The 237,916-nt window shown below is 43.1% G+C and overlaps 3 protein-coding genes and 1 long non-coding RNA gene across 11 annotated transcripts; 1 reads left to right on the top strand and 3 right to left on the bottom strand.

Moving 5' to 3' along the window:
* Positions 1 to 15,142: 15,142 nt before the first annotated feature.
* Abhd3 (abhydrolase domain containing 3, phospholipase) lies at positions 15,143 to 51,003 on the bottom strand. Of its 3 annotated transcripts, XM_063231859.1 has the most exons (10): positions 50,741 to 51,003; positions 49,890 to 50,053; positions 48,291 to 48,473; positions 35,389 to 35,434; positions 25,282 to 25,394; positions 21,733 to 21,906; positions 20,192 to 20,240; positions 19,947 to 20,112; positions 16,902 to 17,002; positions 15,143 to 15,899 (listed from the first exon to the last, which is right to left on the bottom strand). In XM_063231859.1, exons 1-10 carry the CDS (start codon positions 50,900 to 50,902, stop codon positions 15,888 to 15,890), a joined length of 1,170 nt encoding a protein of 389 aa, XP_063087929.1. In that variant the 5' UTR covers positions 50,903 to 51,003; the 3' UTR covers positions 15,143 to 15,887. The 3 variants fall into 3 exon arrangements, with proteins under 3 accessions (XP_063087929.1, XP_063087928.1, XP_063087930.1); XM_063231858.1 differs by lacking the exon at positions 16,902 to 17,002 and having other exon boundaries at positions 50,741 to 50,998; XM_063231860.1 differs by lacking the exons at positions 16,902 to 17,002; positions 48,291 to 48,473 and having other exon boundaries at positions 50,741 to 51,001.
* A 29,749-nt stretch (positions 51,004 to 80,752) lies between these two features.
* Mib1 (MIB E3 ubiquitin protein ligase 1) lies at positions 80,753 to 206,087 on the top strand. Of its 2 annotated transcripts, XM_063231856.1 has the most exons (21): positions 80,753 to 80,988; positions 106,463 to 106,634; positions 108,838 to 108,967; positions 115,744 to 115,848; positions 118,280 to 118,346; positions 120,650 to 120,854; positions 125,747 to 125,930; positions 129,202 to 129,346; positions 131,375 to 131,508; positions 144,987 to 145,094; positions 156,079 to 156,276; positions 158,889 to 159,040; positions 181,294 to 181,426; positions 184,269 to 184,355; positions 187,130 to 187,291; positions 191,439 to 191,620; positions 193,283 to 193,475; positions 194,786 to 194,864; positions 197,210 to 197,323; positions 199,067 to 199,167; positions 200,112 to 206,087. In XM_063231856.1, exons 1-21 carry the CDS (start codon positions 80,760 to 80,762, stop codon positions 200,250 to 200,252), a joined length of 3,021 nt encoding a protein of 1,006 aa, XP_063087926.1. In that variant the 5' UTR covers positions 80,753 to 80,759; the 3' UTR covers positions 200,253 to 206,087. The 2 variants fall into 2 exon arrangements, with proteins under 2 accessions (XP_063087926.1, XP_063087927.1); XM_063231857.1 differs by lacking the exon at positions 197,210 to 197,323.
* Positions 128,599 to 169,918, bottom strand: LOC106028570 (uncharacterized). Of its 5 annotated transcripts, none has more exons than XR_010041490.1 (4): positions 168,741 to 169,918; positions 167,452 to 167,672; positions 156,073 to 156,320; positions 128,599 to 128,731 (listed from the first exon to the last, which is right to left on the bottom strand). It is a non-coding gene; the product is annotated as an uncharacterized LOC106028570 (long non-coding RNA). The 5 variants fall into 5 exon arrangements; XR_010041489.1 differs by lacking the exon at positions 128,599 to 128,731 and adding an exon at positions 140,081 to 140,918; XR_010041492.1 differs by lacking the exons at positions 128,599 to 128,731; positions 156,073 to 156,320 and adding an exon at positions 163,745 to 165,276 and having other exon boundaries at positions 168,741 to 169,913.
* On the bottom strand, positions 178,722 to 180,704 carry LOC106028569 (double-stranded RNA-binding protein Staufen homolog 2-like). Its single transcript, XM_013157149.3, has 2 exons — positions 180,000 to 180,704; positions 178,722 to 178,898 (listed from the first exon to the last, which is right to left on the bottom strand). Exons 1-2 carry the CDS (start codon positions 180,567 to 180,569, stop codon positions 178,737 to 178,739), a joined length of 732 nt encoding a protein of 243 aa, XP_013012603.1. The 5' UTR covers positions 180,570 to 180,704; the 3' UTR covers positions 178,722 to 178,736.
* Positions 206,088 to 237,916: the final 31,829 nt, after the last annotated feature.

The raw sequence follows: 237,916 nt of genomic DNA, 5'->3' as shown, positions 1-237,916 counted from the left end.
TTCTGCCTCAGCCTCCTGAGTGCTGGGACTGGGCGTGTATCGCCCAGCTCACTTAAACTGCATACAAGCTGGGAGTCTGTTTGGGGTTGTTTATGGATGCAACCCTAAAGGTGATCTGGGAATCTAATAAAACGCTCTGCTTCTGAGTGTTGATGGTGTCCTCATTTGAAAGCCTTTTTAGGCAGCCTGATTCTTGGCTTGTGTGCAGCAAGTTTCCTGGAGCTAAGACAACCCAAAGAATGATCCCATTGCTCCTCTCCCCTTTCAGTTGGTCCGAGGCCAACTGAATGACAGGTGGAAGGTGTGAAACTCTTCCTCAGCCGTGGCTGTTCTTGCACTTAGGCGCTGTCTCTGTCTGCACTGCCGTGCAGTCGGGGGGTGGTTCTGAGTGTGGCCGTGTTCTGTTCGCTGTTGAGAGCTGTGCTCCTGGGGAACGGAGGGACCTGGTCATTTGGGAATAGGCACTTAGGCACCAGGAGGGGAATCTGACCCCTTGCGATATGGATCTGGAAGCTGAGTTTCCTTCTGGTAAAAACTGCAACCTTAACTCACTGCAGCTGTAACTAAATTAGATGACAGAAAAGTGTCAGCATCAGGAGACACTGCCTAGTGCACATTAGAACTGAGTGACAGAAAAGTTGCTTCTAATGAGTCCAAAGCTTTTATTTAACTGTTAAGCCATGCTTTCTGAAAATTCACTTTAAAAATTTAAAAAGTTTGAATTTTTGTTAGCATTTGGATATTATGCTTAACAGCTTGGTTAGATGTAATTCAATTTTGTTTTGCTTTTTGAGACAAGATCTCATTGTGTAGCCCAGGCTGGCTTCAAGCTTGCAGCCATCTTCCTGCCTCAGCTTCTCAAGGGCTTGGATTACTAGCGTGTGCCACCGCACCAGCAACCCTTGTTTAGTTTTTTTTGAGGTAGGTTCTAACCTTGTCCACACTAGCCGCAGATTCCTAGATTTAAGCCAATTCTGCCGCAGCCTTCTGAGTAGGGGAGTACAGGCTTTAATTGTCAGAAGTAGACACCTGCTGGTATCTCAGCTAACGAGAGGCCAAGGTGCGAGGGTCACTTGAGTCCAGGAGTCCAAGCCAGCCTGGACAACATAGCAAGACCAGGCCAACAGCAACAACAAGAATGCATGACCTGAAGAGTCAGGTCACTGGCTTCCTTTTAATACTTGTGAGGACTGCAGACTTCTCCAAGTGGCCACCTCATTTTACACTTCCCCAGTAGTGTGCAAAGGCTCACTTCCTTACTCTCCAACACATTTTCTGATATTTGAGTGTTACCCTTATTGTACCAATTGGAAGTGCAGTATCTATCTTGTGCCAGATTACTGGACAGAAAGACTCAATACTCAATACTACCTTTGGGGCTGGAGGGACAATATTTTTTATCCAAAATATTGAAAAAATTATTAAAACACAACAGTCTTATTAAGATTAGTTAAGACTGCATTGCTTTTTTTTTTTTTTTAAGACATAGTCTCATTGTATAATTCTGGCTGGCCTCAAACTCACAGCGATCCTCCTGCCTGAGCCTCCTGAGTGCTGGGATTACACACATGCACCACCATGCCTAACTGTCTTTAAAAGAGAGGCTCAGGCAGGTTAGGTATCAGTCATCCTTTTTCCTGAGTTTTTCCTACACTCCGTGGTGAGGGACTTACCACCCTGGCCAGGTGTCCTTAGGCTGAGAAACTATTTTGACCAAACAGGGTTCCAGTAAACGCCAGGCTTTAGAAACAAGCCTCCCTAGCTGGCTCAACTCAGCTCTTCTGTGAACTTAACAACCAGCCCTTTTCTGCTGGCTACAGGCCCAGCAGGCTCTGTAAACTGGCGACTGCAGGACAGCCCCGGCCAGAGTGTTTGCTAACAGGACACAGCCTGCTGCAGTGGCCTAGTGGCCCCAGGGCGGGCGCCTGCACTCCACCTGAAAAAATAGAAGGTGCCTTGCCACAAGGGAACATTTCCTTCTGGGAGTCAAGCAAATACTAAGCCTACTAGCAAACACTTCCAAGACAAGAGGTCTGGCTTCCCGCCTTGATCTGTGGTCAGTTAAAAAATTCAGCAGCCTAGGAGGCTGGGGATTTAGCTCAGCGGCATAAGCGCCTGCCTTGCAAGCAGGCAGTCGTGACTTCGATCCCTGATACCGATAAAAATGAAAAAAGACCAAAAAAAAAAAAAAAATCAGCCTTTTCCCCATAAGAGCCTTCTAAATCGGAGATGAGATTGTTTAATTTCTAGGAAGACAGAAATTCCAGCGGTGCCAGGCACGGTGGTGTACGCCTGCAACCCCAGCACTCCTGAGGCTGAGGCCAGGAGGATAGTTGCACATTTGAGATCAGTCTGGACTACAAAGTGAACTCAAGAACAGTTTGAATTGGGGCTAGGTATTTAGCTCAGCTGCATAAGCGCCTACCTGGCAAGCGAGAGGGCTTGAGTTTGATCCCTGGTACCCAAAACAAACAAAAAAAGAACAGTTTGAATTGCATAGGGGACCCTGACTCAATGGCAAAAATTATAATAATAATAATCAGTTTGTGTCCAGTTCAACCAGGGGTGCTCACATCTTTTCCTTGGCGCAGGCTGATCTAGATCTCCATACTGTGGGTGACTGGGTACTATTCTGAGATTTGAAAATCTGAGTCAGGAGCATGGTGTTTTTTGTTGTTGCTGCTGTTTTAAAATGTGAGTACTTCTTAACTGGGCACAATTAAGCCATTTGGTAAGTTTTGTTTCTTTTTTCTGGAAATCATGTGCCTCATCTGAGGGCTTTGGCGACTAGGAGCCTGTGCGCTGCTGGGTCCTCAGGGAGGCAGCACCAGCGGGAAGCGGTGCAAGTGTAAGCAAGTGGCTAGGTGAGCGCAGGCGGAAGCGAGCTCCTGCTCCTGCCCTGAGAGCCGGGCAAGGCTGCGAGGAGGGATCACCCAGGCCTGCGAGCCGAGCATGATGCTTGCCCGCTTCGGAGGCACAGCAGGGCCCTGCCCCTCCCGGGGTCCACGGCATCGCCAGGCTGGGCCTGCCCCAGCCAGCTGCGCACCCCTCCTGCGGTTCAACGCCTCTCCATCCTGCAGCGCTGCCCTCCTGGGCGCTGTCTCTGGATGTTTACGCCATGAGTGCACCCAGAGAGCTCGGTGGACACCCGACTTAGGAAAAGGGGGCATTCTGCTGGGAAGCGAGGGTATTTCCGGGAGCAGCAGGCTATTTAGGTCAAGGTTGGCTTGAATTTATTATGAATTTAATTCCTTTCTTTCTTTCATCTCCTTTTTATTCTTTTAATATGCTTTGTTTTTGAAACAAAGGGCTCGCTATGTGATCTGGGTTGGCCCTGACCTCTGTGTGTAGCCTGGGGTGACCTCCAACTCAAGGCAATCGTCCTGCCTCAGCCTCCCAGAATGCTGAGATTACAGATATGCACCACAATGCCTGGATCCAATTGCATTTTTATAACCCATTCTAAATTTTCAGCATTCTTATAAAATGACGATTCTCAGAGAATATTTATCAAAATTGCAACAAAAATTAACTTTGAATAGTTAAGATAGTTGTGCTACTAATTTCTCTTAGTTCACTGAAAAGAAAGGTTTGTACTAATACTGTTTGGGCGATTAAGTGCAGATATCTTGTTCTCTGTAATTTAAAGATAGCCTTACACAAGGTATTGAGCATTGTTGTCTTTTTCTTTTTTATCGGTACCGGGGATCAAACTCACAACTGCCTGCTTGCAAGGCAGGTGCTTATGCCGCTGAGCTAAATCTCCAGTCCCTGTGCATTGTTATTTCTTAATCATCTTGTTTTAAATTTTTGTTTTACTTTTTTCTCTGTAAGATAAAAAGATTATTTTGGAGCTGGAGATGTAGCTCAGTGTTAAGTGCTCACCTTGTGTGCGGAAGGCTGTGGGTTTGATCCACAGAACCACAAAAAATATATATGTATATACACAAAATACATTGTAGATACTATATGATTCATGAGGCATATACTTGTGCATAATATAACACCTAAACGTTCTAATGTATAGAATAATTGTAACTATTACAACATACAGCTTGTTGTGTAGGGGTAGCCCACCTCTTTCTCTGTCTATATTCCTGCCTGAGCCCATGCAATAAATAGAACAGAATTTATTGCTCAGCACTTGTGAGGCCGAGACAGGAGGATCACTGTGAGCTTGAGGCCAGCCTGAACTGCGTAGCAAGACCCTGTCTCATAAAACAAAAAGAACAGAGCGTACAGAATGCTAGCGATGGAGAAGAGGCAAAGGGGGCTGTAGAGAGCAGCCCTGCAGGCACCCCCACAACATTCATGCCCCGGGAAGTGTGCCCGGCACACCCACCTCTGCAGTTCACCTGGAGAGTGCCTTCCCTGTGCCCACTCTGTAATCTAACAGGACCACTAACAGCACAGCGTCTGACCCGTCTGCTTCTGCACGCTGACTGGGAACCCAAAGCTGCGCTATGCTTAGTAGTTTTGTGGTTGTTTTTGGTTTTTGTCCTTTTGAGACAGGGTCTCACTATGTAATTCAGGCTGGCCTTGAACTCACTTTGTAGTCCAGGCTACCCTTAAGCTCCCAGCAATCCTGCCTCAGCCTCCTGAGTGCTAGAATGACAGGTACACACTTGGCTAGATTAGAATAATATTTAGCATACAGTGAGACCTTAGTAGATCTTATTTGTTATAAATTCTTTTGAGTTGACCCTCAGAAAGCAAGGCCGATAAATATTAATTTTTGGAATAGTAATAGTTTAGCCACAGCAATAGAAACCAGTAATATCTTCATAGTACTTTCTGGTCAATGAACTTTTGCATATACTGGACTTAATTTGATGCTGTACCAATTCACAGGAGTAGCATGGCATATTATGCCCATTTTTATATGAAACTAAAACTTTAATGAGATTAAGTGTTTTTTCCTGGCTCTCCCATCTATTCATAAAAGGGGAAATTCTACCTGATTTTCCTATTCCAGGTTCAGGATTTTTTTTCCCAATATCGTATTGTTGGAGAAAAATACAAAGGATTGAACCCAGGGCTTGTACGTAGTAGGCAAACATTGTACCTCGAGCTACAGGCCAAACACCTTTTAGATCTCATTTTGAGACAGTCTCACTAAATTGCTAAGACTGGCTTCAAATTTGTGATTTTTTTGTATGTTTGTTTGTTTGTTTTGAGACAGGGTCTCACTGTGCAGTTCAGCCTGGCCTTGGGCTCACTTTATAGCCCAGGCTGGTCTCAAATTTGCAAATGATTCTCCTGCCTCAGCCTCCCAAGTGCTGGGATTACAGAAGTGTACCACTACACCTGCCTCAGTTTCCTCAGTGATAGGTGGGGGAAATAGGTGTTTCTTGGTTCCAGTTGAGGTTTTCCTGGCTACAGAGTCCTGTCTGGGCCAAAACCCTTTCACTGAGTAGCTGGAATTACAGGCCTGTGCCATAACAGCTGGCGTGATGGGCCCTTCCTGATTCGTATTTGGTCATGGTGGAGAATTTAGAAGTTGTAGATGATGAGCATGGTGCCACATGCCTGTAATCCCAGCATTCAGAAGGCTGAGGTGGGAGGATCACCATGAGTTCAAGGTCTCAAAAAGAAGCCGTAGAACCATGCTTCTGTCTCCCTTAACAGCTAGTGCAGCTAAAGTGCCTGGTGAATATTAAAGTTCTTTCAGCCAGTGTTCACTTTTGAGTTAACTAATTCAGATTTAGAACTTTTAACCTTTCTACTATGTTTTTTCTCTGTCCTGGGATTGAACCCACAGCCTTTGCACTGAGCTAGGTCCCCAACCCTTTTTATGTTTTGCCTTGAGAGGGAGTCTTCCTAAGCTCCTGATGTAAACATTTTGCCCCTTGTAGTGGGGCACAGGTCAGAAGGCGGAGCTTTCCCTAGAAGCTCCAGGGCAGACACAGGAGCACCTCAGTCCACTAATCCTCTGCTCTGGGTCAGGTGAGGTGAAGCTTCCCAGTATCAGGGCTGCCTAAGCGCCAGGCTCTGTTGTCTCTGCCTGTGAGCAGCTGACTTCAGTGATGCAAGCAGAGTCTTTTATGAGAGCCATGTCTTGCCTGGCGTAGCTGCAAATGCCTGTAACCCCAGCACTTGGGAGACTGAGGTAGAATTGCCATGAGTTTGAGACCACCCTAGGCTACATAGTGAGTCCAAAGCCAGCCTGAACTGCATAGCAAGACTGTCTAAAAAAAAAAATAGATTAAATAGGAAGTAGGAAGAACTTTCTCAAATGGATGGGGGAACAAGAGATGGAGAGGAGAGAGGCAGGAAAGGGGATAAACAAGTTGAAAGGGAGGAGAAGGGGGGATTTAAAGAAAAAAAGAGAAAGAATTAAGATGTAATATGTGCATGATAAATTCCCCAAGTAATCTTTATGTGCTACAGACATGGACTAAAAAAATTTTGAAAACTTAACAAGAATCTCAGCTGCCCAGCAGGCTTGAACTTGTGACCCTCCTGATGGATTCCAAGCACATGACACCCACCCAGCCATAGAATTCTGTTTATGAGCTTTTGAATAAGAACCCTCTGCCCTGCTTCCTATTGATGAAGACCGTGATTATAAACACACATTATAAACACACAGTGGAACAGGGAAGGGTTACACACTGCCCCGCCATGTAGAATCAGCAGGGCCTTGTTAACAAGTTTTAGTCTTATTTCTGCTTAAGATAGATTGAAATTAGAGATGCAAAAAGGTATATATGATGGTTCATTCTATATCATGTTTTTCAGAGTAGCCATTGAACTCCATTAAGAGAATTTAGAGGCTTGGTGATCCTAGTACCTATTACCCTAGCATTCAAGAGGCTGAGGCAGGAAGATCCCCACAGGTGCAAGGCTAGCCTGGGCTACATAGTGAGTTCAGGGCCAGTCTGTACTACATAGAGAGGCCTTGACTCAAAAAACAAAACAAAGCATATAGAGGCTTAAAAAGTCCTATTGAAAGACTTACATATGGCATTAGGAGAAAAAATATATTCAGGAACTAGAGGTTGAGAGCTATGCATGTTTCGTGTTGACCTTGGGAAAATAGAGGGAAAACATGCAAGGCCTTTTCTTTTCTTAATTCTTTTCGCCTGATGCCTTCAAGTTGATTCAAAAAGTGCAAAATGTACCAACATTCCAGATGAAACCCATGCCCCTTTCGCTTAGTCTGTAGGCAACAGAAATCACATAAATTTTATAGACACTAAGGGCAAAGGGACAGCTGTGCACCCAGAGCGAGCCCTTTGGGGACCATCCGGTCTGCTCCTGTGCTGCTAGCCTGTCCATGACGCTGGCTGTCTGTGAGTCCTTGTACATGGCCAACAGCAGACTGAGAGCAGGCAGGGGCAGACTTACAGACTGAGAGATTCGGGCACCAGTATTTTAGTTTGAGAGTTTGCTACGTTGCCTAGACTGTTTTCCAACTAGGAATTCTCCTGCTTCAGCCTCTCAAGTAGCTGGAATTACAAGCATGCGCCACCATGCTTGGCCAGTAATTATCTTTCTTTTTAAAAATATGTAGAAAAAATTCATAGACTGAAAGTCAAAAGGTGGCAAACAATACTCCATGCAGTAGAAACCTGCATAAAAGCAGGAGTGGCTATTCTATTTGCAGACAAAGTGGAGTTCAAGCTAAGACTGATCAAGAAAGACAAAGAAGGTCACTACATCCTTGTAAAGGAAATAATCCAAGAGGAAAATATAACAATCATAAATATATATGCACCAAACAACAGTGCATCCAAATGTATAAAACAAATATTAATGGACAAGAAAAATCAAATAAGCACTAATACAATTATAATGGGGGACCATAATACCTTACTGTCACAAATAGAAAAATCAACTAGATAAGGAACAACAACAAAAAAATCAGAACCAAACCAGGCTTTTGAATAAATGGATTTAGTAGATGTCTGTAGAGTGCTCCACCCAACATTAGGATACACATTCTTCTCACCTTCAGATGGATTTTCTCTAAAATAGAGTGAATACCAGCACAGAGAGTATGGTTAAGTAAATACAAAGGAACTGATATTATCCCGTGCACATTACCAGATTATAGTGTGATGACGTTGGAAATCAGTGGGAAAAGAAACCACAAGAGCTTCATAAACACCTGGAAATTAAATAATACCCTCTTGAACAACTAATTGGTCCAAATAAAATTAAAGAAGAAATGTCTTTCTACAATAAAATAATAGTGTCAATACAACATGCCAGAACCTATGGGACTCACTGAAAGCAGTCTTTGTTTTTTTTTGACTTTTTGAGACAAGGTCTTGCTATGCAGTTCAGGCTGGCCTTGGGCTCGCCGTGTAGCCTAGGCTGGTCTGGAACTCACAATGATCTTCCAGCCTCCATCTCCCAAGTGCCGGGCTTCCAGGTGTGAGCCACCATGCCCGGCTGAAAGCAGTTTTACAAAGGAATTTTTTTTTTTTTTTTAGACAGAGTCTCACTTTGTAGTCCAGGCTGGCCTTGAATTCATGGTGATCCTTCTGCTTCATCTTCTGAGTGCTAGGATTACAGAAGTATGCTACCACACCTGGTCTACAGGGGAAGTTTATATCAGGAAAACAGAGCAAGCTGAAATAAACAACCTAATGTTGAACTCAGGCCTCTAGAAGGAGAGCAAGTCAAGCCCAAGCTCCTATGGTGGAGGAAATGATAAAGATCAGAGCAGAAATTAATACATTTGAGACTAAGGAAACAGTACAAAGAGCCAGGGATTTAGTGCAGTGGTAGAAGTGCCGGCCTGGCAAGTTCGAGGTCATGAGTTTCATCCCTGGTACCAAAACAAAACACAAAGCAAACCAGTAAGACAGAAAAGAATCAATGAATGAGTAGTGTTTTTTTTTTTTTTTTTTGTACCAGGGATCAAACCAGGCAGGTACTTAAACTGTTGAGCTAAATTCTCAGCCCCTGGAGAGTAGATTATTTGAAAGATTAAACAAATTTGACAGCCCTTAGCCAACCTTATCAAAAAAGGAAAGAAAAGACTCAAAGCCATGTAACTAGAAATGAAAAGAGTAAAATCACAACAGGTCCTGCAGAAATCCAGAAGATCATCAGCACCTACGTCAAGGATGACTATATGCAATATAGCAAATATGGGGGATTTCCTTCTGTCTTGTCTTTGAAGGCCAATATTGTTTTCACTGTTTTGCTTTATTCTGATTAATTGTTTTGCTCTGTTCAATTTTCTGTTTTAATTGGTTTTACAGTATTCTGTTTTTGGTTTGATTTTGCTATACCTGACTGAATGGACAACTACTGTGAAGATAACGAGGTATACTATGGTACCTATTAGTATTATCCTGGTGTCCTGCTCTGAAGCTCTGTACTGATTTCACTGCATTGTCTTGATTGGCTTTGTTCTGTCTTGTTCTGTTGTATTTTAAACCTATATCCTAATAAGGTAGAAAACATAGAAGTGGACAGATTCCTAGACGCATATGAATTACAAAAGCTGAATAATGAAGACATGAAAATTCTAGATAAACCAATATCCATCAATTAAATGGAAGATGTCATTAAAAACCTACCAAAAAAATAAAAGCCCAGGCTCTAATGGAGTCACTATTGAATTCTACAAGAAATTTAGAGAAGACCTTATGCTGTTACTTCTCAAACTCTTTAATGAAATTGAAAGGAAGCAATACTTCCATACTCATTCCTGGAAGCAAGCATTACCCCAATACCAAAACCAGAGAAAGGTCTAACTAAAAAACAACTACAGGCCAATCTCCCTAATGCAAAAGTCGTCTATACGGTGCTAGCAAACAGAATGCAGCAAATCATCGAGAAGATTATCCACCACGACCAAGTAGGATTCATCCCAGGGATGCAGGGAAGGGTCAGCATATGCAAGTCAGTAAGTGTAATATTCTATTAACTTATTAACAGAGCCAAGGGCAAAACTCACACGATCATCTCAATAGATGCAGTTCCTGTGTGATCTGGGTTTTATTCATGAAGCCTACAAAGCCTACACCTCTGTCTTCAAGAGTTCTACCCATTCTATCTTCCAGCAGATTTAGTGTTTGTTTTAATATTTAGATATTTCATCCATTTTACTTTTAGTTTGTGGATGACATGATACTTACATAGAAAACTCCCAAATTCCACCAAAGAACTCTAGACTTATTAACCAAATTCAGTGGCATAGCTCAACACAAAGTCAACACTCAGAAATCAATAGCTCTCGACTCAGATTGTCTGGGAAAGCAGTCTGTGTCCCCTGCAGCCCTCAGACACTCAAAAATCAATACACAAATATCAGCCTGACAGAGATAAGCCAGGGAAACACCTTTCACAATTGCTTTCCCCAAAATGAAATAGTTAGGAATCAATCTGATGAAGGACATAAAAGACCCTTACATTACAAACTATAGTACTCTGAAAAATGCAGATCAAAGAGGGTATGAGAACATGGAAAGATGTCCCTTGCTCTTGAATAAGAAGAGCCAATATGGTAAAAATGGCCATACTTCTAAAATTTCTGTGCAGATTTAATGCAAGCCTGATCAAAATTTCAACAGCACACTTCACAGATTTAGAGAAAACAATCCTAAAGTTTGTTTGGTACCAGAAGAGACCTTGAATAGCAAAAGCAATTCTAAGCAACAAAGGAAAGGCAGTGGGCATCATGGTTCCTGATTTGAAGCTATACTACAAAGCCACTGTGATAAAACCAGCATGGCACTGGCAAAGAAACAGACCTGAGGATCAGTGGAACAGGTTAGAAGATACAGAAAGAACTCCAAACACACACAGCCACCTTATCTTTGACAAAGGAGCCAAACATGTTCACTGGAAGAAAGAAAGGCGGCCTCTGTAATAAATGGTGCTGGGAAAACTGTCTTGCCACCTGCTGAAGGCTAAAATCATGAACTAAAAGTGAAATGGATCAGAGATCTAAATGTCAAAACAAACATTAAATCTTCTAGGCAATAGAACAGGTAGAACTCCTGGAGACAGAGATGTAGACCAAGACTTCGTGAACAGAACCTGGGTCCCCCAGGAACAGAGTCAACCCCAGGCCAGTATTTGAATGCATGTGACAAAGCAGAACCTACTGTTCTTTTATCAGCACAAGGCCCACGGATACAAAATGTCTATTTCTGTACTTAGACATAAAATTTAAAAGCAAAACATTGAAAGCAACTTCGTGCTGCAGTTTACTGCGCCAGGTCCCTACTGAAGCCCGTGTGATTGTCCGGCCTCTGTGCATCCCAGCTCACTGTTAGAAAAGGTCGGGCCCAAAATACTGCCTTTCTGTGAGAACTGGAGCTAAAATAGCAGCTTTCCCAGGCGCTGGATGTCACCCGACCTTGCAGGCTCCAATTTAAGATCTAAGCAGCCAGGTGCTCACCGTGTGACCAGCACTAACAGAGCGACTGTGAGATTGTGAATTACCACTGTAACAGGGCTGCAGGGAAACAGACTGCTTTCCCAGACAATCTGACTCAGAGCGAGGCTGCCCAAGGTGCCCTTTCCCACTCCTGATTTGTCTCCAAGTTCTACTTAAGATTCTGCCAGAGGGATGCAGGGTTGAATATTTTTTTCTTTTTCGGACAGGCTCTCACTGTATAGCCCTGGCAGGCCTCGAGTTCCTGGTAGTCCTCCTGCATCAGCCTCCCTGATGCTGGGGTTACAGCTGTGCACCACTATACCGGGCTTCCAAGGGTTTAAGCATTAAATATTAGGCACAGTATTATTAATAACAAATATTTCCTAAGAACCGTGTATGAGCCAGGCACTGCTGGACCAGAGGAGATAAGGTGAAGAACCTAGACCCAGCCTTCCAGTCCACTGGCAGAAGCCAGAGGAAGGGCTATGTCCGCGGATGAATGGATAAAGTAGCGAGTCTTTTGTACCGTGGAGTACTGTCCTGCCATCCAGGAGGATAATCTTGAGAGCTTTCTAGGTACATGGATGCAGCGTCAGCCCGTACTCCTCAGTGAAATCAACCAGGCACGCGTGGTTAAGCAGGGCATAATTTCTCTGGGTGTGAGAAAATAACAGTGTAAATGGGCCAGGTGTGTAACAGATGGTGTGAGCTAGCAAGAGAACGCTCAATGGGGGGGGGATAAAAAGAGAATATAAGGAGAGAATGGAATCAAAACTTTTGTAAATAAGGAGGGGAAGAGAGGTTGAAGGGAGGGGAGGGGAGGGGAGGGGAGGGGAGTGGGAAGAAAAATAATCAAGACAGCAGGCACAGTAGGAATCTTCTATGTTGAATGTGACCGTTGTGTGTATTGCAACTGTACCAAGATCTGATTGAAAAAAAATAAAAATAAAAAAAGCACATGGGGCTGGGGATTTAGCTCAGTGGCATAAGCATCTGCCTTGCAAGTGCGTGGTCGTGAGTTTGATGCCTGGTATCGATAAAAAAAATAAAAAATAAAAAAACAAGAACACACACACACACACACACACACACACACAAGAAAAAAGAAAGACAGAGAAGGGCTGTTATGGCTGTACATAACATGCCAAGCAATTGTGTGTGCCTTGATCTCTAGTGGTTTCTACTTTACCATTGGCTTTTCAAACTGCATATTGCAATTCATTAGTAGGTCCCAAAATACATCTTCAGAGTAGTTTTACAAAAAGTAATAAAAATTTTCGCTGGACATGGTATTGTACATCTGTAATTTCAGCATTGGGGAGGCTGAGGCAGTAGGGTCACCATGAGTTCGAGGCCAGCCTGAACTACATAGTAAGACCCTATCTCAAAATAATAATTAAAAAAAAAAAAAAAAAAAGGCTGAGGATGTAGAAGGCCCTGGGTTCAATTCCCATGCCAAAAAAATAAAAAGGAAAGATTTTATTTTTCAAGACAGGGTCTTGCTATACATTTCAGAGTGGCCTTGAACTCACTATGTAGCCAGGCTGGCCATGAACTTGTGGCTATCCTCCTGCCTCAGCCTCCCCAGGCTGGGGTTACAGGTGTGCGCCAAAATACTTGGGCCTCAGGAGCTGGGGATTTAGCTCAACAGCATAAGCGCCTGCCTTGCAAGTCTGTGGTCGTGAGTTCGATCCCTGGTACCGGTAAAAATACAAAACAAACAAACAAACAAACAAACAAAAAACCAACTTGGGCCTCTAAATAATTATGGAATACGTGAATAGGATGCGGAGCTAATCTGCAGAGAAACCTATCTAAACATGCAGTAATCGGAATGGCCAGTTTAAGAGGGCTGTGTGGAATTACAGCATGTCTAGATTGCTACTTTAATAATTCCTGCTAAATTCACTGTGTGCCATGTTCACCACTTTAAGTTCTTTGTCTCATCCAGTACTGAAACTCTTCTGTAAATTAGAATGAGAAGACAGAGTCAGGTGAAAAAGCCAAGGCTGGAAATAAAAGGACCACGTTCTTCAGATGAGCTGGGCACCTGGCTGACCGAGTGTCAGGTTTGTCCACCTGCTAAGGCACCTGGTTCCCTGCTTCGAGTAGCAGCCCACAGAGCGCATGTGTGAATTCTCATACCATGGCTGCCTGACTGTGTCATCTCATTACAGTGCCTGTAATGCTGGCACTCAGGAGGTTGAGGCAGGAAGGCCACAAAACCGAGGGCCGGTGTGGACAATTCAGTGAGGATCTGTTGCAAAATAAAGAAGTGCAAAGGCTGGGGAGGTATGCAGTGCAAAGGCCCTGAGGTCAATTTCTATACCAAAACAAATAATACAGACATACACCTGACAAAGCCCCAGTCTGAAGTACTCTGGTCCAGCCTGGCCTTTATGTGTCTTGATCTGGTGCAATGTTACTGTGGGTAACATTTTGAAATGGTGCAATGTTACTGTGGGTAAACCTCACCCGCTTTAATTGGCTCCACATTACCGGGTGGGTGTTTTCTGTCTTTTCCTATTAATGGCACTGCTTTGGTAAACGGCTGGATCACAGAGCACTTCCCTAGTGTAGGATCTGGAAATGGGATTTCTCCATCAAAGGAAATAGGCATTAAAAAGTGACCTGGCAGATGGTGGCCAGTTCCTTATAAGAAGCTGTGTTGTTTTTGTGCTTCTGTCGGCGTAGCAGTCAGTAGCAGTCACCCCAACCTTACAGAACTGGACTGGGGGGTCAGGATCGCCTGCTTCCCCGCTTGTCCTCTCACTCTCCACCCTCCTGCCTCAGCCTTCCCAGTGCTGGGGTTACAGCCTGGCCAGCGCGCGTGGCTCCAACACTGTGAACATTTTTGATGGGGCTTCAGATGTAGATGAGTGGATTCAATCTCCAGCACTAGAAAAAGCACATTTTCTTCTTTCCTTTCTTTCTTTCTTTCTTTTCTTTTTCTTTTCTGGGGGAGGGAGGATTTTTTGTTTGTTTTTTAAGATTTTGCTCCCCTATTAGATGAGAACTATTATTTGTTTGCATTCTTCTTGACTGTCGTGAGGCCCGGTGTCTGTTTGTGTGGTTCAGGGGTGCCTTATTTCCCCTCTGCGAGCTGTCCTATCCTGCTGAGTGGTGAGCCTTGTTCACCTTGCAGGAGATTTTTACATATTGAAGAAATCCCAGTTTGCACTGTGTTTAGGATGCTAGCCTGGGAGTCAAGGCCTGGAGAGGGACGGCCCAGAAGAGCTGGAAAATGTGCCTATTCTGTTTTCTGGGCGGAGAGTCGGTCTCAATCTGGTTTATGTGTAAACTGTATCTTAATAAGGAAATTTAAAAATATGATTCTGTAGTATTTTTTTGAAACAGGGTCTCACTATGTAGTCTAGGCTGGCCTGGAACCCATGACAATCTTCCTGCCTGAGCCTCCTGAGCGCTGGGATTACAGGTGTGCATAACCACACCAAGCATGAAAATATTAACTTGTATAAATGATATGGGCCCAATACTCTGGAAACAGTAAAGCAAGACAGTGTTAGTATTTCTAATGAGCAGGGTGCAGAGGCAGACACCTATAGTCCCAGCACTTGTGAAGCTGAGGCAGGAGGGTCACTGCAAGTTTGAGGCCATATAGTGATCATATCCAAGGCCAGGCTGACCTGTATAGCGAGTCTCAAATACCAACCAAACCAAACCAAACAACCCCTCAAACCAGATTCTTATTAATGTATGTATGAAACTGTCATAAATTACTTCCCAGGGGTTGCCTTTTGGATCCTTTTCATAGATTGAAAACCCACGAGGAAATAATTAAAATGATACAATTTATTTCAATATAATGATATAGATGTGCACATACACTATTTTAAAAATAAGCCTGTAAATCATAATCGTTACAAAACACAAACCAGCCCTCGTTTAACATCACCAGAGTAAAAGTGCGGTGTGGAAGTCGGGTCATGGGGTCCGCTTGCCCCTGAGCAGTGGGGGCCCAGGAGTCCACGCTGGGCTGCCCCTGTATGCTGCAGCGCCCGCCGCACGCACTGTTTCTAGCTTGTGTCTGAGCAACTCGGATCTCTCAACCTGTGCAAAGTCCCCTTGCTAAGTCCGCTAGGCTGAGTCCCCGAGAAACTCCCAGCATCCAGGAAACCCTGAGCAGTTACTCGGCTCACACTGCGGTTTTCGGAGGGCGGACTACTGCTGTTAAGGTCGCACTTGGTAAGGCCTAGGAAAACAGAAGCTACGAGGGTGACAATCTAAACTAGGCTCGGTGTCTCGCTACGAAGTCGAAGTCGTTGTGTTCCCAAAGCAGGCGCCTCTGCCAGGCCTAGTCCTCCCCCGGCCACCTCCCGTGGCCCTGGCCGTGGCCCTGGCTGTGGCCATGGCTACGTGCGCGCCAGCTCGTGCCCGTGCTCCACCATGGCCCGCACGAACTGCTGGAAGACGCGGTCCATGTATGTGCACTGCCGGGGCCAGATCCCCTCCAGGAAGCCGATGTGGCCTCCGTGAGAGGTGAGGACCAAGGCCACGTTCGGGTTCTGCTTCGCAGTCTCTATGGGGATTGCTGGAGAAAGCGGGCCGGGGAGGAGAGAGGGCAGAATCATTAGCTTTTATCATTTCCTTTTAAAAATTGTTTTCTTTTGAGATAGGGTCTCCCTGTGTAGTTCAGGATGGCCTCAAACTCACTGTGTAGCCCAGGCTGGTTTTAAACTTGGGAGCCTCCTGCTTCAGCCTCCCAGTGCCGGGATCATGGGTGAGCACCCCTGTGCCCACCTCTACTTTCATCATTTCTAATCAACATAAACCAAAACCCATTAAATGAATATTTGTAGTGAGTATGGCTAAATGGAATGATTCCAATTTATAAAACTGTCTATATTCTTATAATAGGTCATGTTTGCAGTGTATACTAGATCATCGTTTTTGAAAGAATCAGTATAAGATTTAATTGCAGTACAAAAGTATAGGCTGAATCTTGTCAGAACTAGAAATGTGCCAGGCCTGGTGGAGCACACTTCTATAATTCTACAGCTTGGGAGGCTGAGGCAGGAGGGTTGCTGAGAATTCAACACCAGTCTTGGCTACATAGTGAGTTTAAGGCCAGCTTGAGTTGTATAGGGAAACCCTGTCTCAACCCCCCATCAACCAAAGAGAATGTTAGTGAAAGGGTTTTGGCCCAGGCCGGACGGACACTGTAGCCGGTAAAGCCAAGGAGCTCCCATCTCCCCCACCCTTAGGAATCTACCTCTGGTGCCAAACAAAGACCAATAGGCTACCTGTGCATCCCTAATGCCCCCTTAGGTTCCACCCCAAGCCCAGGCTACTTATGTGCTTCACTCCGTGTTCCACGGAGAGATCACCGACCCCGGGTGGAGATGCCGTACCCCGGGGGTCGGGGGTGTCTCTCCCCGCATTCCCAAAGGTCATTTATATTTCATACTTTTCAGCCGCCGCAGCCGCCGGTCCCCCACAGTTCTATCAGTTAGCACCTTTATGAGAGTTATAAACTCATAAATGGTAAAAACATATTAAATAGAAAAGGAATAGAGGCTTCCCAAATCTTTACCTTTGGGGACTGAAATATCGAATCATGGAGGATTAGGCTTTTGGGTTTGTTGTTCTCTGCTGCTTTGCCGCCTCCTTTTCCTCCTTTTCTTTGGGGGGATACTGGGAATTGAAATGTTTTTGAGGCAGGGTCTCTATGCAGCCCAGGCTGCCCTTGAACTCGCAGCGATCCTTCTGCCTCAGGCGGACTACAGGCTCCAGCCACTACACCTGGCCTTGGTGATTTCTTTTGTTCTTTTGCTGAATTTCTATTTAGAGGCAAGGGACAGTCTGACCATGAGGTCTGCAGAGCCCACTGTGAGTGACCTAAGAAGTGCCTGGCTCACTGTCCCCGCCTGCTGAAGGCTGATTCCCCATGTTTGGGGCCCGCCCGGCCCCCAGCAGAGCCTGCCAACTGCAACAGCCCCGTCCCAGCCAGGGACAAACCCTAGCCACATCGCACCGTGAAAGGCGTGGGCTGCCTGTTCTCGCAGATGGAGGACAATGGCGCACTTTTTCCCATGGCCCAGACAGCGCCTGAGGCTTGGGAAAGAACAGGAAATAAAGGAGTCCAAGCTTTGCCCCAGGGTCGGGTGAAGACGGGGTGACCAGGGACACGGGAAAGTGCACAGCGACCCATGAGACCGGCTTGGACAGGGGTACACACTGTGCAATCCCAGTCACAAAGCCCTCTCTAAAATCGCCTCCGATTGAATGAGGTCCCCCTGAGAAATGAAGACCATTTTAAAAGGTGTCTCTGGGAGACAAAAATGTCCGGGAGACATTTTTGCAATATGGATGTGTTATGTCTGTAGCCAGAATAATTTATTTTCAGTGCTAGGGATGGGCCCCAGGGCCTAAGGTGTGCTTGGCCGCACTCCTGGCCCAAAGTGGTTTTGCTCTGTTTTGTTGTTGTTTGGTTGGTTTTGTTTTTTAAACAGTCTCGCTCTGTAGTTCAGTCTGGCTTTGAACTCTCGGTGACCCTCCTGCCTCAGCCTCCCGAGTGCTGGATTACAGGTGTGCGCCACCTGCCTGGCACAATTCTCCTTTTTACAGTTTTCCCTCGCGGATGATCATTTCGTCCCAGATTTACTTCCATTATTGAGATATTTAAAACCACTGTTGCTCAGATCCTCTCCCAGTTTGAAAGAGAAGAGAAACCAGATTTTCTTGTGGAGCCACCAAGAGCAACAATGGAGTTCTCAGAAGACGACACTGTAACATAATCTGCCTGAAACAGTGCATTTGTAAGAAGGGAAGGCTACAAAAATAAGAACAAGCGAGATACGGAGTCATAACGTTCTCAGTGTTTCACAATGAACTAGATAAGGGTCTCTGGAAACATTTGAAATGTTATCTGAGTCCGAGGATGGCGGCACACACCTGTGCTTCCAGCAGTTGGGAGGCTGAGGCAGGAGGGTCACTGTGAGTTCAAGGCCAGCCTGGGCTACATAGTGAGACCTTGTCTCAAAAAGAAAGGCATTATCTGAGACATTAGATATTAAATTATGAGTATCTTGTGTGTTTTTTTAATCACAATGGAAAACATACAACTGACATTTTTTATTTCTTTTTTATTTCCAGTACTGAAGGTTGAACTCAGGGCCTTTGTACTAAACTGTAACTCCAGCCCTCTTTTATTTTGACACAGGGTCCCACTCACTTGTTAGCTGTGCAGGCTGGGCTTGGGCTTACGGTTCTCATCCCTCAGCCCCCTAGAATGCTGGGGTTATGGATGTGGACCATGCACAGGGTTTTTTTATTTTATTTTATTTATTTATCTTTTTTTTGGCAGTACCGGGGATCGAACTAACGACCTTGAGCTTGCTAGGCAGGCGCTTATGCCGCTGAGCTAAATCCCCAGCCCTGTTTTATTTCTTATATACATATACGTGCACATATACATATGTTTTTTTTTCAACTTGTCATATTAATGAAATAATATGATGTTTATATGTGTGTCTTATTTCACTACTGAGTATGTTCTCAAGGTGTACCCATTTACCTATAAAGTGTTATTTTCTTTCTTAGTATTGCATTTTCTTTCTTTTTTTTTCTTTCTTTCTTTCTTTTTTCGTGTGTGTTGGGGATTAAACATAGGACTTTGTGCATGCTAGGCAAGAACTCTTAGCACTGAGCTGCAGCTCCAGATTTTTAAAGTTTTATTCTTTCAATCTTTTGAGACAGAGTCTCACTATGTAGCTCAGATTAGCCTTGAGCTCATTATGTGGCCCAGGCTGGCCTCCAACTCATGGTGACTCTCCTGCCTCAGCCTTCCAAGTATCCAGGTTACAGGTGTGAGCAACCAACATGGCTTATTTTTATTTTTTGTTTTTTGAGAAAGGGTTTCCCTCTGTAGTTCAGGCTGCCCTTTAACTTACTATGTAGCAAACTCAAACTGGTCTTAAACTCATGGAGCTCCTCCTGCCTCAGCCTCCCCAGTGCTAGGATCATGGAGGTATGCCATCACACAGAATTATTTTTATTTATTTTATTTTTTTGAACCAGGAATCGAACTCACAACCTCATGCTTGCCAGGCAGGCGCTTATGGCACTGAGCTAAACCTCCAGCCCTTATTTTTATTTTTTTGAAACAGGGTCTTGCTAACTTATCCATAATGGCCTTGAACATGTGATCCTCCTACCTCAGCTCTCTTGAGTAGCTGGTATTATAGCTGTGCACCACTGCACCCAATTCAACATTGCATTTTTATAAAAGGGAAAAAAATTATTTTAAAAGTTAATAAAAAAAAAAAGTTAATACAGCCAGGCATGATGGCACATACCTGTTATCCCAGCACATGGAAGGCTGAGGCAGGAGGATTATTGCTAGCTTTGAGACCAGCCTGAGCTACAAAGTGAGCCCAAGGCCAGCCTGAGCTGCATAGTTAGACCCTGTCTCAACAAGACAAAAATAAATAAATAAATAATCAATACAAGTTAATTTATGTGAAAATCTACACAAAGGCTAGGGATGTGGCTCCGTGATAGAGGGCTTACCGAGTACTCACAGGTTCTGGTTTCATCTCAGCACTGAAACAAAGACTTGCTGGCCACATAAACTTACCGTGACTGGGAGAGAAGACGTCATCCTCGGAGTTGAGGCACAGCACTGGAATCCCAACAGAGTCCAGCCTGCGGTTGGGGCTGGCGTCAGTGTAGTAATCATCGATGGTTGGGTAGCCAAACATGACGGAGGTGAAGCGCTTATCAAACTCCCTGATAGACTTAGCCTGAAAACCCAAAAGAAATTATATTTTTTCTTGGAATCAAAAGAGAAAATAAAAGCATCACATAAAATTTCTCTCCTACCTTCATGACATGGTCCATATCGATTTGCTTTACAAACATATGCCGGTGTCTGGAACAGAGAATTTCAAAACTAAAAATTAAGGTCATTCCTATGTCAATTGCACCTAAAACACACAATAAATAACCTAGCACAGGCCGAAAAGCTGGTGCTCAGAAAAAAGTTGCTTAGACATAGAAGAAAGAAAGCGATGTTTGTCTTGAAAGGATTACTTTCTTGTTTGTTTTTTGGAGACAGGGTTTTGCTATGTAGCTCAGGCTGGTCCTGAACTCATCGTGTGTCCAGGTTGGCCTCAAACTTGTGGCAATCCTCCTGCCTCAGCCTCCCGAGTGCTGGGATGACCGTACAGGGATGTGCTATCACACCTGGAAAATCCAATGCTTAATGTCAGCTTTCCAGAGAAACATGGCTGTCAATAAATCATATAAAAATTAATTACATCTGTTTTTCTTCTTTAGGAACTGGGGGTGGAAACCAGGACCTCCCACATGCTGGACAAGCACTCTAGGCCTGAGCTGCACTCCCAGCCCTTCTTTCTTACTTATTTTATTTACTTATTTTGAGACAGCTTCTCGCTAAATTCCTAGAGTGGCCCTGAACTTGCCATCCTCCTGCTTTAGCCTCAGGAGGCTGGAAGTGTATCTCAATGATAGAGCGTGAGACTAGCATGGGTGAGGCCCGAGTTCAATCCGTAGCACCAAAAACAAAGAAAACACAGCAACATGCATAGAAAGGTAAACAGGAAGAGCTCTGTGCCACTACGCCAGTGATTCCAGAAAAACTAACGAAGCCGATAGTTCAGTTAGGCAAGGACTGACAGCTATACCAGGGAGCCGTTCCCTCCCCTGTGTTTTTTTTTTTTTTTCTTTTTCCTTTTTATCAGTACCAGGGATCGAACTCACGACTACCTGCTTGCAAAGCAGGCGCTTATGCCGCTGAGCTAAATCCCCAGCCCCTATGTGTTATTTTTGAGGCAGAATTTCACTCTGTAGTTCAGACTGGCCTTGATCTCACTGTGTAGCCCAGGCTGGCCTTGAACCCAAGGTGATCCTCCTGCCTCAGCCTCCCAAATGCTGGGCTCATAGATGTGCACCACCATGCCAGGCTGTTTCCTTGCTTCTGAAGAACACGTGGCTTGCGAGCTTAGGAGCCCATTATTCAGTACTGACTTCATTTAATAATTTTCCTCCGGAGCAAGAATTCAGTCCTGACAGTCGAACAAGCGGGAAATCTAGACAAACATTACCCAATGCATTCCACACCAACCTTTCAGCTTTCTAGATTAATTTAGGATGGTTATTTAGTGATCTTTAAAGTGAGAACACACAATCCAGGAGTTACATAAGACTGAAGAAAACATAACCTTTACCTATAGTTTTAGCTTATGCTTCCAATGTTTAAATTTTTGAATGCATTTACCATATAGAGAATATGTGCTGCAGCAGTAAATGCATCCAGCATGTAAACAAATCCAGACACAGCAGTGCTGCAATTTTAAACGTTCCCGGTTGGGGCTGGTGACCAGGAGTCTGCGATGACTTACTTATTAACCGAGGACTGCAGGCAGGTCGTCAAGTAGTAATTAAAGAGCAGCCAGTTCAGCGGTTTCTCCAGGGACTCCGAGCAGGCGAACGTGTTCCAGCCCACTGAAAACGTGGCAGCTGCCATCAGTGGGGTTTTGGGCCCAATTTTGCCCAGGTAATTGAGAAGCAGCATTCTGAAAGGAGAAGCATGGAACTTGGGGATTCATTTGTTGCATCTCTCAAGACATGTCGTTTTCTTTATTTCATTTACTTATTTTTTATTTGAGACACAACGTTGTTATGTTAGTCAGGCTGGCCTTAAACTCAGAGATTCTTCTGCTTCAGCCTACTGAGTGCTGGCATTACAGGCAAGTGCCACCACGCCTGGTTTGGTGGGGTGACAGGGATGGAGTTTTAAGAGATGGTGGACATTTTGATTTTGAAGTGACTCTGGCAGTGCGGCACTGCTGCATCTCACACACTGCCACGTCTCACTTCGAGGTTTCCTGCAAAGGGCTCCTCCGGGTCCTGTGTGCTGAGGTCGGCCCTCACTGGGATGCTGGTACCAGGCCCAAATCCCAGGGCGGGAAGGGAAACAGAGAGCTTAGAGGAGCTATGGTGAGGTGGGGCTAATTCTCAATTAGACTCAGGAACAAAGTGACACCCAGATATTCCTCCCCAACAAAATTTTTCACCTCCATGGAAAAGGGACCCCATTTTCTCACTAGAAAACTTCAAAACAAATGACAAAACACCAAAGAGGGGAACCAAAGAAAAAAATCTAAGAGACTTAAAAAGCCAACCAGTCTCAAATCTTGTCTGTATTTTTAAAAAGCTATAGAATCATATAAACAGCCAACTGAGGACCGTGAAGAATGATTTAATATTTAATGATAATTAGAAATTACTATGCCTATGATTCCAGCTCTCAGGAGGCTGAGACAGGAAGATTGCCTATGTAATCCAGGCTTATATAGTGAGGTCAAGGTCAGCCTGAGTTACATAGCAACACCCTGTCTCAAAAAACCAAAAAAAAAAAAAGTCAGACATGGTGGCACACACCTGTAACCCCAGCACTCCAGAGGCTGAGGCAGGAGGACTGCCATGAGTTTGAGGCCAGCATGCCTACCCTGAGCTACACAGCCTGTCTCAGAAGAGAGAGAGAGAGAGAGAGAGAGAGAGAGAGAGACAGAGACAGACAGAGACAAGAGACACAGAGAGACAGAGAGACATTATTGTTAACTGGGCTCAGATGTGGTAAGGGCCTTGTGATCTTCCCTGTTTTGCTGAGAAAGACTTATCTGTTTGAGACACCAAATGAAATATTCACATTTACTGGTCGTTTGGACCGAGTCATCCAGAAGTCCTGCCAGCCCTCCTGTCACCTCTCAGCTCAGGGATACAGCTCACGTCAAGCTGCAGGTGGCAGAGGCAGCAGCAGACATGAGCCTGATAAGGACAGACACTGTGCCTGCCCTTACCATGAGGCCAGAAGCACCCTCTAAAATACTGTTCTCTCCTGGTGCTGGGGATGGACCCAGGGTCTCCTGCCTGCTAAGCCTGGGCTGGGCTACATTCCCAGCCTCCACTGAAAGCTGAACAACTAACATTGGAGATTTGGTTCGTAATAACTGGAGTTGGCACAGATGAAACAAGGTTACCGCTGTGTGTTCTGGGGTACCCTTTTCACTCACTCATTCAGACTGGGGCTAGGGATGTAGTCCAGACTGGCCTGGAATGTTCAGGGATCTGTCTTCTGGACCCAGCCTCTCAAGTGCTGGGCTCACAGCAATGCAGACTGCATGTGCGGCCCATATTATTAATTATTATTATTATTATTATTGCCTTTTTGAGACAGGGTCTTACTATGCAGTTCAGGCTGGCCTTGAGCTCACTTTGTGGACCAGGATGGTATCAAACTCAGCCTCCCTAGTGTTAGAATTACAGGCCTGCGCCACCACACCAGCTTCCACCCATATTCTTATACACATGTGGTGTTTTCTCTGCATTTAAACTTTTTTTTAAAATACCAGCTCATTGGGGAACGATCACGAGGGTCTACAGTAGTGTGAGCTTGGTGATTGCCTCATCCGTCTTCCCGCCTGTGTCTGGCAGCGGGCAGTGTGGCTCAGGGACTCCCTCCCCTGTCCTGGGCTACTGCAGTCTTCCCAGGGGCCCTAAGCTGGCATCCGGAGAGGGAACGCTTTCCCCGTCACCGGCAGCGTGGCAGCCGGGCTCAGGACACCCAGCTTGGGTGAGCTCAGCCTAGAGTCAAGGGTCTGCACGATGTGAGGAAGCAGTCAGCTCCCCAGTCCTGCAGGTTTCCCCCTGCAGGGGCGCAGAGGGAGAAGCAGGCCCGTGCTGCGCGGGTCGGCGGGCAGCCACTCCGTTACTAGGTCAGACCCGGCCGCCCATGCTAATGCGGGCCCGCAGTGGCGGCTCTCAGCTTAGCTGGTCCTAGAAAGCCCTGGCGAAAGCCGATTTGTTAGGGCGTGCTGTTCATAAAAGCTGCCCCGTAGACCTACCCCTGAGATTTTTTTGTAACTGAAGACAGACAAATCGATTATAAAACTAAGGAAAAAAAATGCAGTTTTCTATCTGGAGGATTTGTTGATCTAATAAGGTTCTCTGGGGACTGGAGCAGCCCAGCCAAGGCCCTGAGCTCAAACCCAGCAAAACTCCAGGGAGGCGGGAGGAAGGAAGCCTGGCGCAAGGCATCTGAAGCACAGTAACCTGCTCCATAATAAACATTCCGGATTTCCTCCCTGTCACTAGAACAAAAAGTACAAACAATTATTTGCAGAAATCAGCCCACATATAAACACAGCAAGTGGAAATTCCCAGTGAGGCCGTGGCAAATATGTAAAAACCATCATCTGCTGACAGCAGCAGCTGCTGCAGGAATGAGCAAGAAAATCTGTCTCTATGCGAGCACTCCACGGCAGATCCATCTGCCGAACATCCCTGCACCACGCCACACAGGCACCCGGGGTGCAGGACCCGGAAGGCCACTCTGGCAGATGGTCTGCTTCTGGGCTGTGTGACAAATCTCACGCTCCAAGTTCTGCTTCCTGAGCATCAAAGAAGACACGGCCGCAGCCAGGCACACATGGCGGATGACGTCAGGGACGCAGAGGGTCAAAGGGTAGCAAGGCGGGGCAAGTCTGGGCAGCTTTTCTGCTCACAGAACACTGGCGTTCGGAAAAAAACACACCTTTTCCCCGGGGAGACAGCAGTCAAGGAAAATATTAAACTCACCTGAACTCATCCCTTCATTCCTTCAACCATATGTGATAGGATATGATAAAAAAAACATTTATTTGAAAATGTCTAACTTCCTTAGAGTCCTCTGAAACAGCCAAAAAGACCATGTCCCTATCTGATGGTTGACTGATTTTGAGACAAGGTCACACTCTGTATAATGCAGGCTGGCCTTGAACTCACAGTGTAGCCCTGGCTGGCTTCAAACTCACAGCGACCTGCCTGCCTCAGCCTCCCTGGGTGCTGGGATTACAGATGCGTGTAACCAAACCCAGCTTGTCAGGTGTTTCAGAAAGGGAAAACCTTACCCTCCCATTGAGACCCCTGCGGCCAGAAAGGGAGCAGAGGGGTACAGGCTGTGCACGTGGTGAATCACGGTCTCCAGGTCTTCCGTGTTGGCGCAGCAGTATGTCCTCGGTGTCTGCGAGTGAGGCCAGGACAGCGCAAAGGGGAAAGTGCGAGGTTAGGATGCGCAGCATGCGGAAACGTAAAAGAAGAAGTGAGACATTGTCAATACAAGATAACTGTGGCTGCCACTCGCGTTGGTGCTGCTGCAAAGGCCCTGCACGTACGGGGCAGGCGACCCGGCTGGGGGAGCGCAGTGCAGACACCTTTACACAGACCGCAGTGCCCTTGAGCTCTTCTCCACCTTCCAGTGCCAGTCCGGCTTAGGAGGAGAAGGTAGAGGTGCTGTTTGTCTGAGACAGGGTCTCGAGCTGTATTCCAGGCTGGCCTACAACTCACTAATGTAACCTGCTTGCCTTAGGGCTCAAGGAAAACCTCCGGCCTCCGTTTCCTGAGTGCTCAGGTTGCATGCGGCACCACTGCGCCCAGCAAAAGTTCCAATTTTCAATGATCCACCCAGCTGCTTATTGAATCCTGTCTTTTTTTTTGTTTGAGATGTGCAAATATAGAATGTTTGAAAGACAAATACTAACCTCAGGGCATTTACAATAGCTAACATTTGTTGAATAATTATATATGTGTCCACAAAAGCCTGAGGAAGACCCTATTATCTTCTGCTTTATACATGAGGAAAACATTCATGCATTCATTTACTTTTTCCACATCCATCTATTTTTTAAATATTTATTTTGAGACAGACAGGGTCTTATTATGTACTGCAAGCTGGCTTTGAGTTCACTATGTAACCCAGCCAGGCCTGGAACTCACAGCAATCCTCCTGCCTCAGCCTGGGATCAGAGGCATGTGCCACCCCACCCCGCTTTCATCTATTTAATTTTTCAGTGTTGGGGTTCAAACCCAGTATGTTGTACAAATGTTTTATCTCTGAGCCACATCCCCCGGCAGGAAACTGAATAGAAAGAGGTTAAAGATAAGTGACTAAACTGACCTATGCTAAAAAACAAACACACATGCCTTGAATCTCAGCACATGGGAGGCTGAGGCAGGAGGAGTGCAAATTCAAGGCCAACCTGCACTGCACACTGGGGTGATTGAGAATATGCTGAATGTTTAAATTTAGAAGGATATAATAAATGGATTCAAAGTGCAAAGGAAATATTTCAAAGGGGATTAATGGTGAGGTGTCTCATAAATAAATTTTTAAATTTAAACATTTACCATACTTTCTTATCACTCTTCATTGATCAAACGTCTAAGGCAATTTCTGTCAGGTAGAAACATGATGCTGTGTCCCCAGCCACCTTACTCGAGGGATCGGGTGGGCACCGTGCAACTTCCGACTAGTCCCCAAAGTGAAAGTTACCGGGGTGGGGGTGGGGGAGCATTTTGAATCTGTTCAAGACATGGAGGTGGCCACCACAGTGCAGGTACCAGCCCGAAGCGGCCTTCCGAACTGCTTCCAAAGTGGGTGGACGATGTGTTTGAAGCAGACGGAAGCATTTTGAAGGGGGTTAATGGTGCTGTCTTTTACTATCATAAATTCAAAAGCACTTTAAATCATTCACTGTATTCTTTGATCACTTGGCGGATTGAGAACGTGACTCAAAGGTGAAAAATAAAAACCCACAACCTAAAAACTAAAACAAAAACACTCCAACCCAAACAGCAGCAAAAACTGAAGGAATGTGCTTCAAAGGCACAAATTCAATGTCAAATCTAAGGAGAACAATCCGTGTCCATCTGTGGTGACTGCAAAATTGTCGTGCGACTTTAAGGAAAGAAATCATTTCTGGCTTTTGTATTACATGTGAGTCCATTCATCCTACATAGCTTTAAAACTGCTGGATGAGGGGCTGGGGATTTAGCTCAGCGGCATAAGCACCTGCCTTGCAAACAGGCGGTCGTAAGTTCGATCCCTGGTACCGATAAAAAAAAAAAAAAAAAAAACTGCTGGATGTTAGAAAGTACCTTAAAAAGTAAGATAAAATTTCTGCATTATTTAAGGACAGTTCCTGCAGGTCCTGGTGTTACACAGGTCATAAGCAAGTATGTGTCTATACACATGCACAGTATGTATGCAGGGATGTGCACACTTATACATGGCGTGCACCCATACACACAAAAACAGACATGCACGAGCTTAAAGGGTGTGAAGAAAGAGGTCTACGGAGGATGGTTCGGATCACAGCAAGCGGGGCCAGGGGTTTAGCTCAGTGGCATAAGCATCTGCCTGGCAAGCACAGGTCCTGAGTTTGATCCCCGGTACAAAAAACAGAACTAAAACAACAACAAAAATGGATCATAACAAGCACCATAGATATTACCTGGCCTCCCTATTTCCTAATAAGGAGCCACAAACCCAGACCCAGCAAGGTTCAGTGATTCGCAAAGGTTACAAAAGAGCAGAGCCTAGACTGTGTTTGTGAGGATAAACCAGTTCTTCCAAAGCAGGGCACTTTGCTGAGACACACAGTGAAGGGGGATCGATATCTTGGGTTAGGGCTGATCTTTAATCGCTTTCCTGGAAAACCTCAGCAAACACGGAGATGCAAATGGATGGACTGACGGACGAGGCCGCCAACTGGAGCGAGGTCCGCGGGTACTGCCCACTCGGCCTGCGAGATCTGCTGCAGGAATCTCTGTGCATCACAGAGCCTTAGGACCCGGGTGTGCCCACGACAAGGACAGTGAGAGCCGCCTCGCAGATAGTGTCCCCACAGTGGCTGAGCTCTCACTGCTGCCTCCGTGTCCCTCCCAACCCCTGCCACTCTTCCCACACCCCAGGGTAGCTGTTTGCAGGCCTGTATCTGCCTGCTCTGCTAGGTACTCCGTTCTCATTTACTGGTTTTTGGAGATAGACTCTCGCTATGCGGTCAGCCAGGTCTTGAGCTTACTCTGTAGCCCAGGCTGGCCTTGAATTTGAGGTGATCTTCTTTCCTCAGCCTCCTGGATGCTGGGATCATAGGTGTGCAACACCATACCCAGCTGTGGAGTTAATTTTTTAAAAAAGTATTAAAGAGTAACAAAGCATAATCAATTCCTAATTATTCATATTTCATAGAAAATATAAAGGTATGCATTTTGCATTTATCTATGGGCTGCATCTTAATTTTTCTTCCTAACCAACTAAGGGCTTCTAAAAATAGACACATTGATTTCTCCCTAACCTGAAAAGAGAATTCTCTTGTACCGGATTTACTTATTTAGTCCCACTTTTATTCCACGCCTTAACTGTAAACCCCTTTGCAATTAAGTTTCTGGGACTGTACAATGGGGGTGAAGCTCCTGGGCCTACTGCTGAGAATTAGATCACTGGCCTTGCAGGTAATCAGCACAGGCCTAGCAACTTGGGGGGCAGGCACTCAGAAAAGGCCTCTCAGTCTCTGCCAGCACTTCCAGGACGCACCAGCACTGTCCAGGGAAGCAGGAACCAGGCTGTGTAGCTCAGGCTGTCTGAACTCACTTTATTTACTTATATATTTATATCTTTTGGAGACAGGGTCTTGCTCTGTGATTTGGGCCCGTCTTATTAGTCTTAAAGCCATTAGGTAGCTCAGGCTGGCTGCAAACTCATGGCAATCCTCTTGCCTCAGCCTCTTGGAGTCTTGGGATTACAGATGTGTACCATGGCTGGCTCTTAAATTATTTAAACATGCATTTCTTTCCTTTTGACAAAAAATTAACCATAGAGAACTGTACAGTGGGGATGCTCTTATCAGTGGCCTGTACCTCTCCTGGCTAGCAGGAAATTCTCAAGATTCAGTGTATCTCTACCCACAACCAATGGAGCTGCCCTCCCAGGTCCCTCTCACCCCTGGGGACGCAAGGTGTAAGGGTCAGAGGGGCAGGGGGCCAGCGAGGCCCTGAAGAGGGGACTCCAGCTCAGCAGCTCGGCCTCCTCGCAGCTCCCTCTCCCCCACGCAAAGCCACTCTGGGTAGGCAGAAAGAGCTCTGCGTGCCTCCTGCCCCGCAGCTGCTCCAGGAAAAACTAAAGTGGAAAAGCTGGTAGAAATAGAGGCAGATTTCCCAGCACTGCATTCTTAACTCAAAGAATGTGAAGCCAAGAGAGAAGTCGGTCTCTGGAAGCATCTCTGATCCCTCACCAGGTTTTCACTGAAGGTCAGGGGTTTGTTGTTATTTTGTTTCATTTTATTTTGCTGTCTTTTGTTTTGTTTTTGAGACAGGGTCTGTCTGTGTAGTGGAGGCTGGCCTCAAATTCAGGTGGAGCCTCCTGCCTCAGCCTCCTGAGGAGTGCTAGAACCACAGCCTGTGCCACCAACACCGAGCCACAGCAGGGATTCTGTGGGGGAACCTGGACTCGGGTCCCTGGGAACCAGAAGAAAAGGTTCCATTTCCTCCCTGGAAACCCTGGAGAACAGGGGCCTCCTCCTGCAGAGGCAGGGGCAGGGTATGTGTCTGTCTGTTTCCCGCACCTCAGTGTCAGGTACCAGCTTCTCGCTGGCTTCTGAGGGACAAGGCCCTTTGTCCTTCCCTCTGCCCTGCAGATGACTAACAGGAAACAAGGACAAGAACAACACTGCTGGCCAGCGGCTGTGGACTCGTGCTCCTGCCCCTGCTCACCCTGAATCCCACTGCATGGCTTGCCACTTCTTCTGGGTTAATTTCACTCAGAGACAGTTCCTTTCTGTTTGATCGTTTGCTGATTTGGATTTGTTCTTTTTATATGCTACCCTAATGTCTTTCTTCCTCTGGGTCTGAGCTGTGTTATATACCTTTTCTGGAACAGGCAGAGGTATAAACCAGCACCAGACCCTTCCAGTCTGAGGTGCTGATTGAGGCGCGGCTGGAAGGGTCACCAAAAAGCAGTCACCAAGCAAGCAGCCTGTGTTGGTTCTGATCATCAATACTAACATTGTGCTGTTGTGACCTAACTTAAGGAAGATGTAAGAATCCCGAGTGACCACAATGCAATTATGATATCCTTTTATAGCAACTTAAAAAAAGAACTCTAGGAGAGAAAATTAATTATAATTAAACATACTTCCTTTACCGTAATGACTGAGTTAATACCATAGAAAGTATGCCTCACTGCCTGAGCTGTACCCTCAGCTCCAGCCCCTTTTATATTTTATTTTAGTCTTGCTTATATGTGTGTGTGTGTGTGTGTGTGTGTGTGTCTTTCGAAGTTGCCCAAGGTGGTCCCAGACTTGTGATCCTCCTGTTTCAGCCTCCTGTGTAGGTGGAATTACAGGTGTATACCACCACCGTGCCTGGCCCAGTGAATTCTTTAAAATTAAAAAAGCAAAAACATTTACGTATATACCATCACTTTGTAAGAACGCAAAGTATTCTCGGCAGTTTTTCCAAATTCCAATTGAAATTCATGGTCAGAAATTACTAGGTTGCTGCAATGTTTCCAAGTAAATTTTGATAGACTTGACACTCAGGATGGGAAGTTTGTAAAGCCTCCTCCTCCTCCTCTTCCTCTCTCCTCCATCCTGTTGGTCCTTGTTGAAGATTCTGTCCCTACTTCTCCCCTTCCCTCTTCCCTCTCCCCACACCATACTGTCCCGCTCAGGACAGCCCACTTTCTCGCTGGAGCCCCCACAGCTGCTGGCAATCAGACTGGGAAACTCCCACCCAGGCGAGGAGGAGCACCCTGGGGACCTGCCTGGGTTTCATTCTCCCTCCAGTAGCTGACAGGAAGGCAGTGCTGCTGGGTGTGAAAGCCTCCCCGGGAGGTCACCTGCCTATGAGAGCTGGAGGCGGGGCCCTGCCGAGGTCATTCACAGTGGCTGAGGTCAGGAGGGCACCGGTGGCTTCCCAGAGACAGATGCCACCCCCTGGGTCTCACCTGGTAATGCCCTCTGCTGCACTCAGGAGGGAGAGTAGGGCCTCACCAGATGCCAAGTGCACGTTGGCACTAAACTCTCAGGCTGTAGCCTGCAGCACTTTGAGCCAAACAGTGCTGCTCCCGCTGCATGACCTCATGTCAGCTGTTCAGGAGAATTCGAGACAGCCGGAAACAGCCCATACAACCAATTCACCTCTCTTCTGCAGTACCAGGGACTGGGCCCAAGTCTTCACCTGGACTGACCCTTTCTTATGTTTATTTGGAGATGGCATCTTGCTGAGCCACCCAGGCCGAGCTCAAACTTGCAGTCTTCCTGCCTCAGCCTCCTAGAATGCCAGGATTAAGTGTGTGCCACCATGTCCCCCTCCCCACCCTGCAACCAAAGCTTGAACTCAGGGCCTTGCACCTGCTTAGCAAATCTCTCCCACTGGACTCAGACAGGCTCAGACAGGCTAAATTGCCTGGGCTGACCTTGAATGTGTGATCCTTCTGCCTCAGGCTCCTGAGGAGATGCCACCATGCCCAGCAGAATTTATTACATTCATGACACCAACTGTAAACTCTCCTAAGTGTTTGATTTCCACAAGTATCAGCCCCCCAACACCCAGCCAAGCTAGAAATGCCACCCTTGACTCTTCTCTCTGCTCTTCCCACAATGCCATTAACAGTCTTTCTGCCCCCATATCACTCACGTTTGTCCTCTGTTCTCCCTCCCTCTCACACCTGCTTTAAACTCCAGACCCGGGCAGGCTCCGTCCCAGCCACAGCCCCTCTCTGTCCCACACATCTCTGCCACTGTTCTAAAACAGGACCATGATGAATTACATTCTCCCTGCCAAGTGAGAGTGGCTCCACACTGGGTTCCTCATGATTCCCCACAGTTCTTCAAAATCTGGCCACAGCCTCTAAGGACCCCTGCCCCTCCAGAACAGCAAGAGGGAATTCAGCAGAGCGGTTAAGGACACCAGCGGCAGGCTGGTTGTGACTTTGTTGGTTTTTGTCTGAGACAGCTCTTTAACCTACCTCCCTGTGCCTCAATTTCTTTGTCAGGAAAATGGGAACAACAGTGGCTGTTTGAACCTAAATCACTGGGTGCTTCTATTGCTAAATATTAAGAAGAAAAAGATATAACTGATACATTCAAAGCACTCGGTAAATGTTAGGTAAGGTCCCATTGGCACCTTGTTCTCTACTCTGAGCCTGTCACCTTTCCAGAAGGCTCAACAGCACAGTCTTCAAGATGTCATATAAAGTGTCACTCTTCCCCCAGGCAGCCAGCTACTCCTCCCCATTGTGCGGTGGCTTAATAAATCTTCCTACAGTTATCCTTGGAAGAGAACTGCATACAGTTGTTTTTAATTGAGACATAATTCACTATGTAATTTAGACTGGCCTTGAACTCACTTTGTAGCCCAGGCTGGCCTCAAACTCACAGTGATCCTCCTGCCTCAGCCTTCTGAGTGCTGGGATTATAGGCATGTGCCACTATGTTCAGTTACCCTGTTACTTTTTAAAATTATTATTATTTTTTGGACACAAGGTCTTTCTAGGTACTTCATGCTGGCCTGGACTCACTATGTAGTATAGGCTGTGACCATCCTCCTGCCTCGGCCTCCAGAGTGCTGGCATTACAGGCATGTGCCACCATACTAGGCTTTAAAACTGATTTTTGTGTGTGCCTGTGCACATGTGTGTTAGTGAAAGTGATGTGAGATATTTTCTTGTATGATATATTCCACTCATTGTGCAGTTAGAGCCTTACTTGTTGAATTTAATGGAAAGTTTACGGGACTCCCCATGACATGGTATATACTTGCTCTTGGTTCATATACTTCAAGAAAGTTGATGATGCTCACATAAATTTGAAAATACTCTAGGCTCACTCATTGGCTTGAGAATAATCAAGAATAATTGTTATCTGTCTATCAATATTCATGTGTGTGTGTGTGTGGTCCTGGGGATTTAAAATGGGGCTCTGTACTAAGCCATGTCCCCAGCCCATTTTTATTTTTCATTCATTCCTTGAACGAAAGAGGCTCACTATGTGGCCCAGGCTGGACTTGATGTTACTGTAGTCTTCCACCACCATGCCTAGCTTGAATTGTACACAGTTTCTACACCCAACTCCTGAAGCTGAACTCTGACCTGGGGGTGAGGGTGGGTATGATCCTTACCTGTTGCCCTGCACAGTGCCTGGTTTAGACAGCACTCAGTACAGCTCTGCTGAACAAAAAGACCTTTGTCCCCAACTCACAGGACCTAACAGACTTTTTTGCTGTGTGTTATTTTTTCAAGCACCTCAGACCATGTCTTTCCCATCTTAGTGTCAAGGAAGCAAACACAAATATGCACAGCAGACAGGACAAATATACACATATGTACACAAGTATACACAGCTCCAAAAAATCTGCTTGGGTCAGGGTTACAGTGATAAATTCGAATCTTTCCATGTGTTTGTCTGTGCATTTGGTTTTTGAGACAGGCTGTCATTGTGTAATTTAAGCTAGTGTTGAACTCACTGTGTAGCTCAGGATGGCCTCAAACTTGCAGTGATCCTCCTGCCTCAGCCTCCTAACTCCTGAGATTATATAGGCCACCATGCCTGGCCTTTAAATCCTTTCTTTTAGAGCACTGTCTGTAAGACTCTAAAAGGGAACGACTAAATGAGAACATGTGAACTTTCCCATCAAACTATTCATTGTAAGGCACTTGAGGAAGACTGTAAGCCCTTTATAATTTCTGCTTGCAAAATCGTATCTATCTTGATTTCTGCCAGCTCCCAAGGCATTGTAAAGCAAAGTACAATAGGTCTTTTCTTCCCAGATTCTTACAAAGAGCTAATACTTGTGACATAACTTTTTATTGCACGTGACTTTTTTGGTGCCAAGAATTGAACTCAGGACCTCACACTTGCCAGGCAGTGCTGTGCCACTGAGCTATATCCCCAACCCCACTTAAATATTCTATGTCCTATTTATTTATTTATTCATTTATTGAGACAGGATCTCGCTATGTGGTGCAGGCTGGCCCTGAACTCACTGTGTAGCCCAGGCTGGCCTCCAAATCTGGCCATCTTCTTGACTTAGCCTACCAAGTGATGGGAGGTGCCACCTCAGCTGGCTAATTATTGATAGTTTTAATGTCATTCTTTATCAGTGATTCAAAGCTCCTTTCAATTCTAGTAGAATTACCTTTGACCTGTACACACGGCAAGAGCTAAAAGTCAAAAAGCTGTGAGAACATTTCAGCAGGTATACCATTTTTCATTCTAACTCACAGGTTCATTTTATATATATTTTTTGTTTTGGTGTATTTTGTTTTGGTGTGTGGGTTTGTTTGTTTTTTCAAACAGGGTTTCAATATGTAGTTCAGGCTGGTCCTGAAGTCAATATGTAGCCCAGGCTGGTCCTGAATTTGTAAATAACCCTCCTGCCTCAGCCTCCTGAGTGCTGGTATGACAGGTGTGTACCACCCTGCCTGATTGTACTGGTTCTTTTTTTTTTTTTTTTTGTCTTTTGAGATGGTTCAGGCTGGCCTTGAGCTTACTTTGTAGCCCAGGCTGGTCTCAAACTCGCAATAATCCTCCTGCCTCAGCCTCTCAAATGTTGGGATTACAGGAGTGCTTCATCACACTCAGCTACTGGTTCATTTTTTTAAAAGTGTTTTGAATTAAAAGCAATGTAGATGAGCTAGGCATGGTGCTACATACCTATAATCTCAGCACCTGGAGGCTGCAAGCACAGGACAGCAGAGAAACCAAGACGAGGAATTCTGCAAGTCCTGGGAAATATGAAGATGCCCCCAAATTCAGAAAATTCAGACACTTCATGGACTCTGCCCACTCAGATGCAAGACTGCCAGAGACATCTGACCACAGACGCTCTTGGGAGATCCCCAGCATCCCCTGCCTTCCTTCTCTCTAGCCCTGTAACAGGCACACACTTCTCTTTGCTCGGTCTTATGCACTCCCAGGCACAGTAAATCCTGGGCCATGTCGCCTTAAACAAGCCTGGTGGTCTCAGCTGCGTCTCCCTCCACTCTGTGTGTTACAATTAAGAGTCTTTTAAATTTCCTTTTTTTTTTTTTTGGTTTCATCTCTTTACTTTTCCACTGTGAACTTGCATGGCTTGCATAAACAATGAAATAATTATTTTAAATAAAAACATACTTTTCATCATAAGGCTGGAAGTGGTTATTTTAAAAATTACAACTTTTGTCATTTAAAGGTACTTACCAAGAGATTCTCTCCTGCTACTCCTCTGTTGTTAAAAACCACACATCTAAAAAACAAACAAACCACACACACATGTAAAAATTAAAAAAAATAATGTTATTTCTACACCTGCCCCTTGTCTATGATGCACTACAAAAAGACTTTCTGGACACTGATTTATAGCATGAGATTTCTGTGATTTACAGACCTGATAATAGCCTGCAATTCCATCTACATGCACTAAAAATTCCAGTTGCTTAAGCTCAACATGGGGGTTCAAATCAGAAAACCATGCACTGAAGCGAGGGAATTCTTCCTAATGAAACCCCAGAAATGCTGGGGCTTCTCTCCATGCATAGGCAGGAGCCTCTGGGAAGCATCGCGCACAGCTGGGAGGCAGGAGTGACCGCAGTGTGTCTGCTCCACCGCGACCCGGTCACAGAATTACGCTCAGGAATTGCTCCGCTTCCCAAAGCTCAGCACACCCGGGGACCAGAGGTTCACCCCGGCTGGGGGTGGGGAGCAGGCACCAAGCGGGAGGAGGGGAGCTTCTCCAGTTCCTGTGACCTGAGATAACCAGAGGTCACGGGTGCTTTCTTCCTCCTCGTTTGCATGTCGGGGCAGATGTGTGATCTCAAGGCTTTGATCAGTGAGAGGCTGTGGCCTCCAAGTGGGTCACTTTGCTCGCCAAGTTAACTCAGGCCACCGTTAGCCTGAGTATTCTGGCGTTCTCGGACACAATCCTGCCTCGGGTCTACAGAGGCTCTCGCTGATTTCCTGAGCCTGTGTGGGTGTCAGTCAGCGTTTAGTTTGCCCTCCTTTGTTTGTTTATGGGGTCAGTCAGGATTTCAGGTTCCGATTCTCGCTGCATAGGGGGCTGCTGACCATGGTGAGGCTCAGCGCACCAATGAGCTCACCGCCCTACAGAAAGGGCGCCCAGACCTCGACCTCAACCTCTCTCGGGGTCAGGTTCCAAGGCCTGATGTTCCCCACAGTGTGTACTCAGGCTGTGTTTTTGCAAAAAAAAAAAAATTTTTCCCGAGGCAAAGTCTCAATATGTAGCCCTCAGTGGCCTCGAACTCAGATCCTTCTACCTCAGCCTCCCAAGTGTTGGAAGTCCAGGCTGCTAGGATTCCTGGCCCTATAGAGAATCTTTATTATCTAGCTAAAAGGAATATTTCAGAATCTCAAAATATGGTTTTCATAAAAATCTAAAGTACAACACTTTACAGAGTTCTTAAGAGGCATTTTCACGCTGAAACTACACGCATGGTACTGAGGACTGAACTAGGCAAGCCCCTCACTGCTGAGCTACCTTCAGCCTTTTCAAAACATGCGACAGAGTCTGGCCAAATTGCTCATGTGGGCTCAAAACTGCAATCCTCCTGCCTCAGCCTCTAGAGAGGAGCTGAAACTATAGGCACATGCCACCCACCTTACGCATTACTTTATAAGTCACCTTATGAAGTTGCTCTTTGATTTTTTTTTTTTTTTTTTTTGCTAAAAAGAATGGCAAGACGGCCTAGATAGTGATCAAATTTAATGTGGCCACCTATATTGCCTTGCGTAAGTGCCCACGTCACACAGGAATTGGGGCTCCGGGGAGCTGTGGCAGTGAACCCCAAGCTCTTCCTCAGGAAAGCAGCACTTTTAGGGCGCAGTCAGGAAGGGTTAAAAAGGCTTCGGGAGCAAGAGGTCATTGTGTGACTTAGCAAAGAGAAGGCAACAGAGGCAGGGAGGGCAAAGGAAGAGGTGACTGGCTGAGCTCAGACCCTGGGATTCTCAGCAGGGGACCCAAGCCCCCCTCTTGAGGGGCCTTTCTGACAGTGTCCCATCCCCTGGGTCACCCTGGCGCCCTCCATGGCACATGCACAGAGGGGTTAGGAGGACCGAGGGACCGCAGCCCAGGGCTGGATGGTGGCTGCTCCCGACAGTCCCCACGACACACCCCTAAAGGCCTGTCCCGAAGCCCCTGGTGAGCCTCGGTCAATGCATGGAACAGCTGCTTCCAAACCATTGCACAGCCATCCAAGGGCCTCGAAGGGCACGGGCATGAGTACACTGGTCTGGAAAACTGATCCCCCCCTCCCCGCATATTTTAGCTATTTAAATTTTCTAATCAAAATAAAGTAGAAATAAAGAGAACACGTATCAAAGAGTAAACCTGATATGAAGAACTTTCTGGAACAACAGAAGTTGTTAGCCAGATACCATAGTTTGAGATGGTTTTGAGTGTGACCCCTGAGGGTCATGTGCTGAAATTTAATCCCTGTTGTGAGGCAGGAAGAGGCTTAGAAACTTCGTCCCTTTGCCTTATTTATCTATGTTTGGTTTTCTGATGCCAGGTTTCACTCTGTAGCCCAGGCTGCCCTAGAATTCATGGGGATCCTCCTGTCTCAGCCTCCCGAGTGCTGGGCTTTCAGGTGCGTACCACCATTCCTGGCTTCCTCCTCATGTTTTGAGCAGGGGCCTCTGGGAGGTGATGAGACTGCATAGGGCAGAGCCTCCATCTCCGAACACTGCCGGCACAGCACCTGCCTGGCAAGCTCGAGGCCCTGGGAAACCTCAGTGGAGGAATAGGACCGATTCAAAATGAAAATTCTAAGGGCCCTGGGGTATAGCTCAGTGAAAACAGTGCAGGTTTAGCAAGTATAGGGTTCTGGTTTTGATCCCCAGCACCTCAAAAATAAATAAATATTTTTAAAAGTAAAATACAACATCTGAAACTTGAAAATTGCTGGATTTGCAAACTGCACCTCTATCTAAGGATAAAGGAGAACAGAAACAGCCTCTCGGTGATCTGTGGAACAACAGATGAAGATCTATTACAAATGGGAAGGGGCCAAGAGCTAGAAGAGTGGAGGGGAGGGGGTCTGAAATAATAAAGATGCACACCGACTTCCTGAGGTCGAGGAATAGGACAATTATTTACTACAAAGGGATATAGTACTGAAAACAATAATTGAAAAAAACAGATGCACAGCAATCTAATTTTTTTGGTTTCTGGAGACAAGGTCTCACTATGTAGCTCAGGCTGGCCTTGAACTTGCGGCAACCTCCTGCCTCAGCTTCCTGAGTACAGGGATTACAGGCATGTGCCACCACACTTGGCTGACTTTTTTGTTTTGTTTTTTTGAGAAAGAAATTTAATTTTTAAAAAATCTAATATATATGTGACTGTAGATCCAGAAGGCAGGAGTAAAGAGAATGGGGGCGCTACAAAAAAATTCCAAATCTGTTACAAAAAAGCATTAAGTCATAGATTTTTCAAACAGAAAGGGGAAGGATAACAGATGAACTAAAAAAAAGTTTAAAAATGTATACCTTATATCCATGTCAACTGTTCTATTAAATGCACAAGGACTAAGAACCCTAACCGAATGGCACACTAGTTAATTAGTAAGGCTTTCTGTGTCTATGAGGACTATACTCTAAGGATAAGGGTAGAGATGCTTTGAAAGTTAAAGTTCGAATGAAACCTGCTGCGCAGAGAGAAAGCAAGAGAAAGGAGACAGCTGCAATTTCAGGTCAAGTATTCCTCATGGCAATGATTACGGACATAGCGTGGTGGTAAAACTGAATCCCTCGGAAAGCTAGCAAACACAAATGTGTCCGTGGCTCACATCAGAGCTCCTGTGCACAAGAAGCAAAGATCAACAGAATCGAATGGAGAAAGAGAAAAACCACAAATTTATTTTAATGCTTTTTTTTAAATCAACGAAGCAAAAGAGTCCGTGGAAATGTAAACAGCCTGCCTAACGTTACCAGCAGTCCTGATCTGATTTACATTTATGTAACACTGCATCCAGCAAAAGCACAGCACACATTCTCATGAGGAAATGACAACTTTGGGATATTTTCAACCTTACTAAGTCATAATAGTAGTAAAGTGAGGGGTTGGGGGGGATACAGTGCATATTTATTTTTGCACAGTCTTGAGTTCCACCCTCAGCACCAAAATTGAAAAAAAAGCAAAATGAATGAGTATAATTCATGTTCCTTTCTCTAAAATGCAAACTTTCAAAAATCAAACACAAAAGTTAAAAACATAGGTGTGGTGGTGCACACCTGTGATCCCAGCACTCAGGAGGCTGAGGCAGGATTTGCAATTTGGAGGGCAGCCTGGGCTACACAGTAAGACTCTGTCTCTATAAAAATAAAACAACAAAGGTTATTGAGAATGTATCACTGCCTATGTGGTACACCCGACTCATGTTTATCATACCTTACGGGAGAACAGTAAAAATCAATTCATAATCCAGGGGCTGTGTTATCTCCTTTCAACTCTTTCCAACAAAAATCCATTCCCCGAGGAAGCTGACTTGTTGGTTTGTCAAGGCTTGACTTTCCCTGGGAATGGCTGAGTCCTGGTGCTATCACAGGGATGCGTCATGTGGATAAGCAACTTTGTATGGATTTGAGAACCTGGTTGTTGTCTAGCTGAGGCTCTGTGACGTCCAAGTATGCAAAAAAGGGACCCCAAAGGGTCTTTAAGAATATTAAGATTATGGCCGGGCATGGTGGTCCATGTCTTGTAATCCTAGCACTTGGGAGGCTAAGGCAGGACGATTGGTGGGAGTTCAAGGCTAGCCTGAACTACATAGTAAAACCCGGTCTAAAAAAAAAATAGTAGATTGCATAAAATCCAAAATAAATAAATACAAAATGATTTTCACTTGTGTTAACACTATTTGGTATGACGGAAGTCACTGTTATTTGGCACTTGCCTTGAATTCTGCACTTTGGTAAGATTTTGTAGATTACAGATGTGTTCACTGAAGCTACTTAACAGGGGCACTGTTAATCCGCAGGACCCTACTGCACACGCTGTTCACGGTGCCAGCTGGAGTTCCACAGCCATTCTGAACGGGTGACATGTTTTATTTGTTCTCTGGCAGTAGACATGCGAGAATCTGAGAATCCCAAAGCATTCTGGAGTGGACACTAATGTGTTAGACCCCTCAATCCTTTACATTCAGGATCCTAAGGAAAGCATTTTCAGTCCTTGCAGTGTGTTTACAGTAACCAATTTTGTTGAAAATGGCTACAAGTTATACAAATTTGCACAGGACTGCAAAGATTTGCTAACAGCAAAATGCAGAAGAAGGACTGGGGGTTTAGCTCGGCAGCATAAGTGCCTGCCTAGCAAGTGCAGGGTCGTGAGTTCAATCCCTGATACCCCCCCCCCCAAATGTGGAAGAAGCTTATAAAATAAAAGTTAGAAAGCACACATGAGGGGCTAGAATCACCTCGGATGTGTTACAAATGTGAGCAAGGCTCTGAAATAAGCCACAGTTTGTGAATTCTTTTTAAAAGAGAAATTGTTACCATTTCAAATAACCTACAGAAATTTGTTTGCAGGATGGCAGTATAGTTAAAAATCTTAACCTTATCACACACTACCATAGTTGTTTAATTTTGGTCAAATTGTATCAGCCAGGTGTGGTGGTACACACCTGTATTTCCTGGACTCGGAGGCTGAGGCAAGAGGCTGAGGCAGGAGGCTGGCTGTGAGACTGAGGCCAGCCTGGGTTACATAGTGAGTTCAAGGCCAGTCTGGACCGCATAGAAACATCTGTCTCAAAACAACAGCAATAACAACAACAACAACAAAACGACTTACACCATACTTCCGCTTTTGGTTGGGTCAGTGTGTTGGACTGGGTATGTATTAAACAAGATCATCAGGCACTCAAGCTAATATTCTAATTTGTTTTTAAATTGACATGCAATAATTTTACATATAATGGGGGTATAGTATTATAATCTTATGTATGTGTTCAATGTATAAAGATCAAATCAGGGTAACTAGCATTTCTACCTGCTTATGCCTTTACTATTTGTGCTGAGAAATTTTGAATCCTTTCTTCTAGTTCTTTATAGAATGTGTAATAAAGGGTTATGAACTACAGACATCGTACTGTGCTAGAACATTAGAACTTTTCCTGATATCTAATCCTATTTTATTCTCTGGGGTTTTTTTTATAGATTTTTTTTTACTAGTGCACATTTGCAATACAAAATGAATGCATTCTTCATGATTTCTAGTGCTATTTTGGTGTTCATTATTCAATTTTCCTCCTCTGTCTCCCCTTCTGGAAAAACTAAATTAAATTGTAGCAACCAGAGTAGAAACTGTGGTTATCTTTTGTTGATCATAATTACTTTTTCTCCTCTTTTTATTAGTGTATATTTGTGATATATAACAAATACATTTATCACAGGGCTGATCATAATTTCTCAGTGAGTCTATGAATTTAAAAACAGAAACAGCATCTTTTTTTTTTTTCAGAAACAGCATCTTAATATTTATTTATTTTTGTTTAGTTTTTTGAGACAGGATCTCACTATTAGTGCAGGCTGGCCTTGAACCCACTATGGTGCCCAAATTGGCCTTGAACTGGTGATCCTCCTGCCTCAGCCTCTTGAGTACTGGGATTACAGACATTCATCACCAAACCCAGCTAGCAAATTAATATTTAACGAATGCAGTTTATTACTTAGGCATGATTTTTTTTTAAGAGGAGGAAAATTTATTGGAGAAAAAGAATGGAGAACAGGAATAGAGACTAGGAACAGCTCCTGAGAGACAGGAGGGGTCCCAAATGAGTTGCCTGGACATAATATTTTAAAACCAACGTCTACAAGAAAAGAGAGGCAAAGATATCTTTAGTGTAAGGAAACAGAAAACCTTACATCCAACTAGCGTCAGGAATTCTCTTTCAGTTCCAACTACCTGGGAGGCTGAGGCAGAAAGATCACAAGCTGAAGGTCAGCCAGTCTGGGCAACTTATCTTTTGAGATCTTATCTTAAAATAAAACAAAGATAAATAGAAGCACTAGAGATGTAGCTCAGCACTACTGCTCTTGCCCAGTATGCAAAGTCCTGGGTCTCGTTCGCAGTGCTGGGGTGGAGGGAGAACTGCCTTTCAGTGATCTCTTACTCCATTTTATTGGAAGTCCCCCACTCTGATCCTGAAATATACTCAGCTGCTCTCTCTCTCTCTCTCTCTCTCTCTCTCTTTCTTTTTGAGACAAGGTTTCCCCATGCAGTTCAGGGTGGACTGGAACTCACTCTGGAGCCCAGGATGGCCTTGAACTTGCAGCAGTCCTCTGCCTCAGCCTCTTGAGGGCTGAGATGACAGTTGTGCACCACCATGTCCGGCCCTCAGCTGCTCTCTAATGCTCTCCTCTTTTACATCACTCACTCGAATTCTAGTTCGTGTCTCTGATATTTTTAAGATTCTGTCCACTTAATGACCTGGTTGCACTAACAGCAGGGCAGGAGTCCCTGCCAGAGACATTACTACCCTGAGTGCGACAGATGACAGAGGTTCCAGGGCCACTCTAGCTGAGAGTGCGTCTCCTCCCCTCCCAGGTGTGCTCAGCCTCTAGGCCCCCGGGGTTTGCTGGTTTGCCGGTTGGTCAGTCCAAGGCCTGCAGAGGAAGCATCTCCATCTTATCTCCCAAGACTGGAACATCGAGGCTCTTCCCAGGCCAGATGCTGGCCCTGATTCACTCCTGTAGATTTCATATCTGATTCTTTTTTTTCCTCTGTGTACCAGAGATTGAACCCAGGGCCTTCACACTGAGCTACACCCACAGCCCTTCCTTTATCTTTTATTTGGAGACATGGTCTTGCTAAAGTGCTAAGTTCCCCAGGTGGAGCTTGAATGTGATTCTCCTGCCTCAGCCTACCGGGGTGTTGGGGTGACAGGCATGTACCACCAGGTCTGGCTTTACATCCAATTCTTCTTAAATGTTTGTTATGGGCCAGGTACCGAGTTCTTCATCTACACTGAAGTGACCCTCAACAACCCTAGGAGGTGCCAGGTATTAGAGGTGAGGAACCTGAGGCACAGAAAGATTAAACAACACCCAAGAACTATGCGACGGGCTGGGCTCAGAGTCCACTCAGGCCTGTGCTGCCCGTGCTGTCTAAGCTGGTAACAGTCCAGTCTCTTTCTCCAAGGCAGACAGGAGTTCTGGATGTGGTCTGTCCCTCCCTGCACCGTGGCTCGGATAAAAGCACCTTTGTCCTTGAGTGCCTGCCCCTTGTCCCTTTTGCTGTCATTTCCCAGCGGAATATCTCACAGCGAGATCCCTAGAGAACTCAGCCACTGGTAGGACCCACAGCACCTCTTCCCAGACCCTCCTGCAGAAGCCACGCGCTCGCTGAGGCTCCCTAAGGACGCAGCTTCATCCAGCGCATCTCAGAAAGAAGCAGACAGCTTTCTTCCCCACAGCTTCGAAACCAACTTGTTTCAACAACAAAAAGTGAGCTGCCAAGATAAAACTATTCTGGTGTTCGTGTAAAATAATTTTCTCATCGAAGATGGTGCCTCCAGCCCGCAGGTAGCCAGAAGAAGTCACACAGCTCTGGAAGCCAACCCGAGGTACAGAAACATCTTACAGACTGGCCTGGGGCCCGGCTGGGCGGCGGAATGTGTCAGCCACTGGGTGCCACCTCCGGACCAGGAGGAAAGAGCAGAGAAAGGGGAAGGAAAAGGAAAGAGAAAGTAGAGGAAGGACGGAAGAAAGAAGAAAAGAGGAAAGAAGGAAACTGATCTGAAAGTCTGCCACAGGGGGAGAAACCTGCTCGAACCCAGGAGTTCCAGCCCGGCCTGGGCAGTGCTGTGAAATTCTCTCTCAGACAGACAAACAAAATGAAATCAATGAAAGTAGTCACATCTTAACCAGTTTCCCACCTTAAGACTCTAAAAATTACCCTACCATACTGGACTCTGTAGTGCTAAGACTTTGATCCCATCAGGCCACATAAAAAAAAAAAATCAGTGCTTCCTTTCTAGGCTGGGCACGGTGGTGCACACCTGTGATCCCAGCACGAGGGAGGCTGAGGCGGGAGGATTACTATGAGTTTGAGACCAGTCTGGGCTACAAAGTGAGTTCAAGGCCAGCCTGGAGTGAAACCCTGTCTCAGAAAAGAAAACAAAACCAAACAAAAAATAAAAAACAAAACCAAAAAAAACCCAAACCAGTGCTTTCCCTAAATAATAAAAATAAAAATGGGACAAAAAGAATAAAAAATGCCTAACACTACACATCTGCCTTGGTGAAAAATCCAACTCATCCTTCTCTCTTCCAACAACTCTGCAGTTCCTCTCCCTTTACCATCAGACTCATCACACTTGCACTCCACTCCTGCAGATCACGCAGGGGGAAAGGCTGCTGTCTCTCCCCCTGACATCCACGAAGTTGGCACACGGCTGCCCCAAATAGAGACTTAACTTTCTAGCTTCCCCTGCAGTTACAGGCAGGCCGGGTTATGTAAGCTAAAGGTGTGCGGACAACTGCTGAGTCTGCAGCTTTTTTTTTTTTTTTGTCCTGCTGGAGACTGAGGCCAGGGCTGGCACGTGATAGGCTGGTGCTCTCCACTAAGCTATGCCCCGGTCCCTGGGTCTGCATCCTAAGAGACTGTCTTTTCTTTTCCTCCTCCTCCTCTTCCTCCTTCTTCTTCCTTTCTTTTCTTTCCCTTTCTGGAGACAGAGCCTCATCATGCAGTTCAGGCTGGCCTTGAACTCATTCCATAGCTCAGGCTGGCCTTGCACTTGCTGCAAGCCTCCTGCCTCAGCCTCCTGAGTGCTGCGATTACAGGCTGTGCCACCACCATCCTAAGAGTGGTGCATTTTTTACTGTCCTGTTATCCTCCTTGTGTGCTAGATGCAAATGGAGCAGTGAGAGCTTAAGAATCCATGGACTCGGAAGCTGCCTGTGATTCCTGGGACCAGCCAGACAGGCTGTGGGCCACAGAGGAGACAAGTCATTGCCATTTGAGGTTTTTGTTCTTTGCAAAATCCTGGTTCTTTCTGACGCAGACTTTCCAACTTATGCATCTTCCCTGACACTCCAACTAGACCGAGTGCTCCTTGGGAATACCGGCTCTGCTCCTGCTCTGGACGGTACCGAAATACTTAATGACTGGCCTAGATTCCAATGGCTTCTTTATGTAACTTGGGACGGGTCACTCTTTTTAATATTAGCGGGCGTAGGGGGTATAACGTACATGAATTTAGAAAAAGGTCACAGTAAAAGATAATTCAGATGTCGTCAGAGTTATGTTTCTCCTTGTTTTTGTTTCAGTATTTAAAATTAATTCAGAGACAGGAGAAAGATTTAAGAAAATAAGATATTATTCAGGTGCATCAAATAATACCTATTAGGGCACACTACTGAATGGAGGGTTTTTTTGGGCGTGTGTGTGTGTGTGTGTGTGTGTGTGTGTGTTTTAAACAGGGTCTCACTGTGCTGCCCAGGCTGGTCCTGAAATTCTGGGCTCCAGGGGGCCTCCTGCCTCAGCCTCCAAGTGGCGTACTATAGTACTGGTTTGAATGGAGGCTGACTGGTTTTGAGATGGGATATCACTATGTAGTCCAGGCTGGCCTTGAACTTGTGACTATCCTCCTGCCTTAGCCTCCCACATGCTGGAATTACAGGCATAAGCCACCACACTAGTGTGGAGATTTTTTCAAAACAGATTTTGAATACATGGCTGACATTTTAAGCGTTCTCAACCACACAGATGTAAATTATTAGAGGGTACCCTAGCACCTTTTCTCTGGTTCTCCAGTTTCCATCAGAAGGGCTTCTCTCTCTCTCTCTAAACATGCTCCTGGCCTCCTGCCCTTTCTTACCGCACTCATTCTCCAGGTAGGTGACTTCCACGGTTGGTAAATTTGCAAGAGTCTATGTGCTCAGCACTCTGCCCTCTAGGTGTGCTCACCAAGGGCAGTGGGCGGGGCAGGGAGACCAGGTGTTCCCCACTCACTGCTCTGCACCTGACTTCGGAACCCCCGTACTCACCACTGTCCTGCACGACTGCAGCCTACTTTCTGTCTCATCCATCACTGGTTGTAAATTAGTGGACCTCAGTATTTCAAACAAAAGTATTTCCTGCTGGTTACTGAGCAGGTCTAGGAGAGACTGCTTATCCTCACCTATCAACTCTCTGGGGTCATCCATCCATGCGCTGGGAATCAGGTTCCCTCCTGTCTAAATCACTTTTCATCAGTAAAGCAACAGCAGTTTCCTGGTGACTGAAATAATTCAGGACCCCTCACCCCCAACACTCAACTTCACACACGGTCATGGGGGCCAGACAGACAGGGTATCTCTGCTACAGGGGTGCTCACTACCTCTGAGATTCTGCCCCGAGCATAACTCCAACATCCGTGCATCGCCACAAGGAAACTAGGTGTGTGTATTTCCCAGGAGGCAGAAACGGACAAAAGTCATGCATTCTGGCTAGGCCCAGGGATTATGAGAATTAGTCCTGGAATTTTAACTACATTGTTTATTTTTGTTTGTTTGTTTTTGGAGCTGGGGATGGAACCCGAATCTCTCACATGCTAAGCTCTCTGCCACCTAAATTCATGGTCAGGTTCCCTTGGAGACAGCTCAGGGCAAAGCTAGGATCATCAATTTAAATATGTACAAAAGGTCTTAGGAGCTTCTACACTCTATTTCCTTTTCCTTTGTGGTGTGTGTGTTTGACTTTTTGAGACAAGGTCTCCCTATGGAATTCAGGTTGGCCTTGAATTTACTATGTATCCCAGGCTGGCTTTGAACTCTCCTGCCTCAGCCTCCCGAGTGCTGAAATTATAGGCATGTGCCACCATACCTGGCAAGCTTCTCTGCTTGCTGAACGTAACTAAATTTTAGCCAAAAAAGAGAAAAAAAATTGGGAACAAGCTTCCTATGTAACTGGCAGCTGCTTAAAGCCATGGCACAGTGACGAATTCTTGTTAACAGTCAGCAAATGTCTGAAGCACCATAATTCTAGAACAACGTATCATAGTTTCTAAGAAAATGTTACTTCATGACAAAACAGGCTTCACCTGTGAAAGGTCACAGTTAACTGATATATATATATATATATATGTATATATATATATATATGTATATATATATACATATATATACATATATATATATATTTGTTGTCTTTTTTTGAGACAAAGTCTCCCTATGCAGTTCAGGCTGGCCTTGAGCTCACTTTGTAGCCCAGGCTGACCTTGAACTTGAAGCAATCCTCCTGCCTCTGCCTCCCAAGTTCGGGATTACAGACGTGAGCCATCACACCTGGCTTTGATCAGAGTTAACTTGTTAAAAAAAGAACTCACTATTAAGGCAGTTCTCCCCTCCTATCAAAATGCTTTTCTTATAAACAGGGCACTGGCCTTTCCCACACTCAGGAGACTTTCAGGTTTAACAAAAAACAGAACTAGAGAGACAAATCTTCGCAACCATTATCTCAGCTAAAACCTTGAAGCATAGAAAAGTGGCAGTTCTATGATGAGGTTCTAGAGTGGGGCCTGAAACACCAAGCTGCTAAGCCACCTGCAAAACTTTGTGCTGTGACTGAGCAAAATTGCTGTGGCATCAGCTGGACTCGGGCCATGGGCACCTGCACTCACAGGCAGCCACCTTTGGAAAAATAAGGGTGGCCTAAAAGCTGATTCTGAGTATTTTTTACACTTGGGATGTGAGCCAGGGAGACAAGATTAGCAAACTGAAGGCCCAAATCCAGAGTGTGACCCTCTCAGGAGTCTGTAAGCTCTGCTCTGCATAGCTCTCCTTTGGTGGGGGCAAATGTCCACTGCGTTTCAAATCTGGGGGCCTCTGTCAATTCTCCGATGACTCTAATTTCATTTGTGCCTTCAACCTAAGCCCTCTGAGTGTCTACTACCAGGCCAAGTGCCATTTCCTGGGAGATGTTATTATTAATGCACCCTGCTGGAAAAAAAGGGGAGGGGAAGAGGAAGCCAAGAAAAAAAGACTAACTCAGGTAACTGCTTGATGCATGCAAGAAATAACACATATTTCTAAAACAGAGCTGTAGCTACATGTGCATCTCACTGAAGATGAACTAGGCGAAAAAATGGGAAAATGTCTTTCCCCAGTACCTGTATCCTAAGTCTTCGCTGACACGGATCATATGAAGGATATACGACTCCTTGCTGGTTCCGGTGAGGCCGGGCAGCAGTAAGATAGTGGGTCTGGTGCTGGCATCCGTGTAATACGCACTGTTACCATTATCAAACCAGTCCAGGGAAATCTGTCCTCCATCTGCGGTTTTAATAAGTTCACTGAAAGAAACAATTCCGAGACACTTCTCATTAAGTGTTTCAAGTTTTGTCTTAATGTCAGAGGGCCCCTTCCCTGTGGATTTAATATCTTATTATTAAGCTTATGGATACGATTTAGATATACATATGTATTGATCACATTCATCATAGGCTGTGTTAGGGTTTTAATTCTACAAATATACCACATTATTGGGCCATCTCCAGGTAACCTCTGTTCAGCCTTCTCACACAGACACATCTGTGTCTCCCTTTCCTCCCCAGGGAGTTATGAGGACTGGCACCAGAACACATCTCCAGCATCCTCAGAAGGTCATACACAGAAATGAATTCAAGACACTTCAGTCATTTGAGCTGGGGGTGGCTGTGTGGAGCATTCGTCCAGCATGGCAAGGCCTCGTGTTTAATCGCCCCCGTCCAGCAGAAGAAAAAAAACCCCACACACACTTCAAACACTTCCTATGTAATCATTTCCTCATTACTCTAAACACCTAGCGTTTACCCCGATTCCATGGAGGTCACTCAGGATTACTCAACAGGGAATCATAAAATGCAGATCGATTCCACTTGAAGCTCTTTTGCCCCAATAATACAGCCTCTCCCGGAGTCTGGTACACAGTTTACTTCTTAAGGAAGCACTTCATACATAGTATCTACACACTGAATAGTGCGTGTTTCAGGCAACAACAACAACAAAAAAAAAAAAAAAAAAAAAAGAGAGAGAGAGAGAGAGAGAAACTCCAGAAGAATGAGGTGACTCAGGAAATGAGTAAGAGGCACCTTTAAACTGTCCTGGATGTGCACTCCTGGTTACATTTTTAATGCCTCAAGGTCGTCCTCACCAAGAAAGCGTCTGCTAAAACCTGGCGTGATGGCGCGCTCCTATAATCCCTGCACTTGGGAGGCGGAGGCAGAGGAGAATCCTTTGCAAGTTTGAGCCCAGCCAGGGCTACAAAGTCTGCGCCCGAGGCTAGCCTAAAATGTACAGCAAGACCCTGTCTCAAAAAGACAGAAAAAAAAAAAAAAAAAAACAAGAAAGAAAGGGAAAAAAATGAAAACAAAGAAAGCGTCTGCTTGTCCCGGGGAAGCCCCTCTGCAGGGCTATGGAAAGCCCGGAACGCCTGGCACCTTCTCTGCCATGAACCAGCGCTGAACCAAAGGATGTGTTCAGGACAGATGCGGGACAAACTGGGAAAATGTTATGCCGGGACTTCTCCATCCTAGAAATGAATAATTTACATTGGAGAAAGAGGGGAAAGGAAAAGGAAAGGAAAGACAATCGCTGCATATTTCCTTGCAGCTTGGAGTGGGGGCGCCTTCACCTCCTCCCTTTGCCTGCTCTTCTGTCCTCCTAACCGAGACCCGTGGCCCCCAACTCCCGCACTCGGAAGGGTCCCCAGGAAACGGAGGTGCGCTTACTTCCGGTACTGCACCGGGGGCTTGGCGGTGATGAAGGGTCGCAGCAGCGTCTGTCCCCGGCTCTCCCAGCACCACACGGTCGGGTAGTAAGTTTCCGTCACCACCGGGCAGTGCTCGCGGAGGAAGCGGCTGAAACTTTCGCCGCCCGTCACCAGCTGGGGCTTCTGCAGGCAAAGCGGCGATGGGCGCGGGGTCCGCGGCTCAGCGAACTTTCCGCGGGCGTCTCCGCAGGGGCAGAGCTGTTCCCGCGCCCAGCCGCGCCGGGACCCCAGGCTCCCCCCCCGGGAGACCCCGATGCCCACTGCCACGGAACTCCAGTGACCACCTCCGTGGGACCCCGATGCCCACCGCCGGGGAGCCCATGCCCACCGCCGGGAGACCCCGATGCCCACCGCCGGGGAACCCATGACCACCGCCGGGAGACCCCGATGCCCACCGCCGGGGAACCCATGACCACCGCCGGGAGACCCCGATGCCCACCGCCAGGGGACCCCGACGACCCTCGCCGGGAGAGCAACGCGAAGTCTCCGTCGTGACCAGGCTAGCAGCGGAGCCGGACCCCGGGAGAAAGGCGAGTTGAGGCGGGGACTCCTCCTCCCCCCAAGTGCCACACGGTGCCAGGCGACACTGTGCGCCCGCGGACGGTGACCCGGCAGCGCCGGGCGCAGCATCTGCCGGGTCCCGCTTCAGGCCGAGGACCCGGCCGGGGACCGCCGTCCGGTCCGCAAAGCAGGCGGGCAGGGTCTGCCCGGCTCCCCGCGCCCCCGGCCCGCGTCCCGGACGAGGCACCTCGCGGGGCCCCGCGCGCGCCCCCGCTGCCACCGGCCGTGCCCCGCGCCGCGCCGGCTCACCTTGGCGATGCTGCTCAGGTAGTAGCAGGCGTAGGCGACGCCGAAGCCCAGGAGGAGGGACAAGCCGACGCCCGAGCCGAAGAAGCCGACGCGCACTTGGTGCTCCAGGTAGAGCGCGAGCTCCCGAGACAGCACCCGCAGGTCCATGGCCAGGCGCTGCATGGCGCGGGGAGCCGGGCGCCGCGCCCGGCCCGAGCTCTCCTGCCCGGCAGCGCGGCTTCCGCCAACGGGCGCTGCGCAGCGGCCCGGGGACGCCGAGCCCGCCCGCCCGCCGGCCCCGCCCCGCCGGCCGCGCCCCCGCCGCCACTCGGGACCTTCCGGAGGTGGCTCCGGAGCCGGCCCGCGCGATCGCGGGCGCACGGGCGCCCCACGCGGGGCAGAGCGCGCGCGCCTCCTGCCGGGAGGGGACCGGGCCTCCGCGGTGACCTTGACTGGTGTCACTCGCCCGCCGCAGCGGCGACAGGACAGGCGCAGGTCCCCGTAAACTAGCGGTTCGGGATGTGCCGGAAGTGTGGTTCGGATCCCAGGATTTGGCTAAGTTACCTCGGGAGCGCTCCCGAGGTGCCCAGTCCTCCAGGCCCCTCCACGAAGGTAGTGGTGACCTCTGCAGGCTGTGGGAAAAGGGATCGTACCCTTGGACCTCTCGCTCCAGGACAGTCATATGAGACTTTAAATCTGTCTGTGAATGGGGGAGACAAGAAAGGGGGCTGTGACATGGGGTGGGGTTGTGTGTGTGAAAAAACTCAGTGAAGATGTGTTCTGTCCATGGACCAGTCCCCACCAGGAATGTGATCAGTATGTACTGCAAACGGGTTCCACTAAGACGTAAAAACAATCTCTCTGTGAATCCTTTTAATAGGTGGGGGATTAAGTGAGCAGCAGTTTCTAAAAATGAACGGAGAAGTGAAGAATAGGAAGCAGGAACTGGGCATGGTGGAGCGCAGTTGTAATCCCAGCACTTGGGAGGCTGAGGCAGGAGGATCCATCCAGTCAAGGCCAGCCTGGGTTTATAGTTCAAGGCCAGCCTGAACTACATAGTGAGACACTGTCTCAAAAAGAGAAAGAATAGAAAGCAGTATTCAACAATGCCAGAAGGCTAATTTGTAGCTCATGAATGTTTTGAACATAGAGACTGGTGGAAATGCACACCCACTTCTTAAAGTACTGACAGGGAATCGTTTATGGAGTTTGTTCCAGGCTTGCCTCGGATAATGCTGCAAAATTAAGGAACACCTACAGGTATGGGAAAGGCTAAGAAGAAGGAGGTAACAAGGGTGAGGAGACTTAGGTAAAATATATACGATGAGGCCTGATCAGACTATAAACAATGTGCAAGGCTGTACATTTTATAAATATATTTCACTGGCACATAATAGCTGTTCACGCACAGGGATTCTGGGCAACCTTTCAGCCTGTGTAGTGACCGCATCACGTAATGGGCATACCAGTTGTCTCAGAATTCAGCATTGCTTTGTGTTGGGAGCATTCAGAATCCTACTTGAGATTGCAAAATATTCAGTAATTTTCAGACATAGTTAGGATTGTAAATTAATGGCGTATCTTAATGATAGACAGATGGGATGGGCTAGAAGTGAGCTGTTTATCTGCCTTTGAAAAATAATTCAATTATTTTTGGTGAGCCTTTTTCCTCTTTTTTTTTTAATAATGGTACTAGGATTTGAACTCATGACCTTGTACTTACCAGGCAGATACTGTGCTGCTGTATCCCCAACCATCTCTCTCTCTCTCTCTCTCTCTCTCTCTCTCTCTCTCTCTCTTTTTGGTTCTGGGGAATGAACTCAGGACCTGTACCTGGAGGTTCATCTCCAGCCCTTTTTCATTTTTTATTTTGAAAGAGGGTCTCACTAGATTGCCTAGACTGGGCTAGAACTCGTGATCCTCTTGCCTCAGTCTTCTAGAGTGTTGGGATGACAGGCCTGTACCACCACAGCTGGCCCAGTTAATTTCCCTTTAGACAAGAGCTGTGATTTCCAATTTACAAACAAGAATATGAGATCACAGAGAATTTGATTCACTCACTGAATCAGTGTCCTTTGGGTTCTGAGGATCTAAGAGGAGTGTGACAGGTGAAGGACCTGGCAACTGAGAGGTGGCAGAGGAGCAAGCAGGGGCTGCACAAGGGCTGTGAAGGCAGGGGAGGGCTAGCTGGCTGCAGTAATAGCAGCAAAAGTTTGGCTCTGACGTGGAGCAGAGCATGCATCACAGGGTGCAGGTGAAATCGCTAGCCGGGCCGGATGGGAGAACTAGGCTTGAAAGTTTGAAAAACACCTTTAAAGGGTTGTGGGGCTGGGAGTCTGAGACTGGAGGACCACCGTGAATTTGAGGCCAGCTTAGGCTTACTCTATAGTGAGTTCAAGACCAGCCTGAACTACATTGTGAGACCCTGGTCTCAAAAGACAAACAAACAAATAAAATAAAGGGCAGAGAAATACTGCGGAAAAGATGTGAGCAACTCCCTAGGGCCTTGGACCATTTTCTACTGCTATGACAGACCCGAGAGTAGGTGATTTACTTACTCATTTCTTATCTATTTTTGTCCTTGTGAGACAGGGTCTTGCTATGCAGTTCAGGCCTTGAGCTTACCAGGTTGAGCTCAGGTTGGTCTCAAACTTGCCGTGATCCTCCTGCCTCAGCCTCCTGAGTTGCTGGGATTACAGGCCATGCCAGGCTTTTGAGAGCAGCTGATTTGTAGAGGAAAGAGGTGTGCGCAGCTCGTGGTCTGGAGGTTGAATGTGTAGGATGGCTGGTCAGGTGGCTCATGCTGAGGCCGGGCCCGGTGAGCCTGGCAGCAGGGCTGTGTGACAGAGTTGGAACGGGAGGGGCAGCCTCCTAATGAGCGGCTTTCCCAGTGATGGATCCAGGCCTGGAGGCTAACCCAGTCCTTGTGGAAGGTATTCGTGCCTTTTAATGACCTAACTGCCCCTTCAGCCCCACCCCATCCCACCCCCTCAGTGTTGTTCTATCCAGGTCCTTATTTAATGCGTTTCACAGGGGCTGAATCAGACATGAATCGGAGCCCGGGATAAAAGAGAGAGGATTTTGGAGGAGGAGACAACTGTCCATTCTGTCTCTAGGCAGAAGAGCATGGCACGGGAACACATTCCATAGCCAGGAAGGGGGCAGAGTTGTGGTTTGTTCGAGACGCCTCCAAAACATGCTCTGGCAATTACAGCATTGTCTTATGAAATACAGTTAGCTTTGCATCCAGACATGACTACAACAAAACAGTAGCACTTCTCTCACATTCCAAGAAAAGCCACCTGCAAACTATCATAGTGAAACATATGCAGGTCCAGTGAAACACAAAGTGTGGAGAGTTTGGTTTGGTTTTGTGGAGGTGCTGGGGATCAAACCCAGGACCTCACATGGCCTCAGAGCTCTATCTTGATGATTAAGCTCCATCCCTAGGCTTTCTCTCTGTCTCTCTCTCTGTCTCTCTCTGTCTCTCTCTCTCTCTCTCTCTCTCTCTCTTTCTTTTCTTTCTTTCTGTGTCAGGGTTTTGCTATGTGCCCCAGGCTGGTCTCGAATTTGCAGTGATCCTCCTGCCTCAGCCTCCTGAGTGCTGAGATTACTGGCTTGCGCCATGATGCTAGGCCTATTTACTTTTTTTTTTTTTTTTTTTTTTTTTGAGAATGGGCCTCTCCATCCAGTTCAGCCTCTAACCTTGAACTCTCAGCAGTCCTCCTGCCTCTGCCTCCTGGGTGCTGGCGTTACAGGTGTGCACCACCACACCCAGCTCCTTGTCATTTTATTTCTAAGTCTACATTTGTATTTCAAGGAGGAGTCAGACCCCACAGAGAATGTGGGTGGGCAGACCCTCAGGTGACTCAGCCATTTCTGGTCCCCAGCTGTGTGTGTGCAGGTGGAGCCTGGGCCTCACTTCTAACCTACAGAATACAGCAGAGCAGCAGGGTGACGCCACTCCTGTGGTTACATTGTGACAGAGCTACCGACTGTCCCACTAACCTGGAGGTGACACCATGGAAAGACCTAGGTCATGAGAAGCCTGGCAGCTTCCAGCTTGGAGATTTTTTCCCCTGACAAGGTCTAGCTATGTTGTTCAGGCTGGCCTTCAACAAATGGACACAGTCCAGGCTGGCCTTGAACTTATAAGGACCCTTCTGCCTCAGCCTTCCGAGCACTGGAATCACCACGCCTGGCTTTCCAGCACAACCCTTTGAAACAGGCACGGTGAGGCAGTGAGCTGCCAAACCAGGAAGTCTCCTGTTCTGAGGCCATCAGGCTGTGAGAGAGCCCTGCTGACCATGTGGAGAGACTGCCTGGATCTGGCGGAACACCTGCCCAGCCCTGGGTGTCCCTGCCAACCCAGCCGAGTGGCTGAGCTGTAGCTGTGGCTGACTCTGGCCCAGAAGTCCTCTGACTGCTGCACATCAGAGCCGTCAGCAAGAACTGCCCAGCACCCAGAGCTCATCATGCAGTCCTGGGGGTCGCTAAGTGGGGTGCACTCCTAGGCAGTGCTGAGCAGCCCAAGCAAGGGCAGCTGTTTGGGTGAGGCCCTGGCACAGCAATGGGTGTCTGCCACGTCACTGTAGGGTGCTCACAAACAAGGGACCGTGTGGAGCCCTGTGCCTCTGAGATTATTGCTCATTGTTTTTATAAATCCTGGCCCTCAGTGGATTCTAGGTGCTATAATCGCTCAAAAATAGAACTTTAATAAAGATGATTTGAAAAGCACTGATGCAAAATTTCTCATTTCTAATGGCTCTTCCTGGATTTTTTTGTTGTCGTTTACTTCTTTTTTGGTTACTAGGACTCAAACTCAGGACTCGTACTTGCCAGGCAGATGCTTGTGCTGCTGAGCTGTATCCTCAGCCCCCTTCCTGGATATTTTTGGTACTGCTAAAAGTTTCAAAACAAAAAATTCAGAACACCACCAAATGAAGAAATGTACATAGAGACCATTTATAATGGAAGCCCAAAGATGGGAGTTCTAAGGGATAAACTCTTGTTTACTTTTTCAGTTTATATCTTTTTATTAGTGTATGTTTGTAGGACATAATGATCACATTTCTTGTTGAAAACTGGCCCATGATGTAACAAATGTTCATTCCTTTTGCTTCCTCTCCTCTCCCCTCACACTGCATGTCTCTTGGTAAATCTTTTCTGTTTGCTTTTGGTTTTTTATTTTAATTTTTTTTTTCTTTTTTCTTTTTATCGGTACCGGGGATTGAACTCACGACCGCCTGCTTGCAAGGCAGGTACTTAATGCCACTGAGCTAAATCCCCAGCCCCTGCTTTTGTTTTTTGAGACAGGGTTTCCCTATGTAGTTCAGACTGGCTTTGAACTCACAGAAATCCTCTGCCTTGGCCTCCTGAGTGCTGGGTTACAGGCACCACTGTGCTCAGCCTGTAAACTCTTTTTAAAAAATAAACACTTAGGGCCAGAGATTTAGCTCTGTGGCACAAGTGCCTAGCTGGCAAGTGTGAGGTTGTTTGATCCCTGGTACCAAAAAAGCAAAAACAAAAACAAACCATTTAAAGTGGTAGAGCACTTGCCTAGCATGTGTGAGGTCCTGAGCTTTTTATTTTTTTGGACTGGGATTTGAACTCAGGGCCTTGCACTTGCCAGGCAGCTATTTGTGCCGCTGAACTGTATTCTGGGCACTCTGTTTATTTAGTTATTTTGGTACTGGGAATTGAACTCGTCCTCATGCTTGTCAGGCAGGTGCTGTGCCACTGAGCTACTTCCCTGGTCTGAAGTCTTGGGTTTAATCCTCATCACTACACAACCAAATACAAAGATTTATGATTTTGGCAGGAGGATTTTGGTCACATTTGGAGAATAACAGGGGACCTACTCCTTAGGGTGAGAAATACTAAGGAAAGGGAAAAAAGCCAGCATTTTCTTGCCTTCCTAGTACTAATCATATCTTAGGATAATCAAACAGTCATGAGGAAAAGTTCTGCGTAAAAGAATTCTAGCTAACAAAATGAAAAAGGAATGGCAGAAAAAGAGTGTCACTGTTTCATAGCCATTCATAAAATAATTGTATGTCTAAGCAATGAGTATCATTGCCTTTTTTTTTTTTTTTTTTTTTTTTTTTTTGTCTTTCTGAGACAAGGTCTCATTATGCAGTTCGGGCTGGCCTTAGGCTCACTTTGTAGCTCAGAATGATCTCAAACTTACAGTGACCCTCCTGCCTCAGCCTTCTGAGTGCTGGGATTTCAGGAATAGGTCACCATGCTCTTCCTCATTGCCAGTTAAGCCATAAAAGCTAATGAGGAATTAACAATGGATTGGTTGACAATTCCCTCGATCAATCTAAACATCAAACATACACAGTCATCCAGAAATTAAGTGTACTCTGAAAGCATAAAACAGGAAGTAAGGCCTGACGTCTGAAATACTCTTGCTTAAAAAAATTGAATTTCCTTAAACCTAAGATGACTTCCATGTTATAGACATACCCGAGGCTGAGAAACATATTTAACTCTTCAGGGATGTGATTAGAAAAATTCAGAGTAGGGAAAATTTTTGGGGTCAAGTAATGTGGTTTATTCAATGTGTTATTTTTGAAGGATTTAGAAAAAGAGAGAGGGAAGGTGTGCTGTTAACCTTGTGAACCTGTCTGGATTAAGACTCCTGGAGAACTGATTAGATTGTCAGGGCACTGACCTCGTCCAGGGCCTAATCCACCCATGAGTGCACAGCATGGAGAAACCACTAGGGAAGTGGAGCAGTGGACACAGTGGACTGCAGCAGCTGGTGAGGCGTTTGGGGTCTGACCTCCCCCAGGAGAGGGAGATTTGCTGGTAGCCCCCTTGGAGAGGGGCCACTGAGCTCAGAACTCGGAGCAGCTGTGGGCTCTGTCTAGCTGCTCCTAGTGTCACAGTGAGGAGGAACTGTGTTCAAGCCCGCAGGAGGCACATGGGTTCCAGCTTCACAATCAGAAATCAGCCAGAACTTTAGTGAAACTTTAGTGGGTTTTCTGGGATTATCCAACACCCCACTGTAAATCTGTAGCTGGCTTGCTGGGATTATTCAACTGGCATTATTCTGCTCACTTTGTCTCCCAGTGACAGCAGAGATTCACCTTGAAGTGGACTTTTTCCTCCCTCTTTTTTCTTTCTTAGCCCCCACCCAGACCTTCCAGCAGCTGCTGGGGTCAAGATTCAGCACAGCACCCGGCATATCCAACAACCTCTCCCTTCACCCAACAGGACGGAAGCCTCTGCGCCTGCAGCTTCCCTGCCCGGCATGCCCTTCCAGGTGGGCCCAACTGCAGCGTCACTTCCTCGGTGATCGCTGCCTTCCATCCACACAGTCTGCTGCACCCACTGACTGAGTTCTGCCCAGGCGAGGCTGCATCTTCAAAGTTCCCCATATGCCACAGCACACTCCTGGGGTTCTGCTGGCCCCACAGCCAACCGTGTGAAACTACAGGGCTGCAAGACCCTCCTTTTCTTACTTTTTCTTTTCCAGTTTTTGTTTTTCTTTTCATTTTATTGATTGTTCTTATTTCTATATGAGTGTGAACATTGTTTCTAGTTTGCTGTTGTTGTTCTATTCTGTTGTTCTTATTTCTTCCTTCTATCTTTCCTTCCTGTATTCTTCACCATTTTCCCAAAGTTTGCATAATCATTTGTTCTCCAGTCTTTTTTTTGCTCCTCTCCAGTCTTGCTTCTTTTTTTTTTTTTTTTTAATTTTTTTTTGGTCTTTTTTGTTTTTATCGGTACCAGGGATCGAACTCACGACTGCCTGCTTTCAAGGCAGGCACTTATGCCGCTGAGCTAAACCCCCAGCCCCTCCAGTCTTGCTTCTAATCTCTTCCTCTTTTATTTCTCAGTTTTACCCCCTAACTTCTTTTAACCACAGAGCATCACACTGGGTCCAGTGCACCCTGCCTTACTTTGCTAGTGTAAATTTGTGCTCTAGTGTCATAGTAGCTATGTGTCTCAGTGTATTTCCCTGCGGGATACAGGAATCAGTCTACGTGTTTACCTACTTGTGAAGAACAGCAGCACATGTACGTGTGTCCAAAAGTGGTAAAATGGGATTTTTGCCTACTTTATGCTCCATCTAACTGGTTTCCTGAATGTTTACTTGAGCATCACAGAGGGTCCAGAAGACCCACACCACCCCTGGATTAGTTTTTTTTTTTTTTTTTGGATTAGTTTTTTTTTAACTTTTCCTTTGAGTTTTCTGGTAGAGGCAGGGTAATTCAGTACTGCCGATCAATATTGGAAAACAGACAAAATGTGACAAGATGCTGTGAAATCCACAAAAGACTACAAACGCAAGTAAAACATTCTGTATGCACCAATAGCCATATTCAAAAATGTATACATTTCGACACTTCACTAGCTGAGCTGAAAGCATTCATAGGTCTGCTGTACTTAACAGGTACTTCTCATGATACTTGCACAAATGTAAAAGACTTATGGAAAAATGATGAGCCAAAGTATGGCATAAAAAAAACCTATGCTTTCATAGATGCAAAGACATATTATGCTTTCAGTTTTGATATTTATCTTAAACTCACCCATCAGGTCCTTATTCATATAGCAATAAATCGAATTACTTTTGTGAACAGATTTGTTCCATCTCTAAAACTAATTGGAATGTGGCACTCAGAAATTGGTTTATCAGGTTATAATTGATACCACATTTGCTAACAGAGCACAAATTGACTGGTGCAGGAACCGTACACAGGTACAAAGTAGAAATTGCAAATGATTTACATTTGCATAAAAAATGGCAAAGAAAAACAAGCTGGTACTGTTAATGTCAACATTGCACTATGATGGAAATATTAGTAGGGAAACCTCAACAAAATGATAGCCTAAAGGAGAAGCTTTCTGCAGCAAAAAGGTGCAGTAGGTGTTGTGATGAGTTATGCAGCTACTATGATGCCTCTCAAAACACAAAGCCTCGGCCAGTGTTTTGCTTGATCCTAAACACATGTGGCTTAAACAGTTTTATAGTTTACAAAGAAAATACCAACTAGAGGATTGGGATTGGCACTCATAAGAGATTATTTACAGCAGGGGAAAACCAAAATGCTTTTGCTCGGGAACTATGCAAAAAATTGTGGAGCACAGTGGTGAAATGACAGGTGAACAGGCAGATGCAGCATCAGAAAGACCTGCAACAGCAAGTGGAAAACAAAACAAAGTTACTTGTGCCCTACCGGAAAGGACAGGAGGGGAGGAAGGTCTTAAGGGAGGAGGGTAAGGGATGGGGGAAAAAGAATCAAGTTAATGTCATCTGTAGGTACAAATTATCTATGATGAATCTGATCTCTATGAACATCTAAAATGCACCAATAAAATCTGATTGAAGAAAGAAAAGAAAGGATGGGAAAATTAAACATGCCTGCTTTCAGTGTAATGATCCTTGTGTATGGGACACGCGGCTGTCATGTGTGAAGACTGCCTTGTGTGACCTTGAAGCCAACCTTTTTTCTGTGGTAGACTTCTGCTTGTGTTCACACTGTAGTTCACATAGATTTTTATTTTTGATGTTGTGTTTTACGTTCTGTAAGCACTTAAACAGCTGATGTGAAAATGCCGATGTCTATTTCAGGCACTTGATATGTATTTGATACTGTATTTTATTGACGTCTTCTTTACCAACTAAATGTATGTTGTGCATGGTAGGAAGCTCCTGGCAAAACAGGAAGAGAAGAGCGGTGACTCATAGGAATGAAAAGCTGAGCAACTGTGCTGCCAGTGTAAGCAAGATGTGTGCGTGGACCATGCAGTTGTCGTGTGTGGAGATTACTTTGGGTGTGACAGTTAAAGTAAAGTTTATTTATGTATTTGTTTATTGGTACCGGAGATCAAACTCATGAATTTGTGCTTGCCAGGCAGGTGTTTATCCTGCTGGGCTAAATCCCTGGCCCCAAAGCAAACATTATTATTATTATTATTATTATTTGCTTTTTGAGACAAGGTCTCACTGTGCAGTTAGCTCACTTTGTAGCCCAGGCTGGTCTCAAACTTGCAATGATCCTCCTGCCTCAGCCTCTCAAGTGCTAGGATTACAGGGGTACATCACCATGCCCGGCCAGCAAAGATTATTTTTGTGGTAGGGTTATATTGATGTTTTCATTGTAGTTCATATAGGAATTTATTTCTCATGTTATCTTTTAGGTTTTGTAAGCACATACAAAGCTGATGTGAAAATGTTGATGTCTTCTCTAAACACACAATACATATTAACAATTTAATATTTTATTTTATTAATATTTTATGTTCCTATTAACTACACTGTCTAATATGACGAGAACTTCCTAACCAAACAGCAAGATCAGTGAGATGTCAAGGAAGTCCCACAAAAAGGCCAGGAAGCAAAACACAGGTGCCATCAGTGCAGGTGACAAGTATGTATGTAACGTGCTGTTATCGTGTGTGCAGGCTGTCTTGGGGGTGGTAATTGAAGCAAATAATTTATTTTGTAGGGAGGTAGCTTAGTAGTGTCATGCCTGGCCAGCAAGTGTGAGGCCCTAGGTGCAATTCCTAGTACCAAAAAAGGAAAAAAAATAAACAATTGGTATTTTTCTTGTAGTTCATATTAGACTTTATTTGTGTTGTTCTTTTTTAGAATTTGCACATCAAAAAACAATCAATATTGAAAATTTTGATGCTTATTAATAAACAATAAATATGAAAAATCCAATACAGTGTTTTTATAATTTTTTCTTGTTAAGCATTCATTAATACAATAAAACACCTAAAATTAAAATTAATAATTCATTAATACAGATATTCTAAAGAATAAGTATGTATCTGACCGACCCAAGTCTACATCTTTATGACAAAATTAGTATTGTGCTCTACTTAAATTTTGTCACCTGTGGGTAAAATCACCATATTGAGGGCATATTTACTGCACAGAATTTTCTGGTTTGTTTTAGATTTTGTTATATATCCACAAATCTAGTTCATATGGTTAAAGATGTGGTAAATCAATAGTTACCTCATTTTCTAGGCTGTGTTTGATGCTATTGTTATTGCTGGTTTTACTACTTTAGTCAAGGTAATTGTTCTAATTAGTTGTTCTTCCTGGAATATCAAAAATAAGATTGTCTAAGGGTCATAAAAAATACTATAGGCCAGTGTCGAAGAGCCAGCGCTTAGGGCAAATAGGCAGAAACTTTTCGTTTCCAATACATTGAAGAGGTAAGATCTTGCAACAGACTCAAAACCCAAAAGCCAGCCACCCTAAAGTCATCTCTGAGAAGCAGTCATTTCCTAGGGGCCCTACAGACTAGCAATAAAGCTACCTGCCACAAACAATTTACAAGCATCAACCTAGGAATTCAACTAAAAAAATGAGAAGACCCTTTTAAACAAGACGCAGCCCCAGACTTCCAACTCACCAAAGGCAAAATTCGGGGGCAATGAGGTGGAAGAATCTAAAAGCCACCTACCTGGAAGTTCTTAAGTGGGAACAGTGGAAGAAACAAAGTAAGTGATGGAGTCTGTAGAAAAAAATAAATCAAAAATAATATCTCAGATAACTACAAAGATAGTGACCATGATGCAAGACATGGGCAGTGGCTCTAGAGCAGACAGATGCACACACACACACACACCCAACATAGCAAAGAAATGGAATTCATGAAATAGATTCTAACAGATCCAGGAGGTTAAAAATTTCATTAAAAGTATAAGGAGCAAAATGAGCTACTGTGAAGATAGAATATCAGGTATAGAAGGCAGGGTTGTGGTTAGTGATCATGGAAATACTGATTTTTTTTTTTTTTTTTTGAGGCAGGGTATCACTATGCAATTCCAGTTGGCCCTGAACTCACTTTGTAGCTCAGGTTGGCCTCAAACTCACAATGATCCTGCCTCAGCATCCCGAGTGCTGGGATTACAGGCAGGTGCCACCATGCCTGGCTTAGATGTCTTAAAAATAGTAAGGGATCATGAAAAAGAAATCAATCCAACATTGCTAGATGATGTAAAGAAGAATAACATGTGGTTGATTGGAGTTAATGAAAGTCAGGCTATTGCACAAACGACCAAAAACACTTGCTCACAGAAGTAATGGCAGAGAAATTCCCAAGCAGTAAAAAGAATTTTACATGCAGAGAAGTGTGGCATATTATCAGCGACCCTTGCAGTGAGTCCCCTGTTCTTGCAAGGTATTATGGTGCACAGTGAAAAGAGAGGGCAAGAGATAAAGTGGCAATGCCACGGAGATCTGGGGTGGACAGTTGTCCAAGGGGAACTAAAGGCCATGAGGGAGCCAGAACCTTGGCATTTATGGGCCACATTTACACTGAGGAAAATGGTGAGAGAATTATTAGGTGAATCAGAAGGTGGTGATGGTCTTATGCTGAGTGATGAGGATCACTTCAGATGACTCGGAGGGCAGCAGTGATTTTAAGGTACTGAGGATTTTAAGTTGATGAAGGCAGTGGGCAGAGCTGGCAGGTTAATGGAAGGTGGTCCTTTCCTCCAGGTGAAACCTTTTTTTTTTTTTTTTTTTTTTTTGTAATATCTAGGAACCAGGATGTCTTCAGCTGATATACTCTTGCCCTGAAACATCACGAGACCATTGAGGACTCCACTGTGCCCAGAGGCACATGGAATTGTGGTTCTGCATACCATAGCCAGCACACATGACAAGATAAATCATGATTCAGGTATAAAGTGAGTTTTCCCAAAACATGTAGAATAGCCCTCAGCAGAATATAGAACTCCAATTAGCCATGATTAGAAAAAAAAACCCAACAACTACACCAAGGCATATAATAGTCAAGATTCCAGAAATTCAGTACAGGGACAGACTTTTAAAAGCTATTAGAGGGGGGGCTAGGGATTTAGCTCTGTGGCATAAACGCCTGCCTTGCAAGCAGGCAGTCGTGAGTTCGATCCCTGGTACCAATAAAAAAGGAAAAAGACAAAAAAAAAAAAAAAAAAAAAGCTATTAGAGGGCCAGGGATATAGCTCAGCAGCATAGTGCCTGCCTGGCAGGCATGAGGTCCTGAGTTTGATCCCTCGTACAAAGAAAAAAAAAAATCTGTTAGAGAAAAGAAGCAAATCACTTACAAAATAAACTATCAGAATCACAGCAGACTTCTCAGCATAATTCCTTAGATCAAGGAGAGGTTGAAGTGAAATATTTCAAGCCCTGAAAGAAAACAACCTCCATCCCAGACTACTATACCCCACCAAACTATCTTTCAAAATTGACGGAGAGTCCACCATGGGGATCAGAAAGAGTTCCTGCAAGACAAACCATGCCTTCCCATGAGCCAGCTGGTGTGTGGGCTGGGACCAGGAGAGCATTTCCCAATCCTGGTGAGCAACTGGCTGATTAGGAGGACCCAGGGTGAGAGGACAGCACCTGAGGTGAAGGGGACAAGTGACTACTTGTATGTTTGACTGACTCTGCAGGCCGGGGCTGTGGTCAGGGAATCTATTTCAATGGCAGTGTGCCCTGTGGCAACTGTGGGGGATTTCCTCCTGTCTTATTTTTGAAATTCAATGTTTTGTTCTATTTTACTGTTTTTTTTTATTCCTGTAACTGATAACCTGAGTGACTATTTTGAAGGTAACAATATGCAGTATAACAACCATTGTTAAATTCCTATCATCTTATTTTGAAAATCTGTATAGCTGTATATTTTTTGCTGTTGTTGTCATTTTGCTTTTGTTGTTTAGGTTTGTTTACCTTTTTTTTTTTTTTTTTTTTTTTTTTGGTACCAGGTATCGAACTCATGACCTCATGCTTGCCAGGCAAGTGCTTATGCCGCTGAACTACATCCCCAGCCCTACATTTTGTTTTTTATTTTTTCTCTATAAAAGAAAAAAATTGTTGGAGAAAAGAGATACTGCTATGACAAAGGACACCTAAAATGCATGACCACTAAATCAGCAATCCAAAATGTTCTCAGGGTGTTCTAGAAAGGAATAATAAATACCACAACTCCATGAACCCCAATAGAATGAATCCATCAGGCAAGGCATGCAATTAAACAAAGGGAAAAAAGGAAATCAACTACAGGAAAATAATGTGATCAGGACAAGTCAGTATATAACACTTATATCTAATAGAACTGTGGGGGACCAGCGGCTGAAAAGATAAGAAGTATGAAATATAAATGACCTTTATTTTGAGAATGCAGGGAGAGACACCCCCGATCCCCTGGGGCGCAGTACCCTCCTGCCCCTTGGGGCGATCTCTCTGTAGAACAGGTGGAGTGGAGGCATATAAGTAGCCTCGGTTTGGGGTGGAACCTAAGGGGGCATTAGGGATGCACAGGTAGCCCATTGGTCTTTGTTTGGAGCCATAGGTAAATTCCTAGGGGTGGGGGAGATGGAGCTCCTTGGTTCTGCCTGAAGCTTTACCCGCTACAGTGTCCTGTCTGGGCCAAAACTCTTTCAATAACTATCAATGTTAAGAGTCTCTGTCTTAGTTACTTTTCTCGCCAAAACTCTTTCAATAACTATCAACGTTAAGGGTCTCTGTCTTAGTTACTTTTCTCGTTGCTGATACAAAAAACCCAACATCCAAAGTTAAAGGAAGAAGGTTCACAGTTGTAGATGTTTCAGTCCGTAATCCTTGGCTCCAAGGCAGCATGGCTCATGGCAGAGGAACAACAGTTCATGGTAGGTGGAAAACAACAAAAAGCAATGAGGGAGAAGAAATAAAAACTGTTTCTGTCCCTAATATTGTAATGCAGGCTACCCGCCCTAGGCAGGTGTGGCATTCATACCTGTAATCCCAGTGTTGGACCATGAATCAGCCACAAACTCTAGGTTCAGCCACCTATGAAAAGCTTGCACCCTATGATGATATGAGGCTTTGGGAGGACATCAAGATACAAACCATAACACCCTCCCCCAAAAGACTCATGTACCTTCTTTTTTTCAAAAGGCAATTAGTCCATCTTTATGAGTTGCCAAAGTCCTAACAGTTTCAACACTGCTGAGAAGTGTAAACCCCATATCTCCTCTGAGATTTAAGACCAACTCTTAGATGTAAGCCTTTGTACAAATGAAAAGAAAGTTCAACATTTTCAACATTCAGTGGGCCAAGATAGGCATCACAAACAGGGAGATACAAAGGAATGGGACCAAAGCCAGTTCAAAATCCAGCAGGGGAGATGTTAAGACCTGAAGTTCCATATACAGACTCAGAGGCAATCTGTGGCAAGAGGTGAACTCCAAAGGTTTGAGTGGCTTCACTCCTACAGCATTTTCAGTGGTTGGAGGTCCCATGGCTCCTCACTTGGGCCTGCTCTGCTCCCTCCTTGCAGATTTCTTCAGAGAACCCACTTTGCTGGCTTCTCCAATGTTCTAGGGTCTCCCCTGCACCTTTGGTTTCACACTCATGGCATCATGCGTTGCCCTCTTGGGGGCACACCACCTGGTCTCCCAGGCCTTGTGAAGCCTGGTGGAAACCATCATGACTTCCAACTCTTGTCTTCTGCATGCACCTAAAACCGGCACCATGTGGATGATGCCAAGGTTCCGCCAGCTGGAGCAGTAACCAGGTTTCCCTCTCAATTTGTGGTAGGGGTTGAGCCCTCCAATTCCAAGGAACAAACCCTCTAGGCTGCTGCCATTGTGCAACGTGGTGCAGACACTGCCATTCTGGAATGTGTGCTCTAGGACTTTCTTTTCAAAGCAAAACCTTCCACTTTTGCAATTTAAAGTTGCACAGGGAGGAGCCCTGTTGCTTCACATGATATGTCAGGCCACCTCTTTCATTCTCTTTTTCCTTCTTAGCAATCAAGATTTCCTCAGCTCTGTCTTTGGTGTCCACAGCTTTTTAGAACTTCCTTTCTGGCCATGCTCACAATGTTTTAAATCATTCTGTTGTGTTCTTTGCTCTTCATTCTCAACATAAACCTGGCTAAACACTCCCAATAGTAGCCATGCCATTGCCTCAATACTAGACTGCTTGAAATTTCTTCTTTAGATTAATTAGACCTCCACCCTTAATTTTAGTCTCAGGCAAAATCTCTGGACATGAGCAAAATGCAGCCAAACTTTCTGCCAAGCCATAACACACATCGTTTGAATTCCAGCAGCCAATGGAGTCCTTCCCGGCATAAACCTCTTGAGGCTGGTCTTTACTGGCAGGATTTTTGTCAGCCTTCTGGTCTTCTGAGCTCTGACCAGATTCTCTCATAAGGCATACTCTAAAGCTTTCCAGTTCTACTTTTTCATCTGGCATCTCCATTCTCAAAGGCTACTGAACCACATACTCAAGTATAGTCGCAATAATAACTCCACTTCTCTATTAAAAATTCTGTTCTAGTTACTTTTCTCATTGGGGAGACAAAATATCCAACATCCAAAGTTAAAGGAGAAAAGGTTAATTTAGCTCATAGTTGTAGAGGTTTCAGTCCATAATCTACTTGCTCCAAGGCAGGATAGCCCATGGCAGAGGGGCAACACTTCATGGCGAGCAGAAAACAGCAAAAAGCAACAAAGCAAGAAAGATAAAACTCTTTATGTCCCTCATAACACATGTAGGGCACCTACCCTACAGCAGATGGAACACTTACAGCCATAATCCCAGTACTGGACCGTGTATCAGTCACAAAGTCTAGCTTTAGCCCCCTATGAAAAACTTGCTCTCCATGATCTTATGAGGATTTGGGGGGAATCTAGACACAAACAATCTCAATTCACTAATCAAAAGAAATGACTTGACAGAATGAATCAAGAAGCACAATCCAACAATATTCTGCTTACAAGAAATGCATTTAAATTTAAAAAATTTGTAGACTAAAAATCAAAAGATAGAAAACAATAGTCAATGCAGCAGAAACCTGGAAAAAAGTGGGTGTAGCTATTCTGATTGTAGATAGAGTAGATTTCAAGCCAAGACTGATTAAGAGAGATAAAGAAGGTTACCACAGCCTTGTAAAGGGAACAATCCAAGAGGAAGAGATAACAATCATAAACATATATGCACTGAATAAAAGTGCACCCAACTATCCAATATTAATGGATATGAAAAATCAAATAAGAACCAATACAATTATGATGGGACACCTCAATACCCCACAGCCACAAATAGACAGATCATTTAGGCAAAAAAATCAACAAAGAAATAGCAGAACCTTTTGAACAAACAGACTTAGTAGATATCTATAGAATGTTCCACCCACATCAGAATACACATTCTTTTCAGCTGCACAAGAGACATTCTTCAAAATAGGCCACATACTTGCTCATAGAACATGCTTATGTAAGCACAAAGAAGTTGAAATTGTCCCATGTATATTATCAAACCATAGTGCAAATGAAATTGGAAATAAGCAGCAAAAGGAACCACAAGAACTTTATAAACATACAGAAATTAAGTAACACCTCCTGAACAACCAATGACTCACAAATGAAATTAAAGAAGAAATTGGACATTTTCTACAATTAGCCACATGAGTGCTGGAATCACAGGTGTGTGCCACCACACCCAGTTCTACATCATTCATTTTAATTCACTTTTCATCCCCTTCCCCTCTCGTCCAGGCCTGTTCTCCCCTATTTTGCTCCCCTTCCCATTTACAGAAGCTCTATTTTCATTTTGTTCTTTGATTCTCTTTTTTCTATTCCGTTTCCCTTTCCACTATCTTGTTTTCCCTTCCCATTTGAAAGAACTCTCCTTACTTTCTATTACATATCTTTTCCTTGGTTTTTTATTTATACTGTGAGTTTCTCACATAAGAGGAACCATGCAATATTTAAGCTTGCATGTCTAGTTTATTTCACTTAACTTCATGGCCTTGAGATGCATCCATTTTCCTACAAACCCTCGTGGTTTTCTTTACAGCCCCATTTACAAACCACATTTTTATTTATCTGTTGATTGGTGCATGGTTGGAAAGGCTGCTTCCAAGTTTAGCTATAATAAATCACGCTGTTGCTGACATCGGTGGGCATACACGTATTCTGACAACTCTAACTCTTTGGGGTGAGTTAGACAGTCCTGAGGACTGCTCCTGTAGAACACCCCCAGTCCGTGTCTGTTTGGTGACTTCCTCATAGTCAGAGTGCTCCTGGGTAAGTGTCCTTCTCATGGCACGCCATCGGGGTACACGGTGGCCACATAGCATCCTGGAAACTCACCTTCACCACGTGGCCTCAGCAGCCCTCGAAGTCTTCTGCTTGAGGTTGCGCCGCAGACGTGGTAGAATCCAGCCCACTTTCAAGGGGCAGGAGACGGAAATTAAGTTTCACCTCCATGAGAAGGGAGTTGCTTAAATGTAGTATTTCCAATTCCGTAAGGAATGTTTGCCTCATGTCCCTACTTATTGCTTGAATCTTTTATTAATATCAGTATGAAGTCATGCATGTTTATTTTATAGTTGGGTTATAGGCCCAAACAACATTTTTTATTTTATTTTATTTTTTATTTTTTGGTCTTTTTCCTTTTTATCGTTACCAGGGATTGAATTGCCTGCTTGCAAGGCAGGCGCTTATGCCACTGAGCTAAATCCCCAGCCCTCCTGAGCTAAATCCCCAGCCCCCAACAACATTTTTTTTAAAAAAAAATCTGCTTATGACAGGGTCTCACTATGCAGTTCAGGCTGGCCTCAAACTTGCAGCAGTCCTCCTGCCTCAGCCTCAGGAGTGCTGGGATTACACCCATGTGTGACTGTGTGCAGTCCCAGACAACATTTTGTTGTTGTTGTTCCGCTAAATCTTACATCTTTGGCTACTGCAAATTTTCGTGCTGCCTCCTATGTCCCCCTGAGCTACTGTCACCCATTGTCCTCTTAGCACTCTGCCTTTCTGGTGTGAGAAGGAAGTACTCCTGGCTATCTTGTTTTTCCTCTGTGCTAGGCCTAGAATTTGTCACTTTTCTGAGCAGTCCTGTCTCCCTGCATTCAGGAACGGTATTTAGAAATCAAGATCTGGGTGGTGGGCATCTGCAGGTGCGTTATCGTGGCCTTTGCTCCCTCTCAGTAAACAGTGGGTAGAGACGCGCCAACCACCCCATGAAGGACACACAGCCCAGCTGCTCCCGTGCCGTCCATCGGGCAGGGCAGGGAACTTACACAGGAATTCAGAGCCTGACGCTGCTATGTGGGTTCCCCGGGGCTTAGCGGAGTTAACCTCTTAGCAACATTGCCAGCGCTTCGTAGGTGCTGCACAGAGACACATTCTCCCTGCAGCACGGTGTATCCTATATCGTATCCCCTTCAGATTTATGGCAAATCAGCCACAGAGACCAGGCCAAGGGCAGAATGGTTTATTCCCACAGAGAACACCAGAACTGAATATTGTAAGACATATATTTAGTAAAAAAATAAATTTTGGGTTACATTCTGTTAAAAATATAGTTGTAAATAGATTATTATAGGAAAATATAAACATTACATTATTTATTAAGAAGCAACTGGGGGCTGGGGATTTAGCTCAGCGGCATAAGCACCTGCCTTGCAAGCAGGCGGTCGTGAGTTCGATCCCTGGTACCGATAAAAATGAAAAAGACAAAAAAAAAAAAAACTGAAAAAAAAAAAAAAAAAGAAGCAACTATGAACACAACCTCAGATTTTTTTTTTGTCTTTTTCATTTTTTATTGGTACCAGGAATTGAACCCACGACCGCCTGCTTGCAAGGCAGGTGCTTATGCTGCTGAGCTAAATCCCCAGCCCTACAACCTCAGATTTAAAATTTTTAAAAAATAAAACAGGGTCTCACTGTGTAGTTCAGACTACATAGCCCAAGCTGGCTTTGAACCCTTGGCAGTCCCCTGCCTCAGCCTCCCGAGTGCTGGGATCACAGGCTGCCCCACATATCCCACAGAGCTTTCAGTTTTATTGCAGTAACTATAGCAACTAGCAGCCTTTGTAGGAGCACCTGATCCTAAGAACCAAGGGCAAAAAAGTCTTCAAGATGAGAGGAGTTAAAATATGGAAAGCGCAAAGGAGTCACGTTGGAAGGAGGGAATGCACGCGTGGGACCCGCTGGGGAGGCCAAGGAAGAAGCCACTGAAAGCTCTCCTGGGAGGCTGCAGCATGGTCGGGCAGCCTGTCACAGGCTGCTGGGGCGGACCATCACTGCCACCCTCTGCTGTCTGCTCACACTTTCTGCCAGCATCCACTCGTGTTTATTAGAGTCAGGGCGTATCCATAACAGGGAGATAAATGATCCCCACCTCCTCCAAGGTAACCCAAGTCATTCGGGACCATCTCCCTCATCCCAGCCCAGCCAGAGGGGCAGAAAACTGCTGCTCTCCCACCCCCCTGGAAGAAAGCCAAGGCAGACTTGAGTAAGACAGACAGACTGACTGACAGACACAGAGGGCAGGAAGGGAAGGAAGAGGTGGGAGGGAAGGGAGCGGAGGAGGATAGGGAGGGGCAGAGACAGAGAGACATGGAAGCAGGGACAGAGAGAGAGGATCATATACTGAGTTTGGTCTTTTTTTCCCTGTCTTTTTGAGGCAGAGCCTCCACACAGTTCAGGCTGGCCTTGAGCTCACTTTGCAGCCCAGGCTGGTCTGGAACTTGCAATGATCCTCCTGCCTCAGCCTCCCGAGAGCTGGGATTACAGTGCCACCATGCCCGCCAACAACTGGGAATTCCAAGGGGACTCGCTGCCATGTCACTTCTTTTTCTGTGAGGAAATACCTTCAAAAGGGCACGTGGTGACCTCAAGCGTGGCTAGCATTTTATATGCCAACTGGCAGGGGAGAATTCCTCTGGGAAGCCTTTCTGGGAAAAACATCAAATGAAACACAGCTAAGCTTTCATGAGAATTTTGTTGTAATCCTTAATTTTTCACATAGCGGGGAAGTGTGCTGTTTGCTGTTGGGATCTGAGGTGTGGATACAAACGTGTCAGCACAAGTATGTGAGTAACACGGTCATTGTCCCTGCATCTGAGCAGAGTACCGCCAAGAGCCAGTTTGGCACACAGGACAGACATTATTCTATGTCCCCAAACATAATTTGGTTTTCGTTTTTGGGTTTTGAGTCAGGGTCTCACTGTGTAGTGCAGACTGGCCTTGAACTCACTGTGAAGTTCAGGCTGGTCTTAATCTCATGGCGATCTTCCTGCCTCAGCCTCTCAAGTGCTGGGATTACAGGTGGTGCTCACCATGCCTGGCCTGGCTTCATAATCTGGAAATCTTCCTTCCTTAACCTCCTAAGTGCTAGGATTATAGTTGTCCACTGCCATGCTGGATTTATAATTAATTTTTGACAGGTTTGGCTACTTAAATGGCTGTGACATCCTAAGCATCAACTCTTAGGACTTCTCAACCTGTTTAGGATAGGTGCACAAATGAACCTAGAACCACCAACTGTATGAAGGGGATTAACTCCTTGTTCCACCCACGAGGCAGCTGGGCCCAGTGAGGCTGTGACCTGGTGACCTGCAGAAGGTCTTGGAGTTGGTGACCTTCAGCACTGAGCAGGAGTTCAGGGGACCATGTTGCTTCTGTGCAAGTGAGTGGCATCAGGTGAAATGTCAGATGGTTCCCTCTAACTTCACTGCAGAATTCTGATAACTTCTGCTTAGACACTGAACAGTATGTTCCAGCATGCTCATCTCCAAGACAGCTTTTCTTAAGCTCTGGTTTTGTTTTCTTTGGCATCATTACCCTTGCTTTCACATGAAGACCAAGGGCTTGGGCTGAGCTGATGTCACATCAGTTTGAGAGGGAACACAAAACCCAGGTTTAAACTATGCATGGTGATGCATATCTGTAATCCTAGCACTTGGGAAGCTGAGGCAGGAGGTTTGCTGTGAGTTTGAGGCCAGCCTGGGCTCCCACAAGGCTGGCCTGAACTATACAGCGAGACCTTGTTTCAATCAACCAAATCAAACCAAGCAAAGAACAAAAAATAACCAAGAAAGAAACAAAGCAACAGGGGTATTATAGTCTCAGGACTGGCCTGCAAGGTATGTGTATGACCCAACCAAAGTAACTGTGTCTATCACAAGACTCTGAGATTGTCCAGAAAGCGAGGAACCCCCTTCTTCAGGAATTTGTAACAGGAAGAATGAATTGAGGCCACTTGGTGACTACAAAGGAAGCCACAGAGGGGAGAGGCAGAAATAAGAATAAAGGAAAACTGAATCCTAGATATGATTTATAGGCCTTACTCTCGGATTCTTGAATTATAGGCTGTAATGAAGAACTTCTTCTGATTTTTGAGTTCTACAATTTAATGGATATTCCTTTTTTGTTAACAGAGTTGACTTAGTTAATTGAAATTGACTTTTCTGTCCTGTGAAATAAAAAGGTCCAGCAAATACAACATTGTTTTTGTTTAGGTAAAATAATTTCAGAAAGGAAGAGGAGAAAGATCAGTAGAGAATAAATCATGTTAGTTAACATGTTAACACTGGTGATTACAAATCAATATTTTGAATTAGGATTATTTTTAGCTTCAGGTTACAAAACACCTATCTAAAAACAATTTAACAAGCATGATTATTAGAGCTTGGGAGGTAGAAAGTGCAGTAGCACTTATTAATGTGTGACAGCCCTGGGCTCAATCCAGAGCTTCACAAACAAATGAACAACCCTAAAACTGATAAGAACAAAAAGTTTAGAGATAGAGAAGCCAGAAGTACTGGGGTGGATGAACCAATCAGTGCAATGATATCAACAAGGAACCAGAATCCCTTCTATTTAAAATCTGGGGCAAAGATAGGGAAAAGATGCGACCATGACACTTAGGGTGAAGACTTTTGAGTGGATTCAGATGAATCTGAGAAATTTAAATCCCTAAGTCCCCGAGATTCCTTTCCTTCTCTCTTTTGTTTGTTGTTTGTTCATCTGTTTGTTTTTGAGGCAGGATCGTGGTATGCAGCTACGCAGTTCAGGCTGGCCTTGAACTTACTTTTGTATCCCAGGCTGGCTTCAGACTCCCAGTGATCCTCCTGCCCCAGCCTCTTGAGTACTGGGATTACAGGCACGTGCCATCCTGCCTGGCTCTTTTTGCACCTTAGAATGAACTTATTTTCAGTTTAAAACTCATACTAAGTTATAAAAATAGTGCATAGTTCTTGGATACCCTTTGGCCCATTCCATTTGACCGTAATATCTGTTATTTTAGATAGAAAATGTCCCTTAGAAGTCTTTAGTTGGGGCTGGGCCTTGACTGTGGCAGGTGTCACTGGGTCACGCTCTGAAGGGTGTCTCTCTTCTCTCTCTGCTTCTTTCTGACCCCACACAGAGTGTGACTTTCCTCTGCCATGCTGTGCAGGTGTCTTGCAGCCAGCATATTGTGGACTGAAACTGTGGACAGTGTGAGCCAAAATAAACTTCTCCTGCCTTAAACTGCAGTACCAGTGACGGGAAAGTGACTAATCAACCCTTAGATCCCAGCCAAAAACCCTGTGAAAACTAGGAAACTGACATTCTTACGATATCGGCATTAACTTAGGCATAGACCTAGTTTACATTTTGTCACTTTTTTATGGGAGACTTTTGGTGTATGTGTGTTAACTCTATGAAATTTCATAATACATGTGGCTTTAACTCAGTTTTGCCCCACCCATCCCATCACCACAGGAAACTTCCCTGTGTTACCCCTTATTCATCATTTTACTCATTTTACCCCAAACTCCTCTGCTCTCTATCACTTTGTCACTTTGGGAACACTTGCCAGTGGAGAGCCCACAGTATGACTATTCGTGATACCGAAGCCCTTGAAACTTCTCCATGGTGTTACAGGCACTAGCGCTAACAGTTTGCCCTTTTTTACTGTAGAGCTGTGCACACCTTTTCCAATGTGGGGAGAGATGAGCCTTCTGTTTTCAAAACACCTGTGGTGTTCTAGATGTTTAGAAACCTCTGGAGCGGTTTCTTGTCTCCCCTGGGAGAAGGCAGCTTATAAGCCAAATAAATAACTAAATAAACACAGCCACGAGCTGCAGTACAATGTGCCCATGGCGGACATCCAGCGTAGATCATGATGGCCACTGCAGACAGCCTGGGCGTGCAGTCGGAGAGGCCGCTGGGACCTGTATGAGTTCTCTCCATGATGTTTATACAGTGACAAAATTGCCTAATAATGCATTTCTTGGGAGTAGTCCCTTCAAGGGACAGATAATTAGGTCATTGCAAAATTTTGCAAATGTGTACTACCTGAGGACTGAGAACCCATGTGGGAATGGATTCTAGAAGGGACAAAGAAAAACCAAACCAAACCAAACTGGCACTTAACGATGGGCAAGGGGACCTGGTTGAGGTGGGGACACTGACCAGACTGTCCCAGTATGATGGGTGCACATGCAGCAGGTGGTACACTGAGAACTAGACTGAAATAGTAACTTGCTTTTGGTAGGCTGAGGCACCAAAACATGCCTGGTGGGTGAGTGAGTGTGTGTGTGTGTGTGTGTGTGTGTGTGTGTGGTGTCAGGGATCAAACCCACGGCCTTGCACACGCCAGGTAAGCATTCTACCACTAAGTAACATCTCCAGCTTTCCCTGGTATAATTTTAAGGACGGAACCCAAAAGTTTGGGGAGCTGAAAAATTGACCTTAAAGACATCAAATATATTCTTAATTCTTAACAGACACTGAGGCATGCACTAGAAAAGGAGTTGGTACTTATTTATTTTTTCATTTTTTGAGACAGAATCTGCTATGTAGTTTGAGATCTCCTTGAATTCACTATGGAGTCCAGGCTGGCCTCAAACTCACAGCAATGCTCCTGCCTCAGCCTCCTGAATGCTAGAATTGAGTGCTGGGCTTTTAGGTGTGTGCTGCACACCTGGCATGCCAGTATCTTTCACAAATTCATCGATGACTCCCACCTACAGGCAGGGATGATGGGTAAAGTTTCGCTTTGCAATGTGTTCTTTGATTTCAATCCAGACCAACAGAGGCCGGGGGTTGGTGCAAAACCACCAAGACCAGGTGAACGCAGCTAGCGATGTGGGTGACAGGGGTAACAGCAACAGAGTCAAGTCACATAGTTCTTTGTGGTGGCTGTGAATACCATGGACACTATAGTAATAAGTAACTTCTGACTTATCAGAAAAACTCCACCTCTGGTGAGTGGGTAGCTCCTGAATCATCACGACTGAAAGGTCTGCTCCCCAGACAGAAGTCTCACCACAGTCCTCAGGAGGAAGGCTGGTGGCCAAAATTTATCTTATAATTCTTCTCCTCTCTTCCTTTCAAAACAGGGCCAGAAGTGGGGCCGGAGATTTAGCTCAGCGGCATAAGTGCCTGCCTGGAAAGCATGAGGTTTTGAGTTCTATCTCTGGTACAAAAACAAACAGACAAAACAAACAGGACCAGAAGCCATTTCTGAGAGTGAAGGGCAGTAGGGAAAGATGAGTTTCTATTTTAGAAATTCCTAGCCACTGGTTAACTATTGTGAGATTCAAGAAGTCACTGGAGGATACTGGGCAAAGAGTTTGGTCAGAGTCCTGTGGCAAACCTAGTTTGAGCTCCAGTATACTACAGTACATCCCATTTTTTAAAAAGTTTTTATTTTTTTAGACAAGTGGGCTTCTGCTACCTTTGCCCAGGCTGGAACTCCTGGGCTCAAGTGATCCTCTTGCCTCAGCCTCCTAAGTGTGGGAATTAGTTAACTTCCCAACTTTTTTTTTTTTTTTTTTTTTTTGTCATAAATGTTGGGGATTAAACCCAGGGCACTCTATCACTGAGTCATATCACCAGCTTGTCTGTCTGTGTGTCTCTGTCCCTCCCTCTTTCTCTCTATTTGAGAAGAGTCTACATTGTCCAGGCTGGACTACAACCTGCAGTCCTCCTGCCTCAGCCTCCTAGAGGGCTGAGATTACAGGTGTGCACCACCACATCCTGCTTCCCCTAGTTTCTGAATGCACAGTTGGAACTGAGATACTTGGCAACTGGAGTAATATGCATATTGGCTCTTGATCTGTGGAATGAGATATTACAGTAAGGAAGTCTGACTAGGAACCTTATAACTAGGGGTGGGGATTTAGCTCAGCGGCATAAACACCTGCCTGCAAGCAGGCAGTTGTGAGTTTGATCCCTGGTACTGATTAAAAAAAAAAAAAAAAGGAACCTTGTAACTATTCTTTTCTTACTGAAAAGCAAGCCTAAAGCAATATCACATCCTGGGGGAATTACAGGGAGTACCAAAATGGAAGACTTAAAAAATGCAGTGATTGTGATTTTTATAACATTCTTATTAAACGTGTCTATTTAGCTTGCAAAGGAAGACGGGTCCTGTGTACTGCTGTACACTGACTCAGTTTCCTCATTGCAGCTGCTGTTCGAGAGGAGACAATTTTACTGGAGCAAAGAAATATTCCACACATCTCCAGCTATTGTAAATGTTAATTTGTAAATGTGTTTTCTTTATATTACTTGACAACTATCACAAGCATATTGCTTTTTCCTGGTAGGGACAGCAAACTATCCTCACGGTCTTTCCTCAGATGCAAGTCAAGTCATTGGATTTAGGGTCCATGCTACCTCAGTCTGACCTCATCTAATCCTGAAACACTAGCTATGTATTTTAAACCAGTTATTTTCCTTTGTTTCATTCTTATTTTACATATTGAGTGCTGGTTGTTGGTTGGGATGTTTCCTTTTCTTGGTCACTCTATCAGAATTGGTCTGCCAATTTTGTTGCTGGTTGTTAATTTTATACTCTTAGTAACATTTATCCAGGTAGGATTGTGGCTGAACTGAAAGACTTTCCAGGGATGGATATGATTTTGTGCTTCTCGTTCCAGGGAAGGAGGAAAAATGGAGTATTTACATTTTGCTAGGCTGCATGATGTTATTATTTCTCGGTTACAAGGATGTTTAAGCATGGTTGAAGGTGGTAATGGCACTGAACCCCTGAAAACAGCAGCCCCTTGTTATTTATGGGAAACAGGAGGGAGATTCACTAAAGAGGTAAGAACTCATGTTTTGGTTCTTATCAGGGCAGTTCCAATGCCATCCTGTATTAGGATGTGCCCTGGATTTCTGGACCTTTTACTTTTTTTTTTTTTTTTTTTAGACAAGGAATAATTTTTTTCCTCCCAAATTCATTTTATTTCAAGGAGGAAAAAAAGAAGAAAATAAAATACAATAAAATTTCAAAACGTCACTCGGGCAACAATGGTACATACATCACACTGTCATCCCTAAATCATTCACCCAGAGCACAAGACATCTGCATTCAATTTGAACCTGTAGCTTTGGCAGTGGTTGTGGCACCACAATTATCGGTAACTTTGGGCTCCTAGTCTCCAAAAGGACATATGGTCAAAAACATTTGGAGATCACTGGCAAACTATTCATTAAAGGCCTTGAAATAGTGTTAATGACATGATGGTGCTAGAAATCTACAATGGGGCTAGATGGGCAGGAACATTTATGTAGCGAGAAGTATGGCCAGTAGTAGACAGTTTATAGTCTTAGCTCTCTAATGATTTTTTCTGTAATCCCAGACAATTTACTTAATCTCAAGCACATGGACTGGGCCAATCTGATGTGCTCAGAAGTACTTTGGAGGTTTTGATGAGTTCCTTTATGACCCTGCAAAGGTAAGCAGAATGGGAGGCTGGAAATTGGAATCATATCTTCACTTAGGGGAAAATCATACCAGCATTAAAACTCTCTGGTATTAAAATTAAAAACTTAAAACTGGGTGTGGTGGTGCACGGATGCCTGTAATCCCAGTAGTCAGGAGGCTGAGGCAGGAGGATCACTGCGAGTTTAAGATCAGCCTGGGTTACAAAGTGAGCTCAAGGCCAGCCTGAATTGCATAGTGAGACAGTCTCAAAAAGCCAAAAAAAAAAAAAAAAAAAAAAAAAGCCCAGTATTAGAGGGGTAGCTCAGCAATAAGTTTTTGTTCATAATCCTCACTCATCAGCCTATTAATGTTAGACTATGCCACAGTAAATATAAAATGCCCGAGTAAGCTGAACACGACTAGACACATAGATTTATTACTGATATATTTGATGCAAATATATCAGTGCCTCTGCTGCTTGTACTTGAATTAACTTACTTAACAAAGTCAATCACAAATACTCATATAACTCTTAATAGTGGCCGTAGTTTATTCTAAAATCTTTGCTACAAAGGCATAGTAATCCAGTAATGAATTTAAGTGGTCAATATGGAGAGAAGGAAACTATAGAAGACCTGAAGACAGTCAAGAGTTGGTAGAGCAGAAACACTTAAAAAGAGTGCCCTTATTTGATTAGGAACAGTTGAATAGTAATCCTGGATAAATTACTTAAGCAGTACCAGCCAGCCTCATCTAAAAGTGTGCAATAACACATTTAAAATTTCCAGGGCCAAAACCCTTTTAAGCACAGATTAGATATTTGGCTTCTGTATTCTGTGCAAATCTTAATTCTGTTAAATCTCTAAAATTGCTCGGCGTGGTGGTGAACGTTTGTAATTCTGGCACTGGAGAGGCTGAGGCAGGAGGATCACTGTGAATTTGAGGCCTGCCTCAGCTACATAGTTTAAAGTCGGCCTGAACTACATAGTGAGATCCTGTCACAAAATAACAACAACAAAAAAACCCCAAACAAAACTCTAAAATTAACTTTATTTGACATTTGGGACCCAGTAATTGGTCCTGTTAGTTTTATTTCGTTACATAATAATTCAGTGAGTCCATTTTACAACTACTTCCTTGTCTTTCCTCTTGATTATTCGCTTTGTTGCAGTCTCTCTCCTTTCTGGACTTGCAGAAAAGCAATAGTTCAAGCTAAGAATGCATCTGTGGGAACAGTGGTTTTGAACTCTACACACTGTAGTGTCATTTAAGTAATAGCAACCAGAAATGACTTTCAGTCCTGGTCAAGGTCGTATTTTTTCCGTGGCAGCTGAGTTCTGTGGGGGAAGGGGCAATTATTAATGGCAAAGTCTGTGCATAAAGACAGCTCCAACAGGCTTTACTGTGGCTCTCAGCGTTCAGTATCATTCTCTCTCCTTAGAAACATTCGCAGTTTACACATGCAAAAATACACTGCGCCTTTAATCTGTGCTAGAACAAGTCCTATTCTTGACCCCGTTAAAACAGAAGACAGACAATACCTAGTCCCACGTTCAGGCTCCATACACCTGGAAGCGCAGCCCTTTAAGACCGACCTCCAGCGATGCAATGTCGCAAGCGGATGGGCAACTTTAGCCTCACTTCCTCCGCCCCACCGCCACCCAGATCCCGCCCACTTCCTCGCAGCCAATGGGACGTGGCGTGCCAGCAGGAGTCCATTCAAGAGCCCCACCCCCTTCGTCCCTTCAAACTGGGTCGGTTTTTTTTAAATGGGCCGCGCGCATGCGCAGTTCTACCGTGCCGTGAAGAGACGCTTGGAGATCGTTTTCCTTTCCTTTCTTTCCCCTATCCGGCGACTCTCCGAAACGCTTCCCACCCTCTTACAGCCGAGGCACCCCTTCCCCGTTTCCAGTCCCAGTCTCCTAGAAAAGGTTTCGCTCCGGCCTTGGGTGCGGCAGTACCCGGATGTGGAGCCGCTCTCGCCTGGCGGGGACTCTGTGGCGGGGCGGAGCGCGGCGGCGAGCGCGGGGGCAGAGAGAGGGGGGCTCCTGGGCCCGGGCGCTCACCGGACGCCGACGCCGACGCCGGGAGGAGCCGCCGCTGCCGGCGGCTGAGGAGGCGGCGCCGGCGCTCGGTCGTCCACTCCGAAGCGAGGGGCCCGGGGTGAGACAGGGCCTGCCGCTGGGCTCGCCGCCCGCCGCGCGCTCCGGACGAGCCTCCCGCAACCCTGTGCGCTGCCGGCCGGGGGAGAGCGAGGCTTGTTGGCGGCCGTCGCTGTAGCCCGGCCGGGGAGCCCGGAGGGAGCGGGGGAGCTCCGGCCCTCGGGCCCCACCTCAGGGCGCCCTCGCTGTAGCCTCCGAGCCGCCGCGCGCCGGCCTCCTCCAGTCTGAGCGAGGGGCGCGGCGGCTCCGGCCGGGCGGCGACTCCGGACTCCGCGGGCTCCGCGCCGCCGCCCCCGTGCGCCAGTCCCGCGTCCCGCGGGGCTCGCTGCCGCCCCCGCCGGCGCCGAGAGCTCGGCCCGGGCCCGGCCCCCTCGCGGGCCCCCCGGCGGCGGCGGCGGCGGCGGCGGCGGCGGAGCCCCCCGCCCGCGCCCCGATGAGTAACTCCCGCAACAACCGGGTGATGGTGGAAGGGGTCGGGGCGCGGGTAGTGCGAGGCCCGGACTGGAAGTGGGGCAAGCAGGACGGCGGCGAGGGCCATGTGGGCACTGTGCGGAGCTTCGAGAGCCCTGAAGAGGTGGTGGTGGTGTGGGACAACGGGACGGCCGCCAACTACCGCTGCTCCGGCGCGTATGACCTGCGCATCCTGGACAGCGCGCCCACCGGTAAGGCTACGGCGCGCGCGGGGTGGGGTGGGGGGACTGCGGAGAGCGGCGGGGCCGCCGGGATTTTAGGTGCAACAGCGAGCGAACAAAAACTTGCAGAAATGACTCTGGACTCCAGGGGAAATGCTGGACGCTCCATCACCAGGATGTTCTCAGGCTGCGGGACACAAAGCCTCAGCGTGCAGTAGACACTCTTCCACTGCTCCTGCAGGCAAGAGGTCCGAGGAGGCCAGAGAAGCCGTTGACATTAATCAGCCGCCTAGCAATCACTGTCTGGACCAAGGCGTGCTGGCCATATGGTGCTCAGTCGCTAAGCGGCTATTTGTTGAGCTAGGTCCTCCCCTCCCCCCCCCTGTGATACAGGATGACTTGAATGAAGTTCTGTCGCTGAATGCTTTTTGGGGAGACTCAAATGACTTCTCGTCTAAATATAAGATCTTTGTATCAAGGGGAAAATGTAGTCGGAGCTCCTGAGCCATCACTTAGTATTAAATACTTTTCTCAAGGGGAAGAGGAATAAGAGACATCCGGTGTACTTTTTTATTAGCTGCTCCTATCAATAAGGTGCTGTGATGATCCCGTCGTGGACTTAGTGTCCTTGGTTCTCTAAGTTACAGGGAACTGTATGTTACTGACTTTGAAGTTTTTTATATGATAAACTGAAGACTTAGTCTCAAAACAAATATCTGACTTATTTTAATATAACTCATTTTCATGTGGATTTATCCTTAATAATTGAAGCCAGTAGAAAATAATTCAGATTTACAATTGGATACTTCGCAGAACTGTGTACTTGTAAGACACTGGAGCTTGAGGAAACCTTGCAAATGCTAGCAGCAGTAAAAAAGAAATGAGTATGAGCTAACTGAATTTATGCACAGGTAATTTATAAAATGGTGTTTTTTAGCTAGCTTTTTTTTTTTTTTTTGGTGCCAGGAATCGAACTCAGGACCTCACACTTGCCAGGCAGGAGCTGTGCCACTGAGCTATATCCCCGACCCACTTAGCTAGCTTTTAAAACACAAACAGGATTGTATGTGTATGAGCACAAGAAGTAAGACTGAAAGCACAAAAGGGACCCGCATTGTTACCAGTTGCTTGTGTATTATTATTGCTAGCATGAATGTGAACATACTGGAAACAGAAATCTGTCTGCTTTTGATTTTTATTCCTCCATTTTTTGGTGTTGGGAATTGAATACAGGGCCTTCAAAGTGAACTACATCCCCAACCCTTTTTTATTTTTTGAGACAGAGTCTTGTAAGTCTCTAAGCAGCTCAGACTGGAAGATGAGATAGAAGGACTGTAAATTCAAGTGTCTGGCTTTTATTCTACTTTTTAAGTACAAACAGTGATAAACCATTTTCAGTATTTTTTACTTTTATATCCATTTAGTAATTCCTCGTGGTGATTGTTACATTAGCCCATCTGTACAGACTACTTGATTCTATCTTATTCTTTCATGGCTGTGTAGTATTCTAGTGACTGGATGACAAATTTACTTAGCCAGTACTTAATTGGCAGGCATTTGTATTATTTCAGGTGTTTTGTCTTTTGGTACCGGGGATCGAACTCATGACCTCGTGCTTACCAGGCAGGTGCTTATGCCGCTGAGTTAAATTCTTGGTCCTTCAGGTCTTCTTTACAGTGATGTCTTTGTGCATATGGGCTGAGTACTGCTGAAGTAGAATTGCTGTTTCAGAGCATGCACATACTTAACATTTTGATCGATATTGCCTAATTGCTTTTGGAAGACATGATGCCAGTTTATAGTCCCAGCAGCAGATGTGGATGCCTGTTTATGCACACTTTTAAGTTTCATTGGCATGCTAGCTCAAACCCCAGTTTAACCACAAGTCAGTAGTTTGGAGGAATTGGTAAGATCAGTAATTGTAGGTTGATGGGGAAATTTAAGGCTTTTTTTTTTTGACAAAGGTAAAGTGAGATCCTGAACCAAAGTGATTTTAAAAGTTTTTTTGAGTATTTGTTTTTCTTAGGTGAAAACTTTAAAAATCCTTTCCTCTGGCTTTTAAAAAATATGTATGGTATATTGCTATAGTCATCGTTCCCTGCAGTAGAACACCAGAACTTATTTTTTTTTATCTTCTATAGTGATTTTTGGAAGGGTATTAATGTTTATGTTTTGTAATACAATGTACTGTTCTAGTAAGGATTTCATTATCTTAACATAAGGGTAGGTGTTTTTTAGAGTTGACTTTTAGAATCATAGTTTAATTTACAAGATAATTTAAAACAGTTATTTGTTATCTGTAGCAGATCATCCCGTTCATCTGATTCTTTTTTTTTTTTTTAATTTAAAAAAAAAATTTATTGGTACCAGGGATGGAACTGAGGACTGCGTGCTTGCAAGGCAGGCGTTTATGCCGCTCAGCTAAATCCCCAGCCCCTCATCTGATTCTTTTAGCAAGCATTTTATGTATTTATTTTTAGTGCTGGGGATTGAACCCAGGGCTTTATGCATGCTTTACACTGAGCTAACTCCATCCCTAACAGTTTAGAAGCACATCTGTATTCAGGATAACCGGCTTCATGTGTAATGTTGAAATGTCTTTTTAGTTTCTGTGATTTAATTTCATCAGTTTGTTTTGTGTTCTGTTTAGGGTAGCCTCTAATTCACAGTGCTTCTCCTGCCTCAGCCTTCCAAGTGCTAGGATCATAGATGTGTGCCACCACACCTGGCTACTACTTTTTTTTTTAAAGGTTGGAACAAATGTTCCTTGCCCTGTTTGCCCCCAAGTGTTTCATATTAATTTCAGTGTTTTGTTTTTTTATTCCAATATTTAATGTCAGTTGACATTGTATCACATTCTACAATGTAATGTCCACTGATAGTGTGTTACATTGTACAAGATTTACTTATGTTCAGTAATTGATACTTATTTACAAAGTAGTTAAAATTAAATTTAACTTTTATTTTGAAATTTCAGGTTTACAAAAATATTGGAAAATTAATAACAGTTCCCTTTTGTTCATTGTCCATCTTTCAGATCTTAGTATCTTACTGTAGTTTTTTTGAAACTTAAAAATTAGTGCTAGGGGCTAGGGATTTAGCTCAGTGGCATAAGCACCTGTTTTGCAAGCAGGCAGTTTGATCCCCAGTACCGATTAAAAAAAAAAAATTAGTGCTAATATGACAGTACTAAATAGTCTATTAACCTATTCAAATTTTACCATTTGTCCCACTAATGATCATACATACATAGTAATGATCTGCGATCATATACTGTATATAGTAGTCTCCTCCAGGCTGGGCCAGTTGATTTAGACAGCACCCAGTAATCATGTGGACTGTGTCTTAAGATTAGGTTTGTGGGATGTTTCTGTTCAGAGTGTGTAGTTTGGGCAAGAGTACCATAGAAATGATACTTTGTCTTTCTTGGTGCATTTTCTCAGAAGTCACTTAATATCTTTTTGTCTCATTAATAAGTGTTAACTTGGCTGAGTGTTTTTTGCACTATCTGTGTATGCCAGTATGAAAGAGGCAGATGGTGTCTTACATATTCTCAGGCCAGTACTTTTGACCACATGAAGCTCCTCAAAGGGTTTTGGGGCTTTCCTTAGGAGTTCAAGAACCACATGAGGGCTGGGGATTTAGCTCAGCGGCATAAGAACCTGCCTTGCAAGCAGGCGGTTGTGAGTTTGATCCCCTGTACTGATTAAAAAAAAAAAAAAAAAAGAGAACCACACTGAAAGTTACTGCCCTAACAAGAATTTTTCATAGAGCACAGAGAGGTTGGTGAAGAATGTTCACAGCAGTGTTACATACTGTAATAGGAGAAATTACGAAAAACTTGTGTGCGGATCAGTAGCATAAGTGAACTGTATGTGGCTGTACAGTGAGGTACTGGTAACACAAAAGAGAAAGTTCATGTTAAGTACATGAAGTTGCAAAAGAAAGCCTAACCTGTTAGTGCTAACAGGTCCTAGCTTTGAATGCTAACAGCTGCCAGCCCTTAGATGTAGAGGCCCTGGGGGGTTACTGACATCCTTTGGAACCTCTTCTAGTGGCCAGAGATGGCAACTCTGTTGCTCTTTGTAATTTCCTGGCTGCTAACAGCCTTCCATGTTAGCAGACGCTAGAGGCTGTTGGTTGAGCTTGGTGTTTTGGTGTTACCAGTCCTTAGTGTACCAGTTCAGCCTGCTCTACCTTAGATAGAAATCATGAGTAGGTAAGTGTGCCATTCAGATAAGGTGCTAGCAGGACTTATGGCAGGGGCATTGTGGGGAGCAGTGCAGGGACTGACTAGGGACATTGCTTATGAAGAAGGCAGGCTCATACCTGTACAGTATCTTGCCGTCTAACTGCAGGCTTTCTTAGTCATGGGTAGGGTAGGGGGTTGTTTCCTTTCTGGCACTTAAAAAAAGACAGTTACACTGGGGCTGGGGATTTAGCTCAGCGGCATAAGCACCTGCCTTGCAAGCAGGCGGTCGTGAGTTCGATCCCTGGTACCGATAAAAATGAAAAAGACAAAAAAAAAAAAAAAAAAAAAAAAAAAGACAGTTACAGAAGGGTGGAGTCACCTGGGCTGGACCCTTGACTGAGGCGTGCAGAAACCGAAGCACTGGTATGATGTCTGATGTAGCTGGGGCTGGCTATAAGGAGTCTGAGATAGCTAAAGAAAAAATAGAAAGTACCTTGTAGGGAGCATCAGGCCCTTCTTTCCTGTCCCAGCTGTGTTCTCCTGTGTTTTGTAGGCATCCATCCTCCACCCATCACATGCAGTAGCCTCTTGTCTTACGATAATTAAGGTATCTGGGCACTGCTGAATGTCCCCATTCACAGAATCACCCCTGAGAGACTCACTGATTTGGGGAAGATGTATGTGTGTGGTAAAAGTATGCCAAAAGGTAAAAATGTGCACACCAAAGGGCTTTACGGGAGGCGAGTGGGATGCAGTTGTTGGAAGTGAAGCAGGGCTTGAAGTGTCTTGCAATGCTTTATGTTTAGACTGAATGGTGGCTGCACAGGTGTTGGTTGGATTTTTGTGTTTGGTGTTTTTTTATAGTTAAAGAAAAGATGTGGTGTTACTAGAAGCGTGGTTGCCTTTGATTGTAATTCTTCTTTATTTGCATCCAAATTGTATGAGCCTAGAGAGTTTTTTGCAGTATGTTTGGGAATTAAGAAATGGGTAATTTTGGGGTGAGGAGTGCAACTCAGTGGTGTGTGGGCCTAGCAGGCATACTGGGTTCAACCCCCATTACCACAAAGCCAGCAAACAAACGAAACTTTCTGGAGCATAGAAATTTAAAAAAAAGGGAGAAGTAGGTAACTTTCAACATAAAATGATTTGAAAGTTTTCTTTTTTTTAAATTTTTTTTTTTCAGTACCGGGAATCGAACTCATGACCATGCGCTTGCAAGGCAGGCGCTTATGCTGTAGAGCTAAATCCCCAGCCCCAATTTGAAACTTTTCTGAAAGTTCAGGTTTCTGGAGTAGTTGGATCAATTTGAAGTTTTCTGTTTTTTACCATGTGTTGGAGATTTTATCTGGGAGTAGGTGTGTGGATGGAAAATATTTTGGCATATAAGTTTTTTTTGTCTTTCAGGAGACGTCAGATGTTTGTATGTTCTAAGACTTTAGGAAGAGGAGCACATAGTCTGTATTCAAATGATAAAACTTGTCTAATTTGTAGATAACAAAGAGTGAAAATACATGAGTTACTTAGTTTAGTATTTTGTGAGGTCCGTAATCGAATAGGTATGATTGATTTTGTATTTAGGTACTGATTTTATGTAATTGGGGAAAAAATGTGTTACATATGTTTGTTCTGTGGATCACTTGACCACAGTATTATTACTTAAGAGAATGAAAACAGCGGCCAGGGATTTAACTCAGTAGTGTAAGTGCCTGCCTGGCAAGTCCAAGGTTGTGAGTTCAATACCTGGTAAAAAACGAAAACAAAATAAAACAGTACTTTGGGTTTCTTTTCTTTTTTTTCTTTTTTTTTTTTTTTTCATTTTTTTTATTTAAGGAGAAAAGAAAAAAACAGTGAAGGGGTACAAGTTATACAGATTTACAGAAGAAAAAAATGCGCAGTAGGAAATCACTAGTTAATGGATTACATATTGCCATCTTAGAAATAATTGTTCAAGTCACAAAATTAAAGCTTGTAGAGTGCACATTCCAACAATGATACTGCAAACAGTTCTGTTCAATGATCCAATAAAACTCTGTGATATCGTTTTCTATCTTATACACTTAAATATACATGCAGTTATATAGTTTAGAGCACTTTCTTTTCCTCTCTTTTGTACAATGACTATTATACATTTTGGGTTTCACTGCTCCCACGGTTCTTATTGCTTTTTTGGAAGAGAGTAAAACCAAATGTGACATAACAGAACAGAATCGGTCAAGTCAAAAGGGTGGACATAATAGATAATATAAAAACATAATACAAGGTGATCAACAATGGTTACCATAATGCCTCCTGCTATTTCTAATAGAATTGCCTATATCATTAGTTGTAATACAATTGAACAAAACAGTAAAGAACAAAACTGACAAAACCAAAACATTGGAGACATTGTAGGTCTTCAAAAGTAGATAAAAGTCAACGAGAATGGGCGTTGTAATGAATCTCATTATCTTCTCAGCTGATGCCTAAACTTTCGAACCTGATACTATCCAGCAAAACAGAATAGAGGAACCTCAGTCAAAAACAAGATGGTGAGAGTAATACAGGGCTTCAAATCGAGATAATAGAAAGTCAAAGTGGGTTACTATATTATATCCTGCTATTTTTTCCCTTTAATTAAACAGATAAAAATGAAAAACTAAATAATGGAGTGGAGATTGAGAAAAAAAGAGGGCATAACAGTGAAACAGGGCAGATCAAAACATAACCATTTAAGCAGAATAGTGTTTCACCACCAGATAATTCCGACCAAAAGTAGTTACCATATTGACTCTTTCCTTGAAGTCCTTGAGTACAACTTCGTATACTGTAGCACTAAGTATATCAAAACAATGTAAAACCATTTAAGAGAATGACAACATTATAGAGTATTTAGAATCGACTAACAGAAAATGAACAATGGTTTCTGTATAATCTCCTTGTCTTTAAAAGGTTTTTGCTTATACTATCGTACATAATAAAATCCAATAAGATACAACCTGTTTAGATCATTGGAGACAGAAGAACAAAAGCTAGATGAGACTTCAAAACAAGATGGTACTAAATCAGTATTACCTATTAAGGTGTCATTTTCTCCAAAATAGCTGTTCCTATCATCCAATCTTCTCTGTCTCATTTCTGTTGAGCTCTTTTTCTGTCAGTAGCTGTCAGTTCGTCTTCTTCATTTAGTTCTCTGCTCCATTCGTTGTGGCCTCCCCGCCACTATTTCTGGGTTCTTTGTATTTTTCTTTTTTTAGAATATCCTGCAATACTTTCTGTAGGGTTGAATTGGTGGTTGCAAATTCCCCCAGTTCCTCTTTATCCTGGAAGCACCTCATTTTTCCATCAATTTCCAGGGACAGTTGTGCAGGATATCTCAATCTTGGCTGGAGATTATTATCTTTCAAAGCTTGAATTATTTCCCCCCATGCTCTTCGTGATTTGATGGTTTGTGCAGAGAAATCTGCTGTAATTCTGATGGGTGTTCCCTTGTAAGTGGTCTGTTTCTTGTCTCTGACAGCTTTTAATATTCTGTTCTTGTATTGAATTTCTGGAATTTTTATTATTATATGCCTGGGTGTTTCTCTGTTAGGGTTGTAGGTAGCTGGGGTCCTGTATGCCTCATATATCTGAGTATCTTTACCTTTTGCTAAATTAGGAAAATTCTCCTGGATTATTTCTGTGAGTAGCTTTTGTAGTTGACTTGTTTGTGTCCCTACTTCTTCTTTTATGTTCTTAATCCTTAAGTTATGGCTCCTCTTATCATCTTCTTGTCTTTGTATTATTGCTGTTTGTTTCTTTGTTATTTTTAAGAAGTTTTTCATTTCATTCTCCCATATTACAAGTCTGCCCTCCAGTTCAGATAGTCTGTCCTTAGTTTCTTTCAAGCTGTTATGCCAGTCTTGGATAGACTTCTTAATTTCTTGATAGTCCCTTTGAACCTGCTTCACATACTCAATGCTTTCTCTGTTTTCTCCATCAAACAATTCTCTCCTCTTTTTCTGTTCTTCCATTCCACCATTCGTTTTTTCCTGGGTGGTGCTTAGCATTTCTCTAACTATTCTGCATACTTCTAGCTTCAGGTCATTGATAACTTCATTCCTGAATTGGTCTATGAGGCTCTCTATATGGCGCTTAATGTATATTGGTGCGGGGTCCACTATTTCCTGTTTCTCAGAATTGGGGGCCGAGGAGCCTTTCTTGTTACTTCCCTTCCCCATATTATCTGTTCCTTATAAAATGCAAGCTTACATAGGAGGCCCGGCTTCCCTGCCTGTCAGCCACAGCCTGATCAAATTGCGCTTGGCTAGGTGTTCCCGCCCACCGCTGCGCACCAGGGAGTTGCAGAGGGGGCAGCCTACACAGGATTCAGTCGCTCCTCCGGGCCACCGTCAGGCTCTGGGATCTGGGTTAGGCCAGTCTACCGAGTCCGCCAGCAGCGTCATGCAGGCCAGGGACTTTTCACCAATCCCGTCCGAGAGGGGAATGTGTGGCTGGAGTTGCCACCACACCCTGCTCCGGCAGGACTGCCCGAGCCCAGAAAGTCCTCCGCTGGAGTCAAACTGTGGTAGGGGGTCAGTTTCTCTCACTCACCTCGCAACCAGTCAGTTTTCGTGTATGCCTCCTTGTCCGTCCTGTTTTCGACTCCGTTCTCAGACTCCCATTCCCAGAGCTTCTGTGCGTCTCTCCTTGCCGAGCCGCAGTGGAGGCAGCCAGCCGCCGGGCGGCGGGAAACCCAAATCGCAGTTTCCAATGGCGCGGTGTTGAGCCTCCACACTGAGTCTTTTCTGTTCCTATTTTAGCGCCAAGACTGTATTCTAAGTTGGTTTCTCTCAGCCCAGTTCATTCCTGAGTCAGCAGAGCATATCTCTACCGGTTCATGTCTCCTTAGTCCACATCATTCCTGGCCTCTGAGCCGAGCCTTTCAGAGAGCCTCCGGTAGTTGCTGTTGTCTGTCCGCCATGTTCTCCCGGAAAATTGAGGAACATTTTAAAAAGATGCAAACCATTGTGATGCTTGAGGGCGTCCGAGGATCCTTTGCAGAGCTCAGTAAAAAGTCACTGAAACTAGATATGCCGGGTTTCTTTTCTTATTAAGACCGTTTTGGCATGTGTGACAAAGAAGAGGTAAAGAAAATAAAGTTTACTCAAGACTAGCTTGTGGTCATAGTCCAAGCTGTTTTGGACATCTCCTTTGTCCTTTTCTTTCAATCTAGCAGGTCACATCTGGAAAATTTTCTCAGATATTTGTATTCAGTTGAAGGTTTCAAAGGGCTGATCCTAGATAAAGAAAGTGAGAAATGGATTATACTCCTTTTCTGAGGTCCCCTGTTCTCCTCTGACTTGTTTTTAGTACTGTAGTAGAAAAGCAGGGGCAGAGCCTTGGGAAAACACAGGAGCTTGGCCAGTAGTGTTTGGTGAACAGGGTGTAGACCTGGACACGGTGAGGTGTGCGAGACAGTTCTTGCTAGTGGCATCTGCAAGGAAAGCTTGGTTTTCCCTTAGAGTCTGTTTGTCCTGAAAACTTTTATAAAATGACTTCTTTTCTCTCCATCTGCTAAAACACTGTTTTAAGTGCTAAAAAAAGAAAAGAAAAGAAAACGCATCCTGTGGCATGTGTTTTTTCCTTTTCTTTTTTTGGGGGGGAGCACTGAGGGTTGAATCCAGGGACCTCACATGCTAAGCACAGATGCTCTTGTCACCTCCGTAATCAGCTGATAGGCCCCTGTGTGACTGCTCACAGAGTAGGAAGCCAGGTCACCTGGGGACCTTCTAATACTGTGCCTTTTGGTTCAGCAGCTCTGTAATGGTGCAGGGTGTTCTCCTGTGCTCCCGGCGATGTGCCTGCTGCCGTCTCCTGGACATGTTGGCTAGCTGGGCACTGCATGTGTCCTGAGATGCTCAGGCCCTCTCTGTTTTCTCCTTTCTCCTCAGCAGATTTCAGATGTTGATTGTTAGTGCTGTCACTAAAACAGACTGATATTCTTTGTTTTTCTTATTTTTTATTTATTTTTTAGACTGGTATTCTTAGGAAGAAGAGTTCTTATAGAGAAATGAAAACATGAATCAGCCCTCTAATTTGTGTAGTTTTGCAGGTGTGATGCTGTCTTAATGTATATTATTAGTTCTGTCTTTTGTCTCATCTCTCTGATTGGATTAGGTACGTCTTTTTGAATGTGCTCCTGGACAGCCACCCTCCAGGGTCCCCTCCTTCCTCCTTTTTGATTGCTGGCCAGCCTTACAGCCCAGTGTTTCCACCTACCCATGGAGACATGCTGTGTTGTAATTATTTTTTGCACTAAATTACTAGTTTGAGGGAAAGGTGTATTGTTTTACTTGTATCTTTATCTTTTAGGGGAGCTATGGCTGTGAGTAAATACTTTTGAGTAAAATGTATTTTTTCAAAGAGTTTATCTCATTTGATCTGAGAGTAAAAGGATGTTATCCTAAGACAGAAAAAGTGAAGCTCATTTAGGGAGATAAGAAATTTGTTTAGTCACCAAGTGGGTAAGGAGCAGATAGTCTGGAGGCATAGCTAGCTCGTTTCATTTCTCCATTATTCTCTTCCACTCACAATTCAGTAGTTCAGAAATAACCACCATCTGGAATACTTTTTATATGGAAAAATCAGCTACAAAATTTAAGTTACTGATTTAGAAATGAAACTCATGCTGTAAATTGGCAAGTACTCCTTTTTTTTTTTTTTTTAAATCTTTAGTTTCCATTTTCTTTTAATGGTTATTTCAAAATGCATTTCAATAAAAGTTTTCATGGTTATTTTTAAAAATTTGGAAATAAATTAAATGAAAGTTTACACACAATTCTGTTTCACAGAGAAAATTACTTTGATATATTTTTCCAGGTTTCTTTTTAGTCACTCAATGTCGTCAGAGAATTAGTTCTAGATTTCCCTGCAAATGCCAAAATTCAAAGATGCTCAAGTCCCTTGTAGGAGATGGTACAGTATTTGTCTGTACCCTCTGCTAATCCTTTTGTGTACCTGGAGTTGTTTCTGGATTACTTACAGAACCTAGTACTGTGTAAGTGCTGTGTAAATAGTTGCTATAGTTTGGGGAATAATGATAAGTAAAATCTGTTCAATAAAGATGCAAGACTTTTTCTAATATTTTTGATCCATGGTTAGTTGAAATCACGACTGCAGAAAGCTATTGTGTAGCATAGTTTTGTTTCATGCTTTATTCCTATTTGACATACATATTTTCTATGACTTATAGATAATTTAGTCTACTCCTTAAAGTGACAGATACTTTCATACCTTAAATTTAGCCACTTGTGAGGAAATGTATACATGTATTCATATTTTCATTCCCAGAGGTAAACCATACGTGCTTCAGTTTTCTTTTTTTGTGTATTGTGTCTTGAACATCTTTCCATGTCCGCACGTGAGACTCTTACTGTTTTTAGTAGGTACATAATATTCATTTTTTTTCTTCTTTTGTGTTACTGAGAGGGTTGAACTCAGGGCCTTTTCACATTCCTAGCTCTTAAAAATTTTGTTTTAGATAGAGTTTTGTTAAGTCAAGTTATCCACGCTAGTATTGAGCTTGTGATCCTCCTGCTTTATCCTCCCAGAGTGCAGGCGTAAAGGTGTGTGCCACCATACCTGGCTAGGTACATAGTATTTAATAGTTGAAATACATTTTGCTTAACTATTTCCCTTTATATTGATAGTCTCCTTTTTTTCTTGTCATTTTTAAGTAGTGGTGCAGTAAGTATGTCAGTATATGTATATATCTTTATGGACTCTTAGCTTTTATGTTAACTATGGGAATTTTTTGGTAAGTGATATGATTAAATATCATCTTCATTTATTTTAAGAATGTTTGTCTTTTAATAGAGTATGACTTGTTCATATTTATTGTGATAACTGATATTTATTGTTATCTGCTTTTATTTCATGTATTTTCCCCAGTAAGTTGGAAATTTTACCAACTTTTTTCTATCTGCTAAAGGTTATCCTTTAATATTTAACCAAAATATTGGTTCTTTTGTGTGTGTAGAAAGCTAAGCAATCTTTGTAATTTCCTGTGCTGTATACTTGTTGCAATCTCTCTTTTCCTGGTTTTATGGAAATTATCAGGAAAATTAGTCTCAAAGAGTTCATCGCTTTTTCTTTTTACCCCGTGAATACACGATCCTTCTCATGTTGTAGGATCTTTATTTACTTATTTATTTATTTTTGATACAAGATCTTGCTATATAGTCCAAGGTGGCCTTGAACTCACTATGTAGCCCAAGATAGTCTTGAACCTTCTGCCTCAACCTCCCTTAGTGATGGAATTACAGGCATGTGCTGCCATATCTGACCTAGAATTTGCTTCTGGTTTTTGTTTTCGTTTGTTTTTTTGGGACAGTTTTGCTATATCATTTGAGCTGGTCTTGAACTCACAGTGTAGCCCAGGCTGGTCTCAAATTTACAGAAGCCTGCCTTAGCCTCTTGAGTGAAGGGATTACAGGTATGTACCACCATGCCTGGCACCAATTTGCTCTTAAAATTGCATGTAATTAGCAGGGAATGCAGGTTTATGGTTGTAATCCCAGCCAGTCAGGTGACTGAGTCAGGAAAATTACAAGTTCAAATCGAGGCTAACCTGGGCATTGTAGCAATTCAGTGAGACCTTATGAAAATAAAAAAAGATTGGGAATGTAGTTTAATGTGGAGGTCCTAGATTCAACTCCCAGTATTACAAAATAAATAAATTAAAAAAGGGATTCCAGGGATGTTGGCACTTTCTTATAATCCTAGTGGCTCAGTAGGCTGAGACAAGAGGATCATAAATTTGAGTCCAGCCTCATGGGGCATGCCTATAATCCCAATATTCCGAGCACTCTGCAGGTTGAGGCAGGAGGATCCCTGCGAGTTCAAGGCCAGTCTAGGTTGCAAAGTGAGTTCAAAACCAGCCTAAATGACATAGCAAGACTCCATCCCCCCCACAAAACAAACAAAAAGAAGAATAAAAGTGGTAGAGGTGTAGCTCAGTGCAAAGGCTCAGGGTTTAGTCCTTCCCTAGTACCACGGGGCGGGGGGGGGGGACATTATACTTCACAGGTATTTTATTTTATTTTATTTTTTTGTCTTTTTCCTTTTTATTGGTACCAGGGATTGAACTCACGATTGCCTGCTTGCAAGGCAGGCGCTTATGCCGCTGAGCTAAATCCCTAGCCCCCACAGGTATTTTATTAATAATTAACTGAATTTAAAATTTTTAGTACTGAGCTGCGTGCAGTGCTGTGTATCTATAGTCCCCACTGCTTGGGATGCTGAGGCAGGAACATTCCTCGAGCTTGGAAGCTCAAGACCAACCTGGGCAGCAGAGCAACAACCTATTTCAAAAGGAGGAAGAACTCCAAGTTGTAGTGCTCTGTTATTTTTCTCATATCTCATGTCATTTTCTTTTTTAAGGCAAAAAAACTTTCTTTTTTTCTCTCTTTTAAAGATGTAAGTACTTTTGAATCCTTGGAGGCCTTAAAATTGCTTTATTATCACAGTATTCCTCATACCCTCAACTTGAAAAATAATTTGAAGCTGGACGTGGTGCTGCACGCCTGTAATCCCAGCACTTTGGAGGCAGAGTTAGAAGGATCACTGTGAGTTCAAGGCCAGCCTGAGCTACAAAGTGAGTGGAAAGCCAGCCTGAACTGTATAGAGACCCTGTCTCAAAAAGATAAAAAAGAAAAAAGAAAAGAAAAAAAAAAGAAGGAAAATTCGATTGTGTCCATTTTTATGCTCAGAATCCTTTGTTTCAAAACCATCCCTCTGTTGTTACCTTCTACATTTAGTCTTGAAGATAGTCTTATGCTAGTTCAAACTGTAATTATTTGATTAACTTAATGTAACACTGTCAAACATTAATGATTTGTTTGTATGCAATATGTAGTAGATTATTATTTATATATTTACTTTTTTGTAAGAACATGTATCAGTCTGTGAGAGGGTTTTGCTGTTACAACAGTTAATTGAGTTGCATATGAATTGTCAGATCCTCCAGCCTGAGCTGGGTTAGTCTAGCATTTTCTTGGTTGAAGATACATACGCTGCAAAATCTCATTCATTCCATACTTTTTTTTGGTACTGGGGGTTGAACTCACAACCTTGAGCTTTCCAGGCAGGTGCTTACACCACTGAGCTAAGTCTCTGGCCCCTCACTCCATACTCTTGAAGCTAGGCTTTGTCTTTGGCAGAAGACATGGCCTTATCATATCATATCTTTCAGCTATCAGATGATTCTTAGTATTCAAATTCTTGAAATCTCACCTCATTTATAACATTTCTTTTATAAGGGAAATCAGCTCTAATAATTATTGGTAAGTAACTCATTTTCAGTGTTAAAAACTGTATCATGATGGAAACATTTTGAAAATCAGTTTTCACATTCCTATGCACATTCTGAGCATAGAAATGGACACAGTCATTCACATTTATTTTTTCATCTATTGTTCCACCTCACCTTTACCAAAATTCAGTAGGGACAAGTAGGCAGAATTAAAATATTTTCTAAGGAGCATGCCACTGACAGCTATCAGTTGTCACAAAAAAAGTACAGTTTTAGGGTACTATGATTTTATTTTTGTAAGAAAGTGGAATGTGTGCTTAATTTTAGACTTTTTTTTTTTATCGGTACCAGGGATCAAACTCACGACTGCCTGCTTGCAAGGCAGACACTTATGTCACTGAGCTAAATCCCCAGCCCAATTTTTGACTTCTTAATAAGCATGTAGGATGCTCTTTTGTACATCAGGATAGGCTCTGCAGTTTGCCCAGGTAGCCACGTGGGTGGGGGGCTGCGATGGGGGTGGGGAGCTCCACAGCTGCTCCTGTCTCATTCCCCACTGGGGGCCTTGCCTCTCAGGTGTGCCGAGGAGGGTGCTGGTGTCCATTGGCTAATTTGTGATTAGTAAAACTGAATTTCATGTTTTGATTTTTAGAGAAAAAAGTAAACACCAAAGTAGAAGTGTTAATGGAACCTTTTATTCAGAATGCTTGAGATAAAGTTTATAGCTTTTGGATTTTAGAGCCATTATATTATGTGTTTGCCACATAGCACACACTTTGAGGTTCACAGAGCATTCTGTATCAAATTACGATAGTCTTTGTGCAGTGGGACATTCTAGTTATTTAAAGAGGATAAGCACTGTATACTGTATGTTCCTCCTTTTATCAGATAAGGGCATACCACTGAGTTTCCTGCTTACTTGCAAAAAAGTAACTTTTTAAAAGATTTAATTTTTTTTTTTTGAGAGTGGGTCTTTTATGTTGCCCAAGGAGCAACTTGTGGCCTGAACTTGTGGCCTCAAGTGACCCTCTTAGCTCAGTTTCCTAAGTAGCTTGGACTGCAGATGTACACCAACATGCTGGTTGAGTTTATTTGTTTGTTTTTAATTTAAAATTACATGTAAGAAGTTGCGAATAGATAAGAGATTTTCTTTTGCATTTAAAGGATCATTCATATCTCCTAGGTAAGCATTTTACTTTGGACACCATTGCTGTAAGTCACCAAACAGGAGTTTGTGTATTTTAAGTTCTTATAGGAATCTTCATCTCCATCCTTCTAAGCCATTTCTTCACTCACAAACTGGACATAGTGGTTCATGCCTGTAATCCCAGCACTTGGGGAGGCTGAGGTAGGAAGATCTCTTGCAAGTTCAAGGCCAGCCTGGGCTACATGTGTGTTTCTTTTTTTTTTTTTGTCTTTTTCTTTTTTATTGGTACCAGGGATCGAACTCGGCAGGTGCTTATGCCGCTGAGCTAAATCCCCAGCCCCTACATGTGTGTTTCAAAAAAAACAAAAAACAAAAACTGAAACAAACTTTGATATCTCACCAGTTAGCTTGCCCCTACCTTTGTTTTTTGAGACTGAGTCTTGCTATGTAGGTCAGGCCTTGAACTTAAGATGTAACCCAGGCTAGCCTAGACTTTGTGGCACACTCCTGCATGCTGGAATTACAGGCATGTGCCACCACTCCCAGCTAGGGGTGGGCTTTTTTTGCAGCGGGGACAGGGTCTCACTTGGTAGGTAGCTCTGACTGGTCCTGAACTCACTATGTAGTCCAGGCTGATCTCCAACTCCTGGCAATCCTGTTATCTCAGCCTCCCAAGTGTTAGGCTTACAAATGTGCCCTACTACATCTGGTGTATTTTTCTTCTTGATGATGATTTTTTCTTTTAAAAAAGCAAAAAAATGGGTAGGTACTTTTTAATATGAAAAGAAATCAAAGCTGGATGTGGTGGCTTATGCCTATAATCCCAGCGTTTGGGAGGCTGAGGCAGGAGGATGGTTGTGAGTTTGAGACCAGTCTGAGCTACAAAATGAGTTCAAGTCCAGCCTGAACTGCATAGCGATACTCTGTCTCAAAAAGATTAAAAAAAAAAAAAAAACAGTCATTTGAATTGTAGGAATTTTTCAGGGTGGTTGACAATAAATTCCAAGAGCTCGGGAGCTGTGGTATTTTGTATTACAGTGCCTGCTCATCTCCCCCATCTTTTTTATAGGCAGTGGTAGAAAATACAATAGTTTAGAACTCGGATCAAGGGTTAAGGAGTTTCCTCAGTCTTAATTTTACCTACTAAGCCTGTTAGCCAGGGAAGCAGATAAACATTTACTGAGCTCCAGTCTGTGTCAGGTGCTGGTTACTTTCCTGTAGTGTGCCTTTATTTCATCCAGCCCTCAGAAGAATGTTGTGCCTTTTCCACTTGAGAAGCAGGACCTGAGAGATAAACTGATTCGACTCACCTAAGGTCTCACAAGTGATGGCTGGTGATGGAGGTCTGGCCTTTGTCTCTCCCGGTGCTTCGAACCTTAATTCTTCACCTGTGAATTGAAATTGGAGTAGGTCACAATGTACAGGTGTTTGCTTCTAAAATGAATTTTTTGACCAGCAGCTAAAGTGGATAAAAGCCTTTTTTTAAAAGCTGGTAACTTTGTTAGTTTTTTTTTTGTTTGTTTTTTTGAGACAGGGTCTTGCTATGTAGTTCAAGCTGGCCTTGAGCTCACTTTGTAGCCCAGGCTGGTCTCAAACTCATAGCAATCCTCCTGCGTTGGCCTCCTAAATGTGGAATTACAGGTGTGCACCACCATGCCTGGCTTTGTTAGTTATTATTATGAATTTTATTAGTGCATGTCTGTACTACATACTGATTATCACAGGGAGTTGGTGCCTGCCTGTAACATTTTTTTTAACACAACATTAAAAAATTTTTTTTCATTTCCTCCCTTCCCCTTGCTTCCTGCTCCTTTCAAGTCTTGGTCCCCTTCCTATTTGCAAATGTATATTTTCATCATTTTCTCCTTTAATTCTTTTTCCCCCACCCTATTTCCCTCCCCTCCCTTTTCTTTCCCTCCGTTTCTTGTTCCCTTTCTAAATGAAAAAGATGCCCCTTCTTCCTGTTACCTGCCTTTTATTTTGTTCTTTATTTATAATTTTGGTTTCTTATATAAGAGAAACCATGAGCTATTTAAGCTTATGTATATGATTTATTCCTAACATTATGGTCTCATAATATTCATTCACCTTTGAATGAGTCTCGCTTATCTTTTAAGGCAGAGTAGTTTTCCACTGTGTATAAATATTGTATTTTCTGTTCATCTATTGATGGGCATAATAGTCCAAGATGTAGCTTTTAAAAGTTATTCTGATATAAACACAGGTATGGATGTATCCCCATAATATGATGACTTTTAACTTTTGGGAGGTTACATAGAAGGAGACTAGCCAGTCCAAATCCATTTTTTATTTTTTGAAGAATCTCCACTCTGAATTCTATAGTGGTTATATTAATTTACATTCCTACCAGCCTTGTTAGAATGGTTTGTTTCCCCTATGTCCTGGCCAGCATTTGTTGTTTGATTTCTTGATGACAGTCATTCTTTCTGGAGAGTGACCAGTGCTGTTGAACAGTTTTTCAGGTATTTATTGGCCATTTGACTTTTAAGAAGTGTCCATTCATTTCATTTACTCATTTTTTGGTTGGGCCTTTATTTGGGGGTAGGGAGTAGATAAAATTCTTTTTAATTTGTACTGGGGATCGAACTCACGACTGCCTGCTTGCAAGGTAGGCGCTTATGCCACTTAGCTAAATCCCCAGCCCCCCATAGATAAAATTCTTAATTTTAGTTTAACCTCATTAATTTTTTTTATGCTTATGTAACAGATGCTGAAAATAATAGACACAGTACTAAAATTTCTGAGTGTAACCCTGGTTTGACAACTTGTTTTGTTTGGCCTGTGTGGGATCTAGTTACAGTTTTATGATGTGTGCTTTATGTGTGCTTATAAGAATGATTTGTCTAGCAGAAAGACAATCATGAGGAAGTTGTGGATTCTGGATGAGGCCCTGAGAAAGACATTGTGTTAATCCATAGTAAGAGTCGATTGGACTGTCTTGGTGCATGGCTGTAATCCCAGCACTTGGGAAGCTGAGACAGGGGTGGGGTGGGGGGGGGGGTGGTCACCATGAGCTCAAGGCCAGCCTAAACTGTATTGTGAGCCCCTATCTCAAAAAAAAAAAAGTTGTTTGAAAGTAGATGATGTTTCTGTTAGACACTACTGAAATTTCTTTTAAAAAACTGGTCTTTTTAATACTATAAATATATTTACAGTATTTAATACTGTAAATGTAGGCCCTGTGTGGTAGTGCACACCTGTAATCTGAGGACTGCGGTGGCTGAGACAGGAGCATTGCGGCAAATTCAAGGCCAGGCTGAGGTACCTAGAGGTTTGAAGACCAGCCTGAACGAAGTGAGGCCCTGTCTCAAGAAAAAAAAAGTACCCCACCCAAAAAACCCCCCAAAAAGTATCTTTGAAATTTTTTGAATATTTGAATAGGGTTTAGTAACCTACGTTTTAAAAGTGGAGGATTAATGGGGATGATTCCCTAGATATGTAGGATATTATTGTTCAAATAAGGTCTTTGGTGTGCCTGTCGGGGGGCCGCTCGTAGCAGGAAGGTGCTCAAGAGGTGTCAAACTCAGGGTTTGAGTTTGAGCCTGCCCCATCTTAATGTGTGATAGGCAAATTACTGTACTTTGCAAAGCCTCATTTTAATGTGTGAAATGGAGCCAGTAATGCCTGTTTTAGGATTGTCCATAAGGTAAAGTAAAATGTGTAAAGTGCCAAACTTGGTATGAATAGTGGCTAGTATTAATACCATCAGTGCTATTTCAGTAATTCAATATTGCCTAAGAGTAAGGAATGTGAAAAACCCTAACCTGCTAGTGGCTCACAAAGGCCTTACTCTCATTAGGAATTTTAATTACAGCTGAGACATTGTAATCCAGTTAGTACTGTAGTTGGATGTTTCTGGGAGGATAAACAGAAACTGATGGCATGCGTGTCATAGCCAGATGTTTATTATTGAATCCTCTGAAAAGGCTCGCCATCTCTGCTCTAGTCAGAACTCTCACCCCAATCTCTAACACTTTTTGACACATTTGATTTGGGGTTAAAATGGAATGAATCTATAAATCAAACAGGATTTCTTGGTTGGTTGAATGACATCAACAGTTATTTCACAATAACTGTTCACAAAAAGAATGTAGAAGTCATTAACCATTATTCAAATATATTATATTTGATAATATATTTGAATAATGGTTAATGACTTCTACATTATATTTGATAATATATTTGAATAATGGTTAATGACTTCTACATTCTTTTTTTTTTTTTTTGGTACCAAGAATCAGACTAAGGACCTTGTGCTTTCCAGGCAGCAACTTGTGCCACTGAGCTAAATCCCCAGCCCCTAAATTCCTTTAATGTTAGGTGAAATATTTTAATTTGGGAAGAAATTTAGTGGATTAGCTAGGAATCAAAACTATCTTACAAGGTATGTTTTTATTTATTTATTTATTTAGATACTGAGAATTAAGCTCATGACCTCGTGCTTGCCAGGCAGGCGCTTGTGCCACTGAGCTTGTGCTGCTGAGCTAAACCCTTGGCTGTTTTTATTCTTAAAAGTTAAAAAATTATATAATACTTGAGATATGCAAGTGGATGGATCAGTAATATAATAAATACCTAAAACTATATATAAAGGAAGCTTTACTAATTTATTTGAGCATCTTGGACTTTTCTTCAGTAGCATTGCCTTCCATCCTCTCTTCAGGTAACAACTGAATCAGTTTGTGTCCTTCCTGTGAGTTTCTTTGTGTCTATGTTGTTTTTCTGTGAACAATGTGCAGTGTCTTATTTGGAGCATTTGGTGTTCTTCTATGGTTTAAAACAATTCTCCTGACTGAAGCATGCATCTGTGTTGAACTGTGGCTGTGGAATGTTTCATTTTAGATATTCCACTGTCTCGTTAATGAAGTTACGTTATTTATTTTTGTCCTTGTTATTGAAGTGCTGATTTAGATACTCTTTTTTTGTCTTTTTCTTTTTTATCGGTACCGGGGATCAAACTCACGACTGCCTGCTTGCAAGGCATGCGCTTATGCCGCTGAGCTAAATCCTTGGCCCCAATTTAGATACTCTTGTTCCATGTTGAAATACTTCATATACTGAACTGCCTGTAGTAAGAACTCAAGTTCCTGGTTGTCTTTTCAATTTATGTATTTAATATTTTACTTTAATTAGTGTTTTGTAAATTTGAGCTACTTTTACTGGTTCTCTTAAGAGCTTATGATTACTGATCTTGAGTAGCCTGCTTTGCTGATCTCACAATTTTCCAACACAGAGACTTGAACTATTCTTTAGGTTTTTGAACTTAGGCAAGATGCCATTAAAACTCAGAGCAGATGGGCATTCAGGTTTCAGTAGAATGAGTCAAAAGCTGTCATCAGGTGGTTCATTTAATAGTGGCAGATGTCTTAATAAAGCTTAGCAAAGAAAAAGAGCATTAACTGTCTAGGGTATTACAACATTCTATAGCAAGGCGAAAGCACTAATGGGCTTGCTTTGGGGATTAGGTTTTTTGAAATGAAAAATTTAAGGAATAACATTTTCCAGGGTTAATGGTTTTAGATGAGGATGAATTGGGTGGTTGTGGTAAGGGAGTAAAGACTTACTGTCTATAAGAGAGCTCTGAAATTTTGGCTTTGCTATTTAATGTCCTCTTTTAAATTTTCTTTAAATACCACTTATGTTTTAATTCTCAAAAAAATCCATAATGCTCGTTTTGGTAGTGGAGTTGTTGTTTACTTTTTTCCAATTCTTAGGGCAAGTCTGTTTCACAGCTGTTATGTGGCTTTTTTGGCATTTGAACTGTGGGAACCAAGAAAGGATTTGGATGTGCTTTTGTGTGCTTTAATGGTTTTCCTAAGTATTCTTTAAGCTGCATTGTAGTTTTTTTTTTTTTAAACCAGTTGTTGTGTATTTAAATGGTTCCTTTTAAAGAAAATGAGTACACAGATTATTAGCTTATGAATATTATCATTATACTTTGTGAAAAGTGAATTTAGAGATGAAAACTATGTAAGTTAAGCAGTCATTTCAGACTGAACTTTCTTCTGTCAAGGGAAGGTTCGATTTTACCCTGCCCTTCTCATAACCCCTTGAGGAGCTGCCCCGTTCAGGACACATCTTTATGCATGGCGCATACTGATTCAGTGCTTTTTACTTTTTTGTGATGATAGAGCTCAATTGGATTCCCTTCTTAAATCCTGTTGGGAAACTAAATTATTGTATGGACATTTACCATTACTGGTATTTGATATTAGGATTTTTTTTTGATATTAGGATATTTTGGTCAGCTTTCCTGTGATAGTCTCACAGATACAGCTGTTAGACTAACTTAAGGTGAGGGGCATGAATGGTAGTGTACTTTGGTAGGTGTATGTTTTCATAAGGACTATATAACCCAGTGTAAAGATTAAAAAATAAGTACTTCCAAGTAATAGCTATGTACTCTTACTAAAGTAATTCAAAAGTTGATTACTATAAATATTTGCTTAGGGTTCCTAATGTTTTTGTTTTCCGTTTTAATTTTATGTGGGCTATACAGCATGTCTGATGCTTTTATTTTCAGTCCTCCTACGTGTCTAGATGCTCCTTAGAATTAATACATACTTGATGCAGAACATTTGCAAATTAAAAGGGGCGATCCCATTGTCGTGTTTTGGGAGTTTTGAGTGTTTCTATTCCCATGTGTTATGTAATCCCTCCCAAACTGCAATACTGTAATTCTTTACAAACTGCTTGATGAGGTGATAATTCATCTTATCAGCAACAGGATTTCAACAATGTTTTAATTGTATAGAATTCCCTTTTATGGATTAATATAGTACGCATATAACTCCATATATATATCTTTGGTGTATTATTAAAAAGTGAGAGGTAGGATCAAAATCTTTTAAGACAGTTGAAACATTTTGCAAGTATGGTAGCAATGTATATTTTTCTCTCAGTGGTTGCTTACAGCGGGTGGGCTGGAGGCAGGCGGGAGGTGGAAGTGGCTCCCCTGCTGCTGCTTCTCCCAGCATGTGGGGCCTCTTACAGCACACAGAGGCTGGGGCTGCACTGCGTCCTTGCTGTTTCTCCCTGTTCAGCAGGGCTGTCACCCAGGTTTTCTTGCTTTTGCTAAATTTCTGAATTCTCTCTTTGTGGGCTTCAGGTTTCAGTTTCATCCTTCCTGTGACTGTGAGACCAACCTCCATCCTCCTTCTCTTCCTCACGTTGCTGTATTCCAGGGTCTGGACACTAAAAGTTGGAGAGGTTCTTGCTCTGTTGTTCACTACTCCATCTTTTTATTTTCCTTTTTTTTTTTTTTTTTTTTTGACAGTTTGTAGTCAGATTTTATTAGTACATTTTTGGTATATAGAATGGTCACATTCATCATAGAGGATTTGTACCTGTACATGATATAACTTGCTTCTTCCTTAGCTCTTTATTTTATCTTCAGTTTGTGTTTATTTCATTGTGCTGTAGGAAACTGTAATTTAATAAAACTCATAAACTGTTTTCACTCTACGTTGTTCTGGTGACCATGGTTACGTAGCACATTACCCGAAAGCTGAGCGATGCAAAGCAGTGTTACGTGCTTATGGCTCCACAGGCGGGGATTCAGGAGTGCGTGGTGAGCAATGGCTCATGGCTGCTGCACCTGGTCTGGGCCTTTGCTGGAAGTGTCAGCAACGGGGGCTGCCATAGCCGCTGAGCCTTTCTTGGTGATGGTGTCCTCCTGTCGCCTCCTCTGTGGGAGCTTCTGGGTGTCCAGGTCTGCTGTACTTTAGCTCTGAGAGCCCAGTGCATACAGGGTGTGAATCTTTTTTTTAAATTTTTTTTATTTTTTTTTTTTTTTTGCTTTTTCGGTTTTTTATCGGTACCAGGGATCGAACTCACGACCGCCTGCTTGCAAGGCAGGAGCTTATGCCGCTGAGCTAAATCCCCAGCCCCAGGGTGTGAATCTTGAGGGACATGCAAGTACTGCAGATTGGGACAAACACATGGCATCTGGAATGACATTTGTGACTCCCTTTAGAAGTTAATGGTATCACTCTCTCTACATACTGTTGGTGGAAGCAATTATGGGTGTCCACCTAGGAGGATGAAACAGACCCTATATCGTGATGATAGGTGACATTATCCTGCAAAGAGTGTGGGAGGTGGGATATAGTTTGGTGCAACCATCTAGAGAATCCAGTCTGGCCCATCTCTCCTCCATGGTAGTTAGATACTCACTTTTCTGGGAACATAACCAGGGTATATGCATGCATAAAGCATGCATGTGTATTTATTTCAGTATGAAAGTGTGTGAATTTTTAAAAAGTCACAAAATATAGCAACTCTTGACATTTTTTTAGAAAGTTTTGTTTTATGAAAATTTAAAATTTACTTATAATAGTCCTGTATCAGTTATACAATTCTCCAGAATTATCTTTATGAGACAGTAGTTTACTTTAAAACTTCTCTTATTTGTGTTAGAAGTAATAGTTACAGAATTATTGTCCCAAAATGCACAGTACATGAAATTGATTTCTTTTTTTTTTTTTTTTTTTTTTTTTGGGTAGAATTTGAGATTAAATACAAGGCCTTTCACATGTTAGGCAAGTTGTTTACCACTGAGCTGCAAACTTGCTCCTTTTACAAATACCGTACAGAGAGTCTTGCGGACCTGCCCAGGTTGACCTTAGAATTGTGATCTCAGTGTCCTGAGTAACTGGGATTGCATGTACCTGGCTGGTTACATAATGATTTACAGAGTCAAGTTACAGAGTTAAATTCTCATTAATCCAAAATATTCATGTGAATGTTTAATCCAGTTTGGGAACTTTGATTTAAAACTTTTATGATAAAAAACCATCAGCCTAGACAAAACAGACTAGTAATTGACTGTCCTTGTACCCACTGTCCAACTTCAGCATGGTTAATCTTGTTTCACCTACATTTTACCTATTTCCCCTCTACCCACCACCAGATATTTTCAAATAAATATCATTATTATAAGTGCAAATATTTCAGCTACAATGGTTTTTTTTCAAGGGATAAAGACAGCTGTTAACAAAGTCAGAACTTGAATCCAGGGAGTGTCAGTCACTGTTGTTTTTGTGATAATAGCTCTTACTTGTAGTTCAGTACCCAAGATGTGTTTATAAAGCAGTGATCTGGGCATGGTTGCACACTCCTGTGATTCCAGCACTTGGGAGGCTGAGGCAGGAGGATTGCCACAAGTTTAAAACCATCCTGGGCTACAGAGTAAGTTCAAGGCCAGTCTGAGCTGCATGCTGAAACCCTGTCTGAAAAAAAGTGGGGAAGGGGGCAGGGAGTAACATTGATGTCTACAACCACATATTATTTTAAAAATTACAGTTTTAATGTATTGAACAAGTGGTTTTAATATCACAGAGTAGGATAGGAATGGTACCCCCAATTCTGTTATCTTTAGATGGAGGTTATTTTCATCCCTTTATGGGGTCCTTTTGTAGTTTAAATGTGTGTCTCATCCATCCATATAATAGTTTTAGTGGAGGGTATTTTATGGAGTGCTCCTTTTTCTTTAAGAAGGGGAAAGCACCCCAACATCTGAGGATTGTTTTCCTTTAAATAGGAAAATGTACTTGCTGATCTTTTTCTAAAGTATTTTTTATAGGGAAAAAAACTCAAAATCCTCTGCTGAATGCTTTAGTTAATTGAGAGTTTGTGTACATAATAGGATGAAATTATCCTGGGGAATAGGTCAAAATTCTTCTGAAGATTGCTGAGTTTTTCTAGTCTGAATCATTGCATGGTGGTAAAGGATTCTTTTTTTATCTGCATTGAACCTAAGTTTCAGTTTTTCGTATGAGAATGAGGTAAGTGCCCGCATAGTTGTATTCTTGGAAGGAAATCATATGCAAGTGAGGATCTGTCGGTAATGGAAGTCTGTGTCTCGGTTAAACAGGCATCAAGCATGACGGGACTATGTGTGATACCTGCCGCCAGCAGCCCATCATCGGCATCCGGTGGAAGTGTGCCGAGTGCACCAATTACGATCTGTGCACGGTGTGCTATCATGGAGATAAACATCACCTGAGGCATCGCTTTTACAGAATCACTACACCAGGAAGTGAGCGGTAGGAGAGGCAGTTTTTCTCTAGTCGTGACTCTTTGTTTGTACTCAAGTTTTGTACTACTTGGCCTTACAAATAGGATAAGATAGGAAATAGCTTCTGACAGATGATTTAGGAGGAAGAGGAGATGTGACTAGTGGAGGAGTTTTGTGAAGGTGGTACTGTGAACAGAGTTTTCCAAGATAACTGGGCTGTTTATACCTTAGCATAGACAGCACCATTCAGCAGGTGCAAATGTGAGGGCCGCCCGAGAAGGCCTGTATTTTTTCCCTTGCTGTGTTTTCTATTCTGTTAATTACTACCAGATGAACATAAAGTGCCATTGATTGAGACTATATGACACTGTGTTTGTGGAGATTTGAAAATAAATAAGACAGGCACCGTGGTGCATACCTGTAATGCCAGCACTTGGGAGGCTGAGGCAGGAGGATGGTTGCAATTCGAGACCAACCTGGGCCACAGAGTGAGCCCAAGGCCAGCCTGAACTACATATCGAGACCTTATCTCAAAAAGAAAAAAAAAAAAAAAAAAAAAAGACAGTATTTATTGTTCAGTTTACAATTGGAAGAAAATAATGGGTCAGCTGATTATCAGGCGCTGCTTTGGAACTAAGTAGAGACGTTTGTTGCATATCTTAGATCTTTATTTGATCACATAGTCTAGGGACTACCTAAGTGGAATCATTAATTTTTTTTTTTTTTTGGTACTGGGAATTTGAACTCACTACCTTGCACTTACCAGACAGGCACTTATGCCGCTGAGCCATCCCCAACCTCCTTGTTACATGTCTTAGAAGAAATGAGAGGTGTATTAATTGTTCATAGGTCTGGAGTTTTGGGTGATTTTGAATCTATTCCTGTGGTATCTTAGTTACTTTTCTCGTTACTGAGACAAAATACCCAACACCCAAAGTTAAAGGGAGGACGGAAGGTTTGTTTTGGTTCACATTTTGTAGAGGTTTCAGTCTGTTGTTGGCTGGATCAGGACAGAGTGGCACAGGGCAGAGGGGCATCACAGAGGAGAAGCAGTTCATGGCAGGCAGAAGGCACCAGTAGCAGCCTGCCTTTCCCTTTTATATCTTCCAGGCTATGGGTGCTTTGGGTGGTCCCACCCACACCCAAGCTACAGTTCATTATCCACACCTACAACTATGCCAAAACCAATCAGTGGTGTAATTTAGCAATCACACACCCTCAATCTCAGCCTCACATACTTAATTGCAGCATCACGCATCAGAGATCCAGCTATCTCTGAACCCCCCTCCCGTGTCTGCATCAGGCTTTTGGGGGACATCTAGACATAAACTATAGCATGTAGAGAGGGATGGTGCACAGGGGTAAGAATACAGCCAGTTGGACAGCTAAGAGTAGGAATAAACAGATTTCTGATTCACAGTGTCATGTCTTTATTAACTGAGTAATTTTAAATAAGTTACTTTATTACCTTTTACCTACAAAAGCTAAGAAATAGTAAAAGCATTCTAAGTATAAATAGAAAAACAAGATAAAATTGGTAAAGACAGAACAAAAGCCTGAGGGCTGACTAAATAGGAGAGTGAGAAGGATGTGCAGGAATAGGAGACCCTTGGGAAGCAGGCGGGCTGGATGGCTGGGTTGAGAGCTTTCCCAGGTCGATGGTCTCCTGTCAGCCTGCAGAGTGGTAGAGGTCCCATCCCTGTCACAGGCACGTTTCACTGGCCTATACAGTCCTGAAGCGCTCAGTTACTGCCGACCTCCTGGGGAGCCTTAGAATCCACGCACCCCAGAAGGCAGCGCCAGGCCTCACGCGCTCCCTCTGACTGACTGAAGAAAGGCATGGGTGCTGCTTTGAGGGCACGAACCCCACAGGTGCCTGGAGACTGGCGCCCGTGCATCCACTCCCAGGGTCCTGCTCTGTGCACCCCCACGGTCGTGGCCCCGTCTCTCTTGGGCCCTTGTTCCTGCTGCTCATGTGACTGCCGCAGAGGATTCCTGGAAAGAGTGTGGCGGTGCCCCGAAGTGGTTAGAGTGTGTATTTTGACTCTGTGACTTTTTAACTTCTGTGATCGGGGCAGTTGATTTTTTTGAAACTTGAGAGTCCCCCTAAAATGGATAATGTTGCATTGTTTTTCTCTTAAGGAATATGACATGCTTCACACATGTGTAAGTGCTTATGCACCTAAATAACTGATACCGATGTTTATATAAACTTGAACATTTATTTTTAGGGTTCTGTTAGAGTCTCGGAGGAAATCTAAGAAGATTACAGCCAGAGGCATCTTTGCAGGTGCCCGAGTGGTGCGTGGAGTAGACTGGCAGTGGGAAGACCAGGACGGCGGCAACGGGCGCCGGGGCAAGGTAGGACCACTGGGCTGGAGTGGGCCTCCTGGCTGCTCTGTTCCCGTGCTGCTAACAGTTTTTAAGTTTTGATTTCTCCTTTTTTTATTTATTTCTGCAAGAAGGCAGATTGCCCGCATGTTTTATACCTGTTGATATTTGATGCTCGAAGCACTTCCCTGAAGGCCTCCCTAAGTAGTGTTTCCTGCTCTTGACTCCCACGCTGCTGAAATCACCTTTGAGAGGGTAGTTCAGTGGTGGAGCACACACTTAGCACTGCGTTTAAAAAAAAATCCATTTAGTTGACTGCTTGTATGTTTTGTTTACCCAGAGACCTGTTAAGGAGGGACAATGGGCAGCTGCTGCTGCTTTTTTTTTTTTTTTTTTTCTTTTGAAAGTAGTAAAATACAACAGAACAAGACAGAATAAAGCCAGCTGAGACCGTGTAGTGAAATTGGTACAGAACTTCACAGCAGATTTGGGATAACAGTAATAGATACCACAGTATATTTCGTATCTTTATAATAGTTGTTCTTTCAATCACGTATATCAAAATAAGATGAAATACAGAACATTATAGAACTTACCAAAACGGAATATTAAATAGAGAAGTACCATTAATCAGAATAAAGCAAAACAGTAATAAAAATATTTGCCATCAAAGAGATGGTAGAAGGAAATCCCCCTTATTTGCTATGGTCAACCTCGAAAGAGATTCTCAGATTTCTGGTTCCCATTTGCTAACCAGGGGGACTGGGGAAGAGGGGTAGGGGAAGTGGGATGTTTGACTCTAGGCCGTGCACTAGTAGGTTCACTATTGCTTAGCAAGGAGGCAGGCTGGTTGCTTGGTTTCCCAGTGTCCTAAGTTCTAACATGTGTGGATCTCAGGAGATATGGGTGGTTCTCCCCCTAGAAGGGCCGCAATCTACCACACTGCACCCCTTGCCAGGGAGGGGAGCTGCTTGCTTGGTTTCCCAGGGTCCTAAGTTCCAACAAGGCACGGATCTCAGGAGACACTGGTGGTTCTCCCCCTGGAAGGTCCGCAGTTTGTCACACCGCAGCTGCTTACCCAGGGAGGTGAGCTCACTTTTTAAGCTTGACTGGAGACTGCACTGAGGTCCTTGCTATGCTAGGCAAGTGCCCTGCAGAGGTGCATCCCTGCAGGCAGCAGCTTCCTCGTGAGCCAGGCGGGCGAGCCAGGCCTGTGGGGCCCTGGGCTCGGGCCTAGCAGTTACTCTGGGTGGGGTGGGGATTTGTGTAGCACATTGCACTGGGGTGGGGCCAATGGGCTGTTGCTTGTGTTTATTTTAACTCCTGTTCCTGTGGCTGGTTATAGTGCCTCAGTTCAGTCAGCCAGCAAATGCTATCGAGTGTGTTCTGTGCTGTGCCGCGTTGCCACCATTGGTTAACGCTTGGAAAACACTGAAGGGACTTAGGTGTTGCCACCATTGGTTAACGCTTGGAAAACACTGAAGGGACTTAGGTGTTGCCACCATCAGTTAACGCTTTGAAAACACTGAAGGCTGATGATTTCATAAGTGTATATTATCTGAGAGACTCTTTATAAGAACTCAAAAGCCTGATTTTTAAATATTTTCTGTTTCTTAAATTCAATGTAATTTTATTTTAAATAATAAAGTATTTTAATATATAATATCTGGAAATCAGATATATTTTAGTTATTGTATTTTAAGTTCTTTATTTTTTTCTGGGCGTGGTGATGCCTATAATCCCACTTACTTGGGAGACTGAGCAGGATGAGTACAAGTTCAAGGCCTGGGCAAACTAGAGAGACTCTGCTGTAAAAGAAAAAAAGGCTGGGGTATATAGTGTAGTGGTGGTGTCCTTGCCTAGCATGTGTGAGACCATGGGGTCAGTCCTCAGTACCAGCCAAAACAAACCAAAGCAAAAACTTGATTCTTATTAAGGAAAGAGACTTTTGCCTTTTTTGAATTAAAAAATGCATTGGTCACTTCTTATGTCCATGTTTCTATTTCAGGTATCAGAGATATAGCAATAAGCAAAGAAAATGAAAATCCTGTCCTCTCAAAGCCTGTATTGTTATTAAGGGAGAGAGACAAAGTCTGAATGTGAATCCTTTTTTCTTTTTTTTAAATGGGTACCGGTTTATCGAACTCACGACTGCCTGCTTGCAAGGCACGTGCTTATGCCACTGAGCTAAATCCCCAGCCCCTGAATGTGAATTTTTGAGAACCTAGAGTGGTGTGTCACCTGACAGCTTGTTAGAAGTGTGACAAATCTACTTTTTCCTGGACCTTCTAAATCAAGATCTTCATTTTAACGAGATCCCTAGGTCATTTAAAGTTTGAGAAGCATTGCTTAGAATAGAAAAGTAGAACAATGTGAATTTGGAGAAGTAGCACCTCCTATGTTGATGGGTCTCAAGGGACTGTGATCCGTGAGCCCGTGGGAGAGAGATACACCCCTTGGGAGGTAATGGGGTGGGTTAGAGGGTCAGAACTCTGCTCCTCAGCAGGGTGCCTTCTCCGGCAGCACCCTCTACCAGCTTCCCTTCTTAGCATCCTGCCTTAGGCACCGAGAGTGCACAACTGTACTTGAGAGTCTAAGCAGTAAAGTGAATACTTTTGTCCTCAATATCTGGATTAAGGAGCAGACTAAGTCACTTTAAAAACATTCTTGTGTCCTGTGCTAGTTCAGCATCTGCCTTCAAGGTCACTAATGCCATAAGTTTGGACTGATCTTTACCTTTTTCCTAAGCACTGTTCCTTACAACAGGGTATCCAAGATGTGAAAGCATAAACTTAGCTGCACAGATCTGCTTTTAGGTGAAGGCTCCGGGAAAACATGAGCTGAATGGATTACGTGGGGTAGTTGACTGGCTCCACCACCATTGGGAGTTTAGTTTATAGCAGTCCTCTGCGGCAGTCAGTGGAGTCCTCGCTGCACAGGATTCCCCACAGTGCAGGTACCAGGCTGGCAGCACAGGCTTCTGCTCATTGGGCTGGAGTGTTGGCGGGGAATGGGCTGCCCTGTGATTTTTGCCTGTGAGCTTGCTTCAAAGTTTGAGGAGTAGGTGGAGCAGCCGATCTGGGTGGTAGGGAGTGGGTGACAGATGGGAGAGGAGTGTGGCTGTGATGTAGTCCAGACAGGCCCAGTGCGATTGAGATGGGGGCCAGGCTCACTTGAGCAGCATGTGCTCAGGTCAGTAAGTGGTGCAGTGACAGGAGCCATGGTGGGTCAAGCCTTTGTGATGTGTGGACCCTAGGTACCTGGACCCTGTAGTCAACTGGCTGTTCCCGTGGCGCCCTGCATTAGATGTCTTGCCTCTTTCCTGGGCACTGTGCATGTTTTCTGTTCATTTCCTCATCTTGTTTGGCTGTCTCCCGGCAGAGTATTTACTTTATTTTAATTAATTAATTAATTTGAGACAGGGTCTCACTATGTTTTCCAGGCTGACCTTGAACTCACAGTGATCCTCCTGCCTCAGCCTCCTGAGTGCTGGGATTACAAGTGTGCACCCCTATACCAGGCAGTATGCATATTTTAATAACTTGTTTTGAAAGAGTATGAGACCTAGGTTTTTAATATTTCTGTTCTAAAAAATGACTATTTTTCTTTACACATAACTATTACATGGTTAGAGAATTGGAAGTCGTTTCTTTTTAAATCAGCTTTTGAGGGCAGTTGCTGAAGTTTGAAGCCACTAAATGGTACTTTCTTGAGGTTTGCTATATTGGTACTTTTTTAGGGATTAAAAAGTAAGTATCCTTGAGGCTTTGAGTCATGAGTTTTAAGTTTTTGGTTTGTTATGATTGAACACGTTGCGTTTTAAGAAAAGTAAAACCATTTGAGTGAACGACTTTCCTTCCTTTTTTTTTGTCTTTTTGAGGCAGAGTCTCACTATGCCATTCAGGCTTACTATGCACTCTCTTTGTAGCCCAGGCTGGTCTTGAACTTGCAATGATCCTCCTACCTCAGCCTCCCAAGTGCGGGATTACAGGTGTGTGCTACTGTGTGTGGCTTTGAAGGACTTTCTTATAGTAAAAAATCTGCAGAGGATCATTGTTTAAGCACATCTTTATAACCTTCTAAATTTTTATTTTTTTGAGGTGGTGGGCTTTGAACACAGGGCTTTGTATACCAGCTGAGCTACAAACCACAGGTCTAATTATATTCTTGCCTGTGTGTAAATGACGAATGTTAGCATCTCTCACTTCAGTGCTGGCTGCTTTCTCTGTTACCTGTTGTAACTCACATCAGTTGTTTGTTTTGTATTACTATTGTTTTTGGTGGTGTTGGAGGTTGTACACATGATAGGCAAGTACTATACTACCAACTCTTGTTCCTTCATTTGGAGACAGGTTGTTGCTAAGTTACCCTGGCTGGCCTTGACTTGGAGTCTTTTATTCCAGCCTCTGCAACAGCTTGATGCCAGGCCTTCGTGGTAGGCTGGTAGGCCGGCTCCCAGGTGTTGGTGGTTTTGTATAAGTGTATTTACATGTGTTACTACCTTAAGGCTACTTTGTTTCATAGAGGCTTTTGAATACATGTCAATTAAAATAGATCAGATCGTATTTCTTTGCTTTTGAAATACCTTTAATGAAAATCTCAAATATATACCAAAGTAAAAGAGTAATGTAACATAGGCCTGTGCATTACTCATCACCTAGTTTTTAGCAACTGGGAACATTTTAAAAATGCCATTTACTGAAGAAAGCTGATTCTTTACATTTGGTTATCTATGGTATTCTTTGTATTTTCTATATATTTTAGGTGTGTTAGAACTACAGGCTTAATTAGGTTCAGGTTCTGGTTTTGTTTTTTGTTTTTAGCTTTTTCGAGACAGATTCTCACTATGTAGCTTAGGCTGGATTCACTGTGTAACCTGGGCTAACCTCAAACTCACAGTAATCCTCTTGCCTCACTCACTATAATCAGTGCTGGAATTGTAGGTGTGTACCACTACATCTGAAAAGGTCCAATTTTGGTGCCTGTACATCACAAGTGTGGCATGTATTTTCTGTTGCATTGTATTGGAGGCACATAGCATCTAATTATCTTACTTTTAGTGATATCAAGGTTAGTGAATAAGCTGGAGGTAGTATTCAGATCCATCCTTTACAAGGTTTCCCAGTGACCTTATGCCTCACAGGTTTAGCAGAAATTCCATGTGTATTTTATAATCAGAATTCACAATATAACTAGGTACTTTGTATGCCTTCCACTTTATTTCTTTGTCAGTAATAACATCATACTAACATGCGAAAGGATTTCATTTATTGATTCAGAATTGACCACGGAGCTTGCGTGCATTACAAGTAATTTGAAATCTAGGGTAAATTTGATTTTAAATAAAATTTATTTCTTTTGCTGGTCATGCTGATTTTGGTTCTTTCTATAAAACTTCTGGTACACATAAAGGTGTAGTGTTTTCTTAACCAGTGAAACAAAATGTGCTCTAGCAGAAGGTAAAGATCCTTGTCAGAGCGTTACTGTGTCAAGTAATGCAGTGATGAGCTGAGGGAAACCCTCCCCACTGTACAGCATTTACCTCTGTTGGCAGCTGAGGGGGTATGAAGAGTACTGGGAATATTTTTTGTTTTTAGGCTGGTAATATATGGATGTTCATTTCTTTTTTATCTTATAAAATTTACATGTTATACTTTATAATATATAATGTATTAAAATAAATGGCCTCATTTAGTAATGATTTAAAATATTTCTCAAATGATTAGGTCTTAAACATAAAACATTTGATTTCTGCCAAAGTATCAAAAAATGCCTAGCTCACAAAGCTATTTACTACAGGGTAAAAAGAAAGCCTGTTTTGCTGAAAGCAGTTGTACGTGTTTAAGGTGGGGAAGGGTTGTTAATTCCAGGCCTGAAGGCAGGATCTAATACCATGTACAGTGCCAGACTGACTTGGGTGTTTGCTGTGTGCCGTTGTGTGGACTTCGTTGGAAGCCCTTGAGCGCTGGCAGCCCAAGTGTGGAGGTGGTGTCTGGCTCCCACTGGAGAAACAGGGTCTGAGCTTTGGTGACTTCACAGCTTGTTGGGGACAGCAGTGGTACACTGCTGCAGGAAGGGACAACTTTGTGAACATTGCCATGCAGGTTCTTTAGGATCTTTCGCTTGTCAATTTGTAGCTAACCAGAGAACCAACTTATCTTGAATCATTTTGAGTACTTTTGTTTTTTTTATTTTTTATTTTTTTTGTCTTTTTCCTTTTTATCGGTACCAGGGATCGAACTCACGACTGCCTGCTTTCAAGCAAGGCGCTTATGCCGCTGAGCTAAACCCCCAGCCCCTTGAGTACTTTTGTACACAGATAAGGCAACTTCATGCTGAGTAATTGGTTTAAAAGCATATGGCTTGGCATGGTGCTGCATGCCTGTAATCCCAGCAGTCGAGTGAGGCTAAGGCAACAGGATCACTGTGGGTTTGAGGTCATCCTGGACTATACCAGTTCAAGGCCAGGCTGAACTGCATAGTGAGATCCTTTCTCAAAAAACAAAGGTACTGTTAAGTCTTTTAAAAATGCAAAGATTTAAAATTTCACACCAAATTATTTTCTATTAATCTATTGCTGTAATCCTTTAGACACCCAATTTAATATTTCTGTAGTGGTTTTAGAAATTAACATAATTCTGGAAAAATACGGCTTTAATGATTAATTGTGGCACATTTGGCAAAGAACTCATTTTACTTATTATACGCTTTGATTGGTAAAAATAACTTTTAAGATTTAAATAATTAAGCAAATTAACTTCTTCCTTCCCTTTTTAAAAAGTTCCTTTCTCCCTCACTTTTGTTAGGTAACAGAAATCCAGGACTGGAGTGCGTCTAGCCCACACAGTGCAGCCTATGTTCTCTGGGATAATGGTGCTAAGAACCTGTATCGAGTGGGCTTCGAGGGCATGGTGAGTAGTGATCACGTGTGGGTGAGGGGAGAGCAGCAGCTGCCTGGGTCATGCTCGTTCATCTTTTCTTCTCCTCCCTGTTTGTTAGAATAAGGCCTTCCAGATCATGAGTATCCATTGACAGGGAAATCAGTAAAGCGAGAATTCAATAAACTTGTGAGACCTTGGCAGTTTTACTAGATTTGTCTAAACTGTTCAGTAGTAAATATGATAGCCAGTACAGTAGGGACACCTGTAATGCAGCTGGGAGAGCCCAGCTTGGAGGTAACTTAGCAAGACTGTCTCTCAAAATAAAAAATAAAAAGGGAGTGAGGATATAGCTTGGTATGAAGAACCTGAGTTCAGTCCCTGGTATTGCGAGGAAAAAAAGTAAATATGATTTTTACTCTCAGTAAATGTTTAGATATCTTGCTGTGCCTTGATTTTTACAGAGCTACTCCTTCGGGTTAAGTCTAGAGGATTTATTTTACTAAGATCTTTCAAAAAGATCTGGAGTCATCTGTAAGTCCAGTCTTTGATTGGGTGTACTAAAGTTTTGTGGTGTATTTTTATTTTTTGTTCTGGTAGTTGATAAAAGTATAAATTATAGTAGATGTTAAACTTACTTTAAGGTGATATTTTCCTATTTTTTAGAAGTGTAGGTTTGATAAAGAATGATTGAGAAATACCTGAAACTACTTAGGTGCTTAGGAGGATAATGGAAGTATATTCAGTAAATTGCTGTATATGTCTATATTTCATGGACTGTTGTTCAGAAATTGACTTTACTATTTAATTCATATCACTGTTCATGCAAACAGTAACACCTTTTATGTCCTTTCAATGTTGAATATATTCCCTATTCAAAAAATTATTTAAATTTCATTTCTTTCTCAGCTGTCATATATCTCTCGTTAGGCAAGAGAAATCTATTTCATTGATAGATTCCATTTAGACAGAAAAGCCACCATGTGACTTTCAGCAAATAATTTGCCAAGTTTTATTATTGGATATAGTACAGTATCACTGTTTCATTACTGTCTTATGTCTCTGTTAGGGTTTTTTTTTGTGTGTCTTTTTTATCTTTTTGATACAGGGCATCACTATGCAGTTTAGGTTGGCCTTTATCTCACTTTGTAGCCCAGGCTGGTCTCGAACTTACAATTATTGTGTGCACCACCATGCCTGGCTGTCTGATAGTTTTTAAATTGTGACTTTTTGCAGGATTTTGAATATTTGCTTCAAACAAAGGCTTATGCACTGTATGTGCTGGCTGGTTCGTGTACATAAATTGGTGATGAGTAGTATTTCTTTGGAGTATCTCTTGTTCACAAGCAGTGTGTCAGCTTGAATCCTTACATATTTCTTTGATCATTAGGGATGTCTTTCTTTAGGGTGGATTCCTAAAACTGGAATTGCTGGGTTAAAGCATCACACTAAGACACTTAGACACATCTCTGGCCAGGAGGGAGTGATATTTTATGTTCAGCTGTTATCGAGGCTGGAGAGAGTTGGCCTCTGTGTGTATGAATAAAGGGGCTCCTTTCTTGAATGGAGTAAAATGCACTGATCATTCAGTGTGTGTTCCAATATTAGTAGGCATTTTAAAGCAAATTGAAATTTTCTGCTAAATTCCACAATAACACCCCAAGTTGCTCTTCTAAGTCCACATTTTCTTTGCTTTCCCTCATACCACAGGTGCTTCCCTATTGCACTTGAATAATACTGTTTTCTATAAAAGATAATGGGAAGAACTTGAATTAACCTAGTTATGAGGTTAATTCAACTGAGGACTAAGTTGAAATAAAGAGGAAAATGAACCACCAGAGGTTCTAAAGACTAGATTTAATCCCATCCTTGTTTACTTTGTCCTGCCTGCTCACTTTGGGACAATTGCCTTTACTATTGGTCTTCACTTTCTCCGTTTATAAAATAAGTTAATATTTGTCCTCTGTATTTCATAAAATTGATTAGAATGCTCAAACAAGATTTTTTTGATAAAGGTATCTTTCAAGTTAAATGTGTTATGTACATTTTAAATACTTGTTATAGTTCTTTTATTGGCTTGTGGTTTTTAAAATGCAATGATAGATATTCTATTGTAATTAAAATTTTGAGCTTTAAAATTAAGAAGTCAGAAGTAAATAAAGTATGACCTTACTGAACATGGAGGCACATGCCTGTAATCTCAGGACTTGGGGGGCTGAGGCAGGAAAATCTTGAGATTGAGGCCAGCTTGAACTACATAGTGAGACTGTCTCAAAAAAGGAAAAGTGTGACTGTCTGAAGATCAAGTTCATAGCTTTTGAAAGATTTTATTGAAAGCAATATTTAGTGTAATTGTTAACTCAGAGGTATTCTTCTGTTGTGGCTGTTTTCTAAATGAATTTTTTTGCCTGTTTCAGGTATTGAAGTTCTCATGCATGATTTTTCTGGTTTCTTTTCTTCTTAGTCTGATCTGAAATGTGTCCAGGATGCCAAAGGAGGCTCCTTCTACAGAGATCATTGCCCTGTGCTAGGTGAGTTAGCAGATCAGAGAAAATTTCTTAGCGGTGGAATTGATGGATTCAGTAAAATGTTTAAATTGGACAGAAATTAGACACCGTTAGGCCAGACATGGTGCTGCATACTTGTAATCCTAGCACTTGAGAGGCTGAGGCAGGAGGAGCACCATGAGTGTGAGAACAGCCTCAGCTATGTAATGAGTTCAAGGCCAGCCTGTCTCAAAACAACAACAGCAAAATGAGTCATCATTAAGGTCATTTAGAAAGATTAGCCTATATCAGTGCTATAGCTCATGCATTCGTTAAAATGGGATTTGAAAACTTCGTGCTTATAAATTTCTTAGAATTTTTGTAAGATTGACTTCTTAATAAAAGAACAGCTGTAAGATTAAGGTAACATAATGAGTAAAATTCCATTTATCATTAAAAATCTTATAGCGGCTGGGAATATAGCTCAGTAGCACAGTGCCTGTCTGGCAAGGACAAGGTCCTGAGTTTGATTCCTGGTAAGAAAAACAAAATTTTATTTTTTCTGATGGTGGGGATTGAACTCAGAGTCTTTAAATTGAGCTACTTTCTTAGCTTTTTAAAATTTTTCATTCTGAGACTAAATTCCTAAGTGGGATGTAAATTTGTGATCTTTTCGTGTTTGCTTCCCTAAGTGCTAAGATTACAGGTGTGCACCATCTATTACATGTATTGTTAAAATTTAAAAGAAGAAGGAAAATCAAAACTTTTATTTTTAGATTTTAAAATCTTATTTTTACCAAATGAAATTCTCCACTCTTCTGATTCTTTAATGCCTGAATATTTTTTCTCATTTTATTTTCCTCTTTCTAAATCATTTGACTTGCTTTTTTGTTAGAAAGTACTGTGTTCTTGACTCATACTTTATAATTTGTTTTATAAAAGGACAATATTGGAAAAATAGTAGTTTTTTTTAATACCAGTGTTTTTAATGTGCTTGTGGCATTTTTCTTATTAGAAATTTTCTTGTTTTATGTTTTGCCTTCTTAAGAAAAATATAGAATGAATATGCACATTTTGAATCTCCTAAGAGTTTTTTGATCACGGCTCTTTTATCTTAGAGCTAGCTATTGAAAACAATCTGGGGAATGGGCTTTGAAATACTTAAATATACTGTTTTAGCAAAAATCACAAGATCTGCTTATTGAAAAATTATGCTGATACTATGGACTAAAACCTTCGGAACCATGAGCAAAATAAAGTCTTTCCTCCTTAAAAACAAAACAGAACAAAGCAAAGCATACTAACTACTCTAGAGGAAAAAAATCCAGAATTTTCTTTTCTACCTGTGATTAATTATGGTGACTCTGGTGCAGTAATAGGTCGCCCAGGCAGAAAAGTATTTTCATCATCCAGAATTTCGTGTTCTGAGATAGGGTCGAATAGTTTTTTATAGACTCTGCTCTTGTTTGCTTATTATTATTATCAATCATTATATTATCAGCATTTTTGTTGTCTTTTGTTTATTTTCTTATGGTGCTGGGATTGAAGCAAGGCTTCCTATTGCCCTGCTACTAAGTGACATCTCCAGCCCATGTTATTAAAATTTTTGAGGACTGGGGATATAGCTCAGTGGCACAAACACCTGCCTGGCAAGCACAAAGTTCTGAGTTCAGTTCCGGGTACAAAAACAAAAAACAAAAAAATTTTTGAGTCTGATGTTTGTTTTCTGTTTTTAAAATCTCTCAGTTCTAGAATATGATGCTTAAAAGTGAGTTCTTAAAATTTTTAAAATAGTTTAGAGTTGTAAGTATCTGAAATTAAACTAGATACTATTTTTGTTTAAAAGTAATATATTTGTAACAGAACTTGCTACTTGGATACAAAAATGACAAGAATAAGTTCTGGTGTTTTGTAGCATAGTAGGGTGACTAGTTAATAATATAGTATATTTCAAGTATTCTTATCATGAAGAAAGGTGAGTGTTTACATGATAGATATGCTAAATACCCTGATTTAATCATTCCACATTATATACCTGTATTGAAATACCACACTGTGCCCAATAAATATGTAAAAATGAAATAAGTAGGTCTATCAAAAAATAAAGATTGCAGTGGAGCACTGAATAATTATATGTAACAAACAACGTAAGCAAGGTGAAATGAACCAGTTTCTAGAAAGGTGAAAACTACCATAGCTGATTAGAAGTAGAAAGCTGGAATAGACCTTTAACAAGTAAAGAGATTGCGTTAATAGTCACATCCATGAAAAATGCAGTCATGTATTGCTGCTGTGTCTTTTTTTCTTCCTTTTTAAAATTTTTTTAATGACTGCCTCTGAAATTACAGGTGAGCAGAACGGCAATAGGAATCCTGGTGGGTTGCAGATTGGCGACCTGGTAAATATAGATCTTGACCTGGAAATTGTGCAGTCTCTGCAGCACGGTCATGGTGGATGGACCGATGGCATGTTTGAAACGCTAACTACCACTGGCACTGTTTGCGGCATCGATGAAGATCATGACATTGTAGTGCAGTACCCAAGTGGCAATAGGTTGGTGACATCGCCAATTTCTGATGGTGACAAAGTCAGTACACACAGAAAAGAGCCTTGAGAATAAATAATGCAATTTAATAAGACTCACTAAAGTGAAATGGTAGATAAAAATGTGAGTATGTTGGTAACATGCAGAGGAATGGGTGAGAGACAATGAGGATTTATATGAGTGAGTGAAATTATGTATTTATGATACAAAGTTTTATATACTTTAGATTTTTCCTTTTAGGGGTAAAATATATTATGTCAGTATTAGGTAAAAGTACAGCTCAAATATTCTTTGTTCAGAATGAGCCGTAATAATCTGTGAATCAGGAAAGGTCCCATTAAACTCCTCTAGCCTCTGTATTTAGTCATCTGGTGACAGCACAGAGTTTCCCAATGCTAAGATCTGTAGGCATACACTCATTCTCATCCTTTTTTTTCCCTTCTTCAGTATTGGAGATTGAATCCAGGACCTTAGCACTGAGATACATCACCAGGCCCTTTTTATTTATTTTTTGAGACAGGGTCTTCTTAAGTCACTAAGTAGTCCAGGATGGGTTTGAACTTGGATCCTCCTGCCTCAGGCTCCGAGAGGTCTGGAGCTGCAGGTGTGTACTGCCATACCGGGCATATACTTGTGACCACCCTATAGGCTTGCATGCATTTCCTTACTTGGCACTGAGGTATTACTTGCTCCATGTGGCATTCCTTTCCTCCTTTTATTCCCTTTTCCTCAGATTTAACCCCACTCCATCCTACGAGTGCTGAGGTCATATGCTAGTTTAGAGCCTTCTGCTGTTTTGCGAGGCACCCTGGTATTCATCTATTAGGTCTCGTATTATCAATTAAAATGGTTATTTGACTTCTTGGCTTCAAGTTTCTTGGAGGCTGGGCATATGCCTTTTATTTTATTTTGCTTCGGGAGACCAAAACATGTCTTGTTTACTGGTATGTTTACAATACTTTAAGGTGAAGTCAGTAGTTAACTGAGTAATTATCTTGCTGACATGTGCATAGAGAAACTGAGGGCTCATTATTTAGGGAAGGGATTTTATGTAGTGTAAGAAAAGTTAACATTAAATTGCTTACCTAAGTGCAGAATTAGCTCCAATTGTACCCAGATCTCAAGGGCACACACAGTCTTATCAATAAGTGTGAAAAAGTATATGACAAAATCTAGTACTCTGATCAAAACACCGAACAGAGTAGGAACAGAAGGGAATAGCCTCAGCTTAATTAAAGGACCTGAAAGACGACATCTAGAAACCCAAGATAAATGATATCATACTCAGTGGTAAAAGACTGAATGCTTCCTCCCCACTCACATTAGAAATAAGGTCCACATTCCCACTTACATTTAATGTAGTATCCAGAGGCTCTAGGCGGGTCAAGAAAAGAAACAAAAGGATGATGTGAGAGAAAAGAGGATATAAAACTATTTACAAGTGGCGTGAGCTTGTATTATAGGGAAACCAGGAAGCTATAGTCAAACAAGGTGTTATTACATAAAATGAGACATACAGATCAAGGAATAGGGAGCCCAGAAGTAAGCTCTTGCATTGCTCAGTTGATTTCTGTTCAGGGCCCACGACAGTTCAGTGGTGCTGAACCAGGTTAACATCCACATACAAAAGAAAGAAATTGCCGTGCACCATATATAAGTATTGAGTCAAAATTGATCATCGATCTAAGAACCAAAATGTTAAAGTCTTGGAGCAAAATAGGTATAATTCTTCATGTTCTTGAGTTAGATGATGGTTGTATAGATACAGCCCTAAAATAAAAGTTAGATAGACTAGCCCTCATCTCAACTAAAAGCTTATTTTCTAAGGGAGACTACAAGAAAAATAGTGACAACTCATATAATGGGAGAAAATGTTTACAAGTTATAAATAACTCTTAAAGTTCAGCAGTAAAAATTGAGTTGACAAAATGAATTGACAGTTTTTCAGAGAAACTATATCAGTAACCAAAAAGTTGGACTTAGCTAGGACTGCTGTAACAAAATACTGCAAATAAACAAAACAAAATACAACACTAAAAAAAACCCCCAAAATACTACAAACGGTTGGTTTATATAACAGAACTGTACTTTTTTATCCTTTTCAAGGCTTGAAGTTAAAGGTTGTGGTGTTCTCTAGGTTGGCTCTGGTGAGACCTGTCTTCCTGGCTTGTAGACAGCTACCTTCTGGTCCCCTCATCTGGTCTTCCCTTTATGTGTGGTTCGGGAGAACTCTTTGGTCTCTTACATTTGTAAAGGTACCAGTACTGTCAGATTATGGTCTCATTCCCATTTCCTCTTTTAATATCTCTTACTTCCCAGAAGGCTTTGTCTCCAAATTCAGTGCTGTTGGGGGTTAGCACTTCAGTGTGTGAATTCTCTGAGAACACAGTTCTGCCCAGAATACTCAGGAGAAGATACTCTTGTTATTAGGGAATTGCAAATCAAAGCCACACTGAGATCCTGTTTCATATTCTATGATGGGTAGAATCCAAATGTCAAATCAGTATTGAGGATGTAGAGAAATTAGAACCATCCATATTGCTGGTAACACTGTAAAGTGGTGGAGTCACTGTGGAAAAAGTTTTCCTAGCTCAGCATGTTTAATGTAGGCTTATCCTTTGACCCCACAAGCAGTTCCACACTTGTGTGTACTCCCAGGAGAATTGAAGCACCTGTGTACACACCTGGACATGGCTGTTTGTAGAATATTATTCATAAGAGCCAAAAAGAAACAATGGACATGCTCTCAGCTGATGAAGGAGTTGCCAAAGCAAGATGTCACCCTAAGATGGTGTTAGTGTACTGACACACTCCAGCATAGATGGGTATTGGGGACGAACTGAGGGAGAGAAGCAAAGCCATGCAAGGTTCACAGAGTGTGGATTGTCTTTGTGTAAAATATCCAAAGTAAGAAGATCCGTATCAGCAGAAAGTTGATTACAGCTCTTTAGGGCTGAGGAGACACTGGCTGTGTACTGCTGGTAGGTATGGATGTGTTTCCAAGAGGTGAGGATGAAACCTGAGCTGGGAACCGCACTCAGCTCTGTGAATACGCTAAAAACCATGGATTCTCACACCTCAACTAGGTGGATACATCTTAATGAAGCTGTTTTTAAAAAAGAAAAAACCTTTAAAGTTTAGTTCTGAGTAGCATGTATTTATGTATTTTGTGTTAAATAATTCTCTTTTTTTGGGGGGGGTTTGGAAATGTTAATACAAGTTGGTATTATTAATTGTAAAATTCTCGTTTAAAATTCTTTATTGGACAGTAGGGTGTAAACAGTAATAGGAATCTGAGCTCCAGAAAGTAATCTTTTTTGTTCCTTATTCAACAAAGACTGTTAATACATATCAGGCCCTGTAGGATTACAAAGTCAGGCAAGATTTGGTTTCCTGATATTGTGGGGCTTATCTTTAGTTTGGATAAACTGGAAATAACTGCAGTGAAGTGTTCTGAGTAGAACAGAAGGTAAGGATTTAGGGTATTCCGAAGGCCCAAAAGGAAGTGGTCATTTGTGATGGGCAGATCAAAACTTGAGAGAGAAAAATTCTGAGTGCAGTAATTGAGAGGAGGGAGTGACTGACCGCAGGAGCAGGGCACTGCAGATAGAGGGCAGGAGTGGGCCCTGCTGCTGTTCAGTGTTCGGCTCAGGGAAGCCTGGAAGGCTGGGGCTTGAAAAGGAGCCCAGGATGTGCGTGCGTGCATGCATGTGTGTGTGTTTGTGTCTGATACTCAGACTACTCATACTACTCAGGCATTGTCATCATTGGAGACAAGAACTTAGTAACAAGGTTGGTTTAGCCTGTGACTTTTTTATATGCTCATAACCATTTGAATTAAGGAAAAAGTATACATACAAGATGCCAAATCTCCAGAACCTGATTAGACAAGAACACCTTTTTCCTTTGGAGTCAAGTGGGAGATTAGGTAAAGTAAGTATTATGTTACACATGGAACTGCTAAGTAGTCATTAAAATGACAGTGTTAAGGTGGTAGAAGTGTAGAAAAATGCTTATGTATGGTGAGTCAGAATCTACATTTATCTTGAGAGAATGATTATCATTATGGAAAATACTCATGCATGAAAATTAAAAGTAGATAATGTTTTTATCTGTAAATTGACCATGGCAGGAGAAATGGTATGTTTTTTTGTAGAGCAGTTAGGCTCCATCAGAATGGTAAATATATACTTGGATCAAGTAGTTCTTTTTAAGAATCTGATGGAATACTGACCCAGTGTGCACAAAGATACTTGTACAGGAATTATGCAAATGAAAATGTGGAAGTGCTTCGTGCGATAGTTCATAGGAGAGTGGTTATGTACCTGAATGTATGTCTGTCATTGGAGGAGATAGTCTGTTAAACTGAGTGAAATAGATTTATATCTGACATTGAAAAATTTTCCAAGATGTGTTATATTTGAATAAAGTAGTAACAGAATATTGTGTGTGTGTAATGATCCCATTTGTGGATACATAGCTTATAAAGATCACTCAACACAGTGTTAGGTCTGTAAGAGTTTATGTGATAAAGTGTTAATAATGGTTTTAGTGATCTAGATGTATTTGTGTTATAGAACTTTTACTTTAAATGCTTCTGGAATGTTTGAGTTTTTAACAATGGTCACATTACTGTTATAACTTTCAAAAACATGGAAAATAAAACTGGAGAAAAGTATACTAAGATATTAGTATTGTATTAGGATTGTGAGATCAGAGATGACTCATTCCCTAATTTGTATAATAAAATTATAAGATGAGAATACATTATGAAAAGAAATGCAGATCACTCAGAGTGTAATTTGAAAGGATTGCCTGACTTTTGTTGTCTCAGGGTTTCCTCCTGCAGTATTAGAAATATGTACGTGTGCTTGCTTTGAGCTGGGCTTTGCTTTCACAGGTGGACCTTTAATCCTGCTGTCCTCACCAAAGCCAACATTGTGCGCAGCGGGGATGCTGCGCAGGGTGCAGAAGGAGGCACCTCACAGTTTCAGGTGGGCGACCTAGTGCAAGTTTGTTATGATCTGGAGAGAATTAAACTTCTGCAAAGAGGGCATGGAGAATGGGCTGAAGCGATGCTTCCAGTAAGTACATATCAAACAGTCTGGGGCTAGAGACTTAGCCCACATACTCTTAATTAAAAGTAAATTCATTTTAGAAACCTAATTGGTAACTAGATGTACTTGTGCCTTTTGTTTTGATTTATTCCCTTGAAATCAGGGTGGGAAGGTCCGGAAAGGATTAGGGTCATCTTGATGGTAGCTCTGTCTGCTAGTGGAGAGTGTGATGCCCCGCCTGGCAGCAGAGGTGTCCCTGGTACTTCTCCGTGGCGTGATGCAGATCCCTGGGTGTGTGGCCTCCTTGTGAACTGGCTGGTGGCAAAACATCAATAAAATGAACCTACGTATGCTAGCATGGCATGGCCTTGCCAACAACTCAGAACTAAGCAGCCAAAGCACCCTCTAAGGCAAGGCCCTTGCCTCAAGGAGAAGGGGCTAGGAATAGAAACAGATTGGGTGGCATAGAGACAGTAGGGACAGAGGAGGGAGTGGGTCCAGAAGAAAGGTGGCATGGCTCAGTAGAACCCTCATCCACAGTTGTTACTGAAAAAAGAGAACGAAGAACAGAGTAACTTCTTCCCTAAGGCATGTGCAGAAAATGGATGAAGATTAAAATATAATTCAAAATGAGTTAAAAGAAATTAAGAAAATCAAGATATAAAAGATTAAAATAACAATTAGAAATGAGGTGACAGAATTTAGGAAAGAATTGGAAAAAGGTTATTTCAGAATTGAAGACTGAGCTGGAAGCAATACAGCTGTCTCTTTAAGAGCTGTTAGAAGACAATAAGGGAAAATTTAAAATCAAAGATAAATATATTCCAGAAAGTTGAGCATAGTTTTGCACATTTGTAATCCCAGGACTCAGGAGGCTGAAACAAGAGGATTACTATGAGTTCGAGACCAGTCTGGGCTACAGAGTGAGTCCAAGGCTAGCCTGGACTACATAATGTGATCCTGTCCCCAAAACAAACAGAAGAGGTATAGTGGCACATGCCTGTAATCCCAGCATTTAGGAGGCTAAAGCAGGAGGATAGCTGTCAGTTCAAGGTCATCCTGGGCTACAAAGTGAGTTCAAAGGCAGTCTGAACTGCACGATGAGACCCTGTCTTAAAAAGATAACAAACAAACATTCTGGTAAAATCATTGTGTCTGTGAAGCAAAAAGTATTCTTTGGGTCACTGGAAAGAAAAACCAAATCTTAAAGAATTTAAGAAAATAATGCTGGTAAGAAAAAACTCTGATGTCAATGTTTTGTGTTAAAGAACAATGAAATAGCATTTATTTTAAAAATCTTTAAGAAAATGTAAAAAGACTATATATTGATATTAATGAGCACTAATGTAATAGTTCTAATTCTGTCATCACCAGTGATCTTGAGACCAGAATAGTCAGCAGGGAGAAAGACATGAAGATAATATAAAAGTTAAATAAAAACACTCTGCCTTTCAATTTGAATTGGAAGAATATTTGAATTCATGGTTTATTTCATCTTTAAAAATATAATAAAATAAAAAGTGCTCAAAGCTAAACAAAACAAAACAAACAAAAATCCTGTTTCTTAGTGCTGTCCATGAAAAGGCCTAAATTGATCAACATTCTTTTAACAGTAGGCAACGTCAGTGCTGAGGGTTGTGGTCTTCAGTAGCCTTGCCTGAGTGAGGCATCAAGGTTCCCTGAGGAAGGGAATAGATGTGGCTCTTCGGCGGAAAGTGAGGAGGACAAAGCCCCTTGTCATATGTATGATAGCAGGAAAGCGGTGAAAGATTCCTGGAGCCATGCTTGAAGAGTAGCCAACTAAAGAGGTTCTCACTGACCAAAAACATGTTCAGCTACACTGATTAGCAAAATGCAGATTGTAAGAAGCCTCAGAGGTCAAATAATACTGTTTCTTCAATGCATAATTTGCAAGGAAAAAATATGTATGGACTTTGTTTGGAACGTGATTAAAATTATGAGATGATTAGAAATTTAAAACACTGATAATTATATGATAGACAGTTGTTGTAAACTTTGAGTTGGTAGCAGATAGTATTACAGTCATATTAGGAAACAATTTCCTAGTGTTTTGGATGATACTAAAATAGTACAGGAGTGGAGAGTGGTTAGCGGCTAGACAAGACATGACTGGTCATGAGCTGACCACGATTTTAACTGCCTGATGGGTTTGTGAGGCTTCAGTGTTTTGCTCTCTACATTTATTTGTTTGCAGTTTCTGTGGTAAAATGTTAAAGGAGGAAAGGAGGATAGTCTCACAGAGTTGAAGGTGAAAGATTGCAAGTGAAAATACCTACTGGGAAGTTAGATATTAGAATTTGGTGTTGTTTTTTAGTGCTTTGGGGAAAAAAGTGATAATTTTTATAATGAATTGAATTTTCAAGAAGAATAAGAAAACTAAGGAAAAAATTTCTGGATAATAATTTAGTTTAGGGATCTGAAGAAAGAAAAGGAGTAGGTCAGTAGAGAAAGGGAAGGAGGGGGTGGAAAGATTACAGGGTCATCCAGAAAGCAAAGGGGCATTTGTAAGAATCAGAAAACCAGGGGAGAAACCCAAGGACCGGTTCCCCCGGCCCAGTAGGTAAGTATTACTGCCGCTCTCATGAGTTACCCACTGTTGTGATATGCTTTGTGCATCAGAGACAGTTTGGGACTTAAAATAGGCTTAATAGTATTTGCTTCAGAATCCCATGCTCGGGTGAGTTGGCACATTGAAAGCTGTGAGAACGCGGTCTGCTGCCTGGCAGGAGTTGCTGCTGCTGCAGGTTGTGGTCTGCACCTGACTGTGCCTCTGTTCCAGTTCAATGATTGCATGGTACTTCTGTGCCCTGTTGTGGAATCGGCAGAGTAAAACAAAAAAGTTAATTAAAATAAGATTTAAAAGTAGATGCAAGCTTGAGCTCTTTGTTAATAGTTTTTGTTTAGAAATAGACTTCCTTTTCTTAGGCTGTATTGATGATTGATTTGACCTAATTCACTTGCTAGTTCTCAGATGTATTTTGGGGTTAAAAAAGAGGGGGTGAATATCAGAATAAATTTGTGTAAACTTCATGAAGTAGATATATTTTATCAGTATATTCTTGTGAAAGTAGTAATTATCAAATATTGTAATGTACTATAAAATATTTTAGGAAGTTACTATTTAATGTTTATAACTAATAGCTAATCCATTACAATATGGTTATCCTTTAAAAGTTTTAAAATTATAAATAAGTAAAATCAATATTTTATGAGAATAATGATTAATTTTATGGTATTTACCTTAACCTTGGAAAAATGAATCTCATTTCTTTCTAAGACTTTAGGTAAAGTTGGGCGAGTACAACAGATTTATTCTGACAGTGACTTAAAGGTGGAAGTTTGTGGAACATCTTGGACGTATAATCCAGCAGCAGTTTCCAAGGTAGCATCTGCAGGATCTGCTATCAGCAATGCCTCTGGTGGTAGGTTTCATATTGTGCATCTTTAAAAGTAATATGGTTTACATAGAACCCTTGCTGATTCCCTAATTTGCTTATGCAGATAATGCTATTATGTGTGCTTTGCTTTCTCCCACATTACACAGGCTTGCTTGAATATTGAGTATTTTTTAAAACTTTCACTACAGGGTTTTCTTTTTCTTTTTTTATGTGATAGTCCTTTACTCTGGCTGAGGTACATCCCTGGAAAACCCCTTAACCATGTGCTTTTTCTTGGGTATATTAGAATCTTTTCTGTATCAAGCCTGACATACCTGAAATTCATTATTATTATTATTATTATTATTATTATTATTATTATTATTATTTTGGTACTGGGGATCAAACTCATCACCTCACGCATGGTGGGCAGGTACTTCTCCCACTGAGCTAAATCCCCAGCTGAAATGCAACTATTTTCACTAGTCAAAAGTTTTGTTTCCTGAAGAGAACCATCACTTTCTTAGAATACTTTATATTTCCAGCGTTCTTGCTAACAAGTGTCTTTCTCATGGGGAGTTTTACACCTCAGCTCTATTTTTTTCTTGCCATTTAATAAGTAATAATGCAATAATGCAATAATGAGTAGAACAGCATGTTAAAATGTGCATCCTCTGGGTGCATGGATAGACGTTTTACCCACAGCCTATCCTGCCTGTTCTCCAGCTGTATATACACAGACTCAGTTCCTTTCACACCGATTACAGATTTTTGTGTGTACACTATTACCATCTAGGAAAGAAGATAGAATCATAGCTGTAAATGAAAGGTAGAAAAGGAAAATGTTAGGTGGTTTCCATTTTATTTTTGTATTTCTTCCTGCTTTATCTGCTTTTCTCTCTTCAGCTACAGTTTGCCAGTGTACTAAACTTCTAAGTAATGTTTATTTTCTACGTGGAGGTTGGATGACACTAGGTAACCACAAGGTGTGAGAGTGAAGGATAATTAATTTTCTACTCAGCAATGGGGATGAGACTCACTGAGATTTGTTCCTGGCCTCGATTTGTGGCTTCTTTGCTTTCCTTCAGTACTCTAGGACTTAAGGAGTAGAACTTAGTGGCTGTATTGATTGATACTATTTAGGGGGAAAAAATGTTACGAAAGGGTTGTTGTATGTCTTCCTAGGTGGTTCTTGTGTTTTTCAAAACAGTCAGTTGGCTGGGCATGGCAGTGCCTGTCTGTAGTCCCAGCACTCTGGAAAGCTGAGGGAGGGGATGATAAGTTTGAGATCAGACAGGCAATTTAGTGAGACCTTGCCTCAAAGTAAAATATGAAAAAGGGGCAGTAGCTCAATGTGAAGGCCCTGGGTTCAACTCCTGCTATCACATACACAGAAATTTAGTTAGTACTTAATGAAGTCTTGTCATTGGCATTTAGGTGTCCATTTTCTTTTTTTTCTTTTTTTTTTTTTTGGTCTTTTTCGTTTTTATCGGTACCAGGGATTGAACTCACGACTGCCTGCTTGCAAGGCAGGCGCTTATGCCACTGAGCTAAATCCCCAGCCCTTAGGTGTCCATTTTCAACTAAAAATCTGTGTGTTTCTAAAGTGTATCACCAGGTAGTAATGCTCATGAAGCAAATCTCCAATGATAGTTACTTTTGAATCATAAATACTGAGATGTGGAATTATTCTAAGGTCAGTGTGAGTTCTCAGAGTCATTGTGATATGCTTAAAACCCAAAAGAAAGTTTGTACTCCCATCCTGCCTGGTGCCTTCATTCATAATGTCATTGGTACTGTTTCTGAGTGATTAGTGTGTAACTTTGCTTTTTTCTATAATTATAACTAAAAATACATAAATGAAGAAAATGTAGACTCCTTGGGCTTAAATCTGATGCAGCTTGACATAGTAGTGGTTATAATTTACATGGGTATTTATCTGTAGCACAGTACAAGAATAATACCAATGATGGTAATAATACAGTAGACTATAGGGATATGGAAAATACTTGTTATGTGGTAGTTAAGGTTTAAAACCCTCCTATATTAGCAGCTATATTTGATGCTTTGCAGAAAGACTGTCTCAGCTCCTGAAGAAATTATTTGAAACTCAAGAATCTGGTGATCTCAATGAAGAATTAGTTAAGGCTGCTGCAAATGGAGATGTTGCTAAAGTGGAAGATTTGCTAAAAAGACCAGATGTGGATGTGAGCATTTTAAAATTATTTTGAAGCATACACAAAAATAGAAGAGTATAATGCACTTTATATTCAACATTGGGATTTTGCCATATACTGAATTATTATTAAGATTATGCTACATGTGTCTCATCTATTCATTCTGTCTTGTTTTTCTAAAGTATTTGAATCAGGCACCAGTCATTCATAAGTGCGTATTAAAATATATTCATGTTCTTATTGAATTCTATGACCCTTTATATTTCATTATGACAGAATTTGCATTTAGACTTTTAATTGATTAATGTTCTATTGGCAAGTTTGATGAGTTTTTCTCAAATGTCATTGTATGACATCTTTTAAGTGTATTTAGTAAATTTTATAAGCAGTTTTAATCTGTTGTAAAATGTTTGATCTAAATTTTTTTCCATTTCTATGAAAGTTGACCATTTCACATTTTAAAATGATGGTGAATTAAGAGGTCATGTTTCTTGTGATTCTTAGGTTATGCTGTAATTTGGCCATTCATACAAGCCATACATATGTGTTTAGGGTTTAAAGATGTTTTCTTCAGCTGCTCTTTCTATTTTATAGAATTACTTTTCATCTTAACATATTTGTAAACTTTTTCAAAGTGTTCTTTTTAGGTTTATTATCACATTTGCATAATATTTATGTGTAGTTCTAAAAGTTATTCAATGTAATGATTAATTCAGTTAATACGAATCTGTCAGTTCATTTTTTTCAATGAGATTTTATTGGTGTATTTTAGAAATACATCATGATCACATTCATCCTAGAGAATTTGCACTACACATGACATTTTTGGTTGTTTTGGTTTTTCCTCTAGTCCTCACCCTCCCTTCAACCCCTGCTCCCCGCCCATTTACACAAGGATACTTATTAGGATTGCCATTAGTCGCGTGCTTGGGCTTTCTCACTGGTACCACACTGACGCTGGTGTTATAGACGATGCCGTCCAGCAGGCCGTAGTCAGAGTGGCAGTTTGAATCATCCTTGCTGTGCTGAGGCAGCTTTTCTGCCTCACCTTTGTGGCTTATTTTTAAGTATGCTAGAATTTGAAGATCAGATCTATAATTTTAAGATGTTAATATCTTATTCCTGCTGTAAATTCATGTGATCTTTTATCTTTATTAGAGGGAGATCAGTTGCAATAACCCAACAGCAGTTTGAGGATTCCTAGTGAGATGAGGCAAACATAACTTGTTGCACATATTGAAATACCAGAGGTTTTCTGTGTTTGAAAGGTAGAGTGTTACTGCCTCGTTATATTGTCAGGCAGGTTTATATTTTACTACATCTCCATTTTTCCATCAGTTAATTATGGGTCTATATTAAGAATACTTTTGAGCATGCTTTCACATATATTTTTTATTTGATCTTATGTATATAATTTTTTTCTTTTATTTAAATTTATTGTTGAACTGATGCATAAAAACAAAAATTGTACATATTTATGTGGAATTATGTGGTATTATAACACATGTAATTTCTTTCATCAAGCATTTATCATTTCTTTATGGTAAAAATATTTGAAAATTCTGTTTTTTTTAAATATACAGTACATTATGTTTTATAGTCACCACTGTGGAACATCATTCTAGAATGTTTTACCTCTATGCATAATTTAATCCCCACTGATTGATTTCTCCTCCTTTCTTTGTCTCTCTTTCCTCCCCAGCCATTGATAACTATCATTCTATCCTCAATCTCTTATAAGACCAACTTTTATGACTTACCTTTCTGTGCCTGGCTTATTTCGCCTAATATAATGATTTGTGGTTTCATCCATATTATTACACATGGCCAGATTTTACCTTTTTTTAATCGGTACTGGGGGTAAAACTCACGACCGTGTGCTTGCAAGGCAGGTACTTACGCTGTTGAGCTAAATCCCCAGCCCCTCAGATTTTACCTTTTTATGGCTGAGTAGTATTCCATGATGTATTCCTTTGCTGAGTAGAAAGAACTGCTTTGTTTGTATTCTTTGTTAGAAAGGACTGCTCCTTGTTCTTTCTTGTGGCAGGCTTAGGTCTCCTGCCCCTAGTCTGCTAAGGCAGTTCTATCCATTTGCTTTCAAGCCTCCATTGAAAGATAGACAGAATGAGAAAGGAGAGAGTCCTCCTGCATGCGTATGCATACTATTATCTTCGTTTTGAGCATGCTTTCACATATATTATCTCTGTGAGTTAAGGTTTAGAAAGAGATGTCAAGAAGTAATGAAAACACTAATACATAAAAAACGTTTCATGCTACATAAAATGTATAGGTTTTTTGACCCAAGGTTTTATTTGTAGTCCAGGTTGGCCTTAAACTCACTATGTAGCCTAGGCTGGCCTTCAACTCTAATCCTCCTGCCTCAGCCCTCCTGAGTGCTAGGATTATAGGCGTGTACCACCACACCTGGCAAAACTAGTTTCTAGTGGATTTTCTTTTTTTGGGGGGGGGGGCTTTAATTTTCCTACTTTTTCATAGTATCTTCCTGCTTATTTTTTTTTTTTAAGATGAGAGAAGTATTCTTGAACATCTTTAAGTAAAAATTCCACCCCACCTTGTTTTCTTCTAATTGGTTTCTTCCACAATTTTCTCCTTTTGTTTTGAATTATTGTGCTGATCCTTTTATGCCAGCTTTCAATAGAGTTTCTGATCTTTGCTTTTTCATTCTAATTTAAATAAGATATTAAAAGGCTGATGAGGCCATGGTGTGATGGCATAGCTTCTGGGAGCCTGAAGCAGGAGGATCTTGGGCAATTTAGTGAAACCCTGTCTTAAAGACTGGCCATCTATGGATTGAGAAAAGATGGCAGATAGATAACAGCACCTACAGAGGCTCTCTGAGATAGCCAGCTTAGATTCCAGGAATGGTGCAGTGTGGGGAGTCCAAAGCAGAGAGAGATATACCCTGCTGACCCAGGAATGAACTAAGCTGAGAGAAACCAATTGAAAATGCAGTTCTGGTGCTACGATTGGAACAGCTAAAGTCTTGGTGCCGCTGCTAGAACTCGCTTTTTGAACTTGCTACCACTGCCGTGCCTGAATTGGCACAGCTGGGATAGCCTGCTAGTTTCAACTTACTGGAGATGAGAACGCTCTGAGAATAGGAATCGGTGAACTGAATTGAGAGCAGAGCTGGCGGAGAACCCTGCATCAACCTGTGGTGAGTGAGAGGAATAAAGACCCTTCCATAGACAAAGAGGTTCCAACAGAGGACATTCTAGGACCAGGCAGACTGGCCAGAACAGGGTGCTACAGTGACTTCAGTCACATATTCCCCTCTCAAGCAGGATTGGTGGGGAACGCTTGACCTGGATGATGCCATGGACTGAGACCCAGTAGGCTAGCCAAAATCAAGTCCCTGCGACTGGCAGTGCATCCTAACACAGTGAAGCCTTCAGTAGGTTGACCTGGAGGGGCGGGCCCATCATAGGCTGCCCGGGTCTGTACCTCCTAGTACACTGCAGTGGGCGGGACCACCTAGTCAGCACGCTTCAGACAAACTGAAACCGACAAAAACTGGGCCTCCTATATACACCTGTATGGAAGGAACAAAACATATGAGAAGAGGAGGCAATAAAAAAGGGTTCTCGGTCCCCAATCCTGAGAACACTGATCCAGGAAAGGTAAATGCAAAGGAGAATGAGGACAGAAAACATGTAATTCAGGCATGGCACCAATAGACATAAAGTGGTATCTTCGGGATCTCATAGATGAGTTCAAAAGTGAAATATTTAACCAAGTAAAGCAAGATATAAATAGAATAATTAAAGAAATGCTAAACACCTCCCAAGAAAAAACAGATGGTAGAATGGAAGAACAAAAAAAAGGGGGAGAATTGTCTGATGGAGAAAATAGAGAAAACATAGAATACATGAAGCAGGTTCAAAGAGATTACCAGGAAACTAAAAACTCTATTGAAAGCTGGCATAACAGCTTGAAAAAAACTAAAGATAGATTATCTAAACTGAAGAACAGGTTTGTAATGTGGGAACATGAAAGGGAAAACTTCTTAAAAATAACAAGGAAACAAGCAGTAACAATACAAAGGCTAGAAGATGACAAGAGGATTTATAACTTAAGAATAAAGAATGTGAATGAAGAAGCAGGGGTACAAACAAAGGAACTACAAATGCTATGCGCAGGAATAATCAAGGAAAAGTTCCCAAACATAGGAAAAGGAAAAGATGCTCAGATGTATGAGGCAAACAGAATTCCAGCCACCTACAGTCAAAACACAACTACACCCAGACATACAATAATTAAGATTCCAGAAATCCAATATAAGAACAGAATATTAAAAGCCGTCAGAGACCAGAAACAGATCACTTACAAGGGAACACCCATCAGAATTACAGCAGACTTTTCTGCACAAATCATCAAATCTTTAAGAGCATGGGGCGAAATAATCCAAGCCTTGAAAGACAACCTCCAGCCAAGATTGATATATCCACCACAACTGTACCTAGAAATTAATGGAGAAACAAGGTGCTTCCAAGATAAAGAGGAACTGGGGGAATTCCAACCACTAGTCCGACTCTACTGGGAGTACTGCAGGACATTCTAAAGAGAGAGAAAAGTACCAGGATTCCAGAAACAGTGGCAGAGAGGCCACAGTGAATGGAGCAGAAAGTGAAATGAAGAAGACAGACAACTAATGACAGAAAAAGAGCACAACAGAAATAAGGCAAAGAAGGTTGGGTATAATTTCTAATATAGATGGCCTAGATACACTAACTTAAGGGAAAAAAGAGAGAATCTCAGGCAGAGTGGATCAAGAGGTAGGGTCCACCGAGATGCTCTTTATAGGAAATATAATTAGCCTGAAGAAGGTTATATGGACCAAAATAAAATATGAGAAAATGGAACTCGATGTGATAGGGAACCAGAGAGTAATAGGGGTAACTAGACCATTATTTATGGATAGGTTTAACAGACTTGCTTTAATAAATGAAAAAATATAACTAGAAATCCAGCCCAGGAGTGAGAAAGTTTGGAAACACTTAGGTAAATAGCAGGTTGCCCCCCCAATACAAAACCATGAGTGCTGGGGAGACCCAAAAATATATAGTTCATTCGGGGGAAGTAAAGGGAAGGAATAGTCTATTTTTTTTTTTTTTTTTTATCGGTACCGGGAATCGAACTCACAACTACCTGCTTGCAAGGCAGGAGCTTATGCTGCTGAGCTAAATCCCCAGCCCGGGAGGAATAGTCTTAAAAAACAAAAACAAAAACAAAAAACAGCAGAAGATATAGCTAATAGTGTATCAGGAATTAAAACCCCTATTACTTGTACCACTTTGCCTCGTTGGAACTTGTTCGGTCCTAGTTTGTATACAAGCACTGGATCTGGGGGCATAGACAGCTGTCCCGAAGATCATAGCACAGTGGTCATCTTTAATTTCCTATTAACTCAATCAGGATCCCTGTATGACTTATACCGCTGTATCATGACTGATCTTAGTTAAATCTGACTTGTTTGATTGCTGCTTATTATTGATAGAGTTTATTCAAACCTGTAGGTTGCTGGTATCAAGTTGAGGAGTATAGACAACTATACTGAAAATGACAATGATTCACCACAATATCCATTGTCATTTGATTACTACCTGTTTTTGTAGCTCTATACTATCTACAAAGTTGTATTTCTGTTAATTCTGTTATGTTCTGATATGTTCAGTTATACTTTACCTGATATAGCCAATTCTGTTGATGATAAGAAGAAACAGCACAGACACCATGGTAGAACTCCTTATACAGCAGTTTTATATGTCTTTTTAGTTTTATGTGTCTATAGGAAAACGTTGTTCTGTTTCTCCCTCTAATATAGAAAGGTAGAAAACTCACGCTTGCGTAAAACCTTTAAACAGTTTATGAGAACTGATCTTATGATACATGATGAAATGAACAAATACTTTGAAAGGAAAGGAAAAGGCACTGCATTATCCAGTCCTGATTTTGGAGTGTCATGATGTGAAATCTAGCAATATTTTTAATCTTTGTTCAGAATCATTTTAATCTAATAAGTTTTGTTAGGTCTCAACATAAATGCAGATATGGATAAATGTGTACATGTCTAAGTGAATAGGATTGATAACCATATTACTTAGTTTTTGTTGGATAGCTGAACAGAACTGTTTGCAGTCTCCCTGGTTGAATTCCCATTTATATGTTCCATTTTTGTATCTTGAACAACTGTTTGTGGGGGGATAATATGTATACATCAACTAGTGATTTATTACTGTTTCTTTTCTTTGAAAGTATGTACTATTTCTGCCCGTTTTCTATTTTGTTTTGTCTTTAAGTAATTAAAAAACAAAAAGACTGGCCATCTATGTAGCTCAGTGTGAAGGCCTGGGGTTCAGTCCCCAGTGCTGGGGGGAAAGGCTGGCTGACTACATTGTGAGGGTGGCCAAATGGAGCTTGGGGACCACTGGGTGCAGTCACTCATGGTCTGTTCTCAGTAGCACTGAGTATTTTAAAAGCAGGCTGCCTCCTTTTTCCTGTCTAGAGACAGAGGCGGCTGATGCTCTGTCCTTGAGTTTGAGCACTGCACCTGGAGTGTGGTGTTGTGCCAGGCTTGGCTCGTGGTTTCTCGTGACAGCCCTTTGAAGATACCTTTCTTTGAGCAGGTGTCTTAGTTACTTTCTCATTGCCCAGATAAAATACCTGCCACCCACAAGTTAAGGGAGGAGAGGTTTATTTAGCTCCCAGTTTGTAGAGGTTTCAGTCCGTAACCAGCTGGCTCCAAAGGCAGGGCAGTGTGCAGAGGCATTGCAGAGAAGCTTATAGCAGAGCAGGCAGAAGGCAGTGAGCAGCGAGCAGCAGCAGCGTGGCTTCTCTCTATTCCTTTCTGTTGCAAACCACGCTGCAAACCTGTGGATAGGTGCCACCCATTGCCAGGGTACGGCTTCCACTGTCCACACCCTCAGTCCCTGCCCCCATACGCCAATCCAGCCAGCTTCAAAACTCCTCATCTATGACCACATAAGGTGTTTGGGACATCTGGATACAAGCCATAATAGCAGGACTCTTACTTTGTGACCCAAGCTGACCTCAACCTTGAGATCCTCCTTCAGGTTTCTGAATAACCAGTATTACAGAGCTGTGCTATGCTTGGCTTTTGTTCACCTTCGGATGTGCTTGTATTTGTGAGTTTTAGTATATTGAGTGTTCTCTGTGTTCTTTAGACTTTGACTTCTTCTTCCTATAAAGTTATGACTGTTAAGCCTCATTGACTACTTGGTTGGTGTGGGAACAGTCCAGGGAGTAGTAAGGTGCACTTCTCAGTGGGTCATGGCCACCCAACCCTGGTTCTGTACATGATTCCTGGCTCTCCCTCTCTGGTGCTGTTCCCTTCTCTGCTCTCTGAAGTGATAAGCAGGGTAGCTTTGCTCTGCCACATCTTTCTGCCTTAATGCTTCTGCCTCTGAGCCAGCTGATCCTGGCCAGAACCCTTTGAAAGCATGAGCCATGTAAGCCATTCTGTCCTCTGAGTGTGGGTGTCAAGTATTTGGATCTAGCAATAGGAAACCTGACTAGTACAAAAATGAGTTAGTGCTTCTCTGGTGTGTTTCTTTCACAGATGTGTTGCTTTTTCTTAGTTAGTTTCCTTTTCCCTTTGGCCTTATAAATTTTTACGTTTTAAATTATTTTGCTGTCATTTTAGCTTGGTTTTAGAAAGGATAGAGTATGAACGTGTGGCCAGGCTTCCATCTGTAACCATCTTCTGTGGTTGTAGGGATGGGAGTGAAAGGGTTGGGACGAAGGAATTGCAGTAGCCCTTGGATATGTCCAAAGGGAACTTAAATGTGAATCCCCAACACTGTAAGTGAAAGAAAGTTTGGAAATTACTGTTTTACAATATAATAGCTGTGTCAGGCTATGTGACCTGATCATGTATGTGTCATTCATTGTGGTTTCCAGAGCTGTTGTTTGGTATATTTATTGAGTTGATTTTTACTGTAGTGTCTAATAACTTCTCTAAAAGTTTTTCATTCACTTCAGTGCTTTTTTTAAAATTTAAGTTTATTGGTACATTTTAGATATACATAATGTTCACATTCATTATAGGGAGTTTGTTCCTGTACTTGAATTATTTTGATTCTTCTTTTTCTCCCATTCCCTTCCCCTCCCTTCAACCTCTCTTCCTCTCTTTATTTGCAAAAGCTTTATTTCCATTTTTTTTCCTTTTCTCATTTTTTTCTTTTCCTTTCCTTCTTTTTCACTTTCACCCTTCCAAGTTCACCTTCCCATATGAACAGTTTCTTCCTATTTCACAATATCTATTAATATATTTTGATCCTTACTTACACTTTTGGTTTATAATATCAGGATACAATGAAATATTTACACAAACGTGTCTCATTCATTTCACTTAAGAGTATGGTCGCAAGATGAATTCATTAACCTAGAAATGTCTCAAGCTTATCCTTCTGTATGACTGAATCATGTCTTTATCCATTCGTTGGTTGATATGCATTTGAGCTGTTTCCAAGATTTGGTTATTACAAACTGCAGCTATAAACATGGATGGTTGTATATGTATATGTATGTATGTAAATATACCATAGATACCATATATATAGTATAATGCTTTTAATACTTACAGGGAAGACACCTAGAAGGGGATAGCTGAGTAAAATGGATCCTCTAGTTCTAGAGTTTTTGAGGAATCTCCACACTGGTTTCCACAGTTGTTTCACCAGTCTGCACTCGCACCAACAGTGGCGAAGGGTTCCTGTTTTTCCACAGATCCAGCATTTGTTATTGGTTGATGCTTGATAATAATAGCCATTCTTTCTGAAATGAGATGTAATCTCAGCATTTTTTTTCTTTCAACATTGTTTTAAATTGTATCTCTCTAATGGCCAGTGAAGTTGAACATTTTTTCATATATTTATTTGCTGTTTATATTTCTTCATCTGAGAATTGTGTATTGATTTCAGATGCCATTTTTGGGTAGGGTCTTTAGATTTGGGTGTATTCTTGAGGGTTTTTTTTGGAGGGGTCGTCTTCTTGAGTCAAGGACTCACTATGCAGTTCAGGCCGGCTTTGAGTTTACTTTGTAACCCAGGCTGGTCTTGAATGCAACATGATCCTCCTGCCTCAGCCTCCCGAGTGCAAGGATTACAGGTGTGTGCCACCACGCCTGGCTTTGAATTCTAATATTCTAGATATTAGTCTCTGAGAAACAGCTGGCAAAAATTTTTTTCCCACTGTGTGACTTGTCTCTTCATTCTTTGCAGTGATTTCTTTTGCACTGCCAAAGCTTTTAAATGAGATCCGAGTTGTTAATTTTTTGTATTATTTCCCATGCTGTGGAGTTTTGTTCATAAAGTCTTTGTCTTGAAGAGTTATTCTCTTCTAGCAAATTCAGTTGCATAGCTGGATATAAAGTCAGCACTCATAAATCAATAGCAGTCCTGTACACAAAGAACAAACTCACTGAAAGAGAAACTAGCAAAACCAGCACTGAAAAAAGTGAAATACTTAAGAATCAGTGTAACAAAGGAAAATCTGTGTTGAATACTGTAGTACTCTGAAAAGGGGGATTGACAAGGTTATCAGAAAGTGGAAGGATATCCTGTGCTTTTGAGTAGGAAGAGTCCATGTAGTGAAAATGATCATTCTCCCAAAATGGCTATACAGATTTAATATAGTCCCAATCAAAGTACCAGTAGCATACATTTCTTACAGAGTTAGAGAAAATAATACTAAAATTTGTTTGGAACCACAATTCTGCACTTCCGGGAGAACATGGCGGATAGATAACAGCAGCTATGGAGGCTCTCTGAGTTAGCCAGCTTAGAATCTAGGAATGGTGCGGTGTGAGGAGTCCTGAGCAAGGGGAGATATACCCTGCCGACCCAGGAACGAATTAAGCTGAGAGAAACCAACTGGAAATGCAATCTCGGTGCTATAAGCGGAACAGATAAAATCTCAGTGCTGAACCTGAAACCCTCACCTCTGGAAGACACGATTTGAATTTCCTGCCACTGCTGCTGCGTCTGAATCCGCACAGCAGGGACAGAGTGCAAAAGCTCTGAGAGTGGGAATCGGCCTACAGAGTTGAGAGTGGTACTTGTGGGGAGCCCTGCATCGACCTGCAGTGAGTGAGAGGAACAGGGACCCTTCTATAGACTAGGAGGCTCCAACAGACCACATTCTGGGATTTGGCAGACTAGCTGCGGTGACTTAAGTTGCATATTCCTCTCTCAAGCGGGATTGGTGGGGAGCACTTGGCCTGGGTGACGCCGTGGACTAAGACCCAGTAGACTAGCCCAAACCAGGTCCCAGCACCTGGTGGTGCACCCTAGCAGTGAAGCCTTCAGTAGGTTGACTGACCTGGAGGGGCGGGCCCATCAGAGGCTGCCCAGGTCTTTGTCTCCCTAGTACCCTGCAGTGGGCGGGATTCAAACAAATTATAACCCAAAAAGAGAAAAAAATTCGGCCTCCTATATAAGCTTATATGAAAGGAACAAAAAGTATGGGAAGTGGGAGCAACAAGAAAGGGTCCTTGGCCCACAATCCTGAGAAACATGCAATATCAGACACGCCACCAATAGACATAAAGCAGTATCTCTGGAGCCTCACAGACGAGTTCAAAAGTGAAGTATTTAACAACCTAAAGCAAGATATAAGTAGAATAGTTAGAGAAATGCTAAGCATCGCCCAAGAAAAAACAGATGGTGGAATGGAAGAAAGAAAAAAAGGGAGAATTGTTTGATGGAGGAAATGGAGAAAACATAGAATACGTGAAGCAGGTTCAAAGAGATTACCAGGAAACTAAAAACTATTGAAAACTGGCATAACAGCTTGAAAGAAACTAAGGATAGATTATCTGAACTGGAGGACAGATTTGTAATGTGGGAACATGAAATGAAAAACTTTTTAAAAATAAGAAACAGCAATAATACAAAGGCTTGAAGATGATAAGAGGATCTATAACTTAAGAACGTAAAAGAAGAAGTAGGGACACAAACAGATGAACTATAAAGGCTATTCACAGAAATAATCCAGGAGAATTTCCCTAATTTAACCAAACGTAAAGATACTCAGATGTATGAGGCATACAGGACCCCAGCCATCTACAACCCAAACAGAACTACACCCAGGCATATAATAATCAAAATTCCAGAAATCCAATATAAGAACAGAATATTAAAGCTGTCACAGACAAGAAACAGATCACTTACAAGGGAACACCCATCAGAATTACAGGAGACTTCTCCGCACAAACAATCAAATCACGAAGAGCGTGGGGCGAAATAATTGAAGCTTTGAAAGATAATAACCTCCAGCCAAGATTGATATATCCTGCACAACTGTCCCCAGAAATTGATGGAAAAACAAGATGCTTCCAGGATAAAGAGGAACTAGGGAAATTTGCAACCACCAATTCAACTCTACAGAGAATACTGCAGGACGTTCCAAAAAAAGTACTAAGATTCCTGAAGCAGTGGCAGAGAGGCCATAATGAATGGAGCAGAAAGCAAAATGAAGAAGACAAACTGACAACTAATGACAGAAAAAGAGCTCAACAGAAATGAGGCAGAGAAGGTTGGATGGTAGGAACAGCTATTTTGGAGAAAACAAGACATCATAATAGCTAGTACTGATTTAATATCATCTTTTTTTTTTTTGGTCTTTGTCCTTTTTACCGGGGATCGAACTCACGACTGCCTGCTTGCAACGCAGGCACTTATGCCACTGAGCCAAATCCCCAGCCCCTATCATCTTGTTTTGAAGTCCCATCAAGCTTTTGTTGTTCTGTCTCCATCGGTCTTAACATGTTGTATCTTATTGGATCTTATTATATGTGATAATAAAAACAAAAACTGTTATAGACAAGGAGATTATACAGAAACCATTGTTCATTTTCTGTTAGTTGGTTCTAAATACCCTGTAATACTGTCATTCTCTTGATTGGTTTTACATTGTCTTGATATGTTTGATGCTACAGTATACAAAGTTATACTCAAAGATTTCAAGGAAAGAGACACTATGGTAACTACTTTTATGTCGGGATATCTGGTGGTGAAACACTATTTTGCTTAAATGGTTATGTTTTGACCTGTGCTGTTTTGTTATATTGTCCTTTTTTATCTCAATCTCCTTTTTTTTATTACTTACTTTTCTATTTTTATCTTTTTAATTAAGGGAAAAATTAAAAAAATAGCAAGATATATTATAGTAATCCACTTTGATTTCCAATTAACTTGATTTGAAACCCTGTATTGCTCTTACCACCTTGTTTTGACTGATTTTCCTCTATTCTGTTTTGCTTGATACTACCAAGTTCGAGAGTATAGGGAACAACTGTGAAGACAGTAAGATTCATTATGATGCCCATTCTGGTTTGACTGTTATCTGCTTTTGAAGTCCTGTAATATCTCCAATGTTTTGGTTTTATTGGTTTTATTCTCTTCAAAACAGTAATAAGAACTGTGGGAGTAATAAAACCCAAAATGTGTAATTGTCATTGTACAAAAGAGAGGAAAAGAAAGTGTTCTAAAGGCTATAACTGCATGTATATTTAAGTGTATAAGATAGATAACCATATTACTGAGTTTTGTTGGATCATTGAAAGAACTATTTGCAGTCTCACTGTTTGAATGTCCACTGTATATGCTTTAATTTTGTAACTTGAACAACTATTTCTAAGATGAGAATATGTAACCTATTAACTAGTGATTTCCTCCTGTTTATTTTTTCTGAAATTCTGTATAGCTTGTACCCTTTTTCTGTTTTTTTTTTCTTTTTCTCCTTAAATAAAATTAAACAAACAAAAAAACCCAATTCTGCAACAAAGACATGGTAGAGAGCATGATGATGATCCCTGACTTGAAGTTACATTATAAGGCTACAGTGATGAAAACAGCATGGTACTGGCAAGGAAACCAAACCAAACGAAAAACAGACCCGAGGATCAATGGAACAGAAGAGAAGATGCAGAAACAACTCCAAACACTTTTAGCCACCTTATCTTTGGCAAAGAAGCCACACACCTTCACTGGAAGCAAGATAGGCTCTTGTATAAGTGGTGTTGGCAAAACTAGCTCTCCTCATACTGAAGTCCAAAACTAGAGCCAGAGCCATGACTCTCACCATGCGCTAAACTACTATCAAAATGGATCAGAGATCTAAATATTAAAGCCTCAGTGCTGATTTTCATTTAATCATGGTCTCTGAGATTTAATAATCCAAAAAAAGTACATATGTCGTATATACAAAATTAACTTGCCCTCCCGCTTTCTTCTTTCAACTTTATAGATTGACTAAACAAACCTTTCACAGCTCTTCAGTAATGAAATTCCATTTAAAAAATTCTTGCCCTTCTTTAAATTAAAGAGCTTCTGGTTCTCTACAGTTATCTGTGGTGTATCAACTTAAATTATTTTCGTGGAATTATACAGTGCTTTACTATGTGTGTATGATGAGTCTTTCTATCTATGACACGTGTTCATTCTTTTTTACCTTTTTGGATTTAGGTGAATGGACAGTGTGCTGGCCACACAGCTATGCAAGCTGCTAGTCAAAATGGACACGTTGATATTTTGAAGTTACTTTTGAAGCAAAATGTGGATGTAGAAGCAGAGGTAACTAAATTAAACTTGGAAAGTACAAGTTACTGTCCTACAAATACATTTTTATGAAGTAGATTTGCATTGTTGAAATTTAATATTTACCTAATGCTTATCTGATTGAAAATGAAAATTTGACAAAAGATAGCTTAAAGCATTCCTTCTTTTTCTGTAGTCTCTTTGTGTTAAGCGTATCTCTAGGTGAAAGCACTGATTTGATTTTCCTGTCACAGTGGAAGCACTGTGCACTAAGGAGCTAGGCTGGGTTCACCCGAGATCTTGCTGGGAATATTGAGGGAAGGGCATCCCAGACCCCCTGAGCCAAGATCTTTCCTGACCTCTGTGACACTTAGTGGCCTTGCTTTGAGGGTCTTTTGTTGTGTCCATGACTGAATTCACATTGCCTAGTTGTCTGATTTCTATCTTTTTTTTTTTTTGGTAGCGAGGATTGAACTCATAGCCTTGCTCTTGCCAGGTAGGCACTTGTACTACTAAGCTAAACAAACCCCTGGCCCAGTCTTATTATTTCTTGACCTTAATGTGGATCTTTAAAGAGTTTTCAGTGTATATTATCATTGTGTGTGTGTGTGTGTGTGTGTGTGTGTGTGCGTGCGCGCACGCGCGTGCTCCCTCATTTTAATTTAGAGTACAGTCAAACAAAAGGAAAATAAAACTGGGCCTGGTGGCTCATGGCCTGTAATTCCAGCACTCAAAAGACTGAGGCAGGAGGATTGTTGCCAATTTGAGACCAGCCTAGGCTGCAAAGTAGTTCAAGGCTAGCTCGAACCACACATAGTGGCACTGTATCTCAAAAAAAAAAAGGAAAAAAAAGAAAATAAATATTTATCATCTGGGTATCCATTGGTAATTTGTACATATGATATAAAGAATACCTTGGTTTTTTTTTCTTTTCGTTCTTTTATTTTTCACCTTTTCTTTTTTCTTTTTTAAAGACAAGGTCTCACTCTGCAGTTCGAGCTGACCTTCAACTCTACTTTGTAGCCCAGGCTGGTCTTGAACTCACAAGAAATTCTCTTACAGAAGCTTCCCAAGTGCTGGGATTACAGACGTTGCCACCACACTTCCCTTTGGTTTCTTTATTATAACCTCTTTACTAAAAATATATTAAGATTAATGGAATTGGCAGAGGAGGAGCTGGGCGGATCTGGGGTGCCTGCATCGGCCCCTCCGTGTGTCTGGAGGACTGTGGATATCTCTGCAAGCAGGGAGGGATCGCAGGTTCCTGAGGCATTGCGGCCTGGGGTGAGTGCTCAGCACACTCTGCCCAAATCTCAGTCTGTTCCGGACCCTCCAGGCTTCCGGGTGCAGTGAAGTGGAGTAGTTAGTTAGAGGCCTCTACATCCGCCTCTCCATCCCGGCTGCACTTGGAGAACTGCTGAGCTTCCGACGGGTGGGCGGGCCCACACTATCTCCGGAGCCCAGCCTGTTTCGCTGCCGCGCCTAACCATCGGTGTGCAGAGGAGGAGCTGGGTGGATCTGGGGTACCTGCATCGGCCTCTCTGTGTGTCTGGAGGACTGTGGATATCTCTGCAAGCAGGGAGGGATCACAGGTTCCTGAGGCACTGCGGCCTGTGGTGAGTACCCTAACCCGGCTGCGATTGAAGAGCTGTGGAGCTTCCAAGGGGCAGGTGGGCGCACAGTGTCCCTGAGGCCCAGCTTGTCTGGAACTGCAGAGTTCTGAGCAGGCAGAGGAGGGCCATTGGTTCTGCAGGCCCAATGGCTTGGGGTAGCGTGGTGCCAGAGTCTCAGTAGCTGCAAACATAGAAGGGGATTTTCAACAGAGCCTGAGGAAGCTTTCAAATAACCCTTGAAACACAGAAATATAGGAAAATGACAAAACGAAAGACCAAATTACAACCTCAAACCTCCAGCCCATCTCAAGAAACCCTAGGAGCAATGTATATGGAAGAAAATATATCCCATCCACCTCAAATATCGGACAAAATAGCTACTGAAATTGACAAGCAACCCCAGGAAGCTTTAAAGAAATTCAAACTCGAAATAATCTACCAGATAAAACAGGAAATGATAAAAGAAATGAAAGAGATTTTGAATATATCTAAAGAAAACACAGATAAAAAATTGGAAGAACTAAACAAAAAGATAGAATCCCTAGACGAGCAATATAAGAAACAAACAGAATACATAATGCAGATGCACAGAGATATACAGGAAATAAAAAACTCCACTGAAAGCTGTAAAAACTGCCTTAATGAAAGTGAAGATAGAATCTCAGACCTTGAAGACAGGATTGCAGCTAGTGAACAGGAAAGGAAAGATCTTTTAAAAATAACAAGGAATCAGGAAACAACAATTCAACAACTGCAAGACGATGCAAAGAAGAATAACATAAGAATGATAGGGATTAATGAAAAAGAAGGAGACAACATAAAGGATGTCAAGAGGATATTTAGAGAAGTAATAGCTGAAAATTTCCCAAGCATGAGATCAGAAACCGACATCAGGATCAGTGAAGCATATAGAACTCCAAATAGTCATAACCAAAATAAAACTACACCCAGACATATAATAATCACCATCCCAGAAATCCAACACAAGAATAGACTATTAGAAGCTGTCAGAGAGAAAAGACAGATCACTTATAAAGGAAAACCTATCAGAATCACAGCAGACTTCTCATCACAAACAATAAAGTCAAGAAGAGCATGGAGTGAAGTATTCCAGATCCTAAAGCAAAATGACTTCCAACCTAGACTGATATATCCTGCAAAACTATCATTCAAAATAGATGGTAAAATATGATACTTCCATGACAAACAACAGCTGAAGAACTTCATGAACACCAAACCAACCCTGCAAAAAATATTGAAAGACAGATTAGATACACAAAGGAAAAATCCACTAAGCAAAGCAAATCATTAAACAGAACAGAAAGATAAAAGATGCAACAGCAGAGAGATAACATTCCTACAATAAACCAGCACTTAACAGTAATAACCATTAATGTAAATGGTCTCAAAGCACCAGTCAAAAGAAACAGACTAGCAGAATGGATCAAGAAACAAAATCCAACCATATGCTGTTTACAGGAAACCCATCTAACCCAGAAGGATACTCACAGACTGAAAGTCAAAGGATGGAAAACAATTCTTCATGCAGCAGGAATCCAAAAAAAGGCAGGAGTAGCCATTCTATTTGCACACAACGTGAACTTTAAACCAACAATGATCATAAAGGACAAAGAAGGTCACTACATACTCCTAAGGAGAAAACTCCAAGAGGAAGAGATAACTATCTTAAATATATACGCACCAAACTCCAGAGCACCCAGTTATATAAAACAACTATTAACAGAAATGAAAACTCAAATTATCAGTAACACAGTTGTAACAGGAGACCTTAATACGCCATTGACACCAAGGGACAGATCAACCAGACAGAAAATGAGTAAAGCAATAACAGAACTGAATCACACCTGCGAACAAATGGGTTTGATAGACATATACAGAATGTTCCACCCAACAACATCAGAATACACATTCTTCTCTGCAGTACATGGATCATTCTCTAAAATAGAACATATATTAGCTCACAGAACATATTTAAACAAATGCAAAAGAGTTGAAATCATCCCTTGCATGTTATCGGATCATAGCGCTCTGAAATTAGAAATTAATGATAAAAGATACTGCAAAAATCCCGCAAACACATGGAAACTGAATGACACACTCTTGAGTAATCAGTGGGTCACAGAAGAAATTAAAGAAGAAATTAAACAATACCTAAAAGAAAATGAAAATGCAGATACAACTTACCGGAATCTGTGGGATGCAATGAAAGCCGTCCTGAGAGGAAAATTTATTGCACTGAGTTCCCACATCAGGAAAACAGAATGAATACAAATAAATAACTTGATGCTACACCTCAAACAGCTAGAAAAAGAAGAGCAAGTCAAGCGCAAAGCCAAAAGAAGAGAGGAAATTATAAAAATCAGAGCAGAAATCAATGCGATAGAGACTAAGAATACAATCCAAAGAGTCAACGAATCAAAGAGTTGTACTTTGAAAGAATAAATAAAATCGATAAGCCCCTAGCCAACCTTATTAAAAAAGGGAAGAAAAAGCTCAAATTCATGCAATAAGAAATGAAAAAGGTAAAATCACTACAGACCCAATAGAAATACAGAAGATCATCAACACCTATTTCGAAAACCTCTACTCTCAAAAGTTTGATAACACAGACGAAATAGACAGATTCTTAGAAGCATATGAAGTACCAAAGCTAGATCAAGAGGATGTAAAACTGTTGAATAACCCAATCTCTGTTAATGAAATTGAAAATGTAATTAAGTCCTTACCCACCAAGAAGAGCCCAGGCCCAGGTGGATTCACTGCAGAATTCTACAAGAAATACAAGAAGACCTAATGCCGACACTCCTCAAACTATTCAATGAAATTGAAAGGGAAGCAATCCTTCCTAAGTCATTCCTGGAAGCAAATATTACTCTAGTACCAAAACCTGAGAAAGACCCAACTAAAAAAGAGAACTATAGACCGATCTCCCTAATGAACACAGATGAAAAAATCGTCAATAAAATATTGGCAAATAGGATGCAGCAAATCATCAAGAAGATTATACACCATGACCAAGTGGGATTCATCCCAGGAATGCAAGGATGGTTCAACATACGCAAATCAATAAATGTAATCCACCATTTCAATAAAGCCAAAAATAAGAATCACATGATCATTTCTATAGATGCAGAAAAAGCCTTCGATGAGGTCCAACATTTATTCATGATAAGAACTTTACAGAAAATTGGAATAGATGGTCTTTACCTCAATACAATAAAGGCCATTTATGACAAACCAACAGCCAGCATCATACTAAATGGCCAAAAATTGAAAGCCTTTACTTTAAAATCAGGCACAAGACAAGGATGTCCTTTATCACCACTCCTATTTAATATAGTACTGGAAGTACTAGCCAGAGCAATTAGGCAAGAGAGAGAAATAAAAGGGGTAAAGATAGGAAAAGAAGAAGTTAAATTATCATTGTTTGCAGATGATATGATACTCTACATAAAAGACCCCCTAAAGACTCTTAGATACAATAAATAATTTCAGTAATGTGGCTGGACACAAAATCAATACTCAGAAATCAATAGCATTCCTATACACGAACAACAAAATCACAGAGAGGGAAATAAGAGAAACTGGACTATTCACATTAGCAAGCAAAAAAATGAAATATTTAGGAATTACTCTTACGAAAGAAGTGAAAGACTTATACAGTGAAAATTATAATACACTGAAAAAGGAAATTGAGGATGATCTCAGAAAATGGAAAGACATCCCTTGCTCATGGATAGGAAGAACAAACATTGTGAAGATGGCCATTCTCCCAAAACTGTTATACAGATTCAATGCAATCCCAATAGAAATACCATCAACATACCTTATAGATCTAGAGAAATCACTTCTAAATTTCATCTGGAACCAGAAGAGACCTAGAATCGCAAAGGCAATTCTAAGCAGCAAAGACAAAGCAGGAGGCATCACAATCCCTGACTTGAAGTTATGCTACAAAGCAACAGTAGTAAAATCAACATGGTATTGGAATCAGAGCCGAAGATCAGTGGAATAGATTAGAAGATACACCCACAACTACAAACACACTCAACCACCTTATCTTTGATAAAGGAGCCAAGCAGGTTCATTGGAAGAACGACAGTCTCTTTAATAAATGGTGCTGGAAAAACTGGCTCTCCATTTGCCGAAAACTAAAGCTAGACCCATGTCTATCACCATGTACTAAATTAAAATCTAAATGGGTCAAAGATCTGAATATTAAAACAGAAACACTAAATCTATTGGAAGACAAATTGGGTAGAAACCTTGGAGACATAGGGGTAGGTAGAGAATTCATGAACAGGACTCAAACCGCACAGGAAATACTTCCCAGAATCAATAACTGGGACCACTTTTTATTAAAAAGTTTCTGCATGTCAAAAGAAATCTCCAGCATAGTGAAAAGAAAACCCACAAACTGGGAAAAGATTTTAGTGAACTCTCTCTCAGACAAGGGACTCTTGTCTAAAACATATAAAAAATTAAAAGAACTCAGACCTCCAAAATTCAAAGATCCAATCCAAAATGGGCATCTGAGATGAATACGCAATTCTCAGATGAAGAAATGCAAATGGCAAATAAATACATGAAAAAATGTTCATCATCATTGGTCATTAGAGAAATGCAAATTAAAACCACACTGAGATACCATCTCACTCCTGAAAGAATGGCCAGGATCAAGAAAACCAACAACAACAAATGCTGGAGAGGCTGTGGGGAAAAAGGAACTCTCCTGCAATGTTGATGGGAGTATAGACTGGTACAGCGTTTGTGGAGATCTGTCTGGAGATTTCTCAAAAAGTTGGGATTGGAAATCCCATTTATTCCAGCTATTCCACTTCTAGGCATATTCCCAGAAGAACTGAAAGCATCATACCACAGTGATACATGTGCACCTATGTTTATAGCAGCACAATTTGTAATCGCCAGATCTTGGAAACAACCCAAGTGTCCATCAACTGAGGAATGGATAAAAAAGTGGTGGTATTTCTATACAATGGAGTATTATTCAGCTATAAAGAAGGATCACATTGAGATATTTATCAATAAATGGGCGCAGCTTGAGACCATACTCATAAGTGAAATAAATCAATCTCGCATGTGTGAATACCGAATAGTTTCCCTAATGTAAGTAATGATTCAAATATATAAAAATATGTGGTAATCATGATTCCCCATTATGTGGCCTTGAAGCCTTATAAAGTTTTCACTTATTAATTGGAAAGGCTTTATTCTGGGCTTCTTGATATGGAAATATTTGAAGCTATAGTATATGAAGTTTTATCCAAATATTTCAAGGAAAAAGACAGACACTATGGTAACTACTATTAAGTCGGGTTATTTGGTGGTGAAGCACTAGGTTGCTGAAACAGTCATGCTTTGACCTGTATTGTTATATTGTTATGTCCTGTTTTATCTCAATCTCTCCCTTATTCTTTAAAAAAATTATTTAGTTATTTCTTATATTTGTTTTAATTAAGGGGAAAAATTAAAAAAATTAGGATATATAATAGTAACTCTTTTTGATTTCCTATTAACTTGTTTTGAAGTCCTGTAATACTTCCACGATCTTGTTTTGACTGATTAGACTCTGTTCCATTCTGTATGATAGTATCAAGTTTGAGGGTATAGGCAACTACTTTGAAGGCAATAAGATTCACTAAGATGCCCATTTTGGTTTGACTATTGTCTCCTTTGGAAGTCCTGTAATGTATACAATGCCTAAGTTTTATTGGCCTTGTCCTCTACTGTTTTGTCCAACTTTATAATATCTAATGAGATAGACAATTCTTTTTAAGGAAACAAGAGACAACGTTGATAACCATTGTTGATAACCTTGTACTCTGTTCTACATCATGTGCTATGTCTATCCTTGGTTTTGACTGACAGCTTTGTTTTGCCATATTTGACTTTATTCTCTCTCCCCCCAAAAAGTAATAAGAACTAAGGAGTAATAAAATCCAAAATGTGTAAATTTTGTTGTAAAAAAGAGAGGGGAAAAAAAAAGAGCTCTAATGGATATAACAGCAAGTGTGTTTAGGGGTGTTAAATAGCTGACTATATTAATGTTTTTGGATCATTGAACACAGCTGTTTGCAGTCTCTCTGTTTGAATGTCCACTTTGTATTCTTTGATACTATGATTTGAGCATCTATTTCTAAGAGGATAATATGTAATCTATTAACAGGTGATTTCTTAGTGTTTTGGTTTTTTTTTTTTTGTTTTGTAGTTCTGTATTACGTGTAACCTTATACCGCTTTGTTCTCTTTTGTGTTTTTCTCTTTTTCCTCTTAAATAAAATTTAAAAAAAAAGATTAATGGAATTGACTTCAAAGTTATTTAGAGCAAATTAGAATGTAGCAAATTCAGAATAGACAGGCTGTTGCAGTATTGTCCAAAAGACTGTCCCATGTGGGAGAGTTTTAAAACTTGAACTGTTGAGAGCTAAATATGCAGATCATCTTATTTTTACTAATCAAAAACATTTTGACACATATTTGAAACTAGATGTTTTCTCTAATGTTATGTTAGTTTTGTTTTTTCTCTGATCGTATGTATTTTGTTGGACAGCTCCTAAGAGCTTATGGTATATTAGAAATAAATAATTCATCTTTGATGTTACAATTTTTTGTTGCCCAGAAAGTGCTTGAATTTTATTTTATTTTATTTATTGTTATTTTCGACAACAGGAATGGAAGTTAGGACCTTGTGCTTTCTAGGCAGGCGCTTATGCCGCTGAGCTAAATTCCCAGCCCCCAAGAGCTTGGATTTTAAAGTAGCATCTTAGACATCTATGAACAACATTATTGTTTCATTTCATTTCATTCATTGATTTATTGAGACAGGGTTTCGCTGTGTAGTTCAGGTTGGCTTGAACTTGTGGTGATCCCAAATTCTGGGATTATAGACATGTACCACCACACCTGGTTTATGATCATTTTATTACAGTGACATTTTTATGAATGGTGTAATCTGAGTTATTTTGTGGTGGTCATTTTTAAGTTGCGTCTTTCTTGACTGTGAATTTTAGAACTCAGTTGTTTGCTGCAAGGTTATTCTGATAATGCAAGAAAGGCAATGTATTTTTAGCATTTTGTAAATGGAAGGCAACTTTATTTTGTTATTCTTTTAATTTGATTTTGTGGAATGGAGTTGCTGTCCTGGTTATCTTAATTTTTTTAAAATTTGGCTTAAGTCCAGAAACTATAATAGCAACAATTACTGAAATACTGAAGCTCTTCTAATGATAGCCACAGAGGCAAGAGGCTGAAAATCATTTATTTTTGCCTAATTTTTAAAAACGCATGCTTTTTTGCCCAGAACGCAATCACCGAACTGGGCAGCACAGGGATCCCTGACAAAAACTTTGGGTGACATTCAGGTCTCTGGGGAATAGCCTTTGCCTGCATGCTGGGAGCTAAGTTGGCACTGTTTTTTAAGGGCGAATTTTCTTTTTTTTCCTACTTACTTGAATTAAAACAAATAGGAAATGCTGTATACTTGTAAATTTGGAGTTGGGTGAGGCCCACTTTTTGTAAATAATGTATCTTTGGTTTTGCAAACTGTGTTAACTGGGAAAGGGAGATTGGAGACTTTCATCACACTCCTCAATTGTGTGTTCATTCCATGTTTCTTCTTTCAAAAATAATTGTAGCCAGGTATGGTGGTGCACGCCTGTAATCAGCACTCGGGAGGCTGAGGCAGGAGGATTGCTGTGAATTGGATGCTAGACTAGATTACATGGACCCTGACTCAAAAAACTTAAAAGAAGTGATGACAAGATGTAGTTCCTGTCGGTATCCAGTCAGGAATAGTTTATTGATGTTCTCCTTTTTAATGGAAAGGTAACCATACAATACATTTCAGAATTTTAATAGGAAGAAAATCTAGGTTGGAAGTGAGGAATGTCCTAAGATTCTGACATACTGAAATGTGTAGCTATGTAGGTAGATTTTACACATGAGCTTATTTTTCTGGGTTGTTTATAGACAATGCTGCTTAGAAACCTAAGCATTGAAGCTTAAATTTTGCATGTAGTTACTTGTCAGTTTCTTCATTTTCAAGATGATAGGTAACAAAAACTCTGTATTTGGTGGGCATTGTTAATTAGGTAGAAGTTTCCCCCAGTTTCCTACTTTTACGAATGATTGTCCACTGTTGTGGATTCCTGCATACATAATTTGACCTTTTTAATACTTGAGAAAATAGGTGAACATCAAAACTTGAATTCAGTATCTGTTTTGAATGATCTTTTATCTGTGTCAAATGTGTTGAATTGCAGCAATATGCACTTGTATTTCCTTTGCAAAGTAGTTTACAGGATCCTGGGTACCATACAGACTTTCAGACTCCTGTAAAATGTAGGATGTGCAGAGGGGCCAGGACTCACTGCTCAGGAAGAAATCCCACTCACTAGTGGGGCGCAGCAGTGACACAAAGACAGCACATTATAGCAACACCCTGCCCTGCCCTGCCCCTGCCCTGCCCCTGCCCTGGTGATGAGACTTCTTTTGGCAGGTTGAACTATGAACTATATATATGTTACCTTCGTGCTGCAGTTCAGGCATGTTTCTTTCATTCTTTTTTTTTTTTTTTTTGTCTTTTTAAGACAAAGTCTAGTTATGCAGCTCAGGGTGGCCATGCACTCACTTTGTGGCCTATGCTGGTCTCAAATTTGCAGTGATGCTCCTGTCTCAGCATCTTCAGTGCTGGGATTACAGACGTGTGCCACCATGCCTGGCTTTTTTTTTTTTTTTTTCCCTCTTTAAAATGTAGTTTCTAACTTAGATTTTTAAAACAATTGAAGCAGTTAGATCTTTCCTGCCTTCTCATTTCTTTAGAAATATGCCTAACCCAGAAGGTAGGGAAAACCCTATTTGATTCCTCTGAAAAGTCTGGAATTTTAGCTGTGTGGAATTTGATCGCTTGTGCTTCATTTTTAAAAAGGTATTTCTTTTCTCAGATACATAGAAAAATGTGTCTTTGTCACTTAACAATAACATTACCATATTGATAGTTTCCTCCTTAAAACTAATTAGAGACACTGTTAGTTATTGTTTATTTTAAACCACTCATCTAATGTTTGTGTAATTTTTAAGTCATTAATAAGTATTTATAAAATTTTGCAAATGTCAGAAAATGTTTCTAATTTACTTGACAGTTTCCTAGCATTGGCATAGTATTGTGGCTGATAATTTGGGAGTCATGAAGGATTGTTGGTGACTCTTGGCCCAGTGCTGAGTGTGATGTTGATGAGGGTTTATCCTTTATCTTTGGAGGGAGGCACGTTGGATGCAGTTTTCTCACATTTACTTGGTTCTTGGTGCGTTATTATGGCTTCTCTTTGTTGAGTATCTGCGAATTCAGATTTAAATGCTAACCTTTAGGATAAAGACGGAGACAGGGCGGTTCACCATGCAGCCTTTGGAGATGAAGGTGCTGTCATCGAGGTGCTGCACCTGGGTAGTGCCGATCTGAATGCGCGCAACAAGCGCCGCCAGACACCGCTGCACATCGCTGTCAACAAAGGTCACTTGCAGGTTGTGAAGACACTGCTGGACTTCGGCTGTCACCCCAGTCTCCAGGTAGGACTGTGAAAGCTGTGCATTGTGCAGGCGTTGCTAGGACCCTGTGGAAGGGAAGCACTCAAGTCAGTCCTGAGGTCACCGGCCTTTGGTTACTTTTGGTATGATGAGTCATGATACAAGGTATTAAAAGTACAGGGCATTACAAAGTTGGCAGCTATGCTTTCTTGGAAAAATTTTTAAAATAAAGTGTCAGTAGGTGGAGGCGTGAAGTGAGAACTTGTAAAAAACATCAGCCTATCCATTTATTTAATTTTGTGGGTCATAACAATGCTCAGAGAACAAGCTATATTACAGATACTTCTTTTTGAGAGAGAGAACAGAGAGACAGTGTCTTGCTTTGTAGTTCAGGCTGGGCTCAAATGCAGTGTGTAGCCCAGGTTGGCCTCAGATTCACAGTGATCCTCCTGTTTCAGCCTCCCAAGTGGTAGGATTATAGGCATGTGCCACTATACCTGACTGATCCATATTGCATATGATCTACTTCATGACTATCCACAGCATTTCCATGGTTGCTTATTTTGTCTTAGGGTCTTGGTCTAGATATTTGTGTAGTTCTTGGAGATTTTCTCTTTTGGAATATATGTCATTTTTAGGGTTGATATTCGAGATGACCTAAATTTTTGATGCAAGGAATCTAATTTTGAAGCAAAAGAAAATCACCTAAGAAATGATTCTTCCTGGTCACAATGTAGCAACTAGTGAATTAAACTACATGTGTAAAGGAAATGTAGTTTTTGTCTGTAATCTCTTTGGTTACATTAAAATTTGGTATGAAAGCCTGATAGTTTCATAGCAGAATAGCACAATAATCGCCAACTCTTGGTTTGTTTTTTGCCTGTTTTCTGTTATGATCTTAACAGAACAGCCTCTTATTTTAAAGTGAAAATGGTACTTGAAATACTATTTTAACATGTAAAAAATACCTTATTTAAATTGGACCCTTAACTCTGAAAGAGATCATTAAGATTAATCTGCTCGTAGTTTAGATAATTCACAGCAGCCACAGAATTCACAGATTCAAGAGAAGTAATAAAGAAGAACAGGGATAGTGGAGGAAAGATTTTAGAACTGAAGGAATAGGAGACTTTGTTTACCTAGGTGGTTACTAAAAAAATAGTCTTCCTACAGTGCAGCCGTTTTGAAGCCATTTCTTTTGAGGACATTGCTCGTCAGTGGGTGACAGAATTAAAGAGTGAAGGGGGTGCAGTCTTCTGAGGGGGAGGGGTTTTTTCTGTTGGCTTTTCTGTGCGTGCTGAGGGGCTGGCTTACATGTTGGGAGTGTAGGTTGGGGCTGAGGTGGAGGAAGGCCATTGACAGCAGTGTCCCGGGGGCTTGGAGCAGGCCTTGTGAGCACCTGTGATGACAGACAGGCCGCGCCTTCTCAGGAGGGTGCAGGTGGACGCTCGGGTTGACGTTGACTGGGGATTCCTTATGTCGGTGGACACATATATTGCCTGTGATGGGCAGTCTCATTCTGGCCCTTGCCAGACAATATTGTCAATGTTCCTGTCCCTTCAGTCTCAGCGGTGCAGCTCTGTCAAGGTCCAGTGAAGCGGCTGTAGATGCTGCATCTATGAGTGCGCATGACTGTTCTGCTAGAACTTCATTTACAAAAGCAGGCGGCACTTGGGACTTGGCGACTGTGGTCTGTGTCACAGGATAGGCTGCATGTGACTTTTCTGAGAATTTGTGAAAGTATTAAGTAAGGATTGCTCATTGGTGCAGATGGCTGAGTAGGAGCTTATTGCTAAATCAGTTGATTACTGTAAAAAGTAGCTTGCAAAAAGGTAGGCTAAAACGCCTCAATTTTCATTTTTTTCTGCTTTGAACTAAGCGACTTTGCTGCGCTTTGAAAACTCTTATGGTAATGATTTTTACCTGTGACTACATAATGTGTGCCTCTGGGGAGCCTTGAAAGACTACAGCTGGTTCGTTCCTGCCCCAACAGATTCAGTTGGTTTGGAGAACATTCCTGGCTTCAGCGTTGTTTGGTTTTGGGAGAATGGTGCTCACTGAAGGCAGGGAGGACGGAGCTGTATCCCAACCACTTTTTGCTTTATTTGACCAGGGTCTTGCTGAGTGGCCTGTGTGGGCCTCTAACTCTCAGTCCCGCCTCTGCCTCTGGAGTAGCTCGTATTGGCCTTCCCCTACCATGCCTGGTGGTGCTCAGATTTTTAAGAGCTCTGTAGCACATTCCAATGTGTAGTTAGGGTTGAAAACCACTTGACTTTTAATTCATTGTTTGGGGACCCATCAGTGTGTAGTCTTGAGGAGAATTTTGGGATACAGCAGTTAAAGAAATGGTTTTATTTTAGTGTAGCTAACAATTTTTTTTTTTTTTTGTCTTTTTCATTTTTATCGGTACCAGGGATCGAACTCACGACTGCCTGCTTGCAAGGCAGGTGCTTATGGCTGCTGAGCTAAATCCCCAGCCCCAGTGCAGCTAACATTTTTTGCCTACATTTTTGTATTTCATGACAGAGCACAGTCACTTATTGATCATACTCTGTTGAATAGGGCCTATATTTAAAGTTTAGTAGTTCTTATGACTAGTTGTGATGATTGAATTGAAGGAGAACTAACAAGAATCTTTTAAAACTTAACAAAAGGATTCCGAAGGTGACACTCCTCTTCATGATGCCATCAGCAAGAAACGCGATGACATCCTGGCTGTCCTCCTGGAAGCAGGAGCGGACGTCACCATCACAAACAACAATGGTTTCAATGCTCTGCACCATGCAGCGCTACGGGGAAATCCCAGGTAAGATGCAACAGTCACTTGCCCAAGGGTCTGGGAGAAATGCTGCCTCCTGCTGCTCCTTTTCCAGCTACTGAGAAGGAAATAATATCTACTGATTTTAGTGTCCTAAGTAACTTTAAAAGTCTGACATTATTCAGTAGATTTATAAGCATTATGAAGTGATTGTTTATATATTAAATGTTAGGACTGTACTGGCTGTTTCTAAAAGATTTAAACTGCGCTCCCTTTTGAGATTTTTGTTTCTTCAAAATCAGTCTCAGGTTATATTCTAACTCATGTTATCCATTTGCATAATAATTAAATAATCCCTTGGCTAAATAAACAAAAGTTCCCTCATCCCCTTATTAATAATATAATTAATTATGTAAACTTCAGTTTGTGGTGTGCCCAGTTGCTATCACAGTACAGGTGTTGCGCTGGGAAAGGGCTTGCTGGTTGGTGTTTCAGAAAGTGCCATGGAGAGTCCCAGTGCTCAGAGAGCGCCTCGAGGCGTCAGGGGAGGAAGCGCTGATGTTCCTGTAGGTTCCGGAGTTTCATGAACTCAGTTTTTGGAACAGCATGTTTTAAGGTGCACTCAGGGAATTCTGCTTTAGTTGTCTGGTGTCTAGTTGAATCAAGTACATTTGTCTTTTTAAAAAAAATCAATTTTGTTGATATACTTTTGATACACATAATGATCACATTCATTATGGGAGTTTGTACTTGGATGTAGCATATCTCTTTTTTTTTTCTAGTCTTTTTTTTCTCTCTTAAGTTCTCTCAAGTTCAGACTGGCCTTGACATCACTTTGTAACTCAAGCTGGTTTCAAACTTACAAAAGTCCCTCTGCCTCAGCCTCCTGAGTGCTGGAATTACAGGCTTGTGTCACCATGCCTGGGGACAGAATATGTCTTAGTCTCTCCCCCCACATTCTCCTCCCCTTCCCTTTTAATAACCACTCTTCCTCTCCACATTTACAAAAGCTTTGTATCCATTTTTTCCCTCTTATTCCCCCCACCCCCATTCTCCTTCCATTTGAATATTTTCTTCCTAATTTCCAATGTCTGTCTCTGTGTTGGTCCTTATTTAAGCTTTTGGTTTTTCACTCAGGAGAAACAATGGGATATTTAAATGTGTCTAATTAAATGTCTATATCTTGACTGAGGAAAATGTTCACGCTGATGTTCAGTTTGAATTTTATGTATCCTGAATATTTAATCTTTGCTTCGTTTTTGTTTGTGTAAGTATGTATTTATAGGTGCTTAGGACCACCACTAGAGGGTGATCACAGAAAATAAAAGAAAGTGCTCTTGCGTGTTGGTACCTGTGACAGTGGCTATACAGTATGTGTGATGTGATGAATGACTGTTTCATGCCTTATATCTTTTAAAATTATGAATATTTGAACAGTTCATACATTAGTACTGTGAAGGACACAACAGTATTATGTATCCTGAACCTTATCAACACCTTATTTCAGTGTACTTGGTGAATGCCAGGCCTCTGCTGAGTGCTTTTCCCACATTATGTCACTTAGTCCTTTGAATGCTATTCCCTTCCCCTGTCCCTGCTGGAGATCCATGGGGGCCTAAGTGGGGGCTCTGCTGCTCCTGAGCTTCACCAGCAGCCCTTCCAGCAGCTTTGGGGCAGGGGTTAATATACTTGTCTTACAGATGAAGAGGATGAGGCTTATCAAGATGGATTTACTTAGTCCCATTGTGTAGCTGATAAGAGAAGCAGCTGAAACTTGAGCAAGTTCTTTGTGCCTTGGGAATCAGAACTCTTACACCCTTCATGGTTCTGCTTGTGCTTTGTGGTCTGTAAGTGAGGTGAGACACCCGAACAGTGAGCAGTTAACTTAGAGCAGTGAAGTGCTGCATCTTTCCTCTTGGTGTGTCACTGCCTGTGGTTGTCTTTGCTCTTTAATTTCAACTGCAATTCCTTTTAAAATTCAGTGTATTCTGCTGGTCTTTCCAGTCTGTCCATTCTTTGTATTCCTATTATTGCTAACATAGTTAAGTTCTCACTATCTTTACCTTAACTATTACAGTATCTTTTTTTATTATTCTTCCTGATTTAACCATTGTGTAATTATCGTTGTATAATTTCCCTCTATTCCCAAGTTTTCAGTTGTTTATGTCTGTAGTAAAATGTACACATCTTGTCATTTGAATCTTTTTTTTTTTTTTTTTGGTACTGGGAATTGAACTCAGGTCCTTGCACTTGCCAGGCAGGTGCTGTGCTACTGAGCTACTTCCCAGCACTTGAACCAACTTTTAATATATCCTGGGCCTGTTAACTTCATCTCCCATTAATTATACTTCCCCTGCCCACCTCACCCTTCAGTGACTTTATTACATTACTGTCCTTTCCTAAAATACGATGCCTGCTTTCTTCTCCCTTTTTCCAGACTCTGGCTTACTATGTGCATTCTTTCTTTCCATTAAGATTGTGGGTGTTCATATTTATCTGTGTATCCCCCTTAGTGAGTGCTCTGAATATAGGAAACAATTTGACAGTAAGAACAATGAAACTTCACATATGTTACATAACTAATTATGGAATTAATTCTTTTGGGAAACTTAGGCATTCAAATAAGCAGTTTTATACTGTAGTTATACGTAGTATACGTGGCTACCTATTGGACTTCATTATAGTCCATTGTAATTGCCATTGATTGTGTTAGTAATTTTACCAGTTTTTGAGTTTTTTCAGAATGTATATTCTACAGTAAATTACTTGTAACATTGCAAATATAATCTGTTTATAATTTTACCCATTTATTATAGTTAAGAATGTGAGAAAAATTTCTAAAATCTGTGTGAGCACATGTGAGATTTAAGTACTATTCCCTGGCTTAGATTCTAGTTAACAATAACAGTTTTTCAGCAGTGGGTCAGTTAAACAGTAGTTAATAATGATTGATTTGCTTTCCTAAAAGAAAAAACTATATCTTGGTCTTTATAGTATGTCCAAACTGTCCTGTGTTTTTGAACAGCATACTTTGAAATCTAGATGTCAGAGGTTTGGATCGGTATAAATCCTAGATTACAAAGCTAATTTTAGTCTTTCTTCATCATTTGACAGTAACTGAGATGAAGACATTGAGAGAAAATGTAATAAAGCTATTTTCTTTTAGAATGTGAGCAATGTTATGAAACACTGTTCTTGGGTAAGAAAGTTTGTAGTAGTTTACAATAGGTACATATTTTAAGGTAGTGGCTTGTTTTTTAAAAATTTTAAACTAAGAATGTAGTTTATATATTCTGATACTTGATGTTTACTTTTACAGTTTTGGCAGTGCTGGGGATGGAACCCCGGGCCTAGGCAAACTCTGTATTGATAAACTACATGCCCAGCCTGGTGTTTGATATTTATGGAGATGTTGTATTCTAGTGTTTAGCCCTATTATCTTCTCTTATTCTATACTGGTAAAAATTGGGTTTAAATCAAGAGCAGAAATGATTTCTACTATTAAAGTGAGAAGTGAATGTCTAGGTTCCTGAGTCACAGCTGCTTGGGCACTGTGGGGAGCCAGCAGGCTGCCCTTGGAGCTGTCCTTGGGTTTGCAGTGCTCCCTGCAGGCTGGCTGCCCATTGTCAGTAGGGTTCTCAGCAGAGCTGGTCCTGATAAATATGATAGGGCTTTTGGCGATAAGGATAATAAAGTTACATTATATTTTATTATTTATAATTTTTCTTCACTATAAATTGAACGTTAAAAGGAACAGCAGGGCTGGGGATTCAGCTCAGTGGCATAAGTGCCTGCCTTGCAAGTATATGGTTGTGAGTTCGATCCCTGGTACCCCCTCCCCCCTTAAAAAAAGGAATAGCAAAATACGAGTTTCATTGTGTGCTGTGATGCTGTTTTCAAGTTAGTACTAAGATGACTTCTTGTTCACTCATTTATTTATTCCCATAAAGAAACATAATAAATCTTACAAAATCTGTGAGTAGCTCATTTTTTTCTGTAGAAACATTATGGCATCTTGATGTAATTCTCTTAGTTCTGGAATGTGATTTGCTTAAGTTATGTTGAATGTAGGACATTTGGTAATCTGGAGCCTGTCTTGGTATTCATTTTTTCCCTTTTATAATTTTGAAATGCTGGGTACTGAACAAAAATTAGCTGAATTTCTGCTCATGTATCTACTTTCAAACACCACTTGTGTGTGTGCATGTATGTGTACGTGTGTGCGGTTTTTTGTAAAGGAAAAAGAAGGCAAACATTAATGGATTCTTTCTACTTTACAACTGAGGAAATAAAAGAAAGTATTAAAATGTCCTTAGGCGTGAAAAGTCGAGACACTTAACATTTTCTGTAAGCATTAAAGACCTTTGGTTCAGAGTTGGTAGAACTTAGAACAAGCTGCTTATTGCTTAATTCTCTTAAGGTATTCTGTAGTATTACCTCCTTTTTTCAGCTTTGCTGCTAACATTCGGGGATATAGTGGTATAATTAAAGGCTTTCGATGGGAGAGAGTGACTTGATATTTGTAGAGTATCATTTTGTGTAATGGTGTACTTTACAGCAATATAAAGGTATATAAAATACATGTGTGTCCAGGTGGTCTGTGTTGAGACATTTCCCTTGTTTCACGTGCATTTTAGGTGGACTTCCCAGGCAGTTCCTTCCTCTGAAGGAAATATGTTTTTATTATGAAGCATAGTCTACTTTTCATTAATATTTTCTGAAGAACAAGAAATTTAATATCAAGAGGCCATAAATGAGTAGATTATTTTATTTGAAATTTGTAAGTTATCCATACATTTTTTCAAAAAGCTTTTTATAAATGTCTTTAACCACTTTAGTTCTTTGAAGTAGAATAGTAACAGTTTTAGCCACAGTCCGAATAACTTAAGTAAGTTAAAATTAGTTGACATATAATTGATAATAATAACTGAAAGTGCTGGCTCTCCTGCAGAAATCAATGCATAGCTACAGCTGGTTGAAGGGGACCAAATCCATTGAAGAGGCGATTTGGTTCCATTTTACCAGCTTTAGCAAAGCATTGTAGTGCTGCTGGTTTGGGACCCAGGACAAATCAGTGATTTCGTTTGTAAAAATACAGTTACAGATCATCCACAAGTTTAGAAATTCTCATTTCAGTGCTTCCGTTACTGAATATAAAATTCTGTCTTGCCGGCACTTTTCCTGCTCTTCACAGTTGCAAAGGCTTTTCCTTTTCACACATTGTCAGTACATATCTTCATTTTAACATTTTTGATTAATTCTTAAATGTAAACAATAACTTACTTCAAACCCAACAGCATTTATAAGAAAAAGTAGACTTTAACACATTTCAGAGTAATGTCTTCTATTTACTTCTAGGTACTAAACTGTTCAGCTAGTAGTTGGGAAGAGTGATATTAGCTACACATTTCTATTATCACTGCTTTCTTTTAGTGTTATAGTCGAGGGCTCATAGCAAGTTGCTGACAGTGGGAGGAGAAATATGAATGACTTTAAGAAACTCTTCTGCCCTTTGGGTTATAAATAGACTTGTGTTGGGAGGAGCTACCATTCATGCCACCTTATTTTTCTTTTGTTGTTGCTCATGTAGAGTTACTAATCATTGGTCAGTAACTTAACCCTTTTAAAAGTCTGTTTCCCTGACTAAATTCACTATCATTTTGGGTACAGATTGTCTGGTTACTTCTCATTATTAGCTTAACTGTGCATTGACTTGTGGTTAGCTGTAATTCGTGAATTTTTAGTATTAAAATTTACCATATAATAATTGGTAGTGTAAGTTTTTAGTACAGTGTGGTTTTGCTGTTGTTTTCAATATGAGGAGAAGAATGTCTTCTGAAAAATACTTGCAGAAAATACAAGTTAGATAAATTGTGATTTGTTTACAAAGTAAAATGAAGTGAAATAGAGTGAACTATTCTGAACTGAACTGGGAGAGAGTCAACAGTAATTTGGGCAGTGTGCAAACAATTGTTACGTTAAGTGTATTTCTGTGTCGGTTGTTAAGTGTCCGGCTGCTGGTAAAATTAATGTATCTGTAGTTCTTTCCATCATTTATTCTAGTAGAAATGAAACAGGTGTTACATTGCATGAACTTAAGTGCTGAAGATAGCAATAACACCGGCTTCTATTTTTACTAGTTATATGGGAGCCATTTAGCAGATCCAGTTGCTCAAGTGTGCTTTTGGACGGCAGTTCAGTTTCATATACTGGCCATATCGGGGCAAGGAGAGGCCATGGGAAAAAAATAGTACAGCATTTGATAATGTCAGCATCTGTTATCCCTGTCAGGGAGACAGTTGAAATGTTTGAGTTATACCAGTGTCAGCAGATGTCCAGAGTTTAACATGTACTCAGTTAAAAGTGAACAGCTGATCTAAGTGATAGAGGTGACATTTTAGAATGATTGAAAATACTCCTAGATATGTTAAGTTAAAGTAGTAACTACGATTTATAATTTGACTTTATAAATGCATAACATCAGTTTTTAAGGATTAAATTCTTAGTTGCTGGAATGTTTAAAAAGAATTATTAAAACTTATACTTACCAGTAAAATAACAAATGTAATTGCTTATTACAAAGTATAAGGAAAGTAATACCCTTTGAGTAGTTTTATAGAACAACTTCTGCTTTGGAATCATATATTTTTAGTTTTTGGCATTTAGGACATGTACAGGTAAAGGTAAAAAGTGGAACCTGAAGTATTGTCATTCTTTTTGGTAGGTGATCAGAGGGCTATGCTTAAGTGAGTTAAGATTTGCACTAATTTCTTTGAAACATAGAATTTAAAAATCATACTTTCTATAATTTCCAGTAAATGTGCAGTAATGTACTACTTCATATAATTTTCTCATTCAGTATAATCTGGTAAAATGAAAATCATTTACTAATGAATTGTCTTACTAAACAGAAAATTGATGGTAGTTAAACTTATTTCCATTCAGCTTTTTAATACCAAAGATTAACATATTACTGTTTTTGGTAAAATATTACTGAAACAACTTTTAGTAAAAAATAAAATATACAAATACTAGTATTTTCTTTTTTCTTTGTAATATTATAGCTACTTAAAACAGGTATTGCTTAATGATTATTGCTAAAATCCTTCTTTCTTTCCATTCTTTCTTCCTTCCTTCCGAGTACTGGGAATTGAACCCAGGATCTTGGTGCTGAACTCTTTCTTTAGCCAGATTTTTATTTTTTGACATAGGGTCTCACTAAGTCTAGGCTTGGGTTTGCAGTCCTCCGCCTCTGTGTCCCAAAGTGCTAAGAATTAGAGGCACACACCACCTGGCCTGGCTTGTGTTTTTATACATGTATATAACAGATTATATAAAATTGACATTTTTTATATAGTCCAGTGGATCTGTTATATCTGTAAAACTGTGTTATAATTGCATAGTACAATACCAATAAAAATGGCACTATGTGTATTCTATGTGTATAAGTTGATTCTTGACTGTAATGTTTTCATTTTATGTATTCTCCCTAGAGGAAGCAGATTCAAAGATAATACAATCAGAAATTCTTCTTATATTGATAGATTATAAACTTACTAGATGTGAAGAATAGCTATTAAAGATGAGTGGTTAGCCTTTTTTTTTTTTTTTTTTTTTTTTTTTTTGGGCAGTATTGCAGTTCGAACTGAAGCCCTTTGCACTCAGATGCATCTCCAGCTCTTTTAAATCCTTTTAAATTTTAAAAGAGGGTGTCTTAAGTTCCTGAGTTGCCCAGGCTAGTTCCAACTTGAAAGCTTCTTGCCTCAGCCTCCCAGAGTGCTGGCATTATAGGTATGTGCCACCATGCCTGGCATGGAGCCAGCTTTTCTTGTATCTTATTTTTCTTCCCCAGTGAGTTGATAGATACTTGAGCTATGATCATATTGTGAAGAAAATATATGTATCTTTTACTCTTTTATGCTAGTACTATTTTTCCTCTTATTATCAAATTTTAATCATGTAAATACTCAAAAAAGGTAGAAGGTATTTAAATACGTTAAAAGGACTTTCATGTAATTTGAAATCTACTTCAGTAGGACTTTTCTTTCACTAAGTATAAGTCCTAAGGATACCGAGTTTCCATCTGTAAGCACTCAGTAAGGATTTCTGTGTGTGTGTGTGTGAGTGTTGCCAGAGATCATCCTGGGGATATGAGCTTATTACCACACGAAGGTCATTTGCACAGAAGAGAAGCAAGGGTTGCTTTTAGCTGCAGTTTAGTTGCTCTAGGTAGCTTGTTACCTACCAAAAATACATACTTCTTTACATTCCATAGCATTGTATGTTCATATGGGTACATAAAGAAGTATGTGCTCTGAGTAGGTATTAGGAAGTAGCTAGCTGTAAACACTTATAATATAAATAATATATTTGTTACTAGTTAGCTCACTGCTGCAGAGTACTGGTGGATGATTTGCAGAGACTAAATTATCAAAGACTGCACTTCATAGCCAGTTTACCTGATCAGGCAGTAACGCCGCTTAGGGTTCCTTGTTCTCGATGGACATGGACATTTGTAAATGTCCAGTTTTCCGTTGAACTTTGTCCTAGTTTGGTTCTTTTTTGCAGGAGATTCATAGAATCAGTGGAGCTTTGCAGTGTTTCAGAAATTGGTAACAGCAGCTCGGTCATAGTCTTCAGAGAAAGAAGCTTCTTTCTCTTCTTTTATTGTCATTAGATCCTACAAGTAGATAGTAATTCAAAAAAAATTTTTTGCAAACCTGATACTTCATTTAAAACTTAAATCAATTAGTACTCCTAGAATTGACTACAGTTGAAACAATAAGAAGAAAACCCAGGCGATACGAGCATGTGAGTGAAAGGAATCTTTTAAAAATACTGAAATTTTCTTTTTTTTTAGGTCACAGATAAAAACTCATGATCATCTGAAAACTTTGTTGTGTCTTTGTCTTTATTAGTTTCTTACTTAAATTTTGTATTTCTGTGCTTCTGTTTGAATACAAATTTCAATGTGTTTCCACATATTGTATGTTAGTGAACTTTGTTCTTTTGATTTTTAAAATCTTTCAATATAAAGTAAAACTACCAAGTCTACTTTTCCATTCTTACCTAAAAGGACTAAAAGAGTGTCCCCTATGAGCACCCGCACCCAGGTTTTAGCACAGCCATTCAGCATGAGAAAAACTAGCTGGTGAGTAGCTTTTTAATTATCATGATAGTAAAGGGTTAATTAAAAAGAAAACCTTGAGTTCAGAGTTGGCAAAAGGGGCAAGGAAGGCACAGAGAAAGCCGGGGAGGTGGGGAGTGGGCTCCCAGTGAGAAAGCGCAGCTCATTGGAGCAAACCAACGTGGCGGGGGCCACACGCAGCAGTCAGCAGCATGGCAGGGGTCACACGGTGCATCTCCCAGTTGATTAACAGTGAGCACTAAAAAGTGTTGTATAATCTGCCAAGTTGCTTAGTTGACTAAATGTTGAAAAAAATTTTTAGAAGATAGCATACTTGGTGGGAGTGAAGGATACAGAATTCCTGGTGATACAAAACCATTTCATCTGAAACAATAAAGGCTAAACTTTAATAATATAATTGACAGAGATTTATACGTCTTTGAGATTGAGTTACCTGTTATGAAAATATTTGAACAACATTCCTTTTTTACATTACCCAAGCTGTCAGTTCGTACTGTGAAATTAGGCTCTGCTCGGAACACATAGGGAGTCGAGTGACATTAGCTAAGCATGCAGAAAGTCTTCAGTACTCTTAAAAGCGCAGGCCATGAGGTGTGGTACCTGTCAGCCTAGTATTGCCCAGTGCCAGCAGCAGGACAGGTAGTGACCTACAGAGTCACATGCAGCAGCCATCGCCTCGCGGCCCTGCGCACACGCTCCTCGCTGATTCAGCACTTCTTTCCTGAGCCCGTGTGGAGAGGGAGGGCTGTCAGTGAACACAGAACCCCACATTTGAAGATACATTTGAAAGACAAACAAACAAATAACCAGCTTTTCTCCCCCCTCTCCTAAAGGAAAAAAAAACCCTACAATAAATTTGAATCAACATTGGCCATTTGATTTGGAATGTCATATACCAGTTATTACAGTTATGTAGAGAAAAGTCACTAAGGAAGATTGCTGCAAAGGCCACGAAAATGTATCTAGCTTATTTGTTAGATGAAGTGTGGCAGAAGAGGGGAAAAGTTGCAGAGAGAGTTAATTTTATAATCCAAAAAGAGACCAAAACAAACCCAGAAATAAACCAACCCAAAGCACACCTTACCCCAACCAAGTAAATAAACATTCACCCTGTTTTCCTTTGCCCACCAGAATACATTGAATTCTTCTGACTCCTCGGGAAGTATTCTGCATCTTTCTTGCTTTGCGTTTTTGGTTTTTGAGTTTCCAGGATTAAATGGTAGATCTGTAATAAAGCTACCTTGTCACATCCCAAGGTCAGGTCTGCAAGCGAGGATGGGACTTCCACATGGTCACTACAGAGGCCAACTTATATTCTTCCCTCAGTGACCACAGGCCACACTGTTACAGCTTTATAGGCAGCTAAGCATTTGAAACATGCACTCCCAGGCAAACAGGCTCTCTTGTGCCTCTCTCTTCCCTGACCATATTTAGTCAACCATAGCAAAAAATAGTCTCTCAGCTGTCGATTGTCGATCCAAAAGCAGAGGAAGCCTCTATCTTGCTTTCTGCCTATTGATTGTTCATCCTGTGGTCCAAACACTGCTTTGCCATTTGTCCTGCCCGCCCCCCCCTTTAAAGTACTGCCAAATAAAGCGGTCTCTCATATTTCCACTTACATTTCCCGAATTTTCACTGAGCTGTTGCTGAGACTAGGAAAGCCTCATACGGCTGTCACTATACTTAGAAGCACTGCAGAAAAAAAAGGAAAGAGGAAAGAAATTATCCCAGCTAGTAGCAAGGCAGACTTTAGACAGATATGGAACAGTAAAATTTCTCTGCTGCCAAAACGTATTTCATAAGCTGATTTTTTTTTGTTGTTGGCAGAGATATTTGGATGGCCATGTGTTTCATGGCTGAAGGCCTAAAAGGATTTCATAGGGTTATATTTAGGGCTGGTTATTGCTATCCACGCATTTAAAATTTACTAAATATTATTTGAATGGGAAATTTATAGAAAAGGTGAGTAGAACTTGTATGTTGGTAGTAGAGAAAAGCCGTTGACTAAGAAGGGTGTTATATAAATGAAATGTTGGAAATGCTTCTTAAAACTTTAAATTCAGTGGCAATTAATTGTTTTAATATTGCTTAGTGGGAAACATGATACAGAGTACATTTGAGTAATCACGTTTTTTGTATTGCAACTAGCATGTAGGAGTACTAAAGTTCATTTTATTATGAACTTAGTTTTGATACAAATTAAATTCTTCATTTTAAGTGTGATGTTTCTTTTTCCTTGTTTCTACATTGCTGGTGGCTTCCTAATTTTCTGAAATAGCTTTTAGATATGGTCATTGCACATTTTGTCTCAGATTAAAATAGTTACTAGCCTGTCTGTAACTGTGCTACGTAGTATACAGTGTGTCTCAAAACACTTCTAAATTTTAATTGCATACTCACAATAAATTTTAATGTAGAAATTTATTTTTAACTGAGAAAAAACCAGTATTAAAACAAAATTCAGGGGCTGGGGATTTAGCTCAGCGGCATAAGCGCCTGCCTTGCAAGCAGGCAGTCGTGAGTTCGATCCCTGGTACTGGTAAAAACGAAAAAGACAAAAAAAAAAAAAATCCTTTAAACATTCAACAAATCTATGTAAATATAATTTAAAATTTCATAAACCTAAAAAATGTCCAAAAGAAATTAACCATTCTGTTATTTATTCCAATATATTCTCTTAAGTATCGATTAAGAATCGAGAAAACCATTACCAGTTTCCAGAGCTCATTCTCCTATAGCAGTAGTTTGTCCTTAACATTCTTTTGTCTTCAGCACTTAATATCCTAGTGGTTTAATTATTTTGTAGGGCTACTTTAAAATAGTGACAAAAGGAGGGCTTCTGTAGATATTTTGCAATTTTAAAGAACCAGCTTTCCTAGGTACTGAAATAATTTTACGCATGAGATGACAAATCTCAGAATGTAAAACAGGTTAGTTTTCTGGGTTTGGTTTTTTTTTTGGTACCAGAGATCGAACTCACAACCATGTGCTTGCCAGACAGGTGCTTATGCCACTGAGCTAAATCCCCAACTCCAATTTTCTGGTTTTTAAATTACCCTACTTTTCCTGTTTTGCAGCAATGAAAATTTTTTTTAAGTAGACAGCTATATAATGTATTATATGCTGGGCACTCGTCTAAACCCTTTTTACAAATATTAACTCGTAATTTTCATTAAAACTCAGATACTATTTTTGATTCTTTACTTGTTTTATGAATGAGGAAACTGAAGCATAGCAGTTAATAATCTGCTTAAATCGCAAACCACTCTTTCGGGCTGGAGCTAGAACCTCAGAGCTTGAGTCCAGGTTGGGAGCTCTGTACGTCTGTTCCTTGCTGCGACTCTGGTGTGTAACAGTGAGATGAGTTAGAGAGTTACTGCTCTCAAGCATTCAGTGGTGCAGCACAAATACACAGCATGTCACTGTGTCCTGGCCTCAGCATGTTCAGGAAGATGACCATTCCTTTGCTTGTGTTTGTATTCTTTCCATTCAATAAAACCCTGACCTCCATATGCAAGTGTATCTTTCTGAACAAGAAACATTTTAATTGTGCAGATACCTGTTTTTGGCATGTCCAAAAGATCTACTTGGAATTGATTAACTTTCTCAATAAGTTCCTTTCTGAATTTTGCATTACTTGCTTTACCTGTTGAGAGAGTGCTGGTTAACTGAGCAAGCATTTATTGAATATACATGTGCCACAATGTTATCCCATTGTCTTTTTTTACATTAATTTTAATATGTGAGGCTACCACAGATAATTGCTATGGTGTGTTGGGAAAAAATGTTGCCTCTCTCTGAAGAAAGAGACATTAGACACAGCCTGGCAACCCCTAAAACTGATCCAGTGCCATTTGTATACTGCATACCAGTGTAGACAGCTGCTTGTCCCCTGTACTTCTTAGAATTCAGTTGTTCATCGTTCAGCAAGCATTTGAAAACTACCATGTGCCAAGGATTATACTAGGCACTGCTCTTAGTTGTTCCGGAACTTAATACTTCTCTGGCACGATTCACAAATGCCTGCTTAACTGGTAGTAAGATCTTATCTTTAAAACATCCATGCCCTTACCCTGTTAGAAAACAATCAGTTGAAAAATTAAGAACCATGTTTTGTGCATTAAGGAAAATCACCAAATCTCATAACCTTCCACAGGTGAGAGAGTCTGGCATAGTAAGATGGGTGACTTACTGAGAGCTTGTCACACCTGTGTCCCGGGCACACTGTGGACCTCACTGTACACAGCGTAAAGCAGTCTCTTCTCTTAATCTGCAGCCTGGAGCTGCCCTGTGCAGTTTGCTGTGCATTCCTGAGATCACCTGTACTGCACAGAAAGCAGGTAGCATTCTGAGCTGCTGTCGTGGCCAGGGCGACTTATGCTTCACGTTCCCTTGACTCATTTGGCAGCCTGGGCCCAAAGTCAGGCTCTTTCCTTGAGCTTGTATAATTTGTGTGTGGGTTTTTTTCTGGGAAAAGGCCAGCAATTTCTAATTAAGATGAAAAGATGATGATGTGTAAGCAGAGACCCAAGTAAATGATCCATCCTCCCCAAATCTCCACTGTAGAGTTTGGAATACTTCACGGTAGTGCTTCACTTTCAGGAACTGCCCACTTCGGAAGTGTAGGCTGAGCAAAGTGGCTTCCTTGCTAAGACCATGGTAGAGAAATGGGGAAAAAAGGGAAACTGCAGGGGAGACACCTGGCAGACCCGTTCAGCCAGGTGAACAAGGCAACCTGAGTGCCAGTACTGTGTTTTCAGCAAATAAGACCCAGTCTTACATTAATTTTCTTCTAAAACACACTGTGGGGCATATTTTAGGGGATGTCTTTATTTTTTCATGTACAAAATGTATTCAAATACAGTCATGTCAGCATCTTCTGGGACATCGTCGTAACTCTCCAAACCCCAAATTTCAGCCTGAATTTCTTTCCTTTCCTTTTCTTTCTTTCTTTCTTTCTTTCTTTCTTTCTTTCTTTCTTTCTTTCTTTCTTTCTTTCTTTCTTTCTTTCTTTCTTCCTTCCTTCCTTCCTTCCTTCCTTCCTTCCTTCCTTCCTTCCTTCCTTTCTTCTTTCCTTCCTTCCTTCCTTTCTTTCTTTCTTATCAGGAATCAAACTCAAGCCTTGCATTTTCTAGGCAGGCACTGTGGCACTGAGCTATTTTCCTGGTTTAGCGTGACATTCTTGTGACTCCATTTCCTGTAGAATTGTTGGTCCCAATCTCTGATGCCCTGCAAGAGAGCCCTCTGTAAATGAACACTTTGTCAGTGGAGCCTGCTTGTAGCACATTGGCAACACAGCTGTCAGTGATTTTACACCATGAATTCTTCAGCCAAGGCGCGGCCTCTTGCAACTCCATTACATCAGGAGCTCATAGAAACTTGTGAGACAGGAGTGGCAATAAAAATGATGACAGTGGGCTGGGGATTTAGCTCATTGGCACAAGCGCCTACCTGGTAAGCTCAAGGTCGTGAATTCCATCCCTGGTACCAAAAAAACCCCCCAAAACAGCGATGATAGTGAAGGATGATGGTCTACACAGAAGCTGTGAAACGTTATAGGCACCAAAATTCTGAAAACCTTTATTTCACCTGACTGTGTTTATTGTGCCCATGACAACACACAGTATACTGAGTTATGAACTTTCATGTTTGACACAACCACATCTGTTTGCTTTCAAGTGTGCACGTTATTTGTGTTTGTGTCTGCACCCTGATTGGTCATTCAGCAGAAAGACTCCAGTTCATCTACTTGTGTAGGCGTTTACCTCTCGTTCAAAGGTGCCTGCTTGGGCATTTACAATATTGAGTTATAATTTATATTTATTTTAAATATTAAAGTCAGTGTTTACATTTAATTGTATATCAATATTTTTATAATTAAATACATCATATGTTTCAGGAGACATACTACATGTGTCATCTGACTGGTGATCTTAACGGGTTTATTTTGGGGCTAAACCAAGAGTTTTATTATGAGTATTGTGAAAAATCATGCTAGAGCTTATTTCTGGTTAGGTCTTAAGACCACTCCATGGAATGATGCAATAAAGGGCACTTTACTTCTGTGGTAGTCCAGGAGCCCATAAACCTGATAGAACCCTCAAAAACCAGGTGAATCCCGCCTGAGGAACATGCTGCATGCCCATATCTCTCAGTCATTACAGACTTGGAAAATGGAGAAGCTGTCATAGCCAGAGGGAGTCTAGGGTGTCATTAATATATTTTGTTAGTCTACAGCAGAGGAAAACCAATTTTCTGTAAATTTAAAATTGAAATTTTATTTAAAAAATAAATGGGCTAGGAGTGGTGACCCACGCCTGTAATCCTAGCACTCTGGAGGCTGAGGCAGAAAGATCATTGTGAGTTTGAGGTCAGCCTAGGCTACAAAGTGAGTTCAAGGTCAACCTGAATTGTATAATGAGACCCTGTCTCAAAAAGACCAAAAAGAAGGGGGGCGGCCAGGTATAGTGGCATATGCCCATAATTCTAATACTTAGGAGGCTAAAGCAGGAGGATCGCTCTGAGTTTGAGGCCAGCCTGAACTGTATAGTGAAACCCTGTCTCAAAAACAAAACAAACCATGTGGAGTATGGGGTATATTTCAGTGGTCAAGCTTTTGCCTAGTGTGTGCAAAGCCTGGGTTTGATCCTCAGCACTGCTTAAATGTGAACGAATGAATGAATGACCATAATGATGCCAATAAAAACTAACCCATTTACTTTTGGCTACTTATAACTGACTTTGCATTGTAGCCCTCCCTTGTTACTGGGGATTGAACCCAGGCTTTCATACAAAGCTACCAGGCTGGGCTCAAACTTGGGATGCTTCCAGTTTAGCCTCCCAGAATGCTGGGATTATAAGCATGTGCCACCATGCCCAGTTCTTTGCATTAGTTCTGATTGGAGCTGTTCACAGCATTTTTTCACAGTTTGTACCAATAAACCAAGAGTTGATTTGCCAAAACAGATTTCAAAACAATATTAAGTATAGACTTGTGTTTAAAAAGTACATGATGTTGAACTGAAGAAACCTGTCCAATGTCATTCTAATCAGCAAACAATAGATTGCTAGAATTTATATTATAATGCTACAAAATAAGCCTCGGGTTTCTTCAGTTCAACTTCAGCATATGCAGAGATGGGGACGGCTATCACAAAGAGAATGAGAGATGCGATGGTAGTTGCTATTGTCTTCCCTAATTTGGAACTTGAGGACCTAAAAAGACTTCATCATCCTGTAATGATTTGATTAGTTCTATAATATGCAATAAGTATATAAAGTGGGTGAAGATAGGGACAACTATTTGTAAGAAGCTAGAGACAGTTAGATAATGAAGATCTCCAGTGGACTTGCTTTGAAATCTGTATTTCTTTAAATTGTTTTTTATTTTTTTTTAAATGTTCTGTTCTGTTTTGATGTGGTTAATCTTACCCTCTTTCCGATGTAAAACAAATGTGTAGGACTGATAATCATATTACTGAGCTTTTGTTCGATCATAGAGCAGAATGGTTTGTAGGGTCACTTTTTTGAATGTCATTCTAAATACTTTAATTCTATAACCTGAACAGCTATTTCGAAGATGACAATGTGTAACTTATCAACCGGCAATTTCTTACCTTTTGTTTGTCTGCAATTTTGTATTATTTCTACCCTTTTTTTTATCTCCATGTATTTTTTTTCGTTTCCTTTTCTTTAAATAAAAAAAAAATTTGATCTAAAAAAAAAAGTACATGATGATGGAAAGGTATATTTTAGAATATTTTCCTCGATATATGTCTTATTAGAAAGGTTTACTTTTTAGGATTTTTTTTGCTAGATGAATATTGACAATTTTGAATCAGAGAAAATCATGAGATGGCATATTTGTGAGTGATGGGATAGGTTAGGAAGGGCGTGGCCTAGCTAGAGGATGTTCCCAGGGGAAAGGTAATGATAGAAGGGAAAATCAGCAGGATACATTACATATGGAGGCAGGAAGGGACGGAAGTACCTGGGATGGTTCCAGGTTCTGCCTAGCATGGCTGATCCATAGTGCAAGTGTAAACGGCTCAGAGCAGAGGAGGAGTGGATAGGAGAACTTGTGTTACACAGGCCCCACATCTGCAATCTGAGAGTTGCTGTGATATGTTGAGGGATTTCAAGCCCTATAACAAAAACATTACTACCTGCATACTTCATTTAATTCCTATAGCAACCTTACGGTACTTCATACAGAGCTTCCTATAGAGTTTTGGTGTTAAGATGTGAGTGAGCATACTTGTTGCAATTAGAAGAGCTAGGATGTTTGGGATGATAATACATAGTTAGAGCTTCTCAGGGCCAAGATTCAGGCGTCAGGAATGCAACTTGGAATGGCATCATTACTTAAAAAGACGTTGATGTGTAAGTCACAAAAGACTTGTCACGTGGATTGCAGGACTCACGACATCTGATTAATAGATGATTTTTTTTCTTTTCTGTGCTGGGGGAACAAACATGAGAAGCTAAATTAAAACCAGAGACTGACAGTTGAGCAACACGGTTGGATGATTTAAATGATCAGTAGCTTTCTCCTGTGATAGTTTTCCTGGGGCTGTGTACAGGTGATAGAGGTGGCAGCTATGGAGTGCAAGGCAGGCGCGCTGGGGTGGTGTGGGAAACCTGATATGGGTTTCTCGACACAGCCTTGTCTTTCTCCAGGCTTCACGGGAACTGTTTCTGTTTCTGTTTTCTTTTTTTAATCAGTTGTTGTTGAGACAAAGACACATAATTTTCATTTTTTTTTTTGTAATTCCATGCTGAATCTCTTTCACAGAGCTTTTTTTCTAGTGGTTATCTGCATATTTTATGTATTAAATAGTTGAGTAATTTATTAATCTGTTCTTTGAACAGAACACTTTTTTTCTATAGAAAACTAGAAATCATTTCTGTTTAAAATGTACTATTAGTAGTATAATTAACTAGTTTAAAATGAGGCTTTTGTTCTAGGTAATCCCACATTTCCTTTGGTGTTTCTTATTCTCTCAGAAATGCAAGAGGGATGGCAGCGCAGCCATCACTCCCGTATCTGTGAGGGCATGGCTCAGGTGCCGTGCCCCGCCCCCATGACCAAGTCTGCAGCTGCCCTCTCTGAAGTGGTGCAGTATTTGCTGACAGGCTGTGCACATCCCTGTGTACTTTAAGCCATCTCTGGAGCTGAGTGTGATGGTACATGCTTGTAATCCAGCACTTGGGAGGCTGAGACAAAAGATCTATGAGTTCAAGGCCAGCCTGGGCTGTATTAGTGAGACTCTGTCTCAAAAAACAAATGAAAAAATCATCTCGGGGTTACTCAAAGTATCCGCGACTTTGCCAGTATTGTGTGAATGTCCGTTAGGGAATGACAGCAAAAAGATGGGCACATTCTGCACAGGAGGGTTTTTTCAGTCTACAGTTAGTGAATGTCGAGGTGTGAAACCCATGGGTGTGGAGAGTTGATTTGTATCATTTATGTAAATGTGACTAGCATTGATTCTAAAGTGAAAATTTCCCTGTGAAAACCTGAACTTTGCATTTTAATATTAAGGTTTTACTTACTTTGTACTATGTGATCTGAAAGGGACTGGGATAATTTTTGTTACTTTCAAGTACCACCCGCAGTTGGCAGCTTGGTCTGACAGTTAACTGTACATGTATTGTACTAATGGAGAAAGAAGTAAAACAAGAAGCCAAGGGAGCGCTGAGGGCTGTGGGCTGGGGAGAGTGTGCACTGGCCCTGGCCGGGGGCCTTCAGAGCGGAGCTAAGCTCTCTTCTTCCTGAGGGATTCGACCTCCGCAGGTCCATTCTTTAGGAAGTGCAGAGCCAGGAGGATGAGGAAAGCCTGGCTCCCTCTCATGCACAGCGATTTAGGGAAACTATCTTAATACGTCCTGTTATTTCTTGCTCTTATGTAATCTGCTGGCACAGTGTTCAGAATTTTTGTTTTTATTGCTCTTTTAAGGGATGTATGTCAGAATTCATACATAGATACGGGTATAGATGTCAGTACTGTGCTTTGTGTTCAGTGCTGCATTTACCAAATCCCAGCACGCTTTACATGAGTAGTTAGCCTAGGTCTCAGTCTTGAAAAAAATAGGTTAACAGATACATATATTAAGGGAATTTTACCCCATGTTAGATATGAGCTTTCTACATAGTCCTCTCCCTCCCTCTTTGAGGCAGGGTCTTGAACTCGAGCTGTATCCATCCCAGGCTGGGCTTGAACTTCTGCCTCTGAGGTCTCTTGCCTCTCAGCCTCCCTTCTGTTGGGATTACAGACAAGCACCACTGTACCTGCTGTAAAGTCTTTTTCTTAAGAGTTGGCTCCCCAGTACCGATAAAAACAAAAAAGACAAAAAAAAAAAAAAAAAGAGTTGGCTCTAATTTTTTTACTTCAGTTTTTCAAGGATATCTTAATATGTAGTTCTTCTGTTTGCTTATACTTTTAAATCTTTGATACATGCTGTATTGCTTTTTTTTTTTTTTGCAGGAATCCACAATGTTGACATAATTTTTATTTTCATGATAGTGAGTTTGAACATAAGGAAGCATATTAACTCTTGCAATATTTTACTGTACCAATTAATTCTATCTCTTTGTTAAAAATAAACACAAAACAGAAAAAAATTGCAAGGTCTCCAAACAGCACATACCTCAAAACTGACAGGCATATTTCGTTTCAGAGCAATTTCAAATACTAAGCTGATCTCAGATTTATTTGCATCTTTGTCATCATCCATTTCTTTTCCTGATTCACCATTCTAAAATACACCAAAGAAGGACAGTACTGAATATTAACATTGTGACAATTTCACATATATTCCACAATCAAGAGAATCCAGCTAAAATAAAAAGGAAATAGCGGACAGACGGTATCCAAAGGATTTCTTTGTAACCACAGTAGTAGAGGACTTTTATTGCCCATCTTTCTGTTTCTTGGTTTTTCATTTTTCTACTTGAAGTAGAAGCATTTTACACTAAACTTGGGAATCTCACTCCTATACAACTCTCCACTAGTTTTCTAACATGATCTACAAAAACGAAGCCATATAAACAGTACAGGACCCAATCAAGTATTGGTGCCCTGTGTCTGGCACAGGTACTATTCATTCACTTAGCACATACTTTCAGGAAACCTCACAATAACTCAGTGTAACTATTAGAAACAGTATTCCTTCCATCAAGAAGCTTGTGATCTAATTGGAAAATCTAAACCGAAATGAATTACAACAAAAGAGTACAATCAGAAAAACATCTAAGTCTGCCATTAAAATAAATCTCGAAGAAAGTTTCAGAAAGGGTAACTGTACAGGTTTAACTTCAGGATTGGAAACAGCTAAGTGGAGAAGTTCAGTAAGGTGACAGTGCTATAAGACATGCCTGAGATAATATTTAGAGGTGAATGGGCAAATTAGCTGATCCCATGAGAATGAGTGAGATCACTCATGAATAGCTTCAACGGCCTTACTTGTAAAATAAACTAGAATTCAAAAATCCATAAAGATCTCTTGCATTTTAAATTCTTTGACTCAAGGTTAATACAATGTAATTTATTCCCAACACATGTAACTTTAAATTTAAAGCAAATGAATGTTAATAACTCTCATCCCTATACACACATCCCAAAATCCTGCCCATAAAGTGAACTCCAGAGGTGAACCAGAGTTCTAAAAGGTTAGGTCATCTTGGCAGGAACACATGAAGCTAGCATAGTAGACAAGCAAATCTTAGTATATTATCACTCTAGTATTCTTCCTTGGCAAAGCAGATTATTTCTTGTTTTAAGATGTATTTATTTGTCTGATCAATAATCTCTCTGGGGAAGTCTACGAAAGAAACTGTTACATGCAGCACTACCACACCTGAGCTGACTTCTCTGGAATAGGCTCATTCTGTAGTGCTTGGAGGGCCTTCATTGCAGCATTGTGTCTTGCAGCTTGTCGAGTCTTTCCTTCACCAAAAAATTCATTATTTCCTACAGTCAGCTGAACATAGAAGATCTTAGGTACTGGGCAATAATACCTCTGATTGTACATGCCCCGAAAGTTGTAATTAGCTCTATAATTTGGGAATGGCTTTGGGTCTAACGGCCTGTAGGTGGCAGGCTCTCCCCTTTTCATAGCAAGCCCATTCAGTTCCACAGTTGGAGTTATACTGCCTGGGTTATTGTTAACATTACTTTTGGGCAGTTTCTGGACTGGCTTGGGAAGCGTAGACTCAGTCAAAGCTTTATTAGCAATGGCTTGCTGGGCCTTCTTTATACTGCTCCCCTCCGATTCCCATGTCTGTTCTCCAAGACTCAGCTGCACTGAGAACATCTTTGAATGAGCAGGCCCGCTTTCATTCAGAAGTTTATACTGGGATTGGATGCTATTGAAACGGGCCAACTCATTTACCAGACACATTGGAGTTTTCTCTTTGGGTTTTGTCATTTTATCTTGGAGAGAAGCTGGTTTATTTGAAGCATATTAAGACAATATTGATCAAACAGTTCTGTATCCCTCAGGGCTCCCAAAACTTCTTGCCAGGGACACTTTGCAGACAGCTCCAACATTAGCAAACACTACAGAGAACTGACCCCGCTCGGCTGCCACTGCTGCCGGCTTCTGCTGTATTGCTTTGTACTTTTTTATTATTTCTTTTGGAAGTGTTATCCATTCTTAAATTTATGTTGTAATTGCCATTTTATGTATTTTGTTCTAAAGGAGTAAATAACTTACATTAGATTTTAATTGTCACACAAGATAATCTGCCACTATGTAAAATTTTATCACACTTTTTCTTACTCTTGAGTGTTCCTTAACTTTTTGAGTAGATACTGTTGAAATTAAACCTTAAAGATCCTATGAAGCCAGTCATGTTATGATTATATTCTTTTCTTTTTTTCTCCTACAGTGTTTCTTTTTTATATCATTTTCATTCTCTTTTGAGTCTGTTCTCAAAATAGTGATTATTTCCTTCTCAAAATACCAAAAAACTACACATTCGAGAATTGAAATAATTGGACTTCTTTTTGTTTTTAAGGAATGATTTATTTATTTTAGAGTATGTTTTCACTAGATTTCATAAGTTTCTTTTGATTGTAATTTTCTAAAGGAAATAAAAGTAACAAATATAAGTATTGTAAATATAAAATACTATGAATTTGATTTTCAGTGCAATGCGTGTTTTACTCTCAAAATTACCAAGACCATGGATTGTGGATGAGAAGAAAGATGATGGTTATACTGCCTTGCATCTGGCTGCCCTTAATAACCATGTGGAAGTGGCTGAACTGTTAGTGCACCAGGTAGGGAAAACAGTTCAATAATTTTGGAATATTTATATTCATTAATTTAATTCTCCATCAAATGCCTATTAATGTGTTACAATAAAACCCATGGTAATTACATGGTAATGACAATTTGAATGTAACGCACGTTATGTCTTCTGCCTGTATTGATCAACTTTCCTGTTGCTGCAACAAAGTACCTGGCACTCATAGCTAGAGGAGGAGAGGTTTAATTTTGGCTCAAGGTTTAAGAGGGTTTAGTCCATGAATACTGGCTCCAGGGCAAAAATGGCTTGGCAGAAGGGTTGAGGGGAGGAAAGCTGCTCAGCTCATGGCAGCCAGGAAGCAGAGCAGAAAAACAGCCTCAAAGAGGAAGGGGCCAGGGACCCAAGGTGACACCTCTATGACTTAGCCAGTGTGCTGTACTAATCCAGGGGAGAGGGTTCCCAAGCCAGTAAAGTTGTCAGTTAAGTTTAACCCTCATCCTGTGTCATACTGCTTCTTCAGTGGAGAGCTGGGAGGGAAGGTCAGTGTGTATGTGTGTGTGTGTGTGTGTGTGTGTGTGTGTGTGTGTGAGGGCAGATGCCTCATTTCTTAGCATTCCTTCTGCACTGGCTTCTTGGGTTGGGTTGATGACTTCCGCATCAGCTAACAGAGATTTCCCAGAATTTCAGAAGTTATTGTAAACATAGCAGTCAGCTGACCACAGGACAAGGAACTATCCCTGGTAATATCTTGGCATGGCCGGTGCCACCACCTCCCACCCCGTTAGACTACAGACCGCAGCCAGGATTAGGGAAGATGTTTGCCACTACTGGCTGTGGGGAAGCTTTTGAATGCCTAAAGGGAGCACAGGTCATAAAGATGCGCTGACGTTACCAGAGAATCATCTGGTGGTACAGAGCAATTTAGTAAGTTGTGTGGTATGTGTAACTAAGTACCAGGTTATCAGATACACATTCCCAAAGTACAGAAATTTAAAGAAATAGTTTATGAACTAAACTACCTTTTCCCCTGCCATTTTAATCCTTTCCTATTAAAGTTACTGCTCTTCGTTAATTATGAAAATGCCTTTTATTCAAGTCTAAATGTCTGGACTTACGGAGAGGTGGTGGTGGTGATGGGGTGTTTAGCTCAGCAGCACAAGCACCAGCCTGGCAAGTGCGAGGTTTTGAGTTTGATTCCTGGTACTCTTCTCCCTCCCAAATAAATGTCTGGACTTACCTGGGCACCACACTGCGTTGGGTATTGTTGCTTTATACTAAATTTGAAATCAGATGCAGTCAACCTCTTCCTGTTTTTCTTTTTCCTCAGAATTACTTTACTAAATCTATATCTTCTGTATTTCTGTACACGTTTTAGAATGAGCTTATTGGTTTCTGTTAAAAAGTGTGTTGGAAATTTGCTCTTCCACATTAGATTTAGCCGTAGGTTGCTTTTGTTGGGATGCTTTTGTAAATTGTATTGTTTTACAATTTCAATTTCCAGTTGTATATTGCTAGTATATGTAAATACAGTCTTTTTTATATTTTGTCCATGTACCATGTAACTTTGCTTAAACTCGGTAGATTTATTACAGATTTCTTAACATATTCAATATAGATAATGTTGCAGGTCAAAAGAATAAAAAATGCAGGTAGGATTACACATGATCAGTTATGTATTTATTTATTTATTTATTAAAAATACTATCGGTGGTCAGGGATTTAGCTCAGTGACTTAAGTGCCTGCCTGGCAAATGCGAGGTCGTGAGTTCCATCCCCAGTACCACAAAATAAATAAATAAATAAGATAATAATAATAATAAATAAATAAAAATACTATGTGCATGCTATGCAAGCGCTTTATCTCTGAGCTGTTTCCCCAGTCCTTTTTTGAGACATAGTCTTGCTAAGTTTCCTAGGCTGGCCATAAGCATGAGATTCTCCTGTCTCAGCTTCCAGAGTGACCAAAATTAGAGACATGTACCACTTAGCACAGTTTATGAATGAATAAATGTTTACTGTTTTTATAAAAGTATATCTTTTGAATCTTTAGCTCTTTTCTTAATTTTGTGTACTTTTATTATCCTAGATAGTGTGCCAGGCAGTTTGACATTACTTTTCCTAGTCCTCAGATAAGCCCTATGGAATAGAACTGAGGAAATGGGTGGGAAGTGGTGCAAAGCTTTCCTTTTCTGAGTCGCCTTGCTTTGAGTGGTAGAGCATGAAGCAAGGTTCCTTGGCGCCCGATTTAGTTCCTTGACTCCTCAGGCCCGCCCTGCCCTGTGCCCGGGCGCCAGCTGCTCTCTGCTCATCCTCAGCTCTCCTAGGATCTTAGGGAGGAATTCCTGGTCTCCTTTTCCTAACTGCTTTTATGTACTAATGAAACATCACCTTTTTCTCAGATCAGGAAGTTTCTTTTCCTTGAATAAGGAACTGAATTATGCAACAGAGGGAGTCAACTTACCAGGTCATTAAAGTAAAATAAGGCCAGTATGAAAGTCCAGTATTAAAAAAAATAAGGCCGGTAAGAAAATCCAGGAGGATTGCTGTAATATTTGCAGTTCAAAGAAGTGAATCACCATTACTTTAAAGTGGGGTTTGAAAGAGAGTTGTGTTTGCGCTCATACTGTGTCTTATCCTCGAAACATTCTTAGATGGAGTCAGCATAATAAAACAAAGGTTTTAGAATATTTGACTTTAGAAAGTTTGCTACTGTCCCCTAGCAATACCTGCTACCATGTGGGGAAAATGTTGCTGCAGCTTGGAGGAATAGAAAGTGGTTGAAGTGTCCTTCGTTACTTTTTCCTATGAATGCAGTTCTCATGTTCTTCTCTGTTGCCACAATTTAACCATTTATAAACTTTGTTCTCGTTCAGGGGAATGCAAACCTGGATATTCAGAATGTGAACCAGCAGACTGCCCTGCACCTTGCTGTTGAGCGACAGCACACCCAGATTGTCAGGGTATGGTACTGATACCACATGTTAGCTTACAGTTGTTTGTTTAACTGCACTGAGCTTTAGAACCTCTTGAAGATTGATAAAGTGTTGGATTTCCTTTTTTGTGTGTGTGTTTTTGAGACAGGATCTCGATGTGCAGTTCAGGCTAGCCTTGAGCTCACTTTGTAGCCTAGGCTGGTCTCTAACTCACAACGATCCTCCTGCCTCAGCTCCCAAGTGTTGGAATTACAGGCGTGAGCCACCACACCCAGCTTTTTTCTTTTTTCTTTTCTTTTTTTTTCAGAACAGAACAATTTAAGCAACATAGTGTTTCACGACAAGACAATCCAACTTAATAGTAGCTACCATAGGCCCGGTGTTTAAAGTGTTGGATTTCTTAAAACAAAAATGGGCTGGGCATGGAAGCACTTGCTTGTAATCCCAGCACATCCAAAGCTGAAGTAGGAGGATCGCTGTGAGTTTGAGGCCAGTTTGGGCTATGTAGTGAGAGTGTCTCAAAAAATAAAAAGTAAGAATTTAAAAACACAGGGGTCAGGGATTTAGCTCAGTGGCATAAGTGCCATCTTGGCAAGTGGGAGGTTGTGAGTTTAATCCCTGGTTCAAAAACAAAAACACATATTTTGCAAAACTTAGGATTTTAGACTAATATTTTATATTAACTGAGTGGGGTTTTAATTTCTAATAGCAGAAATCTCAATTGAGTTTCAAGTCTGTCATTTTACTGCCAGATTTGTTAATCCACAGAATATCAAATTTCTTTTTTTTTTTTTTTGGTACTTGAAGTTATGTACTGTAATGCTGGAATATATGTAGATGTCTGGTCAGGTCAGGATATGAAAAACACAATGTTGTCAATATATGAGTTGTGTGAAAATAATTGATGTTCATCAAAAACATAGTCACAAGTCTCTCCATCAAATAGAACATTTAATTCAAGAATATTTTTGTTAAAGTAATAATAACTGTGGGAGTAATAAAACCCAAAATGTGTAAATGTTATTGTAAAAAAGAGAGGAAAAGAAAGTGGTCTAAAGGACACAACTGCAAGTGTGTTTAGGTGTGTAAGATAAATGACCATATTACTAAGTTTTTGTTGGATCATTGAACTGTTTGCAGTCTCACTGTTTGAATGTCTACTTTGTATGCCTAATTTTGTAACTTGATCAACTATTTCTAAGATGACAATATGTAATCTATTAACTAGTGATTTCTTACTGTTTATTTTTTTTTGAAATTCTGTATTACTTGTACCCTTTTACTGTTTTGTTTTGTTTTTCTTTAAATTAAAAAAAAGAGTATTTTTTTTACATAGATATGGAGCATATATACACCAATAAGATTTAAATCAAATCTAGTGGACCATTCCCAACAATTAAAAAACAAATAGCAAACAAAAACTACTTTTTAGTGTTCTATCCCTCAAATGGGGAAATTTCAAAAAAGGAACCTGCAAACTAGCCTTAAAAGTGCATCCTCTCTTCATACGTGTTATGGAAGGTGAACTAGAGACTAAAAGCTTTACCTCAATGTTTGCTGCTGCAAACTCCAAAAAGGCTGAAATAAAACTTTTTTCTTAGTTTGGGAATTTCAAACAAAATAGTTGAAAGAGTGTCAGATTCAATGTTTCTGTAGGGCAGTGATTCGTAAGGTTTGCACTGAAGCCTCGGTGTCAGCTTCACCGTGAGCTTGGTGGGAACTTTCACTCCTGTACACCCTTGGATCAGCCAGCGTGGGCCCCAGGAAATCTGCTGTCTCATGTTTGAGAAGTAGGTTCAGATACTTACATTTTATGTAATCTGTTGGAACAAAGAAAAAATGTGTAATTTGCTAAGACAAGACCATATACTTGGGATTGGTTTCTATAGATAACATTTTTTCTAAAGTTCTTTGATGGTATGTATTTGTAGAAAAGATTAGGAAAATTGTTAAATCACCATAAGCAAAGCATGAAATAAACTTTATATTTATTGCATAAGTTATATATATTGAAATACACGAACTATGTATTTTTCCTAGTTCAGCAAACACTCCCACATTTATTGTTGTTTGAAATCCCTTTGCTAAAATTCATTTATCTTCCATGGTATTTAGCAATTTTTTTTTTTTGTCTTTTTCACATTTATCGGTACCAGGGATTGAACTCACGACTGCCTGCTTGCAAGGCAGATGCTTATGCCGCTGAGCTAAACCTCCAGCCCCACTTCCATGGTATTTAGACATTCCTTGTGAACTGCACTTTTGGAGAAAATTGACCAGAGAATGGAATCAATAATTTCTGCTTATTTGTTGTTTAGCTAATCGAAGAATTTTCAACATTGTGATTTGGTCCTAGTAGGAGATCTTAACATATTTCATCTGAAAGTGAAATGAGGGGGAAAAATGCTAAGTTTCCCTATTGTCATCTCAATGTAGATTTTTTTTTTTTTTTTTTTTTTTTTGGTGCTAGGGATCAAACTCATGACTTCACCCTTGCCAGGCAGGCGCTTGTGCTGTTAAGCTAAGCCCCCAGCCCATCTTAATGTAGATAAATTAAGCAGTGTACTGATTCTCACTTCTTTCTTTAGCTCTAGTTCCGTGTATTTGAGTTACAGAACACTTGCCTCTTTGTGAGGAGCCCCAGGGCTGTAGCATGGTAGGTAGCAGAGACGCCAGCGTCATTGGCTGGAATGGCCAGTCCCACAAAAAGGCCCAGGGCACGCTCACCATTCCTCGAGATAATGGTGTAGTTTCTAGTGGATATGCGTGCTTTACCAAAATGAGATCTGTTTCTCCCTTAGCTTTTAGTCCGTGCTGGTGCCAAGCTGGATATTCAGGATAAGGATGGAGACACGCCCCTGCATGAAGCTCTGCGGCATCATACATTATCTCAGCTGCGTCAGCTGCAAGACATGCAAGATGTGGGGAAGGTCGATGCTGCCTGGGAGCCATCGAAAAACACAGTGAGTAAAGTGAGCCTTAACCTGGACAGGTATAGCTTCTCTTAAAGCAAGACTTTCTATTTACTGCTATTCTGATCTGTACTGGGAAGAATACTTTATCACAGCTACACACTTGGAATTTCAGTTTATAAACAAAATACTAATCAGTACTAAAAATATTATTCCACAGTCTTACCAAAAATTGTTGAGTTCTTTCTTTTAACTTTAGCCGTTCATATAGGTATGATACCGTATCATATGGTTTGAATTTACATTTTCCTAACAATACTTTCGTTTGTTTGTCACTGCATACACTAGATGAAGTATCTATTCAATTTTTTTTTTATTTTGTTGAAGTCTTTGTTTTCATCTTTTTAATTTTTTGTTTTCATTACTGGGGGATTGAACTCAGGGCCTTCATATATACTAGGCAAATGTTATACCACAGCGACGGTATTTCTTATTGTTTTGGGATTTTTGTTTTATTTTAATTTTTTGTTTTTTTGAGACAAAAGGGTTTCACTGTGCAGTTCAGGCTGGCCTTGAACTTACTTTGTGGCCCACGCTGGCCTTGAATTTGCATGAATCCTCCTGCCTCAGCCTGCCAGGTGCTGGGATTACAAGTGTGCACCACCATACCCAGTGATTTTATTGTTTCAGGTGAGCTCTGTCTGTCTATATATGCATACTGGTTACACAGATTAATGAGTTTCATTGTTGCAGATTTGTATGTGCTATAACATACTTTGATCACACCACTCCCACCTCCTCTTGCTCCACTTTCCCTGCTGTTTTCAGTGTACATAATAGATGTTGATTAGACCCATCCCACTTGTTACTGACCTTTCACCTCCCCGCTTATTCCATTCCTCTTCCCTATTACCTTGTCACTTTGTTGAGATTCCATGTATTAGGCATAGGATACCAGACATACTAAACATGCTGTTTGTTGGAACCTGGCTTATTGTGAGCAACACAGTGATCTCTGGATCCACCCATTTTCCTACAGAAGACAGAATCTCTGGCTGAACAATACCCAGCGTGTGTGTGAACCACGTTTTCTTTATCCATTCTCGTTGCCAGGCATTTTGACTGCTGTAACTGTGTGCAGTGCATGTGAGTGCGGGTGTGCCTGGAAAGTGCTGTCTTTAATTGTTTCAGGTGCATACTGAGGAGTGGTACAGCTAGGTCAAATTGTAGCTCTAGTTTTAGTTTTTTAAAAGACCTCCATACTGATTTCCTCAGATTATACTAATTTATCTTCTATCAGCATCCTTGCTGGCATTTAACATTTTGTATTATTTGTTTTGAGCAGGGTCTTGCTATGTAGTTCAGGCCAGGTCTTGAGTTCACTGTGTAGTCCAGACTGGAGTCAAACTCAAAGTGATCCTCATGCCTAAGCCTCCTGAGTACAGGGATTACAGGTGGGTGCCACCGCACCGCACCAACTATGTAGTTTTGATTCGTATTTCCCTAATGGCTAAAGATATTGACCTTGGTTTTTCATATACTTATTCACCATTTGTATATTACTGCTACTTTTGAGATATGTTCAGTTCATCTGCCCATTTATTGATTGAGCTATTTAACGTTTTGGTGCTTTTTGCATACTTTATATATCTTGGATATTTATCCTCTATGGGAAGAGTAGCTGGGAAAGATTCTCTCCCATTTTGTAGGCTGCCTCTGCACTCTGGTATAACCCTTGCTGTGAAAAAATTTAATTTGATGTTGTCCCATTTGTTGGTTATTGTTACGATACTATTACCTGTCCTTTTGGAGCCCTATTCAGGGAGTCTTTGCCTGTGCCTATGGCTTCAAGTATTTTCTTTTTCGTTTAGCAGTTTCAAAGTGTCAGGTCTTATATTTAGGTCTTTGATTCACTTTGAATTATTTTTTTTTTGCAAGGTAAGAGAGAGGGGTCTAGTTTCAGTCTGATGGGTACCCAGTTTTCCCAGTGCCACTTGTTTCACGAGCTGCCTTTTCTCCAGTGTGGTGTTTTTGCTTTTTCCAGAATCAAATGAGTATGGCTGGTGAGTTTGTTTCTATTCCTCTATTCTGCTCCAGGGGTCTAGTGTCTATTTTCATGCCAATGCTGTGCTGTTTTTGTTACTGTGACTTTGTGGTAATGTGAAATGCAATATTGTGATGCCTGTAGCCTTGCTCTTTTTGCTTAGGATTGCTTTGTGAAAGTTGGCATTGGTATTTTCATTGACATTGCATTGAGTCTGTAGATCACTTTTGTGAATGTGACCATTTTGGCAGTATTAATTCTGCCAGTCTGTGCTCATGGTAGTCTTTCTGCCTTCTGTTGTGTACTTCAATTTCTTTCTTCTGTGTTCTGAAATTTTTGTCTTACAGATGTTTTACTTCCTTGGTTAGATTGTTCCCTAGGTATTTGTTTTTGGAAGTTTTTGGAAGGTATTGTGAATGAAATTGTTTTCCTGAATTCTTTGTCAGCTAGTTCATTATTGGTGTATGGAACAATCATTGATTTTTTTTTTTTTTTTTTTTTTAGTGTTGACTTTATGTACGGCTACTTTGTTGAAGTCATTTATTCACTAAAAGTCTTTCCATAGGTCTTCTAAGGATGAGATCATTAACCTATAAGCAAGGGTTATTTTACTTCTGCCTCTGGTAATTGCTCTAGCTAAGACTTTAAGAACTCTGTTGAATAGAAGTGGTGCGAGTAGGTATCCTTGCCTTGTTCCTGATTTTAGAGAAAAAGCATTCAGTTTTCCCTATTGAGAATGATGCTGGCTTTGGGTTTGTCGTATGTGTCCATTACTGTATTGAGAAGTGACCCATCAACACCTGGTTTCTTCAGAGCTTTCAGAGTGAAGGGATGTTGGATTTCATCAAAGGCTTTTTCTGCCTTAGTTGAGATCGTCATGTGATATTTTTATTCGGATCCTCCTAAGTGGTGTATTGTGTTTATTGATTTACGTATGTTGAACTATCCTTTCATCCCTGGAGTGAAACCAGTTGGATAATGGTGTAAAATCTTTTTAACATGTTGTTAAGTTCAGTTTGCGAGTGCTTTCTTACGGACTTTTGTATGCATGTTCATGGAGGATGTTGGCCTATAGTTTTCCTCTGTTTTTTGTTATCATTGAAAATTTTTGTCCCTGGTGACTGAACTCAAGAGGTATAGTGCTAAGCTACATCCTTAGTCCTGAATTTGATTCCCAGTTTAAGGAAAAAAAAAAAAAAAACAAAGAAAAAAGAAATGATAGCCTTGTTCATAGTGTTCCCAAATGCTTTCCAAGTGCGAGGTGTTTAGTAGACATTCTGTGGTCGAAGGCACTAGGGAGGCCTCGCCCTCCGAGTGGTGCAGATGCATGGCTGAGTGACTGCTTGAGATGAGTCTGCATGTGTTTTCTCTGGGTAGAGGGCAGTCCAGACTGACGGCTTCTCCCTTCCTGCCTTCTCCATAAACATGAGCTTCACTCTTCCAAGAAGGCTCTGAGATGACCCTTTGTTTGATCCAGGTTTCCCCAAGGTGCTTTTGGCTCTAAATGGGTCTCAAACCAGGTTGATACTGCATCTGATGACAGCCATTTTGCTGCTAGATTCTTGAGGTATATGTCTCATGTGGCAGGAGGCCAGGGTTTGGCTGGCTTTCCTGTCTCAGCCTTTGCTTCCTGTGACAGTGTTTTGTTTTTTTAACATGGAGTCTCTGTGTTGTGTAGGCAGGACTCAAACTCTCAGTCCTCCTGCTTTGAGCCTCCTAAATAGCAAGAGTTACAGGGATGTGCCACCAATGCCACCAAGCCCATCTTTTGACAATGTTTTTGGAAGAACAGAATTTTTTTTTCTTTTTTTTTTTTGAGGCAGGGTCTCACTGTGAAGTACAGGCTAGGCTGGCTTTGAACTCATTTATATAGCCCAGGCTGGCCTCGAACTCAAGGTGATCTTCCTGCCTCAGCCTCTTGAGTGCTAGAATAGAGCCAGACAGAGCAACCCTGGATCCATCTGCCTTTGCAGCTGGAGTGAATCAGTTCTCACGCTGCATGCCTGAGGAGACTGAGGGAAGGGAAAGAGGAGTGGGAGTAGGGCGTAAACACGTAAGCGCCCACGTAATCAGGATCGTAGTATCGAGTGTCTAGGGAGTGTGTTGCTAGCAGGTTCCACAGGAACAGTCACAACACTTCTCCTTTGGTTTCAGCTGATAATGGGGCTGGGCACCCAGGGGGCGGAGAAGAAGAGTGCAGCATCGATTGCCTGTTTCTTGGCTGCCAATGGCGCTGACCTCAGCATTCGCAATAAGAAGGGTCAGTCACCGCTTGATCTCTGTCCTGATCCAAGTCTCTGCAAAGCGCTGGCGAAGTGTCACAAGGAGAAAGTCAGGTCTGTATTTATTATCATAAAGCTTGATACTCTGTGCGCAAGATATCATGTGGTTGCATTGTAGGGGAGCTCACTACCTGACAATCTTTGGCTTTGTAGAGGTTTTTGAGACAGGGTCTCGCTGTATAGCCCAGGCTGGCCTAGGACTCGATGCACTCCTCCTGCCCCTGCCTCCTGAGTGCTGGGATGACAGTTTTGTGCACCCAGCCAGCTTAGTTCCTGTATCTTTGTGTGGGCTTTTTTTCCTTGAAAAATTCCCCCCAGGCACAAGTCTCACATTCATGTTGTGCAGCCCTTGCCATCATGTGTGTATCTCTATGGATAGTGAGTTCCCCAAAACTTGCCTAAGCTTGTCTCAGCTTCTGGGGGCTTTATGCTAGAGGACCTTCTCCTAAGAAAAGTTCTACTAGGAAAGTTACTGCGGTTAATGTCTTACACATTGAAAGTGTTCTGCCCGGTGACAGGGTGTATCTTACACGAAGTGTAATGATTCAGCATCTCACATAGAGCCTGGTAGCTGCTCCCAGAATATCAGTAAAGGGTTGAAAGAACAAGTGAGTCTGTTTAGTGTGCAGTTTTTTCTAAAGACGGGCATTCATATCTGTCTTTTTTCTGAAAGTAAAAAAGTGATTTTATTATATATGACATAAGTAATTTTCCTATGTGAGCTATCATGGACCTACAGAAAGGTAGACATCTACTTTCTTACCCACAGAGCACTCTTACTTTATACACCCAGTGGGGCCGTAGCTAGCCTTGGGCCTTTGTGTTCTCTCGCCCCTCTTACAACTCACGCGTGTGATGAAATGGTGGCTCTTTGAAATCTGCACACAGCTATGGTTACAATGAGAGTAAGATGCAAGGCACATACATTTCTTTTAATCTTGCCTCAAGGAGCAAAAAGTCCTATTGTAGAAAGACTTAGATTCAAGGTACTGTTGTACTATTACAATTACTGCAGTAGTGATGGGGAGTCCAGCATGGAACCTCTGCATCAGAGTTTCTGAAGCTCGTTGTAGGAACAAGTCTATTCCTTTTCTTTAGCTGTAATTAGTTATAAGTATTTATACATAGGTACTTCTGTGCCTTGTGTTTATATTGTGTTTCTATAATGCATGTTCCTTAAGGATATACTCAGTGATATGTCCAGAGAGGTTCATGTTCTGTCGTTGGTTAATTAACTAGCATGGCTGCTGGTTGGGATTCTGTTTTATTCCTACGCTTTTGATGAAGATCTGTCCAGTAGAGCTGTCTGATACAGATACGCAAGATGTGGGAGAGAGAGACGCTACCTGAGAGCCACACACACAATAACAGTGTGTTTGTAGAGATGGGGCAGGTCTGGAGTTCAGGTTTGTTTATGTTAAATTATTACTAGTGTCTTTCACTTCTTTAGTAGAGGAGTCACCCTTTTCTGCTGAGTGAGGATGATTCAGTTTGAAGGTTAAATAAAAGTAGATAGGAAGATGCAGAAACATGTATATGAATAAAAATATAATTTACAGGGTCCTCACATAAGGATGGTAACACTTAATTTTTTAAATAACCAGAGTTGTTTTTATGTATACTAATAATACGCTAGATGATTTTTGGAACGTTTGTATTAGTAAACTTTGTTACAGAAACCTTTTGGTGGGCTTGATTTGAGGCGTTTTCTCTTAGTGGTCAGGTGGGTTCTCGGAGCCCGTCTATGATCAGCAATGACTCTGAAACCCTGGAGGAGTGCATGGTGTGCTCAGATATGAAGAGGGACACGCTCTTCGGCCCGTGTGGACACATCGCGACCTGTTCTTTGTGTTCTCCACGAGTCAAGAAGTGCCTCATCTGTAAAGAACAAGTTCAGTCTAGGACAAAGGTGATGAATCTCCTACTCTACATAGTATTTTGTGACGTTCTTGGAGGCTATCATTATAAATTAAGATTATATGGTATCATTTAATTTTGTTCCAAATAATGATTTTTAAATATAGGAATATAAAATTTATATATCTATTAAGTGATCATTTTGGAATTTCTGAACTTCATTACTGCTCTCATTGTACTTATTTTTCCCTGTTCATTACTGAAATTTAATGATACTGTTGTTAACTTGCAGAAAACTTTTTACTGCTGTTTCCTTTTTATATTTTTGCATAGTAGTTTCAAATAAATTATCTACTGTTTTCTGTTAAAGACTTCTATAACCTTTAGGTATATTTTAATTTTATTTTGTATTATATGAAATTTTCTGTAAAATATAAGAACATGCCCGCCCACACAACAGAATTGCTGTGCATACCCTCTGGTTATAAAGAAATAGTGACCCCAAGTGGCTAAAAGGTAATGATCATTGTCATTGAAGGAAACCTGTAAGAATAGCATTTAAACCAGGCCTATTAACACATAGTGGTAATCCCAGCCCTCGGCAGGCTGAGGCACGAGGATCACTGAGTTCAAAGCTGCCCTGAATGAGACTACTTGTGGCTGTGTGTGAGGAGGGAGCACAGTGGATGGAGGAGAGGAGTGAAGCTGGGCGGGGAGGTGGGGCACGGTGGGAAGGGGACCAAAGCCAGGGTTGTTCTAGCTACAGCGCAGAACTCGGGGCTGGTGAGGTTGGGGAGGGCAGGAAACGATGGCTGGCCTGGGAGATGTGTGCCCTCAGCCATCAGTGAGGAGGGAGAGTCCAGAGTGCTGGGCTCCGGCCAGCGTGGAGCCTGACTGTGCCCTGGAAAAGGGGGCTTTTCTCAGGCTGACTTCCGCAGCCGGAGGTAACAGAAAAGTTCTTGGACTTTGGTGAGCCAGTTCATCTGGCTAGATTTTTATTACTGTTGTAAATCTACCTCCTCTTAGTCATTTGTGTGTTCTTTTGTTCCTTATCCTTTTAGTTCCTTTCCAAAGCCATTTTAAAAAAGAAGTTGAAGTCTAGCCCCATGTCGCTGGTCTCGGAGGAGGTTTCTGTACTGTTCTTTAGGACAGGCAGGGAATCCATGCAGCAGTGGTCTTGTTAAGCCAGGGTACCTGAGGATGTAGATGGGAAATCAAGTGGCGCGGAGCCTGGAGGCCGTGCCTGGATGGCTCCCGAGGAGGAGGAGGAAGAGGAGGAGAAGGAGGAAGAGGAGGAGAAGGAGGAAGAGGAAGGCGGCGCCCGCCTCCGCTGTGCACTCACTGTCTCCCCTCTGTCCGCAGATCGAGGAGTGTGTGGTGTGCTCTGACAAGAAAGCAGCTGTACTTTTTCAGCCCTGTGGACACATGTGTGCTTGCGAGAGTAAGTCGTCTTTCTGCAAGTTCCTCCTTGTGATTATCAGAATGGGAAGTGAAACAAAAAGTACACGTGTGAGGGGTTTCGCTTGTTTTGTCTTCTGCACAACTCAGATCAACTGTCCAGGGCCTGGTCCCTCCCTTTGCTCTGTGAGCGTGACAGCTCTATCGCTTTCTGCTCCTGCATGTACTGTGTTCTTGGATTTTTATTTCAGTTGTATTTTTTATCTCTTTTCACACTTAGAAGAAATATAATTCCAAAAAGGAGGATGGAAACATGTAATACAGCCTTTTCTACATGGAAACTGGTACATCTTCCTTGTTTTGCATCTTAATATTGTTTATCCTGTGTACTTGTCCCACCCCAAACATCTCACAGCATCATTTGAAGCCATGATTTCTGGTTTTCCATGAACTGTTATGTCAAGAGGATTTATAAAAATCTTTCCTTTGTCTTTTTTTTTTTTCTTGTTTTGTTTTTTGAGACAGGATCTCACTATGTAGTACAGGCTGGCCTAGAACTCACTTTGTAGCCCAGGCTGGCTTCAACCTCACAGCAGTCCTCCTGCTTCAGCCTCCCAAGTGCTGATACACAAATGTGTGCATCTCACCAGACAAATATCTTTCCTTTGTAAGGATAGTATTGAAGTTGAGATGTTTTTAGACATTTTTTTTTTCAGTACTGGGAATTGAACTCAGGATCTTACGCTTGCCAGGGCAGGTGCTTGAGCGCTGAGCTGTGTCCCTGCAGCCTTTGCTTTTTCTGTCTCCTTCATCTTTCTCACTTTCTCACACTGATATTCTCTCTTTTCCTTTGCTTTTTTTCATTTTTGTCAATGAAAGATTTTAAACAAATTGAACAGTTACACCTAATATAAATGGACCCAATGTAAGTACAGTGTTTCGTGTTACAGAGTAGTTCAGCTGTCTGACTAGAGACACGATTGCATGTTTGTTTAATCTCTTTGGCATAGATTTACTGTAAGCCTTGGTAGCCCCTGTCCCGCTCTGATAGGTAGTTGATTAAAAAGCCAGGGTTTTTGACTATGACATTCTCCCTCAGGTAACTGTTTCTGTTTGCCAGAAACTGGTATAATGTCAAGGGAGCACGAAGAGAAAGAGCTCTGTCTTAAGGCAAACAGCTCTGGTTGCGTAGGTATCCATAGGTCGGAGGCTGACAGACCTTCTATAGAGGCCAAGAAGTAACTATTGAGGGTCTGTAGTAACCGCTCGCCTCGGTCCAAGCACTCAGTTCCCACCCCGGGCCAGGCTAATGCTGCATCCCTTTCCCAAAAAGTCTCTGAGAGGAGTTTGGTGCGGTGCCTGGCTCACACAGCGTCGATGCTGGAGCCACGCAGAGGGAGCGGCTAGGCGGGCGAGGAAGGGAGGAGAGCACAGCCCTTCTGAAGGGCTGAAGGAGAACTGGTAGAAACAGTGAATAACTGAACTTAAAATAGGCGCAGGAGTATTTTAAATAATTGTTGTATATTACATGTTGAGACAATCCTTAATTTAAGAAAAATCTCTGCCCCCAAATTGATGACAAATCCCAGATCAGCCTCAGTGTCTCCCTACTGCGCCTTGGCAGTGCGGTGACCAAGCATCTGGCCTTAGGGTCCCGCCTGGGCTCCGGGCACTCAGATGTGCTCCGGCTGTGTAGCTGTCAGCCTGGCCCCGGCTGCCTGCACCCGCACTGGGGCCTGTTAGGGTTAGGGTAGGGGGGCCGCGTGATCGCCGTGCCTGTCCTCCTGTGCCAGTGAACCACAAAGGGGAAGACCCAGTTTCAAGGCCGAGATATGGAGTAGGTTTTCATATTAAAGGCTAATGCTAGAGAATGTATCGGCTGCTCTTTTATAGTTAATCAACAAAATCACACTTTACTAAACAGTGATTTTTACTACACAGGCTTGGTGTTAGCAGTTTGTGAGAGAGAGCTCTGCCTCGTTACTTGGGGGAGTGAGAAAGCATTCTCCTGAATACCATGTGTAGCCTTGTCACATTATTATAGAAAGATAGTTTATTATAGAAAGATCATGCAAGGATGTTGGTGTTTTCCTGAACTGCTGCCTGGAAGAGGTTGTCTCCAAGGACTTGCCTTGCATTGCACCACTGCGATAGAAGAGAAGTGGATTAGAAAACGTCGTGTTTTCCCAGGCGCTCCACTCTCAAGGCTCCTCGGGAGAACACTGGTTCTCAGGGTGACCGCTCTCTCATCTGGCCTGGGGGTTGTGTACTGGTGTGGCGGTTTAGGGTTTGTCCCGTGCGCGGGTCGAGCTCTGGGCACCGGCAGGGGAGAGAAAGGCAGCCCCGCGCCTGTATTCTGGCTCACGCGGGGCTGTGGTGCGTTTGCAGACTGCGCCAGCCTGATGAAGAAGTGTGTGCAGTGCCGGGCCGTGGTGGAGCGCAGGGCGCCCTTCATCCTGTGCTGCGGCGGGAAGGGTGCAGAGGACACTGGCGACGAGCTCGGTGAGCGGCTGCTTGTTTTGTCTTCTTGTTGAGAACTGCATGAAAGTAACTGCGGTTACTGTTGCCGTGAAAGACCTGATGTGTAAACTCAGACTAAGTGAAATAATGGTGGTTTTCTGGCACCTTTGTCACAGTGTAAGAACCTGAAACTTTATTTTTCTAGCTTGTGGTATGATTGCAGAACTCAGAGCACTGGTCTTTAGAGGAACCTCCATGTATGATGTGAAGAATACTGTAGGTCATGGGGCTTTGGTATGTTTTTTTGCTTTGGTACTGAGGTTGGAACCAAGGGGCACATGGTAAATAAACGTTCTCAGCTCTTTTACGAGAACTTAACTTGGAGACAAAAATCTCCCTTGGTTGCCCCGGCTGGCCCCCAATTTGTGACCCTCTTACTTTAACCTCCTGCGTAGCTGGAATGGCCAGTGTGCTCCACCGTGCTTGGTTGGTTTTCAAAAAAAAAAAACAAAAAAACAAAAAAATGCTTTCTTTAAGATGTAGTTTGGGGGCCAGGGATTTAACTCAGCACCTGACTGGCAAGCTCGAGATTGTGAGTTTGATCCTGGTACCAAAAAACCAAAAAGATGAAATAGGGTGTCCCTCCTCCCTTTCCTCCAAACGCTTCACTGTTGAGTTGCCCGGGCTAGACCTGAACCTGTGATTCCGTGCCACTGCACCTGGCATTGTGTGTGTCTGTGTGTGTGGTGCTGGGATCAAATCCAGGGGCCTCATGCATCCTAAGCACATTCAGCTCCCACTGGTTTGGCCCCAGCCCAGTTGAGTGTACCTTGAGGAAGGACTTCCTCTTACAGATTACTTTTGTCAGTTTACCGAAGTGTTACCCTGACTTCTTTTGTTTGCAAGTTCATTTAAGTAGTTCGTATTTTGTGGAATAGTAATTATTCGGGACAGAGTATCTGTAGATAAGTTAAATTATAACAGTGGATAAGTGGAAGAATGACCAATAATACTGTTTACCTTGACCATGACCTTTATTTTTAGTTTTAATTTTTCTGTAAAACTTGGGATTGAGCCTAGGTCCTTGCTTGTGCTAGATGAGTCCTCTACCCCAACCCTTCAGGTTTCCAACAGTGAAACTAGGGATAATTTTTGTCTTTATAGTAGATATTGGCTAGATGGTTTCTTTGATTTCTTTGTTCGTAGACGTGCTGTATGAATAAATGAGAAACATTATTGTACCTGTTTCTTTCCAAAGCTTTTGTCTTTTTCACCAAAAGAGCAGCAAATTCCAGGGAAAAATTGAAATGAAAGACCAAGACTAAGGAATGTGAAATCAGCAGTTACCTTCCATTTTGTGCACTATTAATGACAATCTTTAAATCTCAGATAATAACAAGAAGAAGAACATTTGGGCATAAAGAAAGGCTAGGTCTTGCCTATCTTCATAAAAATTACACAAGGTATTAATTAGCACCACCAGAACTCTGTGCTGCCTACTTCCTTGGGTTCCTTTGAAATAGGAGCAGAGAAAGCACAAAATGCAGCAAGCAGTGCATTGGAAAGGCTGTGTGTGTGTGGGGGGGGTTTGTCCAGCTGGGTTTAATGTAACTAGAAATTAGTGTGCAAAGCTGTGTCTTTGGACGGTTATGATGAAGGAATGTATTGTGAATATCACTGTATCTGTTGTCTTGATAGTCTTTTAATAATATAGTAATAATTTTAGAAATACACTTATTATGTCAAAACAGTAATAACTAAAAAAAGTCTGTGTCTGTATTTTAGCAAGTGGGAATATTCCAGTGTTACAAAAGGACAAGGATAATACCAATGTCAACGCAGATGTGCAGAAGTTACAGCAGCAGCTACAGGACATTAAGGAACAGGTAATGATTTTGTCATGTGAAACAGTGATTCTCAGAATGACAGTCCTTTGCTCTGAAACGAGTGATATTTTCTCTAGTAAACGTGGGTTACAGTAGTGTATCACTTGTAGTATTTGAATATTTGCGAAGAGTGATAACAGGACTAGGAGATTTAATCAGATACTTTCCCAAATAGAAAATAGAAATGACCAGTAGCCATGAACTAATGTTGAGCCACGTTAGTGAAAGTCCCAGCATGCAGCCTTTGCACACCTGTGAGGTGAGGGCAGGCCTCAGAACTGTTGGTGTTGCTTGGGAAAGATATTCAGAGTGAGACATTAAATGTAAATATGTTTAGTGAATAAATCTGACTTCCTCGAGTGTTTTCACAGGGGTGTAGCTGACACACTGCTAGTTTTCTGAGTGTGTTTGATTCGTGCTTGCTGGTCTGTGCCAAAGTAGCCTGGGTTTAGCTCAAAGCCCTGAGCAGGCTGGCAGGGCAGGGTGGCACAGTGCTCAGAGGCCGGTGGGGCCTGCGCTGAGGGAGATTTAGACCCCAGTGTCCTCGGTGTAAAGTGGCTGTGGTCTGGGACAGAGACTGGACAGTGTGGAACATTGACTGCCGGTGCTGGCTGTGTAGCTGTGCTGTCCCCACCCCGCCACACGGTGCCCATCCATTGTCTTTGTGGTCACAGGTTTTGCTTTCTGTAGGGCTTATTTCATGTAGTGCCTTTTATATTACCGTGAAAGAACAAATCCTTTTTCTGGTTTGGAGGGATGGCATTTTAACTATTTAAAATGTTTGAAAACTATTTTCAGAAAGAAACAAAACACTTGACTACAAGAAGGATAAAAAATAATGATGTATATAAAAAAGAAAATTAATGATGTGACAGTTGTCGTGTGTTACATTTTCAAAATACAAAATGTCTCTGCATTGACTGCTGTGTCACCTCCCATGACAGACGATGTGCCCTGTGTGTCTGGACCGGCTGAAGAACATGATCTTCCTCTGCGGCCACGGGACCTGCCAGCTCTGTGGAGACCGCATGAGTGAATGTCCCATTTGTCGCAAGGCTATTGAGCGGAGGATTCTTCTATACTGAGAAGCGGAGTGTTTTGTTAGCCAGAGTGTGTGGCTGTGACTGTTAGCTTCTAAGCAAGTTGAGAGTTGTAATGAATTAATTTCTAACGTCATAGTTCATTTTCTAAAGGGTGAGACTGTAAATGTACCAGAACAAAATATCTCTACAAAAAAGTGTTTGGCATAGAAATATTGTGGTTTTTTTATTTGTTTGTAGGGGGGAAAGGTGTATTTTTCTTTTAAATTTGAAACATTGTGTAATTTACTTTTGGCTTCAAAAAGGGAAATCCTTTGAGGAGATCCTTTTATGTAGATTCTTACTGCATTTTTTCCTATAGGTTATAAATTTGTCAGACCTCAAAACATATAATTGCACATGATCAGTTATCCTTCAGCTGATTGTGATTTGACACAGTGAAGTGATGTGGGTGCCCTGAACACTCCTGCATCAAATGAAAGGGCAGTCACACTGCTGTGTTGTCACATAATTAAATGACAAGTTTTGGTACAGGTCATGCACAGGGAAGAGAATATTGAAGGAAAGTTTCTATTTTAAAGATAACAAGAAGTTAGCTAAATGTTTGTTTTCAAATTCTGATGACTTTGTATTTAGCTTATTTAATGTGTATCAAATGACTAGTTTCAAAATGACTGATACAAACAGGAAAAACTAAGCAATCACAGTGGAGAACTGAAGGGAGTAAAAACAGTGAACGGAGACCTGTTCCCCACCAGTAGTCACATCTTACATTAATGCACACACTGCTTGGATCAGCCACCCTTTAGGAAACCTGCGGAAGGTGTCCTTGGGTGTCCAAGCCGACCCCTGGTGCGTCTGAGCAGTGCGGGGCCCTTGCCTTGGGCCTCTGGGCGCTGCTCAGCACGCAGGCAGCGGTCCCGCTCCTCTGCGTCGGCCCCTTCCCACAGGTCACGGATCTGCCTGGGCAGGGCCCAGGCTCCGTGCTGTCAGCACCCTGTAATGTAAGGACAGTCTCTCCCTGTACTGCAGGGAAGATACCGGTCGGCTGCCAGCAGGGCCCGGGGTTTTGTGAATTATCTCACAGGGATGGTTATAGAGAAGTAGCCTGCTTCCCTCTAGTCTCTGGTCTTTGGCAGAGGGGCACCCTGTGACTGGAGAGCATCTGATCATTTTCTCTTCTTCAGTGGAGTTACCTTTTGTGACAGGGTAAATGGACACCTAACTAGGAATTTTTGAGTTTCTTGCTGCTAGATTGTTTTTTAAAAAATCATCTGTTTATAATAGTGTCTACTACATACTGTGTATAAATTCACTCCTAACTAGAAAGATTTCTCTTGTAGTTTTTATCCCCTTTTAAAATCTGGCTAGCTTTTATTTCAGTTTTTCTGAAATGAAAACACTACAATACGTCACCATGCGTGGTGGCACATGCTTGTAATCCTAGCACTTGAGAGACTGAGACTGGAAAATCCTCTGAGTTTGAGGCCAGCCTGGACTATATAGTGAGTTCAAGCCCAAACTGAATTATATAGGGAGGCCTGTCCAAAAAAACCAAAATCATGTCTAAGCATAGCACTGTGTTTCTGGCCACTTCACTGCTGTTGCCACAGTGGCGAGCTCTGGTGGCTGCTTTTCTGTTTAAGTCTCAGCAGTCCATATGTATGTCTAGCTGAGAAATTGTTACTGTTTTGAACAGTAAAATTTTCAAATTTGAAACTTTGTGTTGACTCTTCAGTTACCTAATAACAGGCCACTGAGGCTATTTTTAAATACATTTTGAAGTTATGGAAAGGTCTGATCGATGAGGTCACGTGGAGAGACGGCTGTCTTCTCCCCCAGGCCACGCCGCACACACAGCGCAGGGCAGGGCAGGGCAGGACAGGGCAGCCGGGGATGGGGACAGGGTGGGGCCACAGCTGCATTTCACTGCGGCCCTCTCTCTGGCCTTCTGAGTGCAGTGTTCAAACAGCTATTCCTAAAGGCCGCTCTGCCTTCCAGATTCCCCAGATGACAAATGTACCGTCCAGTAGAAGCCATAAAGCCACTGTAATTCTAGTGCTAAATACTCGTGGGTTTTCTGTACTGTATCATTTTGAAATTTGTTTTATGAGTAGAAAGTTTTTCTCTAGTCATGTTTCCAAGCATCTAAAATTATTTTCAGTTTGTGAGAAAGAATCCACTCTACCTCTTCCGACTTACTTGCCCGAGGTGCTTTGCCATGTAGGTGGTGCCCCCTCTCGTCGAGGGCTCTACATCCTGGCCGGAGAGCTTTTCCCCTGCCTAAGGGCATCTTTAAAAATGACCTAGACTCATTCTTGGGCTTCAGGGACTGGTACCTAACATTGGAGGAAAACAAAAAAATGAGCCTCGCAGCACCCTGCCCATGCACTGGGCAGCCTTGGTGCGCTGGCAGTCCCTTGGGACAGAGGGGGCGCCCAGGGTGGCCTTTGACGCCTGGGTCCCGTGCCCCTCGCCGCCCCCACCTCCCCTTCCGCGGGGTCCTTCCTACACATGAGGCTGACCGGCGGCGCTGTGCTGATCGCGTTGGTTCACACACTGACATTCATGCTTGTACCGTGTCCCTAGTTAGTTTTGTTGGGAGCAAGAAGCTCAAAAGAAGAGAAAGTTAGTGTAGGGATATTGTATTAGACAAGTGGTCAGTTATGCTGGGCAAACTATGATAAACTAAGCATTGCACATGGACCGGCTAGCTGTGGAGGCGGACATTAATTGGTAATATTGGAAATAGATTTCTTGGATTTGTATTTCTGATGGCTTTATTTGGAAGAGCATTTTGGCATACTGAGATGCATGCTGCTTACGATTTGTCCAGTTCCAATTTCAAAGCTTCCTCACTGTCTGCCTGGTTGTGTGTTGCCCTGGTGCTGTCCTTGTTCCATTCTGAATCCTGGATGCTTTTTGGACTTGGACTGAAGCTGATGAGCAGAGAGAGTCGGCTTGCGGTGCTGAGGCTGCAACAAGTAGGAAGCGGGAAGTCAGTGTTTGGAGTGCGGAGGAAAGCGGCCCTGTGGGGCCTGCCAGCGCGTGGGGTCTGGCTTAATACAGTTTAAGGCATAGTTTTTTTGTAAGTTACAGATTTTATTACAGCTTGCTTTTTTTAAATCCAAAAGGAAAAGCACTTATCCTCTCAAAGTGTCTAAATGTTTTATAGTAACAATTTGTGTAAACATTGAATTTTGGAATACATGTTTTTGTATTTTTGTATCATGGTAGAAAAAAACAAAATTTGCCATTTTAACTCGAAGTATACAGGTTAGTAGCGTTAGGTACATTCATGTTGTTGTGAAACATCTTGAGAACTTTATCCTGAAAACTGTATCCATTAATTCCTTACCGGTGACCAAGGGAAACCGGGCTCCTGGGCCAGTCAGCAGCTGGTGTTGGCAGGACCTGAGCCTCGGGAGCCTGCAGGCCTGGCCCGGGCTCTGGGCAGCGTTCCACCCTTTGCCTCGGTTGTCTTTAACAACGGAGTGGGTTTAAAGGTCTGCTAATCGGGGTTTATTTCAACCTAAGCCAAGACAGAGAAACACAGTTTAAATTCAGGACTAAGTTAACATTAAATTTATACTGAATTGGGAAGGTAACAGGTTGTCACCAGTGATGTGTGCCTTGTTAGAAATGTCAGTCATCATTAAATCCACTTCTCAGAGTTTCACAGCAACTTAATTTCACTTGCTTGAATATTATGATAGGAAAGCTGGCTGATATACTTGATTTTTTATGTGTGTGTGTGTGTGTGTGTGTGTGTGTGTCTCCTTGGAAGCTTAACATATAATGGTAGCAGTATTATTCATTAGTTGTACTTCTTCAGAATGCTGAATTCGCGGTAGCTGTTGGATGTGGCGTGGTGTGTGTGTGGTTTCCTGTGGTGAGGGCGTGCGGGCATCCTTTAGGCTGAGTTGCAGTGTACACCTGCTGGTGGTGGGGAAAGTACAGGAGAGAGACGGGCCCAGACAGCGGGCTGATGAAGTTACATTGTCTGTTGCTACGTTAGCATTTTCTACCTCCTTTTCTGCCAGAGTATTACGTTTTCCAGCGTGGATTCTTACTTGTGAATAAGGAGGAAGTGGGAACTACAGAGGTTAAAATTGGAAGCATTGTTGTGTTGAAAATTACAGTGCAGTGAGTACACAGAAGTGACCTGTCACATACATTTGGTGCCTGAATCCGTAGCTGGAAGTGACAATTGACATGCACAAAATACCAAGAAAGGTGATACTGCCAAATATTTTAATTTTCCTATATCCTCTTGATTTCATTTCATAAACATGGCTAGTTTCCTCCAAAATGCAAAATGGCCTTGTCAGTTTTTCTTTGCCTTGTCATTTTTAATAAAATAAACATGCCACTTTGTCTGAGGTACATGATTTCAGGAAGCTATTGAAAGTTCTGACTCAGGGCTTTTTAACAGTTTAAGCAGCTGTTAATTAGATTTTGGAAATTCCATCTGTGTAGTTCTTCAGTGCCTTGAAAGAATTACTAGGGTGGCAGCACCATTCAGACTGGGAAGTGGGCTCTCAGGCAGTGTGTCACAGTGTGTCACACACGGCCTGCGTCACACAGCCTCTGTACCGGCGACCCTGCGCTGTGCCAGGTTCATGGCATTCTTTAGGGGAGGACTTAGGTTTGCGGTTGATGCTGCTGTTTGTTTTAAACGGATTACAGTGGCCGCCACTGTCCCCAGAAGAGAGAGACTGCGTTATGCCTGTGCAGAGGCCTGGATGAGTGGCTTCTGGGCTGAGCGGCATCCAAGGAGGTCAGCTTGGGCAGCAGACTGTCTCGCGTGTAGAAGCGAAAAGCCTTTGTTCAGGTGATTCACTGTAAAAAACATACTTCAGAGGAAAGTGCGAATTGCATGTCATTCTTAATGCTGGTCTTAGAGACTAACGATAAAGTTGTTTCTAAGTTTTGTATAATTGTGTCATTCTGAATGCAATGTATTCACTGAGAGAAGTTTGCTTTGTATGTTCTCCACTGTCAGCTTTCAATGTTGGATTAAATTTAAAGTCTTATGTGTGGGTATAGTTTCTGTATGGCAAACGGTTCTTGCTTAGTAGCTTTTGTTTAAAAATGCTTAGCAAAAGCTAAGCTTTTAAAAATAGGATGCAAACATTTACCATTAATAAAAGCTCTGGTATAGTATCAGCACTTTTTTTCTGATCTTTTGGAAACTGCTCTTTGTAGTATATACATGAATTTTTATTTTGAAGGCCTCTAAAAACAAATCTCACCATATCCATGAGCGCGCCCGTCTCTAGGTCAGCGTGAGATGTCCGTGACCCTGCTTGTGAGTCCCCAGGCGTGTCAGCTCTGGGGCCTCTTAAGGACCAAAGAAGCCTTTTTGTATTTTAACACCTCCATGTTCTTTCAGACTTGGGATGTATTATGAAAATGGTCTGAGTAGGATAACTGGATAAGAAGTAAATCAAATAGGAAGATTCAACTTTTTTTTATTTTTTGGAAAAAAAAACTAACTCCCCTTCCCACCTTAGGGTTAGGTAGGCGGTTTAGGGCATTGGGTTATTTGCCTTTTAAAACCGTGGTAGTCATTGAATAGCTTGGGAGCTGTTTTATTTTTCAGGTTAACAGAAGCACTTATTTGTGAAGTTGTCAAGAGGTTGTCAGGTTCTAAGGCAAAAGAAATGTATCTTGGATGTTTAAAAGGAAAAACCTATCTAATGCAGAATTTTCCGTTCATTTGAAAAACAGCATATGTATTCAACTCTAAAACTACATTTATTTTGGATAACCTCTGTGCTTTTTGTTCTGTTGCTGTATAATTAGATATCCAATGGTGATATTTTTATTGAATTGGAACTGTACAGGTTTTTAAATAAAGCATTTTAGAAACCCGCAGTGTGTTTTCTGGGTGGCAGCCGCAAGGTCGCGCTGTGCAGCGGCCGCAGCCGCCCAGGTGCCGCCCGGGTGGCCTGAGCGAGGCCTCTCTGGTCGGGCGCAGCCGGCGGGAGCTCGCGTGTCCCTGAAGGCCTGAAAGAAGCCAGGAGCCCTGGCCGAGGAGGCCAGGCCCGAGTGTCCGCGCGGGGCCGCTCCGGGGGAGGTTAGCCCGGAGCGAGTGCGGGCCGGGCCGGGGCCGGGGCCGCCCCGCCGCACACGCCGCGGCCAAAGGACAGAGACACGGACTGGACTCCTCTCCGTCCCGCTGCCCTCCGCTCTGGCGCCCCACGGTTCTGGGCGGGCGGCCGCCGCTGCCCTCCGCTAGGGGTCAGCAGAGTCCCGCCCGCCCCGCGGGAGGCTCGCGCTCACTGCCCGCGCCCAGCCTGGCGCTCAGCTCCTCCCCGCGGGGTGCAGGGTGCCCGCGTTGGGGACGGAGCGCAGGAGCGAGCGCCCGCGGTGCCTCTGTGTGAAGTGGCGCTCTCGCCAGAAATTGCGGCGCAGCCAAGCGTGGTGGCGCCGACCCGCAATCTGAGCGCTCGGGAGGCTGAGGCAGGAGGGTCACAGGAAACCGAGAGGCCAGCCTGGGCTGTGCAGTGAGTTCAGAGGCACCCTGAGCTACTGAGACTGTTCTGAATAACAGGAAAAACAGCTCCCCGCCCTCCGCAGCACTGGGTATCTTGGTCTTTCACAGTAGCTGGGCCTCCTGGGCTGAGAAGCACCTCGGCCTGGTGTTAGCTTGCCTTTTCCTGGTGATAGGCGTACGAAGCGTTTTTCCCACACTTACCCTCCAAACTCCTTTGAGAAGTGTCTCTCGGCTGCCCTGTCCCCTTGGGATCCGCGGGGTGGCCGGTCTGTTTGCAGTCCAGGCCTCTGCTTTCCTTGCATGCCCGGGTGTGAGTCCCTCGTTGGAGGAGGTCAGACGCTGCCCGCTGCCCCTGGGGTTTGGGTCCCACCTCCCGGCAGCTCCGCGTCCTCAGGCTCCGCTGGGATGGAGTGCGGCTGGCTGCTACTCCACAGCGGGCCTGTTATAAACAAGGTGACAGACCAGGGCCCTTGGTCACCGCGGGGCGCTGGCGCTGGCGCTCCATAGGTGCGGTGAGAACCCAGCCTCTCCCGGCCGGCTCTGGGCGGCCTAGACTCCGACCTGAGTGGAGAAGGTGGCTGCTCTCCGCAGATTCTCACGGTGTCCCCTGGACTGGGCGCTGGCCAGGCCACGCCCATCACTGCAGCACATTTTCTTTCTTAGTGGACTGTTTAAAAGCCTGGTTTTTGGGGCTGGGGATTTAGCTCAGTGGCATAAGTGCCTGCTTGCAAGCAGGTAGTCGTGACTTCGATCCCTGGTACCGATAAAAACGAAAAAGACAAAAAAAAAAAAAAAAAGCCTGTTTTTTGCCAGGTGTGGTGGCGCACGCCTGTGATTCCAGCACCCAGGAGGCTGAGGCAGGAGGATCTCCTTGAGTTCCAGGCCAGCCTGGGCTACACAGCCCCAGAATTCTTTACTACTGTGTGGACTGGACCTCAGTGCTGAGCTGGCCAAGCCCTGCTATACCTCCCTTGGGAGGATACTGAGAGTTGTCGTCGGGTCCTTAGCGCAACGCTTTTACCCTGGCCGGCAGAGCCCCTGTGTCTTGGCGCACCTGAGATGGCACATGGCTCCCGGCCTCAGCCTGGGGTGGGGAAATGTCGCCCCCTTTAGGTAAATAGCAGCTCTGCCTTCCATTGCTGGGCCCAAGCTTGGCGCCCCCTTCCTCCCTCTCTCCTTTTTACCTTCTTTGGACTTGGCAAACCCTGTCTCCTCTCGAGATCTTCCCAGGCTCTGACCGCTTCTTGCTGCTTCCTCTCTCCCTAGAAGATGCCAGGGCTCCTCAAGAGCAACGCTTTTTCATGTAAATCAGATTGTCTCCCCCATCCTCGAAGATGTTGCAGTCTTGGAAAGAAAAAAATTATGTAGTGGTACCCACACCAGAGCAGCTCCCTCCCCAGCCTCCCGAGCCCCCCTGCTTGGCTCTGCTGTCTGCTTCCTTCCTCTGTCTTGATTGCACCTAGTCCCCTCCTGCCCCAGGACTTTTGAGCCTGCCATCTTCCTGCAACTCCCCTGCTATGGGTTGCCTTCCTAGACTTTTCCCTCATCTCTCCAGCATCTGCACAGAGTCTGTGTCACCCTGGGGAGTGGCCAGCCCCCTTCCCTCCCTGTCCACCTTGCTCCCTGCCTCTGTCAATTTCCTGCCTGTCCTCTCTCTCCAGCAGCTGGGACAGAGGTTGTGTCCTCTGTGCTGGGACAGGGTCTCGCACGTGCAGTGAGGAGTCGTGAAAGAGGGTCAAGGGCAGGACGGAGTCCCCTCGGGAACCAGAGGGAGCAGCCATGTTAGGTGGCCGTCACTGTGGGTGACAGCTGGCATCCACCGGGTACTCCGCTGCCCTCGCTGGGTTAAGGGTCCTCCTGCATCATTAAATCTTTCCAGCCTCAGGTCTCAGGGACCCAAGACAGATGGTGTGGCTGTTTTAGCAGTGTTTATCATTTTAGTGAGAGGGTGCTGACCCCAGGAAGGCCGGGAGGCGGGGGAGCGGGGTTATCTCCTAGTCTCGGGTTCCCCCTCGTGTCCCCAGACCCAGACCTGTTGCACTGGCGCTGTGTGCCCCCAGGGTCACCTCTGGCTTGTGCCGGCTCTGGCTTACCCACGCCTGGCGCCTGGCGACTCCAGGCCTGTGGCCACCGGAGTCACTGCAGCCAGGGCTCTGGATCTGGAGGTAGAGAGGACCTAGAGGAGCTCTGACCTCGCCCAGCCCGCTTTGGCTTCGACCCTTGTTCTTACTTATTTATTTATATTTTGGAGACAGGGTCTCCCTAAATTACTCAGGCTGGGCTTCACTTTGTGATTCTAACTGCCTCGACCTCCCAAAGTACTAGAATTACAGGCATGAGCCGCCAGACCCAGCTAAGTTCTTTCTCTGGCATAGAAGGAAAACCCTCAGAAGGCAGGCAGAGAGCAGATAGCCTGCCTGCCTCTCATTTTCTTTCTCACTCTCTTTCCTTTTTTCCTGTTCTTTCCTTTTCCTCTCTCTCCGTGTCTCTGTGTCTGGCTGTCTGTCTGTCTCTCTCTCCAGGGTCTTGCCTGCGTAGCCCACGCTGGCCTTTAACTCATGGTGACCTTCCTGCTTCAGCCTCCTGAGTGCTAGCGTCCCAGGCATGTACCACCATTTCCGTTCTGCTCCTTTTCAAGGTGAGTGTGGCATGCAGCGGCTCCTGCGAGCTGCCAGGCGCCCGGTTGTCTGTGGGTCCGAGCTTTGAGGAGGATTTGGTGGGACAGAGGCCGTACTTACTCTGGTTTTGCCAACTTCTTCCTGCAAAGCCAACCCAGCTACTTTACTCAGGTTTTTAAAATTCTACGGGGTCTATTGTTCTCCTGAGTGGGGTGTGGGCCTGGGCTCCCATGACAGTTGAGTAACAGTGTGCTCGGGAAATGAGAGGCCTGCCTCTCGCCACAGCAGGGCCTGGGCTGCTCACTGGCTTTTCGTTTTTTCCCAGACAAGATCTCACCATGTAGCCCAGGCTGGCCTCGAACTCACAGTGACCCTCCTGCCTCAGCCTCCCAAGCACTGGGGCCACAGGTGTGTGCCTACACGCCCAGTCTCTCTGTCAGAATCCAGCCTCACTGCTCAGAAAGCCTGAGCTGGAGGAAAAACATCATCTGTGAGCAACAGGCAGACAGAATAGTTCAGAACGGTGGTAAAAAATTTTTGTTTTCCTCATTTGCAAATTAAAAGGGAAGAAAGGCAAAGGACCAAGTGGTGATAAATAACTTCCTCTTCATTTTTATTTAGGCTTTTTTGTTTGTTTGTTTTTGTCTTTTTGAGACAAGGTCTCGCTATGCAGCTCAGGCTGGTCTTGAGCTCACTTTGTAGCCCAGGCTGGTCTCAAACTCTCAACGATCCTCCTGCATCAGCCTCCCAAGTGCTGGGATTACAGGCGTGAGCCACCACGTGGGGCTTAGTTTTGTTTTTTGAGGTAAGGTCTCCTTATGTAGTTCCAACTGGTCTTGATCTCCCCATATAGTCCAGGGTGTGCTGGAACTTTCTGTGATTGTCCTGCCTCAGTCTCCCCAATCCTGAGATTACTGCATGCACCACCATGCCTGGTACCATGAAATGCCACCTGGTTTCAAATTAGTGCTCATTGTTGTTTTCACCGAGGAAGTCACCACAGTTATAAAATGTTCTGGTTCCAGAATCCTTTCTGCTTGTCAGAAGCGCATACCGGGGTTTCTGGGGAGCGTCAGCCTGTGCGTGGTGGGGCCGTGTGTGGTGCCATCGAGGCCGCGTCTGGAGCAGATCCGGACCCGGCCGAGCCTGGCCCGGAGTTGTTGGGCCGGGAGAACCGAACTGGATTTTGCCGATGAGCGCAGAGCATGCTGCGGGCCTCCAAACTGGTTTCCAGACGCTGCGCCTGACCTGGGGAGCACAGGAGGCGCGTGCCTGGGCTGCCCCCTCCTGGACGTGAGCGTGGCCGCGAGAGACGGAAAATCAGGCAGCGTGCGGTGAGCGAGGCACAAACTGTCACACGTTCAGCTGCCGCCAGGGGCCTCGTCTCCCAGCTGGGGGATCCCTGGGTCCTGATGCTCCAGAACCTTCCAGGAATCTCTTCGCTGTCAGGACTGGAGATGAGCCAGTGGGGAGCGGGCGCTTCTCCCCTCCACCACCTTCGGGAAGGCGCCCAGCACGCAGCCCGGGAAGTGCCTGGCCTGGCCGCTGCTTAGGTGTTTCTCCTGGTGACCCGGGGCAGCAGTGGCCCCTGGAAAATCTTAGAAACTTTTGATCTGGGAGGAGGGGTACACTGATGCCTCGCACTTCCTCTTTATTTTTATTTTATTCTATGTGTGTTTTGAAACAGGGTCTCACTATGTAGCCCAGGTTGGCCTCAAACTCACAGTGATCCTCCTGCCTCAGCCTCCCAAGTGCACAACCGGTGAGACAGCTCATTTCTGGACACTGCTTCTCTCTCTGATGCAGCTCAGGCCTCCAGCCTCCCAAGTGCACAACCGGTGAGACAGCTCATTTCTGGACACTGCTTCTCTCTCTGATGCAGCTCAGGCCTCCTGAGTTCAGAGCCAGCAGCCCTTCCAGAGCTGGAGGAAACTGAATTGTGTCTTCCTCAACCAAGCAGCATGTGTTTTCTTTTCCTTATAAATTCAGACTTGGACTAATAAACCCAGAATTCTAATATGTGGGAGAAAGTCTGCCAGCCAGGGAGAGGACCTGCTTTTCTTTTCTCTCCTTTTCCTGGCTGCCCGTGGAGAGGAAGGTGTGACCGGCTGACCAGGCTCGGGGTCAAGAGAGATGGCCTGGGTCCGCACCGTGCAGCGGGGCAGGCAGAGTCAGGGCGATCTGCATGCGAGTCTCGGAACAGAGAGCTCCTGAGACAGCTTCTTCTCTGTCGTGCGCACCCCAAGGAGAGGGAGAGGCTCGAGCACCCACGCCTGCTGCGAACAGGCAGAATCAAATACTGCAGCAGAAAGAAAGGGGAACTGTTTTCCCAGGACGGGGATCCCCACTGAGGCTTTGCTCTGAGCTGCCTCCCAGCCCATGTCTGGGTTTCAGTTGGAGATGGGATGTCACTAAGTCCACTGAGTGATCCAGGCTGACCTGGGACTTGCAGTTCTCCTGCCTCAGCCTCCAGGGTGATGGGTTCCAGGCATGCTCCACCGCTCCTGGCCATAAAACTGAGGTTTGGAACTAGAATTGGCTGTCAGCCTGCCCTGGGGCCCTGCTCTCTCTCTGTGCCTTTCGTGGCTGGGTCGCCGCGCGGTCCTTCCCCAGGGGCCCATTCAGAGCCCTGGCATCTACATGGCGAGGTCCCGCATGGTCGGTTGCTGCGGGCTGCCCGGAGCAGGTGACCCTGAAGACTCGCTGGAGCTGTTTCAGGCCCTTTCTGCAGCCCTGGCTCAAACCCCGCAGGGGCCTGGAGTGGAGCAGGGGCCGAGGAGCGGGTTTCGGTAGAGAAAAAGGAAACCCGTGATGGAATCAGTTCCTGCCCGTGGGGCCTGGGCTTTCTCTGTTCCACCACTAACCCACAACAACTCTCAGAGCCCCTGCCTGTGGTCCCCAAGGCTGTTTTTATTTTATTTTTAAAGTTTAGGGTAGGCCTGTAATCCCAGTTCTTGAGAGGCTGAGGCAGGAGGATCACTGTGAGTTAGGGGCCAGCCTGGGCTATGTAGTGAGTTCAAGGCCAACCTGGATGACAAAGCAAGACCCTGTCTCAAAAAACCAACTCCCTATCCCCCCTAAGCCCCCAAAATATAGTATAAAATAAGTAAATAAAATAAAAATTGAAATCTAATGATCTGCCCAGTCTCTGTTTCTATTCTCTGTCTCTCTTTGCATGCTTGTCTGTCTGTCTGTCTGTCTGTCTCTCTCTCCGTTTTCCTCTTATTCTTGCTAATCCAAAGGGGGATTTAGGAGTCCGCAGCACTGCTCCCCGGCTAACTGTGGAGCACCTGCTTTGCAGGGACCCAGCAGAGGTAAGGAGGAGGGGGGAGGGAGGAAAGGACTCCTCAGCTCTGCTCCTGTGGGACTGTGCAGGGGCTGTGACATGGGTGGGCCAGCTGAGCAGGGTCAGAGTTGGCTCACCGCTTTGACCCTCAGCTTGCCATCCCTACGTTTGTGAAGTCCCCGCCTCATAAAAACACCATGTGGGGGGACCCAGTATGCAGAGCTGAGCTCCTGGGAATGTTTTTTGTTTTTACCCCCAATGGAAACATTTGACGTAATCGAATTTTAAAAAACAATGTCTGGAGGCTAAGGCAGGAGGGTCATTGCAAGTTCGAGACCAGCTTGGGCTACACAGTGAGCTCAAAGCCAGCCTGAACTGCATAGCAAGACTCTATCTCAAAAAAATAAAAAGGAAAAGTGTCTGTTTAAGGTGCAGACGTAGTGTTTTCCTGTGCAATGCACAGTCTAGTGGTCACCGTGGTCCAGGTGACAGTGAGCTTGTGCCATCTCACACTGGTGTACCTGACCTGTGACGCAGGAAGTCGCCTTGACTGACGGTTGGGGCCCAGCAGGAACAGGGAGAAGGGAAAGGAGCTGTCATTCCGGCTTTTGGTGGTTGTGGGGTCACACACCATGACCACAGCCCCCCACTATCTGATATCAGCAATGAAGCACAGAGAATCCCTAGGGTGGCCCCGAATTGAAACCCAAGTGATCATGAGGAAGGTACGGTGTTCAGAGTCAAAGGAAGGGAAGAAGCTCTGGCTCCTTTGCTCCTAAGTGCCCTGACCTCACAGAGTTGGCTTTTAAACAGGATTAAACTACACACGAAGGTCTACCACTGTGACCCAGCACTCAGGAGGCTGAGGCAGGAGTAGCCCTGCATGGTCAAAGCCGTCTGGGATGACACGGTGAGTTGGAGGACAACCACACTACACAGGGAGACCCTGTCTCCAAAAACAAAGTGAAAACCCAAAAAACATCTTTTAAATTTAGACCAGAGAGATCCTTGGAGTCCAGCTCTTTGTTTTCATCTCCAGAGGCCACAGGTGCCCGGTGGGATGCGGTTTACTGCCAGCTGCTGGAGTGGAAATGCATGGGCATTGGCTGCAAACTCTGCCGGCCTTTTCCACGGTGTCTGCTCGTGAAGGGTGGCGCTCCCAGCCGGCCCAGGGTCTGCGTGGCCAGGTGGGTTCCCCGCATCCCCCAGGACTGGCATGGGAGCCTCGGGCTCGGCAGGCCAGGAGGATGCCCATTTAATAATTCACCGTGCTGGGCTGCGGGCAGCCACCAGCCCCTGTGTGCTTTTCACCCTGTCCTTTAGGCCAGGCATCACTGTGACAGAGATGTTTGCTTTATTCTTTCATTTTAATTAGCGCGTCCTAACTGCAGGTGTTTGATTAGTCTATGTCTTCCTGCAAGTTTCTTCTATTAGAAAAGAAAGCAGGGGGCCGATTACTTTTATTAACCAGTGTCCATCTAATTAGAGCTGCAGGGAACATAAACAAACCCAGGAACTGGGCAGATTGCTGGTCTTCATGAGCTCTAGGCCGGGCAGGTAGGGCTCAGGGGTATCCCGGCAGCTCTGTGAAATGAACCCTCTGTTGTGATCACTAGGCTGGTTGAGGATGCAGGGTAAGTAACCTTCAGCTTCCCTGAATCCTCACCCCCTCCTGTGAAAAAGGCTCTGCTAGTTGGGTGTGGCAGTGCACACCTGCCATCCCAGCCTCCAAGCTTGCTCAGGAGGCTGAGGCAGGAGGATTGCTCAGGTTGCAGGCTAGCCTGGGTTACATAGTGAGTTCCGGATCGACCTGAACTGCATAATGAGAAAGTTTTAGGCAGTCAATCTGTTGTTCATTTCATATCATTTAATTTATATTTTTCTCCTAATATGCACACACTTCTCCACTCCTGTGTAAACTTTGGATGTCACATTACCCAGGCAGGTTTGGAGGAACCAGAGAGAAGAGCAGTGTGGGAAAGGGGAGGACAAGGTGGGGACTTGCCCAGGCATGTGCAGGTTCAGTCCCCGTGGTGTGCAGGACGACACTGGTGACTCCTGACCACCGTGGCTGGGCATCCAGGTCTAGGATGAAACTCACTCGCTGTCTTTACTGCACCTCCCTGGAAGCAGACAGCAGACGCCGACACAAGGATCTGAGAGCGGGAGGTTTATGTGAGAGGAGATCCCAAGCTGGGGAGGAGCGGGAAAGAGGATACGGGGAGGAGAGAGCAGCCCAGCAAGAATGTGGGAGGCTGAGCAGGAGGACTGCGAGTTTGAGCTCAGCCTGGGCAGTTTGGCCCCTTAGTGAGACCCTGTCCCCAATAAGAACGTGCTGAGGATCTAGGTCAGGTGGAGGTCCTGCTTCAGTCCCCAAACCAGAAAAGCAGGTATTTAAGAGGAGTAACAACCTGGTCACTGTGTTTACTTCTTTTTGGTTTTTGAAACGGGGTCTGGCTATGAACTCAGGTGGGCGATTCTCCTGCCTCAGCTTTCTGAGTGCTGGGACTATGAGCCGATCGGTCATTGTCATTACAAACCCTGCGCTGATTCCTTCCAGGAGGAACAGGAAGGTGCCAGTGCTACAACTTGGAGGATTCGCATCCATGGTGTAGGAGGAAATACTGGAGATAACAGCAGAGCCGTCCTGAGCTGGGCCAAACTGCAGGAGAGCACCACCCTCACTGCGCCATCCGGGCAATGGTGCTCCCAGCTCCTGCGGAGGCTGAGATAGGAAGGCAGTGTGAGCCCAGGAGTTCAAGGGGATCCTGGGCAGCCTAGCAAGACCCCGTCTCAAACAGAACCACCACGAAAAGTTGGTCTTTGGTCAAAGACAGTTAAATGAGTAATTTCTACACGTAAGAGAGGGGCACCACTTTTCTTTTTTTTTTTTTATCGGTACCAGCGATCGAACTCACGACTCTGTGCTTGCAAGGCAGGCGCTCATGCTGCTGAGCTAAATCCCCAGCCCCGGCATCACTTTCTTGACAAGGTAAAAACATGGGTGCTGTCACGTCTGCCCTAAAAAGTCGTTTTTATGTATTTCCAGGCTGCTCTTAACCTCTTTTTCTCTTGTTCTGCCCAACTGTGCTGTGCAGAGCTGGTGTCTCCCACAATCATCCACCCGGCACTTTCCAAATAAACTTTTAATATTGTTTAAAAAAGCCACACGGAAGAGCTGGCTTCTGAATTTAGAAAATCTCAGGAATACCGTAATCAATGGACTTCACTCGGGTTTCCCTTCTACAACAGTAACAGTAAAGAGGAGCTTTTCAAGGAAAGCGGAAGCTTGCAAAAACCCAAACTAAAATTTCGCACGAGATGACATGGTGTTGTCAGCTGGCAGTGCCTCTTTCTTTCTTGGGGACATAAAGTAACAGACATCTTGGTCAGGCGCGGTGACACACGCCTGTCTTCCCAGCAGTCAGGAGGCTGAGGCAGGACGGTGGCTGTGAGTTTGATGCCGGCCTGAATTACAAAGCATCACCAAATGAAGCACAAACCAGCCCCCCGCCAGACATCTTAAGGAAACCATCTCTGATCTGATGAGGTGCCCTTTCCCTCTGGGCACCCAGTACAATGAGAAAGCTTAAGCAGAATTCTCAGAACCGCAGCCTCCGCTGGGGCTGGGGTTCCATTCTGTGGACTCCCAGGGTCCCTGCTTCGCCTGGCCCATACCCCACGCCGAATCACGGCACTAGGTTTGTGCTGTTTGACGCTGCTGTTTTCTCTTCCTCCATGGCGCGAGTGGTTTGCCAGGCCAGCGTCCACGGATCAGAATCCCCACTGTCGCCTGCTGGGCCACCCACTCGGCCCCCAGGGGTACCGCCCTGTCTCCAAGCTCCCTTTCTGTCCTGCTGCTCAGCTTCTGCTCGATTGGCGTGGTTTTTAAATATCTTACCCCATGATGCAGCCTCGGGGAGCCCCCTTCCCTCACGGGAAATCCTCAGAGTTCACCAGTGGGGAGGGATTGCGGTGCCTCCGCCCGATTCTGGGTGTGGAGCAGGGCTTCTCTTTACGAAGACCTCTGTGAGCTCCCTTCGAGCTGTAACGGTTTGCCTGATGGTCCTGTGATGTCTATGTGTGTCACCTGCACCTGCAAACAGCTTCCTTTTTTACCTCTTAGCCCTGCCGTCCTCCCCATCACAGGGCTGGCCAGGGCCTCCGCCGTAATAATTAGCACATTGGTGACAGTGGGGTCCCTGTCCTGTTACACGGTAAAGCAAGTGCATCTAATGTTTATTAAAGTCTTCAAGAATGGGGTGTGGTGGTGCACACCCCTAATCTCAGCATTTGGGAGGCTGAGGCAGGAGGATCCCATGAGTTTGAGGCCAGCCTGAATTTAGACAGCAAGACATTGTCTCAAAAAACCAAAACCAACACCCAAACAAAACAAAAAACTTTGGTATATTAGCATAAAAAATTTTTTAAAGTTTCTTTTCAAAAAAATTAAGCGGTAAATTTCATCTAAAACCTTTTCTTCATCATTTGAGATAATGCAATGTATCTTTTTTTTTTTCAGTGAGGGGGTGAATTAATTTGATAGGTCCTCCCAGGCAGGGCTGCCTTTGTACTTCTGAGGTGAATCTGACTTGATCAAGGTCAGTCATCTGTTCTCTGAAGACTTTCACAGCCTCATTCATCAATGACCACGGCCTGCGCTTCTCCCTTCTTACTGAGCTCCTGTCTGATGCTGGAATCCGGATTGAAGGCTCTCAGCCCTCCGCTGCTCTCTGAGCGGCTCCTTGATCACAGCACACGGAGTCCAGAGAGGGACCGGCCTTGGCCTCGGCCTCGAGCCCGCTAACCTGACTGATTCCCTTTCCTTCGGATCATGTTTTCTAAGAAGTCTCCACTGCATTCTGGTCACCGTGTTTATTCGTGAGGGGCTGGTAACAGGGCTCATATGCCACCCTGTTGTGTCTATAGTTACCTGTTCTTTCAGCTCCATAATTAATTAACTTTTTGGTACCGGGGATAGAACTTATGACCTCGCCTTTGCCAGGCAGGTGCTTATGCCGCTGAGCTAAATCTCCAGCTCTCAGCTCTGTAATTTATTGAGGTGAATTTTTTCCTTCATCAATCTCATGGGACAATCTATAAGTCTTACCGTTGCCTTTAGTTTTGTTAGTTTCTTTATTTTTGTCTTCTCTGTTGATTTGTTCAACCTTTTTTTGTTGTTATAGGAATTCTGTCTCAAAAAGACAAAAAAATTCCAAATGAAATTATTCATGTAACTATTTTAGAATTTGATTTTATTACTTTTTTATTAGAGGCAGAATTTGAGGCTACCTTTACAGTCTAATAAAAATGATCTTTGCAGATGCTCCACATGCATGTGAAAAGTATTTTCAGATTTGTGTTGTTCTGATCTTTAATATCTTCTGTCTGTCTGTCTGTCTGTCTATCTCTGTTTCATTTGTTGGTTCCAGCAAGTGGCTTATAAAAATTTCCATTATGATTATTAACTGACTAATTTTCCCTTAGACCTTGGTCTTGTTGCGGTGTTTATCGTGAGCTTGCATTGATGTGTGTATACTATGTGTTTTGGTTTTTTGAGAAAAGGCCTTGCTATGTAGTTCAGGCTGACCTTACTCTCCCTATGTAGCCCAGGGTGGCTTCGAACTCTCAGCCAGCCTCCTGCTTTGGCCTCCCCGGCTGGGATTGCTGGTGTGAGCTGGTGTTTAACCCTTCGTCCTGGAGCAGGCCCGACAGCCGGACCCGTCCCACCACGCCCACGGCTCCCACGGCCCGCGCAGCGAGGGCGCCCGGAGCAGAGGAGCAGAGCGGCCGACCCGAGTCCGCCTTAGGGAGCCCCTGGCTGCTCGGCGGAGACCCAGAAGCGCGGCCTCGCTGGCGCCACCCAGCGGCCGACGGCGGCGCTGCGGGCCGGGCCCTGGGACCGCTTGGGGTTCTCAGTGTGGGAGGGCGGCCCACCCAGCGGACGGCGGAAGAGCCTAGGGATCTGTGGCTGTGTTCTCAGGAGTGCTTGGGGTGTTTGGGGGTGGCTTTGGCTTTGTTTGTTGTTTTGTTTATTTTTGAGACAAAAATCTCACTGTGCCGTTCAGGCAGCCTTGAGCTCATGGTGTAGCTCACACTGGCCTTGAACTCACAGTGATCCTCCTGCCTCGGCCTCTCGAGTGCTGGGTGACAGTGGGCACCACTCATGGAGAAGGACATGACAAAAATGTGCACCATGACAGAAGCCACCTGGGTTTCAGGTTAGGCTTGGCCGCGGCTCCTCACTGCTGCCTCCGCCAGTGCCACCCCCTGGGCACTGGTCCTCCTCTGCACAGCGGGCAGCCGTCTGTGTTCCTGGAGTTGTCAGGAATAGAAACCAGAGGGCGACGTTAACTTCTTAAAATGCTGTGTGGCGGGGCATGGTGGCACATGTCGGCAATCCAGGTAACCAGGAGGCTGAGGCTGGAGGGTCACCTCGGGTTCTAGGCCAGCCTGGACCACATAGTGAGCCCTGTCTCAAACAAGAGAAAACACTGTGATTTTCTGTGGAGTGGTCACTGCGTGCCCCGTCTAGGGGGACCAGCACCTCACAGCTGTTCTGTGGGAATCTTACAAGGCTGGCAGATGGGCCTCCTTGGGCCCACTTCCTGGGTGGACACCGGGCTCCTGACCCAGGCCCCCGCCCTGACCACGCTGCTGCCTCTCCTCTCTGGCCGGTGGCTCTCACCGCAGGGCGTCTTTGTCCTTGCAGCCAAGTGCCCTCCCCATGTTGGTTTTGTGAGAAACACTTTCGCTGTGTAGCCCAGGCTGACCTTGAACTCCAAATCCTCCTGCCTCAGCCTCCCGAGTGCTGGGGTGACTGTAGGCACCACCACACCCGGCTTTCCTTTCCTGTTCTCTTTCTGCTTCCTTCTCCTCTTGTCCCCCATGACAGGTGGCAGCCATTGAGTCACAGCTTTCCAGGTGTCAAGGTCGCTGGCTGTACCAGCTGGGCATTTGAGACACTGAGGACTGAGAGGCTGCAGCGGCTCCAGGGTGGTCTATACTCCAGGGCTCCGGTTGCTCAGGTGGTCTACACTCTGGGGTGCACACAGACCCCATGCCGAGCATCCATAATGGAGTGAGGGACTCTGCCAGAGACGACTGGGGATTGATTTCCTCTGCATTCACCTGAAACCTTGAAAATCCCTGAGGCTCTGACGTCCGCCCAGCAGTTTGGAGGGAACTCAGGAGGCTCGCGCTAGGCCTCGCCTGGGCTGCTTCTTTGGTTCCAGTCTAGAGTGGCCAGGGTGGGCACCATAGCTAGGTCCACACAGACGCCATTGAGCGTGCACCCTGTGTCCTCCAGACCCGAGAGTCGCTCATCAAACACTGGGTTGGTGCTGTGTGTGTGTCCGTCTGGCTTCTGTGTGAAACACGGATTTCTCCACTCTGCACACTTTGCCCAGAATCATTCAGCCAGTTAGTAGCAGAGTCCAGATGGCCCCATCTCAGCAGGCGGGGTGTAATCCCAGCACCTCAGAGGCTGAGGCAGGATGGGCTACATAGTGAGACCCTGTCTCAATAATAATAATAAAAGACAGTACAGGACAAAGTCCTTGACTCATCATTGTTTATCGATCATCTGTAGTGCTTGGCACAGTGCTGGTGTTGTGTACAGTATGAGGGTGTATGAGGGGACAGTTATACTCTAGTCAGAGAGAGTCACAGGTCTGCAGGAGGTGCCTGGTGTTGTCAGGGTTTAAGGAGGAACAGTCACCCAAGGAGTCAGATATAACAAGGGCAGGAAATCTGCCTGCACACTAAAGACCCCCAAAATCCAGCCAAGGGCCCGGATTCCACAGCAATGTCCTGCATGAGTCGGCTGAAGACCCGAGCCCAGGACAATGTCTCATCCAAGTCCATTTCACAGATCTGTGCTGGAAGGCCCAAGGTCAGTGGTGGAAGCTAGGCAGTCTGCACCAGCGGGGTGAAGGAGCTGTCTGCACTGGAGCCAGGAGGTGGTGCTCAAAATAAAGACCAAGGCGCCCCATAAAGCACCACAGCGTCCCCAGCGCCAGTGAGGTCCCGAGCTCCTCTGACGATGAGAACAGCTGAATTCGTATCACGAAAGAAGCTGACAAGCTCCTCCAGGAGAACCCAGGCAACAGGAGAACCAGTTACACCACCTCTTCTCTCCAGGTCTCCCTTTTACCCTGAGGACGGCCCTCAGGTGCCCCCATATCCACCCCACCCTGACTCAGCTCTGCTGTGTCCCAAGTTGCCACCCATTGTCAGTCGGGCTGCAGTGACGCTCAGGATGTGCAGGACAGGACAGCAGGAAGGACCGAGCGGCCTCGGGAGGCGGTGGTCGAGGGAGCAGCCGTCCAGGCCCCCGCAGGAAGGGGGCAGGCGGCCCCTCTGTGTACCCACAAGCCTCCCGGAGCCTCGGCCCGTGTGACAGGGCGACCTCCCCTTGTAACATGCATGACCTCATATTATATGGTTTCATTTGGATTTTGCAGCTTTGAAGAAATTGGGGGGATTTTATTTATCTATTTATGCATTTATTTTTGTTTATTTTTTTGAGACAGGGTCTCATTAGGCAGTTCAGGGTGGCCTTGAACTCACTTTGTAGCCCAGGCTGGCCTCAATGACAATCCTCCTGCTTCAGCCTCCTGAGTGCTGGGATTATAGCTGTGCACCACCATGCTCAGGAGCTTTTAGAGACCGCACTATTTCTTGTGTGGTGCTGGGAAAGGAACCCATGACCGTCCCCCTGGGCCATATCCCCAACTAATGCCCCTTGTTTTGAGACAGGGTCTTGCTAAGTGGGTAAATGGCCCAATCTGGGCTCAAATTTATAATCCTCCCACCTCGGCCTCCCAGTGTGCCAGGTTCTCAGCAAGACTGAGAATCCTTGTGTACCCCTGTGCTCTCTATGGTCAGCGCCCCCATAACTGGTCCACTTATGCGCCTGTGTTGAATAATTGAGTTTTTATTTCTATTTTTTGCAATGTCAGGGATCAAATCCAGGCCGCATGCATGCTAGGTAAGAACAGAGCTGCAGCCCCAACCCCAACAGTTATTTTTTAAAAAATTATTATTATTATTATTATTATTATTATTATTGTATTTTTACCAGTACCAGGAATCAAACTCACGACCACAGGCTTCCAAGGCAGGCGCTTATGCCACTGAGCTAAATCCCCAGCCCCTCTAACAGTTATTTTTAAAAACAAAGGCAAGCTGGGTGGTATATACCAGTCATCCCAGCACTCGGGAGGCTGAGGCAGGAGGATCATTGCGAGTTCAAGACCAGCCTGGGCTACAAAGTGAGCCCAAGGCCAGCCCAAACTGCATAGAAAGACCCTGTCTCAAAAAGACAAAAATAAGTAAACAGCAAAGGCCTAGCTAAATCCTCCAGGCAAAATGTCCCAGGTGAGGAGCGCTGGGCCATCTAGCAGTGTCCCTTGGGGAGGAGACTGGTCTCGGTGGTCAGCACGTGGGAAGCCCTGCTGTAGCCGGCTCTGGGGCCCCTTTGCCTGCCCCCCACTCCCCAGCCCAGCGCTGAGCTGGGACCCGCGGCTGCGATGTGTTTGCCCTCCCGGAGGACGGGGGAGAAACAGCAGCGGGCCGAGCTGGGCTGCGACCGCTCCGGGATGCAAACGGTAAACAAACGGCGGACAAGGCGGCCGCTAATCCCCAGACAAAGGCCGGCGGCGGGTCTCACCTGGCCGCGGGGACAAAGGCGGCTTTGAGAGCGCGGCCGCGTCGGTTGGTGCAGCGGCACCTGTGGCCGGCAGCGCGGTCACCTGATCCGGCCGCGGCTGGCTCATCCTCCCCGCCGGCCCTCCACACAGGCGCAGACAGCCGGCCTGCAGGGCTGGGTCCGGAGGAGGCCCAAGCCCCACCCTGGCCCTCGAGTCTGTGGCCACACGACCCGGGCTGTTGGCACCGCGGTGCACGCACCCACAGGCCAGCAGGAGGGCGGAGGTGGTGTCTGAAGAAGTTGCAGAGCCATCCAGCGCTCATGAGGCTGAGGCAGGAGGATCTCAAGTTAGAGCCTGTGCAGGCAATGTACTGAGAGCTTGTCACAAAAACAAAAAGTAAGGGTCAGGGCTGTAGCCCAGGTGAAGGCCCAGGGTCCCGAGAATGCAGTGCCAGGACCTGGTGCGTGGCTCCTGGGAGCACTGTGTCTGAGAACTCAGACGCCCATTCAAGGCCTGCCCCGGGCTAGTGAGTGGACGCTGAGGAGGCCCAGGGACTGAGCTGGTTTGGGTCTGATGCTTTACTTTCTGAGGTGTCCTTCCGTGAGGGACACTCTCCCTTGCTCAGGTGGCTTTTCTGAAGCATCTGCATCTCCCTTTGTGTGGCATCCCAGGGCTTCACTCTAAGCTGCATCCCCAGCCCTTTGAATGTTTTTATTTTGATCAGGGTTTTGCCAAATCGCTAAGTTGCCCAGGTCAGGCTCAAGCTTGGGACCCTCCTGCCTCAGCCTCCCAGAGTGTGGTGATTGCAGATCCTGTCACCTTGCCTGTCCTTCCTCTCCATCCGAGTGTTCTCCCCAAACCCTCCTTGGACAGCTTCAGGGACTGTAGGCCAGCACCCACCACACCCTTGAAACTGCCCTCACCAGAGGCTTCCCTGATGTCTGAGTAGCCAGATCCAATTCCTGGTCTCCATCTTGGTGGCCAAGTGAGGCGGGCCAACCTCCAGCCCTTGCCTTCTGTCTCCCTGGCTTCTGTGGGGTTCCCCAGAGAGCCCTCGGCGTCCTTCTCGGCCCTCTTATCCTCCCTCCTCTTGTCCTTGAGGTGCCCTGTGCCGTTGCCCTCCAGTGCCAGTTTTAATCAGTCACACCTGGGCAGATTCACTCGCGCCCCGGGACAGCGGCTGTGTCTTTTGCTCACGGGCTGCAGGCACTGGCCCTCTAGTGGATGGTGGCCTGACGAAAGCCACAGCCCATGCAGTAGCTTGGTGTCCTGGAGACAGGGAATGGCTCTGTGGTCCGGGGTGGCCTTGAATGCCTCCTGCCTCAGCCTCCTGTGTGCTGGGGTGGCAGGCTCTGGCTGCCTGTGCTTTATCTTATTTAACCCTCACTTTGGTTCTGCTTCAAGCAATCAAGTTGATTGTTCAAGGTCACCCTGGCTCTCCTGCCTGGTGAGAGCTCAGGTGTGAGGGCCCAGGTTGGCCTGGGTGGTGGCCTCCCACAGCAAGGGGGTGCGTCCCTGCAGCCGCAGGTTGAGGCCTCACCTCCTATAGGGCTTACCTATAGGACATGGGGTGACTCCCCGTGTCCCCACCTGGCGCCACAGCCCCTGGATCCGGGCTCCCCTAACACAGACTTGGAGCGGCGGGCAGTGAGTCGGGAGGGTGATGTGGCCGGTGCTGTTCCTGTCCTCGGCCTCCAAAGGTTCAAGATCTTCGCCTCCCTTTGATCCTGGGGTCACTGGGGCCCACAACCTCCTTTTGTCTCAGATTGAATTTGAGAGGCTCGAAATTAGAGCCTGACTTAATAATCTTATGCAAAGACATAACTGACGGCAAATGGAATGCAAATCCAAGCTGAAAGGCAGGAGTTTAACCGGAATTCCCTTCCAACCTCCTGCGGGCACCGGGGCCTCTGCTCAGAGGCTCCTTAATTCACCCTTTCTGTGGCCACAGAACGTAGGCAGGAACTGGGGCAGAATCACTACTAACATGCAAATCCAAACCAATGCAGAGTCCATTTCCTCTCGGGAAGGTGACCACTATAAACAGCGCCACCAGCGTGACGGGAAGTGACCAGTGTGTGCAGAGACATTTCCATTCCCAGGTGCTGGGCCTGGATCCCGGGCCTGCTTAACCGAGATGGTCCCACCGAGAACAGCGGGGTTGCCAGGTGAGACACCGGACGCTGAGTGAAATGTGAATTTCACGTTAAGTCATGAAGCATAGTTTACCCTGTTGTGGCGGTGCACACCTGTAACCCAGCTCTGGGAGGCTGAGGCAGGAGGATCTAAAGGTCTGGCCCAGCCTGGGCCAATGAGTGAAAGCTTAGTAAAAATTAACTTATTGATACTGGGGGATCAAACTCACAACCTCATACTTGCCAGGCAGGTGTTTGTGCCACTGAGCTAAATCACCAGCTCCAAAATTTAAACTAAATGAAAAAATAAACAGGTCTGAAGATGTAGCTCAGGGTGAAGGGCTTGGGTGGGTGTGGCCCTTGTGCTGCACACACAGATGTCCCCCAGCATCCAGTCACGCGTGGACTCCTGCGCGCACCCCAGGCTGAGAGTGAAAATCTGAGATTCACATTTCTGTGGGTCCCTGTATGCTTTTATTTTTCATTTTAGGCGCTGTGGGGATGGAACCCACAGCCTGGTTTCCTGTTTTGTGTCTGCTGGGTCTGGTGACCACTCCTGGTTTCCTTCGGAGACAGTTAATAACAGCACCACGAGTGGACCACGCCCGTCCAGGCCCACGCTGTCCTTTACACTACAGGCTCCTCGAGCCTCTTATCAGTGAGCAGACAGCGGTGCCTCCTCGCTGTCACTAATGCCTGGGGTGGGCACACATGTACGCCACTGCCGGATCACGTGCCCTCTACCTGCAGCCCCTCTACCCAAGCTTTTCTGCTTCCTCCCATGTCCGCCTTTATTTCCAAACCTGTACTTGTGGCTTCCTATCACCTTGTCCGGTTTTTTGTGTTTTTTTGGAGATGGTCTCCTTATGCAGTGCAGACTCGCCTTGAACTCGCTATGTAGCCCAGGCTGGCCTCCAACTCAAGGCAATCCTCTTGCCTCAGCCTCCCAAGTGCTGGAATCCCAGGGGTGCACCTGGCTTGCCTTTCTTTTAGTCATCCATTTGCTTCTACTTTAGGGCTGTACTTTAGGGCTCTCCTAGAAGAAAAACCTTGTGATATTTATAACTTTCTCAGTTTGGCCCACTGCTATTGGCACAATGGTCGCAAGTTCTATCCCTTTTCCTGCAGGTAATATACTCTAATTCCCCTTTATGGCTGCGTAATATTCTGGTGTGTGTGGACACTTAGGCTGTGTCAGAGCTTAGCGAGTGTGAATTATGTGGCTATCAACACGAGTGTGCATGGATCGCTAGTATGATGTCTTTAACTCTTGCAGGAATATACTCAGGAGGGCTCCGCTCAAATGCAATTTCTCTTCACACAGTTTGGAGGCATCTTCATGCGGGCTCTCACCGTGCCGTGCCAGTTTACCCTCCCACCAGCAGTGCCCAAGGGTTCCTTCCCCTGCACCCTCCACAGCATACACTGCTTTTTGTGGCTATAAAGTGTGGACATTTGTTTCATGTGCTTATTGGATGTTTGAGCTTCTTCTTGTGAGAGGCATCTTCTATTCAGTCGTTTGCTGATTGATTGGGTCTTCTGTTTTTCAGGGATTGTTCTGGGGTCCTGTGAGTGGACAGCAGAGCTTTCATCTTGGTCCTGCACTGTATTCTCCACTCTGGCCATTGCTGCCATTCCTGTGATAGAAGAGTCCCCTCTGTTCATTCTCAGTATTGTGTCCTGTGCTGCCCGAGCTCTGCTCAGGAAATCCCTGCCTGTGCGGAAGGTTCCCAGCCTTCCCCATGTCACCTCCAGCAGCCACAGAGTTTGTGAGGACTGCATGAATCAAGAACAAGAGGTGTCTTTCCATTTTCCAAAGTCGCCTTTCATGTTTCTCTTCAGCATTTTTGTAGTTTTCTTTTTTTTGTTTTTTTGGTACCAGGGATTGAACTCATGACCTTATGCTTGTCAGGCAGGTGCTTATACCACTGTGCTAAATCCCTGGCCCACGTTTTGCAGTTTTCTTTATAGAGGTCTTTCATCTCCTTAGGTTGATTTCCAGGTATTGACTTTTTCCCAAGCTACCATGAATGGAATTATTTTTCTGGTTTCTTTCTCAGTGGATTCACTATTGATGTACAAAAATGCCATTATTTTTTGTGTGCTGATTTTTATCCCGTTTTTGCTGTTTTTGAGATGAAGTCTTGCTTTGTAATCCTGGCTGGCCTTAGATTCACTGTGTAGTTCAGGTTGGCTTCAAATTGGAGATCCTCCTGCCTCAGCTTCCTGAATGCTGAGATTACAGGTGTGTGACACCATGCCTGGCTGTTCCCATTTTTATAGCTAGAAGTCTTGGGGATTTTAGGAGTTAAGCACAGCCTAAGGTCATCCAGTGTGACCTGGTAGAACAATCATTTGAACTCAGGTCTGTGCAACTCCAAAGCCTATTTTGTGCAGATACAGATTTGGGTTCAACATCCAGTGTATACTTTTTTTTTTTTTTGGCGATATGTGGGATTGACCCCAGGGCCTTCACATTTCAGAGAGGGTGTAGCTAAGTTGTTCAGGCTGGGTTCAAACTTGTGATCCTCCTCCCTCAGCCTCCCAATTACAGGTGTGGACCCTGCTTACTAGGTCACTTTGGAGCAGATAAAAATATCTGGAATCAGACATGGACACCAGGGAGTGTGGGGTCACCAGGTAGAAGTTGGGAGCAGATGTCACAGGGCCTTTTGGTCCAGAGACAGGGCAAGGACCCAGGCCGCAGAGCCCTTCCGTTCTGCAGCCTGAGAAATCACACCACCAGGCCAGCGTGGATTTTGCAGTGGGTTTGTTGTTAATCTGTGTGCTGCCTGGGAACTCTAGCCAATCCAGGGAGTGGGGAGCTGCAGTAGAAATCTTAGCATTTTTTTAGGTTATTTTTCTCCAACTTTCCCCCTCTCCAATTTATTTTATGTTTTTTTTTTTTTTGTCTTTTTGAGCCAGGGTCTCTCTATGCAGTTCAGGTGGCCTTGAGCTCACTTTGTAGCCCAGGCTGGTCTCGAACTTGCAACGATCCTCCTGCCTCAGCCTCCCAAGTGCTAGGATTACAGGCGTGAACCACCACGCCCAACTACCCCTCTCCAATTTAAATATGAAGCAGCTCCCCCACCCCTCGGAGACAGGATCTTTTGTGTGGCCCAGGCTGGCCTCAAACTTGTGGCAATCCTCCTGTCTCAGCCTCCCCAAGTATTGTTTTGGAGAGAGGGCGTCACTCTGTGGCGCAGGCTGGCTGCACACTGGTGTCCTCCGCGGCCTTCCAGTGACTTCTTAGCGAGGCCCTGTGTCGGTGGGGGTTAGGGCGATAGGCACTCATGTTAGACGCAGGGCTGTTGGGGAACCTCGGAGTTGAATTTTGCCTCCGCAGAAGTCCAGGGTCTTTCCAATTTTCCCGCAGCGTCTCTGGCGAGGAGAGGGCACTGCTGGCTTTTCAAACAAACAAACAAACAAACAAACAAACAAACAAACAAACACCACGCAAGCCGGCAACAGGAAGTCCGGGTGAGACTCAGCAGGAAGAGCTGTCCGAGCTGTCTTGGGCCTGTTGTTAGTGGAGGCCCAATGTGGAGTCATTGAGCAGGATGACTGGGGACCCCCCCCCACGGCCCCACGGTGTCCCCAGGATTTCAACAGGACCTGTGGGGCGGGACGCCCCAACCCATGTCCCGGCTCTGCCTTGGCTAGAACATCTGACCCATCTTCTTCCCATGTCTTCATCTGTAAAAAGGGACGACAAAAAACCGTCACCATTGGGCTGCAGTGGAGATTAACGCTAACAACCAGTAGCGTGTGGTGCCGCACACCCATCATCCCAGCACCCGGGGAGGCTGAGGCAGGATGAGGCTGGAACCTTCCGTACCGCATTGCAGACCGGGTCTGCCTCGCGCTGCAGTGAGACTCCATCCGGTCTAAGCCAGTGCCTTATTGTAATTCCTAGTGTTGGTTTGCTCCTCTGTACCACGTGTCTACCCCTGACCCAATCACTGCCCAGGGCGGATTGATTTCGACCAATCAAAGGTCAGAAACTGAGCTGGGGGCAGGGTTCCATCAGGCAGGTCTGCCGGGAAGTGGGAGCAAGTATGTCCTCAGAGGAGCCGGCCGGTGCTGCGGGTCTTAGTGACAGCCAACGCCCGGCCTGTGGTGGCAGCTGCTCAGGGGGCTGGGAGTGGAGGATCACAGGTCCGAGGCCAGCCTGTACAATTTAAGGAGCCTTTGTTTCAAAGGAGAAATGAGCCAAGGGCCAGATGTAGGTCAGTGGAAGTTGCCTTGCATATTCTGTGTGAGGACCTGGGTTCAAAAAAGAAAAAAACCAAAAAACCCAAAACCAAACCATGTTCTGGAGAACAGACTTCCTGAGGGCTGACACTGAATATTTTCCCCCTGCTGCACTCTGAGTGTTGATATTCTGCTCCTGTGCTTGCTGGGCGTGGTGGTGCATACCTTTGATTTCAGCACACAGGAGGCTGAGGCAGGAGGATCACCCCCCATTTGAGGCCAGCCTGGGTGATGTAGCAAGTCCCTGTCTCAAAAAATGAAACAATAGGGCCAGAGATTAAGCTCAGTAGCATAAGTGCCTGCCTGGCAGGTGCAAAGTTGTGTTTGATTCCTGGCACCAGCACCCCCCCCCCCACCACCAAAAAAAAAAAAAAAAAGAAACAGTAGCAGCACAATTTGTAATAGCTAAATCTTGGAAACAACCAAAACGTCCATCAACTGCAAAGTGGATGAAAAAGATGTAGTATTTTTTTTTTTTTGTCTTTTTCGTTTTTATCGGTACCAGGGATCGAACTCACGACTGCCTGCTTGCAAAGCAGGCGCTTATGCCGCTGAGCTAAATCCCCAGCCCCAAGATGTAGTATTTTTATACAATGGAATATTATTCAGCCATATAAAAGGATGCTCTTGAGGCCTTCTTAGGTAAATGGAGGCAACTTGAGGCTATCCTCATAAGTGAAATAAATAAAATCATATTTATAAATACACATATTGTCTCTCTAGTGCAAAAGGTAATAAGAACTGTAGGAGTAATAAAACCCGAAATGTATAATTGCGATTGTAAAAAAGAAAGGAAAAGAAAGTGCTCTAAAGGATGTAACTGCATGTGTGTTTAAGTGCATAAGATATATGGACCATATTACTTAGTTTTTGTTGGATCATTGAGCAGAACTGTTTGCAGTCTGTTTGAATGTCCACTTTGATGCTTTTAATTTTGTAACTTGAAAAACTATTTCTAAGATGACAGTAATTTATCAACTAGTGATTTCTTAGCATTTTTTTTGAAATTCTGTATTGTTACTACCCTTTTTTCTGTTTTGCTTTTTTTCTCTTTAAATAAAAATTTCAAAAAAACAAAACACAGGTAAGCAGGAACTGTGTTGTCTTTTGCAATTCTGAGAACTGGTACACTGTTTTATTTGGACCAAACCTCTAGCTACCGAGCTGCATTCTTCAGGTGCCTCCCCAGTGAGGTGTAGGTGAATTTTTAGGTTGTAGCTGGTCTGGAACCCGAGCTTTCTCTTCTCGGAAGGTGGTGATGGCAAGGCTGGAATCCTGGTCCGTCTGGTGCTGGCAGGAGCTGGGGGAGCACGATCTACTGTGGGGCCTGCCTGGCTGCCTGCACGTGGGTTTTGTGTGCCACAGAGTGAACCTATCACCCCGCAGCTGAGAGGATGGGGAGCAAAACCACCTGCCAATAGTTCAGGGCTGGGGGGCCAGCAGGTGAGCTCTGCGACCGGGGTTTGCGAGTGTGTGTGTGTGTGTGTGTGTGTGTGTGTGTCTGTGTGTGTGTGTGTGTGCGCACGGCAGGGCACTTGGGAAAGCCCTCCTGCCTGAAGGTGCTGACATTGCTGTGGGAAGTAAGAAGCCCGTTGGCTTTGGTTCCGCAGCTCTTGTTTTGTTGAGACTGGATCTCGCTCTGGCCCAAACCAGCCTTGAGCTCCTGGTGATCCTCCTGCCTCTGCCTCCCCCACCATGCTGCCTGGTCCTCTCCTTTCTATCCCCTGCTCCTCCCTTTTGACATGGGAATGTCTATTTACCTTGTGCCATTGTACCTCAAGATTTTGCAACTTGCTTTTTTCTTTTTTTTTTTGGTACTGGGGATCAAACTCATGACCTCGTGCTTGCCAGGCAGCACTTGTGCCCCTGAGCTAAATCCCCAGCCCTTCGTTTTTTATTTTCACAGAGGTTGTCAGCTAAGAGTTTGCCTTCAGTCTCAGAAGAGACTTGGACTGGAACTTTTGAAGAATGCCCGAATTGTTGAGGTTTGGGAAAGAAGGTGTCCAGTTTCTGGTGTACATGGGCACTCGTAACGTTAGCTGGACCAGGCACCTGCTGCTGTCCCCGATCGGAGACTCCGGCTGGTTAAGGAGGACTGGGCATGACTGTGATTGTCCCTCCTGGTCCGACCCTGAGTGGAGCAGTGGGCCGGCCTGCAGCAGGCATGGGGAGGGACACAGAGGAGGGCCCGGCGGGTGTCTGTCCCCAGCCCCTTTCTCTCTGGTGCTGCTGCCCGTTTGGCCTGCCACACCCACCCCGTGTTGCCCCTGCCTGGGAGCCGGCTTACAATGGACTGAATCACTGAACCATGAGCTGCATAAGCTTCTGCTCCTCCAGGTTTTAAGTGTTTGGCCCTGCGTCTATCAGGGGAAAGCTGATGAACAGCCACAAAATCATCCAGGATGGGCTTTGATTTGAACACCTCCACTCTGGCTCGCTGGGTGCTGGCTTACTGGTGTGTGAGCTGACAAGATTCCCACCATTGTTCTTCCTTATGACACACGTCACTCTCCACTGGCTGCATTTGAGGTTTCATTTTTCTTTTAGTTTAAATGGTTTGGTTATAATTTTGCTGGGAATGAATATTTTGGGTGCATCTTGTTTGGGGTTTACTAAGCTTCCCAAACCAATAGGTTTTGTGTATTTTAGAAAAATTAGAAAAGACACTAAATAAATAAATATCCTATGCCATCAAATAAATGAGTATTCAGTCTTTTTTTTTTTTTTTTTTTTTTTTGACATAGGGTTTTGCCTTTAAGTCAGTCTGTAGCCCAGGCTGCCCTTGAACTTGTGGCGTCCCTGCCTCAGCCTCCCACACACTGGGACGACAGCTGGGTGCCATGCCTGGCTGCATCACAAAGGCGGTCTCCCTCTCTGCCGTCTTCCTCTCCGCCTCCATCTCTCCCCTTTCTGCTGTGTGGTGGGGTGGATTTTATTCTCCATCTTCATCCCACTGGCTCTTTCCTGTCACCCCTTCTGCTGCAGGTGAGCTTTTCTCAGTCCTAAAGACTGTACCCAGGACCTTGCTTACGCCACACAAATGCTCTACCACCAGGCCGTCCCTGCCCCAGAGCTTCCAAGCACCAGTTTTTATTTTTTAGTTCTAGAACTTCCATCTATTTTTGTTTTCTGCTTTCTGTTTTTCCCTGTTTTCAAGATTGGGGGTTGGACTACCACTGAGCCCCAGCCCCAGACCATCTCCACTTTATTTTCAATTTAAATTTTGAGACAAGGTCTTGCTAAGCTGTGGGGGCTTTTCTTTGCCTTTTCTCTGTGCTGCGTGGCCAACTGTCCCCTCAGTAGAAGTGGACATCTGTCCTTGTTGGAACACTGATTGTCTGAGACAGGGTCTCGCTGTGTAGTTTAACTCATGGTGATGCTCCTGCCTCAGCCTCCACAGGGCTGGGATTACAGGCAGTGCCCCCACATCCGGCTGCTGAAAGCTTCTTGCCCTAATATAAACTACTGCAGGGTTATGGCGGTGGGCTAACGCGGCAGAAGGCCAAAGCCGGCAGGCTCACCACTTCCTGCTTCCTCCTCAGCCTTAACTGCAGCTCCCCTTCCTGTCTGCGCTCAAAGAAAACTCCAATCAGCTCCTTGCACCTCCTCAGTGCCCGCCCTAAGCGCCACCCGCCGGAGGTTTTTATATACATACCCTACGCCCCGCGTTCTGGCCAGAGAAAGCCAGGCCGCCCCGCCACGTCCTTGGAATAAAGGCTATTTTTACTTTATATTCTCTTTTATTGTGCCAAAAACTCTTTCAGCTGGAACATCTTTTCCTTTGTCAGGCAATTTCAACATCTATCACACAAACTGAGGTGTTCCTGATTCCTCATACACCAAGTCATTTGCTGCATTCTGGATATGTTGACTATTCTGAGTCATATTTAAAATCTTATATCATCAAGCTGGGTGCGGCAGTGTATGCCTGTAATCCCAGCACTCAGGGGGCTGAGGCAGGAGGATCACTGTGAGTTCGAGGCCAGCCTGAACTGCATTAGCAAAACCCTCTCTCAAAAAGACACTAAATAAATAAATATCCTATGCCATCAAATAAATCATCCTCTTTCAGTTAAAAATCCCATGGAAGTTGGCAGTGCTCCCCTGTAGTCCCAGCACTTGGGAGGAGGCTCTTCAAGGAGTTCAAGGACAGCCTGGGTTCTGCAGTGAGATCCTGTCTAGAAAAAATCCTACGGAACATGCTGATTTCCAGGTGAGTGTGGCACAGCCCTGTGACCCCTGCACTCTGGAAGGCTGATGCAGGAGGCCTGCGCGTTTGAGTCCAGCGGGGGCAAATTAGCGACTTAGTGAGACCTCGCCTCAAAAGGAAATAATAAGACCAATAAAAATTTAAAAAGGGCTGGGATTGTAGCTCAGTAGGTTCAAACCCCAGGATGAGAAGGAGGGGGGGGGCAGGGAACAAGGAGAGAAGGGAACGCGTTCTAGGAAACCGAGCAGGCCCGGCGGGGCGCGGCGCCCCCTGGCGGCGGCTCCGGAGGCTGCGCTCGGTTCAGGTGCGGGGCGCGGGCAGCGCGCTCGGAGGCTTCCCCTGCGCTTTCTAGGGTGCTCAGCAATTCCGGGGCTCCTGCTGGAACAGTCAACAGACAAACGGGGCCCCCGCCCCCACGCAAGGCTTGAAGCCAGCTCGCCCCTCCCCCCGCCTGGTCCCCTCGAGGAACGCTGTCGCCAGGCGGGGCAGAGGGGGTGTGTGTGTGTGGGGGGGCACCGCCCTCTCCTCGTCACCTCCAGACCCCGGTGACCTTGGCTGCTGCCAGGTGGCTTGAACCCGCTCCCTGGTCCTTCAGTGCGGGCGGCCTCATCCCCCCTTGCTGGCCGGAAATGGCTGCACAGGTGGTCCTCTTGTCTCAGTCCCCTCTCTCCCTTCCTGGAACTGGGGACTGACCAGAGGGGTGCTCTACCACTCTGGCCTTTCTATGAATTGATTCATTTTTATTTTGAGATCTCACTAAGTTGCACAGGCTGGACTCAAACTCATGATCCTTCTGACTCAGCCTCCCTAATTGTTGGGACCTTTCTGCCTCAGCCTCTTTAAGTGCTTCCCTGATTACACCATGCCAGGTTCTCTATTTCCTTTTATGAAGCCCATCTCATGCCTGGTGTTTGGTTTTTGGAGACAGGGTCTTGCCATGTAGCCCGGGCTGGCCTTGAACTCATGGGAATCCTCCTATCTCAGCCTCTTGTGGTGGTGTTACAAGTGTGCATGGCTGGTTTAACTACCTCTGTGAGGCCCCATGTCCTCTGAATGACAGGCCCGGTATTCCCACCTGAAAGACTGTTCTGAAGATTACTCGGGCTGATTCCTATCTGTGGGGTGTAAAGAAGGGCCCTCTAACGTGTGCTGGTTATTTTGCTGGTGATTTAGGGTCCAAGTGGGCGGGAGCAATGATGAAGTCTGTTCCCAGCCTGGGCTCCTGGCCGCACTGCATGACAGCCCAGCCCTGCTGCTCTGGCTCTGAGCCCCAGCCGGCCCGCGGCCAGCACCACCCTGGGGAGCCCGGGGCCGGGATGCCCTGCCCTGTCCTGGCCGGGCGGGTGCTGAAGATCTGGCATCGCGACTTCCGGGGTTGAAGTCAGCAGAAAGAGCCGGGCCTTGGGCTGCGGGAGTGTCGCCAGCGTAGTTCTGTGCCCTCCAATTCCCTGCGGGCAGGATGCTCCTGGGTAACTGTGATAAAAGTCTCAAACGTGGGTGCCCCCTGCGGGTGGTGCCCTCCTATCCACCTTAACCTCTCCTCGCTGGCAGGATCTTTTTTTTTTTTTTTTTTTTTTTTTTTTAAATTTAAGAGGAAAAAGAGAAAAACACAAAACAAACCAAAGCGGTGTAAGGGTACATGTAATACAGAACTACAAAAAACAAAACAAAACAAAACAAAACAAAAAAAAACATAACAGTAAGAAAATCACCTGTTAGTAGATTACTTATTATCATCTTGAAAATAGTTCCTCAAATCACAGTATCAAAGAATACAAGGTGGACACTCAAACAGGGAGACTGCAAACAGCTGTGTTCAATGATCCAAAAACATTGATATAGTCAGCTATTTAACACCCCTAAACACACTTGCTGTTATATCCGTTAGAGCTCTTTTTCTTTTTTTTTTTCCCTCTCTTTTTTACAAAAAAATTTACACATTTTGGATTTTATTACTCCTTAGTGCTTATTACTTTTTTTGGGGGGGGGGAAGAATACAGTCAAATATGGCAAAACAAAGCTGTCAGTCAATACCAAGGATAGACATAGCACATGGTGTAGAACAGAGTACAAGTTTATCAACAATGGTTATCAACGTTGTCCCTTGTTTCCTTAAAAAGAATTGTCTATCTCATTAGATATTATAAAGTTGGACAAAACAGTAGAGAACAAGACCAATAAAACTTAGGCATTGTAAACATTACAGGACTTCCAAAGAAGACAATAGTCAAACCAGAATGGGTATCTTAGTGAATCTTATTGTCTTCAAAGTAGTTGCCTATGTCTTCAAACTTGATACTATCATATAGAATGGAACAGAGTCTAATCAGTCAAAACAAGATCATGGGAGTACTACAGGACTTCAAAACAAGTTAATAGGAAATCAAAAAAAGTTACTATTTATATATCCTAATTTTTTGAATTTTTTCTTTAATTAAGACAAACATAAGAAATGACTAAATAATTTTTTTAAAACAATAAGGGGGAGATTGAGATAAAACAGGACATAACAATATAACAATAGAGGTCACAGCATGACCGTTTCAACAACCTAGTACTTCACCACCATATAACCCGACTTAATAGTAGTTACCATAGTGTCTTTTTCCTTGAAATATTTGGATAAAACTTCATATACTCTAGCTTCAAATATTTTCATATCAAGAAGCCCAGAATAAAGCCTTTCTAATTAATGAGTGAAAACTTTATAAGGCTTCAAGGCCACCTAATGGGGAATCATGATTACCACATATTTTTATATATTTGAATCATTACTTACATTAGGGAAACTATTCGGTATTCACACATGCGAGATTGATTTATTTCACTTTTGAGTATGGTCTCAAGCTGCGCCCATTTATTGATAAATATCTCAATGTGATCCTTCTTTATAGCTGAATAATACTCCATTGTATAGAAATACCACCACTTTTTTATCCATTCCTCAGTTGATGGACACTTGGGTTGTTTCCAAGATCTGGCGATTACAAATTGTGCTGCTATAAACATAGGTGCACATATATCACTGTGGTATGATGCTTTCAGTTCTTCTGGGAATATGCCTAGAAGTGGAATAGCTGGAATAAATGGGATTTCCAGTCCCAACTTTTTGAGAAATCTCCAGACAGATCTCCACAAAGGCTGTACCAGTCTACACTCCCACCAGCAGTGCAGGAGAGTTCCTTTTTCCCCACAGCCTCTCCAGCATTTGTTGTTGTTGGTTTTCTTGATCCTGGCCATTCTTTCAGGAGTGAGATGGTATCTCAGTGTGGTTTTAATTTGCATTTCTCTAATGACCAATGATGATGAGCATTTTTTCATGTATTTATTTGCCATTTGCATTTCTTCATCTGAGAATTGCGTATTCATCTCAGATGCCCATTTTTGGATTGGATCTTTGAATTTTGGAGGTCTGAGTTTCTTTAATTCTTTATATGTTTTAGACAAGAGGCCCTTGTCTGAGAGAGAGTTCACTAAAATCTTTTCCCAGTTTGTGGGTTTTCTTTTCACTATGCTGGAGATTTCTTTTGACATGCAGAAACTTTTTAATAAGAAGTGGTCCCAGTTATTGATTCTGGGAAGTATTTCCCGTGCGGTTTGAGTCCTGTTCATGAATTCTCTACCTACTCCTATGTCTCCAAGGTTTCTACCCAATTTGTCTTCCAATAGATTTAGTGTTTCTGTTTTAATATTCAGATCTTTGACCCATTTAGATTTTAATTTAGTACATGGTGATAGACATGGGCCTAGCTTTAGTTTTCGGCAAATGGAGAGCCAGTTTTTCCAGCACCATTTATTAAAGAGACTGTCGTTCTTCCAGTGAACCTGCTTGGCTCCTTTATCAAAGATAAGGTGGTTGAGTGTGTTTGTAGTTGTGGTTGTATCTTCTAATCTATTCCACTGATCTTCGGCTCTGTTTTGATTCCAATACCATGTTGATTTTACTACTGTTGCTTTGTAGTATAACTTCAAGTCAGGGATTGTGATGCCTCCTGCTTTGTCTTTGCTGCTTAGAATTGCCTTTGCGATTCTAGGTCTCTTCTGGTTCCAGATGAAATTTAGGAGTGATTTCTCTAGATCTATAAGGTATGTTGATGGTATTTCTATTGGGATTGCATTGAATCTGTGTAACAGTTTTGGGAGAATGGCCATTTTCACAATGTTTGTTCTTCCTATCCATGAGCAAGGGATGTCTTTCCATTTTCTGAGATCATCTTCAATTTCCTTTTTCAGTGTATTATAATTTTCACTGTATAAGTCTTTCACTTCTTTCGTAAGAGTAATTCCTAAATATTTCATTTTTTTGCTTGCTAATGTGAATAGTTTCTCTTATTTCCCTCTTTGTAATTTTGTTGTTCGTGTATAGGAATGCTATTGATTTCTGAGTATTGATTTTGTATCCAGCCACATTACTGAATTTATTTATTGTATCTAAGAGTATTTCAATGGAGTTTAGGGGGTCTTCTATGTAGAGTATCATGTCATCTGCAAACAATGATAATTTAACTTCTTCTTTTCCTATCTTTACCCCTTTTATTTCTCTTTCTTGCCTAATTGCTCTGGCTAGTACTTCCAGTACTATATTAAATAGGAGTGGTGATAAAGGACATCCTTGTCTTGTGCCCGATTTTAAAGTAAAGGCTTTCAATTTTTGGCCATTTAGTATGATGCTGGCTGTTGGTTTGTCATAAATGGCCTTTTCTTTCCAGTGTGTGTGCGCACGCACGGTCGGGGGACAGGTAATTCTGCAAGTGGGTCACTACAGGGTGTGGCCATAATTCTTTGGGGAATGTGCTCTGGAGTGGTGTGGCTGGATTGGATGGTGTTTCCCTGTTGAGTCTTCTGAGGAACTGCTACCCTGAGCCCCACAGTGCTTCTCCTCAGCAGTCAGAGGGGCCTTTCTTTCTTGGTCCTCACCAGCTATGCACTGTTTCCTGTGTTCCTGCACAGCCAGGGGCAGATGGAATCTCAGTGCAGCTTTAACTTGTGTTTCCCTGAAGGGTGGAGGTGAACCTTCTTTATGTACCTTTGGTCACTCATCCATGATTTTA

This window comes from Cavia porcellus, unplaced genomic scaffold (assembly GCF_034190915.1).
Source record: "Cavia porcellus strain 051 isolate PalLab524CR breed Dunkin Hartley unplaced genomic scaffold, mCavPor4.1 scaffold_20, whole genome shotgun sequence".
Lineage (NCBI taxonomy): Eukaryota > Metazoa > Chordata > Mammalia > Rodentia > Caviidae > Cavia > Cavia porcellus.
The sequence above is the reverse complement of the archived record's forward strand: the minus strand, read 5'-3'. Positions and strand labels throughout refer to the sequence as shown.

Bases quoted from the DNA above. Each gene is read 5' to 3' on its own strand.
- Mib1 (XM_063231856.1), top strand. From the start codon at position 80,760: ATGAGTAACTCCCGCAACAACCGGGTGATGGTGGAAGGGGTCGGGGCG. The intron at 145,095-156,078 runs GTAACTAAATTA...GCTAACCTTTAG, and splicing joins ATGTGGATGTAGAAGCAGAG to GATAAAGACGGAGACAGGGC. The intron at 197,324-199,066 runs GTGAGCGGCTGC...TCTGTATTTTAG, and splicing joins GGACACTGGCGACGAGCTCG to CAAGTGGGAATATTCCAGTG.
- Abhd3 (XM_063231858.1), bottom strand. From the start codon at position 50,902: ATGCAGCGCCTGGCCATGGACCTGCGGGTGCTGTCTCGGGAGCTCGCG. The intron at 35,435-48,290 runs GTACTGGGGAAA...TTTGTTTTTTAG, and splicing joins AGCGAAGACTTAGGATACAG to ATGTGTGGTTTTTAACAACA. The intron at 21,907-25,281 runs GTAAGGTTTTCC...TTCTCCTTTCAG, and splicing joins GCAGGGGTCTCAATGGGAGG to AATGCTGCTTCTCAATTACC.
- LOC106028569 (XM_013157149.3), bottom strand. From the start codon at position 180,569: ATGACAAAACCCAAAGAGAAAACTCCAATGTGTCTGGTAAATGAGTTG. The intron at 178,899-179,999 runs GTGTGGTAGTGC...GGTGTATTTTAG, and splicing joins TTCCAGAGAAGTCAGCTCAG to AATGGTGAATCAGGAAAAGA.